Genomic DNA, 288,358 nt, shown 5'->3' with positions numbered 1-288,358 from the left:
GTTTGATCCCCTGCAGGTTTTGTAAGTTTGCCCACTTACAAAGAAATGAAGGGTAAAATAAGTATTTGATCCCCAAACAAAACAAGACTTCGTACTTGGTGGAGAAACCCTTGTTGGCAAGCACAGAGGTAAGACATTTCTTGTAGTTGGTGACCAGGTTTGCACACATCTCAGGAGGGATTTTGGTCTACTCTTCTTTACAGATCTTCTCTAAATTCTTAAGGTTTCTTGGCTGTTGCTTGGCAACTCAAAGTTTCAGCTCGCTCCCTCCATAAATGTTCTATAGAATTAAGGTCTGGAGACTGACTAGGCCACTCTATGACATTATTGTGCTTCATCTTGAGCCACTCCTTTGTTACCTTGGCGGTATGTTTTGGGTCATTGTCATGCTGGAAGACTGGGCAAACTTACAAAATCTGCAGGGGATCAAATCATTATTTTCCCAAAGGTATAAAAGATCATTGTTATCAGTGGTTACTAATCTGAAAGAAATTGCTAATTTCTCAAGGAACCCCTAGAAGCCTCTGGTAGAACCTTAGGGTTTAATGAGACCTGGGTAATTTAAGGACCAGGCCTATTTTTCAAACTTGTTGTTTACACGTTACATTTTTATTTTTTTTGCTAAAAAATTACTTAGGACCCCCAAACATTATATATATATGTAGCGGTACCCCCGTGTGGGCTGCTGAGTGACTCTAAATCCCACTGGCTACCCCAACTCTGCAGATCCTCTCTTACCTCTGACACCTTGGGTTCCATTCTGCAATGTGACGTTAGCAATGAGAAAACTCACACGATATCACTGAACCACTCTCGGAAAAGTTTACTGAGATAAGTAATAGAACACGATAAAGAACATGAATAAACACAAATTATGATTGACAATTGTTATTACAAGGCACATATACTCAACTTACAGCCTTATAATCACTTTATGGAGTATATGTGAACAGGTGTACAGAGGGATAACTACCCAACATCTTATTTATTTATTTCAAAACATATATTAAATACCTTCCCACTGAGGCCCCAACACACAGACCAAATGCAGTATATATTCTCTACATTTAGGAACACAGTGTAAAGTCTAACATATACTCCATGGCTCCCCCTAGGCTATAATTCAGAGTTCAACTTATGAGTAGAGCAGCAATGCTTGGTAAAAGAGGAAGATGGTGAAAGTTCTTTTGACTCCGGATATCTTCAGCCAGCCTGATGTTAAAACTGCAGTATTTGTAATCCACAAAACAAAGAGAAAGAAAAGAATGTAGAACAAAAGATATGCTGATGACGGCTTAACTGAAGAAATATCAGCACTTGTAGATTCCTCTTTACATGTGAGTGCAATACAGTACTGACCTTACAGCGCAGGGGAGAAAGACAAGGCCCAAAGTCCAGCTGTATAATGCCTGTGAAGAAGTAGATTCACCTCCATGGAACTACAAGTCTCACCAGCAGTCTGTAGAAATGAATTTACTCAGCAATACTGTACTCTATACTGGAATGGGCAGGTGCCCTCTCACCACAATAGACCCCGATGGCTGTGAGGCTCCGCCGGAAACCCCTCCTGGTGTCTCCGTCTGGTGAAGATGAAGCCGCCACGCCATGCTGCAACTCCCGATGGACTGACGTGCAGGGGCGTCCATTTGCTCTGAAGCACAGGCCAGTCTGCTACTAGGATAGCAGGGCTGTATTCCAAGATCCCTCAGTGGCGGGCGATCTGGCTCTCCGCTGTATAGGCCGCAGTCTCTCACTCCTGGTCACACACAGACCTCCTGCTGGCAGGTGTTGAATGGCGTAAAGGGGGGCTGAAAACAGGCCGCGCTTGTCCTTTTATCACTCGCTTTGCATTGTCTGTCCTGTAGTTCAGGGCTGATCCAGCTAACAGAGTCACTTCCTTCTCCAAACTACATTTTCCACAATACTTTGCTGCATTTTCTTAAGGGGTAAGGAAAAAAAAATCCTAGCAGAGTCCAGCAGCCACTAGAGGGAGGCAAACTCATTGGAAACAACACAAACTGTTCAACTATAATAACTATAGTAGCAAACATAGACCTGCTCTGGATGTGAGGGCGTCAGGAGCAGTCCACCGCTGGATTGTGGGGGAGTGCCGTTTGCCGCTGGTGCGGAAGATCGGGTAAGTATAAGCTTTCTGGTGCCCCTGGACAAAACAAGCATTTACCCATGCAGTGCGGATACAGCCCCACTGCATGGGAAACCTTTTTTTTTTGTCTGGAGCTGCGCTTTAAAAATTGCAGTTTACCTATTTTAGATGCTCTATTCAGACCCCTCCAGCAAGAAAAAATCTTGGGTAGTTCTCATTTTTTATGAGGGGGCTGGGCAGCTGTGTTTACCACAATAACCCTTTTTGTACTGTGCAGGCAGATCTTTTTTTTTATCAGTTGTAACTAGATTTGAGCAATGTAGGGTTAAGTTACTAAAACTGGAAAGTGCAAAATCTGCAGCTGTGCACAGAAACCAATCAGCTTCTAGATTTTTTTTGTCAAAGCTTAAGGGCCCTGCGGTGTTCTCACCTAAGCCAATTCTTGACTCGGCTCTTGGGTGCTGGCGCCGCCATCTTCGGTAAGGGAAACTGGCAGTGAAGCCTTGCAGCTTCACAGCCAGTTTCCTACTGCCCATGTGCACATCGCGGTGCGCTTTCTCAATGGGCCTGCTGCGGCAAGGGACGAACTTCTGGCTGAGTTTGCCACGGCAAAAAAAAAAGTCCGATGGGGCATACACGCGGTCGGAATATACGATGAAAAGCTCCCATTGGACTCTTTCTGTCGGAAATTCTGCTCGTGTGTACGCGACATTAGTGTTCTTATACTTGGCACTCATTTCTTCTAAACCTTTTTTTTTTTTTTTGTTTCTGTTTATAGATTGTAACTGTATATGTACATCATTGTGCCAATATCTGTTCATTAAAAAAAAAATCAATCAATAAATACATAAAAAACCTACATATACAGAATTCTATGCCAACAGTTGATCCAGAGGAAGGCAAAAAAAAAACCTTGTAAGATGGAAATCCCTCCATTCATCAATACAATCCTAACACCTGTTACTTCCTTGCACATATTTTTCTCGGCTTTCCAGTGACTGGCACAGATAGTCCTGTAGTTCAGCGCAATCAATAAAGTGTGATTTCTCTCCTTCCATCCTATTAATATCTGAGAAAGAAAATATTACAGCGGATGACAGGCCAAATAATATGTTTCACCGTACAATTGGTGAAATTCAGTTCTGCCCGAGTGACTACTCAGTAGCACCGTGTTTGTGAGACAAAGGAAGCTCTTTAATTATATTCTTTGATGTCTCAGCCAACTTTCATGCAACCTCAAGTCTTCCACATGAAGCTATTTCTCTTTAACCAGTTAAAATTCCAGGCTCCTCTCATTGTCCTGGCGGCGTGATTCCATTGTTAAAGACACGGACTTCTCCAAGTCTATCAGCTTTTACCTTACTTACTTTTAGTGACACTAAATGATATCCTTATTCTATGAAAAATAATCCATACACATCCACTACTTAACCTCTTGAAGACCAGGCATTTTCTGGCCCTTTTTTTTTACAAGCAAAAATCTATTTTTTTTTTGCTAGAAAATTAGTTAGAATCCCCAAACATTATATATCTATCTATCTCTATCTATCTATCTATCTATCTATCTATCTATCTATCTATCTATCTATCTATCTATCTATCTATCTATCTATCTATCTATCTATCTATCTACACACACTATATACACTCACTGCCCACTTTATTAGGTACGCCTTGCCAGTACCAGGTTGGACCCACTTTTGCCTTCAGAACTGCCTTCATTCTTCATGGCATGGATTCAACAAGGTGTTGGAGACTTTCCTCCAAGATTTTGATCCATATTGACATAACATCACGCAGTTGCTGCATCCAAAGGTGTTCTATTGGATGAGATCTGGTGACTGTGGAGGCCGTTGGAGTACAGTGACCTCATTGTCATGTTCAAGAAACCAGTGGTGAGATGATTTGAGCTTTGTGACATGGTGCATTATCCTGCTGGAAGGAGCCATCAGAAGAAGGGTACACTGTAGTCATAAAGGGATGGACATGGTCAGCAACAATACTCAGGTAGGCCGTGGTGTTTAAACCATGCTCAGTTGGTACTAAGGGGCCTAAATTGTGCCAAGAATATATTCCCCACATCAATACACCACCACCAGCCTGAACCATTGATACAAGGCAGGATGGTTCCATGCTTTCATGTTGTTTACGCCAAATTCTGACCCGACCATCTGAATGTCGCCGCTGAAATGTAAACTCCTGCGCGACTCTGAAACGTTGCACTTGTCTTTGTGATGTGATCTCTCTGCAATAAAAACCTTTGGACGGTGATTGAAGATCTCTGGCGAATATATACACTTTGCTGATGTCGCCAGGATCCAGCTGGTAATCGCTACAGCACCCATCATTAATGAGCCTTGATTCCAGGAATGTGTCCCATAGGAATATAAACAAGCATATGTAAAGCCAATTACTAAAATATGCTTTAACTTATTAATGTAATTAAAAAAAAAATAATTTTACATTTTAAATTTGCAACTTTTTTAAAAAGAATACCTAGTGATCCTGCCAAGAGCTCCTTGTTCAAGCACTAATTGTAAAAAAAAAAATGACATAGTGCCTATGGTCAATAGTAGGAGGTAAAGCGCCCCATTGTTGGTGTCAGTGGGAAGAATAGTGTCCAATCTTTGGTGTCAGTGGGAGGAATATTGCCCATTGTTGATGTCAATGGGAGAAACAGTGCCCCACCATTGTTGGTGTCAGTGGGAGGAATAGTGCCCCACCATTGTTGGTGTCAGTGGGAGGAATAGTGCTCCATCATTGTTGGTGTCAGTGTGAGGAATAGTGCTCCACCATTGTTGGTGTCAGTGGGAGGAATAGTGCCCCACCATTGTTGGTGTCAGTGGGAGGAATAGTGCCCCACCATTGTTGGTGTCAGTGGGAGGAATAGTGCTCCATCATTGTTGGTGTCAGTGTGAGGAATAGTGCTCCACCATTGTTGGTGTCAGTGGGAGGAATAGTGCTCCACCATTTTTGGTGTCAGTGTGAGGAACAGTGCTCCATATTGGTGTCAATGGGAAGAAAATTGTCTTGTGTCTGTGGGAGGAATAGTGCCCCGAGGGCCAGGTAAAGGCTGGCAAAGGGCTTCATCTGGCCTGTGGGCCACAATTTGGAGACCCCTGTTTTAGAGGGATCCCACAGATATGGCATATTCATAGATACATGGGTCCAAACTGGACCCATGTAACTATGTAAAAATATCCCTACCTGAAATTCTTCTTTAGGGATCAGTTTTAGGTATATTAAATCTTCTTTTTATCTACAGCGGTTCTTTAAATTAAGACTTTTCAGTAACTTTACATTCTGCTTGACCAAATTCCTAAAATGTATTATACAGCAAAAGTACAATTTTTGCAGAGAATCTATACCTATTTATCACTAAAAACTGCTTTTGAGCTCCAGGCAATTGACTTCACCTAGCCTGGCTGATATGATGTCATAAGTCTGTTGCAGGCAGGAGGAAGCATTCTCTCAGTCTCCTCTCACCCTGTGATCAGACTGCAACAGTGTAACTTTGCAGGAAACTGCACATGCACCATTATTAAGGTTAGGTTTACACCTATACGTGTTGCGATTGATGCATTTTTCAGGTGCATTTTGTGTTTTTGAACACGCATTTTGCGGGATTTTTTTGGCTATAAGGAAAGTATGACAGTTCTGTTCATGGATTGCAACTTTGATGTGACTCGAGTGCCACAGAGTGTAAAGTCGCATCAAAGTTGCACTCTATGAGCAGAATTGTCATACTTTCCTATAAGCCAAACCCCCCCCCCCAAAATGCAAAATGCATAAAAAACGCATCAAACATGCAACACTGTTTTTAGTGCGGGTCTATTGAAGTCTATTACACAGAAAACACAATCTGCTGCAGGGAAAAAAGTCCCTGAACCTTTTAAAAAAAATGCACAGATGTGAACTAGATCCATAGGAAACCATGTTAACCTACCTGGCAGTATTCCCAAGTCTGGCTCGGGGTGGATTTTCAGTACCAAAAGCGATAACCCCGAGCCACATCTGGGATCGCATTGCAGGATCCAGGTACAGTAACTTACCTTGTCCCCAGGGTCCTGCGATGTCTCCCCGCTGAGTGTGCGAGCCGTCCTCCGCTCAGTCTATCACAGCGCCAGGCTCCGTTCACTGCAAGCGGTACGACGCACGAGGACGGAGCATGTCGCCAAATTCAAAAAGTGAAACACAGACAATACACACAGTACACAGTCTTACAGATTACATTACTGTATCGGATTATTTCACCTCCCTTTTGTCCCTAGTGGTTTGTCCAGTGTCCTGCATGCAGTTTTATATTATAAATACTGTTCTTTCTGCCTGGAAACTGGAGATTATCCATAGCAACCAAAACCGTCCCTTTACATCAAAAGTGGTTTTAGACCAGCTAGAAAAAAGCAATAATAAATTAGAATCACTACAGAATTGAGCGATAGTGATTTGTGGGGAGATCCGTCATCAAACACTGAAAGTAATGACAGTGACAATTCTAATTATTTATAGTTATTTATTACATTATAATTTATGATTTCATGTTTCAAACTTTATCATACCCGGGATGTCTACTAGACTCTTGTTTGGACAGATTTAAGTGTTTCCTAAGAATTACAGGCCTACAATATAAAATGCTAAATTTCCATGCAAAACATTGTACCACTTTGAGCATCAAAAATCTGGAATAATCATACCGCCAGGGAGGTTAAATGAACTGTAGGGCTTTTCTGCAAAATGCACTAAAAACGCATAGGTGTGAACCAAGGGTAACATGACTGTCATCTTTGAGCCAGCATATGATTCCTGGAAGTAGGCACTGACCATGAATATGGTGCCGTTCTTCGAGGAGAAACGCAGATGAAGGCATAATGATCTTTGAGAGGTAATTAATACCTGTCAGCCTTATGCTATGTACACACGATAGGATTTTCCACAACAAAACCGTGGATTTATTTCCGACAGATGTCGGCTCAAACTTGTCTTGCATACACACGGTCACACAAAGCTTGCTGGAAATTCCGAACGTCAAGAATGGGGTGACGTACAACACGTACGACGAGCCGAGAAAAATTAAGTTCAATAGCCAGTGCGGCTCTTCTGCTTGATTCGAGCATGCGTGGACTTTTGTGCGTCGGAATTGTGTACGCTCTTGTTGTCGGAAAATTTGAGAACCTGCTCTCAAACATTTTGTTGGCGGAAATTCTGACAACAAATGTTCTATGGAGCCTACACACGGTCGGACTTTCCGACAACAAGCTCACATCCAACACTTGCTGTCGGAAAATCCTATCGTGTGTACAGGGCATTACACTTATACACTACTTAGCATAGATGCACAGTCCACAGTCCATGAAAAATATATATGATGTTAGCTCCACTATAACTATTCTGCAGCAATAGCGCTAAAGGATACAGTATAGGTTAGTGCACTGTGCACATTGCTCTTTGCCTCATTAACCATGTTTTCTTTATGCACTGGACAATGATATCTGATGGTCTGCAGGGACTTGATGGAGTGCTGTGAAAAGTGCTAGGAAGGTCACTTTCATAGGCTTTCTATTTTTGGTAACCTGACTCAAGTTTAAAGGAGTGATTGTGAAATCTAAAGAAAACATCCGGGTTGCAGAGTGCCCGGGCACTGAACAGAACCTCATATTAGGTTGCTCTTTGCAGGCTTTTAGAATGAGCTCTTGTCAATCCATGCAAAGCTGGGATGGTTGGATTAGTGTGAAGAGGTCTTTACGAAAGGCCACAGGTCACCGCACATGGCTTGTGAAAGTAATCTTTGTAGGAAGCAGGAGACAGCTGTTGGGTTGAAGCTGTTCCTTGTCTTTATCATTCCTGTGCTTTTTGGTTTCTTTCAGTGTTTAGAGGAGCCCTGGGTGCTGTCTTTGGTCAAGAAAACCTATCGGGGTACTTCTTTCCAAAGGCCTGCATGCTGATAGTAGGATTAACCTCTTCACTGTAAGCCGGCATGTTTTGCTGTATTGGTCAGAGGACTGACATGGCGGTTATTAAAGTGATACTAAACACTAGGGATGAGCCGAACAGCCCCCGGTTCGGTTCGCACCAGAACCTGTGAACGGACCGAAAATTTGTGCGAACTTTAGAACCCCATTGAAGTCTATGGGACTCGAGCGTTCGAAATCAAAAGTGCTAATTTTAAAGGCTAATTTGCATGGTATTGTCCTAAAAAGGGTTTGGGGACTTGAGTCCTGCCCCAGGAGACATGTATCAATGCAAGAAAAAGTTTTAAAAATGGCCGTTTTTTCGGGAGCAGTGATTTTAATGATGCTTAACCACTTCAATACTGGCCCATAGTCAAATGACGGCCACAGATGGGATCATATGACCAGAGGCGGCTCTAGACTTTGTGAGGCCTTAGGCAAAACTTAGACATGAGGCCCCACTGTATTATGAACTGTATTAGGAGTGTACAGTATAGGGGAGTGGACAGTACAGGGGGTAGGTAAGTGGGCATAATAAAGATATATTTTCCTCAAGCAGAGCTGCACGGGGAAGCTGCTCTCACAGATCCTACCTATTCTGGTAGGCTGTCACAAAGAGAGAAATAAAGGGGATGGAGAAAGAAAAAGGAAGGAAGGAAGGAAGGAAAGAAAGAGAAAGAAAGAAAAAGAAAAAAAAAAAAGAGAAAGAAAGATGAAAGGAGAGAAAGAAAGATGGACAGGAAAGAAAGAGAAAGAAAGAAAGAAAGAAAGAAAGACAGATGGAAGGAAAGAAAGAGAAAGAAAGATGGAAGGAGAGAAAGAAAAATGGAAGGAAAGAGAAAAAGAAAGAATGACAGAAAGAAAGAAAGAAAGAAAGGAGAGAAAGAAAGATGAAAGGAGAGAAAGAAAGATGGAAGGAAAGAAAGAAAGAAAGAAAGAAAGATTGACAGGAAAGAAAGAGAAAGAAAGAGAGGGGGATGGAGGAAGAAGGAAGGAAAGAGAAAAAGAAAGAATGACAAAAATAATGGAAAGAAAGAGAAAGAAAGAAAGAAAGAAAGATGGACAGGAAAGAAAGAGAAAGAAAGAGAGGGGGATGGAGGAAGAAGGAAGGAAAGAGAAAAAGAAAGAATGACAAAAAGAATGGAAAGAAAGAAAGAAAGAAAGAAAGAAAGAGAGGGGGATGGAGGAAGAAGGAAGGAAAGAGAAAAAGAAAGAATGACAAAAAGAATGGAAAGAAAGGAAGAAAGGAAGAAAGAAAGGAAGAAAGAGAGGGGGATGGGGAAAGAATGAAGAAAAGAGAAAGAAAGAGACAAAAAGAATAGAAAGAAAGAGAGGGGGGTGGAGGAAGAAGGGAAGGAAGAGCATCCCCTACATCAGTGTACTCACTGGGAGGCAGGAGGGACCGGATGGATGGATGGATCAGACTCCCCTTGTCCTTTTCTCTTTGCTGGGATCCAGCTTGAATCTTCCCGCCCACACATCCCCTTCTCTGAGACAGAACAGAGAACACTGCCGAGGAGAGTGGGCGGGGCAGACACAGGAGGAGAGGGCGGGAGGAGGAGGAGCAGAAGCTCTCTCTCCTCTTCTGTCTGGCTGTGCGGGCAGCAGGGGGAGGGGGGAGATCTGTCAGAACAGGCTCACTGAGCGGCTCTCCCTCCCTGTCTGTGATCCGGAGATGTATGTGAGCTCCGATCACACATCTCACCCACAGCCTGTTATCTCTCCCTGTAGCAGAGCGAGGGGACGGAGATCTCTGCTGCTGAACGAGGCGGCTCTCTAACTAGGTAAACTAGCCAGCTGTGCGAGGCCCCTATGAGGCCCCTATGACTGCGAGGCCTGAGGCCACCGCCTATTTCGCCTAATTAGAGAGCCGCCTCTGCATATGACGTCCTGGGCTTCCCGGCCGTCTAGGGAGCCCGCGGCATTCCCCGGGACCCGGTGCGTGTGCCGAGCAGCCGCGATTGCCGCCGGGCACCCGCGATTGCCGATTAACCGAGCAGGACCTTGGATCTGTGTGTAAACACACAGATCCATGTCCTGTCAGTTGAGAGGAGACCGATCTGTGTTCCCAGTACAGAGGAACACTGATCGGTCTCCTCCCCTTGTGCGTCCCCTCCCCCTACAGTTAGAATCACTCCCCTAGGAAACATAATTAACCCCTCGTGTCCCCCTAGTGGTTAACCCCTTCCCTGCCTGTCACATTTATACAGTAATCAATGCAATTTTATAGCATTGATCGCTGTTTAAATGTGAATGGTCCCAAAAATGTGTCAAAAGTATCCGATGTGTCCGCCATAATGACGCAGTCATGAAAAAAAATCGCAGATCGCCGCTATTACTAGTAGAAAAAATAAATAAATAAAATTTTTTAAAAAATGCCATAAATCTATCCCGTATTTTGTAGACTATAACTTTTGTGCAAACCAATCAATATACGCTTATTGCAATTTTTTTAACCAAAATTATGTAGAAGAATACGTATCAGCTGAAACTGAGGAAAAAATGTGTTTTTTTTTAAAAAAAATTGGGATATTTATTATAGCAAAAAGTAAAAAATATTGTGTTTTTTTTCAAAATTGTTGCTCTTCTTTTGTTTATAACGCAAAAAATAAAAACTGCAGAGGTGATCAAATACCACCAAAAGAAAGCTCTATTTGTGGGGAAAAAAGGACATCAATTTTGTTTGGGTACAACATCGCACGACCGCGCAATTGTCGTTTAAAGTGCGACAGCGCTGAAAACTAAAAATTGGTCTGGGAAGGAAGGGGGTGAAAATGCCCTGTATTGAAGTGGTTAAAGTGACAAAAAAGTGAAATATTCCTTTGAATATCATACCTGGGGGGTGTCTATAGTATGCCTGTAAAGTGGCGCGTGTTTCCCGTGCTTGGAACAGTCCCTGCACAAAATTTCATTTTTAAAGGAATAAAAGTCATTTAAAACTGCTTACGGCTTTAATGTAATGTCCGGTCCCGGTAATATGGATGAAAATCAGTGAGACAAATGGCATGGGTACCCCCCCAGTCCATTACCAGGCCCTTTGGGTCTTGTATGGATATTAAGGGGAACCCCGCACCCAAATTAAAAAAAGGAAAGGCATGGGGCCCCCAGGCCCTATATACTCTGAACGGCAGTATACAGGCGGTGCAAACAAGACAGGGACTGTAGGTTTGTTGTTAAGTAGAATCTGTTTGTAATTTTGAACTGATACATTTTTAAAGTGTAGCTCCAGCCAAACAATCTATTTTTAAGCTTTTTGGAAAACATAGGGAAGGGTTATCACCCCTGTGACATTTGTTTTGCTGTCTGTGCACCTCTTTAGAAGATTTTACCTCACTTTCTGTCCCAATGACAAATGTTTTTTGACAATTTGGGGTGTTTAGTGAAACAAGGATTGGTGACAAAGCATCAGTGGAAAGGAGAAACGTTTTTCCCATATTAACTATTACAGGAGATAATTTTGCTTCCTAAGGATAGATTTCATCTCACTTCCTGTTGTCTCCTTCCGTTTGCAAGTAGGAGTCGTTTGTAAGTTGGATGTTTGAAAGTAGGGGCCTGCCCTATATACTCTGCAGAAATTGGGGCCTTAGGTGTTGGTGTTGCCACAACACTGTAAGCCTTCACAGTTACTCTTGGTGGGCGCAGGAACAGGCTCTGCTGTGAAATATTAGATCAAGAGTTGTAATTACATGTCCCTGTTGAACAGGGGCTGAAAAATTGGGACTTAGGCACTGGTGCCACGACAACACTGCAACCCCTCACAGATACTCTAGTTGGAGCGCAGGAATGAGCCCTCCTGTAAAATATTGCATCAAAAATTGTAATTACACGCCCCTGCGAAACAGGGGCTGAAAAATTGGGCCTTAGGCACTGGTGCTGGTGCCACAACACTGTAACCCCTCACAGATACTCTAGTTGTAGCGCAGGAACGAGCCCTGCTGCAAAGTACTGCATCAAAAATTGTAATTACACGCACCTGTTAAACAGGGGCTGAAAAATTGGGCCTTAGTCACTGGTGCTGGTGCCACAACACTGCAACCCCTCACAGATACTCTAGTTGTAGCGCAGGAATGAGCCCTGCTGCAAAGTACTGCATCAAAAATTGTAATTACACGCCCCTGTTAAACAGGGGCTGAAAAATTGGGCATTAGCCACTGGTGGTGGCGCCCAGAACCAAAAATATTCTTACAAGCTATCAGCATGATCATTGAGGAGGAAGAGGATAGTCACTCAGCATAACAGGATAGTCACTCAGCATCAGCATAGACAGTCTTGAAGGGATCTGATATTTCAAAAAAAATTATTCGGTTACATCAGCATCAGGTGCTTGGTAGCTGGTGGTGATCCAAGACTGATTCATTTTTATGAAGGTCAGTTGATCGACCGAGTCGGTGGACAGGCGCACCCTGTGATCGGTTACAAAACCTCTAGCAGCACTGAATGTGCGTTCCGAAAGAACGCTGGATGCAGGACAGGCCAGTAGCTCAATTGCATACTGTGCAAGCTCTGGCCAGTGATCCATCCTCAAGACCCATTAACCCAGAGGATTTTCGGTGGGAAAGGTGTCCAAGTCAGATCTTGCCCCTAGGTATTCCTGCACCATGTAAAACAGACGCTGGCAATGGTTGCTAGAACCAATCATACCTTGGGGCTGCAGACTAAAAAATTGTCTGAACGCATCGGTCAGACGGCCACCTTCTCCACCGCTCCTTCTTTGACTGAGTGATGCCTCAGCAACATGTTGTCCAGGAACAGGAGTTTGTAACATCCCAGTCTCTGGGAACGCGTTGTACAGACCTTTCTGCAAGGCCTCCCTTTAGATGTTACCCTTGTAACGTGGATCAAGGAGGGTTGCCAGCCAGTATTGATCCCTCTCCTTGATACCACGAATACGAGGATCCTTCCACAGGCTTTGCAGGATCAGGGAGGCCATGCAGCATAGGTTTGCTGAGGCATTCGGTCCGGAGTCCTCTGGGTCACTAAGGACGACATGATCCGCAGCCACCTCCTCCCATGTACAAGTCTATGGGTTTCTTGGGACTGTAAATGATCCCTTAAAGACTGCTGCTGATGCTGAGTGCCAGGCTCCACCTCCATGCTGACACAATCCCCCTCTTCCTCCTCCTCCTCCTCCTCCCCCTCTTCCTGTGTGATCGGTGGGCACGCAGGAACACTATCTGGATAAAGGGGGCCTTGAGAGCTAAGGAAGTCCTCCTCTTCCTGCCTCTGTTCTGCCTCAAGAGCCCTGTCCATTATTCCATGCAGCGTGTGCTCCAACAGGTGGACAAGGGGGACAGTGTCACTGATGCATGCACTGTCACTGCTCACCATCCTAGTGGCCTCCTCAAATGGTGACAGGACAGTGCATGCATCCCTGATCATGGCCCACTGGCGTGGGGAAAGAAAAACAAGCTCTCCTGACCCTGTCCTGGTGCCATAGTTGCACGGGTACTCATTGATGGCCCTCTGCTGCGTGTGCAGCCGCTGCAGCATTGGCAACGTTGAGTTCCACCTGGTGGGCATGTCACAGATTAAGCGGTTCTTGGGCAGGTTAAATTCCCTTTGAAGGTCAGCCAGCCGAGCACTGACATTATATGACCTGCGGAAATGCACACAGACTTTCCTGGTCTGCCTCAGGACATCCTGTAAGCCCAGGTACCTGCCCAAGAACCGCTGCACCACCAAGTTAAGGACGTGAGCCAAACAGGGCACATGGGTCATTTGTCCCTGTCGGAGGGCGGAGAGGAGGTTGGTGCCATTGTCGCAAACCACCATTCCTGCCTTAAGTTGGCGTGGCATCAACCACCTCTGAACCTGCCCCTGCAGAGCTGACAGAACCTCTGCCCCAGTGTGGCTCCTGTCCCCCAAGCACACCAGCTCAAGCACTGCATGGCATCTTATGGCCTGCGTAGTTGCTTAGCCCCTTGAACGCCTACGGAGCATCGCTGGTTCTGAGGACAAAGCACAGGAAGAGGCCATGGAGGAAGAAGAGGAGGAGGGGGTGGAGGAGAGAGGTGTGTCAGAATCACCAGTAGTAGCATTTTGGAGGCATGGTGGCGGAACAACCTCCAACACTACTGCACCTTTTCCTGCATCCTTCCCAGCTGCCAGCAGAGTCACCCAATGCGCCGTGAAACTTAGGTAATGTCCCTGTCCATGCCTGCTGGACCAAGAGTCAGCGGTAATATGCACCTTACCACTGACCGCCCTGTCCAGCGAGGCATGGACATGAGAAAAAGTGGCATTTGGGTACCTGCCACTGAGGAACCGCACATTCCACAAACTCATGGAAGGGGGCAGAGTCTACCAACTGAAAAGGTAGCAGTTGAAGTGCTAGCAATTTTGCCAAGCTAGCATTCAACTGCTGGGCATGTGGATGGCTGGGAGCGAACTTCTTTCGGCGGTGCAGCAGCTGGGGCAGGGAAATTTGCCTGGTACAATCTGACGTCTGTGTACCGATAGCAGATTGCCCAAAAGTACTTGGCTGTGACACACCTAATTCTACACCTTCATTCCTCTCAGTGCAGGTCTCAGAGAGGACTGGAGGTATAGTGGGGTTGGAGATCTCAGCTGATGAGGAGCAAGGAGAGGTCCTCTTTGTTCTTTGGTGTGGGTCTTTTAGGTACGCTTGCCAACGAACTGCATGGCAGGTCAACATATGTCTGGTCAAGCATGTGGTGCCCAAGCGGGAGATGTTTTGGCCATGCGAGATACGCTTGAGACATATGTTGCAAATAGCAGCGGTGCGATCTGATGCCCTCGTCTCAAAAAAGGCGCACACCAAAGAACTTTTGGAATAACGCGCAGAGACATCAGCGCCCTGCACATGCGGAGTAGGGATGAGCTTCGTGTTCGAGTCGAACCCATGTTCGACTCGAACATCGGCTGTTCGATCGTTCGCCGAATTGCGAACGTTATGGGCCGTTCGCGCTAAATTCGTGTGGCGCGTCACGGCCCATAATTCACTGCGGCATCGCAGTGCATTGCTGGCTGATGATTGGCCAAGCATGCACTATGACCCGCATGCTTGGCCAATCACAGCGCTGTCAGTAGAGAGAGCTGTAATTGGCCAAAGCCAGGGTGGCTTTGGCCAATTACGGCTCAGGGCATTTAGTACACACCCCACACTATATAAGGCCGCCTGCACGGCGGCCCTGTGTAGTGTGTGTTCCGGTGTGCTGAGAGATAGAGAGAGAGAGAGACAGTGTCATTTGATTTGAGTTAGATAGATTAGGCAGAACAGTCAGTCAGTTAGCTGCACTTACAGTGTATTGTGTATATATATGCATCCCAGGTGTTGCATATATATATATACACTGTATTCAGTTTAGCTAGATCCGTTCCTGTTATCTTCTATCTAGACTATTTACATTTAATGCAGTGCGTCCTGCTCACAGTGTTCAGCTAGATCCGTTCCTGTTATCTTCTAGACTATTTACATTTAGTGCAGTGCGTCCTGCTCACAGTGTTCAGCTAGATCCGTTCCTGTTATCTTCTAGACTATTTACATTTAGTGCAGTGCGTCCTGCTCACAGTGTTCAGCTAGATCCGTTCCTGTTAAATTCCTACTGACCGGCAGGCTTGTCTGGTTACAGTATATAAAGCTACCTGAAGAAAATTACAGGTGTTCTATTTGATCCTATTAGTACCACGGTCAGGCAGCTAGACTATTTACATTTAGTACAGTGTGTCCTGCTCACAGTGTTCAGCTAGATCCGTTCCTGTTAAATTCCTACTGACCGGCAGGCTTGTCTGGTTACAGTATATAAAGCTACCTGAAGAAAATTACAGGTGTTCTATTTGATCCTATTAGTACCACGGTCAGGCAGCTAGACTATTTACATTTAGTACAGTGTGTCCTGCTCACAGTGTTCAGCTAGATCCGTTCCTGTTATCTTCCTACTGACAGGCAGGCTTGTCTGGTTACAGTATATAAAGCTACCTGAAGAAAATTACAGGTGTTCTATTTGATCCTATTAGTACCACGGTCAGGCAGCTAGACTATTTACATTTAGTACAGTGCGTCCTGCTCACAGTGTACAGCTAGATCCGTTCCTGTTATCTTCCTACTGACAGGCAGGCTTGTCTGGTTACAGTATATAAAGCTACCTGAAGAAAATTACAGGTGTTCTATTTGATCCTATTAGTACCACGGTCAGGCAGCTAGACTATTTACATTTAGTACAGTGCGTCCTGCTCACAGTGTTCAGCTAGATCCGTTCCTGTTATCTTCCTACTGACAGGCAGGCTTGTCTGGTTACAGTATATAAAGCTACTTGAAGAAAATTACAGGTGTTCTATCCCAGCTTAGTGCAGCTACAGGCCATTAGTATGTCTGGAAGGCCAAGAAGGAGAGGCAGACAGTCACAAGCCAATAAGAGAGGGCAAGCAGGCTCTGTGTCTAGTGCTGGTCGTGGAGACGGTGCATCCTCATCAGCACGTGGCCATGGGACACGCTTGGCCTTTTTTTCGGCAGCTGGCCATGTTGAGCCGCAACATGCGGAAGACTTGGTCGAGTGGATGACCAAGCCGTCCTCATCCTCCTCATCCTCTCTCACCCATGCCCAGGGTGCTTTGTCTGGCAAAGCAGCGGCCTCTTCCCTCAGCTCAATGTCATCAGTGACTCCTTCCCTAGCTCCACCATGTCCTCATGAGGATTCCCTCGAACTGTTTGACCACAGTGTTGGGTACATGCTCCAGGAGGATGCCCAGCGTTTGGAAGGCTCTGATGACGATACTGAGCTCGATGAAGGCAGTAACATGAGCGCGGACAGAGGGGGTGCCCAAGAAGGACAGCAATCTGGCAGTCATGCTCCCCCTGCTGCAGCATACTGCCAGGTTTGCTCCAGTGATGAGGAGGGAGGGGATGATGAGGTCACTGACTCAACGTGGGTGCCTGATAGGAGAGAGGAGGAGGAGGAGGAGGAGGAGGAGGAGGAGGAGGAGGAGGAGGAGGAGGCGGCAGCACATCACCAACGAGGCAGGATGCCCTCCAGGGGCCAGCCTAAGGGCAGCACATTGACTGCATCACACCCCAAAGCTCCACATGTGCAGGGCGCTGCAGTCTCTGCGCGTTATTCAAAAAGTTCTTTGGTGTGGGCCTTTTTTGAGACGAGTGCATCAGATCGCACCGCTGCTATTTGCAACATATGTCTCAAGCGTATCTCGCGTGGCCAAAATATCTCCCGCTTGGGTACCACATGCTTGACCAGACATATGTTGACCTGCCATGCAGTTCGTTGGCAAGCGTATCTAAAAGACCCACACCAAAGAACAAAGAGGATCTCTCCTTGCTCCTCATCAGCTGAGATTTCCAACCCCACTAGACCTTCAGTCCTCTCTGAGACCTACAGTGAGAGGAATGAAGGTGTAGAATTAGGTGTGTCACAGCCAAGTACTTGTGGGCAATCTGCTTTTGGTACACCGACGTCAGATTGTACCAGGCAAATTTCCCTGCCCCAGCTGCTGCACCGCCGAAAGAAGTTTGCTCCCAGCCATCCACATGCCCAGCGGTTGAATGCTAGCTTGGCAAAATTGCTAGCACTTCAACTGCTGCCTTTTCAGTTGGTAGACTCTGCCCCCTTCCGTGAGTTTGTGGAATGTGCGGTTCCTCAGTGGCAGGTACCCAAACGCCACTTTTTCTCACGGAAGGCGATTCCGGCTCTCTACCGGCATGTGGAAGGCAATGTCCATGCCTCGCTGGACAGGGCGGTCAGCGGTAAGGTGCATATTACCGCTGACTCATGGTCCAGCAGGCATGGACAGGGACGTTACCTAAGTTTCACGGCGCATTGGGTGACTCTGCTGGCAGCTGGGAAGGATGCAGGACAAGGTGCAGTAGTGTTGGAGGTTGTTCCGCCACCACGCCTCCAAAATGCTGATTGTGACACACCTCTCTCCTCCACCCCCTCCTCTTCTTCTTCCTCCATGGCCTCTTCCTCGGAACCAGCGGTGCTCCGTAGGCGTTCAAGGGGCTACGCAAGTACGCAGGCCAAAAGATGCCATGCGGTGCTTGAGCTGGTGTGCTTGGGGGACAGGAGCCACACTGGGGCAGAGGTTCTGTCAGCTCTGCAGGGGCAGGTTCAGAGGTGGTTGACGCCACGCCAACTTAAGGCAGGAATGGTGGTTTGCGACAATGGCACCAACCTCCTCTCTGCCCTCCGACAGGGACAAATGACCCATGTGCCCTGTTTGGCTCACGTCCTTAACTTGGTGGTGCAGCGGTTCTTGGGCAGGTACCCGGGCTTACAGGATGTCCTGAGGCAGGCCAGGAAAGTCTGTGTGCATTTCCGCCGGTCATATAATGCCAGTGCTCGGCTGACGGACCTCCAAAAGGAGTTTAACCTGCCCAAGAACCGCCTAATCTGTGACATGCCCACCAGGTGGAACTCAACGTTGGCCATGCTGCAGCGGCTGCACACGCAGCAGAGGGCCATCAATGAGTACCTGTGCGACTATGGCACCAGGACAGGGTCAGGGGAGCTTGGTTTTTTTTCCCCACGCCAGTGGGCCATGATCAGGGATGCATGCACTGTCCTGTCACCATTCGAGGAGGCCACGAGGATGGTGAGCAGTGACAGTGCATGCATCAGTGACACTGTCCCCCTTGTCCACCTGTTGGAGCACACGCTGCGTGGAATAATGGACAGGGCACTTGAGGCAGAACAGAGGCAGGAAGAGGAGGACTTCCTTAGCTCTCAAGGCCCCCTTTATCCAGACAGTGTTCCTGCGTGCCCGCCGATCACACAGGAAGAGGACGAGGAGGAAGAGGAGGAGGAGGAAGATTGTGTCAGTATGGAGGTGGAGCCTGGCACTCAGCATCAGCAGCAGTCTTTAAGGGATCAGTCCCAAGAAACACATGGACTTGTACGTGGCTGGGAGGAGGTGGCTGCGGACCATGTCGTTCTTAGTGACCCAGAGGACTCCGGACCGAATGCCTCAGCAAACCTACGCTGCATGGCCTCCCTGATCCTGCAAAGCCTGCGTAAGGATCCTCGTATTCGTGGTATCAAGGAGAAGGACCAATACTGGCTGGCAACCCTCCTTGATCCACGTTACAAGGGTAAGGTTGCGGACCTTATCTTGCCATCGCAGAGGGAGCAGAGGATGAAACATCTTCGGGAGGCCTTGCAGAAAGGTCTGTGCAACGCGTTCCCAGAGACTGGGAGGTTACAAACTCCTGTTTCTGGACAACGTGTTGCTGAGGCTTCGGTCAGTCAAAGAAGGAGCGGTGGAGAAGGTGGCCGTCTGACCGATGCGTTCAGACAATTTTTTGGTCCGCAGCCCCAAGGTATGATCGGTTCCAGCAACCATCGCCAGCGTCTGTTTTACATGGTGCAGGAATACCTAGGGGCAAGATCAGACTTGGACACCTTTCCCACCGAAAATCCTCTGGGTTACTGGGTCTTGAGGATGGATCACTGGCCAGAGCTTGCACAGTATGCAATTGAGCTACTGGCCTGTCCTGCATCCAGCGTTCTTTCGGAACGCACATTCAGTGCTGCTGGAGGCGTGGTAACCGATCACAGGGTGCGTCTGTCCACCGACTCGGTCGATCGGCTGACCTTCATAAAAATGAATGAGTCTTGGATCACCACCAGCTACCAAGCACCTGATGCTGATGTAACCGAATAATTTTTTTTGAAATCTCAGATCCCTTCAAAGACTGCCTATGCTGATGCTGAGTGACTATCCCTGAGTAATTATCCTCTTCCTCCTCAATCATCACGCTGATAGCTTGTAAGAACATTTTTGGTTCTGGGCGCCACCACCAGTGCCTAAGGCACAATTTTTCAGCCCCTGTTTAACAGGGGCGTGTAATTACAATTTTTGATGTAATACTTTGCAGCAGGGCTCGTTCCTGCATTCCAACTAGAGTGTCTGTGAGGGGTTGCAGTGTTGTGGCACCAGCACCAGTGCCTAGGGCCCAATTTTTCTGCCCCTGTCTAACAGGGGCGTGTAATTACAATTTTTGATGCAATACTTTGCAGCAGGGCTCGTTCCTGCGTTCCAACTAGAGTGTCTGTGAGGGGTTGCAGTGTTGTGGCACCAGCACCAGTGCCTAAGGCCCAATTTTTCTGCCCCTGTCTAACAGGGGCGTGTAATTACAATTTTTGATGCAATACTTTGCAGCAGGGCTCGTTCCTGCGTTCCAACTAGAGTGTCTGTGAGGGGTTGCAGTGTTGTGGCACCAGCACCAGTGCCTAAGGCCCAATTTTTCTGCCCCTGTCTAACAGGGGCGTGTAATTACAATTTTTGAAGCAATAATTTGCAGCAGGGCTCGTTCCTGCGTTCCAACTAGAGTGTCTGTGAGGGGTTGCAGTGTTGTGGCACCAGCACCAGTGCCTAAGGCCTAATTTTTCAGCTGCTGTTCAACAGGGGCATGTAATTACAATTCTTGATCTAATATTTCACAGCAGGGCCCTGTGAGGGCTTACAGTGTTGTGGCCACAGCAACACCTAAGGCCCAAATTTCTGCTGAGTATATAGGGCAGGACCCTACTTTCAAACATCTAACTTACAAACGACTCCTACTTGCAAACGGAAGGAGACAACAGGAAGTGAGATGAAATCTACCCCTAGGAAGGGAAATTCTCTCCTGTAAGAGTTAATATGGGAAAACAAGTTCTCCTTTCCACTGATGCTTTCCAATCCTTGTTCCACAAAAAAACCCAAATTTTCAAAAAACATTTTTCATTGGGACAAAAAAGTGAGGTGAAATCTTCTGAAGAGGAGGAAAGACAGCAAAACAAATGTCACAGGGGTGATAACCCTTCCCTATGTTTTCCAAAAAGCTTAGAAAAGATTTTTTGGCTGGAGCTAAACACGTTAAAAATGTTCAAAATTACAAACAGATTCTACTTAACAACAAACCTACAGTCCCTGTCTTGTTTGCACCGCCTGTATACTGCTGTTCAGAGTATATAGGGCCTGGTGGCCCCACACCTTTCCTTATTTTAATTTGGGTGCGGGGTTCCCCTTAATATCCATACAAGACCCAAAGGGACTGGTAATGGACTGGGGGGTACCCATGCCGTTTGTCTCACTGATTTTCATCCATATTGCCATGACCCGACATGACATTAAACCCGCAAGCAGTTTTAAATGAGATTTTTTCCTTTAAAAATGACATTTGGTGCAGGGACTGTTCTAAACATGGGAAACACGCGTCACTTTACAGGCATACTATAGACACCCCCCAGGTACGATATTTAAAGGAATATTTCACTTTTTTTTTTTTACTTTAAGCATCATTAAAATCACTGCTCCCGAAAAAACGGCCGTTTTTAAAAGTTTTTTTTGCATTGATACATGTCCCCTGGGGTAGGACCCGGGTCCCCAAACCCTTTTTAGGACAATACCATGCAAATTAGCCTTTAAAATGAGCACTTTTGATTTCGAACGTTCGAGTCCCATAGACGTCAATGGGGTTCTAACGTTCGTGCGAACTTTCGGTCCGTTCGCGGGTTCTGGTGCGAACCGAACCGGGGGGTGTTCGGCTCATCCCTAATGCGGAGCTTTGCGGTGTGATGCAGTCAGTGTGCTGCCCTTAAGCTGGCCCCTGGAGGGCATCCTGCCTCATTGGTTGTGTGCCTCCTCCTCTTCCTCTCTCCTATCAGGCACCCACGTGGAGTCAGTGACCTCATCATCCCCTCCCTCCTCATCACTGTAGCAAACCTGGCAGTATGCTGCAGCAGGGGCAACATGACTGCCAGATCGCTTCTCGGCCTTTTGGCTAAGATCAAGTGTAGTATCTGTTCTTATCAGTTTCCAGAGGAGGCAATGTTGTACCGACCAATAGTGGGAAGGGCACATGCAAATCTGATGGTGTAATTGGACCTGGACAGACGGTTGAGGGAAAGTCATCACCTGTTGCCCATGGGGGCTTCAGTGGGCCTACCCAACCAGTCTAGAAAGGACCTCCTGGTGAGGATGGGTGCTGCACATGGGTCTGGCCGGAGGGTCGGGTCCCTGGCCTTCTGGCCTGGATTGTGGTAGCTCTAGCTACGGACAGTTATTCGGGAGAGAACGCTTACGTCCCCTTTGAGGGGGGGGGGAGTGGCCAGTATTTACCGAATGTAATTAGGTAGGAGTGATGGGAGCGACGGTGGAGCCTGATGGTAAAGGGCTCTCACCAAGCTTCTGGATCTCCATGCCTTTCTGCCTGTGGTGGGGGCTGCTGTGGTCTGGGCTGTGGGTCGGGGTTGAACTTGAAAGCCTATGGAGTAGTGCCCCTGGAGTGGCAGACCAGGGATGCCATAGAATCACTGTGTGTGGCAGACACTTTGATTTTGGGCACCAAGGTCACTGCACCATAACACGCTTTTTAAGCACCTGCCTCTTGGGCCGGGCCTTTTGGCTAGGACCAGAGGAATTTTTTATTCCTGGCCGGAGGGCCTGGTCATTGCAGTGAGATGTAGCTGCACTAAGCTAGGAGATATATATATATATATATATTTATACTGATACTGCAGCTAGCAAAATCAATCTGCCTGCCTGTAATATTATTAGTATGAGAACACCACCAATCTTCTACAGGTAGCTTTAGCTGAACACTGTGCAGAGGTCGCACTACACTAACTTGTAGCTTTAGCTGAACACTGTGCAGAGGTCCCACTACACTAACTCGTAGCTTTAGCTGAACACTGTGCAGAGGACGCACTATACTAACGTTTAAATAATGTAGCTGCCTGCGGTAGTGATAGGATCAGGAAAACACCACCAACCTTCTACAGGTAACTTTAGCTGAACACTGTGCAGAGGACGCACTACACTAACGTTTAAATAATGTAGCTGCCTGCGGTAGTGATAGGATCAGGAAAACACCACCAACCTTCTACAGGTAGCTTTAGCTGAACACTGTGAAGAGGACGCACTACACTAATGTTCAAATAATGTAGCTGCCTGCGGTAGTGATAGGATCAGGAAAACACCACCACCCTTCTACAGGTAGCTTTAGCTGAGCACTGTGCAGAGGTCGCACTACACTAACGTGTAAATAATGTAGCTGCCTTTGGTAGTGATAGGATCAGAAAAACACCACCAATCTTTTACAGGTATCTTTAGCTGAACACTGTGCAGAGGTAGCACTACACTAACTCGTAGCTTTAGCTGAACACTGTGCAGAGGACGCACTACACTAATGTTTAAATAATGTAGCTGCCTGCGGTAGTGATAGGATCAGGAAAACACCACCAACCTTCTGCAGGTAGCTTTAGCTGAACACTGTGCAGAGGACGCACTACACTAACGTTTAAATAATGTAGCTGCCTGCGGTAGTGATAGGATCAGAAAAACACCACCAATCTTCTACAGGTAGCTTTAGCTGAACACTGTGTAGAGGTCGCACTACACTAACTTGAAGCTTTAGCTGAACACTGTGCAGAGGTCGCACTACACTAACTTGTAGCTTTAGCTGAACACTGTGCAGAGGTCGCACTACACTAACTCGTAGCTTTAGCTGAACACTGTGCAGAGGTCGCACTACACTAACTTAAAGCTTTAGCTGAACACTGTGCAGAGGTCGCACTACACTAACTTGTAGCTTTAGCTGAATACTGTGCAGAGGTCGCACTACACTAACTTGTAGCTTTAGCTGAACACTGTGCAGAGGATGCACTACACTAACTGTAAATACTGTAGCTGCCTGACTGTGGTACTAATAGGATCAGAAGAACACCACCAATTTTCTTCAGGTAGCTGTAAATACTGTAACAACACCTGCCTGCCTGTCAGTAGGAAGAGAATAACAAGAACAGATCTAGCTAAACTGAATACAGTATATATATATATATATATATATATATATATATATATATATATATATACACAACACCTGGGATGCATATATATACACAATACAAGGTAAGTGCAGCTAACTGACTGACTGTCCTGCCTAATCTATCTAACTTAAATCAAATGACACTGTCTCTCTGTCTCTGTCTCTCAACGCCGGAACACACTACACAGGGCCGCCGTAGAGGCGGCCTTATATAGTGTGGGGCGTGTACTAAACCCCTGAGCTATAATTGGCCAAAGCCACCCTGGCTTTGGCCAATTACAGCTCTCTGTACAGACGGTGCTCTGATTGGCCAAGGATGCGGGTCATAGTGCATGCTTGGCCAATCATCAGCCAGCAATGCACTGCGATGCCGCAGTGAATTATGGGCCGTGACGTGTCAAATTTGGCGCGAACGGCCTATATTGTTCGCAATTCGGAGAAAGACTGAACATACGATGTTCGTGTTGAACACGAAGCTCATCCCTACTAAACACACACTGTATAATTTACATGGTCCCTTCTATTTCTGTATGTGGATGATGGCATTGTAATCATTTTAACAAAAAAACATCTAAGTACCTTTTTTCCTAATCAATATACAGATGTCACATGACCTGGCTCTTTCCCAGCCTGTCTGCAGGGAAACATAAGAAGGAGGAGATTCTAGTCCTCTGCTGCTGGTCACATAGTTACATAGTTACATAGTAGGTGAGGTTGAAAAAAGACACAAGTCCATCAAGTCCAACCTATGTGTGTAATTATATGTCAGTATTACATTGTATATCCCCCTATGTTGCGGTCGTTCAGGTGCTTATCCAATAGTTTTTTGAAACTATCGATGCTCCCCGCTGAGACCACTGCCTGTGGAAGGGAATTCTGCATCCTTGCTGCTTTTACAGTAAAGAACCCTCTGCGTAGTTTAGGGTTAAACCTCTTTTCTTCTAATTTTAGTGAGTGGCCATGTGTCTTATTAAACTCAATTCCGTCAAAAAGTTTTATCCCTATTGTGGGGTCACCAGTACGGTATCTGTAAATTTGAAATCATATCCCCTCTCAAGCATCTCTTCTCCAGAGAGAATAAGTTCAGTGCTCGCAACCTTTCCTCATAACTAAGATCCTCCAGACCCTTTATTAGTTTTGTTGCCCTTCTTTGTACTCGCTCCATTTCCAGTACATCCTTCCTGAGGACTGGTGCCTAGAACTGGACGGCATACTCCAGGTGCGACCGGACCAGAGTCTTGTAGAGTGGGAGAATTATCACTTTATCTCTGGAGTAGATCCCCTTTTTTAATGCATGTCAATATTCTATTTGCTTTGTTAGCAGCAGCTTGGCATTGCATGTCATTGCCAAATCTATCATCTACTAGGACCCCCAGGTCCCTTTCCATCCTAGATTCCCCCAGAGGTTCTCCCCCCAGTGTATAGATTGCATTCATATTTTTGTCACCCAAATGCATTACTTTACATTTTTCTACATTGAACCTCATTTGCCATGCAGTTGCCCAACCCATTAATTTGTTCAGATCTTCTTGCAAGGTTTCCACATCCTGCGGAGAAGTTATTGCACTGCTTAGCTTAGTATCGTCCACAGATACAGAGATTGAACTGTTTACCCCATCCTCCAGGTCGTTTATGAACAAATTAAACAGGATTGGTCCCAGCAAAGAACCCTGGGGGATCCCACATGTTAAAAAAAAAAAACAGCCTTTGGAATACAGAGTAAAAATAATCTCAATAAACTGTTTTAAATTGGCATACAAATATATATTTGAAATAAATTCTTTATTATTTTGTGGAAATAACATGGTGTGGGCGGATTTCTGCCAGTCACAGGCCCTGTTACGCCCCATCAGCCTGTGTCTTAGAATAAACGGGAGGTGAAGTCACCATCAATCTACATGTAATATTCTGCCCCCATTGTGTTTAGCTGGTTAGTTGGCATAGAGGTGGAGGGAAGGAGTGGGCTGTGGGCTCCATATCCACGCAGGGCGGAAGCAACGTCAAAACGTCACTTCTGCCCATAGCTCTTACCCACTTCAGCCCCGGACCATTTGGCTGGCCAAAGACCAGAGCACTTTTTGCGATACGGCACTGCGTCGCTTTAACTGACAATTGCGCGGTTGTGCAACATGGCTCCCAAACAAAATTGATGTCCTTTTTTCTCACAAATATAGCTTTCTTTTGGTGGTATTTGATCACCTCTGCGGTTTTTATTTTTTGCGCTATAAACAAAAAAAGAGTGACAATTTTGAAAAAAAGCAATATTTTTCACTTTTTGCTATAATAAATATCCCCAAAAAAATATATAAAAAAAACTTTTTTTTCCCTCAGTTTAGGCCGATATGTATTCTTCTACATATTTTTGGTAAAAAAAAAAAAATGTTTGTGCAAAAGTTATAGCATCTACAAAATAGGGGATAGATTTATGGCATTTTTATTACTAATTTTTTTTTTTACTAGTAATGGCAGAGATCTGCAATTTTTATCACGACTGCAACATTATGGCGGACACATCGGACACTTTTGGCGCTATTTTGGGACCATTCACATTTATACAGCGATCAGTGTGATTAAAAATGCACTGATTACTGTGTAAATGTGACTGGCAGTGAAGGGGTTGACCACTAGGGGGCTAGGAGGGGGTTAAGTGTGTCCTAGGGAGTGATTCTAACTGTTAGGGGGCGTGGCTATGAGTGACACGTCATTGATTGCTGCTCCCGATGAGAGGGAACAGACGATCAGTGACATGTCACTAGGTAGGACGGGGAGATGTTGTTTTTACACTGACATCTCCCCGTTCTTTAGCTCCGTGACACGATCGCGGGACACCGGCAGACATCAAGTCCGCGGGTCCCGCGGGCATGATCACGGAGCTCACGGCAGGGGCGCGCACGCGACCACGCGGTGGCAAATTTAAAGGGACGTACCTATACGCCCATTTGCCTGTCCGTGCCATTCTGTTGACGTAAATCTACATGCGGCGGTCGGCATGTGGTTAAAGCAACATTTAAAAAAAATTTTTTTTTCACAACATTTTTTTTTTTTGCATTTTAGTGTAAATATGAGATCTGCGGTCTTTAGAATCTAGCTATGAGTAAGCATTAGTAGATGTGAAACGCGTTAGCTGTTACTCCTGTACTTTCCACCTCTGATGTAACCCATTTTCGATTTTTATACTTTTTTGCTAAATAAAGATGCTTGATTTTTCACGTCCAGGATTACCTTTTTCCTCTTCATCTTACCATGCAGAGCCAGCACCTGTAAGGCTGAGTAGGGCAGGAGCTTTCACTCAGGTGTGGAGGCCATGGGAGCGGCATTTCCCTTGTACATTGTAAGGATTTTAACAAACTTTTTTGCAGATTCCTACCTTTTGTTATTCTGAAGAAATCCCTGTGTGTTTGTCTCTGCCTCTGTTCTGAGTAGGTGGTCTAATGGGAGTGGTTTCATAATTAACCGTCAGGTGTGGAGCTACAGGGCACAGGGAATCTGCTGGGCCTGCATCCCTTTAGAAGGCTTCCTATTGAAATTATCTCTCAAAAAATGAATTTTTTTCTGACTTGTATCTTAGGCAGACTTCTGGGGAAATTGGTGAGCCAATCACACAAACAGGAAATGATGTTTCTGGAGAGTGGTCAGTACACACTGTGTACAGAAAACTCCAGGTAGCCATATTGCAATATATTCTCAGAAAATTACAGCGGCTGCAGATTGAAAAGGAAAGGTCATTTTTAATAACATTCAATTACAAAATGATTAGTGTCGCAATTATATGCTATATTATTTTTTCTTTTTTTGCTATTTTTGTTTACCCACGAAAGTGGAGTTACCCTTTAAGGTCACTGCACTAGGAGCTGGTGCGTGCTTTTCCTTTTTGTGCAGAAAAAGACAGGAGGGGGCGGAGACAAGACCAGTCACCCTGCACAAGGAGAGAGAACAGCAGTGACTGGTCTTTATTACGGGAAGTTCCTACACAGAAGTGTAGCACCCTGGTGTTTAGGCAGGGTTGCTCCTAAATTTACCTGCCAGGTATAGCTACCTTGGCTAATTGTAGATCAATTGATTTCACTCTAAGCCTGCACTTCTCTCTTTTCCCGCTAGGTGGCCGGGTACCTGGTGGCATTAGATATGAGAAGGGCAATGCAAGGTGAGATTATGGGTATATGGGTATCCCAGCCAATGGGCAGGGGTTTTCTTGGGAACCCTTGGCCTGCTGGGAGAACCTATATATTTGGTTGGAGTCAGGTGAATGGAGTTCGGTGCCACCTGGACGGCTGTCTGAGTGGACGTGTGTTGTATTGTCCGGGCTGCTAGGCTGGAGTTTGAGCCTACCCTGGGCATATCTGGCTGCTAGGCTGTCTGAGGGCCTATTCAGAAGCAATAAAGCAGCGCAGGGTTGGGATTGTGGCTTGCAGTTCAACCAGAAGTGACGGTTCTGCCGGCCAGAGAACTTGTCAGTGGTTGGAGGTAGAAGGGAAGCTGTCGCCACTAAGGGACCATCCACCTTATTACCAGGGACCACAGTGAAGCAAGTACCGGAGCAGTATTCTCAACAACCGGTAACAGTGAAGAATCGGGAAACCTCAATGGGTATCAAGCCAGGGACCCAGCCAGCAGAGGTGATGCTTGCAGAGTAGTCTTGCGTGTCAAGCCAGGGACCGAGCAGGATAGTGGGGTGAAGCTTGAAAAGTATCTTGAGTGCCAAGCTAGGGACCCAGCAGAGAAGCGGGGTTAACACTTGAGGAAGATTGGAGGAGTGAATCATCTAGTCTAGTTAGCGAGACTGGGAGCTCAGTGGGCTGAAGAACTACAAGAAGTGATTGTAGTAGAAGTGAAGTAACTGTTACAACTTGGTTTAGAAGACTGTTGACACAGGAGACAGCATTCCTTCACATGCAGAAGTGGTGTCTTGCTGGATGCCTTTCCCTGCATGGCTGTCCTCCTGTTGAAGTCTTGGAGCCTGCCAATTAACATTGCAACTACCTAAGGGTGTCCTGGCCCTAACCCTCTCTCCCCAAAGTTCTGTTAAGAGAAATAAAATTTGCATTCAAGAAGTGTCTGGCACTCAGTCAATATACCTTGTACTGCACCCGCTATGCCTTGCAAGTGCAACCCACCATATACAGGAGGATGTCAGCTATCCCTGGCCCTGGAGGTTCTTATTAGACCGAAGGAGGCCTGGGACCTTGCTGCAGAGGGAACGTATCATACTGGATTTCTGCACAGATCCAAAATGCACAAAGCACAAAGGGATTCAAAGAATACATGGGACGAATGTATTTTTAGCCAATATTTGCTTATCCTGGAGTTCAGCTTTACAATAGCATTGAGCGCACGTAAATGCACATGTGTTGACAGATGTGCTGAAATACTTTTTACATGTATTTTTTTAATTTCATGACACGTTATTTGTAAAGGAACTGACTGTTTTGACTATTGCGTTTATACAAGTTGTGGTGCGCTCACATGCTTTAAAGCGGAGTTCCACCCTAAAGTGGAACTTCCGCTCATCGGATTCCTCCCCCCCTCCAGTGTCACAATTGGCACCTTTCAGGGGGGAGGGGGGTGCAGATACCTGTATAATACAGGTATCTGCACCCACTTCTGGGAATAGCTAGCCGCAAAACCCCCGCCCACCCCCGTTGTGTTGTGGGAAATACACAGTTCCCACAACACAACGGGGACCAGTGTAGACGCGCAGCGCGACTTGCGCATGCACAGTAGGCAACCGGGCAGTGAAGCCGCAACATTTCACTTCCTGATTCCCTCACCGAGAATGGCGGCGGCAGCACCCGAGGATCGAAGGACGGTTCGGTCTCGGGTGCCGACATCGCTGGACCCCGGGACAGGTGAGTGTCCTTATTTTAAAAGTCAGCAGCTGCAGTATTTGCAGCTGCTGACATCTAAAAAAAAAATTTTCAGGAAACTCCGCTTTAATATGCATTGCACTGAAAAAAGTAGGGCACATTCTATTATTTTAGAATGCAGAACAGCTCAAACCAGCGCAATACACTGGTGTGAACTGCTCCTATTGAAATACATTGCTATTACAATTTATATACACTGGCATGCTTTGATCAACACGTGCCAGCTCATCTGGTGTAACTGGACCCTAATGCCGCGTACATACGGTCGGAATTTCCGACAACAAATGTTCGCGTGAGCTTGTTGTCGGAAATTCCGACCGTGTGTAGGCTCCATCGGACATTTGTTGTCGGAATTTCTGACAACAAAAATTTGAGAGCTGGTTCTCAAATTTTCCGACAACAAAATCTGTTGTCGGAAATTCCGATCGTGTGTACACAACTCCGACGCACAAAATTCCATGCATGCTCGGAATCAAGCAGAAGAGCCGCACTGGCTATTGAACTTCATTCTTCTCGGCTCGTTTGTACGTCACCGCGTTCTTGACGTTCGGAATTTCCGTCAACATTAGTGCGACCGCATGCAAGATAAGTTTGAACCAACATCCGTCGGAAATAAATCCAGGATTTTGTTGTTGTAATGTCTGATCGTGTGTATGCGGCATAAAAGTTTTTTTCAAAGTAGATATGTTAATATGATCAGCTTAAGAATGAACTCCAGGCAAAAAATTAAAGCAGCCAGGCAACACGCATTCTCCGCTTGCATCCAGACACGAGAAGTCAGTCCCCTGCTTCATTTTTATGTTTTATTAGGGGCTAACAACTTGCTTGTATGGGTGAAGGGATTTATGGGATGCCCAACTTGAATAAAGAACAACAACAGCAACAGGGGACAACTTCCTTCCTCTGTACAAAAAGATCCCAGACTGTTTTCTCTCCTTTCCTCAAGCAAAAGTCCATCAAAGACTAGGAACTCTCAGCCCCTCTGGAAATAGCACAAAAATGGAGGCAAACTGCATGCAGGAGCGTATCCTCTCCTTGTGTAGATCTGCTTCCAGCTACATTGCTTGCAAACACTACCAGCCCTCCTGACTGCTCTGAAGATCTCCCAGGGCAAGTTAATAAAAGGGTTAAGCACAGCGCTCTCCTTTTTAGAAAGCTTGGTACATATGGCAGTCTCTCCCCTTGAATGTCCCTGGGTGTGCTGATGTACTCACACTGTCCTCCTTGCTCCTGTTGCCTCCCGGGCAAGATTCCTTGCTGGCATGACTCATCCATATTTAAGGACTGGCTTAGTCACCCTGCCAGGCCCATTGCCTGGGGATTGGCCACATTCCCAAGTATGCAGATCAACCCTCCTGGCCTCCGCTTACAAACTTCTAGAAGTTTCTCCAAACTTCCAGAATCAGGGGGAGGCACCAGAGACCTGACTGTATGAGTCATCCAACCCTAACCCAGATTCCAGACCCATGCTTACTATAAGTCTAAATTTGCCTGTACTTCTACACAAGCACACTAAAGGGCGCTACATAGTTATAAATGATCATTCAGAAAGAAAAGATTTAAAGTGACATTAAAGGCAAAAACATGTTTTATTCAAAATAACAAACATGTCATACTTACCTGCTTTGTGCAGTGGTTTTGCACAGAGCAGCCCCGACCCCTCCCTCCTGCCAAGTGCCCCCAGAGCAAGCAGATTGCAATGGGGGCACCCAAGCAGGCTCATTCCCGAGCCAATGGCTCCCTCTGCTGTCTCAGCCAATGGACAGGGAAAGTCCCCAGAAAGCCAATGATCTTGTGCATGCGCTGGATCAAGGGGGAGCTCAGGGAAGTATTAGGGGGGCTGCTGCACAGAAGTTTTTTTACCTTCATGCATAGAATGTATGAAGGTAAAAAACCTTCAGCCTTTAGAACCACTTTAAAGTGTTTGTTAACCCAAAAAAATTAAATAAAGATCCTGTTCCCTTAAAGCATGTTATACAGCACGGTGCTTGTTCTTTGTGTAATTTGGCCCCCTGTAACACCTGAAATACCTGGCTGATCCTGCTTGGTTCTTCCCTCCCCCTGTAAGCTGACCATGGTATATCAGGGCTGCTATACCCTGACACCAGGGTCAGTTTACATGCCTCCGTCATTCGCAGCCCTGCTATCTGTCTCCTCTGTGCTCCCCCCCCCCCCTCCGCCTGCCAGCTCATGGCAGTGTCCCAGCCCCCCCAACTCCTGCTGCTTAAATAACTTTAACATCTTCATACCATCCCCTCTGTGTCCTAATCCTGTGTGCCCCTGTGTGAGTGATTTATTAAAAAAAAAGTAGATTGTACCTCATTTCACTGCACTTCTCAGCGATCACATGATCGGCCGGCTCTCTCTCTCTCCTCTCCTGAGTGATGTCAATGGGGGAATCAAGGCCCCCGCCCGATAAATCTGTCAGACGGGGAAAGGAGAAAGCCAGCTGATCATGTGATCGCTGAGAAGAGCTGTGCAATGAGGTATAGCAGGCTTTTTTTTTTATAAATCACTCACACAGGGGGACACAGGATTAGAACACAGAGGGGATGGTGTGAAGATGTGAAAGTGGCTTAACAACCACTTTAAGTATGGAGTTTGGAGGAAGGAGGGACAGCCTTCTCAGAAGCAGACAAAACTTTACAGCTTTTTCCCATAGCTTTTGCTTGAACCGCATTCAAGTACTTGTCTCTTAGTAATAGAGTACCTATTTGTCTGATAATGGCCCAGTGCTCTCCCCCAAGATTCCATCCCTAACTGTACTCATAAGGTCTTCCATAACACCTGGACACTACTGGAGAGCACCATGACGCTATCTACTCTGCCCTCACAATTAGCCCAGGGAACTTCACCAGAGCCCAGGTGATGATCAGATCTTATACCGATGTGCCACTAGAAGCCTGCATGGCAGGATGACTCCCCTTGCCATATAGTGGTACATAGTACCTCTTCCAGCCAGTAACAATGCATTTCTCCCTCTTGCCATCTAGTGGGAAAGACTCCAAAAACTTGACCACTGGACCAAACTACCCCTTACCTTAATATCCCTGATCTCTTTCTGCAGTCCCTTTTGTCTTAAACGAAGGTAGTTGATAAACATGATGTAACTGTACAGAGTTAATAGTCCAACCCAAAAACCCTTTCTTGAAAGACTCAGGGGAAAATTATAAAAATTCCACATGGGGGGGGGGGAGTTCATCATTCTCTCAAGGCTCACACATGGTATTTTGGTGCCAGCTTGGATAGAGGAAAGAGCAGGAGGGGATTGCTGAAGAGATATTAGTGGGTCAGGGCAGCGGAGCCTTTTAACAGACACTGTCAATTTGCTCTGAATAGGAAAAGGACAGTTTCTCTTTAAGAGATAAGGGTTTTGTATCCTATTTTAGTATTCAAATTTTTTTGAGCCTCAGCAGCCCTAAGTTGTAAAAGGTTGTACTTAAGGCTCCGTTCACATCTCTGTGTATGGGGGTGACAACTGCAGTAAAAACGCGCAAATAGAACCGCGGGACGCCCATCGCCCAAAAGAAGCTCCTATATTTCTTTTGGGCGGCGGCGTCCCACAATTCTGTTCGCGCGTTTTTACCGCGATTGTCGCCCTGACAAATCGTTTGGGGTGCTATTAAAATCAACGGGCAACACACCGAGAACCCACAGGCGTCCCGCGATTTGCCGCTATTGTGAACCGCAGGCAGAATCGTGGCGATTCCGCCCACAATTCAGAAAGCGGAGATGTGAACAGAGCCTAATGGACATCGGTCTTTTTCTAAATCTGTTAACTATGAAGAAGAATGAGTCTGTGCATGTACATTTGTAATGACCTCTTGCTGTTGGTTGTTAAGCTATTTCCCGCACCAAGGCCCAGGTTAGGTTGTCAAGATGGATGCAGTCCAAATCATTACCTTACAACTGCATGAAGGTCAAACTTGGCTTACTGGAGCTAATATACCCCGCCAATCACATGACAGAGGCATCATTGGCTGAGCGGGAAAGCGCAAGTTGGCATTCCATGTCTTACATCCCTCTTTTAGCGGGAATTCTACTCATCTTGCCATAGATGGGTAGAATTGCAAAAACGAAAATTTTTAGGAAAATAATGTTCTAAGACACTTAATTTTTCTAAGTAGTGGGTCAAATCGACCTTTGTTTTCATCTGCAGTGACAAGAAAATTCAAAGGAGCAGATTGGAACATTTTTCTCAAATATACCGATTTCTAACAGTGCATGGGCTTTTCGTTTATTCATTCCAAATCAAATATTAAAAGCAAAACAAAATCTTTTGAACAACATTTGAATGTTCTCAGGAATTTTTATGCAAATTTTCTTAAGGCTTCTCCTAAGAATTTTCATTTGATATTCTATCCATCTATGACCAGCTTTCTGGCCCTTAGAGCCCTTTCACACTGGGGCGGTTTGCAGGCGCTATTGTGCTAATAATAGCGCCTGCAAACCGACCCGAAAGTGCCGCTGCTTTGTCTCCAGAGTGAAAGCCCCGAGGGCTTTCACACTGGAGCGATGCGCTGGCAGGACGGTAAAAAAAGTCCTGCCAGCAGCATCTTCGGAGCGGTGAAGGAGCGGTGTGTATACCGCTCCTTTACCGCTCCTGCCCATTGAAATCAATGGGACGGCGCGGCTATACCGCCGGCAAAGCGCCTCTGCAGAGGCGCATTGCGGTGGTATTTAACCCTTTCTCGGCCGCTAGCGGGTAGAGTTGCCACCTCATCCCTTTAAACCCGAACACATATGAATTACACAGGTTCTGAGGCTAATTAAATGCAGATAAGGCACCAAGTAAGTTTAATTACCACCTTAATCAGCCACAGAACCTGTGTAATTAATATGTGTTCGGGTTTAAAGGGATGAGGTGGCAACCATACTAGCGGGGGTAAAACCGCCCCGCTAGCGGCCGCATACCGACGGTAGAACGCCGCTAATAATAGCGGCGTTTTACCGCCTACGCCGCCCTCCGCCCCAGTGTGAAAGGGCTCTTACACACGACCAAAATTCATACGAAAAATACCGTATGATAATCTGATCATTAGTACACAGCTTTCCAATCACGACAATTCATCTGATAATATCCAAAGGGACAAACACAAAAATTATTCTCATACAATACCATTCAAAAACACATACAATACAAATACACTACAACACTTTACATCACTTTGGAATTTTTATTCTGTTGTACGAGAATTTTCGTAACTATGGTAAACTCTTAATTTTCGATATGAGATTAGCATGCAAAAAAAAAAAAAATGGACGATCAATCGTCTGATAATCTCATGATGTGTACCAGGCATTAGCCTCTCGCATTCTAAAAACTCCTCCGTTAAATACTTTGCTCATACCTCAATTGCCTGCTGAGAGGTGCAGCTAGCTGCTGGACTCCAAATTATGTGCCATATAACCTGTGTAACTCTATTTCAAATGTAGAAGTTGTGATAGTTCACTTTCTTTAGTCACCTCTAGGATAATCAAGGGTCAGTTTCCTGTGATGTAGCAGCTGCACATTAACCATTTAAGGACCGAGCCTCTTTTTGAGATGTGTTGTTTACAAGTTAAAAACATTTTTTTTTGCTAGAAAATTACTTAGAACCTCCAAACATTATACATTTTCTTTCTAACATCCTAGAGAATAATATGGCGGTAGTTGCAATACTTTCTGTCTCACTGTATTTGCGCAGCCGTCTTACAAGCGCACTTTTTTAGGAAAAAATACACTTTTTTGAATAAAAAAATAAGACAACGGTAAAGTTAGCCCAATTTTTTTTTATATTGTGAAAGATAATGTTACGCCGAGTAAATTGATACCCAACATGTCACTCTTCAAAATTGCACCCGCTCGTGGAATGGCGACAAACTTTTACCCTTAAAAATCTCCATAGGCGATGTTTAAAAAATTCTACAGGTTGCATGTTTTGAGTTACAGAGGAGGTCTAGGGCTAGAATTATTGCTGTCGCTTGACCGATCGCGGTGATACCTCACATGGTTTGAACACCGTTTTCATATGCGGGCGCTAATGCAGGTTCAGAGAATAGTTAGTGATCCGCAACGCCGTGAACAAAGATGAAAAGAAATGGAAACTAAACTAATCAACAGAAATTATCCTGAAGCATCAATAAAAAAGGAACGTTTAAATCTAAATAAAACAAATCCAAATAAAAAACACACTAATGCCCCGTACACACGGTCGGACTTTGTTCGGACATTCCGACAACAAAATCCTAGGATTTTTTCCGACAGATGTTGGCTCAAACTTGTCTTGCATACACACGGTCACACAAAGTTGTCGGAAAATCCGATCGTTCTAAACGCGGTGACGTAAAATACGTACGTCGGGACTATAAACGGGGCAGTGGCCAATAGCTTTCATCTCTTTATTTATTCTGAGCATGCGTGGCACTTTGTCCGTCGGATTTGTGTACACACGATCGGAATTTTCAACAACGGATTTTGTTGTCAGAAAATGTTATATCCTGCTCTCCAACTTTGTGTGTCGGAAAATCCGATGGAAAATGTGTGATGGAGCCTACACACGGCCGGAATTTCCGACAACAAGGTCCTATCACACATTTTCCGTCGGAAAATCCGACCGTGTGTACGGGGCATAAAAGGATACCTTTTTTTACACAATTTCATCCGTTTTAACACACTGTGTTTAACATATTTAGGAAACATTGGAATTTATTGAGGGAAAGTTATCCCACCATAGAGGAATTTTAGAATTTACCATTACCCTCATATAGAAAGGGGAGAACTTTGAGGGATCGATTGGTAAGATCCGATCAATTTTCTCTTCTTATTCCCAGGGTAACTTTTCTGGGACCAAAAAACCTGGGATCATTTCCATGTCTATCATGTATCCAATGTAATTCTATGATAAAGGGGAAAAGTATATCACACCCACATAAAGGCTTTGATATTCCTATCAAGGGCCACTATACCTGCCAATCATCATATGTGATTTATGCCATAAAATGTCCATGTGGATTATTATATATTGGAGAAACAACCCAAAAGGTTAAAGATCGTATAGCCAGAAATAAATATTCAAATAAAGATAAAGGAATAAAGTTACCACTAGCTAGACACTTTATAGAGAAGGGGCATACAATTTCCCAGTTAAAAACAGGAGGAGATGATTGTGAGCTAATCTTGAGAAAACGTGAGGCTCATTGGACACATTTTCTTAATACCATTACTCCAAAAGGTTTAAATACAGATTTGGATCTTTATCTATTTGTATGGTTTATAATACATTATCTATAAAGGTATTTTATGGTATCCTTCTGAATATTTGGATTATGATGTTATATATATATAATTTTTTTTTTCTACAGAATGACAATGTGATGGTTCCTGAGTGAATAGTGAGATGAGTCTCTACATGGTTAACCATTTGAATATCAGTGGTGTAAAATGATTGATGAATGAAGGAATACAATTGTACTAATGAGCAATTAACCATAGATCGATTCCATATGTGATTTTTTTTTTTTTTTGGGAAAAATGTTAAATTGCAATGTCTGATTAAAATGTTAGATGTGTTCTGATCTGAGGAAGGGTGTGAGCATGTGAGCCCGAAACGGAAATCTTTTTGAACACTTTCTGAGATGTAACAAATTTTTGAACAAATAAACAAAGTTTTTAAGTGCAGCGATCCTTTGGACTTTTTTGCTTTTATATATATATATATATATATATATATATATATATATATATATATATATATATATATATATATATATATATATATATATATATATATATATATATATATATATATTTATGTGTGATCATGCGCAGAATATATATATCTGCTATGGGGCGGTCGGGAAGTTGTAATGTGCAGAATCTAAATAGGAGTGACTTTTTCATGATTAATCAGCTGATGCACTTGCAGTGTTCTAATGAGGAAAGCTGCAGGGTCTGCATCCCTTTAGAAGTAATTATCCTTTTGGAGCATCTCAGCAAAAATGACATTTTGTTGCAGAGGATGCCTGACTTGGATCTTAGTGCAGATATCTGGGAAAATCAGTGAGCCAATCAGACAAGTAGGAAATGATATTTCTTGGGAAGTTCTGTACACCATCTGTGTACAGAAGGCCTCCAGGTTGCTGCGTTGCATTGGAAATTACAGAAAATCACAGGGCTGCAGATTCAAAAGGAATTTTTAATTGGTAATTTAAGAGGTCATTTTCAATAACATTCACTTACTATATGCCTTATGTAGCAACTGTATATGCTATATTATTTTTTTATATATATTAATATTTCACAAAAGTAGAGTTACCCTTTAAGTCTAGATTAATTTGTATTGAAAAATAACTTGTAAAGATGGGTGTAGCGTTTTATCTCCCAAATAAATTAGGCAAGGCTGCCACCTGTGCATTCTTAGCTATGACGCCAAGTAATTCATCACAGGAGCAGACAGCTGAGAGCCTTCCACATGCCGGGTGTGGTCTAATAAGCCTGGATCACATTAGCAGTTCAAAAGAAGGAAGGATCAGAACCTGAGCTAATAGACATGGCGGCTTCATTAATAAGTTAATGGCAGCAGTGATTGTGTCGGTCAGTGAGCAGAAGTCTTTAGAAACCGGTCAGAAATCATACCAGGTTGCGACAAATATAATTCAGATTAGTTGTTATGGTTTAGTGCACTTCACATGTTTTTATTGGTTTTCACACTGTTGTATTGATTTGAAGAACAAAAAACACCCAAAAGCACTCAGCAGCTGAGAAGGACGCTCTTTATATTCATTAGAAACCAGTCCTCTTCTTATAATAAAGCTGAACTCCAAGTAGAGATAAAAGGCATAAATTGATGCAGCTCTGGAATAATTAATGCATTATTAAAGGTATTTGTTTAAAGTGTTAGTTCACCTTTACAGACAGAATTAAAAGTTAGACAGGATAGACAGTAGTTCTCAAGAAGAGCTGTTATTTTTTTAGGTGCCAAATATCTTGGGTCACAACATATCATAACAATCAATCATTTTATTAATATGTATTAAAAGACACATAAAGAGAGTAGGAAAATAGTAAAAGGATAATTTCATGTTTGATATCCACATTCCAAATTGGTTACAATTGCTTATTATGGCGCAGCAATCCCGACATGTTTCGCCATTTAAGCGGCTTCTTCTGGAGATATGTGTTATTATTATTATTATTATGATAGAGGACTTATATAGCGCCGACAGTTTACGCAGCGCTTTACAACTACCACACCTGGGAAAATAAATCAAATACATTAATAAATATGTGTACAGATAAACAGTATATATAGCAGAGGTACGTCAAATGGGTGATATGTCCATTCTTAATGATATGGAAGTTTTTACAACATCAACAAAGTACATCTTAATAGTATAACAAACTAGGTAGGAAAATTGAATAAGGGCATCTTCCAAATTTCAAAATTAAACACTGATCTAAAAAGACTATTCCTCAGACGGAGGGGTTAAGGTCCAAACTTAGCAGAAGGAGGTGGAAGAGGTTTTTCATCCATATAATCCACAGAGAAGGGAGCTATAGTGTGATAGGCGGCAGGAGGTGAAAACAGGGCAAGCGACAAGCTGAAAGGCATAGGATATAAAAGAGGGGCTTATTATTGCTATGTTTGTAAATCTAGGACTAAAGAGCTAGATTCTCCTTTTGCTTTCAAGTCATGGAGTGAGGGGTGTGGAGGAGACCTGTAAGTGAAAGTGAAACTGTGAAAAGAGAAGGATCAGATTATCTCCCCTGCTAAAAAGGGCTGTGCTGTGTTACACGGTTGCGTCAATCTCAGGACTGGATGGACAGAAATACAAATCCTTTGGCAGCTATCATATACTATGTATTTCATTTGCGTATTTAATAGGGCTGTTACTGATTAAAATTTTCGTGTTCGATTAATCAATTTTTTTTTAATCGATTAATTGACTGATTTCGATTAATTATAAAGCACATACAGATCCAACTACTTTTAGCTGACGTCATGCGTAGCTCCTCCCCCGTACGCATTACGTTCAATCAGAACTTCCTCAGAACTTCCTCAGCGGGGCGGGGCTACAGTGTCACTCTACAGTCTATTTAAATAGCACCGTTGTGCATCAGGGGGACCAATGGAGAGCCAGAGACATCCATCACCTGCTGAGACAGCAAAGTGTCAGCTCTTTGGAAAAAAAGTGCCCTCATCATAAATGTTTCTTGATTGCTGGATAACCAATCAATGTCAGTTCATTGTCAAACTGACTTACAGCCAGGAAAGCCCTCAGATATGTTGATTTTCATAGCCAAGTCCAGGATTTACATAGATGTTTATCTGAATACTTTGACCAGTGAGATCAATCAAATCATTAGGATCTGTCTTCCTCAATTTATGATTTCACGGACATCGACGTCACCGGACTCCTCCCCCCTTCCCTTTGTTAGCAGACAGAGGCACTTGGGGAAGGGGGGAGGAGTCCGGGGACGTCGATGTCCGTGACATCACCGGATCTCTGACGGAACTCCCTGAAGACCCGGAAGCCGATGGAGAGGTGAGTACCGATCAAAAGAATTTTGATCAATCAAAAAAATTAACGATTAATTGAGGAATTAATCGTTAATTTCCGCAGCCCTAGTAATTAAATTTGTTCCTGGTGTTAACCTTTACATGTTAGGATTCCGATGTAAGGCCTTGTTCACACAGCTGTACTTAAAGTGGAAGTCCAGTCTAAGCTTATCTAAGATTAAACCTACTCCACCCCTATTTTAAGGCCTATACTTACCACCCTGTAAAGGAAAGATGCTTAAACTTACCTATTCTAAGGATGCTCCAGTCCTGTCACATGATCTCCCCAAGCTTCAGGGGAGAGGAGAGAGCAGCAACAATGGCTGCAGTGCCTGGGTAGTGATGTCACCTATAGACTTACTATGGGGCATCTATTGCCTGCTATCCTTCTACTCCCCTGAAGCCGGCACTGGGAACCAATTACGTGACCGGAGCACCGTTAGATTAGGTAAATACAAGCATCTTTCCTTTATAGGGTAGTTAGTATGAAAGCTTAGAATAGGGTGGGAGGAGATTTACTTCCACTTTAAACGTATGCCTGTGCAAGGGCTAAGTTTGCCTGCACAGATTTTCTATGTATTCCCGAGCAGGCAGTCCCATTCATGTCAATTAGGACGCAAAAACTGCATGGACACAGTCGGTGCTCTCAATTTGTCAGCCACGTGGGTGCGGGTCCCCAAACACAGTCTGCATTCGGGGATATGCACCCGCATGGATGTCAAATTGGGAGCAGCAGCTGTGTCTGTGCAGCTGCTGTATCCTAATTTACATGTAAAAAGTGATGCCACAGGATCTAATCCTAGGACAAACAGCGCTAGCAAGGGAACTAATTCCACAATAGATAAACTGTCAGTGACCATAAAAATAATGCATAAATGAAAAGTGCAAATAAAGTAAAATAATGTTGAATTAGATGAATTTTTCATTCAAATATAAACCCGCTCTTTGTGGAAGTGTCACACAATAGTGAACCAATGTTGATAGTGATCCCAAACGATGCATGTAAAAATGAAGTGAAGGTCCCTACTCACCAAATGGAGTTGACCGTCATTACCTTATGATAAGACAGGTCAAATACGCTGTACGGATCATTGACCAGAGGTTTGCAGGAACCGGCTCCCGTCACCGCCTGATGATCCCGGTAAGCAGCTCTGAAGAATCAGCCCTCGCTCCCCCACACTGGGCGAGATCCAGACCATGATGCGGTATAAACGATCAACAGCTCCACTCTTGATTTCCGACCAGCAGCTCCCTGCTGTGTTATCCGTACCCCAGAAGGACAACCATGTAGTGTTTCAAAAAGAAAAGAAAAACGGGCTCCTATTAGCATAAACCAGTTTGGCTCTTTAATAAACTCAATTAAAATTGCAGATACAGTTCTCAAGCAAGTAGATATAAAAACAGCTTGCTGTAGACACTTGATACATCGCATAAAGTCCTCGCAAACTTACTAGGAAACCAGCTGAGCTAGTTGCATACCATCTATAGCTTGATCCAGCACACCAAGCATCCTAGCTTGACATGTTTTGTCATTACAAATGACATCATCAGAAGCTGAGTTACATGAATGGAACTGCCTGCACAGGGATGCATGGTACACATGTGCATCCCCGTCTGGGCAAACACGGCCCTTGCATAAGTATACATTTAAAGTGGAAATCCAGTTTAAACATATCTAAGCCTAAATCTACTATGCTTAAGTACACCCGTGTGAACGAGGCCTAAGGCTGGCCATACATGGATCAGTTTTTTCGATCAGCCAGTGGGCTTTAAAAAAAACTAAAAAAAAAATGAAACCGATTCCCCCATCCACACAAGTGAGGGAGATGGAGGAATCCTCCCCGCTGTGATATTGTATTCTGACAGCGGGGAATCCTCAGTTGTCGGAATACACTGATCAGTTCTGCAGCTGATTGGCTGCAGCATTGACTGAAAATTTTCCAACAAGCCAGATTAAGATTGACTTCCCTGAAATGGGAACAGCCAGTCCCCGTTGAACTGGACAATTTCAATCAATCTAGGGCCAACTTTAGAAACTATTCTTCAGTTTGCTGCTCAGGAAAAAATATAGTTAGGTCTTCTACTCATTAAAAATCATTAAAGCCTAACCCCACCTTAAATTCTTTTTTTTTTAAGTTTTCCCTAGCTGCAATATTTACCTTCAATTTAATGTTGTCCCCCATAGTAACAAGATGTCCTCTGTCTTATGGACTGAATGACCTCAGTCTCACTTAATGCAGAAGATTGATCTGTGAGTACGGGTGTCTTGGGGCGTGGCCACAGCATCCTTCATTCACAGTGTAGTGGTGCAGGCTGCATCAGTAAGGACCGCCCAGCATAAAGAAGATGCCAAAAGCAAGAGGACACAATTACCATTACAGCAACAATCATTTTGCCAACAGGAACACAGAGAGCATCTAAAAGCTGGTAATATGTCTAAACCATTTCCATTCAATTAAAAGAAAAAATAAGGTTGTAAATTAGTATTCGAACTGCAGAAATGTCCTCTTACTTCCTGTTCCAGTGAGTCATTAGGAAGTAAAGTACATTTCTCTAAACGGGGACACAAGCAGAAGTAAAATCCTCACTCGGCTTCTACCCCTTCTCTACTCAATCCAAAACATTGTAAATGCAATTAAATGGCTCATGTATCACACATAATTTATAGGGATGGGCTTAGCAAGTCTGAACCCACCTGGGCTATCCCACCTGGAAACTGTCTAAGACATCATCCAATCATAGGCAGAGGAGGCATTCCCTTCCCTGCCACCGCACGTATGCACACCCATTGTATACATATGGCTGTGGGGCAGGGAATGCCTCCGTCACCTATGATTGGCTGTCAGCTTTGACAGCTTCCTGGCGAGATAGCTCAGGTGGGTTTGAACTTGTGTCCAAACCCGCCTTAGTTAATTACTAATAATTTATAGTGTGAAGGCCAAACTAAACAACTAATTAATTAATCTCCAAGTACAATGTGTATGTACTTTGTAGGCCCTTGTAGTACATATTCTACACAGTCTTTGGTACAATCAGGTTAGAAAGTGTATGGCTTGCTTTAATGCAAGGTTTTTAATTTAGGAATTGATTATACATTTCCTGACAGCAGATAAAAGGACAAAAGACAGGTGGCAACGTTTTGACTTTAGCAAACCATAAGGTTAGATTTTTTTTGAGTGGTATTGACTGGCCACCTAGAGAGTCATGTATTTCTTGAAGCCATTGACTTGCTCCTCCTGACGCACCTCTCCATATTAAGTAAGGTTAATGGATGGAAATGAGAAGCACCAGTAGAAGGGTCCCTTTCATTTACTTAGCTGGATCGAAGTGCTCGAGGACACAGCTTTTGCCCAGTAATTACTCTCAAGATCTCTTTAATGGTAATCAGGACAGATGTAACTGAAAACCGACTGTGATGATCTATGGATTTTCCAGATTTCCAGAGACTGCTCATATATGTTATTTGATAGAACTGGCTTTATTATAAAATATCAGACTGTATTTATTATAGTGTATATGTGTTGGCTATTATGTATTTCATGTGTACGTGCTGTTTTTTAGTTTCCATACATGGTGTGGTAATTTCTTGTAATAAAACTATGGTGGAATGAAAAAAGTGAAGTGTTTTGTGTGTATATATATATATATATATATATATATATATATATATATATATATATATATATATATATATATATATATATATATATGTGTACATTTTATTTAAAACAATGTACATTTCTGGCTACCCTACTTTCTCTCTTCAGAAATTCCCACAATCCTTCTCGGTGATTTCAACATCCCTGCTAATACAAACATTCCTGCTACTTCTAAACTTCTTAGTCTAACCTCTTCATTTGACCTGAAGCAATGGGTACAGGCTTCTACTCACTCTGATGGCAACACCCTTGACCTTGTATTCTCTTACCTATGCACTCCATGCAACTTCTCAAACAATCCTTTTCCTCTCTCCGACCACCACCTTATTAGTTTCTCTCTCCCCCTGTCTTCCACCACCTTTCCCTCCAATCGCCTAACCGTCACCCGTAGAAACTTTCGCAACTTCAACTCCTCTCTCCTCTACTCTGCTACCGACCACCTCTATGACAAAATCTCCCCCCTGTCCTGCCCCAACCAAGCCATATCCATCTACAATAAATCTCTGTCCTCCACCCTGGACAAGCTCGCTCCCCTCACTACACGCAGAATCAGGCCTCGACCCCTACAACCCTGGCAAACAGATGACACTAAAATTCTCAAAAAACGTAGTCGCGCTCTTGAGCGTCTGTGGCACAAGACTAAGTCTCTCAAAGACTTCAACCAATACAAATCTGCCCTCCAAAAATACTATTCTTTCCTCCACACTGCCAAGCAAACCTATTTTACAACTCTTATTAATACCTTCTCATCCAATCCCCGTAAACTCTTCTCTACCTTCAACTCTCTACTTTGTCCTCCACCGCCTCCCCCCACTGATTTACTCACTGCCCAGGAAATCGCTAATCACTTCAAAAGCAAGATTGATACAATCCGTGATGAAATCTCCACTCTACAGGTATCTCCCCCAGCTAAGACCCCATGTCAACAGATACAACTGACACTACCTCTATTCAAATCTACTACTCCAGACGAAGTTGCTAAACTCCTTTCTATCGCCCACCTAACTACCTGTCCCCCGGACCCTGTTCCCTCTCAAATGCTACGGTCACCCTCTGACCCCATCCTACACTCTCTAACCCACATCTTCAATCTCTCCCTCACCTCTGGCGTCTTCCCCGATGCTCTAAAACATGCACTGGTCACTCCCATACTCAAAAAAACATCCTTGGACCCTACCAATCTTAACAACCTACGCCCTATCTCCTTGCTCCCCTTTTCCTCTAAACTCCTTGAACGCCTGGTTTACAACCAACTGAGTGACCACCTCATTAAAAACAACCTTCTTGATCCCCTTCAATCTGGATTTCGCCCTCAACACTCCACAGAAACTGCTCTCTTAAAACTCACAAATGACCTACTAACTGCAAAAACCAAAGGACACTATTCTGTACTCCTACTTCTGGATCTTTCAGCTGCCTTTGACACGGTTGACCACCCCCTCCTCCTCAAAAAACTTCACTCCATCGGTCTCCGTGACTGTGCTCTTCAGTGGCTCTCATCCTACCTATCCCAACGCACCTTCAGTGTCACTTACAATTCTACTTCCTCCACTCCTCTTCCCTTCTCTGTCGGGGTCCCCCAAGGTTCTGTTCTTGGACCTCTTTTATTTTCAATCTACACCTCTTCCCTGGGTCAGCTGATAGGCTCTCATCGCTTTCAATATCATTTCTATGCTGATGACACACAAATCTATCTCTCCACCCCTCAACTCACTCCATCAGTCTCCTCACGCATCACTAACTTACTAACCGACATATCTGTATGGATGTCACACCACTTCCTCAAACTCAACTTGTCCAAAACCGAGCTTATAATATTTCCTCCCCCACGTGCCTCTTCCCCTGACTTCTCTGTGAAGAGCAATGGCAAAACCATCCACCCGTCCCCACATGTCAGGGTGCTAGGTGTTATCCTAGATTCTGAACTCTCCTTTCAGCCCCACATCCAATCACTTTCCAAAGCTTGCCGCCTCAACCTCCGCAACATCTCTAAACTACGTCCCTTTCTAACCAGTGAAACTACAAAGCTCCTGATTCACTCCCTGGTTATCTCTCGCCTTGACTACTGCAACTCACTCCTCATTGGCTTACCTTTAAATAGACTATCCCCCCTTCAGTCCATCATGAATGCTGCTGCCAGACTCATCCACCTTACAAACCGATCAGTGTCTGCTACCCCTCTCTGCCAATCCCTCCATTGGCTACCACTCGCCCAACGAATTAAATTCAAAATACTAACAATAAGTTACAAAGCCATCCACAACTGTGCCCCCAGCTACATCACTAACCTAGTCTCAAAATACCAACCTAAACGCCATCTCCGTTCCTCCCAAGATCTCCTGCTCTCTAGCTCCCTCATCACCTCCTCCCATATCCGCCTCCAGGACTTCTCCCGAGCCTCACCCATCCTCTGGAATTCCCTACCCCAATCTGTCAGACTGTCTCCAAATTTATCCACTTTTAGGCGATCCCTGAAGACTTTCCTCTTCAGAGAAGCCTATCCTGCCTCCATCTAACAACTGCATTATTTTCTCCATTAGCTCATCCCCCACAGCTATTACCCTTTTGTATAACTTGACCCTCCCTCCTAGATTGTAAGCTCTAACGAGCAGGGCCCTCTGATTCCTCCTGTATTGAATTGTATTGTACTTGTACTGTCTGCCCTAATGTTGTTGTAAAGCACTGCGTAAACTGTCGGCGCTATATAAATCCTGTATAATAATAATAATAATAATAATACATTACGAAGTTAAAATTATTCTGCCATGGAATGCCTTTGTAGAGAGCATGCATGCCATTAGTGTACCTTGGAAATTTTACATTTATGTTAATCTGAACTTCAGTGTGGATAGAGGATACATTGTGGAGTGTTATAATCTTTGGGCAGGGCCCAGATATTAGTATTTCAGGGGTAAGATTTGATAATGGCCCTGTGGGTGGATCAGCTAAAGTAATATTGCCTCCAAAACAAAAATCATTGTACTACACTTTGGTAAAACATGAGCAAAACACAGGTCACATACTAGCAATTGTGATGATATGTGGGAAATAAATGTAGCTAAAACACTGGCAATCCTAACAATCATGACACTACATATGCAACAAATGGGCAATCGTGACAATCCATGGGAAGCAAATGGGCATTTACAAAAATACTCGATAATCCATGGGCAACCTTGACAATACGTGGGAAACAAATGGGCAATCGTGACCACCCATAGGCAAGCTTGACAATCCATAGAAACAAATGAGCAATTTTGACAATCCATGGACAATACATGGGCAGCGACTGTGACAATATATGGACAACTGAGCAATTGTAGCAATACCTAGGCAGTCTTGAGAACACATGGACAACAAATAAGCAGTATTTCCAGAGAGTTCTCAGCTATAACTATCAGTGTAGATTGACTCCTTGTGTAGGATGTGGTAGGTTTTCAAAAAAGGGTTTTTTTAGTTTTAGGCCTATTCTTATAAAGCAATCTTTAGCAATGGCTTTGCCTTAGTCCCCACTGCACTGAGGCAATATACAGAGGGTATCCAGTGCAGCTGGGGAGGGAGGAGAGAGGCTTAGTGCAGGGAGTAGGGAGCAGTTTAACTTATAGGGTTGAAGGGTGTTTTTAGCAAAAGTTAGGATTAAGATATATTTAAGATACATCTGTATACTCATACATCAGACAGTGACAATTTATTGTAATCTGCAATAGCAGAAAAATACAGAACACTTAAATAGTTAAAATAAATTAGAAGGGAGAGAAAAAGAAAAGGGAAGAGAGGGAGAAAAAAGGAGGTAAGTGAAGAAGGAAAATGGAGGTAAGAGAGGGGGAAAATAATGTTGTAAAATAGGGAGAAAAGAAGGAGGTAATAGAGATAGAGAGAAGAAAGAGGTAAAGAAGGGTGAAAAGGAGGTAAGAGAGAGAGAGAGAAAAGAAGGAGGTAAGAGAGAGAGAAAAGAATGAGGTAAGAGAGAGAGAAAGGAAAGAGGTAAGAGAGAGAGAAAAGAAGGAGGTAAGAGAGAGAGAAAAGAAGGAGGTAAGAGAGAGAGAAAAGAAGGAGGTAAGAGAGAGAGAGAAAAGAAAGAGATAAGAGAGAGAGAAAAGAAAGAGGTAAGAGAGAGAGAAAAGAAGGAGGTAAGAGAGAGAGAAAAGAATGAGGTAAGAGAGAGAGAAAAGAAGGAGGTAAGAGAGAGAAAAGAAAGAGGTAAGAGAGAGAGAAAAGAAGGAGGTAAGAGAGAGAGAAAAGAATGAGGTAAGAGAGAGAGAAAAGAAAGAGGTAAAAGAGAGAGAAAAGAAAGAGGTAAGAAAGGGAGAAAAGAAGGAGGGAAGAAATGGAGAAAAGAAGGAGATAAGAGAAAGAGAAAAGAAGGTGGGTAACAGACAGGGAAAAGAATGAGATAAGAGACAGAAAAGAAGGAGGTAACACATGAAAAAGAAGGAGATAAGATAGGGAGAACAGAAGGAGAGAAGAAAGGTAAAAGAGAGAGAAAAGAAGGAGATAACAGAGGGAGAAAGGGAGGAGGTAAAAAGATAGAGAGAAATGAAACAGGTCAAATAGGAAGAAAAGAAAAAGGTAAGATATGGAGAGAAGAAGGAGGGAAGAGAGGGAGAAAAGAACAGAAGAAGAAAAGGAGGGAAGAGAGATGGGGAAAAAGGAGGAAAAAAGGAAGTAGTGGTGTGAAGAGAGGGAAGAAATAATATTGCTATAACTGCTGGCATTATCAGAAGCATTAGGGTGTAAACTAGCCAAAAGTGAAACTAAGCCACTAATGCTATCCAGGCGCTACAGATGAATCAAAAGATTCCCTCTGTTTCATTTTGAGTTTTTTTTTAAAATCCACTCCTGCAAGAGTCCAGAGAACACCACCCTGTGTCATAGAATTATAATTCCTACTTCTGAATTGTATAACATCCCTGTTCCTGTAGTGATTCAGTAAGCAAATCATCTTCCACAGAAACATGGACACAGATTTGTTAAGTTTGACAGGTTACAGTGTTCCCCTTACACTTTTTTTTACCATATGCGCATTCCATTAGGCACCATGCATTATTGTAAAATATACAGTCTTTTAAATATAATGAAAGGAGCACTTTAAGTTAGGAACATTTGTAATATAATGAGATGTATACCTTGGAGTGTGCTGCTTTGCAGCTCTTTCAATGAAAGTCCATATATAAGATACCAATCTCTTGTAAACCCAGTGTGGTACAGCATTGATTGTGCCTGCAAATTGCTCAGCCATAATGGGAAGTAACCAGTATGGGGTGAAATTTTCTTTATTGGCTTTAAAGAATCACTACCCTGCAAGTGAGTTTCTATGAAATGTCTATTGAGGACCCCAGGAAAAAGATCTCTTTCCAAGGGAGATAAAATAACACTTCATGTGATATAAAGATTTGCCTTGGTTAAATATCTATTTCATGCAGAAAAATAAGTATCCATCACCTATGCAATGCTATATACAGTATGGAAATTGCATGTTTGATTAGAAAATGATCAGGTGCGACCATGAACACATTAAAATAAACTACAGCTAGTGACTCTGTTCAGTGTTTCCCACATTTCACCATCTTCCACGCATCTAATCAGATCACAGTATTTTCTGTTATGTTATCAGACACGGTCTGTACAAAAGACTTAAAATTCCTGATGTCAGGCTAAATCTGTCAAGATAAATTTTCAGTCGCACAACAGGGAAACAGAGATAAGTCAGTTTTACAACACAGGGCTGGGTCATCCAGTTGCAAGAAATAGAGCAGGTGTTTGAAAGGGTGCAAAGTTGAAGGCTAAGTTAATAAAGTAGTCAATGAGCCAGTAAAATCAGGACAAGTGTCTTAGCTGTCTGACAAAGAACCTTTTTATGGATTTTACTCAAGTTTTTACGGCATTTCCTCTCACACGACCTTTTTAGGAGTGACAGGATTGTGAGGGCTCTATGGACCCTCTATAACGTCTACATAAAAGACTGCCTTACTTAATTACAATTGAATGGGTCATTTTGCATTGTCAAAATATAAAGGATGATTTAAAAACTGGGTGAAATAAAGTTGTATTGGTCATAGCAAGCCTGGCAGATTACTGAAATCTTACAATTTGTTCTTTCCAATCATTTTTTAGGCTAGAGTTATTTATTAGTCACGATTTATATGGGATAATGTACCTCCTTCTATAAAGAGTTTCTCTTTTAATTTCAAGCAGCTCAGAAAAATGTGGAAGGCTAAAGGCCAAGTGCATTGAAAGGGTCCTGTCTATAGAGGGCTACACTGGGGCCCAGAGTCATTTATCAGCGATGACTAGATCTGCTTACAAATTGGTAAATACAAGTCATACATTTCGATTGACTTGATTCCCGAACTATGATACCTTACACGCAAATCTTCAGGAACATTAAAAAATATATATAATCAATAATGCTTCAGATTTTATCATTATTCTTTATAAAATTGAATCCTGTTAGCTAACTTAATTCAGTATATACGTAAGTACTTATACTATATCAAATCTTGAACAATCCACCTAACATTTTTCGCAAAGACATTGTCAAAAATAGAAATTTGTAGACACAGATAAAGCTTTACATTTAGAATACTGATATCACAATAGCTAATGTAAAAGTTCACATATAGAATTTAATTTGTATTGATTATTAAATATTTAACATAGTACAGGAGGTCACCTCTAACTGCATAGCGTTCTACTGAGACTACATGTTCAAAATATGTGCAGTCTGCTATAACTACACAATTTCTAATGACGATTGACTAATGACAATTCTAATGACAATTTCTAATGATGATAGACACTAAATGTTTAGGTAAAGGTAGGTTGTGTTTCTATAGAATCTTGGATTTTAAAGTGTATGTAAACCCAAAAAATGTAATATCCTTGTGCATGATTGAGTAATGTTTGCAAATTGAATTTCACCACATTCTCTGAGCTCTAGGGGAAAATTCCCTTGCAAATTGAACAGTCTGTTTGCCTTTAGCAAATCAACCCCTTAGAGTCTAAGTACAGTATCTTAGAAATTAGGGCCTACATACATAAGAACTCGAAGAAATGAAAGGGTCTGTGTTGTTTACAGCAACCAATCACATTTTTTTTTTTGTGAATTGTAAATCTGATTGGTCGATGTTGACCCCTGGGTATCAACCAGTGGTATGTATTCCACAGGGGGTCCTGATCAGACTTGTTTTGGATCCTTAACTCAAAGTATTGAAACCAGAGGGTCGGCATGGCAGCCAGGCAACTAGCAATTAGAGAAGAAAAGCAAGTACAGCCTCCATGTTTTTCTCATTATAGTTTTCCTTTAACCCTAACCTCACCCAAACTCCAAAGATTAAGCAACCCTCTTAATTATTCCTTAAAGAGAATCCTCACCCTGAAAACAAAAAGTTCAAAGTCAGCAGCTACAAATCCTGTAGCTGCTGACTTTTCATAATAGGACACTTACCTGTCCAGGGATCCATTGCTGTCCTCACCCGAGTCGGCTCGTCGTTGATTGGCGAAATGTGTCATCATGCACGTGACATCTCTGGCGGGATCACAGCCAGTGGGTCAGCACGACAGTGAGGTGGTAGCGAGATACAACGTGGATTGTGGCAAAAGTCTTTGCTTAGCACTTAGTGGACCTGAGAGGCACTATAGGATGGGATGTACCGAAGTGGAAAACAAACTGGGCGTGAGACATAGGTGGTAAGACCTTTCTGATATGCCTATAGCATCTTCCCTTTACACCCATCACCTATAGGAGTCCATTCCTAGCTGCAGGTCCAATCTATATCATCTCACCCACCTCACCTGAGGAGTGATAGTCTGCTTACGTCCTCCCTTCATAGAAGAGGATTTCGTCAATCCCTATACTGATTTGGAGGCTTTCAGACAACTCTACTCACAGACTGACCCCTAACAACATACAGCTACAGTTTATGCAATGGTGTTGCTCATTAAAACTGAGTCTGACTATGTATGAAGCGTTATCTACAACAGACTATCTGGTTATAAGTGGATACCTCGGCTGAGGTCCTGTGTTTACCAGAAGAGATTCAACTGTGGTGCTATCTAGTTCTACATGAGAGAATGGCTGGTTGTATGGGTGATTGCACAGCTGCTTTCCCTGCTAATAGACAACGTTGTCTTTATTTTTAATGTGGTTGGTGAAGGTACCTATGGTTGGCATTTGCGTACTGAATTTTTACATATTTCATTAAAGCTGTATTTTTTATTCAACTGAAGTGTGCCACTTAGTGACTACTTGGAGAACTATTCTTCCCTTTGTGCGAGCCGGCTCTACGGCCAACTTTAGGTCCAGTCGCCGGCATGCTTACTTTGGGAAGCCGGCTGTGACTGTGGCTTCACAGCTGGCTTCCCATGGCACGTGTGTGAGCTGCGCTGCGGTTTGTGAATAGTCTAGCATCTTTCTGGGACCTGTGACGTGTCCCAGAAGGCTGCGGGGGAAGGAAGGGGAGAGCTGAACTCGCTTGGCTCGAACATGTGCAATGGGAAGCCTGCTGTGCAATGGGAAGCCGGCACAAGCAGTCACAGTCGGCTTCCCATTGCGCATTCGCATATTGCTCTTCTTTTTGTGAATGGTCCCACAGCCTTCTGGGACCTGTGATGTGTCCCAGAAGGTTGTGGGTGAAGGAGGTGGCCAAACTTCTGCTCATATCACCACGGCTATCTGACCAGAAGTGGGAGCGGGTACCTGTCAAAACCAGGTACTCGCTCCCACCCCAAAAAAAAGATGTGCCAAAACTTAAAGAGGAGGGGGGAGGCAGACAAGCGGAAATTCCCCTTTTGGGTGAAGTTATGCTTTAACATTTTACACCCCAATAACCCTTAGCCTAGGTTCACACTGACAGCGGGAATTAAATCGTACAACTTCAGCTGATGTCACACGATTTTGTTCCCAAATGTCAGTCCCAACTTCGGGGACAATTTCAGAGATATCTGTGCGGGTTTCTGCACAGAGGTCTATTGAAATCGCACTTCAAAGTCGCCAAAAGTAGCTCTTCAAATGCGGGTCGCCCCGATTCTGATGGTGTCATTGCTGGCAATAGCCGCCAATTTGGCATGCAATTTGACATGTCAAATCACATGCCAAATTGCTGCAATTTGAACCATTGCTTAACCTAACAACTTAACTTTTATTAGTCCTTTACCTAAACATGAAAACCCTAACCATTAAATTTAACCCAACACTGTTAAAATGATGGACCTAACTAACCAGTACTGCAAGCATTGTCACCAAACATTACCAGTTCTATGCCAGGAACTACAGTGCCAAATATTAGGCCAAATTTACCCATTGCACCCTTTGTCATAGATCAGCTCTTTTTTATCAGATCTACAAATGTCACCAACCCAGGTCTCTTGTAAGAGACTAAGAATGCCAATAGACTTTTTGGAGCAATAAGTCATGCATGAACAAACCTAAGGCAGTGGGATTGCGCCAACATCTCCATGAACAGGAATGCTATGCTTGGCCAAATGTTCTTGTCCGTGTTGTCAAAGCCAGGAAGGGGAATAATTTGAGCAGCATTAGCAAATGCTGGTTCCACTTAACTTGGGAAACAGCAATAGTAATTGGGACATGTTTTCTAATTTGCCCAGTCAAGCCAAACAGGGTTAATGAAAGGGGGCAAGTATCTCATAAACAGGACATCAGAGAAAAAAAAAATGTGATTCTCAGACTGGCAGCACACAAATTAGACCATTGGATGACACGTAGAAAAAATAAATTTGTTAATAAAAAGAATGACTTCTATATTTATTTCAGGTACTTATAGCACTGTCAATTTATGCAGCAATAATGTAATTATTGTACATTCACATCAGCCCCTGCCCTCAAGGTACATACAATCTAAGGTGTATAAAAAAATTAAGTAAGACTGTTATAACTGGAAATGTCACATGTGTGACAAGATCACAATGTTTTAAAATGGACTGAGAGACTGATAATCATTGACGTAGCTTTGGATGTTGCAGAATATTACCAACGTAAAACAATTTAAAGAGTAACTCCACTTTTGTTGAGAAAAATAAAACAATTCCCTCTGGATGGTCAATGTACATTGCAGGGATATTAAAAAAGATTATAGTCCTACCTGTTTCGGCTTTGAAGAAAGAACTGTTTTTTTTTTTAATGTGCACAAAGAATCTTTTTCATTATTAATCAGCTGATGAACTTGCAATGTTCCTCTGAGGAAGGTTATAGTGTCAGCAGCCCTTTTGAAGTAATTAATCATTTCAATACTGCGCACTTTTACCCCCTTCTTGCCCAGGCCAATTTTCAGCGCTGTCACACTTTAAATGACAATTGCGCAGTCATGCAAAACTGTACATGAATTTAATTTTTATCGTTTTGTTCACACAAAATAGAGCTTTCTTTTGGTGGTATTTTAACACCACTGGGTTTTTTATTTTTACGCTACCAATTATAAAAGCCGAAAGTTTTCTTCATTTCTGTTATAAAATTTTGTAAATAAGTAAGTTTTCTCCTTCACTAATGGGCACTGATGAGACTGCACTGATGGATACTGATGAGGCTGCACCGATGGGCACTGATGAGGAGGCACTAATATACAGCACCTTAGACTTGTCTGCCCTGGACTCTCCCTCCTCATTGGCTGAGACAACAGGAAGGAGGGGTCAAAAGAGCCTAAGAGGGGCCCAAGAAGAGAAGGATCTGGGCTGCTCTGTGCAAAACCATTAAGCAAAGCAGGTAAGTATAACATGTTTGTTATTTTTAACAAAGAAAATAAAAAAAAACTTTAGTATCACTTTAACCTTTTGAAAAGATCTGACCAAGGTGTCCGTTTATGAAGCAGTGAAATCTATTCACTGCTTCGTTCTCCAGCATTCACAGTGAAGATCTTTCTCCTCTGGGTGCCTGTTTATGAAGCTTTGTAGATCGCTTCACCTTTGTAGATCGCTTCACCTTTGGAGGAGTGAAGTGATCTACAAACGCTTCCAACAGTGGAGATCAGCCCCTGATACTGGAATCTCGTGAGACTTTACGAGATTACAGAACCAGAAATTCACAGAAATACAGAGATGTCAGTTTATTAAGCAGTGATAAATTATCACCGCTCAATACACTGACAGACGGCATGGATTAATGTTAATAAAATAACGAGTCCCCCTACATTATATACATATGTATACACACACACACATTATATATACATGTATATACACACACATTATATATATATACATATACACATTATATGTATATATGTATATATATATGTATACACATAAATATGACAGGGGGACATGCTTACAGTGTTGGGGGGTCTGAACGAGGCATAAGGAAGTTAAAAATCTTCCTCCTTCCCCCTCAGATCCCCCCAGATTTCCTCTTCACTCCCCGATTCACCACCTCTGAGCTGGTGAATCAGGGAGTGTGAATTCTGACTCAGATCGCCAGTGAAGCGGTGAGATCACAGCTTCATAAACTGGCCGTGTGTCATTCAATGAGGATTCTCCATGTGTAGAGATAATCGGTGGGAGAACAAGTTCAAACACTTCTCCCCCCCGATTATCACTGTTTCATAAACTGTTCATGGACTGTGATCAGCGGCGATCCTCAGGATCACCGCTGATCACTGCTTCATAAACAGACACCCAAAAGTGAAATTTATTTTGTAGCGATGCCTAAAATTTGACTTTGACTATTAATGCAGACTTCTGGAAAATTCAGTGAGCCAATCACACAAGTAGGAAATGACATTTTTGGGAATGTACTCTAATGCCCCGTACACACGGTCGGACTTTGTTCGGACATTCCGACAACAAAATCCTAGGATTTTTTCCGACGGATGTTGGCTCAAACTTGTCTTGCATACACACGGTCACACAAAGTTGTCGGAAAATCCGATCGTTCTAAACGCGGTGACGTAAAACACGTACGTCGGGACTATAAACGGGGCAGTGGCCAATAGCTTTCATCTCTTTATTTATTCTGAGCATGCGTGGCACTTTGTCCGTCGGATTTGTGTACACACGATCGGAATTTCCGACAACGGATTTTGTTGTCGGAAAATTTTATCTCCTGCTCTCCAACTTTGTGTGTCGGAAAATCCGATGGAAAATGTCCGATGGAGCCCACACACGGTCGGAATTTCCGACAACACGCTCCGATCGGACATTTTCCATCGGAAAATCCGACCGTGTGTACGGGGCATAACTGTGTACAGAAGGCCTCCAGGTTGCCATATTGCCTTGAATTTTACAGAAAAATACAGAGCTGCAGATTTAAAAAGAATGGTCATTTTTAATAACATTCAATTACAATATGACTTGTGTAGCAATTGTATATTGCTACATTATTATTTTTTATTTACTATTTTTTTCCAATGAAAGTTACAAATGTATTTATTTGTGTTCGTTAAAATTTAGTGCAGATTCAAAATCAATGCATGTAGTAACTGTGTGTAATATGAGGACTAAATATAATAATAAAGTGAGGCAAATATTAAATGTCTTTGCAATAAGCAGCATAAACTCACCATTATCTTGTTCTGAGTCTCTTCTTTGAAGTACAGATTTTTTTCCTAGTGCAAAGAAATTATTGATGATGTGTTTCCAAATGCCTACATTTAAGGCAGCAAGAGGTATAATATGTTTCCACGGAGAAGAATTTTGTGTTTTCAGCTCCAGGGCAAAGAGCGCTGTCTGTAACTGTAAAAGAAGGAATAATAGGAATGAGTGGCATCACCAAGAAAAAAGTGCATGGACTTTCAGCAGTTCACTAATTAAAGTAACATGGATTTTCAGAGCCACTGCACTGACAACTGTTGATTACTTTTACAGTGTCATACAAAATTCACTCTGAGTTTGACCATTTAAATAACCATTTGCATTAGAGATGTGATCACTGCAACCGATTGTAGTTGATTTACCAAGAAGAGTAAAGACTGTTCACTAAGCAAAGTGCATGTTCTCCTATCTTGGTGAATCGGGTTAAGCTGTGTTCATTTTAATCACGAGCAAGCAAAAATCCTGTGTTTTTTTTTTTTTTTATTTCCATTGTACATCACTGATTATTCCAAATGAATACAACTTTACCTTATGCACTAAGCTAAGTGCACAAAGGGGGTAAAAAAATAAAATCCAGATTTGAACTGCTCTTCAGCACTGGATTTTGGTTTCTGTGAGATTGATAAATTTTTCCTTATTAGAAATAGTATTTTGCCAAAAAGGTAGTATGCATGAGGAATCAACTGCCAACTGAAGCAGTGGGAAAAACAGCAACTGGATTTAAACAGATGACAATGCTGCTGTCCAATGGTACCTCTGTGCTCCTTCATCCAGAGTGGAGGCACTCTAATACAGGACGTGTGTTACTGGCCAGATCACCAGGTGAAAACCGAGGGGAAAAATCCCTAAAAAAGAAAACTAATGCAACCATCACATCTAATGATTGCTGCGATATATAACTTTTTTTTGGTTTTGGGTTAAATACTGCTTTAATAATTAGAGACCAATCACTTAAATAGAAGGTAGGAAGGCATACTAGAAAAGCCCCTCTAAATGAATGATTCCACAAATACACACAATATATACACAGTAGTCTTTCCCTGAACATTTTTTGTTACATATAATTTTTTGGTAATGTTCAATTCATCGGCATCTCTCCTGTAAAACTCCTAAGGAGTTCTTTTTTTTACCAGATCAATTGCTTTTCCAGTTACCATTATCTGTCCCCTGTTGATACATATGTGGAAACACCCCGCACTTGTCATTTACTACTGATATGTGCAAAGATATATCTATTCATATCTGTCCCTATCTATATATATTTCTGTCTTTGTATTTATGTATCCTTTTTTTCTAACTATCTATCTATCTATCTATCTATCTATCTATCTATCTATCTATCTATCTATCTATCTATCTTTCTATCTATCATAGAACCATTCCCTTAAATGTCTCCAAATAAAGCATGCTGGTAGGTTAATTGGATCCTGTATAAATTGTCCCTAGTATGTATGAATGTGAGTTAGGGACCTTAGATTGTAAGCTCCTTGAGGGTAGGGACTGATGTGAATGTACAATGTATATGTAAAGCGCTGCATAAATTGACGGCGCTATAGAAGAACCTGAAATAAATAAATAAAATAAATAAATAAATAAAGTTTATTTTAAAAAATCTATCTATCTATCTATCTATCTATCTATCTATCTATCTATCTATCTATCTATCTGTAACCCTATCTATTTATCTAAAATAAAACAGTTTCCCTAAAATGTATCTAAATAAAGTTTATTTTAAAAACATCTATCTATCGATCTATCTATTTAATATCCACCTATCTGTCTGTCTGTCTATCTGTCTATCTATCTATCTATCTATCTATCTATCTATCTATCTATCTATCTATCTGTAAATCTATCTATATATCTATAGATTAATCTTTCTGCAAATCTATCTATCTATCTATTTATCTAAAATAGAACCATTCCTTTAAATGTATCCAAATAACGTTTATAAAAAACATCTATCTATCTATAGATAGATAGATAGATTTTTTACAATAAACTTTATTTAGATACATTTTAGGGAAACTGTTCTATTATATAATCTATCTATCTATCTATCTATCTATCTATCTATCTATCTATCTATCTATCTATCTATCTATCTATCTATCTATCTAAAATAGAACAGTTTTCCTCAAATAAAATTAATAAAATAAAAAGTATCTATCTATACAGGTATTTATATACCTATAGCTGGTATCTTTGGTATTTATTCTTCATTACCTTGATCTAGGTTTAGCTTCTGCTTCTGCTAAACTGAATCTTGATTACAGTAAGACAAGCTTTGTTCAGGCTGTAATAATCTGGCAGAGAGAGCTGAGGATGGTTATTTCCACACTGACCTATAGGAGGCAGAAGAGGTTTACGATAATTCTTTATGAGGCCTTCAGTACACAAACACAGAATATACATTAACATAGCAGGGATTAACTCTTTCACTCCGGGATTTTATTTTCATCATGCAAATATAAAATGAAATGAGCATAAACCAATGAATTAGCATTAGGCCACACTGAATTTTTTTGCCAGATAAACCGTGACATATACATTTTACGTAACTCAATCAGCAAATCCAGCAGTCCAGCAGTAATTGGACTGTTTTTTCTTTTGACTTGGTTCCAGGCTTCCAGGTATCGGATGAAGTTACTTTTCTTTATACAGTAAAATCATAAAAAGTGACATAACAAAGGATTTAAACTGAACTACAGGGATGAAAAACATTCACCCCTGAAGTGGGTTCTCCTCCCCAATGCAAGATTTGTGAAATATAACTGAAGGAAAAACTTTATATTTAGCTTTGGATAGAGTGGAGATGGATTAGAACCCAGTCGGGTTTTTATTGCTGTCTGTGCCCCCATTAGGGAGATTCCCCCTTTTTGTATTTTTCATATTAATGAAAGCGATTGAAAATTCCAAATTTTGGTTGCCAGCAGAACAGTAACAGAGGGGAAATCTTCTAATGCAATGGTGACACCCCGGGATTTCTTTACTTTGGAGGGATTGTCTCTTACTTCCTTTGCCTATAGGACAGGAAGTGAAAGGAAATCTCCCCTATGGGGGCAAAGATGGCAAAAAAAATAAAAATAAAGACTTGACAGCAGTTATAACCCTCCCTTAATCCTATATTAAAAAAATACGAAAAAAAAAAAAACAACAAAAGTTTGCCTTTAGTTCTACTTTAACTGCATGTTTTGCCTAGGGGATGATGAATAAGGTGACATACTTACAATAATCCTCGTTCCTCTGGCAGCCAGTGCTCTCCTCTGCTGTCTGACGTCCTGAGCTGCGGGGCCTTGGCTTCCCCCCATATAATACTCGATCGCTGCTCTTGCACTGTACAGAATGATGTCAGCGACCAGTCCAGCAATGAGGGGAAGTGGCTGCAATCGCACAAACTCAAGGAAGCCTGCTTGTGCGCGGGATAAGGCATACCTCCCAACATTTTCAGATGGGAATGAGGGATACCTACTAAGAAACGTATGTAGGCATAGGACACGCCCCCTGTCACACCCCCTTAAAGGAGAATAAACCAAAAAAAAAAGGTTAATTAAATCCACAAGGGCTTTTTTTTACCACTACTTCTCCTTTACATTGGCTTTTAAAATGTACAAATGCAGCAATTTAGAAATTGGATGAAAGATTTGGCACTGGGAAACACTTTTTGAAAGATAAAAAGTGTATTTTATATATACAACTATCTAGATGAGACCAAAATGAGGGAAAATGAGGAGGAATGAGGGACAGAGGGACATTGCTCCATATCAGGGACAGTCCCTCGAAATCAAGGACAGTTTATTCTTCATCCCCTGGGCAAAATGATTATCTAACCCTTGCAGTAGGGAGGAGGTAACCACTGAAGGGTAACAGCCAATTCACACCAGAATCTCACTGGAACATGGAACCCATTCCTGTGCGATTCCTGTGCAGTCTCCTGCAGGGCGATCTATCAGAGCATTGATTTGGATGGGCTGTGAATCGCACCAGGAAGCACAAAAAGTAGTGCATGCACTACTTTAGGGAAAAGTGTTGCACTAATTGCATGGCACTGCGATACCATGCAATCTGATGCGCACAAATACACAGCCTCTGTGATCTGCGCCTGGCGTGCCGTGTAACAATGTATTGGCACTCGCAGCAGATCCCAAAGGCAGTACGTTTGCACCGCATTCCGGTTATTAACCAGCCCTAAATGTTTAATATCCCCTAAATTCAGATTTAAGCACTTGACCTCCGGAAGGTTTTACCCTCTTCATGACCAAATCATTTTTACTATTCAGCACTGTGCTGCTTTAACTGGCAATTGCATGGTCATGCAACACTGTACGCAAATGAAATGTATGCAGTTTTCTCTTCACACCAACAGAGCTTTCTTTGGTGGTATTTGATCACCACTGGGTTGTTTATTATTGGCTATATAGACGAAAAAAGACGTTTAAAAAAAAAAAAAAAAAAAAAAAAAAAAAAAAAAAATATATATATATATATATATATATATATATATATATATATATATATATATATATATATATATATATATATATATATATATATATATATATATTCTATTTTCTGTTATAAAACATATCCAATAAAATCAAATTTCTTTATAAATTTAGGCCAAAATGTATTCTGCTACATGTCTCTGGTAAAAGAAATCCCAATAAGTGTATATTAAAGTGGAGTTCTGCCTAAAAAAAATAAAATAAAAGTCAGCAGCTACAAATACTGCAGCTGCTGACTTTTAAAATAAGGACACTTACCTGTCCAGAGCTCCCGCAATGTCCTCACCCGAAGCCGACCCGTCCCTCAGCTCCGGGTGCTAGCATTGCTAGTAAGGGAATCAGGAAGTGAAGCATTGCAGTTTCACAGCCTGGTTCCCTACTGTGCATGCGCAAGTTGCGCTGCATGTTCTGAGTGGTCCCTGCTGTCTTCTGGGACCTGTGCGTCTCTCAGATGACAGCGGGGGGGACGGAGGAGGCGTAGATCGCCACGGATACTGCAGCTATCTTTCGCTGGAAGTCGGAGCAAATACCTGTATTAGACAGGTATCTGTTCCCCCCTCCCCCCTGAAAGGTGCTAAATGTGACACCGGAGGGGGGGAGGAATCCAGACAGCGAAAGTTCAATTTTTGGGTGGAACTCCACTTTAATTGGTTTGTGTGAAAGTTAAAGCGTTTACAAGCTAAGGTATATATATTTATAAATTGATCACTCCTGATGTACTGACAGCCTGTCTCATTTCTTAAGGCCCTTAAAATGCCAGGACAGTACATATACCTCCAAAAAAAAACCTTTTGGAAAGTAGACAGTCTGAAGTATTTAGTAAGAGACATGGCAAGTTTTTTGAAGTTGTAATTTTTAGAAAATTAAGAAATTAAAGAAAATGTGTTGTTTTTTTTTTTTTTTTATATACTGTCACCAGTGCAGTACAGCGCCATCACATGACTGGTGTGGTGGTGATCAAGGATACTGATTGGTGACAGCACGTTAAAAAAAATTTAATATTTGGGTGGAATAACCTTTGTTTTTTTGTTTTTTCTTTTTTGCACACCAGTTTATAACTTTATTGTTGGTTTATATGTATGCAATGGTCAATATTAGTATTTGACTTACATGTCGCTGTTTGATCTGTAGCATAGCGACTTTCTAATTCACTCACAATTAACTTTGATGGTGTTTTTTATTTATTTTTTTATTTATTTGTTTATCTACTTATGATAATCATGTAATATAGATTTAAATATCTAATGCAAGCGCACAATTTTTTCTTTGTATGTAATTTTTTCACCTCATTGATATTTGTGGTTTTGTTGCAGCTGCAGTTATATTAATTTTTTGCTTGATAGCGCAGGTTTTCTCTTTCTTTTTTTTTTTTATCTAGTATGTACGTGATCCTGCCTCACCATTGCTGTAATTATACTGTGGCCGGGCAGCAACCAGTTCATATGTATATATTTATATTATGTATGATCAAGGCTGACTTACAAATCAAACACTATCTAGTTCTGTAGTACAGTAAAACCTCGGAATGTGAGTAACACGGTTTATGAGTGTTTTGCAATACAAGCATTTTTTTTGTTTTTATCCTGACTCGATTTGCGAGCATTGTCTCGCAAGATGAGCAGGATTCAAGCCTCTGGGGTGTGCAGTACCGCATGTGGCCAGATGTGGACGCTGGTGAAGCTCGGAGACGCTCTAAGAGATCACTCGGAGACACTCGGAAACGTTCGAAGACACTGGGGAGATTCTCCATTCCTGAGTGTCTCTGAGTCTCTCCGAGTGCTTCAGAGTGTCTCTGGTGCCCCCGCACCTCTAGCCACATGCAGTATTGCATACACCAGCAGTGGCACTGGAATGCATTATATGAGTTTCCATTGATTCCTATGGGGAAACTTGCTTTGATATATGAGTGCTTTGCATTACAGGCATGCTTCTGGAACTAATTATGCTCATAATCCAAGGTACTACTGTATAGACTTGTACCATTTCAAATTGTAACTACGCTGTATCTGAGCACCACAAGCTGAAAAAGTTTAAATCAAGTAAATATAATATACCTTCCTATTTATTTACTAATGCTAGCAGCATAAGGATTAAAAAATAGTTAGTGTTCAGGGCCCTTTCACACTGTCTTGCTAAAACACACCTTCCCAGTGTGAGAAAAGCACATGAAAATTATTCCCCTTTAAATCCTATGTAACTTTTCAATTTACTGCGCCACATTTGCATTGCGTTTTGAAAAGTCTTGCATGGTGCATCTTTTGTGAGCTTATGAAAAGCGCAGAAGCAACCCACCTCCCATTGATTTCTATTGGAAACGCACCAAAAATGCATTAAAAAACACACCACAGTGCAGTTTTGGTGGGTTTTTTAGGCCACACGTCCAAGTTTCACAAGTGCATCCAGAAAATGCACCAAAAACAAACTGACAATGTGTTAAAAACTCAATATGTGTTTTTGCAAAGCACATACCACCAATGTGAAAGGGCCCTAACTGAGAGAGTGAAGTTCCGCTCTAACCATCATTTCATCAGAATGCAAGGACCTGTGCGATTGGCTAAAAGTAAATTGGATTGTAAAAGTTGGTCCTCATATTAAATAGTTTTCGTAAATTTAAATGTGATTGTACAGGGATAGTACAAACAGAACATATGGCCACCCTAAAGACCTGCCTGATTGGATACAAATTGATTGTATAGATTAGGTAGATCCTCATATCTCATTACATAGTAGACATGTACAATTTGTTTCGTTCCGAAGTAGTTTTTTAACGAATTTAGACAAATTTGTTAATTCGGAAATATCCGAATTAACGAAAACCCATTTAACGAATATATCCGAATATTCGTAAATTTGAATATTTGAAACTTCGTAAATTCTTGAAAATTCAAAAATCCGAAAATAAGAACAAAAATTCAAAAGAACGAAAATCTGAAAATAAGAACAAAAATTGGAAAACCATAAAATCTGAAATAATAACTAACTAATAACTTAACTATTACTAACAATTTAATTATAGATATTGGAATTTCCTATCAAATTTGGCTGTTAGAGAACGTAACAAATACGAATTTATCTGAAGTTACGAATTAACTGAAATAACGAATGCCGTATCTAAAAGAATGGAACATAACAAATTAATAATAATAAAGAACAATAATAATAATAATAATAAAAACTTTTATTATTATTTATTATTAATTCATTCCGTTCCATTTGTTTAGGTGTGTTATTTCGGATAATTCGTAACTTCGGATAAATTCGTATTCGTTACGTTGACTAATAGCCAAATTTGAAATTCCAATACCTATAATTTAATAGTTAGTTATTATTAGTTAGTTACTTATTATTTCAAATGTTGGGTTTTCCGTTCTTTTGATTTTTCAGATTTTCTTTCTTATTTTTGGTCTTTCGAATTTTTGGATTTTCGAATTTCTGAATTTTCAAATTTACATATTTTCGAATTTACGAATTTCGATCATAACGAATGACCCAAAAACGATAAAAAAACCCCCCAAAAAAACGAATGAAACGAAAACTAACACATTTTTCGGCAGTGCACATGTCTATTTGGTAAATCTAGTTCATTGTACAGAGATTGTATGGTCAGATTGTAAAGTGTACAGCGAGCCCTAAGACAATATCAGATGTGTAAATGATTTTGTCTAGCCGCTTCCTTTTTTTTTTTTTTTTTAACAAATCACTAAGGCCTCTTGCACACTGCAGCTTGAAAAAGCTCAGTACAGCTTATTTTTTTAATGAGCTAAAATACAGCCCATTAATTGTATTGTGCCTATGCACACAGGCATGTAAACAAGCGCCGTGTATTCTTCAGTAAAAAAAAAAATAGAAAAATCTGCATTTTTGGTCAGTAATGTACGCCCATGCTCGCAAATGTGCGCAATCGTCCATTAACATATTGTAAACTCGAGAGTAAATTTGCGCCCACTAATTGGCGGACCGCACCATGGTCTGAACCCAGACTAAGTTAAGGTCCTACCTGGACTGCCGTGGCCACGATGGTGTGTACATGCAGGGGCGTATTTACAGCGAGGCAAATAAGGTGTTTGCATGGGGCAGCATTTTTTAGGGAGGCGGGGTCTGTACCGGGATGATGTCTGCAGCTGCAGGTATCACTCCAGTATCGTTTTTTGGAGCAGGCGGTCGGCTCTCTTGTAATAGCAATTGGAACGGCTTACTAGCTGCTCAATTGCTATTACAAGCAGCGGGGGGTGACCCCCCCCTCCCGCGGCTCTCCAGGGCTCTCCCGGTCCACTGGAAGACTCGATCGACCAGCCGACGCGTCCGCCGGCTGGCCGGGCAACCAAGCAAAACCGGGGTCAGCTTTGATCGGCTGTTCGTAAAAGTAAACTGGAAGTGATGACATAACTCCTGGTTTACTCAGGAACCATTGGCGGCAGTTTTGAAAAAGCCAAAACATTCAAAAACACTGATCTTGGTGTTTTGAATGCTTTTAAGGGCAGAGGAGGGATTTGGGGTCTTATAGACCCCAGATCTCTCCATAAAGAGTACCTGTCACAGTGTCAACAGTGTAAAAATAATTAAAAAAATAAAATAAATTAATAGTTAAAAAAATTAAAGTGCCCCCATCCTCCCATGTTCGCACGCAAAGGTGAACGCGCATGTTGGTCCCGCATGCACGCAAACAACAATTGCCCCACACATGTAAGGTACAGATCATGGGCAGTAATTATATCACCAGACCTACTCTGTAAATCTAAAGTGGTTTGGAAAAGCTTTTAAAGCGTCGCCTATGGATAGTAAAATTTACACCGTTTGTCGCCGTTGCACGGGTGTGTGCAATTTTAAAGCGATTGGGGTGGGACAAATTTAGATGGGGGGTTGCCTGTTTTTAGTCTTGCCCAGGGCAGCACAAAACCAAAATACACCACCGTGTACATGTGTGATGGTGTGTGGTGTGTAAGGCCCCATTCACACTTGCTAGTGGGGGCGGTAAGTGATTCCATGCTGGTGACCCAGTGGGGGCTCCCGGCATATAGCTGTGAGTGGCAGCCCCATTAAAAGCATTATGAAGCTGACAGCTCCTGCAACTAATCAGGGCTGCTCTTTGTAATCGCTCATAGGGTGATTACCTGTGAGTGACTGGCCCTGGACGCAGTCTAACAGGCGTTCAGGAGTTCTTCCGGCCCCATTAATATAATCAAAAAAGAAATGCGCATGACCTGTGACCTGGAAAGAAAAAAAGATTCCCGGTCATGAAAATCCTTTTCTGTTGCAACATAGGGTGAAATTGAAGGCTTGGTTGGTCGAATTTCAAAATCAATGGTGGCACCATCAGATCACAAAAGAAAATTTGTCCAGAATTCGACTCATGTATGACCTGCAAAAGAGCCAGCCGGTCATACATGGGTCAAATTCCGAAATAATTTTCTTATGAAAATCGTTACTCGGAATCTTTGTTTAAATTCTGTACCATTAGTGGGCCGCAGCAACGACCGATTTTCGTGTGGCCATTGAATTTGAGTAATTGGGTATGTTGTACATTTTTTAAAAAGCAAACTAAATTTATTTTCTGTAGCAACACGAGGTGAAATTGAAGGCTTGGTTGGTTGAACTAATCAATAGCGGCACCATCGGATCACAAAACACAAAACATTTCTGATTTTCAAAAGAAAATAAATTCAGAATTCGACCCATGTATGGCCTGCAAAAAAAAACAGCCGGCCATACATAGTATAAATTCCGAAATAGTTTTCTTATGAAAATTGTAACTAATGGTCAAATTTCAAAATAATTTTATTTAAAAAAATCAGAAATCTCGTGTGTTTTGTGATTGGATGGTGCCACCATTGATTTCAAAATTTGACCAACCAAGCCTTCAATTTCACCTCATGTTGCTACAGAAAATAATTTTGTGGCTGTGAATCTTCTTTTCTCTATGTCAATTTTCTTTTCTTCAATTATATTTCTCACACGATTCTCCCATCATTGATTAGAAAATCATTTGTTTTTCAACAGATTTCCAACATGCCCGATCACACAAATTCGATGGCTACATAAAAATAGGTCTTTGCTGTGGGCCCACTAATGGTGCGTAATCAGAACAAAAATTTTTCGTTAATTCTTTTGGAATTGGATCCATGCATAGTTGGCCTTAAGCTGGCCATACATGGGTCGAATTCGAAAAGAATTTTATTACAAAAATCGCAACTAAGATTTTTCTTTCAAATTTTGCACCATTAGTTGGCTGCAGCAACGACCGATTTTCGTGTGGTCATTGAATTTGAGTGATCGGGCACGTTGGAAATTTTTGGAAAAACAATTTCTAATTATTGCTGGGAGAATTGTGAGAGAAATATAATCGAAGAAGAAATGTGCATGAGCTGTGACCTGGAAAAAAAGAAGATTCCCAGCCACAAAATATCTTTTCTGTAGCAAAATGAGGTGAAATTGAAGGCTTGGTTGGTCGTATTTCGAAATCAATGGTGGCACCATCGGATCACAAAACGCACAAAATTTCTGATTTTCAAAAGAAATTGAGTTTGGAATTAGACCCAGGTATGGCCTGCAAAAGAGCTAACCGGCCATACATGGGTTGAATTCCAAAAGAGTTTTCTTATGAAAATCGTAACTAAAAATCTTTGTTTACATTTTGCTCCATTAGTGAGCAGCAGCAACGACCGATTTTCATGAGGCCATGGATATTGAATAACTGGGTTAGTTTTTTGAAAAACAAATGAATTTCTAATCAATGAAAGGAGAAACATGAGAGAAATATAATTGAAAAAGAAATGCGCATGAGCTGCGACCTGGAAAGAAAAGAAGATTCCCGGCTACAAAATGTATTTTCTGTAGCAACATAAGGCTTGGTTGGTTGAATTTCGAAATCAATGGTGGCATCATCGGATCACAAAATGCACAAAATTTCTGATTTTCAGAAGAAATCTTGTTTGGAATTTGACCCATGTATGGCCTGCATTATGGCTCATTTAGACCCCTTTCACACTGAGGCAGTTTTCAGGCATTTTAGTGCTAGAAATAGTGCCTGAAAACTGCTTACCATTCACTGTAATGAGCGCTTTCACACCAGGGTGGTGCGTTTGCGGCACGTTAGGAAAAGTCCTGCAAGCAGCATGTATACAGTATACTGTATACACTGCTCCCAAAACGCCCCTGCCCATTGCAATTAATAGGCAACGCTTCTGAAACACCACAACACAGGAGTATTTAACCCCTTCTTTGGGGTTAAAAGCGCCCCGCTAGCTCCTGAAAAGCGCCATGTAAACAGCACGCACGGGCAGCCCCAGTGTGAAAGGGGTCTTATACGTGCTTTGCTCTTGTTGTATCGCCTTTTAATCACTTGTTTTAACTCTCTAAATGCTGGACTTCCACGCAGGGCATTTGCAGCATGGCTCCATTCGCTTGAATGGGTTGTGCTTGACAAGTAGTACCACCTGTTGAGCGAGACAAGGAGATTACTTTCTGCAGCGCCAAGTGTACACCCCAGGCCTGAGTGGTTGAGGAGCCGTAAAAACACAGCTCAACTGTGTGGTTTTACACCCACGAACCGCTGGGTTGACACATGTCCGGCTGCGCTTTGCAGTCCGGTGCGTTTCTGTTTACCGGTTCAGGTGCGAATTTATGCCTGAATTTTCACCTGAAGAACTGGACCCAAGAACACACTGGGCCCTTTTCAGAACCGCACTGCGGCCGTCCTGGATGTGTAAACCGGCTCCATTGAGAGCCGGTCACATTCACATGTTATGCAAACTGGATGCTGCTAAAAATGCATCTAATTCGCATATATGTGAACCCAGCCTTAAGGAACCTTTAGTATTATTATTATTATTATTATAAAGGATTTATATAGCGCCAACAGTTTACGCAGCGCTTTACAATATAAAAGGGAGACAATACAGTTAGAATACAATAAGATACAGGAGGATAAAGAGGGCCCTGCTCAGAAGAACTTACAATCTAATAGGGTGGGGCAGGTAACGAATCTCCGGTGACTATAGAGATTAGACACAGGCTATCATTAGAAATTTTATTATTTGCTGCTACAAGCTCGTCCTTATTTTTTAACGTTGTGAATTTTTGACATGTGTATTTATTATATACTATATATATTTTATATATATATATATATATATATATATATATATATATATATATATATATATATATTATATACAGCGACGGGATTCTGTGTAGTGAAGCAGACAGGCGCACTGAGGACATTCCATGACTGTTATTATCTCTTTATTATTTTGCACATTTTTCAGTCATGCTCAGTGTTGTGACGGTCATATCTCCTCAGCTCTGTATTCCCGCCGCCAGGGAAACGCGCCTCACTGAGCACACGTGAGGACACTGACTCTCTGCCCTCACTGTACAACATTCAACATGGCCCTGACGTTTCCATAGCAACCGACACGCAACCCCTCCCCTCTTGGCCGGAGGCTTCGGAGTGTACCATCTGCCTCGTCTGACAGGGGGATCGGCTGTGTTGCCTTTAGGTCTGCCTGCTCTACACGTGTCGCCGGCTCGGCTCCCCCCAGCAGAGCGAGTTTTTGGAAACGCCCGCATCCGCCGGGGTCGCTATGGAGACGGAGAATTGTTAGGCGCAAGCTGAAGCTGCATCCTGGAGACCGAGAAGCGCTCAACGGAGACAGCAACACCGGACACCGGACACAGCCAGCATGAGCCAGCGCCAAGTCCTGCAAGGTAACAGCTGGATATGTGTTTCTTATTGTGTAATTTATGGGCTGAATACAATAATAGTGCAGCTTCCTAGCTGTGGTATCCAGGGACAGGGGCAACTCCTCAGTAGGGATGAGCCGAACCCCCCCCCCCCCCCCTTCGGTTCGCAGCAGAACATGCAACAAATTTGTTCGAACACGCGAACACCGTTAAAGTCTATGGGACATGAACATGAAAAATCAAAAGTGCTCATTTTAAAGGCTTATATGCAAGTTATTGTCATAAAAAGTGTTTGGGGACCCGGGTCCTGCCCCAGGGGACATGTATCAATGCAAAAAAAAGTTTTAAAAATGGTCGTTTTTTTCGGGAACAGTGATTTTAATAATGCTTAAAGTCAAACAATAAAAGTGTAATATCCCTTTAAATTTCGTACTTGGGGGGGTGTCTATAGTATGCCTGTAAAGGGGCGCATGTTTCCCATGTTTTAGAACAGTCTGAGAGCAAAATGAATTAATGAATTAATGAATTGCCGGTCCGGCAATACACATAAAAGTTCATTGATAAATACGGCATGGGAATTCCCCTACAGGGGGACCCTGAACCAAAATTAAAAAGAAAAAATGCATGGGGTCTGGTTTGGATATTATGGGGAACCCCGCGCCAAAATTTAACAAAAAATGGCGTGGGGGTCCCCCTAAAATCCATACCAGACCTGAGGGGTCTGGTATGGATTTTAGGGGAACCCCCACGCCAATTTTTTTTTAAAAATGGCGTGGGGTCCCCCCAAAAATCCATACCAGACCCTTATCCGAGCACGCAACCTGGCAGGCCGCAGGAAAAGAGCGGGACGAGAGAGCGCCCCCCCCCTTCTGAACCGAACCAGGCCACATGCCCTTAACATTGGGAGGGTGCTTTGGGGTAGCCCCCCAAAGCACCTTGTCCTCATGTTGATGGGGAGAAGGGCCTCATCCCCACAACCCTTGCCCGGTGGTTGTGGGGGTCTGCGGGCAGGGGGCTTATTGGAATCTGGAAGCCCCCTTTAAGAAGGAGACCCCCAGATCCCGGCTCCCCCCTGCGTGAATTGGTAATGGGGTACAAATGTACCCCTACCATTTCTGGAAAAAAGTGTCAAAAATGTTAAAAAAAGACAATAGACGTTTTTTGACAATTCCTTTATTAATGTCTTCTTCTTTTCCCGCTTCTTCCATCTTCTTCTGGTCTTCCTTCGGTGTTCTCCTTCTTCCTCCATCTTGTTCTTCCCCCGCTTCTTCCTCTATCTTCCTCCGCTTCTTCCTCCGGTCTTCTCGTCCGGCATCTTCCTCCGGCTCCTTCTTCTTCTCCTCCAATCCGCCTCAATGGGAGTCTCCCACTGTGTGACGCTTCTGTTCAGGTGACAGCTCTTATATAATGGAGGGCGGAGCCACCCGGTGACCCCGCCCCCCCGGGGACTTCCCTATGGCTTTTCCCGTGTTGTCAGAGGGGGCGGGGTCACCTGTTTATGTAAACAGGTGATCCCGCCCCCCTGTGACACCACGGGGAAAGCCATGGGGAAGTCCCCGCCCTCCGTTATATAAGAGCTGTCACCTGAACAGAACAGAAGCGTCACACAGCGGGAAACTCCCATTGAGGCAGATCGGAGGGCGAAGCGGAGAAGAAGAAGAAGCCGGAGAAAGATGCCGGACGAGAAGACCAGAGGAAGAAGTGGAGAAGGATAGAGGAAGAAGCGGGGGAAGAACAAGATGGAGGAAGAAGAAGAACACAGATGGAAGACCAGAAGACGATGGAAGAAGCGGGGAAAGAAGAAGACATTAATAAAGGAATTGTCAAAAACCGTCCATTGTCTTTTTTTAACTCTTTTTTCGTGAAATGGTAGGGGTACATTTGTACCCCATTACCAATTCACGCAGGGGGCTTCCAGATTCCGATAAGCCCCCCCCCCCGCAGACCCCCACAACCACTGGGCAAGGGTTGTGTTGATGAGGCCCTTCCCAAAGCACGTGCTCGGATAAGGGTCTGGTATGGATTTTTGGGGGGACCCCACGCCATTTAAAAAAAAAAATTTTGGCGTGGGGTTCCCCTTAAAATCCATACCAGACCTCAAGTGTCTGGTATGGATTTTGAGGGGGACCCCCACGCCATTTTTTTAAAAAAATCTTGGCACGGGGTTCCCCTCAAAAAAATGAGTGGGGGTCCCCCCAAATTCCATACCAGGCCCTTCAGGTCTGGTATGGAATTTGGGGGGACCCCCACTCATTTTTTTTTTTTTTAATTTTGTTTCGGGGTTTCCCTGTGGGGGAATCCGATGCCATGTTTATGTGTGTTGCCGGACCGACAATTCATTATAGCCGCGAGTAGTTTTAAATGACTTTTTTTCCTTTAGAAATGTCATTTTGCTGTCAGACTGTTCTAAACACAGAAAACATGTGCCACATGTGCCACTTTACAGGCATGCTATAGACACCCCCCAGGTATGAAATTTAAAGGAATATTACACTTTTATTGTTTCACTTTAAGCATTATTAAAATCACTGCTCTAGAAAAAACGGCCATTTAAAATTTTTTTTTTTGCATTGATACATGTCCCCTGGGGCAGGACCCGAGTCCTCAAACACTTTTTATGACAATAAGTTGCATATTAACCTTTAAAATTAGCACTTTTGATTTCTCCCATAGACTTTTAAAGGGTGTTCCGTGGCGAACACCCCAAATTGTTCGCTATTCGGCGAACGGGCGAACATGTTCGTCGATCCTCAGGGATGTCCCTGGAAATGTCTCTTCTGTATGGAGGTGGGGTTGTGTTTTACAGCACAAGTTACAGCACAAGGTACTGTTTATTTTTTTGTTTTTATTTACTTTTTTCTTAACTTTTTTTTTAACTTTATTGAAATATCACAAAGTGACAACTATTTAGGGCTCTGGCAGTCTCTATCACCTGCGGTCAGTCACTTTTCAGAGGGGGGAAGAACAGCGATCCTTGAGCAATACTGATGCATTTTTTTTTTTTTTTTTTTTTGTGGGGGGTTATTATTTTTAGCTGAAAATGTTTTTTTTTTATGCACGCCACAGCTGTGTGCCAAGTGTTTGGCAGCGTGGACTTATTAACCAAAATGGGTGAATGCATGCTAATTCACCCAAAAGGGGGAATATCCGCTTATCTGCCCCCCCCCTCCACTGCCACATTTGACACCTTTAGGTGGGGGAGGGGGAGCGGGTACCTGTTTTTGACAGGTACCCGTCTCCACTTCTGAGAGATGTCGCTGCAGTGAGATCACTCGGAAATTCGCCCCCCCACTCCCCCCCCGCTGGGCCATTCACAGCGCGCTTCATGCATGCGCAGTAGGGAACTGGCTGCGGAATGGCGGCGGCACCACCCGAGAGCTGATTGAAAAATCGGCTGGGCTGCTGACATCGCGGGATTCCTGCACAGGTAAGTTTGCTAATATTAAAAGTCAGCAGCTACGGTATTTGTAGCTGCTTGATTAAATTTTTTTGGGGGGGGGGGGGCGGCTGGAGCACTGCTTTAAAATGGTGTTAAAGTGGTGTTCCAGCCGAAATTATACTTTTTAAATAAAAATACCCCTATAATACACAAGCTTAATGTATTCTAGTAAAGTTAGTCTGTAAACTAAGGTCTGTTTTGTTAGTTTATAGCAGTAGTTTGTTATTTTATAAACTTACAGCAGGCCGTGGCCATCTTAAGTGTGGGCATCTGAAGCCAGACTGTATTTCTTCCTGGATCTCATCCTTGCAGATCTCGCACATGCTCAGTGCAGCACAAGCAGTGTAATAGGTTTCAGGTCAGGTTTCCATAGCAACTGCAGTTTCAGAGGAAGTTGCCGCCCCTTCCCAGAAGGCATTGCAAACAGGAAATGATGCGATGGGCCACGGCCAGGGAGGAGGAAGTGAAAAATGAATACAGCAGATATACAGTAGGTTCTGAGAAAAAAAAATTAAAAAATATCCAATTTGTTTACAGTGCACAGTTTAGTGAGGGTGCTAATGAGTTGGTAAAGTGGGTGGAACTCCACTTTAAAGTGGAACTAAACCCTCCTATCCTTTTCAGCAATGGAAGCTGCCATCTTAGCCTCTGTTTGATCTGCAGTTGCCATGGTGCTGCACATGTGATCAGTTATGACACCAGACATTTCGTGGTTTGACAGTTTGGTTGAGAGCACAAGCATATGTGACAGTTAGAATTTCTGGCATGCTTGTAACGTAACTGTTTTTTTAAAAAAAACGTTAAGGCCCCTTTCACACTGGGGCGGTTTGCGGGCGTTATTGCGCTAAAAATAGCGCCTGCAAACTGACCTAAAACTGCTGCTGCTGTTTCTCCAGTGTGAAAGCCCGAGAGCTTTCACACTGAAGCGGTGCGCTGGCAGGAGAGAAAAAAAACCCCTGCAAACAGCATTTTTGGAGCGGTGAAGGAGCGGTGTATTCACCGCTCCTGCCCATTGAAATCAAGGCTAAGGCTAAGATGGCAGCTTCCATGGTTGAAAAGGATAGGAGGGTTTAGTTCTGCTTTAAAGCAAAACTAACCTTTCCAATTACCGATTGCTGGCGTCAGCATCTTCTACTGTGTGCTGGTTTCAGCCCATCTTCATTTGGGGGTCTAATAGACCCCTGATGTCTTCGTAAAGAGACCCTGTCGTCTGCTTATATGATCACATAGAAGGCATGTTTGCCTCTTGTGAAAGCAATGCAATTAGTCAATTCCCTCTTGGCCTATAGTACAATAATGACCGGGCAGCACAGCTGTAGATCCAGGTGGACGTCATATGACATCCTCCCCAGAACGCGCCTCGTGCACACCCACGGGCCATGCTGCGGCGCAATTTATCACTCACTGTGTCCACTGGACACAGTGGATGACAGATCAGTGTACTGATCTGCTGCCAGTACCATGTGATCGATTTGACCAAACACTAGATCACATGGCAATTGTACACAATGGATGGGTTCCATTCATTGTGTACTATTGTGTTGATCTCTGTGATTGGTCACTGTGATCACTTAGTACAGACAGGGCCAAACACAGCCCATCTGTACTATGTGATTAGCTATGGCCAATCACAGCTAATCACAAAAAGAAACACTGAATGAATCTATTCCATTTAGTAAAAATGGTTGTTTATAACAGTGATATTCACTATTATAAGAAATCATAGGGGTTGGTTTAATAAAATTGGAGAGTGCAAAATCTTGTGCAGCTGTGCATGGTAGCCAGCCAGCTTCTAACTTCAGCTTGTTCAATTAAACTTTGACAATACAACCTGGAAGCTGATTGGTTTCTATGCAGAGCTGCACCAAACCTTGCACTCTCCAGCTTTAGTAAATTAACCTCACAATGTGCAAAAAATAAAAAAATCCTGATCAAATAGGCAACTCCCATCCTCATGTTGATCAGTGGTTCCAAATTAATAACTACTGCAGTAGGGAACAGACACAAAAGATACACTCATCCAAAATTACTGTTCTGTTTATTCAATGCAATTGAAGTTTTTTTATACACTTGATTACGTAGGTATTACATTAATATTACAATTTTACTTTTATGGTAACAAGGGGCGTAACATAGGCAGGCTAAATTCTAATCAGGACTCTAAAAAGAGCAATCAAAACATTATTAGTGCAGTGTACACAATGATCAAAAAAAAAAAAAGTTTTTCTTTTTTGTTATAAAATTTTGCAAATAAGTAAATTTTCTTCTTCGCTGATGAGGCTGCACTGATGGGCACTGATGGGGCTGCACTGATAATAAGGGCACTGATTATCTGTGTAGATGTCCCCTGTCTCCTCTCCTGATGCTGTGACAGTGCCCAATGGCCCGTACACACGATCTGAAAATCGGACGACAGATCATCAGTTTTTTTTTGTTTTTTTTTCTGTATGCTAGTCGCATATCAAAAATGGAGAGTTTACTAAAGTTACAAAAATTCTCGTACGACAGAATATAAAAATCGGAAGTGATGTCATGTGTTGTAGTGTATTCGTATTGTTTTTTCGGACGACAGCTGTACTGATTAAACGAAAATTGTATGATCTGGTATCACAGCACACGAGAAAAATTTTCGTGCTTTTCCCATCGGATAATATTGGATGAACTGTCGTGATCGTCTCTGGAAAGCTCTGTACTAACAATCCAATTATCGTACGATTGCGTCAAAAGCGGTATTTTTCATCTTATTTTCAGATCGCGTGTACGGGCCATAAGTAAAGAATGCCAATAACTAGCAAGTTTGTTTACATGTGATCAGCTGTGATTGGATACAGCTGATCACATGGTAAAGGGCCACCGTGATTGGCCCTTTACTGCGATCACAGAGTGTCCCCGATGTGTACCCGAGGGGGCGCGCGGAGGCATTGTTTTGGGATGAGGTCTATGGACGCCCTCCCAGAACGTGAGAATATTTTTTTTTTTTGTGATGAGGGATTAAAAACCCTGCAGTTATTTTATTGTGCAGTCTCCATACCAATGGGGATACGTCTCTTCACTTCCTGGAGTCACTTCACTAATGATTATCGGATGCGATAATTGTGTTTGTTTGGAAATATTGCATTCAATAAAAAAAAAAAAAAAGTAAATTCTTCACAGAAAAATTTCTAATTTGAGGTAAATACCTTAAATTCATTAAAAATTTCTAAAAATAATTAGACTGATGGAAGGGGCCAGCCAGATGCTTCATGAAAACATCACCACACCCGGCCTTAGTAAGCAGTGGGCTGGCTCTTAGGAGGAGTTATGCAAATATTAAAATATCTTGATGAGTGGCTGTCAGTCTGGAGGACTGCACACTTTTAGGCAGACTGTATTTGCAGGTAATGCCCACATGTGATGCTGAGCCAGAAAATGAGGCAGGCTTTGACTTGCTGCAGCAACTAATGCACACTATGAGAAGCTCACAGTATGCACTGAAATCAGAGTAAGCAATTTCTGTACAGGAGAAGAACCAGTACTACTGTGCAAGACTAAAGGAAAGGCTGAGTTCAGCTAAAATTCATTTTCCTGTGTTTCCCATTATTTATTTATTGTTCATGTTGTGTGTGCTCATGTAGCTGGTCTCATGTGTTTGAGTAGGTGCAGCATATTTTATCATCATCTTTTCCTGTGTCTGCAGAAGTAAACATGGACCCTATATATCAAAGTCTCTTCATGAGAAATGTCTGTATTGCTGCACACTTACTAGGAAAAATGCTTTGATAAATGAGGCTCCACATTACAATGAACAATCTTCCAATCATCAGCTGAGTCTGCAGGAAAAATAACTCAGTTTGCTATCTGAATGTGTAACCCAATGGCAGTTCTTACAACAGAGCTGCCTGAGCTTAGGCAAGTCTCTGTATCTCCATTATGTAACCGCTCTGCCTTTTTCCTGTAGTTTTCGAACAATATCAGAGAGCACGGACGCAATTCGTTCAAACAGTCGCAGAGCTTGCCACAAGACCGCAGAACATTGAAACGCTCCAGAATGCAGGTACTTCATCTCGCCCAGTAATGCTTGGACTGACTAACTGCTGTTGTATTTCATATACTCCAGTCAAAACACAGGTGTAAGCATATGCTGTGCCTTAAAAAATATCCACATATATTAAAAGATGCATATACCATAAGGCTCCATTCACACCTGAGCTTAGCAATTTCTTGGCATTTTTCATGTGTTTTTGCAGCTTTTTACAAGCGTTTTACAGCTTCAAGCATTTTTGTTTAGCCAAAAGAAAGCACTAGGGGAGGAGTGGGAGAGGATATTGGGGGTATTTTACATGTACAATTCGGATCAGTTGAAAAATAATCGACCAATTCGAATTCTGTGTGAAGAATAGCTGGTTGTTAAGCAGCTTGGTAAGCCAGCCGCCACATCCTTGAATGAATGTAAAAAAAAGAATGCCGGCAATTAAAAATAAATGGAAACGACAGCGTGGGGTCCCCCCCAATCTATACCAGGCCCCCGCCGGGGGTAATTTGAGGCAGGCATGTGAATGGGTATGGGGTAGTATCCCTACTTATTCACCAAAAAAAGTGAGTAAAGACACAACAAACGTTTTTGACAAGTCCTTTATTAAAAAATAAGAAACAATGTCCCCTGAAATAGATCCATCGCCAGTCACACCGCCGTTGCATTGTCGAACCCGAAAGAAAAAGCTCCGCCTGTGACGAAGGCTAACCGCCGATTGTCTGCTCCTCCATGTGGCATTTATTAAATAGTTAAGGGGCGGAGTCACCCGATGACGTCAGCAGGTGACCTGTCCTCTTGTGACGTCACCAACCGGTGTATGCTGGGTCGGTGACGACACATGGGGGCGGGTGGCGCCCGCTGATGTCACTGGTCCCCGTCCCCCTCTTTCCTGGCCTGCTGGGCTTCATTCTCGGATAAGGGCCTGGTATGGATTTGAGGGTCTGAACAGGGCCTAACAGAAAGATTTTTGTATTTTAGCAGTTACCAAGCAATTATATCTCCCTGAACATTCAGGTTTTTTTTTTATTCCTTTCCATATTATCAGAATATTAGTCCACTGAAGTACAGAGATATATGATCCTCAACGCGTTTGTCAGACCAAAGGTCTACTTCCTCAGGAGGAGCAAGAAAGTTGGACATCTATATCATTGCAAACATAAAAAGAGTCAGACACATACAAAAAAATCACTTGCTATAACAGTATAGTTTCATTATTATTATTATTATTATTTATTATAAAAACGTTTGGAGCATTCATGAGTTTGGCCATACAAAAATTCTCAAAGAGGGGACATCACAGAGGGAGTCACCAACTGTGATCTTGCACAAATAAATATATAACAGCAGGAGGACGTGGATTAGAATAGTCCACTTTATTTCCTGTCTCCTTAAAAGAGAAGTTTGGGAATCTAAAAATAATAAACAGTCATACTCACCTTACTCACCATACTCGCCTTACTCACCATACTTACCTAGATGTCTGCAGCACAGATCCCAGCTGTCCCCTTTTGACCAAGAACTGAGCAATCAAAGACCGCTGATTGCTCAGGTCTTGGTTTTTACTGAGCAGAGAGACTGGAGCGCTGGGGTGTGGAGGGGCAGAAAGGGCTGGCTCAGGCTCACTGAGAGGCTGAGAAATCTGCCAATCCAGGCTTCTGGGTAGATCTTGACTGTAAAGTTGGGATCAATCCAGAGCCTGGACCGACTGAGTGATGTCAGTTGACAGCGAATTTTAGCCCGCTGTCGGTTGAAAATGGGTCATAGGAGTGCAGAACAAAGTGCACTCTTTTGACCCACAGGAGGAGTAGATCCAAAACAGCTTTGGCCCTACTTCTCCTTTAAATTGTGAACATGTTTACCCAATTAGTGGCAGGGCCCTCCCCTCTCAAGCATGACTTTTTTTTATATAAATAAAATTACATTTTTTTATTTTCATTAGCTTTTTAACTTTAGGCCTCATTCACACGAGGCGGATCCGCTACCACGGAGTGCGCCTCTGTCCGCCAGCTCAGCAGGATATCTCTGTTGATATCCGCTGAGCTGATCCCTCTCTGCTCACTGAGCGGGGAGGGGCTTGTCGAGCGCTGCTGGTTACTATGGAGAGATCGGACGAAAACGGACAGCAAGCTGCAAAATAAAACCTCTCCTCATTTACTAAGCTTTTTAGCAACTGCGCTTTGAAAGTGCACAGTCTATTTGCCTTTAGTAAATCAACCCCTGTATGATTCTATACTCACCTACTCTTTGCTGCTCCAAGTCTGAGATCTGAGATCTTCCTGGTTCTTCATCCCACAATGCTTTGCTGGGAACCTGAGAAGCCAAGCTCCAGGACTAAGGGCTGTCACATGGACAGAGTGAAAGTCTTTATCCCCGTGTAAGATACAAACAAAACAAGGTTATACAGGCCTTCTTCTAATCCTTCCTGCAAGCGAATGGAACAACAGGGGGTGTAAAGGAAAGGCTAGTATAAGCATCAGGGGGAAAGAGGTGTGATTTACGAGTTAACATCATCCCCTCCCCACCACTCACCCATTGCCTCCATCCTTTCCAGGCCCCTACCTTTTTTATGTAAGCTCTGCAGTCCAGTGGTGAGCGGGTCCTGAATGCTTGTACCATATCTATCTGTTTAACTTTTTTTCACTTTTTTTCATTTGAATAATATTAATTCAGTCTCTAACATTTAATTTCATTCTAAACATGCCTCATCTGAAAGAACATTTTTTGACCTTCAGAGTTCTTACTGGGTTTCATTCGCCAAGTTTTATTAAACCAATAGGATTAATAACCTGCAGATTGCTTTTTTATTTATTAGTGGTAAGGAGTTTAAAGCCCTGCAAAGTGATTTTACTTTGATTAGCAGCAAAGTGATTATAGGCCTTTTGTAATGCGTCTTCCACTTGATTACCATTAAAACAGTTAATGCCCCGTAAAGTTGATTTATAGCCACCAAGTCCTGATCACTGCAAGTCAATCAAGGAGATTTGAAATAGTGTCTCAATTCAAGGTTATACATTGTGAGAGGAAAAGAGAGGAAGTTATCTTAGTATTCAACTATTGCCTTTTCTGAAGACTCATCTCTTTGGGGAATCAGAAAACAGGAAGGGGGCCAGCTAAGTGTACCATTAAAACCAGTTTATTAAAAGAAGGACAATTGGCAGCTCACTGTAGAGTAAAACAAGATTGGTCCTATATTAGAATCTGCCTACAACTGTTCCACACAACTTGTGGTATACTCTTGCTCGTGTGGATGTTTTACATTGGGAGAACCATTAGAACCCTTCGAAAACTATTTGGCGAACATCATTGGCTTTTTGAGGGGGGTAATGATAAACACAGTGTCCCCTACGTATTTCCTAGAACACTACAATAAGTCCTCCCAGGGATTACAGGTGTGGATCATTGAATGTATTTCCAGGAAATATTCACCAGGAGAAAGGTTCAAAAAATGTTGTCAGCAAAAAGCATTTTGAATATATAAACTACACTTAGCTGGTGCCCCCTTCCTGTTTTCTGATTACTTACAGATGAGACTTCAATCTGATGTGGAGCAGCCACTAACGTTATATTATACATTATTTAGGGAATTATTTATTTAAGAACAACGAGGACTCTCTTTTTTGGTCTTTTCATTGTATGGATTCATTTTCCTGAGTACCTGCTCTCCTTTTATGTGTCTAGCGCCATTATCTTGTCCTTTTTATATCTCTTCGGGGGGACACCTATCTCACTTCTACCTAATAACTGAAATGGTTTCCAGTGCTCCGGGGCAGTGGGCCAGTGAGCGAGTGATCGTCACCAGGGAGACAGAGAGAGACTGCAGTGGGCGTGGTCTTGGCGCGCGTTCGGAGCATGCCTGCTCCTTCCTCAGGTCTCCCGAGCGCCAATCCCAGCTGAGGTTAAATAAGGGCAGCAGTGCCGGTGGACAGCAAGGCTCAGCACACCAGCTCCAGCTATAACCCCACAGCACAGTGATTGTCGGCTGCGGAAACATGCCAGTGGTGTATACATTGAATAAACTTTGGTTTATTCATGACACAAACAGCAAGGAATTATAGTATAAAAACATAAGATCAAAAAGTGAAAAATTATATACAAGTAAAAGATAATGTCATAAAATGATCTGTCCAAAATAAAAGGGAGTAAATGATAAAATGATAAAATAAAAAACAATGGATGGGGACTTCACTGCTTGGTCTCTTTTACATGCCATTTACTTGGTCTTATCCTGTAAGTGCAATACCTAAATAAATGTTCCGTTTTGCTTCACATAATGCACTTAGATTGGCGCTGCTTCTCTCCCATAAAATGATTTTATTCGACTAAAATGTACTGGAGATTTTAGTCGACTAAAATACAACTAAAACTAAAACAATTGCAGATGACTAAAATGTGACTAAATCTAAAAGGGCATTTTAGTCAAAAGACTATAACCAAAACTAAATCAAAATTTGATGCCAAAATTAACACTGGTTCTTATTATGCAGCAGAGCAGTCACTTGGCACAGGACCCAGAAGCTAGTTGCGATCACTGTAGTAGCAGTGCTTACTACAGGAACCTTCAGCCTCCACAGGAATCGGCCAGGTATGACACATATACTTACATTAGTCCAAGCAGGACTAATGTAAGTATGTATGCTGTGCCCCATGATTTCCAATGAGTACCATTCATATCTGTGCGACTTTAAGCTGCACCAACTTCAAAGTAGTCCCTGTACTAATTTGGTCTGACTTTAGTTACACAGGCTTTCCCTGAAATCGCCGCAAAATCACGCGACTTTGAAGTCATGGTAGTGTGAAAGGGGCCTTAAAGTAAATAATATCTGCTGGTAAGCAAGTACTACTTGCAAATAGACATTATTTACTAAAAGGCTGCTTTCACACTCCTGCGACTTGAAAGGTGCACGATTTTGCTGCGATTTCAGGGAATGCCTGTGTAAACTTGAGGTCTATGGACCTCAACTCACATAAAAGTCAAACCAAAGTAGTACAGGGACTACTTTGAAGTCGATGCGACTTGAAGTCGCACAGATATGAATGGTACTCATTGGAAATCATGGGGTACGACTTGTCATGCGACTTTGCAGTCTCAAGTCGCAGGACAAGTCACACAAGTGTGAAAGGGGCCTAACTCCAAGTCATCAAAAACATATCTCTCAAACCGTGCTAATTCTAGTCCCATGCATGCACCATATACAGGCATACCCCACTTTTAAGTACACAATGGGTTTATTTACTAAAGCTGGAAAGTGCAAAATCAGGCTCACTTCTGAACAGAAACCAATGAGCTTCCAGGTTTTATTAACAAAGCTTAATTGGACAAGCTGGGGTTAGAAGCTCATTGGTTTCTGTTCAGAAGTGAGCCTGATTTTGCACTTTCCAGCTTTAGTAAATAAACTCCATTGTGTACTTAAAAGTGGGGTATGACTGTAACCCACAAAATGCATTGGCAGTACACTGAAAGGCCTCTGCTAGATGAGATCTGCCTTAGGAGATCCATTGAGCCTTAGTTGGATATAAATCTTAATGCATAAGCACAATTTTGTAACTTTGACATGTGTTAGTAAAACCGTACATATCATCACAACTACTTTGTGCATCCAGGTTAATTAAATCTTGTTTTTTTCAGGGCAAATGTGACTTTTATTTGTTGGTAAATGGTAATGGATATCTCCTGATTTTTTTTTCTATTATCAAAGGAAAATTGGCCCAAAATAGCAAAAAAAAAAAAAAAAAAAAAAAAAAGTAAAATGTATCTGTATATTTCTTGTTACTACCATAACTTATCACCAAAGAACACAAAATTAAATTCTCCTGCTCCTGACGATCGCAGCAATACCACATATGTGTATATTAGTTGCTGTTTGTACCTGTAGTACAGCCCAGAAACAATAGTGCACATTTTGCTTTTTTTATCCTAGCTAAAACACACCGACACTGACGCTACCTGACACTGATACTAATTTGAAAACTTTTTTTTTTTTAAATCCTGTCCAAAATAGACCGACCATGGCCTTTGACCCTGACCTTGATCTTTGTCCCTTACTTTAACCCAAACGCTAACCTTGGGCCTGATCTAGATCAAACATTGGTCTAGGTATTTTTTTTTTTATTATTATTATTATTTTATTGTTATCATTTTATTTTATATTATTTTTTTTTAAACACACTTTCTTTTTTATCTCTGCAAGGAGAGAGAAAGATGCAATGTATCTTTCCTCTCCATTCAGAGAGAGAGAAACACAGGTTCGGGCTTCACGGTGACTGATCACTGTGGCAGCCAATCGGAGGCTACCACAGCGATCAGGTGACCGGGAACTGGTATTTCCGGGTCCCAATCGTTAGTACGGGACCCGGGGCTCTTGGTAAGACCCCGGTCTCTGTGCTGGGAGCGTGCTGGGAGCGTGCTGTGCGGCGCGCTCCCAGCTCAAATACAGATACGCAGATATGCGGCCATACAGAAAAAGGCCCAGTTCATTGAGGCCGCATATCTGTGTACTGTTAGCATGAAGGGGTTAATATCAGGCTGTAATACTAGTGCCAGGTATGTTTGTTATAGGGCAGATTCAGTTCAAAAAGCACTTGGAATGGTCTATACAGCACATGCTTCCAGTAATGTGTCTGAAACTAGGGGAACAGACAGGCAGAATATTTTTTCCTGTGTAACATGAAATGTATCCCCAATATGGCTCCCAATATGGCTCCCAGGTACATGCTTCCAATGTGTAACCACTGTTTTAAGACATTGAGCTCTATAAATCCTGAATTCTCTGTATCTATGATATCTGAAGGTATTTTGATAAAATCACTCATTGTGATTCAAGCTGTTCTGCTTTTTAATAGTATCTTGTATATTCTGGAAGCTCTATGTAAAAAAAAAAAAATTTTTCTTCACAACTCAGGGGGAGCTTATTAATGCAGAATAAATCAAACCCACAGCCAACATTTTGGTCCACAATGTGAAACCTTTTTTTTTTTAATGATGTTTTAGAAATGCATTTTTCACCTTATTTATCAGCTGAATGCTCTGTAAATAAGCAATGTGACATGACAGTGAGTCTTGTACTGTAATAACTGCATGTCTCCAGTGGATCGAGCAAAACAATGTGAGCTTGATTATCTCCATTCACCCTGGGGAGTAAGGGTCTTCATGTCAGTGTGGGGAAAGCTACAAGTCTGCTTTAATGCAGGAAAAACAGCAGGGAGGCAACAGAGAGGACTGGGTGTTTGTAAGTGCTGATAGAGTTTTATACATGATTACTTTGTTTGAAAGAAAGGCGTATGTTATATGTCTCTGGATGCAAACCAAAGATGATAAAATCAAGCTGAACAAGGATGCAGTGGGTGAATTTGCTGTCTTTGTAAAATAAGCAATAAAAGCACTTAAAGAAATCCTGTCAAATATATTGATTTGTCCTAACTGTCATTTTGTGCCAGAGTGCACACACAATCTGGTGCCTATAAGCACCTTTGATAATCCTTTAATTTTATTGTTGGGTTCCTGGATAGCTCTTGGGTCCCAGTTACACACTAAAAAAAAAATGGGAGGGGTCCCCCGGGGGGGTTTAGGCAGCTAGATAGATAATGAAAAATTTAGGCATTGAATAAAGAATAAAAAACTTTATTAGAGGACAAAGTGGATTATCGAATGAGTGTTAAAATATGAGCTCAGATGGGAATATGCCCATGCCAAATACAGGAAATAGCAAACATAAAGAGTTATACACAGCATATATTAATGACTATTGCATAACAGTTCCTAATGCGTTTCGACCCATGATGTGTGGGGTCTCTTCAGAGGATGAGTTTGCTAAGAAAAAGAAGATTTATAATAACATATCAAATTTGTTTGAAAACAAGGTATAATGTATGCAAAAGTGTATGTAACACATTACACATGATTACCACTGCATTTGGAAATACCTCTCAGTCATAACCTCCCCGCACAGCCATCAGATCATTCTGCGCGCCTCCACGCCACAATGAGACGCCGAGAAGAGGACAAGGATCCACTCAATGCGGCTTACAAGGAGTCACACGTAACAAGTGTCCCCCACCGAAGCTCTCCAGAGGTGGTGGGGCCAGAACCTATGGCAATTGTCAGGGCGTTAGCTCACAGACAACCCCTTATCAATTTATAGTTTATTCGAGTTATCTATTGAAGGTCAGACAATGTTATAATAATCTATGGTATACTATGGTAATTAGATATGTAAGGGGAATAATAATAATATGAGAATCATAATAGTATTGAATTGGATGGTGATATTAGGATTTAGGTGACTAGTGTAGATAAGCCAGAGGTGGCCTTGTCATTCAATTCTAGCTGTGAAGTGGTGGATGATGACGCAGGGGATGGAAAAGTGATAAGGTGTAGAAAAACAAAATAAAAACAAAAATGAAAGTGATGTGAAGAAAAATCTAATTTAATTAAATAAAAACTAGTGTGAGGGTGATTGTGTGAAAACCATTGATTGGTGGAAAGTCAATGGGTATGTCTGTGATGTGAAGATGGAGTGAGCATGATTTTGATTTGTGCCTACAAGCACCTTTGATAATCCTTTAATTTTATTGTTGGGTTCTTGGATAGCTCTTGGGTCCCAGTTACACACTATGAACAGTGTTTTGTCTTCTACTCAGCTTAGGGCGCAGACACACAGACCCATACAGCATGGACAACCACTTTTTTATGCATCTAATGCAGAGTGGAGCTGCGTGCAGACAGCCTATGTTAAGCTAGGTTCATATTTATATGTTGCAGGATCTCGTGCAAAAAACGCACAAAAAACGAGCATCCCTTTTTGCAGGCATGCGGCGGTGCTATTAATTCCTAATGGTGTCCAAACACACTTTACTAATGCGCTGCGCCAAAACACATGGTAACAAAGTACCATGCGTTTTGGTGTGGCACGATTCGAAAATGGGTCATGCACTTTTTTTGTGTGATTTTCGCATTTAACCTTAGTACACACGATCGGATTGTTGGCCAAAAAAAACGTGGACTTTTGTCCGAAGGGCGTTGGCCCAAACTTGTCTTGCATACACATGACCACACAATTGTTGGCCAACAAATACGAACGTATTGACGTTTCTACGTTGTTTTTCAGCTCTTTAGCTTCACCCTTTGGGCTCCTTCTGCTAATTTTGTGTTAGTAGAAGTTTGGTGAGTGTTGATTCGCACTTTTCATTTCACGCTTTTCACTTTGTTTCTGAATGGCCGTTCGTCAACCAGACATGTTGCGGAATCAGAGGAGATAACGTGTTATTTATTATTGACCTTGGAGTTATTGCTTTGGCATGACTTTTTTGGTTGAATAATGATTTGATTTGGTATATTTTCTATATTTTTGGATGCATAGAATGCACTTTTTGGTTAAGTTCTTTTGGCAGATAGCATGTCTAATTTTATTTGTTTTGTTTTTTTACTGCACAATAAAAAAATTGTGGAGAATAATACTTGGCTATGTGTTTTACGTCAAAGGAGAGTTTGGGAGTAGGCAGTTACATTTAAAAAAACTACAATGTAAAATTAATAAGGGACACCAACATAATTGTATCTTTGATCTTAAAAACTACAGTATAATGGTGTTGTTAAACTTGCCCGAATTAAAAAAAAAAAAAAGCATAATAATATTATTCTTGATATCACTAGAAAAAAAAAAGCCTTTGAAAATTTGTTTGCAATAACTCCATCAGTATCACCAGCAAAGCAGCTTCATTATTATCCCATTAAACAAGAAGAGAATTGTGCGCTGCATTTCGGAATTTCATAATTTGCCACGTCACAAATATTAATTCTCCATTACAAACGCTAGTTTACAAGACCGACCGCTTCTGGCTTGTCCTTGCTTCCGATCATGCTTATTTGTACTTTGGACTTTTGTCCGACGGACTTTTGTACACACACTCGGAAAGTCCGCGGAAAATTTGAAAACCTGCTAGCCAACAATTGTTGGCGGAAAGTCCGACAACAATTGTCCTATGGAGCGTACACATGGTCGGATTTACTGCCAACAGGCTGTCATCGAACATTTCCCGTCGGAAAGTCTGATCGCTTGTACGGGGCTTTAGGGCAGCCCAGTGAATTATTAGGCTGCACTAAATGCGACACACAAAAAGGTGCATGCACCATTTCACCTGTATAGGTGTGAACAAAGTCTAAAGCCATGCACATACGGTACGATTGTTGGCCAACCGAGTATCTGATTTTTGTCGAAAGGGCATGTGCCAGGATCTTGTCTTGCATACTAACAGTACACAATTGTCGTGCCACAAACACGAACGTAGTGACGTACTACGCAGAATTTTAGCTCTTGAGCGCCATCCTTTGGGCCCCTTCTGCTAAGTTCGTATTTGGTGAGCATTGAATCCGAGCATGCGTGTTTGTACTTTCGACTTTTGTGTGAGGATTTGTGTACTGGCCGAACGAAAATTTGACGTCAGACCGTTGTCCGCCGAAAATTTACTAGCCTGCCATCCAACAATTGTTTGACGAAAGTTGGACAACAATTGTCAAAAGAAGCGTACTAACGGTAAGATTTTAGGACAACGGTCTGTCAACAGACAATCCCCTGCCAACAATTGTACCGTGTGTACGAGGCTTTAAGCCTCGTACTTATAACACACATAAATCTGTCCAAACAAGAGTCTATAGACATCCCAGGTATGATAAAGATTGAAACACGAAATCATAAATTATAATATAATAAATAACTATAAATAATTTTAACAAATAATAGTATTATAATAATAACAATGATTCAATAATGTAATCAAATCAAAAACACTGAAATTTGCTCAGTTGCAGAATTGTCGCTGTCATTACTTTCAGTGTTTGATGACGGATTTCCCCACAAATCACTATCGCTCAATTCTGCGAGTGATTCTAATTTATTATCACTGTTTTCTAGCTCAGTGTTTCTCAACTCCAGTCCTCAAGGCGCCCCAACAGGTCACGTTTTCAGGATTTCCCTTAGATGAAACAGCTGTGGTAATTACTAAGGCAGTGAAACTGATCAAATCACCTGTGCAAAATAATGGAAAGCCTGAAAACCTGACCTGTTGGGGCGCCTTGAGGACTGGAGTTGAGAAACACTGTTCTAGCTGGTCTAAAACCGCTTTTCATGTAAAGGGACACATTTTGGTTGCTATGGACAATCTCCAGTTTCCAGGCAGAAAGAACAGTATATATAATATAAAACTGCATGCAGGGCACTGGACAAAGCATTAAGGACAAAAGGGATGTGAGGTAATTTGATACAGTAATGTAATCTGTAAGATTACAGTGTACTGTATGTGTTGTGTGTTTTTCACATTTTGAATTTGGCACCGGGCTCCGTCCCCATGTGTTGGGTTGCTCGCAGGGAAAGGAGCCAGGAACACAGAGCATCAGGCGGAGTACACAGCCCATGGACACAGCGGGAGGACATTAGGACATCGCAGGATTCTGGGGACAAGGTAAGTAACTTTGCCTGGATACTGCAATGCGATCCCGAGTGTGGCTCGGGGTTACCGCTTTTGGTAATGAAAATTCACCCCGAGCCACACTCGGGATTACTGCCAGGGAGGTTAATTTGTAGGAATTTCCTCTCACTTCCTGTTTTGGCTATTGGACAGGAAAGGAAGGGAAATCTCCCCAATGGGACAAAGAGGGCAAAAATAAACCTGACGGGTTATAACCCTCCCTTACTTTATCCAAAATGAAAACAAACATGTTTTGTCTATAGTTCTACTTTTAATTTCATGATTATTACTGAAAATAAAAAAAGTTGCATACTGTAGAAATATCATCTGTGTTTGGTGTCAAATAACTTAGATATGCCACATTTTATTTTTATTTATTACTGTATCCAGGGCTTTTTTTCTCAGAGCATAGGTACAGGGACTTTAGAGAATACAGAACCAAGTATTTTGTGGTGCTAAGTAATTTGTATGGAATTTGTTAATGACAACAATAAAGACAGCAATAGATTGTAGATAGATTGTAGTCAGCAATGGACCCCCCAGAAACAATGAATCCACCAGCAGCCAGCAGCAATAGACCCCTCCCCCAACAGGAGATCCCTCCCAGCAATGATTGACCCACCCCCAGCAACAGCAGATCCTCCACCAGCAACAATAGATCTCTCCAGCAACAATAGCCCCCCCCTACAAAAATACAGTAGATCCCCTCCAGCAACAATAGATCCATCAGCAGCCAGCATCAATAGAACCTCCAGCACAACCACAGCACCCCTTGCCATTCCATACATTCAGTGCTGGAGGTGCCAGAACTGCATTCCCCCATGTTCCCACTGAAAAAAAGCCCTGACTGTATCTACAACTTGCCGATCATGCTAAAATACCATGTAGTGTAGATTTACTTAATTTAATGGAAAGTATTTCAAGAGATCTCCTGGGGTTCAAAAGGTTGTCCAATCTGCCCTATACAAAAGCAGAAGTTTGATTTGTCTACTTCTTAAAAAAAAAGGTCTGTAATCATTACAGCAGAATTCTAGGTATGTGTTTTATTTTATTTTTTTGCATAGTAACAAATTCCATACCTGGCCAATCCCTGGAAGCAGAGAATCATAGTAGTGTCTGCTTCTACTATAGAGATCCTCGCTGTCTTCTGGGTCCCGTGCCGAACAGCTGCCTTTCTGCATAGTAAAAACAGAAGTTTTCTTGCTCGTCATGGGCGCCGTTCAGAGAACACCTTGCATTTCTCTCATTAAATGCAAAGTGTTCTGTGATTGGATGAGGTGAAGCCTCCACCTCAGCCAATCAGAGAATGCCTTGTATTCATATTATATACATTACAAGAAGTATAGCTTGGCCTTGGAAATGTACAGTTTTTGTAATGCTGGGTAAAGACTGACATCAGACCATCACTGAAGGGCAATTGGTCTCAGAGGACACGTGAACAAATCTAATCAGCAGATGAAGACAGGAGAGCTGGTAGTAGAGGTGGTTGGGGGATTGGGATGGCATAAAACCATTTTAAACAGCTAAAACACAACACTAAATGATTCAAGTATAAAAAAAATTTATAAAAGAGGTTTAATTAGATTAATTTTAAGAGTATTTTTTATAAGGTGTCTTGAGACTATCAGATCAAAAACAATATTTTAAATAACAAATTAAAGATTATTTCCTGTCCAATGTTCAAACCGGAGAGTTTATAGTTTCCTATATGTGACAGCTGACACTGGGCAATTATTTTGAGAGAAAATGTACTTAAAGCGAAAGTAAACCCATCCATTTACCAGTTTTAAAATACAGTTTCATTTCTGGCACGTGCCGGAAATGTAACACTCCCATTGGTTGTGCTCTCAACCAAACTGTCAAACCATCCAATGGCTGGTATCATAACTGATCACATGTGCAGCATCATGGCAGTTGTGGATTAAACAGAGGCAAAGATGGTAGCTTCCTTGGCTGAAAACGATAGGGGGGTTTACTTACACTTTAAAGTACAACTGAACGCCCCTCATTCATGTAAGGGTCATCAGAAAGGGCAGTGGGGTACCCTTTGTTACTGGAGGAAAAGAGATTCAGCCTTTGCACGTGGTAAGGTTTCTTCACAGTAAGAGCTGTTCACACTTGCTCAAAATACTGCCGCTTATCAAAGGCACCTATAGCATTAATGCCGTTAATAGGCACATTTGATAAGTGTTTAATGAGCAAAAAAACCTCTCCCCAAAACGCCCTATGCGCATTTGCGATGCGGTTGACATGCATTTTTAAAACCGCACCACAAACGCCTATTATTAACTGTAATGTACTACTGCACCACAACTGCATTCCGGTGTGTTTGCGGCACGTTACCATAGACTGGAATGGAAGGAGTTGAAATGCTTCAACTCCTTTCAAACTCGCCATGAAGTGTCAATTTTGAAGCGACACACTGGGGGTTATTTACGAAAGGCAAATCCACTTTGCACTGCAAGTGCACTTGAAAGTGCAGTTGCTCTAAATCTAAGGGATAGATCTGAAATGAGGGGAAGCTCTGCTGATTTTATCATCCAATCATGTGCAAGCTAAAATGCTGTTTTTTATTTTCCTTGCATGTCCCCCTCGGATCTACAGCGACTTTACTTCCAAGTGCACTTGCAGTGCAAAGTGGATTTTCCTTTAGTAAATAACCCCCCACTGTGCGCTGTCCATATTATCAACTGCATTGGGATTTGAGGAGCGTTAAAAATGCCCCTGAAACGCCTGCTTTCAATGCCAGTGTGAACTAAGCCTAAGGGTCCTTTCACACAGGCTTATCCATTATACGTATTCCTCTTGCTCAGCGGGGGATCGATCTGCTGATCTCCGCTGAGCAGGCGGATGACAGGTCCATCTCGGCTCACTGGGCGGAGACGGACCTGCCAGAGCCCCGCTCTCCTTTATGGGAGATTGGATTGAAAACGGACCGCCTGTCCGTTTTCTTCTGATCCTCCAGACGGATGGAAAACAGGGTTTCCACCCATATGGATTTCACAGAAAAGATCGGATCAGATATTGGCGGATGTTAGAGGACATGTCACCGCTGACATCTGCCGCTCCATAAAGCTGAATGGAGCGTATGGTCAGATCTGCCTGAAAAACTGACAGGAGGAACTGATCAGAAAGCCCGTCGTGTGAAAGGGGCCTAAGAGCTGTAAAAATGCGGGATAGATTCCCTCAGTTCAAGAGCAGTGCAGCATCATGTCCACACCATCACAGAAAGCTGCATTAAAGTGGTTCTAAAGCCTTATGCCCTGTACACACGACCGGTTTTCCCGTCGGAATAAACTCTGAAGGTTTTTCTGATGGAGTTCCGACGGAATTCCGCTCAAGCGGTCTTGCATACACACGATCACACCAAATTCTGACCGTCCAGAACGAGGTGACGTACAACACTTACGACGGGACTATTAAAAGGAAGTTCAATAGCCAGTAGCCAATAGCTTCCATCTTGTACTTGCTTCAGAGCATGTGTTTATGGTCCATCGGAACAGCATACAGACGAGCGGTTTTCCCGATAGGAATTGGTTCCGTTGGAAAAATTTAGAACATGTTCTCTTTTTAGATCCGTCAGAATTTTCAAAACAAAAAGTCTGATGGGGCATATACAGGATCGGAATATAGGATGAAAAGCTTCCATTGGACTTTTCCTGTCGGACATTCCATTCGTGTGAACACGGCATTAAGGTTTTTCACCTTAATGCATTGTATGCATTAAGGTGAAAAACCTTCTGTGAACCCCCCCCCCCCCTTATGCTTACCTGAGCCCGATCTGATCCAGCGATTTGCACAAGAGCAGCGGCTCTTGCCACTGTCTCCTTCGTCCCTGGGCAGATTGATAGCAGCGGGTCTGCTCTGTGTCAATAGGCGCAGACAGGGTGGCTCAGTAGCGAGCACCCACGGGTGCTCCATAGAAAGTGGCTTTTCATGGGGGCACTTGCCGAACACGAGAAGCCTGAAGCACCAGTGGGGGGCCCCAGAAGTAGAGGATCAGGGCTTCTCAGTGCAAAACCACTGCACAGAGCAGGTAAATATACAATGTGTGTTATTTTAACCACTTAAGGACCGCCTAACGCCGATTTACGTCGGCAAAGCGGCACGGGCAGGCAAAATCACGTACATGTACGTGATTTGCCTTCCGCGGGTGGGGGGTCCGATCGGACCCCCCCCGGTGCCCGAGGCGGTCCCGTTCTGTTCCCCGGCGATCCGAGATGAGGGAGAGGCCATCCGTTCGTGGCCCCCCCCTCGCGATCGCCGCCGGCCAATGGGAACATTCCTTTGCTGCTGTATGCTAAACAGCAGCAAAGGAAATGATGTCATCTCCCCTCGGCTCGGTATTCCGTTCCAGCGCCGAGGGGAGAAGACATCAATGTAAGTGCACAACACACTACACACACAGTAGAACATGCCAGGCACACAAAACACCCCGATCCCCCCCCCAATCACCCCCCCCCCCCCCGTCACAAACTGACACCAGCAGGTTTTTTTTTTTTTTTTTTCTGATTACTGCATAGTGTCAGTTTGTGACAGTTACAGTGTTGGGACAGTTAGTATTACCCCCCTTTAGGTCTAGGGTACCCCCCTAACCCCCCCTAATAAAGTTTTAACCCCTTGATCACCCCCTGTCACCAGTGTTGCTAAGCGATAATTTTTCTGATCGCTGTATTAGTGTCACTGGTGACGCTAGTTAGGGACGTAAATATTTAGGTTCGCCGTCAGCGTTTTATAGTGTCAGGGACCCCCATATACTATCTAATAAATGTTTTAACCCCTTGATTGCCCCCTAGTTAACCCTTTCACCACTGATCACCGTATAAACGTTACGGTTGACGCTGGTTAGTTTGTTTATTTTTTATAGTGTCAGGGCACCCGCCGTTTATTACCGAATAAAGGTTTAGCCCCCTGATCGCCCGGCGGTGATATGCGTCGCCCCAGGCAGCGTCAGATTAGCGCCAGTACCGCTAACACCCACGCACGCAGCATACGCCTCCCTTAGTGGTATAGTATCTGATCGGATCAATATCTGATCCGATCAGATCTATACTAGCGTCCCCAGCAGTTTAGGGTTCCCAAAAACGCAGTGTTAGCGGGATCAGCCCAGATACCCGCTAGCACCTGCGTTTTGCCCCTCCGCCCGGCCCACCCAAGTGCAGTATCGATCGATCGCTGTCACTTACAAAACACTAAACGCATAACTGCAGCGTTCGCAGAGTCAGGCCTGATCCCTGCGATCGCTAACAGTTTTTTTGGTAGCATTTTGGTGAACTGGCAAGCAAGCACCAGGCAGCGTCAGGTTAGCGCCAGTAGCGCTAACACCCAGGCACGCACCGTACACCTCCCTTGGTGGTATAGTATCTGATCGGATCAATATCTGATCCGATCAGATCTATACTAGCGTCCCCAGCAGTTTAGGGTTCCCAAAAACGCAGTGTTAGCGGGATCAGCCCAGATACCTGCTAGCACCTGCGTTTTCCCCCTCCGCCCGGCCCGGCCCACCCAAGTGCAGTATCGATCGATCACTGTCCCTTACAAAACACTAAACGCATAACTGCAGCGTTCGCAGAGTCAGGCCTGATCCCTGCGATCGCTAACAGTTTTTTTGGTAGCGTTCTGGTGAACTGGCAAGCACCAGCCCCAGGCAGCGTCAGGTTAGCGCCAGTACCGCTAACACCCACGCACGCAGCATACACCTCCCTTAGTGGTATAGTATCTGAACGGATCAATATCTGATCCGATCAGATCTATACTAGCGTCCCCAGCAGTTTAGAGTTCCCAAAAACGCAGTGTTAGCGGGATCAGCCCAGATACCTGCTAGCACCTGCGTTTTGCCCCTCCGCCCGGCCCAGCCCAGCCCACCCAAGTGCAGTATCGATCGATCACTGACACTTACAAAACACTAAACGCATAACTGCAGCATTCGCAGAGTCAGGCCTTGATCCCTGCGATCGCTAACAGTTTTTTTGGTAGCGTTTTGGTGAACTGGCAAGCACCAGCGGCCTAGTACACCACGGTCGTAGTCAAACCAGCACTGCAGTAACACTTGGTGACGTGGCGAGTCCCATAAGTGCAGTTCAAGCTGGTGAGGTGACAAGCACAAGTAGTGTCCCGCTGCCACCAAAAAGACAAACACAGGCCCGTCGTGCCCATAGTGCCCTTCCTGCTGCATTCGCCAATCCTAATTGGGAACCCACCGCTTCTGCAGCGCCCGTACTTCCCCCATTCACATCCCCAATCAAATGCAGTCGGCTGCATGAGAGGCATTTTCTTTATGTCCTCCCGAGTACCCCTACCCAACGAACCCCCCAAAAAAGATGTTGTGTCTGCAGCAAGCGCGGATATAGACGTGACACCCTCTATTATTGTCCCTCCTGTCCTGACAATCCTGGTCTTTGCATTGGTGAATGTTTTGAACGCTACCATGCACTAGTTGAGTATTAGCGTAGGGTACAGCATTGCACAGACTAGGCACACTTTCACAGGGTCTCCCAAGATGCCATCGCATTTTGTGAGACCCGAACCTGGAACCGGTTACAGTTACAAAAGTTAGTTACAAAAAAAGTGTCAAAAAAAAAATATATATATAAAATAAAAAAAAAATAGTTGTCGTTTTATTGTTCTCTCTCTCTCTATTCTCTCTCTATTGTTCTGCTCTTTTTTACTGTATTCTATTCTACAATGTTTTATTGTTATTATGTTTTATCATGTTTGCTTTTCAGGTATGCAATTTTTTATACTTTACCGTTTACTGTGCTTTATTGTTAACCATTTTTTTGTCTTCAGGTACGCCATTCACGACTTTGAGTGGTTATACCAGAATGATGCCTGCAGATTTAGGTATCATCTTGGTATCATTCTTTTCAGCCAGCGGTCGGCTTTCATGTAAAAGCAATCCTAGCGGCTAATTAGCCTCTAGACTGCTTTTACAAGCCGTGGGAGGGAATGCCCCCCCCCCACCGTCTTCCGTGTTTTTCTCTGGCTCTCCTGTCTCAACAGGGAACCTGAGAATGCAGCCGGTGATTCAGCCAGCTGACCATAGAGCTGATCAGAGACCAGAGTGGCTCCAAACATCTCTATGGCCTAAGAAACCGGAAGCTACGAGCATTTTATGACTTAGATTTCGCCGGATGTAAATAGCGCCATTGGGAAATTGGGGAAGCATTTTATCACACCGATCTTGGTGTGGTCAGATGCTTTGAGGGCAGAGGAGAGATCTAGGGTCTAATAGACCCCAATTTTTTCAAAAAAGAGTACCTGTCACTACCTATTGCTATCATAGGGGATATTTACATTCCCCGAGATAACAATAAAAATGATTAAAAAAAAAAAATATGAAAGGAACAGTTTAAAAATAAGATAAAAAAAGCAGAAAAATAATAAAGAAAAAAAAAAAAAAAAAAAAAAGCACCCCTGTCGCCCCCTGCTCTCGCGCTAAGGCGAACGCAATCGGCGGTCTGTCGTCAAACGTAAACAGCAATTGCACCATGCATGTGAGGTATCACCGCGAAGGTCAGATCGAGGGCAGTAATTTTTGCAGTAGACCTCCTCTGTAGATCTAAAGTGGTAACCTGTAAAGGCTTTTAAAGGCTTTTAAAAATGTATTTATTTTGTTGCCACTGCACGTTTGTGCGCAATTTTAAAGCATGTCATGTTTGGTATCCATGTACTCGGCCTAAGATCATCTTTTTTATTTCATCAAACATTTGGGCAATATAGTGTGTTTTAGTGCATTAAAATTTAAAAAAGTGTGTTTTTTCCCCAAAAAATGCGTTTGAAAAATCGCTGCGCAAATACTGTGTGAAAAAAAAAATGAAACACCCACCATTTTAATCTGTAGGGCATTTGCTTTAAAAAAATATATAATGTTTGGGGGTTCAAAGTAATTTTTTTGCAAAAAAAAAATAACTTTTTCATGTAAACAATAAGTGTCAGAAAGGGCTTTGTCTTCAAGTAGTTAGAAGAGTGGGTGATGTGTGACATAAGCTTCTAAATGTTGTGCATAAAATGCCAGGACAATTCAAAACCCCCCCAAATGACCCCATTTTGGAAAGTAGATACCCCAAGCTATTTGCTGAGAGGCATGTCGAGTCCATGGAATATTTTATATTGCGACACAAGTTGCAGGAAAGAGACACATTTTTTTTTTTTTTTTGCACAAAGTTGTCACTAAATGATATATTGCTCAAACATGCCATGGGAATATGTGAAATTACACCCCAAAATACATTCTGCTGCTTCTCCTGAGTACGGGGATACCACATGTGTGAGACTTTTTGGGAGCCTAGCCGCGTACGGGACCCCGAAAACCAAGCACCGCCTTCAGGCTTTCTAAGGGCGTGAATTTTTGATTTCACTCTTCACTGCCTATCACAGTTTCGGAGGCCATGGAAAGCCCAGGTGGCACAAACCCCCCCCAAATGACCCCATTTTGGAAAGTAGACACCCCAAGCTATTTGCTGAGAGGTATAGTGAGTATTTTGCAGACCTCACTTTTTGTCACAAAGTTTTGAAAATTGAAAAAAGAAAAAAAAAAATGTTTTTTCTTGTCTTTCTTCATTTTCAAAAACAAATGAGAGCTGCAAAATACTCACCATGCCTCTCAGCAAATAGCTTGGGGTGTCTACTTTCCAAAATGGGGTCATTTGGGGGGGTTTTGTGCCACCTGGGCATTCCATGGCCTCCGAAACTGTGATAGGCAGTGAAGAGTGAAATCAAAAATTTTCACCCTTAGAAATCCTGAAGGCGGTGATTGGATTTTGGGGCCCCGTACGCGGCTAGGCTCCCAAAAAGTCCCACACATGTGGTATCCCCATACTCAGGAGAAGCAGCTAAATGTATTTTGGGGTGCAATTCCACATATGCCCATGGCCTGTGTGAGCAATATATCATTTAGTGACAACTTTATGCAAAAAAAAAAAAGTGTCACTTTCCCACAACTTGTGTCAAAATATAAAATATTCCATGGACTCAATATGCCTCTCAGCAAATAGCTTGGGGTGTCTACTTTCCAAAATGGGGTCATTTTGGGGGGTTTTGTGCCACCTGGGCATTCCATGGCCTCCGAAACTGTGATAGGTAGTGAGGAGTAAAATCAAAAATTTACACCCTTAGAAATCCTGAAGGTGGTGATTGGTTTTCGGGGCCCCGTACGCGGCTAGGCTCCCAAAAAGTCCCACACATGTGGTATCCCCATACTCAGGAGAAGCAGCTGAATGTATTTTGGGGTGCAATTCCACATAGGCCCATGGCCTGTGTGAGCAATATATCATTTAGTGACAACTTTTTGTAAATATTTTTTTTTTTTTTTGTCATTATTCAATCACTTGGGACAAAAAAAATAAATATTCAATGGGCTCAACATGCCTCTCAGCAATTTCCTTGGGGTGTCTACTTTCCAAAATGGGGTCATTTGGGGGGGTTTTGTACTGCCCTGCCATTTTAGCACCTCAAGAAATGACATAGGCAGTCATAAACTAAAAGCTGTGTAAATTACAGAAAATGTACCCTAGTTTGTAGACGCTATAACTTTTGCGTAAACCAATAAATATACGCTTATTGACATTTTTTTTACCAAAGACATGTGGCCGAATACATTTTGGCCTAAATGTATGACTAAAATTTAGTTTATTGGATTTTTTTTATAACAAAAAGTAGAAAATATCATTTTTTTTCAAAATTTTCGGTCTTTTTCCGTTTATAGCGCAAAAAATAAAAACCGCAGAGGTGATCAAATACCATCAAAAGAAAGCTCTATTTGTGGGAAGAAAAGGACGCAAATTTCGTTTGGGTACAGCATTGCATGACCGCGCAATTAGCAGTTAAAGCGACGCAGTGCCAAATTGGAAAAAGACCTCTGGTCCTTAGGCAGCAAAATATATTAAGCTTTAATGTCGCTTTAAGTGGACTTCGCTGACATGAAGCAGGTGTTTGTGGAACTTTGCAGGGGGATAAAATAGATAAATATAAAATTGTAAAATTGTTGCAGTGCATATTTTTTTAATGGGTGGCCATAGTTTTACTTTAAATGCACACATATCTTAGTTCATAGACTGTTGTATTTTCTATGCAAAGACTTTTATTAATTTGACTTTAAAATAAGACATATAAAGTAACATAAAGGTTAACTAAGTGTTCTATTATAACCCACTATTTTTGGAGTTAATGTCCTTGGAAATATATACTTTGGTCAGAGGATTTTTATTTTGTGGAGATTAAAAGCCAAATTGTATGTATTGCTAGATTTTTGTGAGTGTTTTTGGTGGCCACAAGCAGACCACAATTTTGGAATTCATCCTAGATGCGGTCAGCTTTTTAATTTTAATTCAGGCAAAGCCTGTTCCTTCCATTCCTATCTAATGTAAATATTAGGGTAAAATATGTAAAATGTATACACTGTGTATGGCTTCCGCTCAAGGGCTTATGTACACAGGACGTTTTTACAACTGCTGTTAGGGGCATTTGACTTTTTTTAACTAACATGGAAGGGCCTCTAAACGCCCTTCCATGTTAGTCTATGTGCCCATGCACACATAAACTGTCGGAGACATTTGGAGGCATAAGCGTTTAGGGGCAGTAGAAAAAAACGACAGCCTGCGCTTTCAGGAGCAGTAAAAACGAGTTGTAAAAACGAAAAACGCCCCTAAACGCTGCTAAACACTGTAACAAGCGGTTAGCTGCGTTTGGCATTTTTTAGGCGTTTATACATTATAGGGAGTGTTTTTAATGAAAAAAATGCCCAAAAACGCTAACACCAAAAAAACAAGACAACACGCAAAAAATGCTAATGTAAAAACGTGGCTAAATGCGATCCCCCCGATCGCATTTAGCCGCTTTTTTACATTAGCGGTGGTAATTTTGCAGGCATTTTAGCAACAATTAGAATGATTTTGTGAAACCTGCATGAAAGGAAAGTGTCAGTTTCCTATAACAACCACTTTATGACATTGTTGGTTGGTAAGTGAAAAATAGATGCATTGTGGGGAATTAGCAAAGATTGGCTCTGGCATAATGCCTGCCCCACTCTTCTAAACTGAGAAAATGAAGCAGATCCTGATTCTAATTAACAAAGGGGGTGCATTCCCCGCTGGGCCCTGTGGCTGACAGGTGCTTTCTCAGGGCTCAGAGTCTTCTCTCTGGCTGGGTGGAGGTAGTCTGCAGAGTTGGGGGTGTGGCTGCCTCCCCACAGGGGTAGTTGCTTCACTCTGGCTGATCGTCGTTGCAGAAGATGGGGTGATGCTGAGGAGGAGCAAAGATGGCAGCTTAGTGAGTCTTTCACCTTCAGCGATGAAGTTAAGAGGCTGATATGGAGTGAGAAGCTACCCCCTGCAGGAATGCCCTTAAAGTGTTACTAAACCCACAACAGTAAAATCAGTCTGTATATGCAGTAAATCATGCTTGTTATACTCACTGTGGAAGGGGTTAATCCTCTGCATTGTGTAAAAAGGCTGTTTGATCCTGTATTCTCTAATGCTCCCATTCTTCCACAGTCTCTAATCTATCTCCTGATAAGACAGAGACTAGGGGACAAGCTGCACATGCTCAGTTTGGTGTGTATTACTAGAGAGGTTTTTTTTTTTTCCTGGGAGAGTGCATGTGATCAGCACAGGGTCAATCACCACTGTCCAGACAGAGGATCAGGGGTCCTGCAGCCTCATAGGTTAGTCAGTGCAGAATGAAAACTCATCCTACAAGCTTTAAAGCGGTAGTAAACCTCCGAACCCCCCCCGCCAAAAGAAAAAAACTTGCAATCGCATACTAGCTCATTATGAAATACTTACCTTAGAACAAGGTTCCCACAGCTCGCCTGGTCACGGCCGAGGGGTCTGACATGTTCCCTCTGTGTTTCTTCTGGGTTCTTGGGCTCCGGCACTGTGACTGGCCAGAGCTGCAATGACCTCACGAGCCTGCGGACCTTCAGCGTGCATGCGCCGCTGACATCAGTGGCTGCATAAAAGGTGAGTGTCTCCTAAACCGTGCTTGTTTAGGAGATATTAATTTTACCTACAAGTAAAGCTTATTATAGGCTTACCTGTAGGTAAAAATCACCAAGCAGACAATACAACTGCTTTAACCAAACACTGATAGAAGTCAAAAGACTGCTCTACATGCTGTTGAGAAAAGGTATTTAGCAGTTTATATTTACTAAAACTATTGCATTTCCATGTTCTGTGTACTGTGGGAGACCAGATATAGTGAATGCAGGGTCCTGGGTTTATTAACACTTTAATCTCTCCTGCTCTGGGCACGGCGGCCCCTGCCTGTTGCAGCATGTACAAACTGTTCCATCATAATCTGGGCTGGATACTACTGGTTGCACTGTTAATACATACTGCTCACTGCCCTGCCTTACCACTAGACGCTGCTTACTGCCTTCCACTGCCACTCCACATTGCTCACTGTTTGGCACTTTTCACTACCTGGCACTATTATGTTTAATCTTTTTTATTAGAGTTTTTAAAATCATATAACAAAAAGGTATACAACCCTGCGAGCATAATACAAGAATTTAGATACAAAGGTACAAGCACAATATGAGGCTTGCCTGGCACTATTATATACAGCTTACTTCACTGACACTATGTAAAAATCAATGAGCTGCCACAACATACTGCTCACCGCTCTGTACTGCCTCTACTTACAGCTCACTTAACTGCCATTATATACTGCTAACTGATCAGCACTGCCATTATTTACTGCTCCCTGCCCTGCCACTGCATACGTTTCACTTACTGCCCTGCCACTACCAGGCCATACAGCTCCCATGCTGCTCTGCACTGCTGCTAGGTACTGTGCATGATCCTGTACTTTTTTACTACTATATGCTACTCACTGCCCTGCCACTGCATACTGCTCATTGCCCTGCACTATTTAATTGCTGCATACCACACACTCCCTAGCTCTGCACTGCTATTTTATACTCCCCAATGCCATGCACTGCATACCGCTCATTGCATTTCTTTTTCCACCCACTGCTCTGCACGGACACCACGTATTGCCCATTGCTCTGCACTTCTGTGCTATATACCACGCAGTGCCACTGCACATCACTTAGTGTACCTCACATGCCACTGCATTTCCTTGCACTGCATACCACTCTGTTTCTGGGACATACTTGGGATGAATACTTACTTCTATCACTTTTGCATGCGTTTGTACTGTATGATGCTAGTGCATGCAGGGCTGCCGATAGGAGGTATAGGTAGTTTGTACCCCCCTAGCACAGAGTCACAGAGAGTAGGGGTAGGGGGACCTGGGGGAACCTGTCTGGTAGGCTTTATGGTGCTCCATGATTTCTAATGGTGGCTCTGACTGAGATAATTGTGCCGATCACATCTAGGCCATTTTCTGGACCCTTGGCCTAAGACAGGGGTAGGCAACCTTGGCCCTCCAGCTGTGGTGAAACTACAAGTCCCATGAGACATTGCAAGACCCTGACAATCACAGGCTTGAGTCCTAGAGGCAGAGGCAAGATGGGATTTGTAGTTTCACCACAGCTGGAGTGCCGAGGTTGCCTACCCCTGGCCTAAGGCCTACCCGTTTGTCCCCCAAGGGGAAAGCGTGCATATGGCTTACTGTTTCTTCTTTTTCTTACTTACAGATACCCCCCTAACATAGTTGCCCTCTACACGTTTATAGAAAGCCAGTGGAGGCCTCCCCTAGAAAGATGAGGAACTCATACACCCAGAAAGGCAAGGAACAATAAAGTTAGGTACACATGGGCCAAAAATCATCCGAAAATGGTCAGTTAAGCAGGACCCGGATGAGTTTTGGGCCATGTGTACAGCTGTCTGTTCTATAGAAGCCAGTTTTATGAACAGGCTTTCTGGAAAACCGGCTTCCAGCCACCATCCAATCACCCTGTCAGAACACAAATCACAGCGGAGGAGATCGCTGCACAAACATTGTTTGTGTTAGTACGGCAACCTCTCAGTTTTTTTTTGTTCAGCCCGCTTCTAGTGTGTACCCAGTCTAACAGAGCAGTAACTCCTTTGCTGCATATGTGCATTAGCCCTACTACTGCTCTTTCATTGTCTAATCACTGGGTGGCGCAGGAAGAGCGAGGGTGTATGGATAACAAGAGTGGCTGAACAGAATTTTAAATCATTTGTCAGGTAACAGTTCAAATATATATATTTAAACTGTGTATTTAGCTGTGTGACCAGAGTTCTGCAAACTGTGTGTTGCTGGCTCACCTCCTGTCTGCGTTTTTACACTTCTGGTGAAAATGTCCACACTGCCACAACCTACCATGAGTTCTCTATCCCCCTACAAGCCTTCCTTGGTATCTCTCTGTCCTGTTCATGAGTCCACTCCCACTGCAAGCCTGACTTTATCTTATTGTGTGTGGCAGGTAATCACAGGAGCTGGGCTGAAATATCTTAATTGTAAAGTATAGTACACAGGGCTTGTATTCATAAACCATAGATCATATGCAGGCTACCTTCAGGTGACTGGCTGTAGTTCTCCTATCCATCACAGTAGTGCAGTTCTCCTGTGTCACACTGGTACGACAAATGCTCCAACATTGGGAGCTCATGTCAAATGACATGTGAAAATCAATGTTTCTTTCTCGTACATCACGGGACACAGAGCCTCAGTAATTACTGATGGGTTATAGGGTATCACTAGGTGATTGGACACTGGTCACACCCTAGACAGGAAGTTCAACCCCCTATATAACCCCTCCCCTTCCTGGGGATGCCTCAGTTTTTTCGCCAGTGTCTTAGGTGTTTGACGTGTAAAGATGTCCTGTGCTGAGCTCCAAAGGGATTATCCTATATCCTATACTGGGGCAAGCCAGGCGAACTGGATCCATTTCAAAGTGTCCTTTCTAGGCCGAGTTGGATGGTACCCGGGCCTCGTGTCCGAAGAAACAAGGTTTTACCTGTAACGCTTCTCTTTTTAGAGAGCTGAACCCCGCATTTCAGAATTTGTTTTTTCTAGCCTTATTCTTGGCCGGGTGCTTTACAGGCCCAGAACTGCGGATCCCCCTATCCATAGGGGGCCCCAGTCTCTGAAGGTTTTCCAAACGGAGCCCACCGTGAGAGGTGAAGATTGGGTCTGTATAACAGAACCCTGCAGCTGGATAAGGTAACGGAGATTCCACAGAATTTTTTAATTCTAGTATGTTTCTCCTTTAAGTAAATGTATGCTATGCCTATTGTCACCACCGGGGGCTGCCAAGAGCACATACCTTCACATGCTTGATTGTCTGTCTCAGTGTTCACGCTGCACAGCTCCTCCAGCCAAGCTCCAGGTAGGATGGGATGGGGGGCTCTTCCTGCAGGGATATTCCCCCCAAGATTAGGGGGGGCCGCGGTGGTCTGTGAGGCGGTAGTATACCGCACTATCACCGCCGCCGCCATTACCATGTGGCAGACCCCTCTCTCCTTCCTCCTCCACCCCAGCCTCCTCTCCACGCTTGTCCCGGAGGGTCGGCTCGCGCAGGAAAGCACATGTTTTTTGAAAAATGAGGGGGGTGGTCAGAGGAGGGGGGGGGGCGGAGCGTCAGCGCGACGTCCGGCGTGCTTAGACGCCCACATCGCCGGCTGCACAAGCTATAAGAAGCACACTTTTCAGGTGCACACAGCCTATGGAGGGACACAGAGCTGACGGTCGCATGTCAGGTGGGACACAGGCATTCTCCTAGCAGCATTTACTAAGAAACACTTGACTGGGCATTGGTAGCAGTGGCAGTTGCTGGACTACATCGCTCAGCAGTCAGTGTTTCATTTTTGTGATACCTCCACCTTGTTTGCTTTGCACTATGGGTAGAAGAGGTACAAATACCCCAAAAACCAGAGGCTCTAGGGGATCTCCCTCAGGCTCTGAGGACCCCCCTTCTGCAGCACCTTCCCTCCCCGAAGGACCTGGGATGGCTAGCCAGGGAGAGCCGTTGGGGTCGGGGGCTGCATCTGCTTCTGGTACTTCAGCCCCTGTATATATTACGCAGGAGGTTTTTTCCTCAACCATTAATGGACTAGAAGAAAAATTAATGGCCTTAATCGCATCTTCACTCAGTGGAAGAAAACGCACTAGGTCTTCCTCTGTTACTCAGGACCCTCAGACAGAGGAACTCTGGGAAAAAGGAGAAGAATCCCTTTCAGAGGATCGGGATGGGACTGATGATTCCTCTTCTGAGAAATCAAGTGGAGAAGGGCCCTCTTCAGCTTCCACATTCAGGTTACCCATATCTGAATCAGTTAAAGAGCCCTCCTTTGGTTTGGGTTCACTGAAGCCTCCTCTAACTACACATGCTTTTCTGTTTATGGTTACTGAAAAAGCTTATTTATTCTGAGTGGGATCACCCAGATAAACATTTTTTTCCACCTAAAAAAGTTTTGCAACACTTTATCCTATGGAGGAAAAATTTACTAAAATGGTAGGTATACCGGCAGTTGACGCCGCCATTCCTCCGTAAATAAGTCTGGCTTGTCTTGTCGACAACGCTCAGATACCTAGGGATCCAATTGATAAGAAATTGGAATTCCTGTTGAAAAGTGTTTTTCTTCTTGGCAGGTTCAGTGGCAGAAGGTCCTAATAGCTCAACCTGCAGTGGCAGCAATCAGTCTGTCAATACTTGAGAGACCATGTTTAAACAGGTCCTCAAAGTTTTACCTGAACAGCAAGCCCGGGGGTTTGCCAACCTACCAGCGGCTTTTTGTTTGCTGTTAACGCAATCAGAGATTCTATCATCCAAACCTTTCGCCTTGCACTTGGGTTGGTACATATGCGTAGAATCTTATGGTTGAAAAATTTCAGCCGAATCACCATGTAAGAAGCTTCTGGCTGGGTTTTCCCTTGATGGTACAAGGCTGTTTGGAGAGGATTTGGTATACATCCCTCTTTTAAACAGGCTCTGTCTCCAGTGCCAGGAGCATCAGCCTCCAGGCAGTCGCGACGGCCTCCTCCGTCAGGCTCAAGAAATAAATCTCAGAGTCGACCCAGGGACAAAAGAAGTTCTGTGGGAGGAAGCCTACTAGACAAGACGCTAAAGCCTCTTTATGAAGAAGTACCTCCGCTCGATCGGGTAGGGGGAAGACTGCTACAGTTCTCAAGGCTCTGGTAGGAGGATTTCTGGGACAGATGGGTGATTTCCACATTAACTCTAGGTTACAAACTAGAGTTCTGAGAATTCCCCTCTCCTCATTTCCTCAGATCAAATGTTCCCAGAGACCCAGAGAAAAAGAAGTCTCTCTTCCAGCATTGGAGCGACTATTGTCGCAAAAAGTTATCGTGGTTGTTTCCCACGCAAGAGCAGGGATTGGGGTTTTATTCAAACCTTGTTCGCGGTTTCAAAAACCGAATGGAGATGTCAGACCCATTTTACATCTCAAGGATCTAAACCGATTCCTAAATATACGATTCTTTCGCATGGAATCGATCTGATCGGTAGTCTCCATCCTACAACAAGGAGAATTTCTGGCGTCAATAGACATCAAGGACACATACCTGCATGTACCTATTTTCCCTGCTCATCAAAAGTACCTGCGTTTCAAAGTAGAAAAACGCCACTTTCAGTTTATAGCTCTGCCTTCGGGCTAGCTACTGCACCTCGGGTGTTTACAAAAATCTTGGCCCCTCCGCTGGCCAGATTGAGGGCCTAGGTATAACGGTAATAGCTTACCTAGACGACCGGCTCTTGATAGACCGCTCGGTAGCCCGCTTGGACCAAAGCTTGGTCACCATAGTCAACTACCTGGAATACCTAGGTTGGCTCCTCAACTCAAAGAAGTCTTCTTTGAAACCAGTGAGAAGACTAGAGTATTTCGGTCTGGTCATAGATACAGCCCAGAAGAGGGTATTTTACCCCAGGCAAAGATCAGTACCATAAAAGAACTGATTCAGGTAGTCAGGGCAAAGAAAAGCTCCTCCTATTCACCTTTTGTATGAGGTTACTGGGGAAGATGGTGGCTTCATTCAAAGCAGTTCCCTATGTTAAGTTTCATTTGAGACTGCTGCAAAACAGTATCCTGTCTGCCTGGAACAAGGAGGTTCAGACATTGGATTTCCCGATGCGTCTGTCTCCTACAGTGCGTCAGAGCCTCAGTTGGTGGTTGATACCCGAAAATCTGCAAAAAGGAAAACCCTTTTTTTCAGTTGCCTGGACAGTGGCAACAACAAATGCCAGTCTTTCGGGTTGGGGAGCAGTCCTGGAACAGTCGACTGTCCAGGGGAGATGGTCCAAGACAGAAAGGACCTTACCCATCAACATTCTAGAGATCTGTGCGGCGTATCTAGCCCTAAGGGCCTGGACACTCAGGTTACAGGGTTGCCCTGCCAGGATCCAGTCCGACAATGCCACAGCAGTGGCTTATATCAATCACCAGGGAGGCACCAGGAGTCGTGCAGCCCAAGGAGAAGTAAACCAGATCTTAATCTGGGCAGAAGCATGTGCCGCGCATATCGGCAATCTTCATTCCGGGAGTAGAGGACTGGCAGGCGGACTACATGAGTTGCCGGCAGTTATTCCCAGGGAAATGGTCTCTTCACTCCGACGTCTTCTTGGCCATATGCCAAAGATGAGGGGTTCCAGATGTAGACCTCTTTGCATCCAGGTTCAGCTATAAGATTGATAACTTTGTGTCAAGAACAAGGGATCCTCTTGCATGCGGGACAGATGCGTTGGTGACTTCATGGCATCAGTTCTCCCTGATTTATACATTTCCTCCTATTCTGCTACTGCCACGACTTCTTCGCAGAATCAGGCAGGAAAGGAAGTCGGTACTTCTGGTGGCCCAGAAGAGCTTGGTATGCAGAAATAGTAAAGATGGCAGTAGGTCCCCCGTGGACCCTACCGTCACGTCCAGACCTGCTATCCCAAGGTCCAGTGTTCCATCCTGCCTTACAAACGCTAAATTTGAGGGTCTAGCTATTGAAACCCACATTCTGAAGAGTCATGGGCTTTCATGTCCTGTGATTTGTATCCTAATCAATGCAAGAAAGCCAGCTTCCAGAATGATTTATCATAAGAGTCTGGAAAGCTTAGATCTCCTGGTGTGTATCCAGGGCTTGGCATCCCAGAAAATATGTCATAAGTAGAATTCTTGACTTTCTACAAATGGAATTAGAAATGAAGCTGGCCTTGAGTACCATCAAGGGCCAGGTCTCGGCCTTGTCAGTATTATTTCAATGGCCGCTTGTTTCGCATTCTTTAGTCCGAAGCTTTATACAGGGGGTAACGCATCTCAATACTCCGGTTAGGGCTCCCCTAAACCCCTGGAACTTGAATTTGGTTCCGTCAGTTTTACAGAAACAGCCTTTTTCCTTTGGTCTTGTTGACAAGAAAGTTAATTTTTTCTGGTAGCCATTTCTTCTACTAGAAGAGTATCAGAGCAGCTCTTTCCTGTAAAGAGCCTTGTTTAATCATACACAAGGATAGAGTGGTATTGCGCCCTCATCCTAGCTTTCTACCGAAAGTGGTTTTGGATTTTCATCTAAACCAAGATATTGTTCTACCTTCCTTTTTTCCAGATCTCTGTTCTACGGAAGAAAGGTCACTACATTCTTTGGATGTAGTAAGAGCAGTCAAGGCCTATCTGGAAGCAACTGCTCAAATTTGCAAAACGGATGTTTTGTTCGTACTGCCAGAAGGTCCCAATAGAGGACAGGCAGCGTCAAAGTCTACCATTTCAAAATGGATTCGACAAATGATTATTTAAGCTTACAGTTTGGAACAGAAAATTCCACCTTTTCAAATCAAGGCACACTCTACAAGGGCTATTAGTGCTTCTTGGGCGGTGCATCACCGGGCCTCTCTGGCTCAAATCTGCAAGGCCGCGACCTGTTCTTCAGTCCATACATTCACCAGATTTTATCAGGTGGATGTGGCAAGGCATGAGAATATCGCCTTTGGGCGTAGTGATCTGCAGGCAGCGGTACAAGGTCCTCAGGTCTGATTACACCCTACTTTGTGTGGTCCCCTCCCCTCAAATAGCTTTTCTCTGGGACATCCCATCAGTAATTACTGAGGCTCTGTGTCCCGTGATGTACGAGAAAGAAAATAGGATTTTTATAACAGCTTACCTGTAAAATCCTTTTCTTTTGAGGTACATCACGGGACACAGAGGTCCCGCCCCTCTTCTAATACACTTATATTGCTTTGCTACAAAACTGAGGCATCCCCAGGAAGGGGAGGGGTTATATAGGGGGTTGAACTTCCTGTCTAGGGTGTGACCAGTGTCCAATCACCTAGTGATACCCTATAACCCATCAGTAATTACTGAGGCTCTGTGTCCCGTGATGTACCTCAAAAGAAAAGGATTTTACAGGTAAGCTGTTATAAAAATCCTATTTTCCCTATGATAGCCGTCTTAACTAGTCCGACACAAGTCGGCCCGACTTTGAAAATGCTCCCTGCACTACTTTGGTCAGACTTTGATCCTACTTCAGCCCATTGAATATCACTGAAGTCGGATCGCGGTTTTAACTGATCTGACTTTGGCATGCGACTTGTGTTCTGATGATCTTGAAGGGGAACTCCACGCCAAATTAAAAAAAAAAACGGCATGGGTTCCCCCTCCAAGAGCATACCAGGCCCTTCGGTCTGGTATGGATTTTAAGGGGAACCCCCACGCCGAAAAAATGGCATGCCCCCCCCCCCAAAATCCACACCAGACCCTTATCCGAGCACACAGCCTGGCAGGCCAGGAAAGGGGGTGGGGACGAGCGAGCGTCCCCCATCCTGAACCATACCAGGCAGCATGCCCTCAACATGGGGGGATGGGGGCATTGGGGAAGGGTGGGCCCTGCGCCCCCCACCCCAAAGCACCTTGCCCCCATGTTGATGAGGACAAGGGCTTCTTCCCGACAACCCTACCCATTCACCTAAAAAAAAGTGTCAAAAATAAAAGCGCAGTACACAGGTTTTTAAAGTAATTTATCAAGGCAGCTCCGGCGTCTCTTCCGATTTCTTCTTCCCTCTCAGACTCTTTTGCCTCCTCCGCTGATGTCTTCTGCCTCTGCCTGTTCTTCTCCCCTCTCCGGGTCTTCTCCGCTGATGTCGTCTAGCCCTCTCCTGTTCTTCTCTCTCTGTCCGCTGTCTTCTGCCTCTGCCGGGTCTTCTCCGCTGTCTTCTTGCTCTTTTGCCGGGTCTTCTCTCTCTTTTGCCGGGTCTTCTCCGCTGTCTTCACCCTCTGTTCTCCTTCCGATGTTGACTCGACACTCTCTCCTGCTCTAATGCTGGGTGCGCGGTGTGCCACTACTTATATTGGCATGGGGCGGGGTCACCCTCACCCAGAGGCCCTGCCCCTTATGCCATCACCACCCCATCATGCCCCGGGCGGTGACGTCATGGGGGGGCCTCTGGATGACGTCACCCGGTGACCTCGCCCCATGCCAATATAAGTAGTGGCACACCTCGCACCCACCATTAGAGCGGGAGAGAGCGTTGAGTCAACATCAGAAGAAGAAGAGCGAGAAGACAGCGGAGAAGACCCGGCAGAGGCAGAAGACAGTGGACAGAGGAAGAAGAACCGGCAGAGGCAGAAGACGTCGCCAGAAGAGGGAGAAGAGCCGAAGAGGGGAGAAGAATTCAGAAGCGGGGAGAAGAAGTTGGAAGAGTCACCGGAGCTGCCTTAATAAATTACTTTAAAAACCGGTGTACTGTGTTCTATTTTTGACACTTTTTCTTAGGTGAATGGATAGGGGTACGACGTACCCCATACTCATTCACATAGGGTGGGGGGCCGAGATCTGGGGGCCCCCTTGTTAAAGGGGGCTTCCAGATTCTGATAAGCCCCTCGCCTGCAGAACTCGACAACCAACGGCCAGGGTTGTCGGGAAGAGGCCCTTGTCCTCATCAACCCCAAAGCACCCACACCCCCCAATGTTGAGGGCATGCGGCCTGTTATGGTTCAGGAGGGGGGGGCGCTCGCTCGTCCCCACCCCCTTTCCTGTCCTGCCAGGCTGCATGCTCGGATAAGGGTCTGGTATGGATTTCGGGAGGATCCCACTGCTTTTCTTCGGCGTGGGGGTTCCCCTTAAAATCCATGCCAGACCGAAGGGTCTGGTATGGTCTTGGAGGGGGAACCCATGTTGTTTTTATTTTTTTTTTCATTTTTTGCATTAGTTGAAGTCGGACGGATGTCGGACTTCAAGTCGCAGGGCAAAGTCTGATCCACAGTCGTACAACTGTCGTGTTGTACCAGTGTGAAACCGGCCTATAGCCTGCTGTCAGCTGACGTCACAGAGCCAATCCAGGTTCGGGCAAGATCGCGACAAGTTGGGATACGTCCACATACCTGGACCGGCACCTGGCTCAGCCTCTCAGCAAGCCGCTGAGAGCCTGAGCTGGCCACTCCTACCCCCCCCCCACAGCCCAGCGCTCCAGTAATCCGGGGGGGACTACTGACTGACAGTAACCAGCTCTCTGCTCAGGGAGCTCTGAGAACCAAGTGATCAGCAGTGTTTGATTGCTCAGTTCTCAGTGTTAGAGCCGGCAGGGGACAGATCCACCTAGGTAAGTATGATTCTTAAAAAAAAAAAAGCCATAATTCTCTTTAACTATTCCTTTTTACTTCTGACACCTCTAGGAAGGTATGACTGCTTTTTGTTCTGAGCTATCTAGAAGTTTCTGGATCGGTATCTTTGGGCGTTATACCTTGGGGACTATACCTGGTCTTCACTGTGTGGGGCTGTCTTGTAATTTTTATTTCAGGCACTGGATGCTGTGTTAGGCGCTCATTTTGGCACGAAGTGTAACATGTGTAGTTAGCTATAGGGTGCTTTATTGGTTAATGGCTGTAGTGCATCTCTATGGTTCCCAGACCATAAAGACCCCTTAGGGGGTATGCACACTGTGACAAGCAAAGCCTGTACCCCTAACGGGCCCAGCAATATGGATAAGATAAGACAGGAATTTTCTGAATTTTTGGGACAAATTGAAGTTTTGTAGCTTTTGAAAAATTATACAAGTGAGCTGAAGGGTGTAATATTTGTGCCTAAGATTACTTTTTAAAAGAATACAATTGTTTCCATATTTAATGTGTCCCACACAACTAATAAAGAGTCTTCTTTGCATAGCCGTTGCTGTACACGCCATTCTTACAAGTGAATCATGGCAGCCAAATAAACACTGCTTGTATTTGGTAACCATAGAGATGGTGATATAATGGTGTCTGCTTTATGTTTATATTTTTGACGTTGACTGAACTTATATGATTTTAAGAATAAACCGTAAAACCATACACTTAATAGTTTATTGAAAATCTATAATAAGTGCTGTTGCAACTTTGAAGTCATCGATCGCTTTCTAGAAAGTAGTGCCGGGTATTCTATTGCACAAATCTGTATGCTGTTGTGGTGCCATATCATTAGAGGGAAGATATTCTTTTTTCAGAGGCCTGGATCAGGAGCATTCGGCTGGAGCACAGCCTTGCTTTCCTTGTAAACTGTTTCAGCCGACTGTGCGTATTGTTACAGTTTACAAGGAGGAGGAGGAGGAGAGAAGCCGCTGGCTCTGAGCAGGCAGCTGTCCCTTTAATCTGTGTGGCAGTTGCTGCATCCAGTTTCCTCACAACATTTAAAACATTCGTTCTAAAGTAGTTATTCTGAGTGTAGCACTGGAAGAAGAAGGAACCTCTACTGATATATAGACTGCCAGTGCTGACCTCCTCCTGAAAATATTAGTTGCCTGGCCATTTTTGACTTTATTACTTGAGACACGGACCTGAACAAGAATTCAGATCACTAAAGAAAGCTTGAAATCAAAGCTACTTATCTGCATTCTTGTTCTAAATGCTGGTACACACGGGCCGAATATCGGCCAATATTGGTTGGTTCACCAAAAAACGGCCTTCATTTGGCCAGTGTGTACAGAAACCTGTCCGGCTTCTTTCGAATGGGCATGCTTGAAAACCAGCAGCTGACTGGCATCCAATCAGCGCTCTGATCAGTGTGTCCTGGAGGGGGGGCAGTCCCTGCATAGCGGGGGAGGTCACTGTACTAACATCGCTTGTGTTAGTATAGTGATCTGTTCCTGCTTCTCCACCGATGCACCTGGATTCAGCAACTCATTGTTCAGTCTTAACTCTTGCAGCAGAGGATTCCTCCCATTAAGGCTTTTCAGTTTCTCAGATTTGCAAGGCTGCCACCTGGTCCTCTGTTTTCATGTTAAGAAGTTTTGCCAGGTATATGTTCAGGCCTCAGCTGCAAGATGATACAGCCTCATATTTGCAAGGCTACCACCTGGTCCTCTGTTTTCATGTTTAGAAGTTTTGCCAGGTGTATGTTCAGGCCTCAGCTGCAAAATGATATAGCCTGTTGGTTGAGTAATGGTCTTTGACCTTTCTCTTCTGCAATGTTGCTGTGATGCCCACTCCTCATTTTTGTATTGCTTTTGGAGGCCCCACTTGCCTAGGACTCTGTCTTTGCCTTGTACTGTACGAGAAAGGAAACAGGGCTTTTGAATTGTATAAGGCCCTTTACACACGGGGCAGGCTTCGTTGCAGTCCGCCTGCCCAGCGTGGAATCTGTCTACTGATCTTCGCTGAGCAGGTGGGCTTCGTTGCAGTCCGCCTACTGATCCTCGCTGAGCAGGTGGATGTCTGGTCTGTGTCAACTCCGCTTATGCAGAGCGGACACAGACAATGCCCGCTTTCCTCTATGGCCAACTGCCATCTGATCAGATCCACCAGACAGATAGGGAACATATCCCCATTCATCTGTTTTTAGCAGACAGGAATGGACACATTGACATCCGCTGCTACATAGAGGAGACTGGAGGGTCTGATTGGGCCTGCCTGAAAAACGGACAGGCGGAACCGATCACTACACCTGTGTAAAAGGGCCCTAAATAACTAAACACAAATTACATCAACGTGTTTAGTTTTTTGCAGTGAAAAAACATTTTGAAAAGATGTTTGTTTATATTTTTTTATGATCACAGTTTGAAATTTTTACGTTCTTTGATTGCATATATGCAGTTTGAGTTCGAAACACTAAGCACATTGATGTAGATTGTGTTTAGTTATTTAGTGGATAGTAAAAAGTAATAGTAACTGTAAGCGCAAATACGCATGTGCATAAAATACTTGGGATGTTAACTGGCTAGGCAATTAGTCCATAGCATTAGATCTGACAGTTCAACGGTTAGGCAAGTATCTGGCAGTTCCAGGGTTAAGCAGGTAAGTATTGTGGCTGGTCAAATGGCGGCTGCTATCCTCAGAGAGCTGGCTCCGTAGTAGGCAAGAAAAAGGTAGAGAAGGAAGCGCCACCTGAGTGTAGTATTAGGAAATGCTTTAATGACACAATCTGAGGTCAGACTTACAGGAAAAGGCAGTTAAAAAGACTCATCTGTATATGAGATGTTCCATAGTATGGTCCTCAGTTTCGGATCTGGTGGTGCTGCAGAAATGCAGGGCTGCAGAGCGTTGATTCTCAGCCTTAGGAACGTCCTGTGGCTGTCAGGAAGAGGCCGCGGCCGGCGTGGAACGCACGTGGAGCACACGTGACGTCACAGGTCATACGATCACTTTCTGGAGCACTTCCAGGGGAGGACTTCAACCAAGAAGAGAGACTCTGGATTGGCCTGGATTGGATTTGAAGCCAAAAACAGCAGCTGTAAAAACGTTCAGTGTGCATGAGGCCTAAGGCTACTTTATCCTTTAGATCCCTGGTGCCCTTTGCAAATTATTGTGCGTCCTTTGGGGCATCTCCAGGCCAAAGTCAGTCATACCTTGCCTTGGGGCTTGCTCAGGCCAGTGAAGGTCAAATATTTTTCAAAATAGGTTCTAGTAGTTACATGGCTTGTTTTATTCTTTTCTCAATATCCTGTGCCATTCACTGTTTATATTTTTCCCCTCTGATTTTTTTTCACCTTGCTAAAAGACATAAAAAAAATCAAATGTGGCATAAATAATTTTAGGGAGGCTATAGGGCAGCATTAATTTGTAAATTGCTGCCATAGCCTATTCTATATTTGTATGTATTTTCAGTCTGTGACCCCCCTAGTCTGCAACAACTCCTATAGAATTTTTTTAGTCCTCGGCCATCATTTGTAGCATGCCCACAGACTCCTATCGCATGTCTGTAATGTATGAAAGCTTTCTGTAGCATTGCATTCACTACATTTTATGTGCAGCCCTATGCTGATATCAGGGGCCGCACTTGAGGCCCACTTCATCAAGAAGGTTGGCCAACACTGCTTTAGACAATGTGAGAGAAGTTGGTCTTGAATGACTTTTTCCATTGCTTTCTGTCTCAAGTAGAAAAGGGTAAAACAATCCAGCGGGGACACAGACTGCTTAAAAACTTACTAATCCTTCCCTACTCAATACAAAAAAAAAAAACGGTCTGAGACATGACTGGCTCTCTTTAAGGTAGATCACGATATATACTGATAAATATTTTTCTTCTCTCTGATGAGGAAGATACATCATCACTCTTCTTACAATGTAATATTTCTTCTTCATTTTCTCTTGTTACTTAGGCGTTATGTCTCTTCTGCGGCCCCTTCTTCTGGATGTGGTCCCAAATATCCAGCAGACCTCTGCTCTGGCTCTCGGGAGGCTAGCCAATTATAATGATGATCTGGCAGAAGCAGTTGTTAAAGGAGACATCCTTCCACAGCTCGTGTATTCACTCGCTGAACAGAATGTAAGTCAATACTTTATGGAGGTTTTTTTTTTCTGCAATTGTAGCACTTAACATAACTCACAAGAAACACGTTTCTGCCTCTAGACTACGTTCAATGGTGGCTAGATATTATATATTTGAACAACTGCCTTTCTAACTTGATCCTTTAAAGAATAAAGTGAACCTGTCACCTTTTTTTCAAGCCTTAAACAAAACTTCTAAAAACACAAAGATAGTGGTTTTCATGTCCCTAATGTTAGTTGCCTGGTTGTGGTGATTGTTCACTTGCTTGACCTCCTTTAATCACTAACCCAGAACAAGAATGCTAATAAGGTCTGCTGAAGTTTCTTAAGCTGGCTATGCACCAGTAGAAATGTGTTCAAAATTTTTTGTTTTAAGAAAGTTTTTTGATTTCCTCAATGTTAGCAGTCTCAAATGGACATTCGTTTTTGACTGCAGTGAATTTTCCTCTAAGGAACATGTTTCTAAGAGTCAATATAGAAACAGTGCAGCGCTTAAATTAACAAACAATCAATAATTAGTGAGCAATTAAAGCACATTGATAAGTGAGAAAAGAAATAAATAAATTGTGGCTCCAACTAAAGGAGAAGAAAACAACTACTAAGTACAAAGTAAGAAGGATTCTAAACAATAAATCAAGATAACAGTCCCACATGCCATGTTGAGAAGTGGAAATCACAGGATAGCCAGAGGGTCACCAACCAAGCTTATGTTGCGCTTACCTGAACATATGTGACCCCCTTACTAAGAGTGGTCCACATGTACTTTGTTTACAACTTAAAAGCCAGCCTCCCAGATCATGGAACCGTCAGCTACACCTCCAGGTAACAAACGCCATGGGAAATGTGGTTGCCAACTGCTGCTATAGCCGATATGTCTGTTTATGACTCAGAGTCCCAGATAGGATTGCATTCCATTATGGATGGCATAGAATGAAAGAATACTCCATACAGTGCATTATCGTTTATAAATTCAATTTAATGCAAAAGGGGTACACTCACATGGGTAGATCATTGACAAGCATGGAAACGTCAGATGCAGTACTTCCTCCAGAGACCAAAATGGGCAATGATCAATCGTGCTTGCCTGGAAGAGTGTGTGGCTCTGCCATACGCGTTTTGTCACATATGATGTCACCAGGGGCATGTGTTACGTCACATATGCTCTGATGGCTTCACATGTGATAAAATGCTTAGGGTGGAGCCACACACACAAGCTACCACGCATGTGTGTGATATCATGGCATAGTACATAGCAGCTCTCTGTACATTTCACATTGAGCACCTTTAGTGCAGATTAACTTTGTTTATTCTTTTGAAGTTTGGAGTGTTTGTTGCTTTTATTTGGGAAAGTTTATTTGTTTTCAAATCGAATCTTCAAAGGAAACCAAATTTTAAATTATTTTTTTCACATCAATAACTCTTATCTGAGTCTCCAGAATTCTGATGTTAAAAAATTTGCCTCTGAGTGGTAGAGCATCTGATAGTAGAGTGACTAAGTATTGATCTTTGTTGTTATTTTTGTGAAATAGTTAGAATTATCAATAATAATAAGCAATCTTGCAATGGCTGTCTGTAGGGCAACAAAGACAGTCCTACCTACAACCAGACATTTGGACTTGTGCAAGAATCTGCAATAGCTTTCTTTGTTCCAGCCCAGAGTTGGTTTTTAAAGCGGATATTCACCCTCAGATTAAAACTGTCCACTCCTCCTCCTCTTCGCTTCCTAAATATTTGCTTTTTGTTTACTTTTTTTCTTTTGAAAAAGGGTCCGGCCCACTTCCAATACATATCATTTGCCTAGGCGATTGATATGTATGTTACAAATCCTATGAGGCCTTAGTTTTTAGAGTTTCATTCACAGAGGAGGAGGGAGGCGGGCCTTGGGGTGCATTATTGGGAGGCCTGCCTGCTAAACCCTGAAGAGCCAACGGGCTTCGCATAGACATCACACACAAAACATGACGGTGGGGACCCCAGTGGCAGGTGCTGAGGAGAGGGTCTCGGCAGGACAATGCTGGATCCATTGGGTGGGGGAGTATGCGAACTGCAGGGAAAACCCGCCACAAGCTAAGCAGGGCTTAAAAAAAAAAATAAATAAAAGGTGGTGGGAAGGTGAAGTTCTGCTTTAACTACAGGGCTCAGCTGTGTATTATGTGATTATATGATATTGTGAGGCACACTTAAATCATAGCTAAACCCCAAAACTATTTGAATATATTGCAGCTTACCAGTTAGTTGATATGGTTTCAGATTTAGGCTCTTCCACTTGACTTTCTCTTGCCAATTCTGTGAATAACACGACAGAATAAAAGACAGAATTCAGAGAGTAGTGATTAATTAATGATTCTTACTCTGAATGGTCTAAGGTCATCAGTGGTGTACCCCAAGGTTCAGTGCTGGGACCCTTACTTTTTAACATCTTTATAAATGATATAGGGTCTGGGATTAAAAGTAACATTTCTGTCTTTGCAGATGACACCAAACTATGCAGTGGAATAAGGTCCTTACAGGATGTCACCAATTTAAAAGCCGACCTCAATGCACTAATTGGGCAACTAAGTGGCAAATGAGGTTTAATGTTGATAAATGTAAAGTTATGCACTTGGGGGCTAAGAATATGCATGCATCATACATACTAGTGGGAGTACAACTGGTGGAATAAATGGTGGTTTTGGTGGATCATAAGCTCAATAATAGCCTGCAATGCCAAGCTGCGGTTTACAAACAAGCAAAGTCCTTTCTTGTATTAAGAGAGGTAAGACCTGCAGAGAGAGAGAGATATCATTTTGCCACTGTACAAATCATTAGTAAGACCTCATCTGGAATATGCAGTTCAATTTTGTGCACCAGTACTCAAAAAGGATATTGGGGAACTGGAGAAAGTGCAGAGAAGGGCAACCAAACTGATAAGAGGCATGGAGGAGCTCAGCTATGAGGAAAGATTAGAGGAACTGAATTTAATCTCTCTTGAGAAGAGGAGATTAAGGGGGTATGATCAACATGTACAAATATATAAATGGAATGGCCCATATAGTGAACTTGGTGTTGAGTTATTCACTTTAAAGTGATTGTATCTAGGATGGATAAGGACCTGGGGGTCCTAGTAGATGATAGGCTCAGCAATGGCATGCAATGCCAAGCTGCTGCTAACAAAGTACAGTGCATATATATATATATATATATATATATATATATATATATATATATATATATATATATATATTTCATATAGAGATAAAACGATAATTCCCCTGCTCTACAAGCCGCACCTGGAGTATGTTGTCCAGTTCTAGGCACCAGTCCTCAGGAAGGATGTAGTGGAAATGGAGCGAGTACAAAGAAGGGCAACAAAGCTAATAAAGGGTCTGGAGGATATTAGTTATGAGGAAAGGTTGTGAGCACTGAACTTATTCTCTCTGGAGAAGAGAGGCTTGAAAGGGGATATGATTTCAATGTACAAATACCATACTGGTGACCCCACAATAGGGATAAAACTTTTTCACATTAAAATTAGAAGAAAAGAGGTTTAACCTTAAACTACGTAGAGGGTTCTTTACTGTAAGAGATGGAATTCCCTTCCACAGGCGGTGGTCTCAGCGGGGAGCATTGATAGTTTCAAGAAACTATTAGATAAGCACCTAAACGACCACAACATACAGGGGTATACAATGTAATGCTGACATATAATCACACACATAGGTTGAACTTGATAGATTTGTGTCTCTTTTCGACCTAACCTACTATGTAACTATGTAACTGGATGGACTTGTGTCTTTTTTCAACCTGGCTAACTATGTAACTATGTGATTGAAAAAAATTCTTGAATGAGTTGTTTTGGCACCGTAATAATCCCCATCCCTTCTACTTGTTTATGTAACACGCGTTTTTCTTTCCTGAGTGACAACAGCATTGGGTCAGGTGGATGGTGGCCTACGGCCAGGCAACTATCATTTACAAAAGAAGAATAGTAATGGCAGCTCTATACTTCACTTATGATAGAGCCACTTGAAAATGCTTAAAGTGTTAATTATAAATCCTTCACATGTATGTAGAAGAGCCTACCCTCTGACCATTTTAAATGACAGTATATTTTAATCGTACATTACAGGACACAGGACAGGAAGTCATAGGCTATGGGTTATATACCTTAGGTGATGGACCTCTTCTTCTATGAAGAAGTTTTCAAAGCCATTCTTTATTTTTTTCACAGTTTTGACTGACACTTCTGTTGATATCCAACGTCTCATTGCCTCAGTGTGTACTAACAGTTTCTGGATCAGTTACCCTTGATGTACATCTTGGGAACTGTATTCAGACCCCGCAACAATGGGGCTGACCTGTAAAGTTTGCTTCAGGCACCAGATCCTGCACTCAGTGCTCACCTTGGCACGTGATGCAACAAGTGATTTTAGCCCCTGGTGCTATACAGGTCCAGGGCCATGGTCCATTATCATGGCATCCAGATCCTAAAGACCCCCTCAGGGGATTTATATGTATTGTATTATGTGTGCTTGCTTTTAGGCAGCACATTTGGTTTAGATAAGAAATTGAGGAAAGATTCACTTTAGTTAGGAAGCATCATAAATTGTCTCACAATTGGTAAACAGATTGGAGCTTTAATCCTCACCTGACATTTCTAAGACCCCTTTCACACTGCGGGCCTATTTCAGGTGCTACAGCGCTAAAAATAGCGCCTGAAAAAAGCTGCTCCATTCACTCCAGTGTGAAAGCCCAAGGGGTCTAACACAGAGTCTTTTTGGTAGTTTGTAGGTGGCTGTGAATGCTATTTAAGTCTTGCTTAGGAGCAGACTCCACTAGACTACTACCCTCATGTCCATTGAGAGCATTTGAGTGGCTATAAAGTACACTGTCATTGGACAGTTTGCAGGCAGGTAGTCAGGGCTTAGCTCAGACCAGACTTAAAGTGATACTAAAGTCTTGTTTTTTTGTTTTTTTTTAGTTAAAAATAACAAACATGTTATACTTACCTTCTCTGTGCAGTGGTTTTGCACAGAGCAGTCGGATCCTCCTTTTTTGGGGTCCCTCTTCAGTGCTCCTGGCCCCTCCCTCCTGTTGAGTGCCTCCACAGCAAGAAGCTTGTTATGGGAGCACCTGAGCCGAGCTGCAGCTCCCTGTGTCCATTCAGACACGGAGCCGTGGCCCAGCTCCACCCCCTTTATCTCCTCCTCATTGGCTGACTGGCTTGGATTGACAGCAGCGGGAGCCAATGGCCCCGCGCTGCTGTCTCAGGAAATGTGGAGGGGAGTCCTGGGCAGCAGAGACACTCCTACAACATCGCTGGATCTAGAGGGACCACAGGTAAGTTTTAGGGGGCTGAGGGGGGGCTGCTGCACACAGAAGGCTTTTTATCTTAATGCATAGATTACATTAAGATAAAAAAACCTTCTGCCTTTACAATCACTTTAATCAGAGAGTCACACAAAGAAGGCATTTTGTGCTGTCTAATTTTTCCTTTCATATATTAGGAGTATCTGAAAGGTCAGCCCTTTTAAATTTGTAAAAGTCCTGACTCCACAAGGATGCCTTTGATAGCCATAAAATGTATATGTGTTGGCCTCTTTGAATTTAGTTTATTCTTGATACTTGGGCTCGGCTTATTCCTATTGGGCTAAACTTTCCAAACTAGCATACAACTTTTTCAAGGACAGAGCATGTTTTAGCTACTGAGGCACATTCAAGAAACAGAGGATGCAGATGGCAAGACTTGGCCCCGAAGTCAAAGGAGACCAAGACCCAGTAAAAATTTAACTCATTTAAAGGTGCCAAGAAAAGGTAAAACAGACACATAAAAAGTATCTTTTTCTCTTAGGCCCCTTTCGCATTGGTAATCTGTTCGTTTTTCAGATGGACCTGATTGGAAGGTCCATGAATTACTATAGACATGCGGTTGTAAATGGACTTGTGTCAGTTTACGCCCGCCTACTTCTGGGTCCGATCTGGTCCTCTAAAAACTGGAGAGGATCTGTCCTCCTCCTTTTAGGCAGATCGGATCAGAGGGTAGTCGGGTATAAACGAACAGTGGAGTCCATTTACTCCCGGCTGCCCATAGAGCAGAGTGGGCTCTGTTTAGAAACTGAGCAGACACGGATGCGTCATCTCTGCTCTGATCAGCAGGGGATCTGTGAGCTGATCCCCTGCTGATTGCAATGGAATCCACCCTGTGTGAAAGGGGCCTTGGTGAGGAGTTTAAACAAAAAAAGTGTGCGTAAAATAAAAATAAATCAAAAGTAACAATAAAATGGCTAGATCAGGGTAAGGGTCAAGGTCAGGGTCAGAGATGTACATCAGTTTGTTTTTAGGGTCCCCCCCCCCGATCTTGCTGACCTGGAGCGCAGCGATCACCCACACTGACACACACCGGGTCGCTGCTTCACCGACCTAGGGTTAAAAACCCCCTGCAACTCAATCTCTAAAATGTGCCTCGTCAGGAGGTACATTTAGGAGCATTCTAATTGGTCGGAGCTGTCACATGGGTGGCGCCGACCATTCAGAACCCATGTAGCACGTCCTGTCATTGTGGGCGAAGAGGAGAGAATGCCCAGGGATTTCAAATCCCCTGACTGGTAAAGCGGTGATACGATCTATCAGAACGGGAGATCGCCAGCTTCAGATACAGCGGGACTGGGTGCGATGGGAAGGGGGTCCAGTGTAAGTTCAACTTACAGATTTTCTGTAAAGGTGAACTTACACTTTAAATGACATTGCTATGAATGTGAGGAGTGGGAACGTTTTACAGATACATTTTAACAATGAATTTTGTTTTTACTATTTTGGGCCAGATTCCTTTTGCTTATAAAAGAACAGTTAATAGCTACTGTATTACCATATACTGCCAATTGAAAGCTAAATTAGTCCTGAAAAATCAAGGTATAATTCATCTGTATACACTAAGTAGTTGCGATATGTACAGTTTTACTAACATATGCCAAAGTTGCAAAACTTGGTTCAGGCTTTAAAGTGTTTGTTACCCTAAAAAAAAAAGAAAACAATAGATCCTGTTCCTTTAAAGTTATGTTATGCAGCATAGTGCTTGTGCTGTGTCATTTGACCACCTGTATCACCTGAAATACCTGGCGATCCTGCCTGGTTCTGCCCTCCCCCCTGTAAACTGACCACGCGGTTTATCATGGCTGCTGAGCCCTGACACCGTGGTCAGTTTACATGCCTCCGTCATCCACTCTCTCCTCCATTCTCTCTGTCCTCCTCTCCCCCCTCCCCTCCCTGCCTGTCAGCTCTTACCAATGCCCGCCCCGTCCCCTCCTGCTGCTGAAATTACTTTTGAATCTTCATATAATCCTCTTTGTTTCCTAATGTTATGTGCCACAGTGTCTGTGTTTTATAAAAAAAATACCTGCTATACCTGATTTCAGAGTTGCCGCTGGACACACACGTGACCGTCCGGCTATAAAAAAAATACCTGTTATACCTAATTTCAAAGTTGCCGCTCGTCACTCACATGACCGACCGGCTCCTTCCTCCTCTCCTCTTGACTGACATCAGCGGGAGAGCCTCGGCCCCTCCCGCTGTACCGCTGATCGAGAGAGGCGGCCGGTCACGTGAGCGCCAAAGGGCGCTCTGAAATCGGGTATAGCCGGCATTTATTTTTATAAAACACAGACACTGTGGCACATAGCATTAGGAAACACAGAGGGTTATATGTAGATATGACAGTGGCTTAACAACCACTTTTAACCACTTCCGGACCGCCGCACGCCGATGTATGTCCAAACTTTGACGGTGGATATCGTTGTTATGGCAGCTAGCTGCCATAACCCCGGTATCCCCGTTTTCGTGCGGCGGCCGGCTTTCTGATAAAAGTGGTCCCTGCGGCGGATTCGGCGCAAGATCACTTTTATTGGTGGCGGTAGAGGGCCCCCCTCCCGGCGTGATCCGGTGCCCTCCACTGCTTACCGGAGCCATCGGTAGCGGTGGATGCGATCGCGTACTACTACGTGCTGTGCCTGGAGATGAGTGAGGCTAAGATGGCGCCCACTCGTCTCCATGACACTGCTGGGCGGAAGCGACGTCAAAACGTCACTTCCACCCACGCCTCTTAAAGGCATATTTTTTTCAATGTAATTTTTTTTAAATTACTTTTTTTTTTTTTTTTAAATTGCATTTTAGTGTAAATATGAGATCTGAGGTCTTTTTGACGCCAGATCTCATATTTAAGAGGTCCTGTCATGCTTTTTTCTATTACAAGGGATGTTTACATTCCTTGTAATAGGAATAAAAGTGACACAATTTTTTTTTTTAAAACAGTGTAAAAATAAATAAAATAACGTAAAATAAATAATAAAAATAAAAAAACATTTTTTTTTTAAAACCCTTCATCCCGACGAGCTTGCACGCAGGAGCGAACGCATATGCGAGTAGCGCCCGCATATGAAAACGGTGGTCAAACCACACATGTGAGGTATCGCCGCGACCGATAGAGCGAGAGCAATAATTCTAGCTCTAGACCTCCTCTGTAATGCAAAACATGCAACCTGTAGAATTTTTTAAACGTCGCCTATGGAGATTTTTGAGAGTAAAATTTTGACGCCATTCCAGGAGCGGGTGCAATTTTGAAGCGTGACATGTTGGGTATCAATTTACTCGGCGTAACATTATATTTCACAATATAAAAAAAAAATTGGGCTAACTTTACTGTTGTCTTATTTTTTTATTCAAAAAAGTGAATTTTTTCCAAAAAAAAGTGCGCTTATAAGATCATTGCGCAAATATGGTGCAAAAAAAAAGTATTGCAACGACCGCCATTTTATTCTCTAGGGTGTTAGAAAAAAACATATATAATGTTTGGGGGTTTTAAGTAATTTTCTAGCAAAAAAAAAAACGTTTTAAACATGTAAACACCTAAAATCCAAAACGAGGCTGGTCCTTAAGTGGTTAAGATTTGTTTTACCTTATGCATGAAGGAGTTAAAGCCCAATTTAAATATATACAAAAAGGAAAATGAGTACAGCGCTGCGCCAAACGTTAACAAAATAAGAGATGATTATAATATACAGCTAGCAGCTAACACACCTGTAGACATAGGCAAAAAACAGAAACAAAAAATATAGTGTAGCGCTATGTGCATATACAAATCATATAAAAAACATATGTGAACAGCGTGTCAGAATGTTCTGTACAGGACAGAGCCAATATAAAACAACACTAGGTGATACAAAGTAGACATATGAGGATGACTGTAATAAATAGTATAAATCCGTGTTAGATATACAGAAACATATAAATATAATAAATCAAATAATATAGTCCATTAATTGTTTTGGTCAATAATGACTAGTGGAACAGAAAACCACCACCAAAAGTCTATAAGGACAAAAATGAGAAAAATAAAAGTATAATAGAAATTGAGAGATTCCCAGGGTTTCCTCCTAAGCGAAGTGGTTCACTTCTAGTAGGTGAATAAATAGATCACAGATGGGTGGAAGGTCTAGATAGTGGCAGGACCAACACCAAAGCATCTAAGGAGGCTTACCGGAATCAGATGACCTGAGAAGACTTGCGTCTCACAAGTCAAAGAAAGCTTAAAGGCCACCAGGTCTTGCAGGGTAAAACGTCAGATGGTCCTCGGCTTCCAAAGGTGGGGGGGGGGGGGGCTTCACCACAGCTTCAAACGTCCCCAAGACACTCCAACAGGCCAAATGGATAATTCAAGTATCATGCGAGAAAGAAAGCTCACATGGCATAATAACGTTTTAAAAAAAAGGCATCAATTTATTAAAATAGCAAAATGAACACTCACATGGTAGGAGATCAGAAATAGCTCATATAAAATTGTTCGTGGTAATAGTGAGGGGTCCACCCGACATGTTTCGGCTACCAAGCCTTCACCCCAGATGATCTATTTTTAATCAAAAGCCCAAAAATTATAAAAATAAAAAAATGATGCTCTCTTTACATTGGTTTTCTTCCAAGTTAAATGATTAAGTGTGTGGAATTGGACTTTAAACACAGAGCCCTTTTGCTGTTTACATGTCTCTTAACTAGAGTGCTGTTTATGAATATGCCACATAGCGAGACAGTAACGCAGATTAGTACACAAACTTGATGGACCCAAGTGGAAAGCTGTTCTACGTTTAGGGATTATCCAGTTCACTGTGTTTGGTTGCATTGTACAAAGGATCCCAGCTCATTCGGTGATCGTGTCACAGCTACTGTAATGACATAAGAACAGCATTGGTGCCTAAGAGAGCAAATGCGGACTTTTCACCGCCATCTTGCTATTTCACATGAAGTTAAACCTTTTCCTAATTTGCATACACATTCCTTTTGTGGATTTGTATGTGCCATCTACAGTTGTTGTTTAACCACAACTCAGTTGTTCCATATAATAACAATTCAACAGTCAGCTGCGGCTCAGTTAATCTTATTTCACCCTCGCTGACTTTTGGAGAGCCACAGGTTGCTTTGCTGTGCATTAACAGCCAGGATTTAACCATCTAATGTCAGATTATTAAAAATGAAATCCTTCCACCCTGCTGTGGCAGCCAAGGGATTAGCTTTTAAATATCTGACAGGTTTACTTTAGAAGGGGTGGACTAGGGAGGGCTCTTAAAAATAAATGATGTAATTTTTTTGTTTAGAAGGTGGGTATTTCTTTTTCTTTTTTATTTAATGTTATGCCTATATTTTTGGAACGTGCACCACAGTCCTTCCCCATCCCTGAATACATTTCTGAGCCTGAAAAACATACAATGTAGCAGCCTGAGTTTAGACCTATAAATAGCTCAGTTAACCCGTTTACTGGTGGTGGGGCCAGCTGTAAATGCTTTTGAAGGCCTTTCGGGGTTAATTTAAAAAAATTGTCAGGATGATAAACTGCACAGAGTACTGAAGCACAAACACATTTAATCTGTCTCTCAGTTCCAGAGTCGCTGGACAGAAGCCAGCTTTAGCAAATAAACCTAAGTAAGTGGAAACTTTCTCAGTCTTGGTTCCGAGAACTGACAGTGAACTGCACCGGGACTTTTCACCTTGCGTGCCCACATCAGATTTTAATAGGTGCAATAAAACTGGCATCTCTTGGGGCAGTCCTTAACCCTTTTATTGTTTTAACATTACCTGAGTGTTGTAGCACCAGCAAACCAAACCAACTAAATGGATGAACTTCTTTTCAGGCACAGGAATATTTCAATTTTTTCCCCTAGATTTTTAGATTTCAACTTTATGTGAACCCTATATTATATATGAGAAAAAAGAAAAAAACTATTTAAATGAGGCGATGACCTGGTAAGGTCCGGTGCCTCCATCCCTATCTAAATGAAAAAAGGGGGGAGGGGAGGAAGTGGGACTTTAAATGAAGCATGTAGGTGTAAAAAGATTTAATTTATTGTATAAGTCAATATTGTAATACATAATGGTAATCATGAATAAATACAGTAACCAATACAATTCATATATACATGTACATACAATAAAGGCAGATTGCCACGTGATTGCAGTCAGTAAATATCACATAATACACATACTAAAGAATATCAATTAAAACACATGATGAATAGAAACACGGCATATAGTAGCTCTATGCATTTCGTGGATTGATCCACTCTTCAGGAGCATGCGTGTGGATTGGATGAGTAATGTAATGATAGAAAGAATTTCTGTATGGTCTGACCCTATCAAGGAAACAAAATGGTGATAAATATGGTGTGGACAGCCTGAAGCCCAGCAAGGGCAACATCCAGGAAGTGGACATAGTCATAAGTGACCGTGAGTGCTAAACCAACAAAAGAGGACTTCTAAGAAAATGAAATGAACATTTTTCACACACATATTAAAATATAATTTTTTTTTGCTAGAATAACTTTATACCCCTGAAAAAGTATACATTTTCTGAAAGACCTGTGGCTTTGTGTAACAAAAGGGCAGGCTTGATCATTTGCTGGCTTCTGGACATTTTTGGGGCAATTTGCAGCAATTTTTAGGCATTTTGCCAAGACACCCCTGAAAGGCCCAGAAGGCACCCCAGAAGTGCCACAGCACTGTGGTTGAAAAAGGCTGGACAGGACTATTGCACCATTCCAGGCTATGACACACATTAGTTATTTAATGGCACCAAAATAGTTTTTTAATGTTCAGCCAGCTTAAAACAGCCCATACCTGTATTGTAATGAGGGGGGGGGTTGTCCTAATTAGTACATGCTGTGTTTGGAAAAAAAGAAAATCTGGCCTTTTATTTTAGGCTGAAACAGCCTAGATAGAACATCCTTTAAAAGTATTAGTTGCAAGTAACAAGAGCTCCACCCCTCAACCTGTATTTACCGCTTGATAAAACTTTAGACTGGACCCCAATACACCATGTCTCTTTTTTTACCATCATTATCTTTGATTTTCCAGTTACCACACTGGTGGGCCCTTGGTATAGTTCCTATCTGTCTTCTCTAATCTGATGGATGTATAAGGATTGTATAAGGATAGTTTTAGACTGTTTATAACGGTGTGTTTGTAGAAGGTCTACATATATGAAGCAATTCATCCATGCCTTTCTTGATGTTGTTCACCCATCATCCTCAAACCCTGCACCCTGCTCCTTGTTCCCTACTTCCTGGTGACCCTATTGCTTCACTTTACCCTCTCTCCCGCCCTCTATGTCTGTCACACTGGTTATTCAGATTATGTTGCTATAGTGAAAAGGTAATTTTATGCATTGTCTGGTCGTATTGTAATTGGAAAATTCTTTTTAATAAGTTTCCAACATAGTACAAACATGACACTTTGTCAAACGACAAAACAAACAACTAAGAAAGGAACAAAAACCAGATAAGAGTCATGCATCAGCACAAATGGTCAGCACAGCCCTGACAAAGAGCAAAGGACAGAAAAAAGTCCCCTGAAAAAAGAATTTTCCCATAACAGTTTTCATGTAACTGGCATTTTGAGAGAAAAAAAAAACTTCACAGAAACTTCACTTACCGGCCACATTATTAGGTACACCTGTTAAATTACTTGGTAACACAAATTGCTAATCAGCCAATCAATTTAGACATCTAGACGTGATGAAGACGACTTGCTGAAGCTCAAAACAAGCAGAATGGGTAAGAAAGGGGATTTAAGTGACTTTGAACGTTGCATGGTTGTTGGTGCCAGACGGGCTGGTCTGAGTATTTAAAAACTGTTGATGGCTGGGACAGCATCTCTAGGGTTTACAGAGAATGGTCCAAATAGAAAATATCCAGTGAGCGACAGTTGTGTGGACGAAAATGCCTTGTTGATGTCAGAGGTCAAAGGAGAATGGGCAGACTGGTTTGAGATGATAGAAAGGCAACAGTAACTCAAATAACCACTTGTTACAACCAAGGTATGCAGAATACCATCTCTGAATGCACAACATATTGAACCTTTAAGCAGATGGGCTACAACAGCAGAAGACCACACTGGGTGCCACCCCTTTCAGCTAAGAACAGGAAACTGAGGCTACAGTTCGCACAGGTTCACCAAAATTGAACAATAGAAGATTGGAAAAACGTTACCTGGTCTGATGAGTCTCAATTTCAGCTGCGACATTCAGATGGAAGGGTCAGAATTTGGTGTTAACAACATGAAAACATGGATCCATCCTGCATTGTATCAATGGTTCAGGCTGGTGGTGGTGTAATGGTGTGGGGGATATTTTCTTGGTACACTTTGGGCCCCTTAGTACTAATTGAGCATTGTTTAAATGCCACGGCCTACCTGAGTATTGTTGCTGACCATGTCCATCCCTTTATGGCTACAATGTACCCATCTTCTGATGACTCCTTCCAGCAGGATAATACACCATGTCAGATCATCTTGGTTTCTTGAACATGACAATGAGGTCACTGTACTCCAATGGTCTCCACAGTCACCAGATCTCAATCCAACAGAGCACCTTTGGGATGTGGTGGAACAGGAGATTCACATCATGGATGTGCAGCTGACAAATCTGGAGCAACTGCATGATGTTATCATGTCAGAATGTACCAAAATCTCTGAGGAATGTTTCCAACACCTTGTTGAACATATGCAATAAAGAATGAAGGCAGTTCTGAAGGCAAAAGGGGATCCAACCCGCTACTAGCAAGGTGTACCTAATAAAGTGGCCGGTGGGTGTAGATCTCATATGCAATCAGATACCTATCCCCATCAAATTTCAATAGGGACCACTACATACAGTATTATGGTATTAATAAAAAGTTGAACTGCATTCTCAAAGGGAGACGGCTCTCACTCGGGTACAATAGATGTATCCTTCACCAGCCTTCCCACACTTTGTCAGATTTTGCTGGCACCCCTCTACTGGTATATGTGACTTTATAAAGAGGCAGGGCCTTGTTTATCAGACCTTCCAGGCTGTAATGGTCAGGCAGTAGACTTTCTCCAAGAAAGAATAATACTTTTCCTGACATAATAGAACAATATGGTTAGGAGATTTCAGATCACCCTTGTAGGGGCCAAGAGGTCTACCAATCCCAGGAAGCAAATCTCCACAGTGGGGAGCATGCTTATTGTCATGACAAATTTTACACATTGTACTACATTCAGCCAATTGTTATATTTCTGTATAATCCCAAAAGACATGAATGAAATCAGCATGGGAGGAATTGCATTGCCAACAACCAGGGAGTCATATTGTGATTAGATATTAAACAAGATGACAGTGTTACCGTTTGGTAAAGACCTTTACTGCAACATTGTGGTGCTGGAAAAACTGTCCTTGTATATTTATCTTTATCTTTGGACCTTGTTCTTCTTTCCTTATGAGGTTTTGATTTTGTTAAAAAAAAAAAAAAAAAAAACTCCTAAAAGAAATACAACTAGATGGGGAAAAAAGATCCACAAACACCATTTACAGCTGTAGGCTGGGTCTGCTTCTTTTGTGGCAGATTTCTGTTTCTTTGAGACAGTTACCAAACCACTAGGCCTGAAAGCCTTGCTTGCCTGTAGTCAGTCAGTGAAGAATTTTTAGTGCATTTATTCTTATTTGCTTTGTGATGAATCCAAAAAGAGAAGAAAATCTTCTGGCGTGATCCTTGGCTGTTTTTCAAAGCAGCATTATGTGTGTGGAGCGGAAAAATCATTTCTAAGATGCAAAATGAATGTAGCGCACTTGAAAATGATAATGACCCGAGGTGCTTTCACCCAGATGGCAGAATCTTTGCAGAGGGAAATTGTGCTAAGTGCAGTGTAGATCCTGAATACTGCATATATTACATGGGCTGTTTTATTAGCTGTACATGAATCAATATCTCTGGCATTGATACATCAATTGTTTTAGGCTGCCAGTGCTTCATAAATCTATGACTTATTTTAATAAGCGCATTCCATTCAGTTTCTGCAAAAACTGAAAAGTTTAATATTCTGCTGATGAGTATAACCCTACCCCAGCCACATCATATCTGTAAGCCTTTTGGGAAATTAATTTTTAATCCTGGACTAATTATCATTGCAGATATCCTCCATTTTGTATGTAACAGGTGAGGGAGAACCTTTGAATGTAATCTTCCAGTTTATTTAGTTAAAATCCCTTATCAACTGTTTATCAAATATGGTCCATTTTTAAAAGAGGTTTTGCAGCCTGAATGTAAAAAAGTATTGTATTGTATTAGGCTCCGTTCACATCTAGTCGTTGCTATTTTATAGGCGTTTTTTCGGGCATTTTTGCAGCGTTTTTGTACAGGTGTTTTGAAGTTCAAAAGGTCAGCAGTGTAAAAGAATTAACATGCCTGTGCTCTGCCAAAAAAGAAGCTCATGTACTTTTTTGAGCGACGGGCGTTTTGCTTTAGGGCTCTTTCACACAGACGTGTCCATGTACGGAGCCTGCTCTGCTCAGCGGGGGATCGCTCCGTCGATCCCCACTGAGCAGGCAGATGACAGGTCTGTCTCTGCACACTGTGTCAGACCTGTCAGAGCGCCGCTCTCCCCTATGGGGGATTGGATGATGACAGACCATAGAGTCCGTCGTCACCCGATCCAATCCGCAAACGGATGGAAAAGTAGGTTTTTTCTCTGTTACACTTTTTCGGAGCGGGTCGGATGTCAGCGGACATGTCACCGCTGACATCCGACGCTCCATAGAGGTCTATGGAGGGTCCGTTCAGGTCCGCCTAAAAAACTGACAGGCAGACCTGAACGGATCGTTCGTGTGAAAGAGCCCTTAGGCGACAGAACACTCAGATGTGAACAGGGGACATTGAAATGAACGGGATTTGTCTTGTTGGGGCGTTTTTAGAGCTGAGGCTTAGAGCAGGAAAACATCCAAAAACGTCTAGGTGTGAACGGAGCCTTAGGGTAGAAATTAATATCTTCTTTAATTCAAAAACAAAAACATATGTTTTTTTTTTAACCACTTTCCGTTCACGCTATAACCGAAAGATGGCTACAGCGCAGACTTAATTTGCCGGGAGGGCGTCCCTGGACATCCTCCTGTGCTTTAGCGGCCTGCGCGCCCCCTGCAGGGCGTGCATGGCGTGCTATGTGATCAGCGAGTCTATGAGACTCGCTTGATCACAGATCAAAATAAGGGGTCGATCCCGACCCCTTACCACGTGATCAGCTGTCAGCCATTGACAGCTGATCATGTGATGTAAACAGAGCTGGTAATCGGCTCTGAGGAGGAAAAAAAAGCTGATCACTGGCGGCTGCGAGAGGGACATCGGTCCTGATCGTGGAGGTGTCACCAGTGTCACCTACCAGTGCCAGCCAGCGCCACCTACCAGTGCCCACAGTGTCACCAATCAGTGCCACGTATCAGTGCCCACAGTGCCGCCTATAAATCACCAATCAGTGCGTCATTACCAGTGCTGCCTATCAATAGCACCTACCAGTGCCACCTACCAGTGCCCATCAGTGAAATCTATCAGTGCCACCCATCAGGGCCCATCAGTGCCGTCTTATCAATGCCTATCAGTGTCGCCTTATCTGTGCCCATCAGTGCAGCCTCATCAGAGAATATCAATGAAGGAGAAGAATTACCCGTTTGCAAAATTTTATAACAAACTATGAAACATGGGTTTTTTTTTTTTTTTTTTTTTACATTTCTGGCTTTTTTTTGTTTGTTTAGCAAAAAAAAAAACCCAAATGGTGATTACATACCACCAAATGAAAGCTCTATTTGTGTGAAAAAAGTGATAAAAATTTCATTTCAGTACATAGTAGCATGACCGCGCAATTGTCATTCAAAGTGTGACAGCGCTGAAAGCTGAAAATTGGTCTGGGCAGGAGGGGGGTTTAAGTGCCCAGTAAGCAAGAGTGTAGAGGCTTCATGCACACTTGGGCTAAAAAATGTAGCTGTTATGGGCGTTTTTCTTCTGCCTCTAAACGCCCCTCCATTTGAACCTAACAGCCCAGTTTTGTTTACCTGTCAAGCCGCTCTGGCTGAGACGGGTTGCGTTCCAGCGACCGCAAGTGCTATCCAAACCCAACAGGGAGTGACGTCACGGATGGCGGGCACGAAGCCTCAATGCATTTCACATACCAGCATCATCAGGAAGCTCACTATCCACATCTTTCTGTAGCCTTTATATACCCCACTATTGTTTCAGACCTCACCTCCATCTTTTTAATCATCCCCACTCTAATTGACTTACTAATTTCTTATGTATACCCATTCCATATCATATAAATCAATACATATCACAAATGCAAAAAGCTACATCATACAACCTAAAAATTGTCCAGCACAATATCTTTCCAATGCGTGTGGAACAAAGATATAAGATAGAATGTTTTATGGACTTTGTAGTGTTTTTTATTTTTGATATATTTTTTTTCACTTTTACTGGATTGAGGCTTATATACATCATATATGTCCTGTTTGAAGAGATGAAGGTTCTGTCTTAGCGCCTTTATTTCTTTCCTATTTTTCTGTTTTGAGGTGGTGGATCCATTTAAAGGGGCAGCTTCACATATATTTTCTTTTGGAATTCAGGTTGGCGACAATTTTACTCACATTTTGTGCACATTCTCTTCTCTACAGTTGTTCAAAGTGCTGAGTTTTTAAAGCTTGTCTGAGAGTTTTGGGGAAAAAAATGGGGCGGAGAGCTGAAGTCACACTCAGCAGAGCTTAGTGAAGAGAGCTCTGAGAGCTGATTGGAGGGAAGGGACACACCCTCCTCCACACAGCACACAGGAACAGAGCTGAGGCTGTCAATCAGCTGGAATTCCCTCCCCCGTCACCATTTTTCTTTTGGTGTCAGGAAAACTTGTCAGAAGTGATTAATGCTGATAGCAGAAGAACGAACCAGAAGACAGAAATAACAATTAGTGCTCTTAATTGAGACAAATATACACTATAGAGGGATATGCATTGTTCATATTTCATGTCTGATATTTACAACCACTTTAACACACTTGTATTAACAGCATAAAACCATACTTGGCCCTAAATCATGATTCCAGGTTGTGCCAGAATGCGTTCTAACAATAAAGAAAAGTGCTCGCGACCATTGCGCAGGTTGAGAGATGGTGTAAAAAACTTGAATCCGCGTGAACTGGCATCCTTCTTTTTTAGCTATTAAAAAGATTGGATAACTTCATTAGTGATGCTGAAAATCTTTGTATTATGTTGATGAGAGGGATTCTAGAAAATCACATTGAACTTGCAAGACATGACATGAGAATTCATCAGCTGCTGCATGTAACTGTTTTGTGTACTAATTTCAGCCTGTTCCTCTTCCCACAGCGCTTCTATAAGAAAGCTGCAGCGTTTGTTCTCCGAGCTGTTGCCAAGCATTCTCCTCAGTTGGCGCAGTCAATAGTGGATTGTGGAGCCGTGGACACACTGGTTATTTGCTTGGAGGACTTTGACCCTGGTGTGAAAGAAGCCGCAGCCTGGGCTTTAGGATGTATAGCACGGCATAATGCAGGTACGCTGTCACCAAAGATGCATCTTATAGATTAAAGTTTTCCTGGCTCGTGAAATGTCTTCTTACTTAAACTGGCCAAAAGACTATTATCATGTCATTCGAAATGTTTCATTTTCATCTTCATAAATTTAAGCCGATATGTATTCTGCCACATGGGCCAGTGACACTAATCGGTGATCAGTTATAAAAATATACACTGTCACTGAAATAATGACACTGGCTGGGAAGGGGTTAAACATATAGGGTGATCAAAGGGTTAAATGTGTTCTTATCTCGTGTTTATGTGTATAGTGGGAGGTGCTTTCACTAAGGGATGTGCTGGTTTTTATTCCTTGCTTTGCAGGGAACCAAACACCAGCACATCCCTGCTGACAGGACATAGCTCTGGTGCTGATGGTCATCCATTGGCCGGAACCTGTTGATTGGCTTGTTCTGTGACAAATCACAGCACAAGTGGCGCGCCGGTGGTGCGCGCGTCCCCTATCCAGAAGAGCAGAATCACGTACTGTATATGTATGTGATTCTGTGCAACCGGCCCGCACTGTAGCAGTGAAGCTACAGTGCGCAGTCGGCAAGTGGTCAAACTACTTTTGAACCACACATCTCCACTTAGACAGATAAATTGACAACGGCAGCTAAAGACATACTTGCTGTCTGCCTGTTTCTCCCTATAATGTAATGAAGACAGTTGTACAGTGGGGACGGAAAGTATTCAGACTCCCTTAAATTTTTGACTCTTTGTTATATTGCAGCCATTTGCTAAAATCATTGTTCATTTTTTTTCCCCATTAATGTACACACAGCACCCCATATTGACAGAAAAACAAGGAATCGTTGACATTTTTGCAGATTTATTAAAAAAGAAAAACTGAAATAGCACATGGTCCTAAGTATTCAGACCCTTTGCTCAGTATTTAGTAGAAGCACCCTTTTGATCTAATACAGCCGCGAGTCTTTTTGGGAAAGATGCAACAAGTTTTTCACACCTGGATTTGGGGATCCTCTGCCATTCCTCCTTGCAGATCCTCTCCGGTTCTGTCAGGATGGTAAACGTTGGTGGACAGCCATTTTTAGGTCTCTCCAGAGATTCTCGATTGGGTTTAAGTCAGGACTCTGGCTGGGCCATTCAAGAACAGTCACGGAGTTGTTGTGAAGCCACTCCTTCGTTATTTTAGCTGTGTGCTTAGGGTCATTGTCTTGTTGGAAGGTAAACCTTCGGCCCAGTCTGAGGTCCTGAGCACTCTGGAGAAGGCCGCATTAATCTTTCCCTCAATTGCAACCAGTCGTCCTGTCCCTGCAGCTGAAAAACACCCCCACATCATGATGCTGCCACCACCATGCTTCACTGTTGGGACTGTATTGAACAGGTGATGAGCAGTGCCTGGTTTTCTCCACACATACCGCTTAGAATTAAGGCCAAAAAGTTCTATCTTGGTCTCATCAGACCAAAGAATCTTATTTCTCACCATCTTGGAGTCCTTCAGGTGTTTTTTTAGCAAACTCCATGCGGGCTTTCATGTGTCTTGCACTGAGGAGAGGCTTCCGTCGGGCCACTCTGACATAAAGCCCCGACTGGTGGAGGTTTGCAGTGATGGTTGACATTCTACAACTTTCTACTATCTCCCGACTGCATCTCTGGAGCTCAGCCACAGTGATCTTTGGGTTCTTCTTTACCTCTCTCACCAAGGCTCTTCTCCCCCTATAGATCAGTTTGGCCGGACGGCCAGCTCTAGGAAGGGTTCTGGCCATCCCAAACATCTTCCATTTAAGGATTATGGAGGCCACTGTGCTCTTAGGAACCTTAAGTGCAGCAGACATTTTTTGTAACCTTGGCCAGATCTGTGCCTTGCCACAATTCTGTCTCTGAGCTCTTTAGGCAGTTCCTTTGACCTCATGATTCTCATTTGCTCTGACATGCACTGTGAGCTGTAAGGTCTTATATAGACAAGTGTGTGGCTTTTCTAATCAAGTCCAATCAGTATAATCAAACACAGCTGGACTCAAATGAAGGTGTAGAACCATCTCAAGGATGATCAGAAGCAATGGACAGCACCTGAGTTAAAGGGGTTGTAAAGGTAATTTTTTTTTTTATTTAAAATAACAAACATATCATACTTACCTTCACTGTGCAGCTCGTTCTGCACAGAGTGGCCCCGAACCTGGTCTTCTGGGGTCCCTCGGCGGCTGTTTCAGCTCCTCCCCGCAAGCATTTACCACCTTAATGCGAGCTCCCTCGCATGGTGGTGAGTGCTTGCGGGCGCGCTCCCGTGATACAGCCGGCGGCTATAGCCGCTCGCTGTATCACTCGGCCCCGCCCCCCGGCGCGCCGCGTCATCGGATGTGATTGACAGCAGCGCGAGCCAATGGCTGCGCTGCTTTCAATCCATCCACTGCAGCCAATCAGCGACCAGGCTGAGCTGCAATGAGGACGAGCAGCGAAGATTCGAGGCGTCAGGTAAGTAAAACGGGGGGGCTGGGGGCGGCGGTACTGTCAAAAGTTTTTTCACCTTAATGCATAGAATGCATTAAGGTGAAAAAATTTTTATCTTTACAACCCCTTTAAATATATGAGTGTCACAGCAAAGGGTCTGAATACTTAGGACCATGTGATATTTCAGTTTTTCTTTTTTAATAAATCTGCAAAAATCTCAACAATTCTGTGTTTTTCTGTCAATATGGAGTGCTGTGTGTACATTAATGAGGAAGAAAAATGAACTTCAATGATTTTAGAAAATGGCTGCAATATAACAAAGAGTGAACAATTTAAGGGGGTCTGAATACTTTCCCCATTGTATACAGTGGGGCAAAAAAGTATTTAGTCAGCCACCAATTGTGCAAGTTCTCCCACTTAAAAAGATGAGATTGTCATCATAGGTATACCTCAACTATGAGAGACAAAATGTGGAAACAAATCCAGACAATTACATTGTCTAATTTTTGAAAGAATTTATTTGCAAATTATGGTGGAAAATAAGTATTTCGTCAATATCAAAAGTTCATCTCAATACTTTGGTATATATCCTTTGTTGGCAATGACAGAGGTCAAACGTTTTCTGTCTTCACAAGGTTGTCACACACTGTTGCTGGTATGTTGGCCCATTCCTCCATGCAAATCTCCTCTAGAGCAGTGATGTTTTGGTACTGTCGCTGGGCAACACGGACTTTCAATTCCCTCCCTTTTCTATGGGGTTGAGATCTGGAAACTGGCTAGGCCACTCCAGGACTTTGAAATGCTTCTTACACAGCCACTCCTTCGTTGCCCGGGCGGTGTGTTTGGGATCATTGTCATGCTGAAAGACCCAGCCACGTTTCATCTTCAATGCCCTTTCTGATGGGAGGAGATTTGCACTCAAAATCTCACGATACATGGCCCCATTCATTCTTTCATGTACATGGATCAGTCGTCCTGTTCCCTTTGCAGAGAAACAGCCCCAAAGCATGATGTTGCCACCCCCATGCTTCACAGCAGGTATGGTGTTCTTTGGTTGCAAGTCAGCATTCTCTCTCCTCCAAGCACGACGAGTTGTGTTTCTACCAAACAGTTTGGTTTCATCTGACCATATGACATTTTCCTCTTCTGGATCATCCAAATGCTCTCTAGCAAACCTCAGACGGGCCCGGACATGTACTGGCTTAAACAGGGGTCATGCCTGGCATTGCAGGATCTGAGTCCCTGGCGCCGTAGTGTGTTACTGATGGTAGCCTTTGTTACGTTGGTCCTAGCTCTCTGCAGGTCATTCACTAGGTCCCCCCGTGTGATTCTGGGATTTTTGCTCACCGTTCTTGTGATCATTTTGACCCCACGGGGTGAGATCTTGCGTGGAGCCCCAGATCGAGGGAGATTATCAGTGGTCTTGTATGTCTTCCATTTTCTAATTATTGCTCCCACAGTTGATTTCTTTACACCAAGCTGCTTGCCTATTGCAGATTTAGTCTTCCCAGCCTGGTGCAGGTCTACAATTTTGTTTCTGGTGTCCTTCGACAGCTCTTTGGTCTTCACCATAGTGGAGTTTGGAGTGTGACTGTTTGAGGTTGTGGACAGGTGTCTTTTATACTGATAACAAGTTCAAACAGGTGCCATTAATACAGGTAATGAGTGGAGGACAGAGGAGCCTCTTAAAGAAGAAGATACAGGTCTGTGAGAGCCAGAAATCTTGCTTGTTTGTAGGTGACCAAATACTTATTTTCCACCATAATTTGCAAATAAATTCTTTCAAAAATCAGACAATGTGATTGTCTGGATTTGTTTCCACATTTTGTCTCTCATAGTTGAGGTATACCTATGATGACAATTACAGGCCTCTCTCATCTTTTTAAGTGGGAGAACTTACACAATTGGTGGCTGACTAAATACTTTTTTGCCCCACTGTATCTGTTCCATCATTTTGTATTTTAGCACTAATTCTGAATTGCCTTTATAAGGTCATACACTTGGCATCCTTATCATTTTACAGGATTTATATAGCACCAACAGTTTGCACAGCGCTTTACAACATGAGGGTAGACAGTACAGTTACAATACAATTCAGGAGGAATCAGAGGGCCCTACTTATTAGAGCTTACAATCTAGGAGGGAGGAACGCCTTTCATTTTCTACATTATGAGTTTTAAAGAATTATGCATAAAAGTGAAGTTTTAGGTGACATTGGGTTTGGTGTGTGCATATTTCCCATGTAAAGAACAATTTTACAGTATAGGTATACATCAGGTAGTCTTTTGTGCGTTTTGTACTTTTGAACTGTGTTCATCAAACTGTTAAATGTATTGAGAATTTTTGTAAAAGTTTTCGTTTAAAAATATAATAGTGTATAGCCAGCTTTAGATTTCTGCCTGCGGGCTAAATGAAAGAAATCAAACAGATTCTTCTATCTATGCTATACAGCACAGTTGGATGAATGCCCATGGGCTTTTGTATTGGATTGTATCTGATTGGATGTATTGAGTAAAATTTTTCCAGCAGGCTCCTTCTACAAAAGTCGAGTGAACAATTGAGCTTTATTGAGTAGAGCAGGGCCACCACTGAGCGAATTTTGTCTGGTTCATCTGGAGCCAGACAAATTTGATCAGTGCATGGCCAGCTTTATGTGTATTCACCAAGCTGTGCTTATTAAAGTGTATGTAAAGTTTGAATTTAAAAGCTAGTGCTACACTACTCTGTCCCACATAATAAACACTTGGCATCCTTTTTATTTGTAGAAGCATTGCAAATACTTGGTGAGCATGCCAGTTCCCAATTAATGAAGGGCTTTCTGTTTGACACGGTCCACGCCAAGCAGGGATGCAGTTTATGCTATTATAGTCAGATTGCATCCTGTAGCCTCCCTGGTGGTTTTCCCGAGTGTGGCTCGGGGTTAAAATTCAGGACCATTAGCGGTAACCCCGAGCCACACTCAGGATTACATCGCAGGATCCTGGTGTGCCTTTACTTACCTTGTCCCCGGGATCCTGCAATGTCCCCCGCAGTGTCCGTGGGCTCCGTCCTCCTCCGAAGCCTCTCCTTGCCAGGCTCCGTTCCCTGCGAGCGTCGCGACGCACGGGGGCGGAAATTTATTTTATTACTATTTATTTTTATTTTTTTTAATTATTTATTTTTATTTATTATATTATAATTTATGTTTTTGTGTTTCAAACTTTATCATACCCGGGATATCTACTAGACTCTGGTTTGGACAGATTTAAGTGTGTTATTGTTAAGAATTACAGACCTACAATATAAAACGCCAAATTTCCATGCAAAATAATTGTACCGCTTTCAGCACCTAAAATCCAAAATAATCATACCGCCAGGGAGGTTAACCTTCTCTGGGACATACAGGATGCTGTGCCGATGCAAGCCGTGCCCATAGTCACCTAGTCAGGCAATGACATCACAGGAAAGCATGAAGGGGTACATCATTTCCCAATCACTGTTACGTAATGGCACTGCTTAGATCTTTGAACTGTTACCCTGGCCCCCCTCCCTGCAAAACAGTGTATGGGAGAGATGCTTAGTCTTGTGATCACTGGCTTAAACTGATATTTAGGGCATTTAGCAGCTTTTTTGAATTAACGAGGAACTTCACCCAAAAGAGAAAGTTCAGCTGTTCCTCCTTCTCTCCCCCCTCCTCTGCAATATTTAGCACATTTTTTTTTTTTTTTTTAGGGGACAGAAGAATACATTTTTTTTTTTATTTAGCACTTTTTTTCACGTCACAGGTCCCATAAGACAGAAGCATTCACAAAGTTTCAGCACGGCTTGCGCATGTGCAGTGGGCACCCGGCTGTAAAGCTACAAGCTGACACAGCCGGATGCCCACAGATAAGATACCAGCGCCAGGGTGGAAAAAAAGTGTCTCGGGTGAGCACAGCACTGGATCCTTGGACAGGTGAGTAGCTATTTATGAAAAGTCAGCAGCTACAGTATTTGTAGCTGCTGACTTTTTATTTTTGGAAATATGACTGGAGTTCCTCTTTAATCGTCATTAAATTAGGTGTATATTATAGAATAGCCTACTTTGATGATTGCAGACTTAATAGAAGCTTTGAAGTATTATTGTTATCAAAATGTTGGGTTAGATCATTTGTCAGGTTTTTACTGCTCTCTGTGGCCCCCAACTGTCACTAGGGGAGATCTCCCCAGTGGGGAAACAGACAGCACTAAAAAGCTTGCTGTAGTTGTAACCCTTCCCTGCTCTGCTAAAAGTGTTTTAATTGCTTTGAGTCCCTGTTAGATTTTACCCTCACTTCTATTCTAGTACCAGTGGCACAGGAAGTGAAAGGAAATCTCCTTAACATGGCCGCAGACCATAGTAAAAGGCTGACAAAGACTCTCACCCTTTACCACACTAATCATAACTGTCTGAGCATATGATAAAGGAATGCATAAGAAGAAAATACATGGGACAATTTATTTCATGTTGGCTGTAATGGCCACATCGTTTATTAAGGTGTTACCCAAAATTAACAATAATCCTCCATAACAGCAAAATATTTCATCTGAAAATTACATAACCATAAATTATTTAATTTATTAATACTATCACGTAGTCGATCCAGAACTGAATTGAATGACAAACCCCCATTAACAAACGCCATGACAAAAATTCAAGTATTTATATATAAGGGAGGGACGGTGGGAGCAGCACGGGGATTCGTCTTCAGCGGGGTCTCCTCAGGCGGTGAACGGAGTGGGAAAGTCGCCATTATAACTAATGCCCAGCTCAATCTCGCCCAATTCAACCAATCAGGACCCATTGCTTTGCCGCTCTACATTCTGCCATCACCTGGAGCAACCTAAAAAGAAAAGAGAGTAGGGGGGGGGGGGTAGAGAACCAGGGAAGAGAGGCAGCCCTATGTACTGTCCCATGGAGCCCCACATAAGCGTTAGAGGCTCAGTCATTCTGTAAAAACAATGGCGAATGTGACTATCACCAAACATTTAATGATTTAATACAAGTGTATCTTCCTGGTACATTTGTATTTTGATATCATTTTTAATATACAGTGCAATGAATGTTTGGTAAATGTTGCCGCTGTATAAATAGGTCCCTATGGGGTTGATTTACTAAAACTGCAAAGTGCAGCTGTGCATGGTAACCAATCAGCTTCTAACTTCAAACACAGTCACTTCCAGCGCTAATAGGTTTTCCAAGGTGTGGAGTAACAGATGTCAAATAAAATGGTGGTGTGAAAGTTATATATGGTATCCAAAATTGGGTGGATGCTGCCTTCCTCAGATGGGGTAATCCGAAAGGAGCTACAAGAAAAACAGAAATGGAGGGTGCGGACACCTAGGGCATTACCAGAGATAATTTAATAATACAGATGTTTTATATAAAAGTGATTACTCACAAAATGCAACTGACAAAGGCCATAAAAACAATGCACAGAACGCGGGGTACAGCTCTGAGGAAGGGGGTGCGCCCCTGAAATGTGTAAGCTGTACCCCGCGTTCTGTGCATGTCCATACATTGTTTTTAAGGCCTCTGTCAGTTGCATTTTGTGAGTACTCACTTTTATATAAAACATTTTTATTATTAACCCCTTCCCGCCGACCGTACGCAGATCTGCGTACTCGGCTTTCCGGGGTTATGCCGGGATGATGCCTGCACCGAGATGGTACCGTTGTTTAGAGCCGGCGATCGTCTATCCGAGTATAACAACCGATGCGGCTAAAAGCTGCTCGGCTGTTATACCGGAGGAGCGGGAGGGGACACCCCCCCTCCCGCCGCCTCCCGCCGCTCTTACCGGGCCTCCCGTGTGATCGGGAGGCCCGGTGTCCAATCGGCTGCCTTCGGCGGCTGAGGGCGGGCTGGAACGAAGCTGTGGGTGGCTTCGTTCCAGCCCTCTCAATGTAAACGCGGAAGCGACATCATGACGTCACTTCCCGTTTACTTGGCTGCCAATGGCACCGGTTTAAAAAAAATATACAGTGTTCAGAATCGCCGTTTTTGGCGATCTGAATACTTTGAAGTGCAAAGGAGCGATCGGGGGTCTTTTAGACCCCCGATCCCTCCATAAAGAGTACCTGTCACACCTATTACTGTCACAAGGGATGTTTACATTCCTTATGACAGCAATAAAAGTAAAAAAAAAAATTTTAAACACAATTTATAAGTAATAAAATAAATAAATAAATAAAATTTTTTTTTTAAAGCGCCCCCGTCCCCGCGAGCTCGCTCAGCGAAGAAAACGCATACGGAAGTCGTGCCTGCATATGTAAACGGTGTTCAAATCACACATGTGAGATATCGCCGTGATCGTCAGAGCGAGAGCAATAATTGTAGCCCTAGACCTCCTCTGTAACTCAAACCTGGTAACCGTAAAAAAAAATTTAAAGCGTCGCCTATGGAAATTCATAGGTACCGTAATTTGTCGCCATTCCACGAGTGCGTGCAATTATAAAGGGTGACATGTTTGGTATTTATTTACTCGGCGTAACATCATCTTTCACATTATACAAAAAAATTGGGGTAACTTTACTGTTTGGATTTTTTAAAATTCATGAAAGTGTCCCTTTTCCAAAAATTTGTGTTTAAAACATCGCTGCACAAATACCGTATGATATAAAATATTGCAACAATCTCCATTTTATTCTCTAGATTCTCTGCTAAAAATATATATATTTAATGTTTGGGAACTCTAAGTAATTTTCTAGCAAAAAATACGGATTTTAACTTGTAAACACCAAATTTCAAAAATAGGCTTAGTCATGAAAGGGTTAAATGATCTTTGGTAATGCGCTAGGTGTGCGCTCATTCCATTTCTGTTTTTCGTGTAGCTTCTATCTTCAGCTTGTTCAATTAAGCTGTGACAAAAAAAAACTGGAAGTTGATTGGTTTCCATGCAGAGCTGCACCAGATTTTGCACTCTGCAGTTTTAGTAAATCAACAGCTTTGTGTCAAAAGGATCAGTAGATTCAGCTAAAAAGTTTTTTTTTTAATTAGAAACTAAAGCCAAACCTTTTTTTTTTATTATTTTGGATAAAGTAAAGGAGGGTTATAATCCCTGTCAGGGGTTTCTTTTGCCATCTGTGTCCTACTGGGGAGATATCTCTTCACTTCTTGTCCCATAGCCATCCCTAGAAAGTAAGAGAATACCTGGTTGTCACCATGGTTATCATAACTGTGTCCCTATTGAAAGATTTCCCATGTATTGCTGTTCCTGGGACAGCCCAACATTTGGGATTTTCTTTCACTTTCGGTGATAGCGGTAAACATGTCAAATAGAGAGGGTGAATTTCCTAGGGCTCTTTCACACGGGGCGGATCAGTGTTGATCCGCCCTGTGAACACCCGCTTGCTCAGCGGGGATCGCTCCGCCGATCCCCGCTGAGCAGGAAAATTACAGGTCCGTCGCTGCACACTGTGCAGCGATGGACCTGTCAGAGCGCCACTCTCCCCTATGGGGGATCGGATCACCCGATCCGATCCAAAAACAGATGGGAAAGTAGGGTTTTCCTCCGTTACACTTTTCGGACCAGAGCGAGTCGATGTCAGCGGACATGTCACCGCTGACATCCGACGCTCCATAGGGATACATGTATGTCCGTTTTTCATCCGAAAACGGAAGGATGAAAAACGGACATACGGATCCCCCGTGTGAAAGAGCCCTTATGGGGGCACCGACAGCAGTAAAAACTTGAAAGGTGTTCTAATCCCTCTCCACTCTATCCAAAACTAAATAAAAGCCTTTAGTTCTTCTTTAATACATATATACGGCCAAAGTTAAAACAATTATATTCATTTCTACATTTAAATTCAATCATTTCTAGCCAACTCCTGTTAAAGGATAAGTTCACCTTTTGTAACATGTTACAGGTTATACCCATATTCAGGGTGTAACATGCATCATGTTACAAATGTACCAGCTTCTGCACCCCCTGATCCCCAGTTTTGGCAGCGAGCAGGGGATCTTCTTTCCCCGTTCGCTGCCACAATCTAAAGAAAACCGTGTTCTGTGAATGAATGGACTACAACTAGTGACAGCATTTGCGGCTGTCGGCTTGTAGTTCTCAGTGAACTACCACAGCGCTGTTGAGCCCTGTGGTAGTTTATTGATTCTTCCTTTCAGTGTGAAACTGCCTGCCTATACGGGGTAGGAGCAGACAGCTTACAGTGACATGTAAAACCAGCAATAAGGATAGCTGCGCACCCACTATACTCTGTAAATAGTGACACAATTCTAATGCCCTGTACACACGATAGGATTTTCCGACAACAAAATCCATATTTTTTTTCCGACGGATGTTGGCTCAAACTTGTCTTTTGTATACACACGGTCACACAAAGTTGGTTGGAAATTCCAAACGTCAAGAACGTGGTGACGTACAACACGTACGTTGAGCGAGAAAAATGAAGTTCAATAGCCAGTGCGGCTCTTCTGCTTGATTCCTGTGCATGCGTGGAACTTTGTGCGTCGGAATTGTGTACACACGATCGGAATTTCCGACAACAAATTTTGTTGTCGGAAAATTTGAGATCCAGATCTCAAATTTTGTGTGACAGAAATTCCTATGGAAAATGTGTGATGGAGCTTACACACGGTCGGAATTTCTGATAACAAGGTCCCATCGAACATTTTCCGTAGGAAAATCTACACACGGTCGGAATTTCTGATAACAAGGTCCCATCGAACATTTTCAGTAGGAAATTCCGACTGCGTGTACGGGGCATTAAAGCGCAAGTTTAAAGTGCTAATCAGTCCATAAAAGTGCTTCAAATAAAGTGCTGTAATTCTTGAACAAAAAGTGACTGTGCTCCATTCTGGTACGAAGAATATCCTGTTCCTATCACCACTCACATGCCCTCCTGGGACCGAACTCAAAGCAAATTGTTGGTATAGTATATATTATATACTGAGTATATATTGAGGTAGGTCAAACTGCACTTAAAGCGGAGTTCCACCCATTTAAAAGTCAGCAGCTACAAAAAGTGTAGCTGCTGACTTTTAATAATCAGACACTTACCTGTCCCACGGTCCAGTGATGAGGGCACACGAAGCCCCACCCCACTCCTCTCCCCCTCTTCTTCGCGCATTCTAACTGTGGGCGCCCGACTGTGGCTTCACAGCCCGGTGCGCCACAGCGCCAGGGGAGGAAGTGGGAGCTGGGTGCTTCGAAAAACAGGGTACCCGCTCCCCCCCCCAAAAAAAAATGACATGCCAAATGTGGCATGTCAGGTGGTCACCAACACTTAAAGCGGAAGTTCCATTTTGGGGTGGAACTCTGCTTTAATGCCTCTGGTCAGCCTCTCCTGATATACAGTGCATATGGAAAGTATTCACATCGCTTAACTTTTACCACATTTTGCTATGTTACAGCTTTATTCCAAAATGGATTAAATTCAATATTTTCCTCAGAATCCTACAAACAATACCCAATAATGACAACGTTAAAGAAGTTTGTTGGAATCTTTGCAAATTTATTAAAAATTTTAAAAAAATGTACATAAGTATTCACAGACTTTGCCATGACACCCAAAATTGAGGTCAGGTGTTTCCACTGATCATCCTTGAGATGTTTCTACAACTTGATTAGAGTACACCTGTGGTAAATTCAGTTGATTGGACATGATTTGGAAAGGCACACACCTGTCTATATAAGGTCCCACAGTTAACCTCCCTGGCGGTATGATTATTTCGGATTTTAGGTGCTGAAAGCGGTACCATTATTTTGCATGGAAATTTGGCGTTTTATATTGTAGGTCTGTAATTCTTAACAATAACACACTTAAATCTGTACAAACCAGAGTCTAGTAGATATCCCGGGTATGATAAAGTTTGAAACACAAAAACATAAATTATAATATAATAAATAAAAATAAATAATTAAAAAAAAAAAAAAAATAGTAATAAAATAAATTTCCCCACAATTCACTATCGCTCAATTCTGCAAGTGTTCTAATTTGCTGTGAATAGTTTCCGGATGCACTGTATTACCATCCACAGCACGACAATACTCCCCAAAGAATTTAAAAAAGATATATACTCACAATATCTGGTGCCTCCCCACAATATCTGGTGCCACTGCAGTACTCCACACATAGGAAAGGAACCAAAAACTCATTGTGCAATGCTGTTTATTAAAATCATCCCCACAGAATCATAAAAAGATATACACTTGCAATATCTCGCCTCCTGATGACTTCCTGGTGATGAATTGCGTAAAAGCACAAAAGCACATCACTACATCAACATTCCTCTTGGTGGAACGCACACTGGCTCCACCGTGCATTGGGGCATTGGAGCAGTGGCATTCCAGTACATTGACGTCAGATTATTCTGGGTGCCAGGGGAGGCACCAGATAGAGAATGTATACGTTTTTATGATTCTGTGGGGAGTATGGGGTGCTGTGGATGGTGATATACCACAAGAGGCTGACCAAAGGCATTAAAACGTAGTTTGAGGTCAACAATATGCAGTGAGTTCGGTCCTAGGAGGATATTCCTCGGAACAGAGCACAGTCCCTTTTTGTTTAAGAATTACAGCACTTAATTTGAAGCACTTTTATGGACTGATTAGTGCTTTAAACTTTAAGAATTGTGTCACTATTTATAGGGTATAGTGGGTAGGACAGCTATCTTTATTGCTGGTTTTACCTATAGTTTGTGATTGCGGAAGTAACAGCAGCTTCCCAGTTAGTTATCGTTTATTTATTAATGATTTTTTTTGCACAGATTGGTATTTAGCACATGATTGCAGGTAGTGCAGCTATTGTGTTATTTATGAGCTTACACCGACAGTCTGCAGGAGACCTGAGTGGCATCAGAGATCTGCTGGTCGCTCGCTGGTGCAATGCTTTCCAGGCTCCTAAAAGAAATAGTAAATGCACATTTTTTTTACCTGCAAAAAAATGCACATTTTTTTTTTTAAAGTAAGCTTATCCTTTAATGTGAATGATCTCGACATTTTTAAATTTACTTTGTGACGATCCCAACACATTTTACATTTTTTTTTAAGCCCAATTTTAATATATGAAAAATACAAATATAAAACCCAACTTTACATCGTTTTTTCAGCTGGATGAACCATTAGTGTGAATGCACCCTTGCGCAATCAAAACAACTTTTTGTAAAACTGTTGTTCCTTTTCCAACTGCACCTCAGTGCTAACAGATGCTGCGGATCACAATGGGAAGCATTGTTACAGGACGCAAAGATGTTCAGTTTCTGTCTAATGGAAGCCTACAGTTAAAATTCAGCAAGCTGTAAATCCATTGGGCCAGCATGCTTGATGGACTGCAGAAGTGGTGTTCTGGGCTATAGGTTTTACATGGAAATGAACTTTACAAGAAACAGAGGGATTATGTTTAATCTCATTTGTGCCGCAGCAGAAAGAAAAAAATCGGGTTGCTCTCTATAGTCAGCCGTGGGTATTTATGGTAATCTGTGGCTTTCCAGAATTGCTCTGCCACAGTTCAAAGGTCATAGAATGTGATTATATCCTTGTGTGATACAGCATTCTGAAACTCTCCAGAGGTTGTACACCTGTGTGAGCCGGCAGTACCCACTGAAGAGGCTGGCCACGTGCCAACACTTACAGCATCTAAAAAGGACTTGTTAATATGGCTAACGCGAGGGGAAATTATTTCACTGTATGGAAAGAAAATAAACTGCACACTGGTTGTGGCTCACAAAAAATATTTTCTCATTAAAAAGACACATATGGCCATTTATTAGACTAGTTCCATGATGCATAAAAACAGCATAGAAAAAAACACACATATCCAGCATACCGTCCAACTTTCTGAGATGAGAAAAAGGGATACCTTTCAGCACAAAATGTAGAAGACAAACAAGCACACCCTCGGTTATGAAGACCAGCAAGAATTAACATTCAAAAAATGATTGATATCATTTTTATAAGTTATAAGTTATACTTTTCAAACACTACTTTTTTTTATACTGGCTACTCAGAATAGATAATGCATTGAATGAGAGACTAATGCCCTGTACACACGATCGGAAATTCGTCCAGCAAAAGACCGATGAGAGCTTTTTGTCGGAAAATGCGACCGTGTGTATGCTCCATCGAACTTTTGCTGGCGGAATTCCAGCCAGCAAAAGATTGCGAGCATATTCTCAATTTTTCGGTTGGAAAAAGTTCCGGTCGGAAATTCCGATTGTCTATACCAATTCCAAAGCGCAAAATTCTGCTCGGAAACAATTCGACGCATGCTCGGAAGCATTGAACTTCATTTTCTCGGCTCGTCGTAGTGTTGTACGTCACCTCGTTCTTGGTTGAAAGTTCAGCGAACTTTCGTGTGACCGTGTGTATGCAAGGTAAGCTTGAGTGGAATTCCGTCGGGAAAACCATCCAAGATTTTTCCAAGGAAAATTCCACTTCTGTGTACATGGCATGGCATGAGAGATAAATTAGACACATGAGGATGAAAGTTTTAGTCTAATATACTACCTTTTTGGTAGGTACATTTTTTTTTCTAGATATACTGTATATACGTCGACCAAAGACAAGGATGTTTGAGGAGGAAAGAGGGATATTTGTTTATATAAATCCACATAGGATTAGAGAAAAGCTGCACACCCCAAATATAAATGCAAAAAGAAAGAACGAATTTCCCCAGGGGTTTTAATGCAGAACAAAAAAAAAACATATCAAACAAATGTCAGTATAAGAATATATCATTTTATTATCCAGAAGCTAATATCAACAAAGGTTTAAAATATGAGCTCTAGTTGCATACGTTCCTATTGTGGCCTAATAGCTGCGATAACACTAAAAAAGGCAGGTATAGCTTAATGTATATACAAAAATTTCCTTTAATTTTGATTCTGCTAAAAAAAAACCTGAAACTCTTGTATATAAGCTATACCTGCCTCATTTAGTGTTATCAGGGGCATTTTTTGGCAGGATCAGGACTAAAATGGTGTAAATGCTACTGACAAATTGCATCCTAAATGTCTTTTTTTTTTGCCCATAGTTCCACTTTAACTCGTTCGCTGCCATGGTTGTTTTTAAGTTGTTTTTTTAACACATTTAAGGCCTAAAGATCACATAAAGACCCCAAACATTATATATTTTCTGAAAGCATACACCCTATAGAATAAAAAAGTGGTAGTTCCAATTTTCTATGCTACAAGATATTAGCGTAAAAAATACACTAAGTTAATTTTAGGGCATACAAACGCAATAAATTACCCAAAATCTAAAAGATGAGGTTACACAAAGTAAATAAATACCCAACATGCCAAGCCTCAGAATTGCATGCACCCGTAAAATAGCAACACACTTCAGTACCCTTTATTTTCCACAGGCGACACTTAAAGTGGAGTTGCTGCCTTTTAAAAATAGGACACTTATCTGTTCTGGAATCCAGCAATGTCGGCACCCCAGCCGATGTTTCCATTGGCTCTCGGGTGCTGCTGCCACCATTCGTGGTAAGGGAAACCGGCAATCAAGCCTTTCTGAATGGCCCGGAGGCAGGGGAAGGAGGAGGGGGCCAAACCTCTGAGTGATCTTGCCGCTCCTCCTTCACCCCCAAAAGGTGCCAAATGTGGCACCGGAGGGGGGGAGGAAGCAGATAAGAGGGGCTTCCACTTTTGGGTGGAACTCCGCTTTAAAGGGTTGGTTTGGTTTAGTTTACCAAAAAACTGCCTATACAGATATAGGGTGTCTGTAGATAAAAACAAGCTGTGCAGCTTTGACTAAATCTGAATAATACCCTTTCCAAAGTTGTGGGCCATTTACGTACCTCATTAAGCCTCACTGAAAACTACCAGGATGTTGCTAATCGAGGTCCATCAAGGTATTACTGTTCATCTTCACCATCACAGAAGTGAGCTCTCAAACTCTGAGCTCAGAGCTACAGCATCAGGAGAGAGAAAGCTCACGTGAATTGGTTTGAATTAGAGATTTCAATGAGGAGCAGCAGTGGAGGAGCGGTGAGTTCACCGCTCCAAAGAAGCTGCTGGCTGGACTTTTTGTAACGCCCTGCCAGCACACCACTGGAGTGAATGAAGCTGCTTTTTTCAGGCGCTATGCAGGCACTATTTTTAGCACTGTAGCACCTGAAAAACGCCGACAGTGTGAAAGGGGTCTTACTGCTGGGGCTCTGGGTTTCAGCAAATTGGCAGGCTCCAATAAGAAGAAACAGGAACACTGCTGGAGGCATTTTATAGCACACACTAATTTTGATAGCATAATTATTGATGTAGAATATATGTTCCTAGCTAAAGAGCATTATGGGTAAAGTTTCACTTTAAATAAACTTGTTGTTATGCCTGACATAAAGCAAAGTACAGATTCACGTTCAATGTTAAAAACTTATAACATTTTCATTAAAAATAAAATTCACTCAAAAACATTTTAGTTTCCCTTTAAATATTTTTCTACACTTGTACACACTTTTTACTGCCCCATGACCATAGGCTGTTCTTTTTTTAGGAGAGCTTTAATTAAGTCATCGCTGTACCTTTATTCATTCTGAGAGCATCTCTGTGTTACTATTCCCCTCAGCACCTATGTGAGATCTAATTTGTACCATTTCACAATGATTACATAAAGGTGGCTTCTGAAACCTTAGCACAAGTTTACAATAAGCTAATGAGTCATTTGGAGCCAAACATAATGAACATGACTTTCCTGAACATGTTCAAATATACAAAATCATGCCTAATTATAATATATTTTATGGCGAGGTTAACACAGGTGCATTGTGGTAGATTCAGATCACTGTTGTAATGGCAGACAGCCTGGACCCTTTGCAATGGGTGGGCAGGCATAGGCAAGCCAAACCACTCGGGTAGATGTCTGGCAGAGGTCAAAAGAAATGAGCATTCTTTAAAGGTCTGATTCATACAGCGATGGCAAAAAATATTGGCACCCCTGCATTTTTGTCAGGTAATGCACCACTTTTTCCATAAAATTGTTGCAATTACAAATGTTTAGGCATTCTCGTGTTTATTTCTTTTGTTTGTATTGGTATGACACAAAAAAAACCCTCAATTTAATATTTGGTAGCACACCTTGGAAAAACTAACTGAAATCAATCGCTTCTGTAACCATCAATGAGTTTCTTACACCTCTCTACTGGAATTTTAAACCACTCTACTGTCTTGGTATGCTGACGCCTTAAGAGTTCCCTTCATGGAACTAAGGGGCCAAGCCCAACCCCTGAAAAACAACCCCACATCATAATCCCCCCTCCACCAAATTATATGGACCAGTGCACAAACAAGGTCCATAAAAACATGAATGAGCGAGTCTGGGGTGGAGGAACTTGACTGGCCTGCACAGAGTGCTGACCTCAACCCAGTAGAAAACCTTTTGGGGTGAATTAAAGCGAAGACTCCTAAACCTTGTGGAGAGCCTTCCCAGAAGAGTTGAAGAGGTTATAGCTGCAAAGGGTGGGCCAACTCAATATTGAACCCTACAGACTAAGACTGAGATGAAATTAAAGTTCATGTGCGTGTAAAGGCAGGCGCCCCAATACTTTTGGTAATATAGTGTATATTGTTGTCACCCCTGCCCAGTATAGGAAAGGTGGCTGGTGGGATAAAAAGACGTAACCACTGCCAAGCATAGTGGGTGGCTAGGAGGGGTGGGAGCAGGTCTGCCCTGTATAAGAGGAGGTGAGCAAAAGATTTATGGTTCAGTGAAGAGGCTAGAGGTAGAGAGGTGACTGAGGAAGCTTCTTTGTGAACATTGAGAAGTGTGACCTGCTTGGCTATGCAATACTTAAAGCGGTATTAAACCCAAAACAAAAATATATTAAATTGTAGCATATCAATTTGGTGGCTGCGTTAGTTTTCATTTTCATCTGGTGATCCAGCCAGTTGTTCATTTTAACAGACCAAGCTGTTCAGACAAAGTAGCAGTTATAAGGAGATGGAGGGGGTAGGGCCAAGCCACGGCTCCGTGTGTGAATGGACATAAAGAGCTGCCACTCGGGAGTGCGCCTGCATGGGTGCCCCAGAGCAAGCTGCTTGCTTTGGGGGCATGTGGCAGGAGGGAGGAGCCAGGAGCGCTGGCATGGGACCCTAAAAGAGAAGGATCCAAAGCAAAACCATTGCACAGAGCAGGTAAGTATAACATGTTTGTTATTTTAAAGACCAAAAAAAAAAAAAAAAGACTTTAATATCCCTTTAATTTGCTGTGGTCATGGTTGGTATATGACAACCTTAATATGCCATTTAAATGTATGTATGTACAAATTTTAGACAAATTATAAATACTCTTTTTTTCTATAAGTGATCACATATCCTCTGTTCTTAGCCGCATAAGAGCTGGGGGAGGAGAAGTTGCAGCACACTGGTCTTCCCATTGAATGGCTGTGCAAGGGGGGGGGGGGGGTGTCAGGACAAGTCTGATCATTGGAGGGGAGCAGGCTGAGCTCCCAGCACAGGAAAGACACTCACAAACAAGTGACATTTTCCAGCATGGGTGTATCATATGTGTGTTCATCCGCGCTGTCCCAGCTGTCACAGCGTGGATGCTGGAAAATGTCGCTAGTTTGTGAGTGTTCCCATGCTTATTTTTAACTATTAAAATAATCAACTTGCTGCACTTAGAGGGCGCTATTCTTTCAAAGCCTCTTCTAACTTTTGAACCGGCAGCCTTCTAAAGCCAGCATATTATGCTCCCCACACGAACATATTGATTTATGTGGACTTGTTTTATTGCCCAGTCCATTCCATCTTGCTAGTAATAAACAGCTATATCTAGAGTGTGCCACATTACCCAGTTGTGTGAGCTCCCAGCACAGCTGTTCTCTTGCTTAGTGTGGTCAGTTTTTAATAGTAAAGCAGAGGGACTCGTGGGAACACCAGGGATTTCACACAAAGGAAACAATGCAAAGAGAACAGGAGACTTTGTCATACAAGTACATGGTACAGCAGGCAGATATCAGGAACATGAAATGTTGGGTTTACAAATGCTTTAAGTGTAAAAAAAGTCATATATATAAGCTTCAGGTCATGATGCATTTTGCTTACATCCTATATCTAGAAACAGAGTTTACTGATGTATTAGTCAATAGGCACGGTAGATGACAAGTCATTTATTATTATGCACTTGTGAAAACTCATTTATTTTCCTTTACTGCCACCACATTTTTCATTACCCAGGCCTTGTCTTTTTCTTGAAAAATGTTAGCAACAGAATATTAATTTGACCATTACCATCCATTAAAATAGACAGTCGGCAACCTATTATTACCTTACTTTTGGAATAATTGCACTTCATTTTTACTGTGAACCTAGATCAATAAAAAAATATCTAAATAATCTTTGAAGTGCAAACACACAATAATGAAGCTCAACCTGAAATCTGTTTGTAAAATGCTTGATACACATATTATAATTAACCGTGATAGAGTCTATAAATTATTCAATGAATTTTGACGCTTGCATTTGCCTGTCTTTGCTAAGTAACAAAGAGGCAGTTTTATAAATGGCCTTTGTGCTGTCTATAGCTATCTGATATCATTTAACCCTCATTTTTTTGTGTGCTCTCTACTAAAGAATGACATCTGACATCTGATTGGCAGCGATAAAAAAATTTATTCAGCTTTCTACAGATGTCTTCCCTCAGTAAATAAAGTGTCTTGTTTTTTGTTCTATCCTTCTTTTCATGACAGTGAAATATGAGACTTTTTTTTTTTTTTAAATTTAAGACATTTGGTGTGAGCTTACTATGTAGCTATATGTAAAATAATAAAATAAAAATAGTACTTTCTTATATTTTATGAATATGTTTTATTCAAAATACATTTAAGATTTTAAACGTTTAATGCATTAATTGATCTGTTATAGTAAGAGATACTAAAAAGACTTAATTTTTACTTCTTTGCTGTAGATTTCAAACATATGAAATATTGTTGTTCTTGTTTATTCAGAACAAGAATTTTAGGCATTCTGAATTTGTAGGTATTTTCTTTGTATAATTATGTGCTCCTGTTTTTGGAAATAATACAAGCAGGGGGTTATAATAGTAATTAAAAATAATTAGATTTCGTGATAAATTAAGTGTTGACAAATTAATGTAGTTATCCAGTTACACAGAGGGAAAATACAAAATACATTTACTATATTTATATATCTTGATATAGATATATATATAACCTATATATAAAAGTGTATACAGTACACACACTTTTTATCTATCTATTATATATGTTCTATCTATCTATCTATCTATCTATCTATCTATCTATCTATCTATCTATCTATCTATCTATCTATCTATCTATATATAATTTCATACATTGAAATTCAAAAAAAAAGCTTTTACATATGTTGCCAGATTTTAAGAGAAATACCAACATTTTATTTGAAAAAAAAAATTTTTTTGCTTAAACATAAACAGATATAACATAAATATTTATTAAATCCAGCTAAATATTACAAAGGTTTTTGCAGAAAAATTGTCAAAAGTACAATGTATAGACAATATATACATAAAATTATATATATATATATATATATATATATATATATATATATACACACACAGTACACAATATATATATATATATATATATATATATATATATATATATATATATATATATATATATATACATATATATCTATAATATGTGTGTAGTGTGTGTGTGTGTGTGTGTGTATATATATATATATATATATATATATATATATATATATATATATATATAAAATTGTATGTATATATTGTCTATACATTTTACTTTTGACAATTTTTCTGTAAAAACCTTTGTAATATTTAGCTGTATTTAATAAATATTTATATTATATCTGTTTATGTTTGAGCAAAAAAAATGTTTTTCAAATAAAATGTTGGTATTTTTTTATAAAATCTTTTTTTTTTTTTTTTTTTTTTTTTTTGCATTTCAGTGTAATTAGAATATGCCAGTCTATCCTCCCTCTATTATTTTATACGGTGGTGGCTTTGTGTAACCTGTCTATCCATGCAGAAAATAGCTGCCCACTGGTGGATCTGGGTTTAAACAGCTGACATCTGCTTAGTTTCTCCACCCCCTAGTAGAATAACAAGCTTTCGCAGCCTAATCTACCCCAAATGTGTGTATGTAAAAGAGGTCCTAACCACTGACCGGAGTCCCTTTCAGTCAGGGATTGGTCCACATGGCTTCAGGAGCTAAGGAGGCTGATTTGAAATGCAGATCTCCAGACAGCACAGTCCAGCTTGCCCTTTCTCCTTTAATGTGTGTGTCATAGTGAAAAATGGCTCTTATAAGGGTCAGTCATCCATACTTACTTAATTACCTCTTGTTGGACCTGCAGAGCTGTCACAAGCTGTGGTGGATGCAGGAGCTGTTCCTCTGCTAGTGCTGTGTATCCAGGAGCCAGAAATTGCTCTGAAAAGGATTGCTGCTTCAGCCCTGAGTGATCTATCGAAGCATTCTCCGGAGCTGGCTCAGACCGTGGTGGATGCGGGAGCTATCGCCCACTTAGCCCAGATGATTCTAAATCCGGACGCCAAACTCAAGGTACTGCTTTCAATTACTGTTTGATCCATCTCTGTTTCTGCTCCGTGCTCCTGAAAATGCAGCTGTTAAATATTTATTTCATGTAGAATTATTTTGCTAGCAAATTTTTGTAAGGATGTTGCCAATCTTTTTAAAAAATAAGTGTTTGAGTACTGCTTGGACCTTGATAAAGGGGACATACCCCGAAAGCTTGTCCTGAATAATTGTAGTGCAAATATAAACATTGTATGTTAGTGCAAATAAAAAGAAGCACATCAGTTACATGTGAGGCAATAGCACTGAGTTGTAGATCCCTTTTTCCCAACCAGTAGGGTTTCTCCTGATAGTTTAGTGGATACTTCTGGCTTTTTTATAGGGTAGTTCAGAAATGCTTTTGGTGGGTTTGGGAGTAATTCAGCTCCCTAAAGTTGTTTCATACAACAGTTTTACATTTTATAAAAAAAATACATTATATAGGAAATCTGAGTATGTTTTGTATTCTTTTAAAAGCAATTGTTTGAAAAACAATGAAACACAATTAGGGATACTAGTAATCAATGTATACATGTCAGGGAGTATATTAGAAAAGGTAGTGTATACCTTCTTGAAGAAATATTTTTTTTCTGTTTTAAAGCCATGCTAGTATTGCTTAGTTTTTTGCAGCTTGTGTTTAGAGGGTAATTCTGTTTTTATACACTTTTTTATCTGAGTTGATATATTGCTCCAGGGCAGCAATTAATCAAGTTTATAGATAATATTCATTACCTATATTGTTTTAAAACAGTTATGCAGGGTCTTGAAGTTTTGGCTAGAGCTAAATTAGAATCTCGAAGTTTTACTTAACGCATGCTGAAAACTGTGTGAACGTTACCTAGTGACATGATGACTGTTGGCAATTTACTGCATGCTTGGGAACAAAATGTAAGAGTAGACGCTTCCATAGCTCCCAACTGTTCCTGATTTTGAGGGCATGTCCTTTATTCTGAACAAAGTCCCTCTGTCCCTCTTTCCTCCTCATTTGTCACTTATTTTGGTCTGATCTATATAGTTGTGTATAAAATGCATTCCAAATTCCAAAAGCCAATATAAAAGAATAGTAGTGGTAAAAAAAATATATATATACTGTATACGTTGTGGCTTTGAAGTGGTTTACCAGGGTTATGGCTGATATCAGCCATAACCCTATCAGCCATAACCCTGGTATCTTTTCCTTCATCCGGCAGCTGTCTGTCTCATGAAAGTGTTCTGAGCAGCTCATGTGCCACTGGAACGCTTTCAGAAGCGGTGGGGCTCGCCTGTGTTTCTCGGACTTACCATTTCCGTCGTCTCCCCCAAAAAATGATCTGACGGTGCGACTGGCTAGTCCCAAAGGCGATCAAAGTGTAGATCCTATTTGATTGCCTCTATGGCCTTGGAGGACCAGAGCAACGTCATGACGCCGCTTCCGGTCCAGGCTGGAAGTAAACTATTTTTTTTTTTTTTTTTTTTAAGTGAAAGATCCATTTTTTTAATCTTTTGCTTTTAACCACTTGCCGACCGGCAAAGTGGCTTGTTCCCGCGAATCGCCGTATGGGTACGTATGTACCTTTAAGGGCGATAGCAGGCGTGCACGTGCACCCACTGCACTGCAGGGAACCGGATGCGCGTGGCCGGCAGGCGCGATCGCCGCTGGCCATGCGTGCACGAGAGCAGGAACAAGGATTTGTGTGTGTGTGTACACACACAAATCCCTGTTCTGTCAGGAGAGAAGAGACATGTTGCTTGTTCCTACTAAGTAGGAAAAACAATATGTCTCTTCCTCTAGTCACTTCAATCCCCCCACAGTTAGAACACACCCAGGGAACACACATTTAACGCCTTGATTGCACCCTAGTGTTAACCCCTTCCCTGTCAGTGACATTTACACAGTAAACAGTGCATTTTTATAGCACTGATCACTGTATAAATGTCAATGGTCCCAAAAATGTGTCAGAAGTGTCTGATCTGTCTGTTACAATGTCGCAATACCACTAAAAATAGCAGATCACCGCCATTACTAGTAAAAAAAAAAAAATAATAATCAAAAATGCCATAAATCTTTCCCATAGTTTGTAGACGCTATAACTTTTGCGCAAACTAATCAATATATGCTTATTGGGATTTTTAAAAAAAATATATGTAGAAGAATACATATCGGCCTAAACTGAGGAAGAAATGTGTTTTTTAAAAACATTTTTGGGGATATTTATTATAGCAAAAAGTAAAAAATATATATTTTTTTTCAAAATTGTCGCTCTTTTTTATTTCTAGCGCAAAAAAAAAAAAAAAATGCCAAGGTTATCAAATACCACCAAAAGAAAGCTCTATTTGTGGGGAATAAAAGGACGTCAATTTTGTTTGGGTACAACGTCGAACGACTGCGCAATTGTCAGTTAAAGCGACGCAGTGCTGTATCGAAAAAAATGGCCTGGTCATTAAGCAGCCAAATCTTCCGGTCTGTAAGTAGTTAATGGTAAAGGAGAGATATGGAGTCTTTTTGACCCAAGGTTTTTCCATAAAGAGGACCTGTCATCCTTATTTCTATTACATGGAATGTTTACATTCCTTGTAATAAGAATAAAAGTGATTTAAAAAAAAATAAAGGGACAGTTTAAAAATTAAAAGTAAAACAAATAAGAAAAAAAAAATGGAAAACACCCCCATCCCTTTGTGCTCTTGCACAGAAGCAAATGCATACACAAGTTGTGCACGCGTATGTAAACGTATTCGCACCACACATGTGAGGTATCACTGCGAACGTTAGAGTGAGAGCATTCATTCTAGTGCTAGACCTTCTCTGTAAGTCTAAACAGGTAACCTGTAAAGGCATTTAAAGCGTCGCCTATGGAGATTTTTAAGTACCGTAGTTTGTCGCCATTCCACGAGTGTGCGCAGTTTTAAAGCAGGACATGTTAGGTATCTATTTACTCGGCATAACATCATCTTTCACATTTTAGAAAAAAATTGTGGTATATATTATGTGTTTTTTTTTTCTTATGAATCATTAAAGTGACAATTGCCATTTTATTCCCTGGGGTCTCTGCTAAAAAAAAGTGTATATCATGTTTGGGGGTTATAAGTAACTTTCTAGCAAAAAATACTGATTTAAACTTGTAAAAAAAAAAGTGTCAGAAAAAGCCTGATCTTAAAGTGGTTTAACCAATGATTTTTTTTTGTACAATTCTCCTTTAAGGGGGCATGGCAGGGGGGTGTCCTATGCCTACATACTTCTGCTAATAGGTGTCCCTAATTCCCATCTGAAAAAGTTGTGAGCTAAGGACAGGACTTTCCAATACCTAGTACAATCATAATAGAACAACGTACTGTAGGTAATGGAAATTATTTTCAAAATTGATTACTTTGGTGTCCTGGCTAAGAATATTAGCCTAGCCTAGAAAAGTGTTTAAAAAGTGGAGTTACTCTGTAAACTTTTCCTTTTGTTGTCCTGATCAATAGGGGTGAGCAGCATTCCCTTTCCCCTCCCTGTGTCCCCCTTTTTCACTCTGTAAACTTTTGACTTAATAACAGAAAGTTGCATGGTGTAGCTTTCAACACTGTGCAGATGTACACTGGAGAATTATGCATTATTTTTAGTCCAGACTCTACTAATTCTATACTTCATCTGATCCATGAACTGCTGCAACCATGTGCTGTTTTTTTTGCTGACATATTCCTCCTATGAATGTCTGTATTTTTAAGTGTTGGTGTATTGCATTTTTAATTGTTTTTATTATTTTGAAGACTGAAAGAATTTTGTGAGAAGGTGCTTGAGTGAATATTTGTATAACTACAATATATAAATAACAAATAAAAAAAATAATAAAAATATAGCGTATAATATTGCGGCACAAGTCATATTGTAATTGAATGTTATTAAAAATTACCTTTCCATTTCCGTTTCAACAGCGCTGTCGTTTTCTATAAAAATGCAATACAGAGATGGTGTACAGAACACCCCCCCCCCCCCCCCCCCCCCCCAGATATTTCATTTCCGGCTTGTGTAGTTGGCTTACTGATTCTACCAGGAGTGTGCACTAAGATACAGGTCAGATTTTGGGCATCCCCTTTAACAAAAATGTCATTTTTGGTGAGATACTTTCAAAGGGAAATCACATCTAAAGGGATGCAGGCCCTCTCACTTTCCTCATTATAGCCCTGCAGGTGCAGCAGCTGATAATTCTGTTTCTAATGATAAAATCACTCCCACACAGATTCACGTTGCACATGGACACAAACAAACAGCTATAACAAAAGGTAGGAATCTGCAACAGTTAAAATCCCTGTAATGTACATAAATCACCCAGAGGGGAATGTTTTTTTTCTCAACAAAAGTGCAGTTACCGTTTAAGCTGGCTATCTATGCTTCTATTCCCCCATCTACACTAACACCCTTTTCACACTGGGGCCGCATTTGTAGTAAAGTGCCGCTCATTTTAGTGACACTTTACCACTGTTTAAGTGGCGCTTTTTGGTCGCTAGCAGGGCGCTTTTAATCCCAAAAAAGGGGTTAAAAACTCCTGTTTTGCAGCGCTTTTAAGGCGATTTGAAAGCACTGCCCATTCATTCCAATGGGCAGGGGTGTTTTGTGTATACACCACTCCCAACCCGCCACAAAGATGCTGCTTGCAGGACTTTTTTTCCCCTTCCGCAAGCGCACCACCCCAGTGTGAAAGGGCACACTGGAATGAATGAGAGACGGTGTTCAGGCGCTTAGCAGAGGCTATTTCTAGTGCTAAAGCGCCCGAAAATCGCCCCAGTGTGAAAGGGGTCTAAGCAGTGTGGACAGAGGATGTTCAGCTGTTGGCTATTGTAATCAGCTGCTGATACTTCACTGGCTGCTGCATACCTGAACAGTGCTCACATCTGATTGGAAGCATGCACTGTTTGGCCTAAAATTTTCTGAGCAGCTTCTTCAACAAAAGTCAATTTAATAATTGACTTTTATTGAGCAGGGTGGTGCCCACAGGGCCACTTGCAGCCTTAGTTTTGGCTTTAGTTGCCATCTGCATTATAAGTGGTAAATCTGAAACATTTATATTTGGTTGGGTTGATTTACTAAAGGAATAGATGCAAAGGGCATTCTCACCAATTCTAAAGCATGAGGTAAGACAAATTTCACTTTTTGGCAGTTTTAGAAAACCATGGTGCCTGCAGCCTGAAATTGAATGGAAAGCGTAATTTCTTGCACAGCAGTCTATATATATATATATATATATATATATATATACACATACATACAGTGGAGACAGAAAGTATTCAGACCCCCTTAAATTTTTCACTCTTTGTTATATTGCATCCATTTGCTGAAATCATTCAAGCTCATTTTTTTTCCTCATTAATGTACACACAGCACCCCATATTGACAGAAAAACACAGAATTGTTGACATTTCTGCAGATTTATTAAAAAAGAAAAAGTGAAATATCACATGGTCCTAAGTATTCAGACCCTTTGCTGTGACACTCATATATTTAACTCAGGTGCTGTCCATTTCTTCTGATCATCCTTGAGATGGTTCTACACCTTAATTTGAGTCCAGCTGCGTTTGATTATACTGATTGGACTTGATTAGGAAAGCCACACACCTGTCTATATAAGACCTTACAGCTCACAGTCCATGTCAGAGCAAATGAGAATCATGAGGTCAAAGGAACTGCCTGAAGAGCTCAGAGACAGAATTGTGGCAAGGCACAGATCTGGCCAAGGTTACAAAAATATTTCTGCTGCACCTAAGGTTCCTAAGAGCACAGTGGCCTCCATAATCCTTAAATGGAAGACGTTTGGGACGACCAGAACCCTTCCTAGAGCTGGCCGTCCAGCCAAACTGAGCTATGGGGGGAGAAGAGCCTTGGTGAGAGAGGTAAAGAAGAACCCAAAGATCACTGTGGCTGAGCTCCAGAGATGCAGTCGGGAGATGGGAGAAAGTTGTAGAAAGTCAACCATCACTGCAGCCCTCCACCAGTCAGGGCTTTATGGCGGAGTGGCCCGACGGAAGCCTCTCCTCAGTGCAAGACACATGAAAGCCCGCATGGAGTTTGTAAAAAAATACCTGAAGGACTCCAAGGTGGTGAGAAATAACATTCTCTGGTCTGATGAGACCAAGATAGAACTTTTTGGCCTTAATTCTAAGCAGTATGTGTGGAGAAAACCAGGCACTGCTCATCACCTGTCCAATACAGTCCCAACATTGAAGCATGGTGGTGGCAACATCATGCTGTGGGGGTGTTTTTCAGCTGCAGGGACAGAACGACTGGTTGCAATTGTGGGAAAGATGAATGCGGCCAAGTACAGGGATATCCTGGACGAAAACCCTCTCCAGAGTGCTCAGGACCCCAGACTGGGCCGAAGGTTTACCTTCCAACAAGACAATGACCCTAAGCACACAGCTAAAATAACGAAGGAGTGGCTTCACAACAACTCCGTGACTGTTCTTGAATGGCCCAGCCATGACTGACTTAAACTCAATTGAGCATCTCTGGAGAGACCTAAAAATGGCTGTCCACCAACGTTTACCATCCAACCTGACAGAACCGGAGAGGATCTGCAAGGAGGAATGGCAGAGGATCCCCATGTCCAGGTGTGAAAAACTTGTTGCATCTTTCCCAAAAAGACTCATGGCTGTATTAGATCAAAAGGAGGCTTCTACTAAAAAGGGTGGTGATGCCTTCTTACAAACAAAAAAAAGTTTGTTCATTTAGCAAATTGTTTGTAGGTCACAGATATTGATATTGTATCTATGGTAAGTCTTGTTGTATAGGCTAAGATGTGTCTGTGTAAAGGGCTATTGGGCTTGTCTGAGTATCCTGCACTCCTCCGTGGAGGGCTATTAAAGTCACCATTCTAAACAGGTCATTTTTCTCTCTAGAAAATGTTTCTTCTTTGCTGCCATCCGCTGTGTTTTCCACTTTGCCTTGAGTGCCCACACAGCTGCATTTCTCATTTCTCATGAACTGTTTGTGTTGGACAGTCGCCTCTGACTGCTGTGCAGCAATTTCTACCGAATCACTAAAGGAATGAAAGGAAACCTTTTATGAGAGAGACACTGAGGTTGCCATTGCGGACTCTCCTTCTGAAAATGCTAGTTGCCTGGCAATCATATTGACTCTTTTGCTTTAACACCATGGGATTCTGACCTGGAATTCAAATATGGACTGAAGTTTTTCTGTCTCTTTATATACATTCTCATTAACCTCCCTGGCGGTATTCCCGAGTGTGGCTCGGGGTTAAAATTCAGGACCATTAGCGGTAACCCCGAGCCACACTCGGGATTGCATCGCAGGATCCTGGTGCCTCCTTACTTACCTTGTCTCCGGGATCCTGCGATGTCCCCTGCAGTGTCCGCGGGCTGTGTCCTGTTCCGAAGCCTCTCTGTGCCAGGCTCCGTTCCCTGCGAGCGTCGCGACGCACGGGGGCGGAGCCTGGCGGCAAATTAAAAAAAATGTAAAAAGCATAACACATACAGTACTGTAATCTTACAGATTACAGTACGGTATGAAATGATTTCACATCCCATTTGTCCCCAGTGCTCTGGCCCATGCCTTGCATGCAGTTTTATATTGCATATACTGTTCTTTCTGCCTGGAAACTGGAGATTGTCCATAGCAACCAAAAAGTGTCCCTTTACGTCAAAAATGGCTTTAGACCAGCTAGAAAACAGCGATAGTAAATTAGAACACTTGCAGAATTGAGCGATAGTGAATCGTGTGGAAATTTATTTTATTACTATTTATTTTAATTTTTTTTAATTATTATTTTTTTTTTTTATTATATTATAATTTATGTTTTTGTGTTTCAAACTTTATCATACCCGGGATATCTACTAGACCAGGGGTCCTCAAACTACGGCCCGCGGGCCACATGCGGCCCGCCGAGGACATTTATCCGGCCCAACAGACCCAGGGCCGGATTCCTGACAATCCAGGCTCGGGCCGGGGCCAGGTCGGCTCGGCTTCGGCAGGGAGCATATCCGCTCCGCTCCGCCCAAGCCGCCTCCCCCACACCAGTAATGGAGGGCTCCGTGTGCTGCGCTGCATGCTGGGAAGTGTAGTTCCCAGCACAGTCCCGCACGCCGCACGGAGACAGGAGGCGCGAAGAGTGACAGAGAGCGGAGGCTTCAAGCAACAGCCTACGAACAGGTGAGCACCCCTCTGTCCCCCTGTCCACCCCACTGTCCACCCCTCTGTCCCCCTGTCCACCCCACTGTCCCCCTGTCCACCCCTCTGTCCCCCCTCTGTCCACCCCACTGTCCCCCTGTCCACCCCACTGTCCCCCTGTCCCCCCTCTGTCCCCCTGTCCACCCCACTGTCCACCCCTCTGTCCACCCCACTGTCCCCCCTCTGTCCCCCTGTCCACCCCACTGTCCACCCCACTGTCCACCCCACTGTCCCCCTGTCCACCCCACTGTCCCCCTGTCCCCCCTCTGTCCCCCTGTCCACCCCACTGTCCCCCTGTCCACCCCACTGTCCCTCTGTCCCCCCTCTGTCCACCCCACTGTCCCCCTGTCCACCCCTCTGTCCACCCCTCTGTCCCCCTGTCCACCCCTCTGTCCCCCTGTCCCCCCCCCTCTGTCCACCCCTCTGTCCCCCTGTCCACCCCTCTGTCCCCCTGTCCACCCCTCTGTCCACCCCACTGTCCCCCCTCTGTCCACCCCACTGTCCCCCCACTGTCCACCCCACTGTCCCCCCTCTGTCCACCCCACTGTCCCCCCTCTGTCCACCCCACTGTCCCCCCTCTGTCCACCCCACTGTCCCCCTGTCCACCCCACTGTCCCCCTGTCCACCCCACTGTCCCCCTGTCCCCCTGTCCACCCCCCCGTCCACCCCTCTGTCCCCCTGTCCACCCCTCTGTCCACCCCACTGTCCCCCCTCTGTCCCTCTGTCCACCCCCCTGTCCACCCCTCTGTCCCCCTGTCCACCCCACTGTCCCCCTGTCCACCCCACTGTCCCCCTGTCCACCCCCCTGTCCCCCCTACTGTCCCCCTGTCCCCCCTACTGTCCACCCCTCTGTCCATCCCTCTGTCCCCCTGTCCACCCCACTGTCCCCCTGTCCACCCCACTGTCCCCCTGTCCCCCCTCTGTCCACCCCTCTGTCCCCCTGTCCACCCCTCTGTCCCCCTGTCCACCCCACTGTCCCCCCTCTGTCCACCCAACTGTCCCCCTGTCCACCCCACTGTCCCCCTGTCCACCCCACTGTCCCCCTGTCCACCCCACTGTCCCACTGTCCCCCTGTCCACCCCCCCCCGTCCACCCCTCTGTCCCCCTGTCCACCCCTCTGTCCACCCCACTGTCCCCCTGTCCACCCCACTGTCCCCCTCTGTCCCTCTGTCCACCCCCCTGTCCACCCCTCTGTCCCCCTGTCCACCCCACTGTCCCCCTGTCCACTCCTCTGTCCACCCCACTGTCCCCCTGTCCACCCCACTGTCCCCCTGTCCCCCCTACTGTCCCCCTGTCCCCCCTACTGTCCACCCCTCTGTCCATCCCTCTGTCCCCCTGTCCACCCCACTGTCCACCCCACTGTCCCCCTGTCCACCCCACTGTCCCCCTGTCCACCCCCCTGTCCCCCCTCTGTCCACCCCTCTGTCCCCCTGTCCACCCCTCTGTCCCCCTGTCCACCCCACTGTCCCCCTGTCCTCCCCACTGTCCCACTGTCCCCCTGTCCCCCCTCTGTCCACCCCACTGTCCCTCTGTCCACCCCTCTGTCCCCCTGTCCACCCCTCTGTCCCCCTGTCCCCCCCTCTGTCCCCCTGTCCACCCCTCTGTCCCCCTGTCCACCCCTCTGTCCACCCCACTGTCCTCCTGTCCACCCCTCTGTCCTCCTGTCCACCCCTCTGTCCCCCTGTCCACCCCTCTGTCCCCCTGTCCCCCCCACTGTCCACCCCACTGTCCCCCTGTCCACCCCTCTGTCCCCCTGTCCACCCCACTGTCCCCCTGTCCACCCCACTGTCCCCCTGTCCACCCCTCTGTCCCTCTGTCCACCCCTCTGTCCCTCTGTCCACCCCTCTGTCCCCCTGTCCACCCCTCTGTCCACCCCACTGTCCCCCCCTCTGTCCACCCCACTGTCCTCCTGTCCACCCCTCTGTCCTCCTGTCCACCCCTCTGTCCACCCCACTGTCCCCCCCTCTGTCCACCCCACTGTCCTCCTGTCCACCCCTCTGTCCTCCTGTCCACCCCTCTGTCCCCCTGTCCCCCCCACTGTCCACCCCACTGTCCCCCTGTCCACCCCTCTGTCCCCCTGTCCACCCCACTGTCCCCCTGTCCACCCCACTGTCCCCCTGTCCACCCCTCTGTCCCCCTGTCCACCCCACTGTCCCTCTGTCCATCCCTCTGTCCCCCTGTCCATCCCCTATATATATATTATTATTTATTATTCATTCTTTTATTCTTTTGCACTACAAAAAAGATGTGTGCATAGGAATTTAGGAATTAGTTCATATTTTTTTTAAACTATAGTGCGGCCCCCCAACAGTCTGAGGGACCGTGAACTGGCCCCCTGTCTAAAAAGTTTGAGGACCCCTGTACTAGACTCTTGTTTGGACAGGTTTAAGTGTGTTATTGTTAAGAATTACAGGCCTACAATATAAAACGCCAAATTTCCATGCAAAATAATTGTACCGCTTTCAGCACCTAAAATCAGAAAGAATCATACCGCCAGGGAGGTTAAGAGTCAGTGACTCAGAATAACAGCCAGGCACCTAGCATTTTCAGAAGGAAGCCATCAATTAAATCCCAATCAATGAGAGTGCAATCAATATGTAAACTGCTAATGCAATCCAACAACAAAACACAACTGTGCTGCATTGGGAAGTCCTCTGTGTTGGATTGATTTACTAAAGGCAAATAGACTGTGCACGTTGCAAAGTGCAGTTATACTCTGCAAGTGCAGTGCTTAGTAAATGAGGTAAAACTTCACTTTGCAAAGAATACCCAATCACGTACAAGCAAAATTTAACAAACAGCATTTTTGCTTGCACATGATCGGATGATAGAAGTCAGCAGAGCTTCTGCTCATTTACCAAGCTCTGGAGCAACTCTTGCAGTGACCAACTGCACTTTGCAATGTGCACAGTCTATTTGCCTTTAGTAAATCAACCCAATAGACTCTAGACAAAGTGTAATATTTAGTTAACCGCTTAAGGACTGCCCCACATACTTTTACTGCAGCAGGGCGAGACCCATAAGTGCAAAATCACGTACCTGTACGTGATTTTCTTCTTTGGCTCGGGGGGTGCATGCACGTGCCACCAGAGCCCTGCTCCCCCTCTGATTGGACACATTGGGATCCAATCATCGGGTTTGCTGGATGCAATGTCCACTGGGAACCCGGCAATTATTCAGAGAGAGGCAGCACGGCAGTCTGCCTATGTAAACAAGGCAGACCACTGTTTTGTCAGAGAGGAAAATTAAGATCTTGTGTTTTTGCTAAGCAGAAACACGGATCTCTGTTTTCCCTTAGTCAAAGCACATCCCCCACAGTTAAAAAGCACTAATGGGGAACACATTTAACCCTTTGATTGCCCCTGATGTTAACCCCTTCGCTGCCACTGCCAGTGTCATTTATACACTGACAGTGCATTTTTTTTTAGCACTGATCACTATATTGGTGTCACTGGTCCCCAAAAAGTGTCACTTAGAGGTTGATTTACTAAAGGCAAATAGACTGTGCACTTTGCAAAGTGTGGTTGCACTCTGCAAGAGCAATTGCTCCAGAGCTTAGTAAATGAGCAGAAGCTCTGCTGATTTTTATCATCCAATCATGTGTGAGCAACAATGCAGTTTTTTTTTTTATTTTCCTTGCATGTGATTGGGTAGTCTTTGCAAAGTGAAGCTTTACCTTATTTACTAAGCTCTGGAGCAACTTCTCTTTGCAAAGTGCACAGTCTAGTTGTCTTTAATAAATCAACCCCTTAGTGTCAGATTTGTCTGCCGCAATGTCACAGTCCCGCTAAAAATCACTAATCGTCGTCATTACTAGTAAAAAATATAAAAAAAATTAAAAGTCCCTAAATCTATCCCATAGTTTGTAGACGATATAACTTTTGCACAAACCAGTCAATATACACTTATTGGGATTTTTTTTACAAAAAATATGTAGCAGAATACATATTGTCCTAAATTTATGAAAAAATTTGATTTTAAATTTTTTATTGGATATGTTTTATAGCAGAAAGTAATAAATATAGTTTTTTTATAGTGCAGAAAATAAAAACCGCAGAGGTGATCAAATACCACCACAAGAAGGCTCTATTTGTGGGGAAAAAAGGACCTCAATTTTATTTGGGTACAACGTTGCACAATTGTCAGTTAAAGTAACGCAGTGCCGTATTTCAAAAAATGGCTTTGTCAGGAAGGGGGTAAAACCTTCCAGAGCTGAAGTGGTTAAAAACTCTACTACTTTCCTACACTTTTTTTTTTTTTTTTGTATACAATATTTGGAAGATAAAAATAATGTCTAGGTTCACACCGATGAGATGCACAAGATTTGCTGCTTTTCATTGGATCGCACCGCATAACAATCGCACGGCATCCATGCAATCGGCTGCGTTTGTCAATGTTAGATTAACAACTCCCACATCACCCAAACAGATCGCAAAACACAGTGTGATTGACAGCATCGCATTGCACGGGTGTGAACACCTATGTGGTTTGATTCAGGTGCAGCGAAAAAAAAGGGTCCTGCACCATTTTGGTGCGGATGCGATACGATTTGAGCCATGTGCAAATCACACGTGGTGTTCCGCCCGCACTAGTGTAAACCCAGGCAGCTCCATCTCTTTTAATTAGTGAAAGTTTATAGCTTCTATGAAGGATGTGCAGTGTTCACAATGTAGATATTCATAATGGGAAAAAGGCCCATGTCATATTGATAGTCCATTCAATTTTCTCTATGGTGTTGCTTCCTATTTGACAGAAGCAGTGAAATGACAATTTATCACTGTTGCCTCCCTAGTGACTGAGATTCTTCAGCATGTCAAGCAGCAGAGTGACTTTACTGCTTATGGTATTAGCTGCACCTTGGTGATTCTGCTGCTGGCAAGGGCCCACTGGTGGCAGAGTCCCCAAAATTGCATGGGCCCAAGACAAGAAAAATGGAGAGACACACAGGTTGATTGTGCACTGAAGTGCAGTTGCTCCAGAGCTTAGTAAATGGTTACTTTGTAAAGAGTAGCCAATCGCGTGCAAGAAAACAAAAAAAAAAAAAAAAAAACAGCATTTTTGCTTGCACATGATTGGATGATGGAGGTCAGCAGAGCTTCTGCTCATTTACCAAGCTCTGGAGCAACTGCACTTTGAAAAGTGCATAGTCTTTTTGCCTTTAGTAAATTAACTCCTTAATCTGATATTACCTTTATTTACTGGGATTTTTATTTTATTTGTGACTTCACTTGTAGTAAAAGCTCTTTCAGATACCACAGGATTCCTATAGCCAGAACAACCTCTTCTGCTGTGGGAGGCATTCCCCCCATCAACACTAATTGTGTTAATATGGGAATTGTGCAATTTTCTTTCCTTCCACCTATGGTGGAAGGAAAGAAAATTGTGTCATCTTAGGGCTGCTTTAGTGCCGGTTCACACTTGTGCGATGTCAGACATCGCATGTGATTCGCACCGCATTGCTGTGCAGATCACATGCGATGTCTGTGCGATGTCAATTCAGCCATACAAAATGGCACCAGAATCGGATCGCATGAGTATTTACACCCATGCGATCAGATTCCTGTCTGAATTCACAGTTTGCACTGCGATCTCCGAACCGATCTGGGGGGGGGGGTGTCATTAACTTCGTATTGACACTCCCAGCGTTTCACATTGGGCAGTGTGAACCGCCGGTAATTCAGGTGTTATGCAGGAACCCGCACTGGTGTCACAGGGTTTCCCGCATCGCACCAGTGTGAACCGAGCCTTAAAGAAGTTGTAAATGCAGAAGGTTTTTTATCTTAACCACTTAAGGACCGAGCCTCTTTTTGACACTAAAATCATTTTTTTTTTGCTTAGAGCCCCCAAACATTTTTTTTTTTTTTTTTTTAGACAACCTAAAATAGCGGTCGTTGCAATACTTTATGTCACACTGCATTTGCGCGTATTTTGGAAAAAATACACTTTTTTGACTTAAAACATAAGACAATAGTAAAGTTAGCCCAATTTTTTTATATTGCGAAAGATAATGTTACGCTGAGTAAATTGATACCCAACATGCTTCAAAATTGCACCCGCTCGTGGAATGGTGACAAACTTTTACTCTTAAAAATCTCCATAGACGACATTTAAAAATTTCTACAGCCTACATGTTTAGAGTTACAGAGGAGGGCTAGAATTATTGCTCTCTCCCTAACGTTCACGAAATTACCTTATACGTGTGGTTTGAACACAGTTTTTATATGCGGGCGCAACTTACGTTCACTTCTGTGCGCAAGCTCGACGGGACGGGGTGCTTTAAATTATTATTTTTTTTAATTTATTTTATTTTTTATTTTTACACTGTCCTTTTAAAAAAATGTAAACATCCCTTGTAATAGAAAAAAAGCATGACAGGACCTCTTAAATGTGAGATCTGGGGTCAAAAAGACCCCAGATCTCACATTTACACTAAAATGAAATAAAAAATTAAAAATTAAACGTCATAGCTTTTTTTTTTATTTAAAAAAAACATTTGGTGGTGGAAGTGACGTTTGACGGCGCTTCTGCCATTCAGTGTTATGGAGTCGAGCGTGGACCATCTTTCTTCACTCAGCTCCATGCCTGTCAGGGGGAAGGGCGCGATCGTCTCCACTGCTACCGACAGCTCCGGTAAGCAGCGGAGAGGACTGGAACGCGACGGGAGGGGGGGCCTCTCCTGCCCCCGATAAAAGTGATCCCCCTGCAAATCCGCTGCGCAGACCACTTTTATCTGAAAGCCAGCCGCTTGCCATTGTTGAAAATTCCCGAGGTTATGGCAGCTATCTGCAACGGTATTTAGCGTCAAAGTACCATAGTACAATGACTGCGATTTGCGCTAAGTGGTTAATGCATTCTATGCATTAAGATATAAAACCTTCTGAGTGTAGCAGCCTCCTCAGCACCCCCCTAATTACTTACCTGAGCCCCATCTCTCTCCAGCGATGCCCACGAGTATTTCAGCCATGTGGGACTCTCCTCCTGATTGGCTGAGACACAGCCGCGGTGCCATTGGCTCCCACGGCTGTCAATCAAAGTAAGTTAGCCAATCAGAAGAGAGAGGGGTCGGGCCGGGTCGGGCTCCGTGTCTGAATGGATACAGGGAGCTGTGACTCGGCTCGGGTGCCCCCATAGCAAGCTGCTTGCTGTGGGGGCACTCGACAGGAGGGAGGGGCCAGGAGCACAGAAGAGGGACCTGAGAAGAGGAGGATCCGGGCTGCTCTGTGCAAAACCAACTGCACAGAGGAGGTAAGTATAACATGTTTGTTATTATTTTATTTATTTTTTTTAAACAAGACTTTACAATGTATGGAAATTGGTGAAGCGCTTAAAAAAGTCCAACATGAACCCGAAATATACTGCTAGCACAGATTCAGCTGGCACAAACATGTAAATGTAACCCACTCTAAAAAGTCCAAAATAAGCCAAAGGGATGTGTCTTGAGGTATCAGATAAGTGAAGAGACCACCACTGTCACCCAAACACACTGCCACTCACCCTTGGGTAGATGATAACAAGCATGAATATAAATCAATGGCAGCTCCTCAACGGCACGGGGATGACTCTGTAACTCCTTCACAGTTTGGTGGCTCAGGATTGATGACACTGTAGTTGTCACACATGCATGCAACAAGTGTTAGGCAGAGTCCGTTATATGTTCTTTTGGTGAATAAGGATCAGCATATGGTGCAAACCAACTGCAAACAACAGGTGGCTTGGAGCAGACCAAAGAAGAAGAAATGTGGGTTTTTCTAGAGACTTTACAATGACTTTATTGAACATGAAGATATAAAATATCAAACCTTTCATATATGCAAAATCATAGGAAACTAGTAAGTAAGAAGTTACAAAAAGTATCTGATTTGACCTAGTGTGGGCCTCTTGCAGAGTTACAGCAGAGCTCTGACTATAAGAAAGGGAAGCAGCACAATGACCCAATCAATTGTGCTAAATTTTTCATGTACTAACAAGGAGCATACTGATAGGATGAAAGAGCAAAATAACAGTGAGTTGAGCTTATCAGTCTGATGCTTCTCCTTTCATTGTGAAGTCACAGGCTGGGGGATGAGCAAGACCTAGCTGTATTACTGCAGTAGAGAAAATGTTGTCTGGTAGGGCTGAATAAATTGCAGAATGGGATAGAAAGAAATACTAAAGCCACGTACACACGAGTGGAATGTCTGACAGAAAAAGTCAGACGGAAGCTTTTCGTCGTCTATTCCAATCGTGTGCCTGCCTCATCGGACTTTTTTTTTTTGAAAATTCTGACGGAAAACCGCTTGTCTTGTATGCTGTTCCGACGGACCAAAAATGACACATGCTCTGAAGCAAGTGCAAGACGGAAGCTATTGGCTACTGGCTATTGCACTTCCTTTTTCTAGTCCCGTTGTACGTGTTGTACGTCACCGCGTTCTGGACAGTCAGACTTTGGTGTAACCGTGTGTAGGCAAGATCGCTTGAGCGGAATTCCGTCAGAGTTCCGTCGGAGAAACCTTCGGAGTTTATTCCGACAGCAAAACTGGTCGTGTGTACGCGGCATAACACTTTGACAGGTAAAATACACAGGTTTCTCATCTGTGTATTTAAGCGTTGCATGGAATTGAGCTGTAGTCTTTGTACTTTGCATGGAATTGAACTGTACTTTGCTATTAGGATCTGACTTTTCAGCCAAGCTTTACCAGCTGCCATTCCACTGCCCAGTAAAAGCACCCTCACAGGCCTCTGAAATACTGAAGTTGAAATATCGTAGCTGTGAAATCTGGAAAAGTCTGGCCCCAGTAACAATGTGAAATCATAGAGAGGCACAGAAAAGGCGCTAGTTAACTGTGGGCATCTGCTCCTATTCAGGCTTTGCTGGTGTCTGTTCCTAGGCTGTCAGACCATTACATTTAAAGGGTAAAAAATGTGTACATGTATATAATATCAAATTATCTCTTAGGCGCCTTTCACACATGCGGACCGTATGTCCGTATTTCATCCATCCGTTTTTGGATCCGTTTACGGACATACATGCATCCCTATGGGATAGCAGGTGTCAGCGGATGAACATCCGCTAATATCCGATATCATCCGTCCCTGCTATCGTCCGATTCTGCAGACGGAGGAAAATCCTATTTTTCTATCCGTCTGCAGAGCGGATCGGATGAATATGGACAGACGGTCTGTGTTCATCCGATCCCCCATAGGGGGGAGCGGAGATCTGACAGGGCGGTCCCTGCACAGTGTGCAGGGACCGCCCTGTCATCCGCCGGCTCAGCGGATGTTCACGGGGCGGATCATCACGGATGATCCATTTTTTTGTCCTGTGTGAGGTGGGAATTTGCCTTGCGTTTTGAGGTGGACAGGTGCGAATTTACCAGGATTTTACCTGCAAATTTCAGGAGTCAGACAGTGAACAATTTGCAGAGATGTGAACTGTGTGCTGCGAGTTTACTGCAAGATTAATTGAAGCCTATGAAGATAAAATTCACACTACACCATAGGAATTTTCATCGCACCCGCAGTCAACGCGCACAGGACCCTTTTTTCTTTTCTCGCACCAAATTCACAACGCATAGATGTGAACCAAAGCCATGGCATACTATGCTTTTTACATGAGCTGCGAATCTGTGTGTTCCTAAAGGCAAACCCGCTGTAAATTCGCATCATTGTGAACCCAGGCTCAGAGATACTTTGATATTATATACTAATTACAGGGATGATGGCAACCCTGATCCAGAACTGATGAACAAATACTATATTCAAAAAGGTGCACATGTTCACTAGACATAGAAAGCATTAAAGCCATTGGAAGAGCCAGGTAACAAGTTTTTTTTATTTTTGTTCTTTTTTTTAGAAAGTACTCCGAAATTTCTCCCAGTACAGCAATCCTTTCATCTAAACTTTATATAGTGCAGAAGGATCCCAGCGCTATCTTCTCATGCGAGAGGAGGTGACCCTGTGCTGTGCAGTCCCCCTCTTATTTATATGAGTGTGTGTTCGCAGACAGTGGAGCATCAGCTAGTGATCCTTCAACAAGTATCACATCAAAGGCTTTTATTCATTCATGGTCACTTAAGCCTCGTACACACGGTACCATTGTTGGCAGGGGATTGTCTGTTGACAGACTGTTGTCCAAAAATCTTACCGTTAGCACGCTACTTTTGACAATTGTTCAATTTTCAGCCAACAAATGTTGGATGACAAGCTAATAAATTTTCGGCGGACAATGGCTTGACATCTGATTTTCGTATGGTCAGTACACAAATCCGTCGCACAAAAGTGGAAAGTACAAACACCCATGCTCGGAATCAATGCTCACCCAACACGAAATTAGCAGAAGGGGCCCAAAGGGTGGCGCTCAAGTGCTGAAATTCCTCGTAGTACGTCACTACGTTCGTGTTTGTGGCATGACAATTGTGTACCGTTAGTATGCAAGACAAGATCCTGGCATACGCCCTTTTGACAAAAATCAGACGGTCGGTTGGCCAACAATCGTACCGTGTGTACGAGGCTTTAGAGTATAGGGAACATCAACTTTAAGACCCCATACACACTATTAGATTCTCTGCAGATTTTGAGATTTACCAAAACCATATACAGGTGATACTCGAAAATTAGAATATCGTGCAAAAGTTAATTTATTTCACTAATGCAACTTAAAAGGTGAAACTAATATATGAGATAGACTCATTACATGCAAAGCAAGATAGTTCAACCCGTGATTTGTCATATTTGTGATGATTATGGCTTACAGCTCATGAAAACCCCAAATCCACGATCTCAGAAAATTTGAATATTACATGCAATCAATAAAACAAGGATTGTACATAGAACAATATCAGACCACTGAAAAGTATAAGCATGCATATGTACTCAGTACTTGGTTTGGGCCCCTTTTGCAGCAATTACTGCCTCAATGCGGAGTGGCATGGAAGCTATCAGTCTATGGCACTGCTGAGGTGTTATGGAAGACCAGGATGCTTCAATCCAACCTCTTTTGCTATTACCTTTTGAGGCTTTCCCTCCTTATGGGGGGTATCAGTGATGGTTTTCTGCACAACTGTCAGGTAAGCAGTCTTTCCCATGATTGTGATTCCTACTGAACCAGACTGAGAGACCATTTAAAGGCTCAGGCTTAATTAGCTGATTAGAGTGGGACACTTTGAGCCTAGAATATTGCGCCTTTTCACAATATTCTAATTTTCTAAAATTGGGGATTTGGGGTTTTCATGAGCTGTAAGCCATAATCATCACAATCATGACAAATCACGGCTTGAACTATCTTGCTTTGCATGTAATGAGTCTATCTCATATATTAGTTTCACCTTTTAAGTGGCATTAGTGAAATAAATGAACTTTTGCACGATATTCTAATTTTTCGAGTGTCACCTATTTAATATGAGGTCAAACCTTTCAATTTGTATGCAATCAGGCAGGCCCTTGCACTACATGGTTTTTGGTCTGAAGACAAAAATCTGCAGAAAATCTAATAGTGTGTATGGGGCCTAAGGCCTCGTGCACACGATTGGATTTTCCGCAGACAAAACCTCATACTTTTGTTCGAAGGGCGTTGGCCAGGAACTTGTCTTGCATACAAACGGCAAGGATTGTCGGCCAACAAACACGAACGTAGTGACATACTAAGTGTTTTTTCAGCTCTTTAACGCCACCCTTTGGGCTCCTTCTGCTAATTTTTTGGCAGTAGAAATTTGGTGAGTGTTGATTCGCGCTTTTCATTTTGCACTTTTCATTTCGCTCTTTTCATTTCGCGCTTTTCAGTTTGTTTCTGAATGGCCGTTCGTCAACCAGACATGTTGCGGAATCTGAGGAGATAATGTGTTATTTATTATTGGCCTTGAAGTTATTACTTTGACCCAAGTCCAGTCCAGAACAGGAGGATGAGGGTTGCTTTACTAATCCTGGCCAATTATGTCATATGCCTTTGCTGCGGGAGCTCCAGGAGAATAACCCAGATGATTTACAGAATTACCGTATCTCTGGATGACAGACCCCCTGCTTTCACCAACTCTTGGCATTGTTGACCCCCTATATTAAGAAGCAGGACACATGCATGAGGCTTTTATTTTATTTTTTGGTTGAATAATGATTTGATTTGGTATATTTTCTATATTTTTGAATGCATAGAATGCACTTATTGGTTAAAGTGATAAAGGTTAATTTTTTTTTTAAATAACAAACATATCATACTTACCTTCACTGTGCAGCTCGTTTTGCTCAGAGTGGCCCCGAACCTCGTCTTCTGGGGTCCCTCGGCGGCTCTCTTGGCTCCTCCCCACATCAGGTAACCCCCTGGGAGAAGCGCTCTCCTGGGGGATTACCTTGCGGGCATGCTCCCGAGTCCAGCATTCGGCGTCCATAGATGCCGAATGCAGGACTCAGCCCCGCCCCCTGGCGGCGGCATCATTGGATGATTTGATTTACAGCAGCGGGAGCCAATGGCTGCACTGCTATCAATCTATCCAATCAACAGCCGAGAACCCCCTAGCAGAGAGAAGGTGCGTCCCCGTGGGACAAGTTCGAGGGTTCAGGTAAGTAAAACTGGGGGGGGGGCCCGTCACTGACAGGTTTTTTTCACCTTAATGCATAGGATGCATTAAGGTGAAAAAAACACGAACCTTTACAACCCCTTTAAGTTCTATTGGCAGATAGCATGTCTAATTTTATTTGTTTTCTTTTTTTAATGCACAATAAAAAAATTGTGGAGAATAATGCTTGGCTATGTGTTTTACTTCAAATGACAGTTTGGGAGTAGGCAGTTACATTTTAAAAAATACAATGTAAAATTAACAAGGGACACCAACATAGTTGTGTCTTTGATCTTAAAAACTACAGGATAATGGTGTTGTGGTAACTTGGACCAAAAAAAATAACAAGCATAATAATATTATTCTTGATATCACTAGAAAAAAAAAGCCTTTGAAAATGTGTTTGCAATAACTCCATCAGTATAACCAGCAAAGCAGCTTCATTATTATCCTATTAAAGAAGAAGAGAATTGTGCGCTGCATTTCGAAATTTCTTAATTTGCCGCGTCACGAATGTTAATTTTCCATTAGGAGCGCTAGTTTACAAGACCAACCACTTCCAGATTGTCCTTGCTTCCGAGCATGCGTGTTTGTACTTTATACTTTTATCTGACGGACTTGTGTACACACAGTTGGAAAATCTGACTACACACATTTGTCCACGCAAAATTTTAAAACCTGCCATCCAACATTTATCCGCGGAAAATCCAACAACAATATTCTGATGGAGCATACAAACGGTCGAATTTTCCGCCAACAGCCTGTCATCACACATTTCCCGTCGAAAAATCCGACGATGTGTACGCGGCTTAAGGGTTTAGCTAGTACAATTTTCCAATCATGTTTTGGTTTTGTGATGTATGTAATAAGAAAAGCGTTTAACCGAATGGAAGGCATACTGTGCTTCCAAAGATGTAGTAAGATTATAGGACTTCGGGCAGGAAAATATTTGTACATGTACCTCTACACATAAGTAATCTAATTCCTTCCAAATAGACATCAAGGGGGTGAGTTACTAAAATTGGAGAGTGCAAAATCTTTTGCAGCTGTGCATGGCAGCCAATCAGCTTTTAACTTCAGCTTGTTCAATTAAGCTTTGAAAAAAAATACTGAAAGTTGATTGGTTTCTATGCAGAGCTGCACCACATTTTGTACTCTCCAGTTTTAGTAAATCAACCCTACTATCATACTTTGAATTTCCCCGATTTAAAAATCTGCATAGTCTTTAAGCAAAAGCATTAGAATAAAATGTCGTCTGGACAATATTTTTGTAGATGTGGACCTCATCTCCTATGTCAGCCAGGAAATGTAAAAATGCAATGCTCTTGTCCCAGGTTTCAAACACTGATTTTAAGGGCCAGTGTTAACGGTTTTGGGCTTGTGTAGATGGCATCAGTTTGAGACGCTTCTAAGATCACTGTGAATAAGACCTCATGTACACTGCTGCTGGTAAACAGATGTTTAGGAGCAGTTGGGCAAAATGCAAAAGAGAAATATTGAATGCCTATATCGGCAAATGTATGGACCAGACATAGGTAGAAAAGCAATTAGCACAAATTATGTAATACAAAAAAATGAATAATATTTTACTTACATGAACTGAAATCTGATTGGTTCCATGGGGTTGCTGTACTTTTTACATCACCACTGCTTTTTGAACAAATGTGCTCTAGGTGCCAAAAACTAAGCTGACTGTCATTTTCTCTGCCCACTCAACAGCGACAGGTGCTGTCCGCTCTCAGTCAAATAGCGAAGCATTCAGTGGATTTGGCAGAAATGGTAGTCGAGGCAGAAATCTTCCCAGTCGTCCTGACATGCCTGAAGGATCCCGACGAATATGTCAAGAAAAATTCAGCAACTCTAATTCGAGAAATTGCCCGACACACACCCGAGGTAATGTGTTCCAAATAGCAACATGCAGCGTTAATATACAACTCAGCAATGGATTAATAGCAGCACTCAGCGTTAGATTGGTGGGTTGAGGGAGTAAACTGCAAATTAAAATGATACTTTAATCCTTTTGTACATGAGTCATCATCAGATGAATTAGCGTGTGGGATATTTAAATCCTTTCTTTTGTTGCTAGTCACAGTAATGTGGCTCAGCAGGACTCCTGTGGGCTGCAGCGAAGCGACCTGTTGCCCTCAAGGGTTTGCTGCTAAGCTGACGTCTCTTGTTGACAGAGCAGTCCTAATGAACACCAAGAAATATGGGGATCGTAATAAGACTTGTTGCTGCTGATCTGAAATCAATAAATAAGCATTAATGCAAGCATCCTGGAGTTTTTTTTTTTTTTTTTCTGTGGCTGTATAACAGCGAGTAGCTACCATTAATTATCGTAGCTCTGCATTGTCTCTCTGCTGCTCTTCCCCCCAATTAATACAAAGGCACAGGGCAAGGTGCAGATCTGAGAGATGTCACAACGATTTAGCCTACCATTTTATAAATAACCCTTCTCCCCATTCTTTATTTTCCTTTTCATGCCATTTGACAGGGATTACGCACAAATTGCCATTAAACTGTGTGTCATATGTTGTCGTAATGAATTAATGTTAAAATTGAATGAATTAATGTTAAAATTAATTATATAACAAAACTTTTAGCCTTTTTTAACCACTTGCTGCCTGCCCACAGTACATTTATTGCGGGTGGGCAGCAGCTGCCAGCTAAGTGACGTACTGGTACATCGCTCAGCACATGTGCACCGACATGCCCCCTGAGGTGTGCAGCAGCGTAATCCTGTGACTGCTGTGTCCAATGAATCACGATGCTTGGTACCTTGCCGCTGCGAATGGCTGGGGTATCATGTGATCATTATGACCAATCATAGCGATTACATAATTACATGTAAGCAAACCAGTCATGAGTGGCTTCCATTAATGACAGCTTGCTTCCTAGTGTGATTCTGTGATCGGCCCACAGCTGTCACGTGGTACCTGGGCCAATCACAGCACTCTGTACAATGTGATTAGCTGTAGCCAATCACAGTATCACAATAGTAAGCAAGCTGTCATGAATGAAAGCCATTCATGACCGTTAAAACAGTGACCATTACTGTTATAAGCAATAACAGCCCCACCCAGTGTACTACAGTTCCACTATGATGACAATGATGATAGTATGTAAACAAATGTTAAAAATGAGAAACTATGGTAAAAAAAAGAGAAAAAGAATGTTAAAAAAATTGAATAAAAAAAAAAATATATTTTTTTTTATACTGTCACCAGTCAGTACCCCTGATCACTGCCACACCTGTACTGCACTGGGGACAGTATGTAAAAAAAAAAAAAAAATGTTATTGAATTTCTTAATTTTTCGAAAATTTGTGACAAAAAATTACAACTTCAAAAAACCTGCAATGCCTCTTACTAAATAACTTGGGACTGTCTACTTTCCAAAAAGGGGTAATTTGGGGGGTATTTGTTCTGTCCTGGCATTTTAAAGGTCTCAAGAAATTAGATCCATTCAGGCCATTAGTACATCAGGATTGATCAATTCTCAAATATGCGTACCATAGTTTGTAGACTCTAACTTTCACACTGACTAAATAATACACATTAATTTGGGTTGATTTTATCAAAGAAATGTAAGAGAATACATTTTGACCTACATTTTTGAAGAAAGATTACTTATTTGCAAAATGTTATAACAGAAACGAAGAAAACATTTTCGTATTTTTTTTTGTTTATATAGCAAAGAAAAAACTCAGTGGTGATCAATTACCGCCAAAAGAAAGCTTTATTTGTGTGGGAAATATGATATAAATTTAATTTGTGTACAGTGTTGCATGACCGAGCAATTGCCAGTTAAAGTAGCTCAGTGGTGAATAGCAAAAAATGGCCTGGTCATGAAGGGGGTAAAAATCTTCTGGAGGTCAAGTGGTTAAACTTTTAAAAGTCTTGTCAAAGAGCAGACACCCACAATGTTCATACTTTTCCTCGGAAACCGGTTTCACTTTGTTACTAAAGCAGTCTATCCGAGAATGTTTTTGGCTGGGGAATATTTGTAAGCCTCTAGGGGCGAACAAACCGTGGTTAACCTCTTCTGCCCGAGTGTTTTCAGGGAGTGTTGATTGGCTAGGTGGAATTTTTCTGATTGTCTTTAAGCTCCCTTCCCCATTCTCCATAAACAGGACTATTAATGAATGTGTGAGGCCTGCCTACCTGCCATGCCCTTGTCCTGTGAGGGCACTCTTATTGGCCACCAAGGCAGCTCAAAGGAAAGGGGGATATCAGATTTTTTTTTCAAAATTTAAAATGGCTCACTAGTTTGTTTAAATTCACTATCCAAATAGTCTGCACAACAAAGACTTTCAACTCCAGCTGAGGCATATTGCAATGACAGCACACCGCTCACTCCCATTCAAAGCCCCCCCCCCCCCCCCCCCCCCAACATGTCCCCAACATGTTTCACCCACAGCAGGGCTTAATCGTGGATTCCTGTGATCCCTTGATTAATCCCTGCTGTGGATGAAACGTGTTGGGGACATGGTTTTGGTATGAATGAGCAGTGTGCAGTCATTGCAATAAACCTTGAATGGAATTGAAAGTATAATGTGTGTGGCCTGGATGGTGGACTACTGTGGGCAAGAGTGGACTCCAGGGCTTTGGCACCTAGCTGATTGTACGGAACTGAGGAGGATACAGATTGGCCTGTGAGTGGTAAAAAGAGTTTGGTTAGTCGAACTGTAAGTTTGCTTGAAAGGGTTAATTCATCTTTACCAAAAAATTGCCTGTGCAGCTAAGCGATGCATGCGAATAAAAACAAACTGTGCAGCTTTGACTGAAGTTGGATAATGCCTTTGATATAGGTGTAGGTCATTTACATACAGTTCCTCCTGGAACCTGGCTGAAAAACTCCTGGAGATGGCAGCATCCCACTGTCCTACCTCATTGCTAGGATTTTGCTAAGACACTCCCTGTTGTTACCAAACACTCCATCATCACAGGAGTGAGTTCTCAAACCCCTGCACATGTGTGGTCCACTATGTTGCAGCATCACTGAGCTCCCAGCTTCTGTGACAAGTAGGAGAGAGAGCACATGTGAAGGGGTTTGAATCAGCTGGGAGTGTCTTAGTAACATCCTGGCAACGAGGCAGAACTGGATGATGCCACTTCTGGGCATTTTTCAGTCAGGCTTCAGAAGGTGTGTAAATGACCTACACATATAGCAAGGGCTTTATTTAACTTTGGTCAAAGTTGCCCAGTTTGTTTATATCTACAGGTGCCCCTTATCTGCATTGTCAGTTTTTTGGTAAAGGTGAACTAACACTTTAGGTTACACTATATTGCCAAAGGTTTGTAGAAATCTATCAGCCCTATATGAATTTGTTGGGCATCCCAATCTAAAACCATAGGCATATTATGGGGTTTAGTAAAACTTTAACTTGATAACCGTAATGGAGCACCTTAGTGTTCTGTACTTATCAGCTTGCAAACACAAAATGCTCATTTGTTTTGTCCTTCCTGTCTGTTGTTTAATTCCAGCTGTCGCAGCTCATAGTAAATGCAGGAGGAGTGGCTGCTATCATTGACTGCATCGGGAATTGCAATGGCAACGTGAGACTTCCTGGGATCATGATGCTTGGCTATGTAGCTGCACATTCGGAGAACCTCGCAATGGCTGTCATCATCTCAAAGGTTAGTTACTGAATAACAACATGCTGCCAGGAGGTACATTCTATAATAATAATAATTACTGACCTGTCAAGTCATCTAACATCCTTCAGTTACTAGTGTCCTACAGCAGGGGTCTCCAAACTTTCTAAACTAAGAGCAAGTTTACTGTCCTTTGGATTTTAGTGGGGCCAGACTGTGGCCATCGGGAGTACAAAATGTCCCAGCATCAGTTGGAATAAACAATCCCCCATCATTGGTGTCCTTGGGAGGAATTGTGTCCCATCATTGGTGTCATTGGTTGGAATTGTGCCCCATCATTGGTGTAATTGAAGGATTTGTGTCCCATCATTGGTGTCATCGGGCCTCATTTTTGATGTCATTGGAAGGAACCGTGCCATTCATTGGTGTCAGTGAATGAAATAGTGCCCCAAGGGCCAAATAAAAGCATGCAAAGGACTGCAATCGGCCCCCGAGCCACAGTTTGGAGACCACTGTCCTTCAATATCAGCAGGATGGAGCAACAATCACAAGGTCTGTGAAGCATTGTGGGACGGCACCCTCTTGGGAAACACATATACATGCTTGATTTGAATATTTTGGCTGATAGCTTATTGTTTTCGTGCAATAGGATTGCTATAAGGAAGGAAAAAAACGATTTGATATTGCGGGCAGAATCACAGTAATGGCTGTATAAGCAATCCCAAATCATGTGGCAATCACATCAGAACACTGTGTGGGCTTATCCTTCAACGGCACCCCATACGCAATGCAAATCTGCCCCCATAGTTGCGTAGCAAACCACGCCTTCACAAATCGCATGAAGCTTGTTGGCCGAAAAGGAGCTCAAGCTTTTTTTTGGGTGACAAATGAGTAAAGGGCAGCCCATTCAAGTGAAAGGACTGCCCTATGCGACATACATTTTGCATGTCAAATTCACATAGTGGGAACGTTCTCTCCTGCTATGCGATAATGTGAAGGGGCCTGATGTTTTCAGCTGCACAGGAAGGAGAAATTCTCTAACGGAACCCTGTATAGCAATAGAATCCTTCCTTACTTTCTATCCAAAACAAAAACATTTTTTGCCAGTACATACACTTTAGGCTTCATTCACACTGGTTTTGCAAACTCTCCAAGAAGCATTTCCTCCTGGCAGAAGAGTTTTGGCAAAAAAAAAAAAAAAAAGGCCTGACGCTTATAAAAGTGTCTAAAGCTTTTACAAGCTATTAGGTGCGTTTACAGGCATCAAGTGTTAGCTTTGACGTCAAATTTCAATTTAGTTTTAGTCAGAGTCTTTTGACTAAAATGCCATTTTAGTTTTAGTCGTATTTTAGTCATCTGAATTGTTTTTGTTTTAGTTGACTAAATTCTCCAGTAAATTTTATTCGACTAAGATCTAATGGGTTTAGTTACCTTGTAATGCATTATTTAAGCATTTCTCTAGAGATTCCAAACTCATTATATACTCCTGGAATATAAATCTAATAACATGTTATTATTTATTATATTAAGTCTGAACATGCACTACAGACACAGATTTAGCCTTTGTGATTTATAACGACTTTATAAATAAAGCCAGATTTCATAAACAAACAAAAATATTACTTTTTGATAAACAGAAGTGCAACTTTAAAAAAAAAACAAAAAAAAAAAAACTGTAAACTCTGTTGGCTGTGATGCCATTGCACATATTACCTGAATATATTACCAACATTAAAATGTAACCACTTGCCGATTGCCCTATGGCAGATATACTGCTATATGGCGACCGCTGTGCGCAGGATCATGTATCTATACGTATAGATACGTGATCCTGCACCTCTGGGTAGCAGGCGCAAATGCGCACTGCCAGCGGCTCACTCTCAATGTGATTATACACAGCGGGAGCCAATCAGCGGGTACTGCTGACTCGATGTCAACCGGCACCCGCTCATCATTCGGTATAGAGGCAGAAAGGCAGTCTGTCTATGTAAATAAGGCAGATTGCCGTTCTTTCAGTAGGGAAGTGTCCACTCTAACTCGGTTGAATTGATGATAGGCAACTCCTATCCTCATATTGATTAGTGGTTCCAAAACAATATCTAACTTTGTCTAATAGCACCTTTGCATAAAAACTGCAGCTCTGATATATCGGGGTGAACCCTTCATTACTGGGTCCAGCTTGCATAAATATATTACAATGGCTTGTGTTCTATCACACTGTTTGTGTAAGAACTCCAGTTTCATGTTTCAAAAGACAACTTCTTCCTGGCAATATTATAATAAATGATAACAATACCCTGCGGTCATGGAGAGATGCCCATAAATCCAAAATATTCTTCTGCTTATACCACTGTACTTACAAGAAAAAGGGGCACATCATTTCACAATCCACACATTCTGCTTTGGATTTCAAAAATAAAAATAAATAAAAACAAAAGGACCAAGAATCTGTATGATGGACCAGAAAGCATCAAAAACTATAAAACAACTGGCTGCAGGCGGCATCTATCCTAACAGGGTGTGTGGACTTGATGCGATGGGTCTGTTATATTTAAATTTTATTTAATATTACTCTTACATCATGGACCGCACATCAAGTTATTATCAAAAACCTTAAAATTTCATTTTTGTAGAAAAACTTCTTATGTATCCCATCCATCTTGGCTTTGTTAAATATTATGGCAGCTGTATTCCAAATAACAACCTCATCTTAATCTTTTTTTCTCTCAACAAGGGCTTATTGAATAAATGTAAAATTACAAAATTGTTATCTTAATCTAAACTAATCCCATTTTTACAAATTTCCCCAATAACCTGGATTTCATTTCCAACCAAAGGTTGTCTAAACCAGTTTCAATATATCTATATTATTAATAAAATTGTTAAACTCATATTAGAAATGAATACTCATTATTACTTAATTTTACTTAATTTCCCTTTTTTAAATGCACTGTTTCCACTATCAAAGGGTATTCAATTTGTGCAATACACGGTTAAATGTAACCTTCATTTTACCATGTCTGGAAAACAGATTCAAAATAATTGTGATCACATTGTTTACCATTAGATTCGTTAACCCGGCACATTTTGTTATAAATGTTTTGTCTAAAAAACAGAAATTGGCAATGGTGTCCTTCCAGCTTATCACTAACCTCTCATCCCAGCCACATTTCTTTCATGAGAGCACAAAGGAGGGGGTCACATCTGCGTACATGACACACACAAGCAATAGAACTAAAGGTCCCAGCATTCGCACACACGTACACCAATATCTCTCTAAAATCGCTTACATTTTTCCCATTTGTACACAACACATGCATATCATTCTCTCACTTTCTTTTAACTCTTTAATATTTCCCTGCCTAAATTCTGCTTTCCTTATTTTGTTTAAATAACTTTTATATCTAGCTTCTATGATTCTATGATCAGATGGGGAGCCACAGTGCTCATCCCATCTTCCCTCTCTGACAACATATAAAGTATTCTGTTTTACCTCTCATTTCTCTGTTTCTGACTTTTACTAGTTGTAGTGCCTGACCCCAAATTCATCCTACAACTTAACATGAAAATGTCCCTTTCTGTCTAGTGTTAATGTCACCCTTCATCCACCCTGCTCACATAGATAGCTGTTTCTCTAGCTGTTTACTCTGCATGATTCTTGGTCCCTGTGGACTTTGGTAACCCAGTTACCCAATGTGGATCCCTGTCCACTCTAACCATTAATCTAGGGGCTCAGTACAGGCGGAACAGTACAGCCTTTGGTTCATATGTAGCACTCCTCTTGCGCTGGGCATTTTTGAGTGTCTCTTACCCTTCATTCCCTTACTTAATTCAATGCCCATAATGACTGGCCAGTCTTCTCTACATATGCCTATACCCTCTTGACTCTAAACTACTTTATCTAGCAGATTTACTACATATACCTGTGAACAGCACTATTCTTCCCTTTCTTATCTATAACACTCCAATGGACAGTAGACAGGGACAACATAACATATAACCACCAATCAATACAGTTCGATTAAGGGGAGTAAAATAGGTACCCTTTGTCCCGAAAATGCCTTACCGATCAAGGAAGTCTGATAACTCAAATGTAAGCAAAAGGCTTACCTCAGCCGGCTGATTATCAGAAATTCCCGGATCGTCTCAAGCTCCTCGTTTCGGATACTCAGGGTCACCTGGAATCCCCTCCTAAGGCAAAGCTCGCCATGCTGACTCGGTTGAATTGATGATAGGCAACTCCTATCCTCATATTGATTAGTGGTTCCAAATTAATAATAACTACTGCAGTAGGGAACAGACACAAAAGATACGCTCAGCATCTTTCCAAATTACTGTTCTGCTTTATTATGACGCAATTGAAGGTTTTTATGCACATGATTACGTAGGTATCACATTAATATTACAATTGTACGTTTATGGTAACAAGGGGTGTTACATAGGCAGGCTTATTCTAATCAGGACTCAAAAGAATGTAAACATTTACTGAAAACATTATTAGTGCCGTGTGCACAGTGAGGGCAGAGTGCAATACATACAAAATACAATACAATTATATACAGAACTTACAAATTTCCATTACAGAAGGCATGGATCCTGTGTTCCTGTAAAGCAGGGACACATAGGATAACATGCAGAGGAGTTTAGAGGCAGGGGAAAAAAAAAAAAAAGAAACATCCGATGCCCCTAGAAGCAGCTGCAAAAATGTCCATTGTGCATGAGGCCCAAATATCTGACTATTTTCTCCTGTGGTATCCATTCTAAAAGTCCGCTATTCTTCTACAATCAGTGCTGGTTCACACTTGTGCGATGTTAGACACAGCAATGCGGAGAGAATTTAGAAGCAATGTCAATGCGATGCAAATTTAGCCATACAGATTGTATGGCTAAATTCCCATCGCATTCGGACCAACTCGTGCAGGATCCTTTTTTTTGTCCGCACCAGAATTGGATCACAAGGGTGTTCACACCCATGCGAACCGAATCCTGTCCGAATTCACAGTTCACACTGCGATCTGCGAACCGATTTGGGGGTGCCATTAACTTTCTGTTGACACTCCCAGCGGTTCGCATAGGGTAGTGTGAACCGCCAGCGGGAACCCACAGTAGTTTAGGTTGACTGACAATAGCTTTCACTTTGTTCACACCATCAAGATATCTGGAGGAGGTTCTCCCAGTCACAGGTTGTGTCACGTCCCTCCAGGCTGTGTCTTTGGTGCGTATGTGCTGGGATGAATAGGGAGGTGAAGCCTCCATTAATCAACATCCTATATCCCGCCCTCTTAGTGTTTAGCAATATGAGGGAAAAGAGGATGGAAGGAGGGAGGTGACTGTAATTTAAACACATGTGACTCTATAGTCACTTGGGCTGCACAGATAAGAAAAAGGAAGAAATTAACAGTTTAGAAAGGAAAGGAAACTGGTGCATGCTTAGTAGATGTGGCAATGGCTGGTTTACACAATCTGAGGCTGCGGCGGGGGACACAGACAAGGAGGGAAGGACAGTGAACACAGCAGGATCAACCAGTCTACAGAAAATGAATACTTTAGTGGCAAAGTGAGTATGAACACAATGTAGTATAGCATGTATTGTCAGTTTATAATGATTTGGGCTTAATGACACTTTACGTGACCTAAATTGGTCCCCCCCCCCCCCTTTCATGTATAGCCATTCCCAGGATCTACTTGTACAAATTCTACACACCCCTGTTAAAATGTCAGGTTTATGTGGTATAAAAAATGAGACAAAGGTAAATCATTTCAGAACTTTTTCCACCTTTAATGTGACCCATAAACTGTACAACTCAGTTGAACAACAAACCTAAATCTTTTAGTTGGAGGGAACTAAAAAAAAAATAAAATAATGTGGTTGCATAAGTGTGCACACCCTTAAACTAATACTTTGTTGAAGCACCTTTTGATTTTATTACAGCACTCAGTCTTTTTGGGTATGAGTCTATCAGCATGGGACATCTTGACTTGGCAATATTTGCCCACTCTTCTTTGCAAAAACACTCCAAATCTGTGAGATTGTGAGGGCATCTCCTGTGCACAGCCCTCTTCAGATCTCCCCACAGATTTTCAATCTGATTCAGGTCTGGGCTCTGGCTGGGCCATTCCAAAACTTGAATCTTCTTCTGGTGAAGCCATTCCTTTCTTGATTTGGATGTATGCTTTGGGTAGTTGTCATGCTGAAAGATGAAGTTCCTCTTCATGTTCAGTTTTCTAGCAGAAGCCTGAAGTTTTTGTGCCAATATTGACTGGTATTTGGAACTGTTCATAATTCCCTCTACCTTGACTAAGGCCCTTGTTTCAGCTGAAGAAAAACAGCCCCAAAGCATGATGCTGCTACCACCATGCTTCACGGTGGGTATGGTGTTCTTTTGGTGATGTGCAGTGTTGTTTTTGTGTCAAACACATCTTTTGTAATTATGGCCAAAAAGTTCAACCTTGGTTTTATCAGACCATAACACATTTTCTCACATGCTTTTGGAGACTTCAGATGTGTCTTTGCAAAATTTAGCCAGGCTTGGATGTTTTTCTTTGTAAGAAAAGGCCTCTGTCTTGCCACTCTACCCCATAGCCCAGACATATGAAGAATACCAGAGATTGTTGTCACATGTACCAAACAGGCAGTACTTACCAGATATTCCTGCAGCTCCTTTAATGTTGCTGTAGGCCTCTTGGCAGCCTCCCTGACCAGTTTTCTTCTAGTCTTTTCATAAATTGATAAATTTCTCCTAATTGATAAATTTTAATAATGAGATCCCTCTGATGCTTTGGAAGCTCTCTGCGTACCATGGTTTTTGCTGTAGGATCCGACTAAGAAAATGTCAGGAAAGACCTACTAGAATAGCTGAACTTTATTTGGGGTTAATCAGAGGCACTTTAAATGATGGCAGATGTGTACTGACTCCTATTTAACATGAGTTTGAATGTGATTGCTTAACCACTTCAATACCGGGCACTTATACACCTTCCTGCCCAGACCAATTTTCAGCTTTCAGCGCTGTCGCACTTTGAATGACAATTGCGCGGTCATGCTACACTGTACCCAAACTAAATTTTTATCATTTTGTTCCCACAAATAGAGCTTTCTTTTCGTGGTATTTGATCACCTCTGGGATTTTTATTTTCTGCTAAACAGATAACAAAAGACCGAAAATTTTGAAAAAAAAATGTTTTTTTTTGTTTCAGTTACAAAACTTTGTAAATAAGTAAGTTTTCTCCTTCACTAATGGGGCTGCACTGACAGGCACTGATGGGCACCGATGAGGTGGCACCAATGAGGTAGCACTGATGAGGTGGCATTGATATGCGGCACTGATAGGTGGCACTGATATGCGGCATGGATGGGCACTGAGAGATGGGCATTGATAGGTGGCACAGATAAGCACTGATAGGAGGCACGGGTGGGCATGGATGGGCACTAATAGGTGGCACTGATGTACTGTAATGTATTGTACTGATGGATGCCAATCAGTGCCAAACAATAATGCCTGCCAATCAGTGATTCCCATTGTGGGAACTGATTGGCATCCATTGTGGGCACTGATTGGCATCCCTGGTGGTCTAGGGTGCCATACCTGGTGGTGGCATCCCTGGTGGTCTGATGGCATCCCTGGTGGTCCAGTGTAGGCATCCACGGGGGGTTTGTGCTGATAATCGATTAGCACAGACACCCCCTGTCAGAAAAGCAGCCGATCGGCCCTCCTCTACTTGCGTCTGACAGACGTAAGTGAGGAAAAGCCGATCACCGGCTCTTCCTGTTTACATCGTGATCATTGGACATTGGACATTGCTGATCATGTGGTAAAGAGTCTCCGTCAGAGACTCTTTACCTAGATCGGAGTTGCGGTGTGCCAGGCTGACGGGGGCGTGCAGCGGCTGAATATCCCGAAGACGTCATATGACGTCCGGTCAGGGTGTTGAAACCACTTTGCCGCTGTCATTTTGCTATATGGCGGGCGGCAAGTGGTAATTCTGAACACAGCTACATGCCCAGTTTTAGGAGGGTGTGCACACTTATGCAACCACATTATTTTAGTTTTTTATTTTGTTTTTTATTTTTACCCCCCCCCCCCCCCCCCCAAAAGATTTCAGTTTGTTTTTCAATTGATTTGTACAGTTTATAGGTCACATTAAAGGTGGAAAAAGTTCTGAAATTATTTATCTTTGTCTCATTTTTTTATATCACAGAAACCCGATATTTTAACAGGGGTGTGTAGACTTATTATATCCACTATAGTTCCATAACCCTGGTGAATTCATGAAGAATTTACAAGCTCATTACAAGCTCATTACTCTGGGTTTAGTGCAACACATTTTGAAAAAAAAGAAAAAAGAATAGATATTCCCCTGTGTATGTTCTGAATCCTAACTAGAACAGCCTATTTTACACACAGGTGAGAATTGTTATCCACTCAGGTCTCCAGTGGCAGTGTTTAACCGCTTCAGCCCCGGAAGATTTGGCTGCTCAATGACCAGGCTATTTTTTGCGATTCGGCACTGTATCGCTTTAACTGACAATTACGTGGTCGTGCGATGTTGCACCCAAACAAAATTGACGTCTTTTTTTCCCACTAATAGAGCTTTCTTTTGGTGGTATTTGGTCACCTCTACAGTTTTTTTATTTTTTTGCGCTATAAACAAAAGAAGAGCGACAATTTTGAAAAAAACACAATATCTTTTACTTTTTGCTATATTAAATATCCCAATTTTTTTATAAAAACAACACATATTTCCACAGTTTAGCCCAATATGTATTCTTCTACATATTTTTGGTAAAAAAAAAAATTGCAATAAGCGTACATGTTATATCCTCTGAGTTGTGAGAGACACAAGACTCTGGTCTGCAACAAGTGATGTTTATTTCTGTACTCACTGTACACTCCAACATGCATCTCAGGACAGGTATATCTTAATGTGCTTCCTTACGTGTTCTGTAAGATGGCTACTATGACCCTTGTCATCACTCCTGGGTGGAGCCAGCCTTAAAGTGACAGTACATGTGGAACCCTTCAGGTATAACAGTATATTGATTGGTTTGCGCAAAAGTTATAGCGTCTACAATATAGGGGATAGATTTATGGCATTTTTATTATTATTATTTTTTTTTTTATTAGTAATGGCGGCGATCTGCGATTTTTATCAGGACTGTGACATTATGGTGGACACATCGGACACTTTTGAAATAGTTTTGAAATCATATGAACACATATGATCGTATGAACACACGATCTGTCTCTACTCCCCTGAAAGAACTGGTATCTGTGTGTTTACCCACGCAGATCCCTGTTCTCGCTCTGTCACGAGCGATCGCGGGAGCCCGGCGGTCATCTCACCCCTAGTGGCCAAAAGGCGAAGCGACATAATATAACGTTGTTTTGCCCAGCCGTTCCATTCTGCCGCAGTAAAACTGAGGCGGCTGGTCGGCAAGGGGTTAATAGGAATTCAGTAGATCGGGGAAAGCTGTCTGTAGTGGCCATTACACTGCTTTGTTTCAAAGGCCCCTTTCACACGGGCTTTCCGATCAGGTCCGCCTGTCAGTTTTTCAGGCAGACCTGATCGGAGCCTCCATTCACTCCAATAGAGCAGCGAATGTCATCGGTGACATGTCCGCTGACACCCACTGCTGTCCGTGGAATCTAGACGGATGGAGACCTTCTTTCCATATGTCTGGCGGATCGGATGGAAACAGACAGGTGGTCCGTTTTCATCTGATCTCCCCATAGAGGAGAGCGTGACTCTGACAGGTCCGTCTCAGCACAGTGAGTGGAGACCAACCTGTCATCCACCTGCTCAGCGGGGATCAGTGGATCGATCCCCCACTGAGCAAAGCGGAAGCCACCGGGCGGACCACCCGTGTGAAAGGACCTTTAAATATTCAGAATACACATTCTTTTGCTGCATGAATATAACCTATTCATACATGACATTTATCTTTCTAAGCTGTGAAACAGCTGCAGTCTGTGATATGCAGTTCTTTGTAAATAGCTTCCACTGCTAGGCTACAGGTGCTAAAATTAGGTTCAAATACCCAACTGTCACATCATTTTATATCCTCTATACCTATCTACACTCATCGGCCACTTTATTAGGTACACCTGTTCAATTGCTTGGTAAAACAAATTGCTAATCAACCAATCACATGGCAGCAACTCGTTGCATTTAGGCATATAGACGTGGTAAAGACGCCTTGCTGAAGTGCAAACCGAGCATTAGAATGGGGAAAGAAAGGGTATTTAAGTGACTTTGGACATGGCATGGTTGTTGGTGGCAGACAGGCTGGTCTGAGTATTTCAAAAACTGCTGATCTACTGGGATTTTCACACACAACCATCTCTAGGGTTTACAGAGAATGGTTCAAAAAAGAGAAAATATCCAGTGAGTGACATTTGTGTGGACGAAATTGCCTTGTTGATGTGAGAGGAGAATGGGCAGATTGGTTCCAGATGATAGAAAGTCAACAGTAACTCAAATAACCACTAGTTACAACCAAGGTATTCAGAATACTATCTCTGAACACATCGAACCTTGAAGCAGATGGGTGACAGCAGCAGAAGGCCACATCGGGTGCCACTCCTATCAGCTAAGAATAGGAAATTGAGGCTACAATTCGCACAGGCTCACCACAATTGGGCAATAGAAGATTGGAAAAACATTTCCTGGTCTGATGAGTCTCGATTTCAGCTGTGACATTCAGATGGTAGGGCCAGAATTTGGCGTAAACAACATGAAAGCATGGATCCATCCTGCCTTGTATCAACGGTTCAGGCTGGTGGTGGTGTAATGGTGTGGGGAATAATTCTTGGCACACTTTGGGCCCCTTAGTATCAATTGAGCAATGTTTAATTGTCACGGCCGTGTTGCTGACCATGTCCAAACCCTTTATGACTACAATGTACCCATCTTCTGATGACTCCTTATAGCAGGATAATGCACCATGTCACAAAGCTCAAATCATCTGACCACTGGTTTCTTGAACATGACAATGAGGTCACTGTACTCCAATGGTCACCAGATCTCAATCCAATAGAGCACCTTTGACATGTGGTGAGACGGGAGATTCACATCATGGATATGCAGCTGACAAATCTGCAGCAACTGAGTGATGCCATCATGTCACTATGGACCAAAATCTCTGAGGAATGTTTTTAACACCTTGTTGAATCTATGCCATGAAGAATGAAGGCAGTTCTGAAGGCAAGAGGGGGTCCAACCCGATACTAGCAAGGTGTACCTAATAAAGTGGCCAGTGAGTGTAGATTATTGTATATGAATTTGCAGCTGGTTAAAAAGGCGAGAAACGTTACTAGATAATTGTTGGAAAACATGCAAAAGTCTGCCCTTGCAAAACAACAGGTCAGTGTAAAAAGCTAAAGGAGAGGCACTGCCCATAACACACCAAAAAATCCTCATGACTACATACCCAGCTTGTACACGGGCCAGTTGATTAGAGGTGATGCTTTTTGGACTAGCAGCCTTCAGCATTTAAACATACAAAACACAAAAATATATGCAGTTCTGTGTTCATTAAAAAAAGGGTTAAAACTGCAGCGGCGATTTGCCGGCGGTATAGCCACGCTGCCCCATTGATTTCAATGGGCAGGAGCAGTGAAGGAACGGTGTATACACCGCTCCATCACCGCTCCGAAGATGCTGCTTGCAGGACTTTTTTTACGTCCCTTGGGGCTTTCACACTGGAGACACAGCAGCGGCTGTTTCAGGGCGGTTTGCAGGCGCTATTTTTAGCGCTGTAGCGTCTGCAAAGCGCCCCAGTGTGAAAGGGGTCTAATACATATTATTTTACCTGAATTTGGCTTGGTTTCAGCAACTTATGACCCTATACAGCAGCTTTTAGACGCAGTACTCGAAGAGGAAGAAGCAGAACAAGCAGCCAATCAGTTGTACTGCAGTGCTTTAATGTGTTTACAGTGAACACACTGATAGGAGCAGAGGGCAGAGAGATGAGCACGTAATTTTGCTGCTTCTTCTTTCCCTATCCAGTTACAGGCTGGTGGGGGGAGACAAGAATGAAAAACAACCAACCAATTTTGTGTGTACAAAAGTTGTCAATGGATAAATATTACACAACTTTATGCCTTAGCAGTATTTATCCAAGCCTATGATCATGGAGTTTACAAGCTGATATGCAGTCAAGAGCATTCCTAGTATGTTACTTTAGGGAGTTATTTCTGTGCATAGCAGCCACCCTTCTCCTTTCCCAAAAAATCATAGAAAATCATAGAACTGGCAGGCAATCAGCAGAAATTACAGCTGAATAGGAATTGGTTATTTTAACCACTTCAGCTCCGGAAGATTTACCCCCCCTTTCTGACTAGGCCATCTTTTTTGCGACATGGCACTGCGTTACTTTAACTGACAATTTCGCGGTCATGCGATGCTGTACCCAAATACAATTTATGTATTTTTCTTTGGTGGCATTTGATCACCTCTGCGGTTTTTACTTTTTGTACTATAAACAAAAGAATTTCCGACAATTTAAAAAAACAAACAAACAATTTTTTACTTTCTGCTATATAACTAATCCAATAATAATAATTTAAAAAAATCTAATTTCTTCATCAATTTAGGCCAATATGTATTCTGCTACATGTTTTTGGTAAAAAAAAAATCCCAATAAGTGTATATTAAATGGTTTGTGCAAAAGTTATAGCATCTACAAACTTTAGGATATATTTATGTAAATTTTATTTGTATTTTTTTTTTCTAGTAGTAATGGCGGTGATCAGCGACTTATAGTGGGACTGCGATATTGCGGTGGACAAATTGGACATTAAAGGCCCCTTTCACACTTGTGTGACCTAAAAGTTGCACAACTTTGCTGCAATTTTTGACGTGACTTTTAAGCGACTTGAAGCCACGCCTGTGTATTCTTGAGGTCCGTGCACCTCAGGTCGCATCAAAGTCGGACCAAAGTAGTGAAGAGACTACTTTGAAGTTGCTGCGACTTGAAGTTGCGCAGATATGATTGATACTCATTGGAAATCATGGGGTAGGTAGGACTTGTCATGCGACTTTGCAGTCCTAAGTTGCAGAACAAGTCGTACAAGTGTGACTTTTAACACTTTTTGGGACCAGTGACACTAATACAGTGATGCACTGTCACTGTACTTATGACACTGGCAGGAGTTAACATCAGGGGCATTCAAAAGGTTAACTGTGTGTCTAATCTGTGTTTTACTACTGTGGGGGAGGTGCTTTGACTCGAGGAAGGCATAGATCCTTGTCTCTGCTTGGCAGGAACACAGGATCAATGCCTTCCTTACTGACAGAATGGCAATCTACCTTGTTTACATAGGCAGATCGCCATTCTGCCTGTGTACAGTACGATCAGCGGGTGCCAGCTGTCATCAAGTCTGCCGATTCCTGCTGACCGGCTCCCACTGTGTAGGATCACAGCGGGAGCAAGATGCCTGCGGCACGCATTTGCGCCCTGATACCCTCATGCAGGTTCACATATATATATAAAGTGATCCTGAGCAGTGTGGCCACCCTATAGCAGTAAAACTGTTATAGGGCGGTCGGCAAGTGGTTAAAGCAATACTGACATTTCTCTCTCCTAAACTGGATTCAGTGCTTATAAAAATAAATAAAGGGAAAAGGAACCAATTGTATAGAAAATGTTTGATTGGATTTTTCATAATTGTAATTTGTGTGATAAAATGAATGATTATCACATTATATATGTATAACAGCCAGAAAAAAAAACCAGAAGATTTATTGAATATTAACATTAGAAGACTATAGTGAATTTGTTCATATGAAAGTATAACTTAAGGCCCCTTTCACACATGCGGACCGTATGTCCGTATTTCATCCATCCGTTTTCGGATGAAATACGGACATACATGCATCCCTATGGGATAGCGGGTGTCAGCGGATGTACATCCGCTAACACCCGATGTCGTCCGCCTCCGCTCTCGTCCGATTCTGCGGACGGAAGAAAATCCTATTTTTCTATCCGTCTGCAGAGCGGATCGGAGGAACACGGACAGACGGTCCGTGTTCCTCCGATCCCCCATAGGGGAGAGCGGAGATCTGACAGGGCGGTCCCTGCACAGTGTGCGGGTCCCGCCCTGTCATCTGCCTGCTCAGCTGGGGAAAGCGGAGCGATCCCCGCTGAGCAGCGGATAAACACGGGGCGGATCAACACGGATCCGTCCCGTGTGAAAGGGGCCTAAGGCAAAACTTTTTTTTTGTTTGTTTTGGTTTGGATAGATTGGAGATGGATTAGAACACCTGTCCATTTTTACTGCTGTCTGTGCTCCCATTAAGGAGATTCATCCTCTCTATTTGTCCTGTGTACAGTACCATTATCATTGAAAGTGAAAATAAAAGAAAATTCCAAATTTTGGGTTGTCTCCAGAAAATTAATAGAGGGGAAAATCTTCCAATGGGGACACTAGGTCTGGTGGGGACACTAGGTCTGGTGGGTCCCCAAGGAATTCCCTTAATTTGCAAGGAATTGAACTTACGTCCTGTTTTGGCTATTGGACAGGAAGTGAAGGGAAATCTTCCCAAATGGGACACAGATGGCAAAAAGTAAACTGACAGGAGTTATGACCCCCCTTTACTCTATCCAAAAAAAAAAAAAAAAGAAAAGTTTTGCCTATAGTTCTACTTTAAGGATCATAAATTGGGTAGAACTGAAAAACAAAGCAAACCGGTGTGTAGTAGAAAAACATTCAAATGTTATGAATCTGGTCAGCTTTAAACCTAACGTGCTGCTTTTAGTAATTAGCAATAAAGGTCTGCACAGCACTATTATCCATACCATTTATCTACCAACAATAGATCATTTCTCAGGGTGCTTAAACCCCTTGCACAGTGTATCAGTCTACAATAATTTTAAATATATAAAGTAAGCACACCACATAACAAAAATGCTTTAACAGTAAAATTGTATTAGGCGTACACATACAATTACACAATTATACAATAGGTAGAAATATCCAAGTATCACATGAAGCATAATACAGCATAGGTTTTCACTTCACTGTTAAATCCAACCGACAAAAATACATGCATGTATATAGGTACAAATGAGCAGCTGATGTTCAGAAATACATACAGAATTCAGTACCTAGAATAGAGTAATAAAAAGGATAGCTGAGCCAGACCCTGGAGGAAAACCCCAACAATTCAGGGATGTAAGAAATCCCTTTTCTCAGGTAAAAGGTTCTTGCTACCTGAGTAATGTGCGCTGTAGTCTCTATTCGAGCTCATGATATTTCCTCCCTCAGGTGCCACTTCCCCTGATCTCCCTGTCAAGATCAACGGCTCAACTATCAACCCATCTCCCCACGCCAAGGTCCTAGGTGTAATCCTGGACTCTGAACTAACCTTTCGACCCCACATTCTATCACTATCCAAAGCTTGCCGCCTCTGTCTTCGCAACATCTCCAAGATACGCCCCTTCCTAACCAATGACACCACAAAGCTTCTAATCCACTCCCTGGTCATCTCCCGCCTTGACTACTGCAACTCCCTCCTCATTGGTTTACCTCTAAATAGGCTATCCCCACTTCAGTCCATCATGAACGCTGCGGCCAGGCTCATCCACCACACAAACCGCTCAGCGTCTGCTACACCCCTCTGCCAATCCCTCCATTGGCTGCCACTCAGTCACCGAATTAAATTCAAGATACTAACTATAACTTACAAAGCCATCCACAACCTGGCCCCTAGCTACATCTCTAACCTAGTCACAAAATACCAACCTAATCGTTCTCTTCGCTCCTCCCAAGACCTCCTGCTCTCAAACTCCCTTGTCACCTCATCCCATGCTCGCCTTCAGGACTTCTCCAGAGCCTCCCCCATCCTCTGGAATGCTCTTCCCCAATCCGTCCGATTTTCTCCTACCTTATCCACTTTCAGACGATCCCTGAAAACTCATCTCTTCAGAGAAGCCTATCTGGCCCCCACCTAACAACTGTACATTTATCTTCTCAATCAGCACATCACCCACAGCTATTACCTCTTGTATCTCTTAACCTTCCCTCTTAGATTGTAAGCTCTAAGTGAGCAGGGCCCTCTGATTCCTACTGTATCAAATTGTATTGTATTTGTACTGTCTACCCTCAAGTTGTAAAGCGCTACGTAAACTGTTGGCGCTATATAAATATTGTATAATAATAATAATAATAATAATATTAAAAGCCTGTGTACCAGGGTCACAGCAAAGGAGCACAATTGGGAGTCAGAGACATAATGTTGACACACTATAGCATGAAGTGGCCTTTAACCTCTTGGCGCAGACGGCACGCAATTATGTGGCCTCTCAGCGGGTGGGCCTTGTCGCTGAGCAGCCGCATATTTGCAAGCAACATTGAAAAACCAGCTGCGCCGAGAGCGTGCGCTCTGTGCTGCTTTCCAATCCTGTGCCTGCAATGACAGCGAGTCACGGCAGTCACATGATCATAAACCCCGTCCCGCCTCCCGGCATCTGAAACCCCTTAGAGGGCTGGGAGGCGTCGGTGCGAAGGGGTAAGGCAAACACTAGGTCTTGTTTTGCTAGAAACAGCTGATTTAAAAATGTTAAAGCATTTTAAAATGACTTTTAATTTATACTCACATGTAAAAATTGTATGAGATTCTAATGATTTAGTTTACCTTAATGTGTATACTTCAATGTGTATGTTATCATTTAATTTAGTATTAACTGTTAAAATAGATACATCATTTATTTAACCTGTGATTCTGTAAAAGGAGACGGTCAGATTAAACCATGCTTAATCTTAAATAGTTTATTTATTCTTTTTATGCCAATTTGTAATCACAAGCAATTTACTCATTATTTCGAGTGAAGAGAATCAAACACTTGTACTACTTGAATTCAAAATCCAATTCATTTGGCATCCAAACAAGAGGATAAAACTTAGCACATAGATAAAACTAAATCTATATTTTTTTTTTCTTTTTGGATAGTAATATTAATACATGTAGCACCCTGATGTTTAGGCAGGGTTGCTATTAAATTTATTTGCCAAGTGATAGTTGCCTTGACCAACTGTTAGAAGGTCAATTGGTTTCGCCCTAATTCTGGAATTGCTGCACTTCTCTCTTCTGTCGCTAGATGGCCGGGTATCTGGTGACATTAGATAAGACAAGGACATTGCAAGGACAGATTAAGACTGAATGGGGTGTCTCAGCCAATGGGTAGGGATTTTCTTGGGTCCCTTGGCCTGCTGGGAGAGCCTATTTATTTGGGTGGAGTCAGGTGATCGGGGTTCTGTGCCACCTGGATGGCTGCCTGCCTGGAAAGCAGCGTAGGGTTGGGACTGCGGGCTTGTAGTCCAAGCAAAAGTAACGGTTCCGCCGGCCAGGAAACCAGTTGTGGTCGGAGATAGAAGGAAAGCTGTTGCCGCTGAGGGACCATCCACCTTGCTACCGGAGATCACTGTAAGTAAGCTGAGGACAGTTCCAGAGCAGACTTCTCGTCAGCCGGGGATTGTGAAGAAGTGGGAAAACATCAGCAAGTGCCAAGTCAGGGACCCAGTGGGACAGCAGAGGTGACTTATGGAGTGCCAAGCCAGGGACCTAATGTGTCAGCAGGGGTGAAGCTTGAAGAGTATCTGTGAGTGCCAAGCCAGGGACCCAGCAGTGAAGTGGGGGTTGGTATGAGAGATGCCCAGAAATAGTAAAAAAATATATACTTTATTAGAATATACAAAAATGGTTATAAAATAGTGAACAAAAACATAAAAAATATCTAAACCACACAAATGAGCATACTGGTAGGAGAAAGCATACATATATGTGGTACATAGGAGCCCAACATGTTTCGGATAAGAATAAAAATTCAGGGGTTTCCTGTAAGGATTTTTTGTATGATCTGGGGGAAGTATATTAATAAAACATACCAGTCATTAGTATATATATATATATATATATATATATATATATACACATATGTACATACATATCATGAGTGTATATCATAGGTGTAAAGGGTATAAAGAGCAGAGTTATTGGAGGCAAAGAAAGAAGATATATATGGAGTAAAAAATAAACTGAAATGAGAATAGGAAATGAAGAATCATCATTCTTCATTTCCTATTCTCATTTCAATTTATTTTTTACTCCATATATATCTTCTTTCTTTGCCTCCAATAACTCTGCTCTTTATACCCTTTACACCTATGATATACACTCATGATATGTATGTACATATGTGTATATATATATATATATATATATATATATATACTAATGACTGGTATGTTTTATTAATATACTTCCCCCAGATCATACAAAAAATCCTTACAGGAAACCCCTGAAGAAGGAACTGAATTTTTATTCTTATCCGAAACATGTTGGGCTCCTATGTACCACATATATGTATGCTTTCTCCTACCAGTATGCTCATTTGTGTGGTTTAGATATTTTGTATGTTTTTGTTCACTATTTTATAACCATTTTTGTATATTCTAATAAAGTATATATTTTTTTACTATTTCTGGGCATCTCTCGTACCAATCACACCAGTTAGTACGCCCCCTTTCCCTCTACTCAGGTTTACCCATTTATTACTCCCTACCCCTTCACCCGTACCATCCCAGGGTTCCCTCCTTTTTATTTTTTGCAATGTATTATCGGGATGTGGTGAACCGGGTATAAATTTACTTCTACACTCGTATGTGGTAGTGCACCATCTCCTAATTTAACCTTTACTGTTAGTAACAGCTACAAGATTGTTGCCATACAAGACAGCATAGCTGTCTACTTATAGAAGTCTCAGAGTCTGCTAATTAACTTTGCATCTACCTAAGGGTGTCCTGGCCCTAACCCTCTCTCCCACAGTTCTGTTTAAGAGACAGTAAATCTCTTTGCACCTGCAAACAATGACCACATAAGCATCCAGCATGCATGAGTAGAGAGCTCCACCATTTGTTGCCCAAAAATGCCATAAAACCATTTAGAACTCACATTTGCCATTAGCGATGATATCAGTGCCTGAGCATGATCAGATCACCATCCTGGAAAAGCTCTAACCAGGAAACACAGAGGCTGCATCACTTCCTGCCTCATTATCAGAGTGTACTTGCACTGCTGCAGCCATCTTGGAAATGGCAAATGCCCATAACACAGAGAAAAGAAATAAAAAGCATATGGAAAGCAAAAGGAAACGCTGTCACTTACGTCAAAGCTTGTTTAAAGCTTTCTTTGAGAAGCCTGCAGCACCAGAATGGGGCTCCAACCATCTAGCTCATTTAGAGGCTGTACAGGAAGGATTCTGCCCAGGAGAGGCTGAAATATGCCCCCCATACCACCAGAATGGGGCTCCAACCATATAGCTTCGTTTAGAGGCTGTACAGGAAGGACTTCCACCCAGGAGAGGCTGAACCTGGCTGGGGCGACAAGTGGTAAGGGATACCTTGCGACTCCAGTCTTGATCAGGTGAGGAAAAAAAGGAGAATGCTGTGAGCCGGGTCTGTCTTTGATTTATAGTTATCCAGTCCTATCAGGTTGTGGGGGCGGAGTCACAACCCATATGTATGCTGCCATGATGCACCAGGAAAGTGTCTTGCGCCCACCATTTCATCTTGCATTACACCCACCATGCCTTGTAACCCACTCTACACTGAAGGATGTCAGCTGTCCCTAACTCTGGAGGTCACCATTAGGCCTCAGGGGCCCCTTGCTACATACATAATCACAATAATTGAATACTACTACCAATAGTGGTAGTGGTGTTTATTTTTTTTTACCCTGCTACCTTTGCTGGTATTTGAAGCTGAAGTTTAATCTGCTTATATTTTGCCTTTGTTGGTTCCTAAAATCAACATGCACATGAAATTTTTAAGCAAAACCTTTGTTTCCATTACATATCTAATTTTAGATCCAGTATAGTCATCACTAGTGTGCTTTCCTCTGCATTGCAGGCACCATGGCTGGTGGGAGAGGCCAGCTGGGTGATGTACATAGCTTCCTGAAATCATCACAGCACCCTGTCTCAGTACTCCTCTCAAAAGCCCTCAGCCCTGATGCAAGCAGTGGGCTGACTCTTATGTCGCGTACACACGTTCGGACAATCCGACAACAAAACCGTGGATTTTTTTCCGAAGGATGTTGGCTCAAACTTGTCTTGCATACACACGGTCACACAAATGTTGTCGGAAATTCTGAACGTCAAGAACGTGGTGTGGTACAAGATGTACGACGAGCCGAGAAAAATTAAGTTCAATAGCCAGTGCGGCTCTTCTGCTTGATTCTGAGCATGCGTGGAATTTTGTGCGTCGGAATTGTGTACACACGATCGGAATTTCCGACAACAAGTTTTGTTGTCGGAAAATTTGAGAACGATCTCTCAAACATTTGTTGCCAGAAATTCCGACAGCAAATGTCCGATGGAGCCTACATACGGTCAGAATTTCCGAAAGCAAACTCACATCGAACATTTGTTGTCGGAAATTCCGACCGTGTGTACGCGGCATTAGGCTCCTTCCAGATATGGCGAACTCAGTAAAGCTGATCCGCCTGCACAGCGGGGAATCTCTCCGCTGATCTCCGCTGAGCAGGTGGATGAAAGGCCTGTGTCCGCTCTGCATAGCATAGGACACAGCCCGCTGTTCTCTATGGGGCGGTTGGATGGAAATGGACTGCCTGTCCGTTTCCGTCAGACTGTCATCTGATCCGATTGCCCAGAAGGATGGGGAACGGATCCCCATCCATTTGTTTTTAGCGGACAGGATTGGATGCCAGCAGGTGTCAACGGACACATGTCCGCTGACATCCGCCGTTCCATAGAGAGCTATGGATGGTCGGATAAGGTCCATCTAAAGAACTGACAGATGGACCCCATTGGTCCGTCAGTGTGAAAGGGGAAAGTAGGAAAAGTTATGCAAACAAAATATATTGATGGATAAGTGTTGAGGCATAGGTGTTCCTTGGCTAGCTGCATTTGCATGCAAACTACCATAGGTAACAAATCCATGTCATCTCTTGTGGACAAGATCAGGTTACCAATACCTTAGGTAACACCACCATGCAAATATTGAGCCTCCATGATTGAAGGAATTGAAAACCAATGAAAGGGGCAGGTAAGGCTGGAAGGGGAAGGGCTAGATGATGCTAGATATTTTCCATAAAATAGCAGGCTCTCTATGATGTGCTACAGCTGCTAATGAACACTGTGAGAATTTCATAGTGTGCAATGAAATTGAGGTTAGCAATTTCAGTACAGGAGCCTGTACAACTGTACAAGTGAATGTATGGCTGGAGTTATACAACACTTTTTAGTACATTAATGCTTGTGTACTATAAAGCAGTGTGTAAGAGAAAGGGACCGGGCTTATTAAATGTTAATTTAAAAAAAAAAAAACGTTAAAAACCTAAAGTTTTAGAGTAATTAATTACTTAGAGTAATTGTCATATATACAATGTTCTGCGTATTGTTTGAAGTTTTGGGCTGAGTAATCTTCAGTATGAATAAAAGTTGTGCGGAATTGATTGTGTTATAAGGACAAATGCATATTTTCACCATTTTTACTTTTCTGGCTTTTATTATCTTTATCTAGTAGCAGCTTCCTTCATTCATTCATGTCATTCATTTTTTATTTGAAAGTAGCTTAAAATAGGGAAAGGCTATTATTAAGTCAGGAAAAAACACAAAGTAAGTAAGTCCATAGCAGCCAATCAAAAAGCTCTTTTCATTATAAGATTTTGTCTTTCATTTTGGCTGCTGTAAAACGTCTCAATGCTGATTAGTTTCTACAGGTAACTGCCCATAATTGCCCAAAGTGTCCTTGTAATAGGATGAAACATCAGCCTCATCTCAAGTCCTGTAGTATTTTCATCTCTCTGCCTCCAAGAAAAACCTTAATGAGACAATATTGCTGGGCAGCTGTATAAAAGGACATCGTTATTTTAATCTATAATTGGCCACCAGTGTTTAACCCTTTGTGGTTGTCTAGGCTTGCTAGTTATGGAGGGGTTATTAATGGAGACCAGATAATTGCATAGGTGAAATGGTTTCCTCTCCTCTTATGAATTGGTAAGACAGAGAGGACACAAAAGCCATGATTTCTATCTAATGGTTTGTGTTATCTGGGAGATTACTTGCTATGCATTGCTTCTCAGTGTGGACTTTTGTGTTGAACCTTGCAGGGGGTCCCTCAATTAGCCATCTGCCTGTCAGAGGAAGCTGAAGATCACATCAAGGCAGCTGCTGCCTGGTCCCTTGGCCAAATTGGAAGACACACTCCAGAGCACGCACGTGCTGTAGCTGTAGCAAATGTGTTGCCAAAGCTGCTGTCTCTATACATGGAGACCGAAAGCTCAGAGGACCTTCAAGTCAAGGTACTGTACATCACCACTTGCTTTCTTTGAATTATGCCACTCGCTGAAAAATGGTCACATCTAGTTAAACCAGCTATTGGCAGTATTTCTTCAGTACTGCTTCTTCTTCTTCTTACTATATGGAATGTTTAAGATTTTTAAAGGAAATGTTTTTTTTTTTTTTTTATTGTTACCCTTAGTCTTTTATTCTGCATTTTATTTATTAGGTTAAAATGGATCACTTAGGAACCTCCAACATAGGCTAGGCCAATAATAGTAATAGTAAGAAAATAATAAGAAAAATTCTTCAGAACCCATTAGGGGTCATTATGAATGTATCAAATCACAACTTCCACGTTACAGGGCTTGAATCATAAACAATGTTATAAGCACTGCCCACTTCATAGTTACTTAGTTATATTGAAGTCCATCTAGTTCAACCAACAGAAAAAAATATAGGAAACCTCTATATGCACAATCTAAACTTGTACTCACAGTTGGTCCAGAGGAAGGCAAAAAAAGCCCCTATAAAGTGCGATCCAAATAGTTCCACCAGAGGAAACAAAAATATTCCTTCCTGATCCCCTGGAGTCAATCAGATATTCCCTGGATTAACCACCTCTGGCATTATCACCTATAAATGTTAGTATCTAATTATATTTTGTATATTTAGGAAAGCATCCTGTTTTTTTAAATAATCTGCTGAACTACGGTAGTTCTTGAGGGAGTCTATTCCACCCCTGTGAACCTCACAATATTTTCCCTCTTTGTTATGGAGATAAGTAGAGGGAGAAGTCTTTTGTAGTTCTAACACAATTCCTGTCCTATGGTAATAATGCTACTCCTCCATAGATACAGTACAGTAAGGCTGGATTCACACATGTCCGGCTGCGGTTTACAGTTCAGAGTCCGGTGCGTTTTTGTTCAGCCATTCAGGTCCGATTCAGGTGCAAAATTTTGCTTGAATTCACACCTGAACCGGACCCAAAATTGCACAGGACCCTTTTCAAAACTGCACCGCGGCCGCCCCGGACGTGTGAAGCGGCTCCATTAAAAGCCAGTCACATTCACATGTTATGTGAATTGGATGCTGGTAAAAATGCATCCAATTCGCATATATGGTATATGAACCCAGCCTAAATAATCATTATCACCCTAGGACATGGGTGCTTAACCTGTGGCCCTTCAGCTGTTGTGGAACTACAAGTCCCATGAGGGATTGTATGGCTGACAGTTACAAGCATGATTCTCAAAAGGCAGAGGCATGATAGGACTTGTATTTCTGGAACAGCTGGAGGGCCACAGGTTGAGCACCCATGCCTTAGGACATGAAGTGTGAAAGTAAAGGAAAAAAGCCTGAAAAGGGTTGTTAGATTACAATATGTTAAATTTTAGTTCTTGGGTTAAAAACCACTTGCCTAATGATTTTTAAGTTTTTTGCACACGTTAAAATCTGCATTTTTTAATTTTTTTTTTTTTCACTAGAAATGACTTGAAACACCCAGACAATTGCATATTTTCCAAAAGCAGAGATGCTGGAGAATAAAATAGTGGCGGTTGCAATTTTTTATGTTGCTCGCTATAAGGTTGATTTACTAAAGGCTAACGACTGTGCACTTTGCAAAGTTGCACTCTGCTGGTGCAGTTGCTTCAGAGCCTAGTAAATGAGGTAAAGCTTAATTTGGCAAAGAATATCCAATCACGTGCAAAGAAAATAAACAAAAACAGCATTTTTGCTTGCATGTGATTGGGTGATAAAAGTCAGCAGAGCTTCTGCTCATTTACTAAGCTCTGGAGCAACTGCTCTTGCCGAATGCAACTGCACTTTGCAAAGTACACAGTCTATTTGCTTTTAGTAAATCAACCCCTATTTGTGCAGGTTGTTTTCTGACCTTGTCTCTGCCTGCTGCCTGGACCAGCTTCTTGCCTGTTTACTGACAATGTCTCTGCCTGTTGCCTATATTGACTCCAGCATATTCCTGTGATCATGATTCTGCTGAGTCAGTCATTTCCACCATCCTCTGAGAAATCTGTGACATTTGAGCAAACATGTTTGGTTCTGAAGATGAAGCAGTCCCTGCGAAGCACCAGTAGTGTGGTTTATTCAAGTGAAATAGCAGGTGCCAGCATTGTGGTGTGGCAACACCAGCCACAAAGTGGTAGACCAACACTTTCTTGGAAAGCCCATGTTAGTTTTTTGATGCCCTTGAAAGGCCTTTGTAAAAACATCCCTATTTTGAAGCACCAGTCATCTCCTTGTTTACAGCCCAATATGGCATAAACAGAAAATTATGCTGCCATACAATTTTTCCCATGCAATCTGTTTTTCATAGGTGAACTTCTAAATTTAATTGCTGACAAACCAATTTGTATGCCCAACAGTTTCTTGCTAGAAATCAACATTCTAGTTATGTTACAAAATTTATGTGGAGGCCTATTGCTATAACTCAACTAAGTTTTTTTTACGCCTGACAGTGAACATGGAAATAACTAGGAAAAATCAATTGTCATCTTATTGGTCCACAGACCCAATCCATCTCATGCCAATAAATTCTGCAGTCCTGCTCAGGACACAATACTAAACTAGGAGATCTTTACAGTTTGGTGACGATTATCTTTGCACACTGCCCCGTACACACGGTCAGATTTTCCGATGGAAAATGTCCGATGTGAGCGTGTTGTCGGAAATTCCGACCGTGTGTGGGCTCCATCGGACATTTTCCATTGGATTTTCCGACACACAAAGTTTGAGAGCAGGATATAAAATTTTCCGACAACAAAATCCATTGTCAGAAATTCCGATCGTGTGTACACAAATCCGACGAACAAAGTGCCACGCATGCTCAGAATAAATAAAGAGATGGAAGCTATTGGCCACTGCCCCGTTTATAGTCCCGACGTACGTGTTTTACGTCACCGCGTTTAGAACGATCGGATTTTCCGACAACTTTGTGTGACCGTGTGTATGCAAGACAAGTTTGAGCCAACATCTGTCGGAAAAAATCCTAGGATTTTGTTGTCGGAATGTCCGAACAAAGTCCGACCGTGTGTATGGGGCATTAGAAGTGACATCACATATGATGGACTCTTCAAGCCTAGACCCCTTCAAGAAGTGAACCCACCTTGTTTCTTATACATTGCTCATAATCCTAAAAAAGCTGAATTTCCCACTGCTTGCTCCTGCAAGCTTGATGACAAGGACTGTAATGGCTATCCATACTGGTCAATTCCTGCTCCCTTATATGACACCAGTAAGAGGGTTACAGTGGGCTATGAATTGAGAGGTAATTTACCTCCTAGTAAGGAGGTGATGAGATGGATCTTTCACGGCAGGGCTATATAATGTGGGTTTATCTGCTGCAGCTGGTCAATACACCCCTGCAGTGCTGTGCCAATGTAAATACCTCCGGGGTCATTTGTCGTCATTGCACCATCACCACCCAAATGCCAGCCCATGTGATCACCCACATCTTCAACCTCATCTGATGTTATAAACAGGGCATACTGGGAGATGTACTCAGAATACTGAAGCAAAATTACAGAACCTTCCTCACAGAATAGCACAATTCCTCTTTTCCAATAGCTGCAATCCATTATAGGAATCTGTGTTTAATGGATATGCATTTTAAAGCATTTATACTGATTTTCACACTATTTAACATAATTCCTCAGATATGAATGTTTATGAATATCAAGAGGGCAATTTAATTGTGTGGGGAGCTCAGCTTTAAATCAGAAAGACCTCTCCATCTTTTACACATTTCTACGATCCAATGCAGTCAGTTTAGCAAGGCTTTTACAACGCCCCTGGGCTGCATCTATACTGCCAATCGGGACAAATTTAGTTTTCTATTGCAGTTTAGAAAATGAGAAGAAACCTCTGATGTCATACAGCAGATAACACATTTTTATTTTCTTGTTTATACATATGAAGTCCATCAAATCATTTAGCATTAGCTTTATCTGCTTGGAGTTTGTATGTTCTTTTTGTGAATTTGTCTGTTTAATCCTAGTGCATAATCCTGTTTTTTTCCCAAGGTGCAAAAAAATATAAAATAAAAAAATAGCAGTTTAAAGTGGTTGTAAAGACTGAAGGTTTTTTACCTGCATTAAGGTAGAAAACCTTCTGTGTTGGAGGATTCCCCCAGCCCCGCCTTGTACTTACCTGAGCCCGATCTCGATCCAGTGATGTGCCGAAGAGCAGTGGCTCTCTCCATTCTCACAGGGCAGATTGATAGTAGTGGGAGCCGTTGGGTACCGTTGCTGTCAGTCAAATTCTGTAACAAGGGAGCAGAGGAAGGGGGTGGAGCCACCCTGTTTGTGTTAATAGATGCAGACAGATTCCAACGCACTATTCTCAACGCACAGGTTCATGCAGAAATGGCTGAGTATGTAAGCGGGTGCTGCAATGACCTAAGTCAAAGTAGTATTAAAGCTTCTATTTTTTAATAATAAACATGTTACACTTACCTGCTCTGTGCAATGTTATTGCACAGAGCAACCCTGATCCTCCTTATCTTGAGTCCCCCGCTGGCACTTCTGGCCCCACCTCTTCAGCAAGTGCCCCCATAGAATGCTGCTTTCTATAGTGGCACTCATGCGGGCCCGCACCCAAGCTGCCCTGTCTGCATCATTACCCATCAGCGAGATGGGTACAAAACTTAATTCAGCGATCACATCGTTATAGCAGAAGCAGGGCTTTGGAATCTCGCAGAACACAGGTCACATGCCTGGTGAAGGGATCCTGCAGGGCTCCAAAACGCCGCTACTGCTATAATGATATGATAGCTGAATAAAGCTTTGGACCCATTTTTGTAGATACTTGGTGTGCTGGTGACATTCTCATTCTAATAGATGCAGACATGTTGGCTCGGGAACAGGCCCTCGTGTGTGCTACCATTTTTTGAAACGCACGGGCAACCACATCTACTTTTGTACCATGCAATCCAGTGCGGACAAACACACTGCGTTTGCGACCTGCGTTTTGGGTGTTGTTAACTCTGCATTGACACCCGCAGGAGATCACAAGGGTGGTGCGATTGGAATGCGGTGTGGGAAGCCGCACGGGAACGTGGCTTTCCCGCACTGTATCCTAGTGTGAGCGGACCCTAAGTCTGCCCTTTTTTTCTACATGCCCCTGTTGAATAACCACTTTCTTGGATAGGGTAACAATGCTCTCCCTGTCCCATTAAAATCACGGAAACATTCCCATCTCTGCAGCCACTGTATCTGTCGCACATGGGCTAACGTCACTGCTTTCATTTTGCCTCTGTACTGTTTGTCTGCAGATAACCTTGCCTGGCTTCGCTCACAGACACACCCTCCTAGAATCTTGCCACCCATATGCTGATGGGATATGTCGATCTTATTGAAGCTTGCACGCCTTAGGGAAATTATGGCAACCCCTTCTAGGTATCTTCCATCAGACAAAATAAAAAGCTGACAGAAATTGTAGCATCCCCTTCCTTAACAATCATTTTTGTCCCTGTTGCTGTTAGAGAGTTTCCTTCACTGTCTGGTGAAAAGGTTGTCCCTGGAACACTGAGCAAGGGGAGATGTCTCTAGTGGAGTGGAGATCTACCTGAATAACAAGGAAGAAGTCAAAGATCACCAGGCAGTGTCGCCTCCTCACATATGATTTAAACCTCTAATTGCCGAATTACCGTGTTGCAGTCGCGTGCATTGCACGGCAATCATGGGTTTAAATCAGGTGGTGAGAAGGCAACCTTCTCACCACCTGTCAACACGCATTCGGATTGCTTTTCAAAGAAGCAGTGTAAATGACAGAAGCAGTGTAAATGACAGAAGCAGTGTAAATGACAGAAGCAGTGTAAATGACCCCTTAGTTGCATTCAGCAGCGGCACCCTTAGGGCTCTTTCACATGTATAGTTGGGGGGGTGGGGAGTGGTAAAACAGCAGGATATAATAGAAGTCTATGGCTAAGCACAGCAAACCCACAGGAAAGCTGCAGGTACACTGCACTGCACCCGCGGTATGGGTAAACCGCAGCACATCAGTGTGAAAGCAGCCCTATACTAACATACCCAGTGTATTGCTTCAAACTGACCTGAAGATCTCTTTTTTCCTGCTGCTGGCACCACTCTGTAGACCGCTAGCCGGGATAAGAGATGGAGTGCAGTTGGTATCACTCCGCATGGGACAAGAACCAGCACTACAGAGGAAGCATCGGCTTATGCAGCTCTTGCTTCCTACTACAGATCTAACTTTACAAGTAATCCCTTTGCATTGCACCCTGTTTGATGCTCTGGAATGGTGAGTCAGCAAGCCCAGACCACGATCTACCAGTTGCTGACCCCCAATTTAGAGTTTTATGTTATATTCTATCCAGCCCATTTACCACCATCTCCCTTTCTAAATTCTAGACTGGCAGCTTTAAAGAGGTTAGGTAGTAGTGTCTAGTGCCTGTTAGTGCTCATCTTGGCAGGTATTGATCTCCTGTGTTGGACATGCGTTTGGAAGACATGTCAAAGGCATGTCAGCAAAATCTTATTGACTCTATTTGTGCAGTAGACATGACAGGTCAGAGGCTGCGTTTAACATGCTTTGAATTGCACTGTGCTTCTCTGAAGAAATTTGTTCTATGAACGTGCATTTTAACTGCAGACAAGGCAGACAAAACATTGTGTAAATGTTTTTATAAAATGATGCCTGTAAATACCTTATCTCATATCTTTTCTTGTCCGTCACATGACCTCTGGCCGCTCTCCTCCTCTGATCTAAGGGCTACAGCCATAATTTCTTTGCCTTTACTACCAACTACTAATAGCAGCAGGAAGGGGGAGGTGGAGAAGGCTCTCACACACACAGGAGATTACAGGAAGGGAGGGAAGGGGAGAGAGGAGAGCAATCACATAAACTGACCACGGTAATCATAGATCAGCAGCCATGATTACCGTGGTCAGCACACACAGGGGGACACAGGAACAGGCAGGATCAACCAGGTACTTTACAGCTTAGAGAGGGACAGATTAGACAGCACAGGCACTGTGCTGTTTAATCAGCTATAAGGGAACAGGATCTCTTTCTTTTTTTTTTTTTTTTTTTAAGGTTACAACCACTTCAAAGATTGTGTTGTCAATTCAAATGCAGCTGCATTATCTTGAATAGAAAACGCAGAATATGATTAGGATGCTCTTCAACATGAGCCCTTATAGTGATGATCTGAGAAGCTGAAAAACAGCCTGTTGATCCTTCACCTTCCACAGCTGAATTTCATAGCCCTGCTGTAGAAACAGATAAACCGCAGGGCAGCTTACAAAGCTAGAGTAGATCCAAAACATGACACTTCAAAAATACACTAATACCCCATACACACTATTAGATTTGCTGCAGATTTTTGTCTTCAGATTTACCAAAACCATGTAGTGCGAGGGCCTGTCTGATTGCATACAAATTTAAACTCTTAGGCTCGGTTCACACAGGGGCAACATGATTTCAGCGCGACTTTGTACGGCGACTTCAACGCGGCTTCAACCCAACTTCAGCGCGACTTCAGCGCGACTTTAAGCAAATTACAACGCGACTTCAAGTCGCCTCCAGGACAGGCGACTTTGGCTGTGGCTAATCACAGGATAATCAGCTCTCTGGGAGGGAGGGGTTTGCCTGGGCAAACTAAATTTTTTCCCTGCAAAGTCGCTTGACTGTAGAGAGAGATCCGACTTGGAGGCGACTTCCATTGATTTCTATGGTACAGGTCGCCTACCAAGTCGGATCCAAGTAGTACAGGGAGTACGCTCTGAAGTCGGAGCGACTTCAGTAGTGTCTATTAAGACGCTCCCATTCACTGTAATGTGAATCTCTTTCTGGGGCGACTTGGGGCGACTTGAGGGCTTACAAGTCGGATCCCAAGTCGTCCTAGTGTGAACCGAGCCTTAAGGTTTCACCTCATATTATATGGTTTTGGTAAATCTGAAGACAAAAATCTGCAGAAAATCTAATAGTGTGTATGGGGTCTAAAACCTTCATCTCTGGAAGAACCAAATACATTGACTACCTCCTCTAAACCCCTTTTTTTATGGCGCAGGTGCAGGTTTACTTTAAACTCTAGACATATAGCCGGTGCAGTTGCACTGATTTGTTTTGTAAAACTTTATAAAACTCGATAAAAGATAAATTATTTTTAAAAAAACATATAGCAACTCTGTGGATAATAGGAATTAAAGTGATTCTAAGGGAAAGAATAAAAAATAAACAAACATGTTAAACTTACCTGCTGTATGCAGTGGTTTTGTACAGAGCACCCTCAATCCTTCTCAGGGTCCCCACTCAGGGTCCATTCACACACACAGAGCGTGGATTGACCCCGCCCCCGCTCTCTCCTCATTGGCTCACTGGCTCTGACTGACAGCAGCAGGAGCCAATGTGCAAGACTGTGACCATGGAAGTCTGAAAACTTCCGGGTTTTTGCATGTGCATTGTAAATCACCTGTGCGTGTGCAGATGTGCCAACAGACTCTGCCTGCACCATGATGGTGGCGCCCAGGTGGATGGAGCCACCTGGGAGGTGGACTTCGGTAATATGTTATATTTACAACTTACTGAACATGTTTGAATACTGTGAGCTGTAGAAATCATAATTAAGCAGGGGTTTCACTGACATATGGAAATTATTTTAAGGGTTCCTCCATATTAAAAAGGCAGATCTAAACTGTATAATTATATGTGCCTGCATTTTGTCGGCGTACTGTCAGTTAAGATTGGACAAACTGGCAATGGACTGCATTTCCCACATGGCTTTGCTAATATTACTAAACGTGATCTAGATGCTATAGAACATGCTGTTATTCTAGCTCAGGATAGACACAACTGCTCTGAATTTTGACAAATAAAGGAGTTGTTTAATGAGGTGGGCATGTTTCCACAGGGAACACAGTGGAGACCACCAAAATTACTAGTGATGTGTAAAGAATTAGATCCAGGTGTGTACTGAGGGAGACAAAGCTTGAACAGCCATGTGTTCAAATGCTAAACATACAGCAAGATTTAGAAGGAATCCACTAACATAACCACTCTGAGAGCACAGGAGGAGAGATGACTGCTAGATCATTACAGTCTCATTCACACAAGACACCAATACATGGAGGGCAATGTGGCCCATTATCATTTCTGGTGGAAGTGTTATTCTATGGATGTTACAAACTAGCTATAGTGCTGCTACAATATAACCGAATTCCTTGTGGCTTCCCAGCTGTCTGGCCACTGCGCATGTTTGAGCCATGCTGCACCCGTGATTGGTCCCGCAGTCTCCTGGGAGCTGTGAAGTGTCTCAAGAGGCTGCGGGGGGGGGTGGGGGGGTCAAACTTCTGCTTAGATCGCTGTGACGCTCTGACCGGAAGTTAAAGCTGATACCTGTCACAATCAGGCACCCACTCCCCCAAGCCCCCCCACAAAAAAAAAAAAAAAAAAATCCCAAATAATAGAGAGGAGGTGGGGACGGAGGAGGAAAAACCGAACTTCTCCTTTTGGGTGAATTTCTGCTTTAAACTGCCCATAGATAGCACAAAATTTGGCCGGTTCAGGAGGGTCCGGACGAATTTAGATCTATATATGGGCACTGTGGTTGTATAGAAACCTCCCTGCTGTCAGAATACAATGACACAGTGGGAGGACTCCCTCATTATTTCTTGAATGTGTATGGGGGAATCAGGTCAGTTGTTTTTTTTTTCAACCCACTGGTTGAACAGAAAGAACTGACTCATCTATGCCCAGTTTTAGTTACTCAGATATAGTGCATCAACCCTACTGGTGGCTGTTTCAGGGAAGATCATATTTAGTCAAATCGATATTTAAAAAAAAAATACACTAAAGTCATTATTAGCAGACACAAACACAATATACCATACAAAATCCCTGCTAAATCTAAAAGACAAAACTGTAAATAAAGTTCTGTGTTTGAATGAGATCTTGGCTGTGTCCTGTTCAGTGAGAATCAGCATTTTTTTTTCTGTGGATGGAGATTGTGCAGGCAGGCTATGCTACTCTATGGGGATGCAGCAGCTGTACAAACACAGCCACAGATGCTAATTTTACAGATGTGTGGGTGCGGGCGTACAGTCCTGAACAAAGACTGTGTACATTTGGGGGCATTCAACCGCACCTGCACACGTGTCACACTAGAACTTAGAACTGCTTTCGTACAGCCACAGTATCCCCATAGAGCAACAGGTGGCTCCAGATGCACAGACAAACCGCTTATTCACAATGTATGGGCCAGAGAACCTGTGTAGATGAGCCATTCATTTTTTAAGTTTTTTTTTTTTTTTTTTTTTTTTTTTACAATGCTTTATTTTTTTTATTTTTTTTTTCGGCGGGGGGTTTTGGTGAAATATCAGGAGTCTAAACAGAAAGAGAAAGGGAATGAGGACATTGATTCCTCAAGCCCTATCTCTACAGCCTCAGCTGCACTGAACAGTGAATGAACAGAAAATGCTCTGTACAGATGCTCCTGTTCATTTGTAAACTGAAGCATAGTAAACACAGTTTACAGTTGAATACAGTAAGGGGCCAGTACCGGTTACTCACTGTGTTCATTCTGAAAAGGAACCAGCCCGTAAAAGTGTAAAAAACATATTTACCACCGCCCCACTCTCCATCCTGAAATTGTGCCCCTGCGTGCCTGCAGCAGCGAGCGGGAGGGAGGAAAGCCATCAGCACTGCGGGAGGGGCACATAGGGGGGCCCAAGCAACAGGGGGAAGGGGATCTTTGACAGGGATGGTGATTGAAGTGGCGGTAAGGGGGGTCCAAATGCTAAAACTGATCCCCCTGTTGCCCTGTGGCTTCCCCCCCCTTTTCCCCTGCAGCGCTGTCTTTTTCCCTCCTCTCCCGTCAGCTTTAAGCTGCTGCAGGGGGAGCCACAGGATAATCAGTTTCAGTATTTCAGCAATACAGGGGATGGTTCTGTAATTGCCCTCGCCCTCACCCACACATCGATTGCCCCCTTCTGTCCAACATCTGCTTCCTCATGCTGCCTGGGTTAAACAGAAAATACTAAATATATATCAATATATTTCACTGTACTGACCTATAGTATATCATTTTTTTAGAATGGTATGCTTTTAATCACACATACTCTCTAGATTGACAGTACACAGGAAACAATAGCATGAGCTAATGTATGACATAAGCCATTTTAATATAAGTTTATTTTCTGAATGAAACAAGGATGCCAAAAGACTAATGGATATCATATTGTTATGCGCTGATAATACTGGCAGACTGGAAAATCAAATTTAGAGCCGCATCCCTTGAAGGCTAGAAAGATTTAAAAGTTTGGTCCAAGCAAGCTTTGCCAATTGACAAGTATTTGCAGATAAAAGTCCAGCGTCTTCTTGCATATTGTTTAGCTTGGAGGCTTTCAGTTCAATAAGAGCCCCTCTATATGGTGTTCAGCTTATTCAACACCTAAGTCGTACTTTATTGTTTTGTTTTGATGTGGTCTTTAATACCTTTTATCAAGGGTGGAAATTTTGTACACTTGTTTATCAGATGATTTTCCATATTTGCACTGTATGTGTACTTCTTCTTTTGTTAAAACGTTAATATATTTAAAGTGATTATAGAGTCTTGTTTTTTTTTTTTAAATAAAAATAAACATGTTATACTTACCTGCTCTGTGCAGCGGATTTGCAAAGAGCAGCCCAGATCCTCCTCTTCTCGGGTCCCTCTTCGGCTCTCCTGGTCCCTCCCTCCTGTTGAGTGCCCCCACAGCAAGCAGCTTGCTATGGGGGTACCTGAGCTGAGTCACAGCTTCCTGTGTCTATTCAGACACAGGGCTGTAGCGCGGTCCTGCCCCCCTCTTTCCTGATTGGCTGACTGGCTTTGATTGACAGCAGCGGGAGCCAATGGCGCCACTGCTGTGTCTCAGCCAATCAGGGGGGAGAGTCTCGGCCAGCTGAGACACTCGTGGACATCGCAGGAGAGAGATGGGCTCAGGTAAGTATTAGGGGGTGCTGGGGTGGTTGCTGCACACAGAAGGCTTTTCATTTTAATGCACAGAATGCATTAAGATAAAAAACCTTCTGACTTTACAACTCCTTTAACCCCCCTGGCAGTATTCCCGAGTCTGGCTCGGGGTGGATTTTCAATACCAAAAGCGGTATCCCCGAGTCAGACTTGGGATTGCATCGCAGGATCCTTGTAGAGTTTACTTACCTTGTCCCCTGGATCCTTCGATGTCTCCCCGCTGTGATCTGCGAGCTGCCATGTCTCGCTTGATTCACAGTGCCGAGCTCTATTCCCTGCGAGCATTGCGACGCATGGGGACGGAGTTTCGCGCCAAATTTAAAAAGTAAAACACACAGTACAGATACAGTATACTGTAATCTTACAGATTACAGTACTGTATCAAATAATTACACATCCCCTTTGTCCCTAGTGGTCTGCCCAGTGTCCTGCATGCAGTTTTATATTATAAAAACTGTTCTTTCTGCCTGAAAACTGGAGATTGTCCATAGCAACCAAAACTGTCCCTTTACATCAAAAGTGGCTTTAGACCAGCTAGAAAACAGCGATAATAAATGATTATTATATTATTATTTGTTATAATTATTTATAGTTATTTTTTAAATTATAATTTTTGATTTTGTTTTTCAAACTTTATCATACCTGGGATGTCTACTAGATTCTTGTTTGGACAGATTTAAGTGAATTATTCCTAAGAATTACAGGCCTTTAACCACCTCAATACAGTGCATTTTCGCCCCCTTCCTGCCCAAGCCATTTTTCAGCTTTCAACACTGTCGCACTTTGAATGACAATTGCGCGGTCATACAACACTGTACCCAAACGAAATTGTTATCATTTTTTCCCCACAAATAGAGCTTTCTTTTAGTGGTATTTGATCACCTCTGCGGTTTTTATTTTTTGCGCTATAAACAAAAGAAGAGTGACAAGTTTTAAAAAAAACACAATAATTTTTACCATTTGCGAGATAATAAATATCCAATTTTTTTTTCTTTAAAACAAATTTTTTTCTCAGTTTAGGCCGATATGTATTCTTGTACATATTTTTGGTAAAAAAAAAAAATCGCAATAAGCGTATATAGATTGGTTTGCGCAAAAGTTATAGCGTCTACAAAATAGGGGATAGATTTATAACATTTTTATTTTTTTAAATTTTTTTACTAGTAATGGCGGCGATCTGCGATTTTTATCGTGACTGCGATATTGCATCGGACACTTTTGACACATATTTGGGACCATTCACATTTATACAGCGATCCGTGCTATAAAAATGCATTGATTACTGTATAAATGTGACAGGCAGGGAAGGGGTTAACACTAGGTGGTGATCGAGGGGTTAACTGTGTTGCTAGGGAGTGATTCTAACTGTAGGGGGCGGGGACTCACTAGGGGAGGAGACCGATCGGTGTTCCTCTGTACTGGGAACACACCATCGGTCTCCTCTCCTCTGACAGGACCGTGGATCTGTGTGTTTACACACACAGATCCACGGTCCTGCTGTGTTACCGGTAATCGCGGGTACCCGGCGGACATCGCGGCCGCCAGGCACGCGCACCAGGTGCCTAGTGACACAGCGCGCGCGCACGATCGCCGCCGGCGGCGCGCGCGCGCCCCCTGGTGGCCTAGGAAAGCGAGGACGTCATATGATGCCGGCGGTCGGCAAGCAGTTAATATAAAACGCCAAATTTCTGTGCAAAATAATTGTACCGCTTTCAGTACCTAAAATCTGAAATTATCATACCGCCAGGGAGGTTAAGTAAAAGAAAACAGAAGGAAAAAGTCTAAAAAAGGAAAAACACCATATCTAATGATTGGTTAGCTGCAATATATTATATTTTTGGTTTAGGGCTTAATACTGCTTTAAAGGATAAGTTTGCCTTTGGGGAACATGTTACACATTCCAACTGTTTTTAGGGTGGAACATGTAACATGTTCCCAACGCTTGAGCCGCTGCCCAATGCCTGCACTCCCTGTGACAGCAGTACAGGGAGCTTTGTGTGTGAATGAACTACAAGTCCCAGCATCCTTTGTGACTGTCGGCTTGTAGTTCTCAATGAACTACCACTGCGCTGTGGAGAGCCATTGTAGTTCATTAATTCTTCCTGCCAGTGTATCTGCCTGCCCATACGGGCACACAGGTACACTGATAGATCTGAAGGAGACCTGCATGGCACCAGCATTTTGCTGATCGCTGGTGCAATGCTTTACAGGCTCCAAAAAAAATTAAATAATAATAATAAATGCACATGTTTTTACCTGCAACAAAAATGCGCATTTATTTATTTTTTTCTAAAAAGTGAACTTATCCTTTAGGCTGGGTTCACACTTATGCAAATTGACGGGTTCTCAATTGAGCTGGTTCACATGTCTCCGGGGCAGCCACGGATCGCAATGCACAGGGGTCCTGTGCGTCTTTGGTTCAGTTTCAGGTCCGAATTCAGGCAAAAATTCGTGCCTGATTCATCCCTGAAACAGAGAACAGGAACGCACCAGACTCTGCTGTGATGTTTTATATTCCCATCGCACACGTTCCTGGTATAAGCTCTAAAGGTCGGGTGCTGCAGCAACAACCAGCTGGATACTGGTTCAAGTCACAATGTAGATATTTGCCAGCACACCAAGGATCAGCACACGGTGGCGTCCAAATGGTTTAGTTTATTGCATGGTCACAACACAAAAAGGTGCAATGTTTTGGAGTCACACAGGACCCCTTCGTCAGGCATGTAATAAATGTGAAAATATCAGTGAAGAGAATTTAAATAACCATCAACCAATCAAAAATTAAGAAAAGTCAAGAAAGAACAAAACTCCTCCCCCCCAGAGAGGTATGACGTCACAAAACCCGCCAGAAAAGACTCAATAATAAACATAATAAAAGGATAGCATATTTAAAACAGATCACCAAACGTATGTAAATTAGGGGTTGAAAAACTCCTGACATTACCTGTATTTGTCATGTGAAATGGTGGATCATGAGCCCATAAAGGGACGAGCCCGTTGCTAGGAAACAGAACTGATTATAACATGAGGTAAGGTGTCAATTGGCGCTAGTATGGGGATGCATATATTCAACTCGAATGGCAATCGCCGATCGTGCATGTTCGATGTGGCGGCAGTAACCAGGCAGCAGGGACGCTGTAGTGCCAGGGGCCGCCGATGCCATAAAACAGCATGTAATCGGCGCCAGATCGGCGCTCGTGTGGAGGTAATTTGGCTGGACTAGGCAGGCACCGCTGGTCGCGCGTGCGTGATGCACGGGCGGTAGCTAGGCAACGGGGGATGCTGCATTGCCGGGGCCGCCAATGTCATAGAAACGAATGACACCCGCTGGCCCCGCCCATCAAGGCAGACAGCATCCAATAAGGGGAGGTGGGGAGGATGTGGGCAGTGTAAGTGATGTGAGCGAAGAGAAGCAGATCGTGAAGGAAACGAAAGAAGGAGAAACACAGAGGGAAGAAAGGGGGAGAGATCAGGACCTAGGAGTTGGAAATAGAGAAGAAAGGAAACGATTGAAAGAAAACGAAGAGGAGAGAGAAAAGGGAGAGGGGGAAACAAAAGTGGTGAAATTTAGAAGTACAAATCATTTAGAAAATAAATAGAAATAGAAATGGTGAAACAAGGAAAAGAAAAATAAATAAACATGGCATTAAACATTAGATACAAAAATAAATGAAGAAAAATGATATAAGAGATGGAAATAATAAAGTGAGAAAAACAAAAATAAATAGACAGAATAGAAAAAATAGAAAGGAAAGGAAAAATAGAAAAGAGAAGAAAATGAAAACAAAAACAAATAAATAAAAATAAATAAAAATAAAAGTAAAATTAAAATAAAATAAAAATAATAATGAAAATAATAGAAATAGAAGTAAATATTGAACTAAAACTAATGATAAATAAGAAAATAAAAAAACAAAAAATTAAATGAAAAATTAAAATTATAATTGAAATCAAATGAAAACAAAAACTAATGAAATTAGAGATGAAAATGAGTAATGATGGTGGGAAGGAAAGAAAAAATAAGAAAAAATAAATAAAAATAAATAGAAGTGGTAATAAAGGGGGGGGGGGAGGGGGGAAGGAGAAAGAAATAAGAAAGGAAGGAAAAGGAGGGAAAAGAAAGAACGGGAAAGGGGGGAGGGTAGAGGAAGAAAGGGGAAGAGAGAACACTCAGAGCCTGGTTGTGAAAGGCCTAGCTACTTAAGTTCAAAAATTGAATCGGAAGTATCATTAATACAGGGAAAGATACAAGTGAAAAAATTCTCAACAGATCAAAATAGTCCTATATCATATTGGCATAGGGCCATCGCCCGGAACTGAGTGAACATTATGGAAGGAAAAAGGAGGATAAACAAAGAAAAACTCAAAGGTCAAAGGGAATTAGTCCGATCATTGTTCAAATCAAGGACACAGGTTAGCTATCTCTCATTCAAAAAGCAAGTAAATGATAGGTTGGCGTTAAGTCCTCCAATCTTCTTTATCGATCATCCTTCCAGGAACACAGATGGAATCTGATGAAGCTACTTCTCAATCTGACAGGAGGTTTGGCAACATATACAGTCAGGAAGAGATCGACACAATCCTCTTTCCCAGAGACGAAGCTAAAGCCTTTGGAATTGACACAGCCACCGACCTTTTTCGTGAAATCAAACGATTAAGGAAGAGACAGATTGACCTTGAACTGCACGGCCAGACACTTTCTGAGTACTACAGAACAAAAAAGATACTACGTGGTTTCCGCATTAAAAATCAGACCACAATTGGCCGCCATAAACGTGAGTTCTGTGAACGCTGGTGTGAAGTGGCCACCCAGAACTCACTTAACTTTATGCTGATTGTCATCGAAGAAGTTAAAATTCAATTGTGTCAGGTCAACAAAGAGCTAACTACATTAGAACTATCAACTCAGGACAAAGACAAACAACCTTATACATTACATAAAATTGACAGTGAAATCGCACGACAAAAACAAGCCAAACGTGATAAGTTCAAATTGATCAACCAGGACTATCAGGAGGGAAGGGTATATCCCTGGCTCACAGGCTTCAGTCGCCCAAGGCGCAGAATCTCTACACACGGCCCCCCGGCAGACCATTCAGGAACGACCGTGGTGCGACATCTGACAGCGATCATCCCACAGAGAGCCCATCGTCCGATAGCGACTCTGGCAAAACAGGAGGCGCCGAAGCCCCAACAAGTGGATCTCAGGATCCCCATTTTCAGGTTCCAAGAGAAGACGACGATCCAGGAGGGGCATCAAGAAGCCGCGACATCCTGCCACCATGCAGTACTCGTCGGGGCACGAGACGTGCCCAGTGATTAACCTGTCATCCAGATCTTTGGTGAATGGTGAGTTGCGACTTTTATCAAAGGGCCTTTCTTTCTGCCCTACTGCTAGATTCCAGAACTTTGACTTTGAGGTTGATATGTTTAAGTTTGAAAGAATGGTCAAAATTAAACAACATTTCCATACAGTACCCAAAACAATTTCCACAAGATCTGTTACACCATTCAAATTAAAGAGTACTTTTTTCCATCGGGACATTGCCGCTCTATTGACAGCTTCATACAAACAATCAAACATGATGTGCGTAAAAATTTTTCCAATAAGACATATACTAACCTGAGCCCCGAAGAGTTTGTTGCACTTAGGACACTGAAAGATGATAAAAGTATCATCATTAAACCCGCCGATAAAGGCGGGGCCATAGTGGTCATGGACTACGCTGACTACAGGGAAGGTATGACTGCCATGTTGGCAGATTCAACAAGTTATGTTGCACTTCACCAGAATCCCGTACCCAGTATTAGAAATGCATTGAACTCCCTGATTAACCTTGGGAAAATGAATGACTGGTTATCTGACAATACCGCTGAATTTCTATACAATGAACACCCCCGCTGTCCGGTCATTTATGGCTTACCAAAAATTCACAAAGGAACAAACCCTCTGAAATTCAGACCTATTGTGTCTGGTACAGGGTCAATCACCCAACCTCTGGCTCAGCTACTTGACCATCTCCTACAACCTTTGGTAAAAAAGTTACCAGCCTACATTAGGGATACAAGTGACTTCCTAGAAGAACTTAATGCGTTCACACACTTTGGCGATGGATGGAAACTTGCAACCATGGACATAGGATCCTTCTACACATGTATACCCAATGATGCTGGACTACAGGCCATCAGACATTTTTTGACCAATATGGAACCAACACCCATACCCAAAGAGTTTCTCATTGAATGTCTGAATTTTGTACTTACAAACAACTACTTTTCATTCGAGGGCAGCAAGTATGTACAGATCCGGGGCACAGCCATGGGGAGCTCAGCGGCCCCATCTTTTGCCAATCTCTTTGTAGGCCTACGTGAGGAACGTTACATTTATCCATCTGATGCCTTTACCAACTATATTAAATGTTGGTTTAGGTACATCGATGACATTTTCCTGATTTGGGCTGGCGAGGATGTTCAGTTCTTTGATTTCGTTGATTTTTTGAACAGTATCTTTAAAGGGGTAGTGTTCACGCCTGAAATCTCACCATGCAGCATCTCTTTCCTAGATGTAATGGTCGCTAACTCTCAGGGCTCTCTAGTCACATCTCTTCACAAAACCCACTGACAGGAATACTCTCTTGCACTACCAAAGTGCACATCCCAAACACCTTCTCAATAGTCTGCCAATATCTCACTTTATGAGAGTAGAATGTATTTGCTCTGATAAGGATGACAAACTACAGCAACTCAACAAGATGTACGAGAAGTTTTGGGAAAGACGGTACCCTGTAGAAGTCCTTGACCATGCACTAACCAAGATTGGGACCACCCGCACTAAGTCCTCAGGGCCTTTAGATCGACCACTGTTCATCCACACATTCAATCGCAAATCTAACAATATCAGACAAGCCATTAAGAAAAATCTACGTATTCTACAGGCCGACAACTCATTGGCATATGAACTCAAAACGGGGCCCATAATTGCACATAGACGGAACAAGACACTTTGTGACGTTCTTGTACAAGCTGACCCTAGACATAAATATGCTAAGACTATACCTAAAATTTCACAGAAGACTGGCTGCTACAAATGCCACAATTGCAATGTTTGTAATTCCCTCATATGTGGCGAACACTTCACGCACCCACATAGGGGTAACCAATATCGCATAAAAGAGTACCTAAACTGTAACACTGACTACTGTGTTTACATTCTAAAATGTCCATGCACACTCACCTATGTCGGCAAAACAACCGGCCCTTTTAAAAGGAGGTTTCAAAAACACAGAAGCGATATCAGACTCGCTCTATCAAAAACAGAAGAGGACAAGCAGATCGATCTCAACAAACCAGTGGCGGTGCATTTTGTCAAACACAGACATCAAACACACGAACTAAGGGGTATGGTTATTAAACATGTCCAACAACCTATTAGAGGAGGTGACCCTCATCTACTACAACGCGAAGCCTATTGGATCCATACCCTGGGCACGGTCTGTCCTGGAGGACTTAACACCAACCTATCATTTACTTGCTTTTTGAATGAGAGATAGCTAACCTGTGTCCTTGATTTGAACGATGATCGGACTAATTCCCTTTGACCTCAGAGTTTTTCTTTGTTTATCCTCCTCTTTCCTTCCATAATGTTCACTCAGTTCCGGGCGATTATTTTTATTTTTTTTTTATTGTTCAATATTTATTTCTATTTCTATTATTTTTATTTTATTTTAGTTTTACTTTTATTTTTATTTATTTTTATTTTTATTTATTTGTTTTTGTTTTCATTTTCTTTTTTCTATTTTTCCTTTTTTTTTCCTTTCCTTTCTATTTTTTTTTTTTCTATTTTTTCTACTACTGTTACTGCCGCCACATCGCACATGCACGATTGGCGATTGCCATTCGAGTTGAATATATACATCCCCATACTAGCGCCAATTGACACCTTACCTCATGTTATAATCAGTTCTGTTTCCTAGCAACGGGCTCGTCCCTTTATGGGCTCAAGATCCACCATTTCACATGACAAATACAGGTAATGTCAGGAGTTTTTCAACCCCTAATTTACATACGTTTGGTGATCTGTTTTAAATATGCTACCCTTTTATTATGTTTATTTTTGAGTCTTTTCTGGCGGGTTTTGTGACGTCATACCTCTCTGGGGGGGAGGAGTTTTGTTCTTTCTTGACTTTTTCTTGATTTTTGATTGGTTGATGGTTATTTAAATTCTCTTCACTGGTATTTTCACATTTATCACATGCCTGATGAAGGGGTCCTGCGTGACTCCAAAACGTTGCACCTTTTTGTGTTGTGACCATGCAATAAACTAAACCGTTTGGACGCCACCGTGTGCTGATCCTTGGTGTGCTGGCAAATATCTACATTGAGACTCTCAGGTGTGAACCCAGCCTTAAGGGTTCATTCACACCAGGTGCATTTGGACTGTGCTAGGCAGCCTTACCTAGTGCAGTTCAAATGCAAGACAAGGGCCTTATTTCCTATAAAGTTAGTTCACTTGCAGGATTTTTTTTCAGTGCAGCTTGGTTCAGCACAACCCCTTGCCTCACATTTTGCTTCTAGCAGTAGAACTGAATGAAATATCAGCGCACTGTTTCCTCTCAGAGCAAACCAGCAGTAGTGTGTTCAGCAAGGCTTGCTAGTGTGAATGAGCCTTAAGAGAAAACTTTTCTTCTGTGAAACTGTTAGATACATGCCTTGACGCAGTTTGATCATTAGTAATTTAAAACAGACCAAAAGCCTGCCATAACCCCAACCTATCCCCACTCCACTATGCTGTACTATGATTTCCATCAGCAGCTGTAGGCTCCATTCCAGTGCCAACAATGGGACTTACTGTAGATCCAGCAGTGGGGTCTTTGTCAAAGGGTGATGATCAGGCACAGCTAGACATGTCCCACAGTAGGAGCTGTGCTCAGGTGTTGGCTCCTAAAGTTTTTGACAGTTTCTAAAACCCAAGCTTTTTAAAAATATCCCATTGGGAAGATTTTCCTTTACCATCTGTTTCAAGATGCAACAGAAAGTGAGATATCTACAAGGATAATCCTTTTATAGACAGGTGTACTGCAAGTATTCCAAATTGGAAGATTTCACCTCATTTCCTGTTCTGGTGACAGCTCAAATTTTGGGATTTTTCCTCACTTTCAATACTGGTGACAATGATCACCAGGGCAAATAGAGACACAGACAGCAATAAAAACCTGACAGAGCCTATTCTATCATAAACACAAAATAGATTTAGATACACAAAATAATTTACATTTACAAAGGCATCTAATAAACTAAAAGTCCTATTCACACTTGTTTGTCCCGGCAGCAGATGAATGCATGCGTTACTGCAATGCACCTGCTCAGTGTGCTGTGTTGCAGTGCCATTCATTGGGAATAACACGCCAAATATGCCATACAGTAGAGTGCAAAAAATAATGCACAGCAGAACACCACAACACACATAGGGGGTCATTTACTATAGCGCTAATAAATGATCCTGTGGTCCCGGAAAATAGCGCCCAATTAAGGCCAATTAAGACTTCAACTCTCAGAAACTGGATGCAAATGCTAATGGAAAGCAGCGCTATTGCCAGCGAACATGCCTGTCCGATCACATATGCGGGAATAGTGGAAGTCAACGGGGCTCGAACCTGCAAAATCCAAATCTTCTCACTTAAGGCTTATATGTAAGTTCCTTGCCATAAAATGTGTATGGGGACCTGGGTCCTGCCCCAGGGGACATGTATCAAATGGAACCCCCCCCCCCCCCCCATCTCCAAACACACTTACCAAATAATAGACACAACACTCAAATATTGACATAAACTGGCCGCGGCACCTTTATTGGTTTACAAATAAATTCAGCACTTTTTTTAACCATACCACAATTCTTTTTTTTTTTTTCAAATATAATTTTTATTCAACCACCGGAGAGGGCACTACAATTAAACACGTTGTACAGCGACATAAAGAAAGAAGTGAGGTGAGGACGCAGCCTCAAACTGTATATAATAAACTGAGGTCGCAGCCTCTGTTACATCAGTACAGAATCTTACATTTGGACCTCTATGGCATTCCTGCGTGTCCCCATTGTCTTATAGTTTGGTGTTATAAAACCCACTAGTACCCATCCACTCCATTTTCCATTTTCCGACACAATCAAAATGTAGAGACTATCCATATACACAAAAAGGTAATAGATAACAGAAAATAGAGTGTTAAAAGACACTTAGAATATAGAGTCATTCGGGAGAAAAAAGGGAAAGAGAAATAGGGGAGATTGAGAAGATTAGGTGTAGGAGTAGAGGAGGGAGAGAGGAGAAAAAGAAAGAGGGGGGGGGAAGAGGGAGAGAGAGAGGGGGGGGCCCCATGGAGGTAGCTAAATCACTCACTTCGACCAGCTAGGCCCCTCTGTATCCTGTAATATCGTCTGATTTGGAAGCTACAAAGACTAGGTGGGAGGGCCTCCTCCCAAGAGGTACTGTCCCTCATCTGAGAATATGAACATGTTTCATCCGGCCCATGTCCTGGAAAATCGCTCATTTTGGTGTCTGTCCGTAAGGACAAGGTCCTCCATTTTTTTTATATTTTCCACCTTCTTCACCCACATACTAACCGTAGGAGGTTGTGTAGATTTCCACAGTAAAGGGATACATGCCTTGGCAGCATCAAATAAGTGTCGTGTGAGCGATTTTTTGTAGGCCTTGGTGGGGGCGTGAGAGGCGTGGAGCAAAAAGATCGCTGGGTCTGACAATATAGGTCGCTCAGTGAATCTCTGTATTGTGCTCTGAACGGTCTTCCAAAATTGCTCCAATTTGGGGCATGTCCAGAAGATATGGAGGAGAGTTCCTCGTTCGCTCTGACACCTCCAGCAAAGATCCGAAACGGATGGAAAAATCTTATGTAATTTTGTTGGGGTGTTATACCATCTGGTGAGAATTTTATAATTAGTCTCCTGCGTTTTTGTGCATATCGAGGATCTATATGTGAAATGTATGATGTTTTGTTTTTGACGGGGTGTAAATGTAGAGCGTAGATCCCGTTCCCACGCCTCTATACACTGTAGATCCGAGCCCTCCAATGGTGTGGTCAGTAATTGGTAAGTGGCAGAGAGGGTATGAGACATTGGGCCCTCTTCCTCACAGTACGTTTCGTAAGTAGTCATTGTTGGGGAGAAGCTGTCAGGAGCAGGGAGCGACTTAAGAAAGTGCTGGAGTTGGCCTGCTCTCCAGTAGTCTAGTCTGAACTGTCCTTCCAAACTCATGAGTTCAGCTATAGTGGGCCATCGATTCTGTGTGATGAAGTGGGAGGCTTGGAAACAGAGTTTCTTAGAGAGATAAAAGTTTGATCAGTACAACCTGGTTCAAACTCTGGTGTGCCCAGAATCGGGCGAATCTGGGAGTTGAGTGATGAGAGTCGGTATCGTAAGAATAGAGAGGCGCATGTATTCACTGTCAGGCCTATCAGGGGGTGATTTTTGAATGTTCTTGGTAAGATATGAGCTATCCAAGGTGCTCTGTTTAGGGGAAAGTTACACTGAGATTGTTCTATTCTGGTCCACTGTTTGGAGGACTGGTGGCGGCTCCAGTCGATCAGTCTAGTCAGATGGGTTGCGTAATAGTATTTACGGAGATCCGGTATCGCCAGGCCTCCATACAATTTAGGTAACATAAGTTGTCGTCGGTTAAGTCTGGGGCGTTTACGGGCCCAAATGAATTCAAAGAAAAGGGCACTGGCTTGGGCAAAATACGATGCAGGGATGTGGATCGGTAGGGCCTGTATGAGGTACAGGAATTTAGGAAGAATACACATCTTTAATATGTTGCACCTGCCAAACCATGAATGGAACCCTGTATTCCACTTGGCTAGTAGGGCCCTAACTGTAGTTAGTAACGGGGGGAAGTTTAATGCAAATATCTGCGAAATTTTTGGGGGGATTAATGTCCCTAGATATTTGAGAGCCGTCGTGGACCATTTAAATTTAAAGCTGTCTCTAAGTGTTGAATGTAATTGTGGGGGGATACCCACTCCCATTGCCTCAGACTTGTCAAAATTAATCTTCATGTTAGATAGGCTACCATACGTCTTAAACTCCTGCAGAAGGTTCAGGAGGGAAGTCATCGGGGTAGTCAAAGCGAATAGCATGTCATCCGCATAAGCGGCAATCTTCTGCTGAGTGCCTCCTACCACCACTCCAGTTATGTCCGGGTTAGAGCGTACCGTGCACAAGAAGGGTTCCAACGACAGGGCGAAGAGGAGTGGGGATAAAGGACAACCCTGGCGAGTACCGTTCCCGATCATGAAGGCCTCTGACAATACACCATTGACCCGCACACGAGTAGTGGGTTCGGTGTAGAGGGATTTTATCCAAGTCAGCATCCGATCGCCAATGCCCACATGGTTCAAGACGGAGATCATAAATTGCCAGTTCACCCTGTCGAAGGCCTTCTCCGCGTCTGTGCTTAGGAAGATGCACGGGTTCTTATTTTGATTGACTATGTGTAGTAGGTTAAGGACTCTGGTAGTATTATCTCTGGCCTCCCTAGTTGGGATGAAGCCCACTTGATCCTGGTGGATCAGGGATGGGAGATATTGTTGGATTCTATTGGCCAGAGTTTTTGTAAAAATTTTTAGGTCTATGTTAAGGAGAGAAATTGGCCTATAGCTCCCACAAGCAGTGGCATCCTTCCCCTCCTTATGTATTACTGCAATATGGGCTGATAGAGTATCCCGAGGAATGTTCCCTCCCGAACCCAGTGAATTGAAAAATTTGCAGAGGTGTTCCCTGACGTATGGCAATATGGTCTTGTAATATTGGGCTGTATAGCCGTCTGGACCCGGTGCTTTCCCTAATTTAATAGCGCCAATTACTGAGGTTATTTCATCTACGGAAATGGGTTCTTCCAGCAAGGCACTGGCTTCATCAGGTAATTTGGGCAATCCTGACTTGCACAGGTATGTCTCTATTTGGGATCGTGAGGTGGCTGGCTTTTGTAAGTTGTAAAGGGAGGCATAGAAATCTTTAAATTCCCTAGCTATTTTACGGGGGAGTGTGGTTTTCTGACCTGATGGCGACATAATGTGTGGGATGTAACTCGCTAGTTTCTGTTCTTTCAGGGAGTTGGCTAGAAGTCTGCCACACTTGTTTCCTGATTCATAAGACATGCTCCTGCATATTTGTATTGCCGCTTTAGCTCGGTACTGCATTATATCATTGATTTTGGCGCGTAAAAGCAGTAGTTCTGCTTCTCCCTCAGGGGTCTGGGCGTGTTTATGTCTTGCTTCTGCTTTCTGTAGTTCATGAAGAAGCTTTGACAGTTGTAACGAGCGCTGTCTTATAATACGTGCTCCATGTTTAATTAATACCCCGCGTATCACCAACTTGTGGGCTTCCCACACCATCCCAGGGTTACTGACAGGAGTGTCGTTTGTCCTAAAGTAATATTCCATCTCTTTTACTACGTCTTTAAGAGTCACTTCGTCTTGTAAGAGGCTTTCGTTTAGTCTCCAAGTTCGTTCCCTGGTATTGAGACAGTCTGTAAGGGCATAAGCGAGAAGGATCGGAGCGTGGTCAGACCACGTGATAGATCCAATCGAGGCGCTTTGTACAGCGTGTAGTTGGGAATGGGGAATTAGAAAAAAGTCAATTCTAGAATACTGCCTGTGTGGGGTCGAGTAAAAGGTATAGTCACGTTCCGATGGGAGTAAAAGTCTCCATACGTCAATAAGTTGTGAGTTGTGTAGTGAGCAGGTTATTCGTTTCCTAACTGTCGGTGTGACTGAGGAGGTTCCAGATGAGGTGTCTTCTGAAGGAATCAGTGATACATTGAAGTCTCCTCCAACAATCAACTGACCCCTGGTGAAGCCTCTGAGAATGTCTAATGTCTTGGCTATGAATTGCTCTTGTTGACTGTTGGGAGCATATATATTTTCTAGTGTCACCTCCACCCCTCCAATGTCACCCCTGAGGAACAGGTATCGTCCGTCCGTATCAGTTTTTACCTCTACACACTTCCAGGGCACAGAGCACGAGAGGAGTATAGATACCCCCCTTGATTTGGTCTTACCAAATGTGGAGTGATATACTGTTGGATAGAATTTATTTTTCAGTATTGGTAAATTACCGTCTTTGAAGTGAGTCTCCTGTATAAATGCCACATTAGCCTTATGGCGATGGAGGTCACCTAATAGCATGCGTAGTTTTTCGGGCGTATTTAGCCCCTTTGCGTTCAATGAGAACACCGTCACCGCCTCCATGATCCCCCTATGTAGATGAAAAGGGAAGGGTATTTGAGGTAAGAGGTAGAGTGAGAGGAAAGAGGGTAGAGAAAGGAAGGACTAGAAAAGAAGAGAGAAGACAAGTAGTGCTGAAATATCAGCAAGGTTTGTGTATATGTGTAATCTATCTAAATAGCACAATAGTGCTAGAACGCTCACTAGCTCAGAGCCAGTAATCGAGCGCAGGCCTAAGTGGGAGCCCAGGTAGGAATAGCCAGTAAAGAGGTCTCCGGCTCCCTTCCCCCCCCCCCCAACCCTTATCATACATTGTCATTATATTGCTGACGACTAAAACTTACAACAAGATATATTCAGTTTAAATAGAGGTTACAGACACTCTCTTTTGTTAGATGTTACTCTTACTTTGAACAGAAATAAACCAACCTGAACACTAGCCTGAGCAGGTTAACTTTGAAATTTTTTAAAAAGCCCTTTTTGCCTTCTGTATCCCGCAGCTGACAGTGAATCCCATCCGGGACCCAGTATATGGTGGTGCTACCCTCCCCCCCCAGACATTCATCATCTGACTTTACACTCTGGGAATTAACCACTTCTGCTTCCATGCTTCTCCCCTCCTACTGCTATCTGTGATCTATTGTAGTTCTGGTCACTTCCAGGGCTATTTTCCCCCCGCTCTTGGTTCGCCAGGTTCTTTAAAAATACATTCTACTGCATGACATTTTGTTAATCTATGCGCAGCCCGGGAGTGGAAGGATACGCCCCCAAGACCCCGCTCACCTCCACTACCCCGAGCAAAGCTCCCAGGGTCCGCTGGGCTCATAAGCCCACCCTCTCCAGTATTAATAAGTTTCTCGAGGGAGATAGGAGGATCCGGGGGCCAGGGGGTATATAGGGGGCCCTGGTAACGTAAGTTACAGATATCATTAAAGCCTGACAGTGAGCGTCCCCCCACATGTATACATTCCCGCTGAATCTGCAAGTACCCTCGTTCAATGTAGCGTCTTCTGGCAGTATTTACTTACAGTCCCTTATCAATCAGGATTGTAACTTGCCCATCTCAAACACTTGGAGAACATCCTTGTAGACTGGATTGTAGCAGCAGAGAGCCTGAAGGACTCCTGCCACCTACCAAGCGGCTCAACATTTAACACTGAGGGGTTGGATAAAAGTCTGCAGTCTAACTGTTCAGATCAGAGGCTCAGTTCAGATCAGGACTGTCACTGGCAGGTTGCATCATTAGTATCCGTCGATCTAGATGGGTCATAGCGGAATCCTTTTGGCCGGTATCGAAAGGGTGAGGAAATCCGTGAGGGGGGAGAAGTGTGAGGTCCAGTCTACATTCTCAAGAGCATATATCCACAGAGGAGGATCGGGGGTGTAATACTATCGCTCTAATCATCAGACAAAGTCTTTCTCGCTGCGGCAGGCTCAGGGTAACAAAAACCAGAACTTTGTCAGGCTATAGTGAAAGACACAGTAGGACATGTCAGTCATGACTCACGTGGACCCTCCGCGGATGGAGCTCGCTGCCTCCTTCTGGATCGCTGTTGGCGGGGGGGGTTGATGGGTCCGTTGAGAGGAAGATCCCGGGCGTCCCGTAAAACGAGGTATCAGGGCCAACCAATTCGGAACCGAAATTGGTTCCGCTTCCAAAAAGGAAAAGAATACAGGGAGGTCCACTGGGGAACGCAGCATGAAAGAAGAATTACCATTTCGAAAGGTCACCGCTAACGGGTATCCCCAGCGGTATGTGCAGCCCTTTCGTCTGGCTAAGTCTAGCACTGGTCTCAACAGGGCTCTGCGCTGAAGAGTGGCCCTGGATAAATCAGGCAGGATCTTGATCGACGCTCCGTCGAATTCTACCTCCCCATGATCCCAGGCTTTGCGCAGTATAAGTTCCTTCTGTGTGTATCTGTGGAGCCTGCACAGAACATCCCGAGGCCTGTCCGGGTCTGGTGACTTAGGACCAAGGGTCCTATGAACTCTGTCTAGCTCTAAGCTCGTCGGAGGGGCGCCCAGCACCTTCTGGAATATGGCCACTACTGTTGCCTCTAAATCCTCTGATCCGGTGGCCTCCGGGAGGCCCCGCAGCCGCAAGTTGTTGCGGCGGCTACGGTCCTCCAAGTCCTCCAGGTGTAACTGGAAGTCCACTGCGGTAGTTGCCTGGGCCTCCTGGCAACGTTCCAGAGCCGAAACCCGCTGCGTGAGGGCTGAGATCGTTCCCTCCCCGGAGTCCACTCGGTCCGATATGACCTGTATCTCGGCTCTGATCTCCTGTAGGTCGCGAGCGTGTGCCTCTTCTACCCGGAGGATGAGGGATTCAATGTCCGACTTAGAGGGGAGTGCCTCTATGTCCGCTCTCGTGGGGAGAGCTTGAAGAATGGCTCGCAGGTCGTCAGGCATGCTGCTATGGTGTGGTAGTGAGCTAGTCATCTCTGGTCTTAAGTCAGCCGGGGTCTCCGAGAAACAGTTTGGCGTGTTGGGCAGAGGTGAGGGAAGATGGAGATCCGGTGATTCAGATCTATCCCTGTACTGCACACGTGGTGCTGTCGCAATGGCGCCCGGAGAGGATCTCTGTGAGTCCCGAAAGTATCTTTTAATTCTGCTTCTTGGAGTTGGAATCTGGGGTCCTCTGGTCAGCGATCGTGTTCTGTACCTCTTGGAGGTTATCATACCTCGTTTTCTTGTGCAAAAGCCGTCTTAGGGGTGGGTGAGAGAAGGGACAGCCAGGAGCTCCAAAGAAACACTTCTTCACACGGCCATTGCCAAGCCACGCCCCCACCACAATTCTAATTATCATTCTCAAAATTGCTTAGCCTTGATGACTCAAGCTAATTATATTTCCTCAACTTTATAATAACCAGTCCTCCTTATATGTAAGATGACATACCACATAAAGTGCACACGACGTGAGGGGGGGTGGGAATCTCTTCTTTACCAGACCTTCAGCCTGTCAGCAAAACTCCTGGGACAGTGGGCCCTTTATATAATGAGCCCCCACTTCTTCCAGAGTGTTCCATCCACTCTCATTGGCCCATTCCTACCTGCCCCAGGTGAGCAGGAAGGGCCAAACATCCCTTGATTACCTGAATAATCTGACCATCCTAATCAGCTTACACCTGGGGGGGAAAGCAGAGGCAACCCCATGCAGGTGCGCCCAAATAATTGTGCCCTCCTATTACATGGGATTGCACTCTGCATCCCCCAGCTCCAAACACACTTACCAAATAATGGACACAACACTCAAATATTGGCATAAATTGGCCGCGACACCTTTATTGGTTTACAAATAAATTCATCACTTTTCATAACCATATCACAATTCTAACTCAAATCAAATTATCATTCTCAAAATTGCTTAGCCTTGATGACTCAAGCAAATTATATTTCCTCAACTTTATAATAACCAGTCCCCACAAAGTCGGGGCTTTGCCCATTAATAGACAAAGCACCGACCTACCCCAAACTCGCAGCCATTTCAATCACGCCCTGCAAACCCCAGTTAAAAATGTCCAAGCCCACCTCGGAGAGGTGCACCAAATCCTCCCGATACAGGTCCGAAAAACCACCCTCCCAATCCCTATGTCGGAAAGATAACCCCCCTATACGAGGCATAAATTTCTCCACAGCATGATTCATCCTCTTCCTAATCCTCTCAAAATTCTTTAACTCTGGATATGATAACCATAGTAGTCTGGGAATGATATCAGAAAAAACAATAGTTGTGTTTGGAGATGACATACTCAAATGGTGCAGGTCATGCTCGATCAGATCTAAAGTCTTCGCATGACCCACATCATTCCCGCCCAGGTGAATAATCATCACCAAATGTGGCCACAGTAAACACAATTCAGAAATATAATAAAATACATTCGACTAACACAAACCTCTTACTCCTTTCCTCAGAATGGTGCAAGTTTCAGGGTTGATATTTAAATTAGCAGTATAGCAACGATGAGAAGCCCGTTTATGTGCCCAGAAAATGTAAGAATGTCCGATTATCCAAACATATTTTTTCTGACCTAAAATTCAAAGCAAAAGGTTAAGGCGGACATAAATACTATAACGCTTAGACTCCCATCCTCCCAATCTCCTATTCAAGGCCTCACCGAGCCCAAGCCTGGCCGCTTCCGTTGCCGCCCCAATACGAAAAGAATGGGGCGTGAAACGGAATTCCTGCAAATCTAAACTCTGAATACATTTCCTGAATACTGAAACAAACTGAAATCTGGTCACCAGGGGACCATCAGCATGAATGAAGAATTGACCTGATCCATCGGGCCTACAGGTGAAGAATTGATGCATTACCCTAACTGGACAAATAGCTGGATCCAAACACAAAACAGCGTAATCCAAACACCCTTGCCCAACTGGTCAGTTTTGGACTTGGCAATAAGTATTTTTACTGATGAATCCCCGAACACCAGGTGATGGGTCAACAAGCCTGAACATCCTTTCCTATTACTGGGTACCATTTCCGATAGCTGTAAAGCCCCAAAAAATGCTATTACATACAAAGCTCTAAACAGCAAAGCTTCATAGGATGAATATCAGACTACTGACACCACTGAGGTCAGATTTTTTTAACATCCCAAAAGTAATAGGCCTACGGTCATTAGGAACCATATGCGAACGTCTATACCCCTTAATTGCCTGCCGTACCAGAAAGAAACTACTGCATGCTAGAAATTGCATCATTTTAAAGAAAAAAGAAATACCCGCCAATATTTTAGATATCTGGCTGTGCGATATAGCTTCCTCAAACAAACTACATACAAATGCTAAAATAGTTCTCACTGAAGGTATTGTATAACAAAAACCCAAAGTATCGTTGAAAAATGTCCATCTCTTCCATGCAGCCAAATATTCAGCAAATGAATGGGCAACACGGGTGCTTTTAACTTTGTTCGGCCGCTAGGGGGTTAAAAGCGCCCTGCTAGCAGCCGAAAAGCGACGCTAAAACAACGGTAAAGCGCCGCTTTACCGCTGACGCCCAGCGCTTTCAGTGTAAAAGTAGCCTAACTTTGGGGGGGAGTGTTACACTGGAGGAAAACAGAGATCGTGTTTCAGTTAGCAGAAGATCTCTATTTTCCTCACTGACAGATCAGCTGTGTGCCTACCGCTGCTTCGTGTCTCCTGTGAACGATCGACGGTCTCCCGCCCCCCTACACCGCTTGCACAAAATCACATACAGGTACATGATTTTGCGCAGCCAGGCCACCCTGCCGCAGTATATGTACGGTGGGCAGTCTGGAAGCAGTTAAAGTGGATGTAAACTTGATTCATGAAACTTGAGCTGGGCGCATATATCTGCAGTGTTTTGTTATGTTTCTTCAAAGCACTATGTCCCGTAGCTGTCTCCTGCTCCGTTCTTCTGTTATTAGCCTGATAACTCCTGACAAGTTCTCCATCATATATGATAAAAGCAGCCGGAGTTTTGTGTTGGGGAGGATGCTATAAATAGATTAGCACAGAGCCGATTGCCTTTCCTCCAATCAGCTGTCTTGGCTGTATGCACAGCCTTCACTGCAGTGTTGAACAGGAAGAGAAAATCTCCTAACACAATCTGAACTTTCTAAACAGTATATAAAGCTGAAGACAGCAGATATACATGTAAAACTTGTGTAGGGAGATTTGTTTCATCTCTGTGTATCATCTGAGGCTGTTCACTTCACTGGGTATATGTGAGGGTTTACATCCACGTTTTATGCTTATTGTGTATCTTAACGCAACAGAATAAGTACAGAAAAAAGTGACACTTTAAACAAAAAAATCTATATTTTTTCTTAAAATGGTAACTGCCTGGCTGTCATGCTGATGCATTGGCTTCATTGTTTCCTGAGTCACCGACCTAGAAAAGTATAAAGAAAAGACATTCTGACACTCATTTTTAACAGCCAATTTTCCAGTCCGTGACTGTAAAAGTATCACTGAAAAAGGGTAATTTTAAGACCTCATGCACAATAAATCTTTGAACAAAAAGTCCCCTAGCTTTAATTCTCTTTATCTTTACAGGCAAAAAAAGCCTTAAAAAACATCCTACAGAAATGCACCCATCTGCCGGCCCTTGAGCCTCTCCTCCATGATGCACCACCCAATATCCTGAAACACGTGGTTGGCCAGTTCAGTAAGGTAAGATATAGTACAACTATAGATCTTTGTCTACTTTTTACTGCCCTACCAGCTGAGCATTCCTGTAACAATGCATAAAACAGGAGATCCAGAATGTATATGAAAGGATTGCCTCTTCCAATAATTCTGCAGCTTATGCCAAGGGCTTAATGTTCTAGCACCATGAGTGTATTAACATGCCCAAAGTGCTCATTATTCTTCTTGTCTGTAGATGGGAAAAAGACTATTTTATATACAACATACACACAAATGCCAATAAATACTCTTTGGGTAAAAACAGAAGGATTTCAATTTTTTTTTTTGCTTCTGCAATTGGGAATGAGAGTAGCATGTGCAATTGCTGTGACTAAGCACTAGCAGATGCTATAGAAAAAATTGCCCTTGTGCATGTATCCATAATGTATCTGTTTTTTATTCTGCCCCTTGACAGTGAGGGGGATTTTTATAAAAAAAAAAAAAAAAAAAAGCAGCTTTTATGCAATGCTGTTTTGTTGGGTTGGTCACTAACTGTCATATGACAATAATTACCAGCTTGGAGTTGATATTTTCGACTCCATAACCCTTCATGAAACTATGTCACGGAAGATTTACTAAAACTAGTGCCCACAGAATCTGGTGCAGCTGTGCATAGTACCCAATACGCTTCTAGATTTTAGCCCACGTTCACAATTCAGTCCAGCTTGGGGGCAGTTTGACAGACATCTGTGCATAAACCCGCACAGATGTCTGTCAAATTGCCCCAAAGTCAGACCTCACAGATGTCTTTTCAAATCGCCCCCGAAGTCGCCAAAAGTAGTGCAGGAAATACTTTTGGGAATCTGTGCGGCGCTGCAAAGTGGGCGTACCGATTCGGACGGTGCCGTTGCCAGCAATAGGCGGCGATTTGACATGTCAAATTGCATGTCAAAATGGCCTGATGTGAACGTGTGCTTATTGTCAAAGCTTGATTGAACAAGCTGAAGTTAGAAGCTGATTGGTTACTATGCACAGCTGCACCAGATTTTGTGTGCATCAATTTTAGTTAATCTCCCCCTTGGAGACATTGGGGTTGATTACTAAAACTGGAGCTCTCAGAATCTGCTGCAGCTGTGTATGGTAGCCAATCAGCTTCTAAGTTCAGCTTGTTCAGGCCGGGTTCACACTGGTACGACAAACGCTCCAACATTGGGAGCTCATGTCGCATGACATGTGAAAATCAGTGTTTCCCTATGGGAGCCGTCTTAACTGGTCCGACACAAGTCGGTCCGACTTTGAAAATGCTCCCTGCACTATTTTGGTCCGACTTTGATCCTACTTCAGCCCATTGAATGTCACTGAAGTCGGCTCAAAGTTTGATCGCCGTCTTGACTGATCCGACTTTGGCATGTGACTTGTACTCTGATGATCTTGAAGGGGGACTCCACGCCAATTTTTTTTGAAAAAACCGCCCCCCCCCCCAAAGCACCTTGTCCCCATGTTGATGAGGACAAGGGCCTCTTCCCGACAATCCGATACTCATTCACACAGGGTGGGGGGCCGGGATCTGGGGGCCCCCTTGTTAAAGGGGGCTTCCAGATTCCGATAAGCCCCCCTGCCTGCAGACCCAGACAACCAACGGCCAGGGTTGCAGGGTTGTCGGGAAGAGTCCCTTGTCCTCATCAACATGGGGACAAGGTGCTTTGGGGTGGGGGGGCGTACCCACCCCCATGTTGAGGGCATGTGGCCTGGTACGGTTCAGGAGGGGGGGTGCTCGCTCGTCCCCACCCCCTTTCCTGACCTGGCGGGCTGTGTGCTAGGATCTGGTATGGATCTTGGGGGACCCCAACGCCGTTTGTTCCGCGTGGGGGTTCCCCTGAAAATCCATACCAGACCGAAGGGCCTGGTATGCTCTTTGAGGGGGAACCCATGCCATTTTTTTTTTTTTTTTTGTGCGTGGAGTTCCCCCTAAAGATTCGTACCAGACACATGCCTGGTATTGTCAGAGATCAAAGTCGGATCCCTGTTCAGTGAAGTCGGACGCATGTCGGACTTCAAGTCGCAGGGCAAAGTCGGATCCAAAGTGGTGCAACTGTCATGTCGTACCAGTGTGAACCCTTCATCAATTAAGCTTTGACAATAAAACCTGGAAGCTAATTGGTTTCTATGGAGAACTGCACCAGATCTTGCACTCTCCAGTGTTAGTAAATCAACCCCATAGTTTCATGAAGGGTTATGGTGTCAAAAAAATATCATCTTCAAACTAGTAATTACTGTCATATGTAGATTACTGCAATGGTTCTCAACGACTGGGCAGCTGCCTTCCTCCTGCTGGGCCCTGGCTTCCTGACTGCTTTGACAACTATTGCAAGCAGGAGCTGCAGCCTGGCAGGAGTGCGCTGACATGCACTCCCGCTAATTTCTGGAGTCAGGAGTCGAGCTGCGGGGACCAGAGCAAGGCTTGCTTCATAGCAAGGCTGGTAAACAAAACTTGAGCTGTCCGAGAAATTATAGCCCATTCACATGGGGCACACATCGCTTAAAAATAATAAGCCACCCAAGCATACTGTGACTTGTGGGAGAGCAGCGGGCTAGAAGAGACTTGCAAGGGGGAAACAAAGCCATTGAAACAGCATACCTCTCCTATTGCCTTCTCTTTCTAGGAAGCAATAATTTGCCAATAAAGAATAGATTACATAAACTGAGTGATTTAATAAGGAATATAACATGCAGAAAATTATATGATAGCTTTAATATATACAAAAACAAAAATGTATAAATAATGATGTAGTGTGTGTGTGTATTTGTTTTATTGATTTCCTGTTTGAAATTGCTTGTTGCAAGTATGCTTTCGGATTGGTTTGCACTCACGTGATGAGTTAGTTATTGATGCAAATAACACTTCTCCAGGGATTTTACATTTCATTGGAAATGAGAGTTGAAAATAAGCAGAGAACTGGAGTTGTGACTAGTAGGAACCAATCCAATTTCAGTGTTTTCACTCCCATCATTGAATGCCACCATCCCATGATTTTAGTAGAAATCAAGAAACTCAGCATTGAGACTACTAAACTGTATAGAAATACAAATTTATTGTCACGTATCGTAACAAAATATTGAACACAATATAAATAGCAGTTAAAACAACTGGTGAACACAAGCTTGAGTACAAATTTTTCATTTTCCGACGCATTTTGAAATACTCTCTTCTTTAGCCCTGGTTCACATTGATGCTACTTTGAAATCGCGCTACTTCACTTGAAGTAGCGCGATTTCAAAGTAGCAAGGTCAGCGCGATTTCAGGTGCTACTTGATAGACATCTGTGTGGCTTCATGCACAGATGTCTATTGAAGTCGCACCTGAAATCGGAAAAAGTAGTACAGAAACTACTTTTGCAAATCGGTGCAACGCTGCAAAATCGGTGTTGCACTGATTGGAACGGTGCCATTGCCTCCAATAGGCTGCGACTTGTCATGTGATTTGATCTCTCAAATCGCATGACAAATCACTCCAATGTGAACCTAGGCTCAAAGGAACAGAGAAGGTACAAAAGCTGAAAAATAGATAAGAGAACATCACAACTCCTCTATTTAGAAAACAATTTCATTGATTATTTTGGAGAAGCATTAAACAGGAATTCTGATCAGGTCTGTGGGATACAACTACAATTGTATGCTATTTTTCTTCTCTTCAGTTGTAACAATTTAGCTCTATAGCTTCTTATGATAATTTGTTATGCATTTAGTGTATCTATAGCCCAAACATTTTCTTTTTGTTGTGGATAGAGTAAGAGAGGTTTAAAATAGGAATTGGCAACAGGTCGATCATGACCATGTTGGGGCATGGAAGGTTGTCCCACCAGTCTCCAGTTAGAACATTTACAGCTGTGACCCGCTTGTTGGATAGCAGGATGGAGGGGTTTGATGAAGGTCATTTCCAAAGTTGTAAAAGCCAAGCCCCAAGTCACAATTGCTTTCTGGGTTAATTGAATGCGCATGAAAGGGTTTTCAGGCTAAAGGAAACTTGTAGTAAATATCTAGGCTGCAATAGCTGAACTCCCCTTTAAAGTGATATAAAACCCAAAGCCAAAAATGTAATATATTGCAGCTTAACAATCATTAGATGTGATGGCTACATTAGTTTGCCTTTTTTAGGGTTTTTTCCCGTCTTTACCTGGTGATCTGGCCATTAACACACTTGTATAATGCCCTGTACACACGGTCGTATTTACGACGGAAAATATTCGATGGGAGCTTGTTGTCGGAAATTCCGACTGTGTGTGGGCTCCATCGGACATGTTCCATCGGAATTTCCAACACACAAAATTTGAGATCTCAAATTTTCCGACAACAAAATCCATTGTCGTAAATTCCGATCGTGTGTACACAATTCCGACGCACAAAGTTCCACGCATGCTCGGAATCAAGCAGAAGAGCCACACTGGCTATTGAAGTTAATTTTTCTTGGCTCGTCGTACGTGTTGTACGTCACTGCGTTCTTGGTGATCAGAATTTCCGACAAGATTTGTGTGACCGTGTGTATGCAAGACAAGTTTGAGTCAACATCCGTCGGAAAAAATCCATGAATTTTGTTGTCGGAATGTCCAATTGTGTGTATGCGGCATTAGTGTGATCCCTCGCTGGTTGAAGAGGGCACCTTTGGACAGCAGCATTGTCAGTCTAGGGGGAGTGGAGTGTTATATTTACTAGCAGATTTAAATCAACGAACCAATTGAGGCCTAACGCCAAATAATACTTTATAAGTAGTTACAGCATTGGTGTTCATTTTGGGACAAAGGTTTTACATAAATAAATAATAGCTGATCATTGTAAGTAACCCTCTCAGTGTTAAATGGCTTGTCTCATCCCTGTAATTACTACATCTGCTACATTTGCAAGAGAGCTTGTTCTTTTGAAAATAGAAGAAAGCCTAAAAAAGAAAACTAATGCAATCTTCTGCATCACTAACTCAAAAAAACCTATGCAGATTGGGAACTCTGACCAGGTACGTTCTTGTACCCAGTCACTGCTTCGGAAGGTATTGAGGTAAGAAACGGCTTCCATATTTCTATTAGCACAGGTTTTCTTTAAAGAGATCCAGTCATTTTCCCATTTAGGTCAAAGTGATAGCCACTTACCTGCTGCCAGAGTCTATTCTGGGTAAGCTTCATTGTTACAGCTTCCAGGGTAAATTATGTCACAGCCCCTCAGTGTGACCTGGCGTGGGGATTGGCAGCTCAGACCCATGCACAGTCATATAGGGGAGGTCACATGTTCTGACTATATCTGGAAACCCCACACAGAGCAACTGAACCAAGGCTTTGTTGGAGCAAGGTGATGGTGAGGAAGTAGGGATGGGTGAGTAATTCTTGTTAGGGGACTGGACTATCAGGAGACAGTGGGGTTTTTTTTTTTTTTTACTAAAGCTGAAGAGTGCAAAATCAGGCTCACTTCTGTATAGAAACCAATCAGCTTCCTGGTGCTACATGCGCTCCAACTTTGGGAGCTCATGTCGCATGACGTGTACAAATCAGTGGTTCCCTATGAGAGCCGTCTTAACTGGTCCTACACGAGTCAGTCCGACTTTATAAAAGGTTCCAGCACTACTTTTGTCCAGATCCTCGTCCTAACCATCTGACTTGTGACATCTGACATGGTGATTACAGCAGCAGGAAAAGCACTTAATGTCACACTGGGATTGTTTTGATTGGTCAAAAGACAAGTCGGACTATCTCAAAGTCGGAGCAAAATTGTATCCTGTTCATTTGAGTCAGATCTCAGTAGGACCGATGTAGGACCGATGTCGCAGGGTAAAGTAGGATCGACAGTTGTACAACAGCCGTGTCGTACCAGTGTGATCCCTGCCTTACCTGGAAACCTAATTAAACAAGCTGAAGTTAGAAGCTGATTGGCTACCATGCACAGCTGCACCAGATTCCGAATGCTCCAGTTTTAGTCAATCTCCCCCACTGTCAATTTGCCCTAAATGGTTAGGTGACGGCGTCTCTTTAAGCAGAGTTCCAGCTTATTTTTTTTTTACAAAAACCACCCCCTGTGATGTTTGTACCTAAAATTATCAACAAACTCTATTACTATGTAATGTGGGTCTTCTAAATGCTTTTTTTTTTTTAAACTAACATTGCTGTTACTTTCTGAGTGCGCTCCCATCTTCATTGTGGGCATTTGAAGCCCACTAGTATCTTCTTCCGGAATACGGTGCTGCTGGCTACCCAGCATGCACTTCCAGCATGACCGGGAAGATGCAAACTTGTTACTCCGATTTAGTAATGTTATAGCTAAAACATTTTGCTGGGTTTTTAGCTTTATTGTAGGCAGGTTTGCATTTAAATCCTGTAAGATTTGAACTGATAATACTGATAATAAGCCATACAACAGGAACCTTCGTAGATAGCATAAAAGAACGGGTTCCCACATTTCGATGTATTTATTTGTCTTGTTATGTAGAATAACTGAAAGCTAAAGCTGTGCCATTCTGCAGGTAGCTTGTGAACTGTGAAAACACTGTGAAGATTTATTGCTTCCCTTAACCTCCCTGACGATAATCCCGAGTGTGGCTCGGGGTTAAATTTCAGTCCCATTAGCGGTAACCCCGAGCCACACTCGGGATTACATTGCAGGATCCTGGTGCGGCGTTACTTACCTTGTCCCCAGGATCCTGCGATGTCCTCCGCAGTGTCTGTGGGCTCTGTCTCCTCCGAAGCGTCTCCGTGCCAGGCTCCATTCCCTGCGAGCGTCGCGACGCACGGGGGCGGAGCCTGACGGCAAATTCAAGAAAATTTACAAATCATAACACATACAGTACTGTAATCTTACAGATTACAGTACTGTATGAAATTATTTCACATCCCTTTTGTCCCCAGTGGTTTGGCCCATGCCCTGCATGCAGTTTTATATGATATATACTCTTCTTTCTGCCTGGAAACTGGAGATTGTCCATCGCAACCAAAAAGTGTCCCTTTATGTCAAAAGTGGCTTTAGATCTGCTAGAAAACAGCGATAGTAAATTAGAACACTTGCAGAATTGAGCGATAGTGAATCGTGGGGAAATTTATTTTATTATTATTATATATTTTTTTTTTTAAATTATTTATATTTATTTATTATATTATAATTTATGTTTTTGTGATTCAAACTTCATCATACCCGGGATATCTACTAGACTCTTGTTTGGACAGATTTAAGTGTGTTATTGTTAAGAATTACAGGCCTACAATATAAAACGCCAAATTTCCATGCAAAATAATTGTACCACTTTCAGCACCTAAAATCCGAAATAATCATACCGCCAGGGAGGTTAACAGAGAAAAACCCCACCTAGGTTTCCCTCTTTAATGAGGCACTGAAAGTTATGAACTTAAAATAATTACAGAGCTGCTCGCATGCACACTCTACACAAGTGGAATGCTGCCTTGGGGCATTACAGGCCATGAAATAATTTCTTTAATAAAGAAAGATAGGATATTAAAGGACTCTTTTTGTCTCATTAGGTAACAGCAGACCACAGCTGCATAGCTCTTTCTAAATATAACATGAATTTATAAAGTGGCTTTCATCCAATCTGGCTTCCCAGAGAGCTTTGCATTATTAGATACAGACATGCAGCCACAATCAGGGCGGAATCCCAAAACAGTTATGAACTTCCTTTAGTTTACATGTCAGTCTCCAAAGGCTAGCAGGCCACTGACAAACATGGGTAATTATTGGACTGTTATATCGGCAGCTGTCAGTGTGCGCTTGAGATCTGCAGAGCTATAACTGCAAGGAGAGGAGGAGAAATTTCATTATACAGAAGTGGAATCACACTGATTTCAGACTAGAGGTCCAGAGAGCTCCTTAACCACCTCCCTACCACCCCGTTGTAAAAAAAACATTGGGGAAGTGGACATGCATTTCTGGATTGCCGTTTACAAACAGCAGCGCAGAAAACACCCTCCTGCAGCCAATGTGCCTCCTGAAGGTCTATGATTAAGCTGTCATTAGACAGCACAGATCAAAGACAAAACTGCATGAGCCAGCAGGGGTTGTACATGTGTATAGTTTTTCACTTTTTTGCGTGATCGCCTGGCAAATAAAAATTTTCAGTGTTAAGCTTAAAGGGTAACTCCACTTTCAAGGTTAAAAAAATTGCGAATAAAAAATAAATAATATAGCATATACAATTGTGACACAAGTCATATTGTAATTAAATGTTATTAGAAATGACCTTTTCTTTTCAATCTACAGCCGCTGTCATTTTCTGTAAAATGCAATATGGCAACCTGAAATGTCATTTCCTGTTTATGTGATTGGCTCACTGATTTTCCCAAAAGTCTACACTACGATACAAGTCAGATATCGGGCATCCCCTGCAACAAAAAAAATCATTTTTGGTGAGATGCTCGCAAAAGGAAATCACGTCTGAGGCTGGCCATACATGGGTCGAATTTTGAAAGAATTTTCTTTTGAAAATCTGAAAATGTGTGCGTTTTGTGATCCAATGGTGCCACCATTGATTTCGAAATTCAACTAACCAAGCCTTCAATTTCACCTCATGTTGCTACAGAAAAGAATTTTCATGGCTGGGAATCTTCTTTTCTTTCCGGGAATTTTCTTTTCTTGCACATGCGCATTTCTTTTTCAATTACATTTCTCGCACAATTCTCCTTTTTGATTAGAAAATCGTTCCTTTTTCTTCAAATTTCCAACATGTCCAATTACTCAAATTCGATGGCTGCACGAATATCGACTGTTGCTGCAGCCCACTAATGGTGCAAAATACGAACGAAAATTCTAATGCCCCGGAATGTTCGGACATTCCGACAACAAAATCCTAGGATTTTTTCCGAGGGATGTTGGCTCAAACTTGTCTTGCATACACACGGTTACACAAAGTTGTCGGAAAATCCGATCGTTCTAAACGCGGTGACGTAAAACACGTACGTCGGGACTATAAACAGGGCAGTGGACAATAGCTTTCATCTCTTTATTTATTCTGAGCATGCGTGGCACTTTGTCCGTCGGATTTGTGTACACACGATTGGAATTTCCGACAACGGATTTTGTTGTCGGAAAATTTTATATCCTGCTCTCAAACTTTGTGTGTCGGAAAATCCGATGGAAAATGTGTGATGGAGCCCACACACGGTCGGAATTTCCGACAACAAGGTCCTATCACACATTTTCCGTCGGAAAATTCGACCGTGTGTACGGGGCATTAGGCTGCTTTCACACTGGGGCATCGGCGGTAAAGTGCCGCTTTTTGTAACGTCCTGCCAGCGCATCGCCTCAGTGTGAAAGCACTCGGGCTTTCACACTGAGACTGCAGGGGAGCCATTTTTCAGGTGCTTTACAGGCGCTATTTTTAGCCCAAAAGTGTCTGGAAATCGCCTCAGTGTGAGGGTTTTAGATAAGATTTTCGACAGAAAAGTCTTTCGAAATTCAACCCATGTATTGCCTGCCTAAAGGGATGCAGACCCTGCAATTTCCCTTATTAGAGCCCTGCAGGTGCAGCAGCTGACTGGTAATTATAAAGACACTCCCATTAGATTTACTGTGCACATGGACACAGACAAACACACAGGGATTTCTTCAGAATAACAAAAGTTAGGAATCTGCAACAAAGTTTGTTAAAATCCCTGCAGTGTACATAGATCACCCAAAGGGCAATGTTTTTTTTCTCAGCAAAAGTGGAGTTACTCTTTAATCACTGACAAGTATAGTTTTTTAGCATTAGACTTGATTGATAAGTATAATTTTTCTGTTTAAGGCTTGAATACCTGGCAAGTATGTTTTCTGCGTCAAACATGATTAACCCCTTACAAATATAATTATGGAGTATTAGCCTTGTTCGCCAGAAGCAAACCAGATGTACTGCGCTACCAAGCACCAGCAGTGTGATACATACAAGTGAAATACATGTGAAGGATGAGCTGGGGAATGGGATTAAGAGTTAAGAAGTTTCTCTCCAGGCTAAAGGGGGGTAACAGGAGAGGTGCTTAGAACCCTGGGTATGGTAACCAAATAAATGGTAAGTGGTATATGGTCTAATCCAAGTTCCAAGGTGTGTTGAGTCTTGTTGACTTCAACTTTGCACCCAAAGATATCAGTCGCCTTGTATAGTTCGGCAGTCCCTGCTCATGGATATAAACCACCAAGAGTTGTCCCAGCAGCGACTGTATTCCAGTGAAGCTGGTTGTGACCTTGTCTCAGCTGCTGCCACAGGTATTGCAGGATAATATCTGGCAGAATTCCCAGCCAGGATGTCTGCCAGTGTGTGGATGGTATACGTGTCTTTGCCTTTATGAGGCCATCTGTAGGTTGCTCCTGCCATTCGTGTTCTGTAAAGTATTGGTTTTAGTAAGGGTCTGGGATGTAGAGAGTTTCAGGATATGTCAGGTAGGCTCTGCAGTAATGTCCCATCAAAATCTATCTGTTTTTTTTATCTCCAATAGAAGAGAGAGGGTCGCTGATCACAGCCACTGCCCACGGTGTGCTCAATTATCTAGTAGAGCTGCACGATTCTGGCCAAAATGAGAATCACAATTTTTTTTGCTTAAAATAAAAAGATCACAATTCTCACAACGTAAAATCTTTCACATTATACCAAAAAAAAAGGGCTAACTTTACTGGTTATTTTTTTTTTAATTCATTAGTAATGTTAAAAAAAATGCATTTGAAAGACCGCTGCGCAAATACAGTGTGACATAAAATATTGCAACAACCACTATTTTATTCTCTAGGGTGTCTACTAAAAATATATATAGAATGTTTGGTGGTTCTAAGTAATTTTCTAGCAAAAAAAAGATTTTAACTTGAAACCAACAAATGTCAGAAAAAGGTTTAGTGTTTAAGTGGTTAAACTTTTTTCACTTACACACAAAGTCTATTCCATTGACAAATTGTTACAATGTTTATACTTAAGTTCAACTGATAAAGAATCTTCTGATTCTTGGCAGACTGCCCAGTTTTTCTCTTCCTTTCTTTTGAACGCTGTGGCTTCAGAAGAGCAGAGAAAATTCTTTGCATAGAAGGAATTGTGAAACACTTTAGTCAAGATCACAATAACGATTCTTGACGATTAATTGTGCAGCTCTATTGTCTAGCATGTTCTACTTTTCTTTCTGGAACTGGAACGCCCTGGAACTGACCGCACCGGTGTGAACTATGCCATTGGAAACCATATAACATAATTTCCATGTGTATTCAATGCAGAAAAAACACACTGGACTGTATGTGGTGTGAACTAGCACTAAAACAGAAGGGTGCACAAGGAAAATTGGGTGATGGGGAGCAAAGGCAATAACAGCGGACAGCAAATGCAATGTTTGCAGTTTTTCATTATCAGCTGTAAACTAGATTTGAACACTGTCTGTCCTAACAAGGGGTTATACATTTTGGAAACAGCCCTCCTAAATTGTATGCTAGAGTCAGTGTGAGACTCTCCAGAAATTCATAGAATCGGTCATGACACCTTCTCCATCTAAAAGTAAGGACATATTTGTTCTAGATTTTTTTAGGTATGCTGTGTGAATGGAAACACATAAACATATAGTGGGGTTTTCTCAAAATTGACTGAAAAAGTGGAAATACATTTTAAAGATTGGCTAATAGATGATATAAGCACACTGGCAAATGTGACAGTTATCATCAGAGGCATGCATTCAATGTAGCATACAACGCACATGCACAAATAGGCAGAATGTAAATGAAAACACTGTAGAAAATAATATTGGTGTGTTTGATTAAGGTTTTATTAACATTTATAAAACATTCCTAACCTACCCTTTCTTTGGTAGGTTTAGTTCCAAAAGGGGAAGTTGTGTACCCCCCACCCCCCCATACATGTGGTACTATTTTTTTGGGGGGAGGCCTGGGTACCCAGCCTTGTTAGGAACCCTCTCCCACTTCTGCCTAGGTGATTTGAGCGGAAGTTCAGCCCCCCTCTTTGCCTGCAGTCTTCAGGGGCACGTCACAAGTTCCAGAAGACTATGGGACCATTCACAAACTGCAATGTGGCTCATGCATGCGCAGTGGGAAGCCAACTTTAAAGTCACAGCCGGCTTCCCACACTAACTGGCCCAGGTGAGGAGGGCACTGGATCCCTGGACAGGTAAGTGTCCTTTTATTAAATTGTCAGCAGCTACAGTATATGTAGCTGCTGACTTTTATTTGCTTCTTTCTAGGGTGAAAATCCTCTTTAATTAAAGTCCATTTAAAATGACATGTGCATCTAGAACTACGCTGTTTACAGGGTGACAACCAACGTTGCAGTGATTTCACTGCAGAAAGAACATCATTGACAGCTTGTTGCAGCAAATGGAAAAATAATGAATCTGCTAACATGATCAATAGGTAATAAAACTGTGTTACAGGGAGTACTTGTATATTTTATTTGTGCTTATGCCCTTAGTTCTACATTCATTTTTTATTAATTACTTTTTTTTAGAACACTACATATTACTGCAGGTATTGGCTACTTGTTTTTTTCCTGGTCACAGCTGTGGGGAAACAGATTGCTCTGAGGCACAAATGCCCTCCAGGAGAGCAATAAAAGTCAGACAGATTTAGAGATAGCAGAAATTGTAAAAGTCAGGCACTAAGTAGGTAGATAAGCTGTACTGAGGTCATAAAGCTCTAATTGAGGTATTAAGCAAATAATCAGCAGTGTGTGAACTAACAACCTTTTTCTTGTCTATGCCACAAAGTGCATGAGCCCTCCTCCTTCACAGCTGAAACAGCAGGGAAGGGTTAATGAGACAAGTTATTTAGAGGTTCTCTCCACCAGCCAAAAATACTCTGGAACCACTCATTGCTGCATTCTTTCCTTCATTAGGTATAAGCCCATATCTAGGCTGCTTTGAAACATATAGATACAAGGGGGCTCTGTTTTATAGAGTTAGTGTTCAGGGCATAAGCACCAGTCCTAATTGATGACTTTCACTGTTTCACTACAAACTGTTCATTGAAAAGTTATTAAGCCTATAACATTGGACGCCTTGTATAAACAGTCATTGGTAAACATTCGTAGAAGTATGTGTAAAACTTCCCATACTTGTTTAACCATTGCCTTCACATAACAGAAGTTATATAAAGGTTGTTACTTCCTCTGCTTAAAAAATAAAAAGGTCTTTTCCTCATTTAATTATAGTAGGTAGAGCTATGCAATCATGTCTTTATACCCCTGTGACTAGCTGTGCATCCAAAAATACTGGTTTATAGTGTTGGGCAAACGTTTCGGGCCAAGCAAAGGTTCGGCCCGAACATCGCCGTTTGGGTGTTCACCAAACTGTGACTCCTTGCTTGCTCTTATCCGACCCTAGGGGCACTATTCCTTCTACTGACACCAACAGTGGGGAACCATTCCTCTCACTGACGCCAACGAAGGGGCATTTTAACTCCCACTGATACTAGTGAGGGGACACTATTCCTCTCACTGACACCAGCAATGGGGCATAATTCCTCCTACTGATATAAATAGGCACTATACACTAATATATAATTAGGCACTATTCCTCACACTAATACCAATGATGGGGCACTATTTCTTCCACTAATACCAATGATGGGCACTATTCCTTTCATGGATACCAATGATGGGACACTATTCCTCCCACTAATACCAATCATTGGGCACTATTCCTCCCACTAATACCAATGATGGGACATTATTCCTTTCACTGACATCAATGATGGGACACTATTCCTCCCACTAATACCAATGATCGGACACTATTCCTCCCACTAATACCAATGATGGGACATTATTCCTTCCACTGACATCAATGATGGGACACTATTCCTCCCACTAATACCAATGATGGGACACTATTCCTCCCACTAATACCAATGATCGGACACTATTCCTCCTTCTACTGACTACAGCCACTATGTCATTTTTTTACTCCCACTGACGCTGGGGCATTTTCTACTTCCACTGGCCACTCCGGCCCCCCTAAAGTCTGAAGGACAGTAAACCAACTCTTTGTTTAGAAAGTTTAGAGACCCCTGTACAAGACCCACAAAGGCTCCAGAAGCTTAGGTGTGCATGTACTGCTGTTTCAAGCCACCACTGCAGCTTTCCCCAGCACAAACATAAAGAAAGTTGATGCGAGTTTAACAGCTGCAAGTGGATTATGAGTCAGATAAGAAATGCTTTCATCAGTGCATTTTGACACAGGTATTTTGTTTCAAGATCCAGTCCCTTTAAGTTTCTTAACTGCTTTAATACAACTCCCTTTGTCCCCAGTCTGACAATGATTTGTGATGAGCCGGATATAATTGGAAGTTCTGGATGGAACAGTCAAGCAGTGCATTATTCTCTTTATGATGTTCCAGCTCTGTGTTCTCTGATGAAGCTTGGTTTCTGCCCAAATGTACTTTTTTTCCCTTATAAAGTACAGTAAAAGCCATTCACTGGTTCATATTTTCTGTCCAAGAAATCGAAACCATTAAAATCTGCATTTGATAATACATTCACATTGAAATCACTGTCTTTCCCTATCTGATCCATTTTGTATCAGATCAGGTATTTGATGTAAGTCACAAGCAGATTTACACTTTAAAAAAGTTCAATAAGTGATGTTCAGTATGCGTTGGTGTGTTTTGGTAAATTGCAATACACTTTTTGGCACTTTGCAGATTCACATTTTCGGATATTCCTCATACATGAAAAGAGATATGTTAAAATAAAGATCAGCCCTATCAAAAATGAATTTCTCCATCTTGGGTGAGGTGAGGTAGGGTCTAAAGTAGAGCCCAAACTTTTACATAGATTGGAATTTTATTCTCGTCGGCTTATTTTTTTCTGTTTTGCTTTATTGTTTTGCTATTTGGGTATTCTGACAGGCATTGGCGGCGGCTGTCAGAGTACAGAAGCCCAGCAGGGGAATTTGTCCTTCCCTACTGCTTAAGCCTAGTTCACATGAGCCGAATGTCGTCCAGCATCGGCCTGTTTAATAGAAACCGTCTGACATTCAGCCTGTGTGTACATCTCCTGATCAGAGAGCGCTAATCGGAGTGTTCTGCCAGGTGGGGGGGGGGGGGGGGTCGTCCCCCTGTCAGAACACAATAGCTCAGCAGGGGATATTGCTGTACTAACATCGGATTGTTAGAACAGCAGCTCCGACCTGAGCTGTCAGTTTTTTTTTTTATTCAACCCAGCAGGTAGTAGTGTGTAAGGGGCTTTAGCGTGCATGGAGGAGTGTGTCAGATTTCTTTAGCCTGAAGGCTGAACAAAAGAAAATTAATGCCACGTACACACGATCGGACATTCTGACAACAAAACCGTGGAATTTTGTTCGAAGGTTGTTGGCGCTAACTTGTCTTGCATACACACGGTCACACAAATGTTGGCCAACAATTACGAACGTAGTGGCGTAGAAGACCTACGGCGAGCCGATAAAAAGGAAATTCAATAGTCATGTGATATCTCCATTACGAACACTAGTTTTACAAGATCGAACGCTTCCGGCTCATACTTGATTCCGAGCATGCGCGAACTTATGTGCGACGGACTTGTGTACACACGATCAGAAAGTCCGACAACAAAGTTTTGTTGGTGGAAAATTTGAGAACCTGCCAGCCAACATTTGTTGGCGGAAAGTCTGCCAACAAATGTTCGATGGAGCATACACACGGTCGGACTTTCAGCCAACAAGCTCACATCCAACATTTCCCGTCGGAAAATGCGATCGTGTGTACGCGGCATAACTGTGTATAGACAACTCTACTTTTGCATTTATATTGACTAGTGTTGGGAAGAAAAGCAAACACATGCTCACCTAAACAAGTCCTTAGAGAGTACATAGAATCTTCTCCACCAGGCTGGACATTTTGGAACTTGTAGTTCCTCAATAGTTTAAGTCTTCACTAGACTGTGCTGATGCTATGGCTAGAAAACTGAGCACATTTGCTTTCAAGGAACTGAGGTAAAAGCCTGTGACGCTGGCTGCTTTGCTTACCTCAGAATAAGACAACTGCCCAAGGCAGAGTCTTGTTTTCTTAGCTTAGCTTTCCAAATCCAGCAGGTATTTACCATTTCACAGTGACTGATGAGACATTCCTGCAGCACAATATGCTTGTAGGTGGCCGTGCTCAGGAGGAATACCGACTTGTCACATTTTTTACATTGTTATTAATTTGGATGAGAAAATTGTTTTACAACACGCCACAGCACAGCATATTGAGAACTTAATTATTAGCATTGCATCCTGCTGAAATTCTGATCTATTTGGGTCCAAAACCCAAACATTATATATGCGCCTTTATTACTGTATATTCAATGTCTGTAGTTGTGTAACCTGGACTGTAGCTGATAACTGCTGAAGAACGTCTTCCTTTGTTGCTGCAGTATTATCTTACTGCAGTGTGGACAGGGTTAAACTAAATATTTATTGTGCAGAAGTGCAGCAGCCATCTTTAAAGTGATTTGTAAATGATCACCTTGTAAAACAATCCATTCAGTTTAAAATAGAAGTAAAAGGGAAAACATTTGTGTATAGATATAAAAAAAAATAGAAATACCTTTTTCCCTCTTTTTCATAAGTGTTTCATAAGTGAATACAAATCCTCAGTTCTCAGCTGCATAAGAGCTGGGGGGGGGGGCGAAACAGTAGCACATTGATCTTCCCAGTGAATGACTGTGCTGGGGGGAGGGATCATGTCATGACAAGTCGGATCATTGGAGGAGAGCAGGCTGATTTTCCAGCATAGCTAGAGAACTGACCATGCTGACCATAGTTACATAAAGTAGGCAAAGGTTTACCTAATTTTTATCAGGTGGTTTTTTTTTTTTTTTTTTTTGCTGTCCCGTTGGTGAGTTTTCGTTTCACTTCCTGTCCTTGTGACGCCGCAAGAAATTATAAAAATATCTCAGAAGTGTATGGAATTCCCATAGTAGAGAGTATTCATAAGAACAGATTTCCCAAATGGATGATTTTCCCTGATATCTTGTTTGGTGATAACTAAAAATAAAGGGGTCAATCTCCCCAGTGGGAGACACCGATAGCAATAAAAAACTGACAGGGGGTGAAACCTTTCCCCACTGTATATAAACAAAATGCCTTTATATACATTTTAAATTGCATATTTACTAAATGTGCTTTTGGGCTTTTGCCAACATATACATTTTATAATCTAGGAAAACAAACTAAAAACATTGACCTAAAGAAATCTTCCAGACTTTCACAGTTTTACAATACTTGCTTTAAAAGATAAGTGTTTTTTAAAACAAAGTGCACTTTGCCCTGACCTATCCGATCCCACTCTCCCCCCCCCCCCCCCTCAGATGTGTACTTACCAAAATCCGATGGCCTCTGATGGTTGTTTACACCCAGTGCCGCAAGTCTCCTCTGTCCTGGCTACATCCGCGCATTACAGCCCCAAAGACTTCTGTGGAGCCTGTCTCCCTTTGTCTCCAGCCTTGCATAGTGCACTTATCCTTTAATATACTGTAATTATCCTATAATTATGTAAAGCAGGATAACAGGAAGTAAAATGGAGTTTTACCCTTAGTTTCAGCCCAATATACGGACTGTATTTTCAAAGTAATCACATAGTCGGTTTATTAGTTTTAAGTGGGCAGAGTTAATAGTGGTAAAGCATGTTAATTATGAAATTTAACTTCAAAATAAAAAAAAAGTAACTGCTATTGGACTTTAGGAAGATGGCAATTGGGTTCCGTCATAACTGCAGCCTAAAATTGTGAAGGGGATGCATACAAGTCATACAAGTCAAATCTGCACCACCTGTGTCTCCAGACTACCCTGCTATCACTCTGCTCCCCATGCCCACCAAAATGGAAATGGTTCCATACATGTGCAGTTCATAATATCTAGTCATCTGGTCCACTAAGAGCTGGTTGCATTACTGCGCATGTGTGGTAGCATCTTTAGACTAGTCCAAAATGGGATAGCCACTGAGAGCAGGACACCAAGTGTACCTAGACTGTATCTATACCAACCCTATACGTCTATACCACATTATACCTTTACCGCATCTGCACCACATCTACCTTGCAGCTGTGTCAATGACTGTCATTAAGTGCACCAATGCTCTTAAAGGGCCCTAACAATAGCCGGCAGAAGAACATCTCAAAAGGACTGCCCCTCCTGTAATACTTATTCTGGAAGTTCCCTTTGTTCCCCTCCCCCCTCCTCTACCATCCTCCTTTTCTTTTGGACAGTGCATACCCAGTCAGTCTAGGACTAGCATTGCCGCCCCAAATGCGCTCTGACAGTATAATTCCAGCACGCAGTAGATTAAACTTTACCACTTTTGGCTGTGGCTGATCTCCTTGTTACCTGGTATTATCTGCAAAATTCTATACCAAGTTCAAAAGGGCTAAACCCTCTGGTATAGACCAATTGTTTTGGATCTCCCTGGGCTTAAAGCAATACCAAATTAGTGAACATTGGTATTTTAAAAGAAGGAATTGCCTAGATGGCACACTTCCTTTGAACTTTGCTGCTAGTATATGAAGCTTGCGTTTTTTGGGAAGATATCAGTATCAGTCCATTAATTCGTCAATCTTTCACTATAATAGGGTGTGACTACAGGGTTAGTATTACCCCTTCACTTTCGGCACATAGACACCTCATTTTGTATTGTGACCACTGAGCTGTAGTATGCTCTCTTTTATATATACAAAATTGTTTATCTCAAATATGTTTGTTTGGTAAAATGTATCTATTTTTGTACTATCAATTTCTATTGATTATTTGCACCTTTAAACTCCAATTGTGTTTTGGTCATTTTTTAATCTATTTAAAGGAGGTGGTGTATATTGTTAACTCTCCAAACTCAAATATCTTATTTAAACTTTACCACTGCTCACTGTTACATTTGAGGTGGCCTTACTACTCTTTAGGATGATCTTGATGGATCCTTTGTTGATTTGGATGTATGCTTTGGGTTGTTGTCATGCTGAATGATGAAGTTCCTCTTCATGTTCAGCTTTCTAGCAGAAGCCTGAAGGTTTTGTGCCAACAATGACTGGTATTTGGAACTGTTCATAATTTCCTCTACCTTGATTAAGGCCCCTGTTCCAGCTGAAGAAAAAAAGCCCCAAAGCATGATGCTGCCACCACCATGCTTCATTGTGCGTATGGTATTCTTTTGGTGATGTGCAGTGTGGTTTTTGCACCAAACATATCTTTTGGAATTATGGCCAAAAAGCTCAACCTTGGTTTCATCAGACCATAACACATTTTCCCACATGCTTTTGGGAGACTTCAGATGTGTTTTTGCAAAATTTAGCCAGGCTTGGATCTTTTTCTCCATAAGAAAAGGCTTCTGGCTCGCCACTCTACCCCATAGCTCAAACATATGAAGAAAAATGGGAGATTGTTGTCACATTTACCAAACAGGCAGTACTTGCCAGATATTCCTGCAGCTCCTTTAATGTTGCTGTAGTCCTCTTGGCAGCATCCCTGACCAGTATTCTTCTCATCTTTTCATCAATTTTGGAGGGATGTCCAGTTCTTGGTAATGTCACTGTTGTGCCATATTTTCTCCCCTTGATGATGACTGTCTTCACTGTGTTCCATGGTATATCTAATGCCATGGAAATTCTCTTGTATCCTTCTCCTGACTGATGCCTTTCAATGAAGATCCCTCTGATGCTTTGGGAGCTCTCTGCTGACCATAGCTTTCGCTGTAGGATGCGACTAAGAAAAAAGACCTACTAGAACAGTTAAACTTTATTTGGGGTTAATCAGAGGCACTTTAAATGATAATACTACAGGGGGCGCTAAAAGCTACAAAAAAATTATTTTGAGTAAAAAGAAAAAAACACAAAAACCAAAAAAAAAAAATTAATAGATTAATGTGCTTAATAAAATAAAAAAAGATATAAATATAAAAAAGTGGCAATCACAATAGGTAAATAACCTGAAAAAAACTTGAAAAAAACAACAATACTGTGATGACAATAATAGTGATTAATTGTCCCAATCCAGTGAATAATTCAAAACAGAAGTGATATCTTCAAATATGTGCCAAATTCTTGCAGTTGATATAAAGAATTCCATCACCAAAGAAGAAAAAATACACCTTGAAATAATAGATATCTGCTTACCAGATACCAATGACCCCTTTACTTAAAAAGAGAGTCACTAGCGCTTGTACAGGATAATGAATGATGACAGTTGTGTACTGACTCCTATTTAACATGAGTTTGAATGTGATTGCTTAATTCTGAACACAGTTACATCCCCAGTTATAAGAGTGTGCACACTTATACAACCACATTATTTTTTATTTTTACCCCCCCTAAAAAGATTTCAGTTTGTTTTTCAATTGAGTTGTACAGTTTATAGGTCACATTAAAGGGTTACTAAACCCCCGTGTTTTTTTTTGTTTTTTTTTTAAATAACAAACGTGTCATACTTACCTCCACTGTGCAGTTTGTTTTGCACAGAGTGGCCCCGATCCTCCCCTTCTGGGGTTCCCTGGCAGTGCTAGTAGCTCCCCCCCGCATAGGGAAACCCACCTAGGAGAAGTGCTCTTCTTGGGGGTACCTGTGTGGGCGTACTCCCGAGTCCAGCTTTTGCGTCCATAGATGGGTGAGTAAAACGGGGGGCTGCTCAGTGACAGAAGTTTTTTCACCTTAATGCATAGGTTGAGGTGAAAAAACACGATGGTTTACAACCCCTTTAAAGGTGGAAAAAGTTCTGAAATTATTTAACTTCGTCTCATTTTTTTTACATCACAGAAACCTGACATTTTAGCAGGGATGAGTAGACTTTTTTTTATATCCACTGTGTGTGTGTGTGTGTATGTGTATATATGTATATATATATATATCAGCCCTCACATTTTCCACTCGCCTACTTGCATTTTGCGAGTGGAAAATGATTTCTGGTGAGCATGTGCTGCCTCGGAGCAGGGAGCGTGAGCACCGCCGGCAGGCGGGGTTGAATGGGAGCCGATCTCCCAGTGATCGCCCAAGGGAGAAGAGAAAGGAAAGGAGGAGGCAGACTGAGCGGGTCATCACAGAGCGGGGATTGCCCGCTGTAACAGCTTTCATTCGAATTGCTGTCCGCTCGCAGTCACCCACAGTCCAGCCTCCTGACCCAGCACCTGTGACAGACAGAACACGTCCCGGCATTGGACTGGCCTTCTGTCTGTCACAGGCACCAGGTCAGGAGGCGGGACTGTGTGTGACTGCGAGCGGACGGCAATTCGAATGAAAGCTGTTACAGAAGGCAATCCCCGCTCTGTGATGATACGGCCGCCCTCTCTCTTCCTCTGCAGAGGTCACGCTGCAATGAACGGCACAGGTCAGGCTGCATTGATGGGCACTGGTCACACTGCAACGATGGGCACAGCTGAGGCTGCATTGGTGGGCACTGGTCACACTGCAATGATGGGCACAGGCAAGGCTGCCTTGGTGGGTACTGGTCACGCTGCATTGGTGGGCACAGGTAAGGCTGCATAGATGGGCACAGGTGAGGCTGCATTGATGGGCAGTGGTCATGCTGAATTGATGGGCACAGCTGAGGTTGCATTGATGAACACTGGTCAGTCTGCATTGATGGGGACAGATGAGGCTGCATTGATGGGCACAGGTGAGGCTTCGTTGATGAGTACAGGTGAGGCTACATTAATGGGCACTGGTCACGCTTCATTGATGGGCACAGGTGAGGCTGCGTTGATGGGCAAAAGTGAGGCTGCGTTGATGGGCACAGGTAAGGCTTCATTGATGGGCACAGGTAAGGCTGCACTGATAGGCACTGATAAAGTTGTTCATATTTATTTTTGTAACTTAATTCTGCATAAAACATTTTAATGTCATTTCATGAGATAATTTATGAGGGCATTTTTAGGGGCAGGGTAGGGGTTGGGTGGGGCAACTGGTGGCGAGTAAACCTTAAAGCCTGGCTAGTAGCTCAGGACTTTAAATTTTGAGCCTTGTATATATTATATTTATCTTGTACCAACCCCTGTAATTGGTACTTTAACAAATAAAGGCATTAAATAAAGAAAAACAGTATTCACATGCACTACTGCTATCAATCCCATACAGTTTGTAGAATATAATATCACAGGATAGTTGCTTTATTTTAACACCTTTGTTTTACAATTGCTGTTACCTGTTACCTGTATCTTTCTGTTTTAGCTTACACTTTCTGATATATTCAATTTGCATGCATTACCTTCTTATTTTGCTTTTCAATTGAATCACATTTTCTTCTCTGCTTTTTGTTTTATGTCCTCATCCTGTCTCCTCCTTTCATTTTATTTCAGCTTTTGTTGAACAGACTCTTTATGTCTTTGCTCTACTCCTTCCTTCTTTCATCTGCTCGGTCTTCGCTCTGTCCCTCCCTAACAATGTGGCCTTCACAACAAGACAGGATACTTAGGTGAGGTCTTCACAACCGGTTTGATCTGATAACACTGCCTGTACCTTATGAACGCTGTTTCCCCCAATGCTGGCTTAGCTCATTATTTTCTTGCATTTTCTTGTCTCTGAACCAGAAAATGTGCAAGCCTCAGGGTCTCCTTTTCTTTCTATTGTTGGGACATCATTTAAGAAAAAATGTTTCAAGATATTTGTAAATGTGTTGACATTTTTAAGCTGTAATCCAGTGTGGTATGTAGTCTTGCTTTGAAATCAGAGATGGTCACACGCCTGTATGTATTGTTCCAAGCAATCTTATGGTTTTGTGCTATTCATTTCCAGGTTCTTCCACATGACAGCAAAGCACGGCGGCTCTTTGTAACAAGTGGTGGACTTAAAAAGATTCAAGAGATCTCAGCGGACCCAGGCTCACCTCTCCAAGAGTACATCAACACTATCAATAATTGTTACCCCGAGGAGATTGTCAGGTACAGATAGATGTTCAGACTACTGAAAATGATTCCTTGCTGTACAGTTCAGGCAAGCTTGTGGCAGGTAGCCAGTTTGGAAGTGAGAAACACACTCACTAGTAACATATGTCTTGAATGATTCTACTCTCAAAACATATGTGTAATGCATCTAAGTAGCAATTTTCTACTTAATCAAAGACAAATTTCACCACCAGCTATTTGGATTTAAACTGAATGCTTAACATAACTTCACAGAGCAATTTCAGAAAAAAAAACAACACATTTTTTTTTAGAAAAGCACTTAGGGACTAATGTATGAAAAAAAATGCTAGCAAGAAAATTTCTTGTAGCCCAAACCAACCAGAATCCTTGTTTAAACCGGAAGGTAAAAAAAACATGATGCCTGCACCCAGTTTTGCCCCAGCTTACTTCTTTCTATTTTGTTTCTATGGCTCCTTAAATCACAGTGTGTGGTCACAGCATGGCGTGTGATTCTTGGCCCCCCCTCCCCTAGAAGGGGGGGAGTCAAGAAGGGGGGAGGTTAAGTGGAGATCGCTGGAGGCACATGTGTCTGGTATTGGTATCAGAACACTTCAAAAAAATAAATCACTGAATCCAGCGCTGCACCAATCTCAAAAAATAACAATAAATAACAAATATCAAAAGTCAATAACTAATAGTCCACATTAAACATGACTCCACACCACATAGAAGATTATCAACACAAAAATCTTGAATCTTCCTATACAATTTCTGTGTGACCCCCATCACTCCTTGTGATATTCAGTCCACCACCACTAGCCTCATGAGTTTGACCTAGTTTGACCTACTCAGCATTCTGTCCAAATGCGCCTGTCCCTTTAAGGGAACCAAATAATCCACTGCATTGCTTGATGGATGTCACCTTATATTCTCATCAATTCACAGAGACCAATACCCAGAATATAATTAAAAAATCATAGTGTTTTCCGTAAAATCACAAATTTATTATTAAAAAATGCAGATAAAATATACTCACATTAGATTGTGCACTTATGCTGGTGCACAGCAGTGATCGGAACTCACATTAAGTTTCCAGGCATTTACATAATTGAGACTGGAGCTTGTTTGCATGAACCAAGTCTGCTGTGCCGACCAACACCACTAAACACAGCATAAGTGCACAATCTAACGTCAAAAGAGGGAGAGGAGGTGCCTCTGGATTCAGATTTTTAACAGATTTTTAATATGCGGTACAAATGGTGAAGTGGCAACTCATCCTCCTGTGGATAGGCGCTGTGTTGTTTTCTCCTGCACCGCTAGATGGATCTTATAGAAGGATAAAAACAATACATTGCCTGTTTTTATCTATCGAAATGTGAGTTGCCATTTCACCATTTGTACCTCATATTAAAAATCTGTTAAAAATCTGCACCCAGAGGAGCCTCCTCTCCCTCTTTTGTTGTTTCAGTGTACTGGGAACATGTTTTCTGTTCCCCCTGGATGGCTGCCGTGAGCGTGGACTACCTTCCCTCTTAGAACCCCCCACCACCACCACCAACCTCCCCCCCCTTCCCCCTTTCCTTCACTCAGACCATTATTTATCCATTTGATTTATGGACTTCCTCTATATACAATCACTTAGATTGTGGACTTGGGTTGTCATTGCTTGCATTAATTCTTATGCCTACTTAGCACTTTTATTCAATATTTAGGGATATACAGGCGGTTCCCAGGTTACAAACAAGATGGGTCTGTAGGTTTGTTCTTAAGTTGAATCTGTTTGTAAGTCGAAACAGGTACATTTTTTAAGTGTAGCTCCAGCCAAAAAAAATATTTTTAAGCTTTTGGATAGCATAGGGAAGGGTTAACACCCCTGTAATGTTTTTTTTGCTGTCTGTGCCCCATTTCAGAAGATTTCACCTCACTTTCTGTCCCAATGACAATTGGATTTTGAAAATGTTGGCTTGTTGTGGAAACAAGCCTTGGTGATAAAGCTTCAGCGGAGACACTTTTTCCTATAATAACTCTTACAGGAGAGAATTTCCCTTCCTAGGGGTAGATTTCCTCTCACTTCCTGTTGTCTCCTTCTGTTTGTAAGTAGGAGTCGTTTGTAAGTAGGGGACCGCCTCTATATTGTCTTAGTCTTTTGTGCCATTTACTTGTATTACCTGGACCATCTAACGTGCGTGTATTTTATCTGCATTTTTAAATAATAAATTAGTGATTTCACTGAAAACATTATGATTTTTTAATTATATTCTGGGTATCGATTTCCAGAAATTGATGAGAATATGAGGTGACATCCATCGAGCAGCACAGTGGATTATTTGGTTCCTTTAAAGGGGCATTTTGACAGAATGCTGAGTAGGTCAAACTCATGAGGCTAGTGGTGGTGGACTGAGTATCACAAGGAGTGGTGGGGTAACATAGAAGATGTATTGGAAGATTCAATAACTTTGTGTTGTCACTCTTCTATGTGGTGTGGAGTCACATTTATTGTGGACTATTAGTTATTGTCTTTTGATATTTATATATTTGTTAGTTATTATTATTTTTGGAGCAGCGCTGGATTCACTGATTTCATTTATTTGTAATGTGTGACTTAGACCCTGTATAAATTCAGCAGCAGCACATTGGACTACATGCTGTTTCACAGTATCCACTTAATCTTGGTTGCCTAGGTGTCTTTATTATTTTTATATCATACTACTTCAACTACTCATTAAGATGAAGACAGTGGACACTGTAGGTATGATATATAATGCATATCCTGTTTCCAGTGGTTTTTACAAGCTCTAATGACATTTTGGACAGCGGTAACCACCTCCCTGAGACTGACATCTTGCAGCATATTCCTTTTATTTTGATGTTTATAAGATTACCTTTTACTGACATCCTGAAATATGAGGTTTTGAACAGAAGCTAATAGTAGCTCGTTACCTTCCACTGATCTTCTCCTGTAATGTTCAAGATGTTCTGCCACTGATCCAAGGGGCTTTCTCAATATCTTCAACATTGGCAAACAAATCCAGTTAAATGTGACTAACTACTGCTACATATACCATGACCTGGATAAACAAGAACCTTTACAGACATATTATATATAAGGTATCATAGGATGCTATAGCATACCTTTGGTCATTTTACCTCCTGCACAGAACTGTCCCTTAATTTTCTGTGCTAATACTGACTTTCTGAAAGTCTGCATTTGACTAGGGTTAGGTTAGGACCCCCCCACATGGCAGTGCCCAAGTTTGGTAACTGGCTGCACTAAATCTGCCTTGTGTGAAAGGGGTTTGTGTGTTCTTCCAGTATCAAAAGTTTGGGTTTTCGGGTTGATGCTGATGGCAGTTTGCAGATAAGGGTGACAAATTAATGGTACAACACCTTATGATATCTTCTATTCAGAACTGTCCTTTATATTAGAGATAAAAAAAAAAACATAGATTTGCTTTAGGCCACATTCACATCTGCAAATGGGCCAAACAGCGCAGCAGGGGTTCCCAGTAGCTGCGAGAGGCAGCCCCATTAAAAGCAACAGAAGGCTGCCAACTCCTGAAGCTAATTGTGGCCGCTCAGTATCAGGCACATTCACAAGTGTGAATATAGTCTAAATATTAGTTTTTTTTTTTCTCCAATTTTCTTTTTAATTGTTGAATCACTTTAATGTTTATTTTCCAGGTACTATTCCCCCGGATATTCTCAGACACTTCTGGAGAGAGTCGACCATTACCAACCTGTTCTTTCCTGAATTTTTCCAATATATTTTTATATATTTTATTTTTATTATAGACACTGAAATATATACCTTATAGAGCTATATAAAACATTTTATACAGACTCTTTGATGTTTGTAAAAAAAACACTACAATGTTTAATATCTTCATACAGTACATTGCTGGATTTTCTCTCTACAAGTAAGATTTATGTCAAAAATAAAAAGACTAGTCAATTGATGCTGTGACAGTTTTTCTTTAATCGACATTGAACTTAAATTTTATGTTTTTTTTGTAACATCTCTTAATTAAATTTGTTCAACTGGAATAAAGTGTCTGTAAACCCTTACATATACTCAGTAACCTGAGTTGTAGTTGTACTTGTTTAAGCCTAAGTTGTACTTGTTTATCTGCAACCCTCTCTTCTCTACAGCCGTTCAAAGTGCAGAATTTATATAGCTCGTTTAAGCTTTCAGAATGCAGGGGATGGGGAGCTAAATTTACACTCCGCAGAGCTCAGTGAGGGGAGCTCTGACAGCTGATTGGAGGAAAGAAACACACCCCCTTCACACAGGAACACAGCTGAGGCTGTCAATCACAGACTGTGTGCTGGAGCTCCCTCCCCGGTCACTTTTTTTTTGGTGTCAAGAAAACCCTGTCAAAATTGACTCTTGCAAATAGCAGAAGAAGCAGGCAGCAGACAAAAATGACACTTCCTGCTCTGTATTGAGACAAGAACACACTATAGAGGGATATGCTTTGTTCATATTCCATGTCACAGGTTTACAACCGCTTAAACTGTTTTGTATGAGACAATTGCATTGACAGCAAGGTTGTGGAGCCGCACACCACCTCCAAAGGGTAAAATCAACTTTTTGTTCAGCACAAGCACAGACAATCCACCCAGAATCCTTCTTCTAACATGTTTCATCCCCTGGCTCTATGACTAAACCCCAGTAGAGGTTGAAACATATTAGAGGGAGGATCCCAGATGGAGTGTGTGTGCTTGTACTGAACAATGAAAATGATTTTATGTGTTGCAAGTGGTGTGCAGCTGCAGAACTTTTCAGAATTGTGTATTGAAGGAACGAACTCCACAGGAGTGACCACCTACAAACTGGACCAGAAGATGACAGAGGTCTTAGGAACAGCTTCATCTTTTGTGATTTGCTTTGTATGCTTTAGACAGGCTAGTGTGTATAACAGTATTCTTTTTTCAAGGGTCTTAAACTGCGTACTTTTCATTAACTTACTGTATATTGTAGGATTTTTATCAACCTATACATTAATATGTTTTTTGTTTTTTAGCACCAACATCATCATTATACAGGATTTATATAGCGCCAACTGTTTGCTGCGCTTTACAACATAAGGTCAGAAAGTACAGTTAGAGGACAATTCAATACAGGAGGAATCAGAGGGCCTTGCTCGTTAGAGCTTACAATCTAAGATTACTGTTACACATTAGTTTCTGTCTCCCTGAAGGGCTCACAATCTTATATCCCCACCACACTTACACACTAGGGCCAGTGAAAATTCATTTTGCAAATTGAACATGATGTACTGCTTTAGTAAATCAATTTCTGTGTGAATGCTGGGCTATATCGGTAGGACACATAAATGCATTTAACTAATAGGGATGGCTGTCATCAAAAGAAAGTCAACATAACCAGCTGCCATATTTCATTGCTGACTGTTTCCTATAATTTGACACTGTTGCTTAAAGTTTCACTAAACCCACATCATATAAAACTATCAATAAATGGTGTATTACATGCTGTTCATACTCACTCAGTCACTATGAGATTCGTTTTCTGTGTTCTACAAAAAACCTGGTTGATCCTGCTGCTCTTTATCTCCATCTTCTGTCCATGTCTCCAATTCAGCTACAGCTTTTGCAGCTGTGGTGGCAACTCTGCACCTGCTCAGTTTTTTAGCAAGGTTCTATGCTGAGTATTTCCTCCCTATCACATCTGAGCAGCCCACGTGCCTATAGAGGTATATATGGGTCAGTGATAAATGACCGCTCACTCCCTCCCTCCTCCTCCATGTCCTCTAACCAGCTAAACACAACGGGGGTGGGGTATTACATGTAGATTAATGGAGGCTTCATCTCCTTTTTATTCTAAGACACAGGATGGAGGGCGGTGACACAGCCTGTGACTGGCAGAAATCCACCCTCACCATGTTATATGTAAAAAAAAATAATAAAGATTTCATTTCAAATATATATTTGTATGCAAATATGTATGTAAAACAGTTTATTGATATTATTTATTTATTTTTACTTTGTAATCCAAAGTCTGTTTTTTTTTTTATTTTGAACTTGTGACCAGCAGCAAATGACTAGGGGCTCCCCCTGCTTATGTTTCCCTGCAGACAGGCGGGGAAAGAGTTGGGGCATGTGACAGCTGTATATTGATTAGGAAAAATGTACTTTTGATGTTTTTTTTTAATCAAAATAATTAAAGTTCCATCCATATACAAAAAGAGAAGGGACAATGTAAATTAAACAGTGTGTGTTCAGTATCACTTTAAACAAAAAAAGTGTTAGCGTGTATAAACTGTAGGTTTAGTGGTCAGGAACCAAGAAGGGTCTGCATGCGCCCTCAGCAGCTCTTCTGTCCTTGGTGCAACTGAATGCCGAGTTGTTCTGAATGGCCAAATCTCTGACACTTCTCTTGCCTATCCTGCCAATCTCTCTTTTGCCGAGTGAGGGAGTCCATGAAAGTGGTGGGCCAATTGGAATGTGGAGGAGGGAGCCAGGAGGGAATTGGCAAAAAAACCTAAATCTAAAGATGTTCCCCGTTAGCATAGCAAAGGCTATGAAAGTTTCTGCAGATAAATGCAGATACCTCTACGCTTTATATTTTCTGTCTGCTTTCTGCATTTTTTGTTTTTTTTTGTTTTTTTTTTTTTTAGGTGACTAGAATCTTCAAATGTGGAACCATTCTATGAATTAAAAAGTAGCTAATTCTTCTTGGCATTTAAAGCAGGGTGAGCACAGACAACAGGTTATTCTGCTTTATATAATTTACATATTAGCAACTCTCTTACTAAAGCCACGATTTGCCGGTCCTAAAAAAAAACTGCCAACATTCTACCCGTGTGTATGTCAGTCTATCCGACAGAAGCTGGCCTTTCAGCCAGCTTCTGTCAGATATGCATGCTGGAAAACCAGCAGCCGACTGACTCCCAATGGCAGAGAGCGCTGATCGGAGTGTTCTGGTTGGGGGGGGGGGGGTGACCAGAGCTAAGAGAGAGAGATCTATTGATTCCCCCATCCACCCTAAACAGCCAGCACCCACGGCTGTCAGAATACCTGAACAGTGGCTGTATCTGATTGAATGCAGCCACTACTTTGCCAACAATTTTCTGCCCTAACACAGCCCCTAGGGATCAAATTATGGGCCAAAATTTTCTCTATGTACAGCCATCTTTAGCTTTAGAAATTGTTAGTCATTTAGACTCGAGTTAAACCGCTTTGGTGTAGTAGAAACTATTGTGAAGATTCATTAAGGCCAGAGATCTTCTTGAAAGCTTCTTTGTTTCAGATTTCCATTACCAGATTCCTGTAAAATAACAGTGATGAATGGGGATTTCAGTTTGCTTGTACATTCTCAGGTCTGTGATAATCTTAGCTCAGCGGTTCTGCAGCTGTTGTGGAGCAAAAAGTCCCAGCAGGCACTTCTGACCAGCAGGACATGCATAGACTTTAGTTCACCGATGACTAAAAAGTAAATTATTGGATGTTTTTAAGAAATTCCTGTCCATGTGCCATACATTACAGATACCATCCATTACAACAAAGCTCTGTGTTTGTCTAGCTAGGTCTTTATGGAGCTCTGTTATACCAGCAGCATTTAGACTCTTCTGCTCTTCAAGTAATTATACTTTTCCGTGTCTGCAATTATAAGGGAGCTGCACCTGCCTTTAATTCATCCCATTTAACTTTATTTTGTCCCAAAGATTACTTTGACCATTTTTATTAAGCCTGACAATTACCTTAACCATAATTGTGAGCTAATGCAATTAGCCTGCACTAAGCACAGAATCTGCAGCATAAAATACCTATGAATAAAAGAGACAGTAAAAAAAAGGGAACCTGTCAGAATAGAGCCACGGCAGCTGTACTGTTTACTTGTTTTTCAAGGTGCGAGTTTGGGGAGAGTCCTCTTTATTCTTGCACATCTATGTAGTATCAAGCCTGTGCGTATTAACTGTCTGACACTTGACTTATTGAAGCTGAATAACTAAAGAAGTTTAGAATATTCACACAACAAATTGTCTGATTCTCTTCAATTCTGAAATAATGTGAAAATAAAATCCCTGTTTTCCTATTTTATCTGATCATGATTAGATCATTTAAGTGAATATTCGCACAATTTGTTTGAACATTTTCTCTCTAGACTGTAAGCTCTAACGAGCAGGGTCCTCTGATTCCTCCTGTATTGATTTGTATTGTAAGTGTACTGTCTGCCCTCATGTTGTAAAGCGCTGCGCAAACTGTTGGCGCTATATAAATCCTGTTTAATAATAATAATCATTTTCAACTCCTTTGGTAAAATAGCCCCATTATGTGTCTTTTAGTGCCCAGAGACCATATAATGAAGGCAGCCTAGGCTTCAGGTTTCATGTGAAAGCAAGGAAGTAGCAGTTTTGTAGTAATGGAAAGAAAGTGGTATTTTAGTTATTTGGCGATGTGCTGTTAAGTGGTGCATTGAAATACTATTCAATGCAGCAGCATACTATTAGATGAACCCAACCCCTTTCACTGCTGACATGTCAGCCTGGTTTCTCCTTAATTCCCTGCAATCACCTAGATTCCAAGGCCCTGGAGTCCACTCTTGTCCCACTATAGTCCTCCTTCTAAACAACAGTCTACACACTGAAGGCTTTCAACTCCAGTAAAAGGTTTGCTGCAATGACAGCACACAGCTCACTCCCACCCAAAGTAATGATCCCAGCATTTTTCTCCCACAGCAGGTCTTAATTATGGGGAATCAAGGGAATCCCCATGATTAAGCCCTGATGTGTGTGAAACGTGTTGGGGGCATGGCTTTGGATGGGAATGAGCCATGTGCTGTCATTGCAATAAACCTTGGCTGGAGTTGAATGTCTTCAGTGTGTAGCCCATTATTTGGATGATGGACTACAGCAACATACCAATTTCTTTTCTGCCATTACAATACAGGTATCCTATTTAAAATTGTTTTTTTTTCTATATCTTTTCCTTGGTCTATCATTATAGATCCATACTGTAATGTCTCTGGGCCCCATGGCAGTTGCATAGTCTGCTGTGGCTGTAGTTACAACCTTCCCTATAAACAAACTTTTGATCATTTTTATTGCTATAATTCCTTAAAAAACTGGCAATAAAGCAACAGGCAAGGAGATTCAGTAGAAGTGTACAAAATGACATTAATTAAAGAGAAACCTCAGCCCCCCCCCCCCCCCCCCCCCATCCCATTTTTTCCCCTGCCTACCTTTTACTGACTTCTGCACAGTAAGGATACTCACCTAGCCAGCAGATCAAGCGCTGAGGTGCTCTAAACCTCCTCTCTGCAGGCGCGGATCTGCCTTGTTGCCTGTGACAGTTGCCGCTAGGCCCGCACCCTCCTCCTTACTGAATAGGGTCTGCAGGTCATGCATACTGGGGGCACAGCATCATTCGCTTGGACCAATTCCAGAAGTTGGGGGGCCGGACGAGTCTTTCAAGCAAGAAAAAAAACAGTGTGTAAACAAACAAAGAAAAAAATCTGAGAAAAGGAGAGTGCCGCAGGAGGGTGAAGGTTTGCTTTAAGTAAGTCAAGTCATGTAAGTCTTGTTATGTTAATCTTGTAAGCAGCCTTATGAACACCCTGTACAGGAATATTTTTGTTATCGTTTAATATTTTCACCAAATAAAAACAGGATAGATTCTTGTTGAGACGTTTAAATTATTCAGATACAGTTCCTTGAAAATATATTCATACCCCTTGAAATTTTTCACATTTTGTCATGTTACAACCAAAAACGTAAATGTATTTTATTGGGATTTCATGTGATAGACCAACACAAAGTGATACATAATTGTGAAGTGGAAGGAAAATGATAAATGTTTTTCAAAATTTTTTACAAATAAATACCTGAAAAGTGGGGTGTGCATTTGTATTCAGCCCCCCTTTACTCTGATACCCCTAACTAAAATCTAGTTAATACTTTGTAGAACCACCTTTTGCTGCAATTACAGACGCAAGCCTTTTTGGGGATGTCTCTACCAGCTTTGCACATCTAGAGAGTGATATTTTTGCCCATTCTTTTTTACAGTTGGGAAGATGGCTACTATGCAAATGAACTGATATCCTAAACCAAAGAAATTGTCATCAACCTCCCTTAAAGAGAACCATTCACAAGTTTGCTTATGAAAAGTCCAAATATTCAGCCTGACATTATCACAAAGCTTAGCTACAGATTTATCCTTGCTCCATTTTAAACCCAATTTACTCTCTCTAACAATGGCTCATGTCCCTGTGAGTTAGCTATCACCTAAGATAATAACACGGGGAAGAAACCTCTTACTTTTTTGGATTTGTGGTAGAAGGGAGACTTGCACATACCTACTGTTCTGAGAAGGTTCTGCTGTGCTTTTCTCTGGTTCAGTGAAGGAATCTTTCATTGATTTCAGCCAACCTCACCATAATCTGCGTGGTTAGACTTTCCCATTGATCTCCAGGTTCTACTCCTTTAGCCTTGGGTTGCAATGCTGCATGGATGGTGGCCAACAAGCCTGAAAAAGCTAAATGCAGTTTGGAACTAATGGTTGTATAATTGTGGACTGTATTTGTTCTAAATGCACTTTCGGCCTGGGGAAATACAAGAATGATTTGCATGTCTTTGCCCACCATCCTAACTAGATTAACAAAGTCCTTATTTTTGGGATTTGTGATAAGAAGTGAGACATGAAGATACTTTCTGTTTTAAGAAGGCTCTACTATGCTTCAGTGGTTGTGACTTGAAGTATAACAGTTGTAGCTTTACCAACTGTCTAATGTCATGCTGATAATACATACTAAGCTAAGTTCCCTAAGCTATAATTCACTTTTTCCATAAAGATTTTTAGCCTTGTGTCTGTATTTATCAGCTCTCAGTGGCTGTCATAACTAAAAATAACAGTTGTTATGGCAAAACAATATAGCTGTAACTTAGTGAATGGAGCCCATTGTCTGAATGCATATAGTGTCATATAATAAAGCTTAGTAACTAAGAGATATGTAAACAGCCAAAAGGCTTTGTTTATGATTCTGTTATGGTTACTTTCTAGCTGGATGGGATACACATGTATACATAGGTGTGTGCAGCCTACTGCATTAGGGTGTGCACCCCAAAGCTCAAAAACACATGCCTTTCTCTGCAGCCTCATTTGCACTGGATAGTGAATAAATGGGAATAGCTCTGTGCTGAGCGGCTTCCTGTTCAGTCACAAACTGAAGCATAGTAAACACAGTTTACTATGCTTCAGTTGTGAATGAACATAGTAAGTGAGTGTGTTTACTTTGAAAAGAAAGGGGCTGATAAAAGACATATTGACAAACCCCTTCCCCTGCTCTCCTTCCACAGCAGCTGGGGGAGAGGAGAGAAGGGAAGCCAGCAGCACCCTGGAGGGGTCAAACACAGGGGAAGCCCAGGCAGTAGTGGGAATCGGAATGGCACGTAGTGATTAGGGTGCGCCCAGGCACACCTGGCACACCCCCTGTGCATGCTTATGCATGTATCCCTGTTAGAACCAAAGGGAATCCAAAAACAATTACAGGCTTGTTCAACAAAACAGTACAAGGAGCAAAGCACTAGGTACAAAGAAAAATACTCGCAGCAACCAATCAGAATCCGTGTTTTACTGTTCTTGCTTCTGTAAAGTATCCTGGTTGGTTGCTATGGGTTATTGCATTTTACACCTAGTGCTTTTCTTCTTTACTGTTTACTAAATAAGGCCATTGTGTTTTATTATAGAATGCCGTGTTTTTGGGTTCCCATTGGTGTTTATGTTATGTAGACAGCAGGATATTATTTTAAAGAAAAACTCATCTCTTCCTCGGATAATAAACTTTTCCAACTGACTGTTGACTTTCCTGCTGACAAAAAGTTGTTTCGGTCATTTAAATAAGTATAATATTCTGTAATGCACTATGAATATTGTATAACACATTAGTTCAGTAATACTTATTTTTATAATGATACAGTGCCTTGAAAAAGTATTCACATCCCTTGAAATTTTATTGGGATTTCATGTGATAGCCCCACACAAAGCACATAGTTGTGAAATGGAAGGACAATGATAAATGGTTTTCCAATTTTTTTACAAATAAATATCTGAAAAGTGTGGCGTTCATTTGTATTCAGCCCCCCTGAGTCAATACTTTGTAGAACAACCATTCACTGCAATTACAGATGCAAGTCTTTTGGGAATGTCTCTACCAGCTTTGCACATCTACAGAGTGAACATTTTGCCCGTTCTTCTTTGCAAAATAGCTCAAGCTCTGTCAGATTAGATGGAGAGCGTCTATGAACAGCAATGTAAGTCTTGTAACAGATTCTCAATTGGATTTAGGTCTGGACTTTGACTGGGCCATTCTAACACATAGATACAGTGGGGCAAAAAAGTATTTAGTCAGCCACCAATTGTGCAGGTTCTCCCACTTAAAAAGATAAGGGAGGTCTGTAATTGTCATCATAGGTATACCTCAACTATGAGAGACAAATTGTGGAAACAAATCCAGACAATCACATTGTCTGATTTTTGAAAGAATTTTTTTGCAAATTATGGTGGAAAATAAGTATTTGGTCAATATCAAAAGTTCATCTCAATACTTTGTTATATATCCTTTGTTGGCAATGACAGAGGTCAAACGTTTTTTTGTAAGTCTTCACAAGGTTGTCACACACTGTTGCTGGTATGTTGGCCCATTCCTCCATGCAGATCTCCTCTAGAGCAGTGATGTTTTGGGGCTGTCGCTGGGCAACACGGACTTTCAACTCCCTTCAAAGGTTTTCTATGGGGTTGAGATCTGGAGACTGGCTAGGCCACTCCAGGACCTTGATATGCTTCTTACGAAGCCACCCTTCGTTGCCTGGGCAGTGTGTTTGGTATGCTAAAAGACCCAGCCACGTTTCATCCTCAATGCCCTTGCTGATGGGAGGAGGTTTGCACTCAAAATCTCATGATACATGGCCCCATTCATTCTTTCATGTACACGGATCAGTCGTCCTGTTTCCTTTGCAGAGAAACAGCCCCAAAGCATAATGTTGCCACCCCCATGCTTCAAAGTAGGTATGGTGTTCTTTGGTTGCAACTCAGCATTCTCTCTCCTCCAAACACAACGAGTTGTGTTTCTACCAAACAGTTCTACTTTGGTTTCATCTGACCATATGACATTCTCCCAATCCTCTTCTAGATCATCCAAATGCTCTCTAGCAAACCTCAGATGGGCCCGGACATGTACTGCCTTAAGCAGGGGGACACGTCTGGCACTGCAGGACCTGAGTCCCTGGTGGCGTAGTGTGTTACTGATAGTGGCCTTTGCTACGTTGGTCCCAGCTCTCTGCAGGTCATTCACTAGGTCCCCCCGTGTGGTTCTGGGATTTTTGCTCACCATTCTTGTGATCATTTTGACCCCACGGGGAGCCCCAGATCGAGGGAGATTATAAGTGGTCTTGTATGTTTTCCATTTTCTAATTATTGCTCCCACAGTTGATTTCTTCACACCAAGCTGCTTGCCTATTGCAGATTTAGTCTTTTCAGCCTGATGCAGGTCTACAATTTTGTTTCTGGTGTCCTTCGACAGCTCTTTGGTCTTCACCATAGTGGAGTTTGGAATGTGACTGTTTGAGATTGTGAACAGGTGTCTTTTATACTGATAACAAGTTCAAACAGGTGCCATTAATACAGGTAATGAGTGGAGGACAGAGGAGCCTCCTGAAGAAGAAGATACAGGTCTGTGAGAGCCAGAAATCTTGCTTCTTTGTAGGTGACCAAATACTTATTTTCCACCATAATTTGCAAATAAATTCTTTCAAAAATCAGACAATGTGATTGTCTGGATTTGTTTCCACATTTTGTCTCTCATAGTTGAGGTATACCTATGATGACAATTACAGGCCTCTCTCATCTTTTTAAGTGGGAGAACTTGCACAATTGGTGGCTGACTAAATACTTTTTTGCAACACTGTATGCTTTGATCTAAACCATTCCATTGTAGCTCTGACTGTATGTTTAGGGACATTGCCCTGCTGGAAGGTGAATAAGATCGCCCTGTATTTGGCTCCATCCATCTTTCCATCAACTCCAGAGACCAGCTTCCCTGTCCGTGCTGAAGAAAAGCATCCCCACAACATGATGCTGCCACCACCATGTTTCTCGGTGGGGATGGTGTGTTGAGGGTGATGTGCAGTTTTAGTTTTCTGTCGCACATAGCGTTTTGCTTTAAGGCCAAAAAGTAAAATTTTGGTCTCATCTGACCAGAGCACCTTCTTCCACATGTCTGCTGTGTCCCCCACATGGCTTCTCACAAACTGCAAACAGGACTTCTTATGGCTTTCTTTCAACAATGGCTTTCTTCATGCCACTCTTCTATAAAGGCCAGATTTGTGGAGTGCACGACTAATAGTTGTCCTGAGAACAGATTCTCTCACCTGAGCTGTGGATCTCTGCAGCTTCTAAAGAGTTACCATGGGCCTCTTGGCTGCTTCTCTGATGAATGCTTTTCTTACCTGGCGTGTCAGTTTAGGTGGACAGCCATGTCTTTGTAGGTTTGCAGCTGTGCCATACTCTTTTCATTTTCGGATGATGGATTGAACAGTGCTCCATGAGATGTTCAAAGCTTGGGGATTTTTTTTATACCCTAACCCTGCTTTTAACTTCTCCACAACTTTATTCCTGACCTGTCTGGTGTGTTCCTTGGCCTTCATGACGCTGTTTGTTCACTAAGGCTCTCTAACAAACCTCTGAGGGCTTCATGGAACAGCTGTATTTATACTGAGATTAAATTACACACAGGTGGACTCTATTTACTAATTAGGTGTCTTCTAAAGGCTATTGGTTCCCCTAGATTATAGTTAGGGGTATCAGAGTAAAGGGGGCTGAATACAAATGCACGCCACACTTTGCAGAAATTTATTTGTAAAAAAAATTGAAAACCATTTATCATTTTCCTTCCACTTCATAATTATGTGCCACTTTGTGTTGGTCTATCACATGAAATCCCAATAAAATACATTTACGTTTTTGGTTGTAACATGACAAAATATGGGAACATTTCAAGGGATGTGAATACTTTTTCAAGGCGTATATTTATGATTGTTGTTTAGTAGATTTTTAGTGGGTTTAGCATTGTCACATTCATTTTTTAATGTTTTTTGGGGTGAGTTCCTCTCCTTAGATATTATAGTGGCTTTTCTCATCTGTGTCTTGCACATAATCTGTGGCGCTGTTCATTTAGATTCATTATTGATACATTGCCTCCAACATACAAGACTCATGACTAATATGAACTGAGCATCTGTGATGGGAAATTGTAGAAAATTTTATATAAATTATATAAAAACAGACTTCTCTTTTAAATAATGTTCACTTTTTAAATGTCCTATTCATCAGTTTAATGCAAGCAATTATATTTAGTGGGAATGCTTTAGCAGTCCCACTATTGTTATTCGATTTTATTTATTTTTAATTCTATTAATTTTATTCCGTACGTTTTTTGGCTCTGCGTAACTTCTGCATACTTTCAGCTATTAAAACCATTCAACTATTAAAATGTTCATCTGTTTCAGCTGATGATGGGACTTTTTCAACTTTTTTTCTACCATTTATACTTTTTAAAATATTAAGCTTTTTGTCACTTTTTTTTAACATTGAAGTCCATGGGAGCATGCTTCAGATCCTTAAAATCTTCTTCCGCTCCCAAAAGTTTCAGCTCCTTCATACTTTCACCTACAGATGCCAAACAAACTTTAAAATGTTCACAAAATATTCAGCTATCTGGCTATATCTTTTCAGTTTGATATCTTTTACAGTTTTTGAGAAAAAGCTTTTTGTTTAGAGGTAATTTCAGGAAATTTTAGCCATTAATCAGAGTGTACTGTGTTTGTTTTGTTGCCATGGTTACCAAAGCTTCTGTTATACACAGGGGGGAGGTGGCTGGAGAATCTCATCTCTGATTACAGAGCCCTGGGGAGGGGCAGACACACCATGTACTGATTTATAATAGAGGAATATGATGGGGCAGTTTTGATGGGGCAGTTTTGATGGGGCAATTATGATGGGGCAGTTTTGATGGTGGCAATATGATGGGGCAGTTTTGATGGGGCAGTTTTGATGGTGGCAATATGATGGGGCAGTTTTGATAGGGCAATTCTGATGGGGCAGTTTTGATGGTGGCAATATGATGGGGCAGGTTTGATGGGGACAATTTTAATGTAGCAGTTTTAAAGGTGGCAATATGATGGGGCAGTTTTGATGGGGGCAGTTTTGATGGGGGCAATATGATGGGGCAGTTTTGATGGGGCAATTCTGATGGGGCAGTTTTGATGGTGGCAATATGATGGGGCAGTTTTAATGGGGACAATTTTGATGGGGCAATTCTGATGGGGCAGTTTTGATGGCGGACATTTTAGCAATTCAGCTATTCAGCATTCCCACGCATTTTCCCCAGGAAATGCATTTTCTAGTTTATTATTATTTCTTTATTCCGTACGTTTTTTGGCTCTGCGTAACTTCTGCATACTTTTAGTTATTAAAACCATTCAACTATTAAAATGTTCATCTCTTTCAGCTGATGATGGGACTTTTTATCACTTTTTTTTAACATTGAAGTCAATGGGAGCATGCTTCAGATCCTTAAAATCTTCTTCCGCTCCCAAAAGTTTCAGCTCCTTCATACTTTTACCTACAGACGCCAAACAAACTTTAAAATGTTCACAAAATATTCAGCTATCTGTCCATATCTTTGCAGTTTGATATCTTTTACAGTTGTTGTGAAAAAGCTTTTTGTTTAGAGGTCATTTCAGGAAATGTTAGCCATTAAACAGAGTGTACTGTGTTGCTTTTGTTGCCATGGTTACCAAAGCTTCTGTTATACACAGGGGGGGGGAGGTGGCTGGAGCATCTCAGCTCTGATTACAGAGCCCGGGGGAGGGGACAGACACACCATGTACTGATTTATAATAGAGGAATATGATGGGGCAGTTTTGATGGGGCAGTTTTGATGGTGGCAATATGATGGGGCAGTTTTGATGGTGGCAATATGATGGGGCAGTTTTGATGGGGCAATTCTGATGGGGACAATTTTGATGGGGCAGTTTTGATGGCAATATGATGGGGGCAGTTTTGCTGGGGGCCGTTTTAGCAATTCAGCTATTCAGCATTCCCACGCATTTTCCCCAGGAAATGCATTTTCTAGTTTCTAATATACTTCATTGGACCACAAAAAATCATTTAACTTGGCCTGATGAGTTAGTGGGAATAATTTACCATAGTTATCAAGACTGCAAAATATATTTTCACTGAGTTTACTAAATAAAGTATAAGTATGCTCACTTCAGTCATCAAATCATGTGCAAGAAAAATAGCATTTTCTGTTTCTCTTGCATGTGATTGGGTGAACTGGGCCTCACCTTTTTTATTAACTAATCTAAAAGAAGGTTCAATTTGTCAAAGGATATTCACCTTCCTAAGTGAACAGTCTGTACTCCTTTAGGAAAGTAGCCCCAGGGTATGCAAAAATGGTCATGCTTGAATTAAAGTGCATCATTAATAGACATACAGTACGTGTAGCTGTATTGTTACAGAAGATATCAATGTTGAATGAAAAGCTTGTTTCTGAGAATCCTATACATCTGCAGCAAATCTTAAACATTGTATTTGCTTGCTGTCTCTATAGGATTCTTTATTATGTGCAAATGATAAGGTTGCTTTAATCTTAAGATGCCATGCTCTCCATCCCTCCCATTTCTCCTTACCACTAATGCACTTTCTCTAAACTGCTTGTTACAAGAGCTTCATGACATACTAAGTATGTTAGAAATTTTCATTGCAATTAATATCTGGCCTTTTTAACCTCTGATGAAAGAGTTGCCCATTTTGTTCATCCCCAACACATGTGCTAGAGGCACCAACGGCATGGAATTTAAAAATCCCTTAAACAGACATATGGCAATCCTGAAGAAGGGCAAGGATCACATAAGTGTTCTCAGAGGTGGTCTACAAGATGTTTTACCTGCCATGTTAGGTTTTTATGTTGCTTCCCAATTTTGATAGTTGGGTTTATTAAAAAAGGGACCCATGCAAAATATACTTTTTTCTGTATTCTCTAGTGGCAGAGCTGGTTATGCCTCTGTGACCCAGTAACAATTTTGAACTGACATTAGAATCCAAATTAGCTGATACTCTAAATCCCTGGTGCCCAATCTGTGGCCCTTTGCCACTTTTTGTGTGGCCCATGAGACCCCTGTAGATACTAATCTGTGTTTCCCTATTGCCCTGTTATAGCAGTGATCTCTAACAGCCTAATGTAATATGTCTCCAGTCTCCAACAACATTGATAGCATGTTCACTGTGTCTGAAAGTCTCCCAAAGCATGTCTGTGATCTCTGACCAGCACTTGTGTTGTGTTCACAGTCTCTGACCATCTCCTGTATCATGTCTGCAGTCTCTGACCATCTTTTTTATAATGTCCGCGGTCTCTGACAATCTCATTTAACATGTCTGCAGTCTCTGACCATCTCTTTTTATCATGTCCGCATTCTCTGACCATCTCTTTTATAATGTCCGCATTCTCTGACCATCTCTTTTATCATGTCCACAGTCTCTGACCATTTTTTTATCATGTCCACAGTCTCTGACCATCTCTTTATTATGTCCGCATTCTCTGACCATCTCTTTTATCATGTCCACAGTCTCTGACCATCTTTTTTATCATGTCCACAGTCTCTGACCATCTCTTTTATCATGACCGCATTCTCTGACCATCTCTTTTATCATGTCCGTGTTCTCTGACTATCTCTTTTATCATGTCCACAGTCTCTGACCATCTCTTTTATCATGTCCACAGTCTCTGACCATCTCTTTTATCATGTCCACAGTCTCTGACCATCTCTTATATCACATCTGCAGTCTCTGACCATTTCTGCATGATGCCCACAGTCTCTGACCATCTCTTATATCATGTCTGCAGTCTCTGACCATTTCTGCATGATGCCCACAGTCTCTGACCATCCTTTATGTCATGCCCACAGTCTCTGACCATCTACTGCATGTCTGCAGTCTCTTACCATATCTTGCATTCTGTCCACAGTCTCTGACCATCTCTTGATCATACCCACGGTCTCTGACCATCTTCTGTATCATACCCACAGTCTCTGACCATTTCTTGTATCATGTCCACAGTCTCTGACATTCCCTTGTATCATGCCCATAGTCTTTGTGGGAAAGAAGGGGGGAAGGAGGAGCTGAAGCAGAACTTCCCCTTTAGGGTGAAGTTCCGCTTTAAGACTGGTAAACTGCAATATATTAGATTAGATATCCACGGGTAGAGATTCAGATTCTTACAAATGGCCATTCTTGACTGGTTTTGTTTAAGCTGGAGAATTTTGCCAGTGAACCCTCTATGTACAATACTAACAGGAACTCTAGCTTTACAGTCTCCACCCAAAAACTAATTTTCGAGTAGGTAACATCATGAAGAGTGAAGTGTTTCTGCTGTTATCCTCAGAAGTGAATAGAGAAGAGGGGTTGCTTTGCTTCTGCCACTTGCCCACCAACATGCAGTAAGGATATAAAGACTGGGAAAGGAGGGGAGGCAGCTGGAATGAGGTATTATGAAATATGGAATCTTTCAGAAATTGTCACTTTTATTTTAATTATAAAGGGATTCAGGAGAAGCATACACACACAGAAAAGTCAAAAACCCACATGGATTCCAGCTCTTGGCATAACAGCTGCCTGGATACTCCATCCTTGGATAAAGAAACGGATGACAAACTTAGCCCTAATGGCTTTATCAAAGCTGCATATATCATTTAAAATTGCTCAAAATAAAACAAGCCAAGGTAATTTTATAACAGTAATCACCTTCAATTTGCCAATAATTACCCTTACATTGGCAAGTGAAAGACATTCAAAACTATATGAAATCCAGAGCCAAAAGGTAATGTAATTTAAACAGTAAAATTCTTTCGTGCATCATCAATGCAATTTGCCCGGAGAGGAATAAGGGGATGTGCGAGCCATGTTCAGGGCTAGAGCTTTGTTTAACTGCTCAGGAATGGATGAGTTAAACAGGTTATCTAATTATCTCTTGCACTACTGCTCCATCCATCTCCATCAAGGCTCAGCACAGCTTCAAGTGGTGTTATTCTGCCTGTCCCAGTGGGAGGCAGGGCTGGTTATTTCTGGGAAGCTTCTGACTGTCAGGCTTAAGAAGACCCTAAGGCATTTCAATTCTTTTAAATACCGGTAGCAAACGTAAGAGCTGTCAGCGCACTGAGCAACGCTTGGATCCTTAACACCGAACCTAACCGCCGTTCTCTGCAAACAGCATAATTGTGCATACAATTATACTCTCGACTATGGCTTTTCCAGGGCTAATTGTCTGACGTGTAGCTTTACCAGAGGTATAGAAACTTTGCAGAACACGACAAACAAAAGCAACAAAGTTCTCAGCTGTTGCTTTGATTTATTGTCTGAAAACGCCATGGAGGAATTGAGGATTGGAAGCTGAGGTCACCTTTATAGACTCTGACAGAGTCTTATGTCATTTGGATCCTGGCCGTTTCCCATTAGGAAAAGATAGAATCTTGACTTATATGATGGCCACATAGGGAGTTCCTGCAGATATTGTGGAAAAACAGTGGATCGATATTGCTGCAGAGTCTTTAAAAACCTGTGCCTTTAAGTGTTCTGCCACACGGGCAGCTGGGGGTGGTAAAATCAAGTGTGGTTTTACTGCCCACCCCAATTCTAACAATGCAGCCTGACAGGGCTGTACACATGCCTTGGCCGCAATGCCTTGCTTAATGGCCACAGCATTTTTAACTCAGGCTGCAGTGCCGCTTGTTAAACTCATCCATTAAGATCAAAGGCGCTACACCATAACCATGAGCTAAATGCTAATGCTAAATAAAGGTAGCAGTCAGTAGCATATAGCCTCCATTCACACTTGTGTGACTTGTCATGCAAGTTTGGACATCAAACTCGCATGACAAGTCGTCCCCCATGTTTTTCAATGATAACCATTCTTATACTGTATGTGCGAATTAAAGTTGCAGCAGCTTCAAAAGTAGTTCATGCACAAATTTGGTCCGACTTATATGCAACTTGAGGGCCAAAGATTTCAATGTTAACGCTCAAAAGTTGCATTAAAAATGTAACTGAATGTTATATGATGCAACAGTCCTTGTGCAACAGTTGTCCATTATCACTGGTAAGAGCCAAAGTCGTATGAGTGCAACTTTGGATAAATTACTACTACATAATTCTTGTGTAATTTATACTATAAGCTCCATTTGTTTAGCGATCACTTGGTATTTCTAGTGATACCATCCAAAGTGTACCTCTTCCAATAGAATAAAGTACAGTGGCAGTGTCATAAATTATATATATATAATATATACAGCGGGTAAAATAAGTATTGAACGCATCACCATTTTTTTAGCTAAATATGTTTCTAAAGGTGCTATTGCCATGGAATTTTCACCACATGTTGGTAACAAACCCATGCAATCCATACATACAAAGAAACCAAAACAAATAAGTTCAGAAATTAAGTTATGTGCAATAAAATGGAATGACACACAGAAAAAATAACTGAAATGTATTTAATACTTTGTACAAATGCTTTGTTGGTAATGACAGCTTCAAGACACCTCCTGTATGGAGAAACTAGCCGCATGCATTGCTGAGGTGTGATTTTGGTCCATTCTTCCACACAGTCTTCAAAGGTTCCATAGACCTTTTCTATGAACTTTGATCTTTATTTCTTTCCATAGATTTTCTATTGGATTCAAGTCAGGTGATTGGCTGGGCCATTCTACCAGCTTTATTTTCTTTCTTTGAAACCAATTGAGAGTTTTCTTGGCTTTGTGTTTGGGATCATTGTCTTGCTGAAATGTCCACCTTTGTTTCATCTTCATCATCCTGGTAGATGGCAGCAGATTTTTATCAAGAATGTCTTGATACATTTTTCCATTCATCCTTCCTTCAATGGCATGAATTTTGCCAATACCGTATGCTGAAAAACAGCCCCACACCATGACGTTCCCACCTCCAAACTTCACTGTTGGTATTGGGGTGTTTTTTGGTGATGTTCAGTGCCATTTGTTTCTGATAATTCTTTTCACTCCTCTGTCAGAAATTTTGTGAGGAGCAACTGGTCGTGACCGGTTTAAGGTGAAATTATGTTCTTTCCACTTCCGGATTATGGCCCCCAACAGTGCTCACTGGAACATTCAGAAGTTTCTAAATCCTTCTGTAACCAATGTCATTGTTTTGCAACAATAATGTTTTGCAAAGGTCTTGAGAGAGCTTTGTTTTTTCCATCATGAGAGGTTTCTTGTGTAACACCTTGGTAATGAGACACCTTTTTATAGTCCATCAGTTGAGACTGGACCAGCTGATATTAATTTGCACTGACAAGGGGCAGGATTACTTTCTAATTACTGATAGATTTCAGCTGGTGTCTTGGCTTGCCATGCTTTTTTGCACCTCCCTTATTTCATGTGTTTCATACTTTTTCCCTGTGCCATTCCATTTTATTACACATGACTTAATGTCTGAATGTATTTGTTTTTGTTTCTTTGCATGTATGGATTGCACGGGTTGTTACTGAAATGTGTTGAAAATTTAATGTCAATAGCACCTTTAAATGTGAAAAAATGTGAAAAAAACTTTACGCGCTATCCCTGTGTATAAACCACCTATTACTCAACTCTATATACTATAGGAAGCAGCTAGCACCACTATGCATCTAACCACCTGTACAAAACTCAATAAATATATACAGTCACAAAAAGTAACCTGAACCTTTGAGAAAACCCATTGGGCGCTACACATGAGGTGTGCGATGACGTAATCAAGCTGGGACTAGGTGGAGCTGTGTATGCAAGAGGATTGTATTGTGAAATGCTTGTTTTTTACTTCTGAAATGTGAGTGGATTTTTATATGAAAATAAATATTTTTATTAGCAGTTTGCACTATGGTTCTTTCCTCTTGTCTCCTCTATGATTGACACCACGCTGAGAGCTGCTTTGAGCCACAGATTTGGAGTGTACAGCCAGTGGGAGCGGTGCCACTTATAACACTGCAAAGCCCACGTAGACCTCCTGTAATTAGTGAGGTCCATTCAAGCAGGTGAGAAGACACCCATAGGTGGGGTGAAGGGCACTGTGGTGATCAGAGGCAATTACTGAAGAGTTTCCAGTGTTTGGGACCGCACATTTTTTATGGACATTAAATCATTAATTGATAGACTGTATATATATATTTAAAAGAAAAGATGATTTTTGATCTACCATCTGATAGGTAAATTTAGTCTATTGCTCGTTAGAGGGAGTTAGATTTGCCTCTGTTCCAGCTTGGCTGAGTTGCGTGTAGTTCCACACTGTGCCGATGGGTGTCGTTGTTACCATTAGCTGGTGTTGGAAAAGCAACGTGTCAAAGCGTATGGGTGCTCCTCTGTCCTGGAGACAACTCGGTGGAGGTGGTCCTCCGAGTTGCATTCTGGGAGGGGGTATTTATGGGACAGACGCCATGTTTTAGGGTTCGTTTTCAGCCACCTGCTGGCCCTCCTGGCCAACAGGTATGCATTAGAGTACCACCTTGTGGTCCTCCGTTCCGGAGGCCCGCGTCGCTGTGGCGCGTGGGTGGGCCCAGAAGCCTGTCTGGGGCATACAATGGCAGCAGAGGAATGGTCCTGAGCTGTCTATCCAGAGTGAAGAAGCTGGACAACCGAGGAGATCCCAGGGGAGGACCCGTCATGGAAGGATCACGCAGAGTGCTGGTCTGGAGAGGGGCCTGGTGACTTGGTTGGAGGACGTATCCTAAAGTAGTCTCACTGCATAGTACTGCCGGGTTGGCTTAGAGGTTCAAGTACTGTGTCTGACATTTACCGCAAACCAATACATCCTGTGGCAGAGGATCGTACGGGTTTTATTCCAAGCAAGTCTGTGGCAGAGACTTTTGTTCGTGCTATGTACTGGCTGCTAGGCAAGTGAGAGAGGCCTATCCAGGCGAGCAAAGATCGTGTCCCACAAGGGGATCGCATTCAATTACAGTGTTCAATTCTAAAGGACGTTCTAAAGAAACCTAAAGAAAGGTATTTGAGCTTCCCTGCAGCTTTCCTCCTGTCTCTTTCCTGCTACTTCCCTTGTTACTTGGTTCATTAAAGCATTGAAAACATACTCAAGTGTTAGTGCTTATATCGTCCAGAGGCAAACTCAACGGAACCCTAGACTCGGTGTCGGTGAAACAGAGGTATCGAGAGTGAAGGTAACGGCCCGCTTAAACCAGCAGCTCCACGGAAAGTTATTGCTACATGTGGGCGCGTCGTCCGGGATTTGTTGACCATCAATTCTCGCAACCCAGAGAGGTGTTTTACCGGGAGTTTACGGTGAGAGCTGGACTTTGTCAATTTTTCAGGAAAAGAAGAGGTTAAAAGTTGCAGGACTTTATTTCTGAATGCGTAGGCGGCGGGCGCCAGTGAAAGCCCGGGAGCTACGTGATCAGAAGAACAAGTGGGAGGAGCCTACCCTACTTGATACCGCGTGGGACGTATGTATGTGTTTGGCGCCAGAGAAGAAGAGAGGCCTCGTGATCGTGTTGAGAAGATCAGAGTGTGGCCATGTCTTTTCCAGCGATGCAGCCAATTATGGGACTGAGAATGTTCCCTGCAAGCACCGTGTCGAGTACGGTGTTGACCGGAACCCTGCTTACAGATACCGGTATTCGTCTGAAGCCGCAGGGGAGGTTTGTTCTTTATACTTCAGGAGGTATTGAAGAGCTGGGCATGATCTGCTACAGATGTGAAGGACTGGCCGTACATCTCCGTCCATTTGGTCGCTGTCCGCAATGTGGAGAGTATTTGTTTGTGGTGGAGCAACCTACCATGTCGCCCCGTGCTTATCGAATGGATTGGGCAACAGGTATCGCCACAGTAGAAGCTGCTACTGCTACGGAAAGAGAACGGCGGACCGTAGCTTTGCCTGTTGTTGCCGAGAATGTTCCAGAGAGAGACACTGCTGTTGCCATCTCATCAGAGGACATTACTTTAAATTCTGGGTCCACTACACCTGTCCCTATTGTACCTGTTCAGAGGAAGGTGGGATATGTGAAGGCTTCCCGCGGCCGTGGCCGAGGCCTACCCCAGAGACTACCAGAACCAGATCCAACAAAATCCACGACAGGAACGGGTAAGCAGCTAATGGGGAATGTATCTGGGACTGTAAATAAATACCTGCCAGCAGAAGACTGGGAGATTCGGAAATAGAATCCTTGTCGGATCTTTCCGGTGATGATGACCTATTTGAGACTATGTCACCAGAGCTGTTATGGGCACAAGGCGAAGATATCGCCTCTGCTATGACTTTCCCTGAATGGACAGCCCTAAGTTCTGGGAAGACGTCCCCTTGTGTGGAGCCACATAGCACTGTAAATGAGACATTGTCAAAAGTTGTTAATTCATTACAGACACCGGCTGGGTCTATGGTGAGCAAATCATTGGATTCCTGTGTGCCTCCTGGCATGGGGAAAAAACAGATCTTTACCCAAACTTGCACATTTGCAGAGAATGTTGAACAAGCGTGTAGCTACGGAATATGGTTTGGAGTTCCCCTATGTCCCTCAGGACATAATGCAAGTGATTGAAGTTAACCGGGAACTTTGGTACAGTGAAGCTGTTTAGGACTATTTGTCTGTGCCTAAGCCTTTCCGAAGGACTGGATGTTCTGTTAAAATGGATGAACATTTTAGTGGATGTTTTATGCACTGGAACTTCGGTCGGCACATCTATGCTGACAAAGTGGTCATCTGCAGGCCCGGAAAAGATGAAGTTGTGTATTTCATTACTACAGTAGATAAACTGGGAAAGACACTGACCTTGCCAGATCCTCGGTTTTATTGGTAATTATGGACAAAAAGAACTTTGTAGTTAGTTAGTTAGTGTCAGTATAAAGAGATCTTCGTGGTCAAGATCTGGATACTCATCTCAGTGTTTCAAATCCAAGGACTTCTTTTTGCTAGCCTCCTAAAGATTATTTTGATATAGATTATGGGAAGAGAGTCTCATTTTTCAGATGAGGCTTTGCTCCTGAAATTGTATAGGTTATATGTGTGTTTAATATGTTTTCCTTTTCAGGAATCATTTGATCTCCTATCAAGCTGTTAGGCTTTTCAGCTAGATAGATAGTGAGGTTATGTACAGTAATAGGATGGTTTTGTTTACGGATGTGAACATATTATTTTATAGATGTTAATCTTATAATGTCTTTCTACTATTTTTCCTTCTTCTTTATCTAATCCAAATTTTTAAGCTCAAATGCCTACTCCCAGGCTTGGGAGTTATCATTATTATTTTTGGACAGACGTTGGGGACAACGTCTATTGTATTGGGGGGAGTATGTAGCGCTGGTAGATTTTTGATCTGCCATCTAATAGGTAAAGTTAGTCTATTGCTCGTTAGAGGGAGTTAGATTTGCCTCTGTTCCAGCTTGGCTGAGTTGCGTGTAGTTCCACACTGTGCCGATGGGTGTCGTTGTTACCATTAGCTGGTGTTGGAAAAGTTACGTGTCGAAGCGTATGGGTGCTCCTCTGTCCCGGAGACAACTCGGTGGAGGTGGTCCTCCGAGTTGCATTCTGGGAGGTGGTATTTATGGGACAGACGCCATGTTTTAGGGTTCGTTTTCAGCCACCTGCTGGCCCTCCTGGCCGACAGGTATGCGTTAGAGTACCACCACGGCAGCAGAGGAATGGTCCTGAGCTGTCTATCCAGAGTGAAGAAGCTGGACAACCGAGGAGATCCCATGGGAGGACCCGTCATGGAAAGATCATGCAGAGTGCTGGTCTGGAGAGGGGCCTGGTGACTCGGTTGGAGGACGTATCCTAAAGTAGTCTCGCTGCATAGTACTGCCGGGTTGGCTTAGAGGTTCAAGTACTGTGTCTGACATTCACCGCAAACCAATACATCCTGTGGCAGAGGATCGTACGGGTTTTATTCCAAGCAAGTCTGTGGCAGAGACTTTTGTTCGTGCTACGTGCTGGCTGCTAGGCAAGTGAGAGAGGCCTATCCAGGCGAGCAAAGATCGTGTCCCACAAGGGGATCGCATTCAATTACAGTGTTCAATTCTAAAGGATGTTCTAAAGAAACCTAAAGAAAGGTATTTGAGCTTCCCTGCAGCTTTCCTCCTGTCTCTTTCCTGCTACTTCCCTTGTTACTTGGTTCATTAAAGCATTGAAAACATACTCAAGTGTTGGTGCTTAAATTGTCCAGAGGTAAACTCAACGGAACCCTAGACCCGGTGCCGGTGAAACAGAGGTATCGAGAGTGAAGGTAACGGCCCGCTTAAACCAGCAGCTCCACCGAGAGTTATCGCTACACACTGTTTTCAGATATTTATTTATGCACTATAATTTGAATGTACTTTATTGAAGGAGAGAGCTGCAATTTTTGTGACCATATATTTAATAGCACCTTTAGAAATATATACACCTAGAAAAACAGTGATGTGTTCAATACAATTTTACCTGCTGTATACAGTATATATAATCGAATAGAAAAAAAGTATTGAAATAAATATATACTGGATCCCTGAGATTTCGCCAGGTGGTTAATGAATCCAAACTTGCCATGCCAGAAAGCAGGACAAATTGAAATTTTGTTCAGAACAGAAACAAAAGCTAATCATTGCTGTTTATGAATAATCAGATGTGGAGAGTTCCTGTGGTGGAGTGGAGAATTTAAAGAAAAAGCTTGGTATACCGATCATGAAAATAAGAGGAATTTAAACCTGGTGAGTGAGTGTCCTGCGGGGAGTTGGAGACACTGAACACGAAGTGTGGTGTGGTGAACTCACGAATATTGAGAAGAATATTATTGTCTGATATAATGTAGAAGTTGGATATTTTTTTCATGAGTGGACACTGGGTGACTGGACTTTAATTTTTTAAGGGGAATTTTTGTATGTATTTTTCATTTTAGTTTGTTCACATAGATATCTGTGGCACAGCAGTAGAATTGTGGAGCATTGGGGGATGGTGCAGAGTACTTCTAGTGATAGTAATAGCATGCCTGAGCTACTAAAATACTTCCAGAATACATCTGGATTGGCTGGCTTGGGATTGGCTGAGGCTGTTCAAAAATGGTTGAATCAGGAGAGACTCAGCTCATGTTTATGGCCAGCTTTAGGCCCTTGCAGATGGGCAGCTGTCTGGACTGTGGCCACATTCCTCTTACTAGTCTGTGGCCACAGTCCTCCTGTCATTCGCCTAATTGCGTTGTTCAGCGTTTGGCCAAACAATAAATTCCCACTATAGGAAACATCAAAGGCTTGTGTACAAGTTCCGCCTGCCCTCCAGTGGCGTAACCACAATGCTCTCATACCAGTGACTGAGTGCGCTAGCACTTGTACTAGGTCTATCAAAAGCATAAACCAAAAGTCAGTTGCCAGGTTCCACTCTTTCCAGAAATGGTGCCAATTCTTGCAATTTCCAGTGTTGAATGTAATGCCATGTCTAAAGTTTATATAGCGAAGTTAACTCTATTGCTGGTTGGCAGGCAAAATCTGCCACTGTATAGATTCTGTGCAAGCCTGATGGCCAGATCACCACACTTTCTGTGTTCCAGATGTGTTTCTGCATGAGTGTTTTTTATGCATTCTCAATGCGTTTTGCCACTTTCCAGATGTGTTTCCTACAGAAACAATGCAACATTCTACTTTTGTTGACTGCACTAGAATGCGCTGTATTAATTAACTAGGTAATTGGAATCAAAGTTAAACACCGTCCATGCATTCTTGATGCAGAATAA

General features: G+C 42.5%; 1 protein-coding gene, 1 long non-coding RNA gene and 1 pseudogene across 4 annotated transcripts; 2 read left to right on the top strand and 1 right to left on the bottom strand.

Moving 5' to 3' along the window:
* Window positions 1-21,764: 21,764 nt before the first annotated feature.
* On the top strand, window positions 21,765-21,923 carry LOC141146409 (U2 spliceosomal RNA; annotated as a pseudogene).
* Window positions 21,924-38,434: 16,511 nt separating this feature from the next.
* Window positions 38,435-59,947, bottom strand: LOC141144263 (uncharacterized). Of its 3 annotated transcripts, none has more exons than XR_012244372.1 (6): window positions 59,661-59,947; window positions 58,661-58,779; window positions 56,404-56,575; window positions 42,395-42,548; window positions 41,267-41,490; window positions 38,435-38,929 (listed from the first exon to the last, which is right to left on the bottom strand). It is a non-coding gene; the product is annotated as an uncharacterized lncRNA (long non-coding RNA). The 3 variants fall into 3 exon arrangements; XR_012244371.1 differs by having other exon boundaries at window positions 59,665-59,947; XR_012244373.1 differs by having other exon boundaries at window positions 38,435-38,530; window positions 59,665-59,947.
* Window positions 59,948-69,411: 9,464 nt separating this feature from the next.
* SPAG6 (sperm associated antigen 6) lies at window positions 69,412-263,652 on the top strand. Its single transcript, XM_073632662.1, has 11 exons — window positions 69,412-69,645; window positions 76,998-77,093; window positions 114,967-115,133; window positions 133,809-133,992; window positions 155,712-155,917; window positions 178,310-178,483; window positions 182,077-182,229; window positions 204,322-204,513; window positions 236,733-236,849; window positions 259,486-259,631; window positions 263,277-263,652. The coding sequence occupies exons 1-11, from the start codon at window positions 69,621-69,623 to the stop codon at window positions 263,344-263,346; spliced, it is 1,530 nt and encodes a 509-aa protein (XP_073488763.1). The 5' UTR covers window positions 69,412-69,620; the 3' UTR covers window positions 263,347-263,652.
* The last annotated feature ends 24,706 nt before the right edge of the window (window positions 263,653-288,358 follow it).

This window comes from Aquarana catesbeiana, linkage group LG05 (assembly GCF_042186555.1).
Source record: "Aquarana catesbeiana isolate 2022-GZ linkage group LG05, ASM4218655v1, whole genome shotgun sequence".
Lineage (NCBI taxonomy): Eukaryota > Metazoa > Chordata > Amphibia > Anura > Ranidae > Aquarana > Aquarana catesbeiana.
Note: the sequence above shows the minus strand (reverse complement) of the source record. Positions and strands in the feature narration are given on the sequence as shown.

Excerpts from the sequence above, each read along its gene's own strand:
- SPAG6 (XM_073632662.1), top strand. The coding sequence starts at position 69,621 with ATGAGCCAGCGCCAAGTCCTGCAAG. Across the intron at positions 155,918-178,309 it reads ATCCGGACGCCAAACTCAAG|CGACAGGTGCTGTCCGCTCT; the intron begins GTACTGCTTTCA and ends CCCACTCAACAG. Across the intron at positions 178,484-182,076 it reads TTGCCCGACACACACCCGAG|CTGTCGCAGCTCATAGTAAA; the intron begins GTAATGTGTTCC and ends GTTTAATTCCAG.